General features: G+C 42.3%; 1 protein-coding gene and 1 pseudogene across 3 annotated transcripts; one reads left to right on the forward strand and one right to left on the reverse strand.

Annotated features, from left to right (window-relative positions):
• The first annotated feature begins 2,272 nt into the window (after window positions 1-2,272).
• Window positions 2,273-48,361, forward strand: LOC142008260 (ethanolaminephosphotransferase 1-like; annotated as a pseudogene).
• Window positions 48,362-48,514: 153 nt separating this feature from the next.
• Window positions 48,515-204,655, reverse strand: MAPRE2 (microtubule associated protein RP/EB family member 2). 3 transcript variants are annotated; one of them, XM_074987201.1, is made up of 8 exons: window positions 204,639-204,655; window positions 165,680-165,738; window positions 115,232-115,359; window positions 96,112-96,257; window positions 92,203-92,416; window positions 74,731-74,870; window positions 70,388-70,552; window positions 48,515-51,492 (listed from the first exon to the last, which is right to left on the reverse strand). In XM_074987201.1, exons 3-8 carry the CDS (start codon window positions 115,350-115,352, stop codon window positions 51,421-51,423), a joined length of 858 nt encoding a protein of 285 aa, XP_074843302.1. In that variant the 5' UTR covers window positions 115,353-115,359; window positions 165,680-165,738; window positions 204,639-204,655; the 3' UTR covers window positions 48,515-51,420. The 3 variants fall into 3 exon arrangements, with proteins under 3 accessions (XP_074843302.1, XP_074843300.1, XP_074843301.1); XM_074987199.1 differs by lacking the exons at window positions 165,680-165,738; window positions 204,639-204,655 and adding an exon at window positions 143,886-144,134; XM_074987200.1 differs by lacking the exons at window positions 165,680-165,738; window positions 204,639-204,655 and adding an exon at window positions 143,886-144,131 and having other exon boundaries at window positions 70,394-70,552.
• Window positions 204,656-204,993: the final 338 nt, after the last annotated feature.

Here is a 204,993-nt window from a genome sequence, read left to right on the forward strand (position 1 = left end):
ACTTCATCTACCCACTCCAGCAATAGGTTCGCATCCTCTCTCTGAGTTATTGGTCTCCACGTCTTGATCTAAAGTCTTGAAGTTACAAAGAATCAACTATTTAACGCTAGTTGAGATTAGCAAGTGATGCAGAACCTGAAGCAAAAAACTCCCCAGGGTCTCTGCCAATCTACCCTGGGTGGAGGAGGAGGAGGGGAAATCCTTCCTGACCTCAAATATATTGTTTATACCTTAGGCATGCAGGCCAGGCACCACCAACCTAGACACCTTGGAAATAATTCTCTGTAGTAACTCAGAACCCTCTGCATCTTTGGCCATTGGAAGTATTGGCTAGTAGCAGACACAGGTGCCACTATAGGCAACCTCATTATACCATTCTGTCCATGAAGTTTTCAACCTCAAACTTGAAGCCAGTTATGGGGTGGGGCCATCAGGGAGGAGGGAGTTGCTCGCCCTTGGAAGGCTGTTCCAGAACTTCGCTCCTCTAATTGTTAGAAACGCTCATCTAATTTTAAGCCTAAACTTGTTGATAGCCAGTTTATATCCATTTGTTCTGTTACCAACTGTGTTCCTAAACTTAAATAATATTTTTCTTTCCCATTGTTTAGAAAAAATGGCCTTACCGCCCTTCAGCCTTTATTTTGTTAGGCTAAACAAACCAAAGTCTTTAAATCTGGTCTTGAAAGACTCAGGTAATACCTGTGTAATCTATCCCTACTGGCAGTACTTTGCCTAATGTGACCTATGATTGCATTGGCCTTTTTCATGACCACATCACATTAGCAGTTCATAGTCATCCTGGGATCAAACAATACATACAGGACATTCTCCTTTATTGTTTCCAACTGGTCTTTATTGTTTTCTCTATTAAATTTCAGCCTATTTTTAATATTTCAGTTTTTAAGGTAGTCCACATCCTCTTGTATGATATTCTGAGCCTCCTCCATATTGGCAGTACCTTCAATTTTATGGCATACACAGTTTTTATTTGCACACTCCCACTTTTTGGGCCAAGGTCATTAATGAAAATGTTAAATAAGACTGATTTCCAGAAAACACCTAGAGGAATTCCACTAGCAACCTCCCTCCAGTGTGAAAGTTCACATTTCAGTATGTTCCATTGTAGTCTTTAACTAGTTCCTTAACCACCTTTCAATCCTCATATTAATCCCCATCTTCTGCAACAGTCATGCCTCAGCTGGAGTACTGTGTCCAGTTCTGGGCCCCTTATTTTAGGAAACAGGTGGAGAAACTGGACAAGGTTCAGAGAAGAGCACCTTAAATGGTTACAGGTCCAGAATATATGACCTAAGAGATTAAAGGAACTGGATTTGTTTAGGAAGGCTGAGAGGGGACATGATAGCAGTTTTCAAGTACCTAAAAGAGTATTAGAGGGAAGAGGGAGAAAAAGTATTTTTCTTAGCCTCAGAAAGTAGGACAAGGAGCAATGTGCTTAAATTACAGCAAGGAAGGCTTAGACTGGACATTAGAAAAAATTTCCTAACAGGCAGGATGGTTAATTACTGGAATAAATTGCCTAGAGTGGTTGTAGAATGTCAATCATTGGAGATATTTAAGAACAGATTAGATAAATATCTAACAGGGATTATAAAATTGGTGCTGGGTCCTGCTGTGAGGGCAGGGAACTGGACTTGATGACCTCTTGAGGTCCCTTCCAATTCTAGTATTCTGTGATTCTAGCATTCTTCAGTTTAACTCATAATTTCTCATATGGAATTGTATCAAATACTATACTGAAGTCCAGGTAAATTAGATGTGATCTGTACTATAAGGTTGGTTTGGCAAGAGCTACCATCTGTATATATCTGATTCTCAGTTACACTATGTTTTAAATTATTTTCTGTTTCAAAATCTGTTCTAAGCCCTTGCACACAACTGAGGACAAGCTAATAGTCCTGTAGTTTGCTGTATGACTTTAAAAAAAAGTCTCTTAAATATAGGCACTATATTTTCAGTTCTCCAGTCATAAGGTGACTTTACAGATTCATTAAAAATCCTTGTTTTATTGGTTTGCCATTTCATGTGCCATTTTTCTGCTAAAGATGGGCCCAAACCAGAATACGGGATGAACCTTTCCAATCTGGAATGCTATGGGCCAGCAACATCCATAATCCAGCATGATTTTAGTTAGGTGGATGACCAGTTATCATGGGTGCACCCAAGTTTCCCGTGGTCCCATAAAGTTTGTTTACAGCCACCATCCCTGACTCTCAGTGTTCTGTGCTGATTTTTAGCTGTAATTTACCCGAAAATGTCTTCTGAGAGCCCAGTAAGTGGCGAAAGTGCTGGTAATGCGGCTAAACAATAATGACTTACTAATTCAGCAAATTCTCTTGTTCAGCACTGGTCAGGTCTCAAGGGTGCCACACTAGAGAAGTTCAACCTGAACTAAAATGAAACCATCCTCAAACTTTGAGTTTGAGGCCAAAATCTCTGGAGTAGGTGCCTCTCTATTTTTTCCATTTCTCTCAGCATTAGCATTGAAGATAGAGTAGCCAGCTTTATTTTTGCTCCTAATTATTTTCACTGTCAGCTCTAGTCTGGAGCACTGAAGCGTAATGTTTACTTGTTAAAATAAAACTTCATCCCCGTAATAAAAATAAACACAGAAATATTTCTATTGCTCTCAGCTTTTGTAAAGTGTTCTTTTGTTTTGTTTTTTAAATCATACAACTTGGGGCCAGGTTTCACTTGACAACATCTCTCTAATGCTAGACTGACTAACCAGTGTTAGCCCCTGTACAGAACATGTGACTGCACAGCCAAAATGGAGGCTCCAGTATATAATAGAAAGCCAGTGGAGTCATTAGGATTGTTCGACTGGTTTGTGGTTGTTCAGCTGGAGCCAAGCTTCAAAACCAGTAGACCAATAGATTTTTTTGCTGTGTTCCAAAACTTAGTTTGCCAGAGAGAACTAGTGGAAAAACAGGTAAATATTTTAAACTATAATTTCCAGTTGAGCAATATGACTGTCCATTTCGGAGTCTAACAATAGGTCTGATTGCAGTTCTTCTCATTCAGCCCTACAAAATTTTACTCACCTGCTCATCAAGAGGAGCAATTTTTTTCTTCTAATCGCAAGTTGAATAGTATCATAATAGTTAAGAGAGGCTGAATACATATTCTCATTACCTGGTAACGAGAAACCACTTTTATTTATTCAGATTATCTATTTTTGTATTTTGTATCCATAATAAATAATAATCCAGCAAACAATACTGATCTTACATTTTACAGCATGACATCTAATTTTTATGTGACCAGACAGATATAGCACCGTAGAGAGAATGAGAGTTTGAGGAGTGTTCTTAGAAATTCAAAAAAATTGCTTGAAACATGTTCATTTAAAATTGGATAATAAAAATGTGTCCTTTGAGAACTGGGAAATCTCTTTTCTCTTGATTCAGCTATCCATACAATTTGCCACACTCACATATATGCACGTACACAAGAGATGAATAAATAATGTATGTTTTTGAATCCATGAAACCAAATAAATCTTCTGCATTGCATTTCCTCTCTTCTTTGTGCCCTACAGCAGTTTAAAAAACACCTTGCAGAAACAACCAGGCAAAGAACAAATTGTTGTGGTCTATAAAAAATGTATGAATACGGATGCTTGGGAATTAGGTGGAGCTTTCTGTGTGCCAGTTTAACCCTATTCATGGCACAGGCATCTGAGTATTCCAGAATGCAAAGGATAGCATCCACTTGCCAGCTCTCCCTGGGTTAATGCACTTACTTTTACTGCATTATGAGAGACATGGGAAGAATCCAGCACTGAAAGAGAAATAGCCATAGAGCAAGACAAACACAGGCGTAGCCCAAGAAGAGAAACAAAACTACCTTATTGTAGATGCCCAAATAACAAGCAATCCTGTAGCTCCTTAAACATTAACAAATTTATTAGGTCATGAGCTTTAGTGGGTAGGACCCACTTTAAGCATTTATCTGAAGGGGTTTGATCTTGCACCCATTAAAGTCAGTGATAACACTCCCCTTGAATTCAGTGATACAGGATCAGGCAGCAACACAGGAGTCTAAGCAAGGATTGTCATTACAGGATTCACTTAAACAAGATAACCAAAACTAGAAACCCATGCGTTATCACAATTTTTTTTCATTTGCCTCAGAGACCATAGATCAGGGGCCAGATCAGTTTCCATTTCCCTTTATTTGCTGATCTCAAAATTAGTGAGTTTCATCTCCAAATTCAAGTCATTTTCTGGCCAAATACAGAATTATAAAAATGGATTCAAAACACCTCTCTGCTCTCACCTGACAAATTTAACCTACTTTTCTCAGTGCTGAATCCAAACTTCTCCCTATAAAGGTCTGAATTACTAATTCTACTCACCTCATTTTCGAGCATGAGATTGATGATCATAATTTGTACCAATGAGTTTTCAACTGAAGCCTTAGGCAGATTTGGGAAGAACCACACAGCCATTGGCCACAATAAGCATAGAACCTGCATTGCGTTAATTGAGATGCATTTTGTTTCTGGCACCAGCACTGTGCTTCCTGCGGCACAAAGTGCTTTTTCTCAATGTTACATAACCCATCCTTGTGCCAAGGTGCCACAGCAATGTGCTCACTCAGCTGCTGTTCAAAGGTGAAATCAGTTGTTAACGCACGTGTTGTTTTAGAGAATCTCTGAAACGTTTCACCCGCTCTCCATGCTTACAGTTTCCACAGCTTAATTCAGGATATAAAATTTCCTTTGCAAAATGAGTCTAAGGCGTATGTATTACATGATTGCAGTGGGCTGAATTAAAGGTCTTTTGGACCTAAGTACCCCTGAACACATTGGCAAAGGCCATCTTCAGACAAAACTACAGGTATTCAAACTTCTCCCGGATAAGTCACACTATTAAATCGTTTCTTCGTTAGCACAGTGAAGACTCAACATTGATCATAGAAACATAAGATTTTTTTCATCGCCATAGCTGATTCTGGGAGTGTATTTTTTGCGATCAGCGGTTCAAAAATGTAGCAAGACAGTTTTGGAAGGAACCATACCTGGTGTGAATTTAGGCATTAAGTGGCCGGGCAGAGCAAAACACATATTTATTTAACCTCGTTGTTGTGATTACCCACATTCAACAGTAGCTACCTGACTTTTAGTAAGTGCTGAAAGCACCACATAGCATTCAATACAGGCATTTTCTGGGGGGGCCAAATTTTATTTTAGCTTACATGCTGTAGAATCTCATAGCACATGAAGATATTTGAGGCGAACATGGATAAATAATAGCAGAATTGGGGCTCATACCTGTCACTTGCAGGCTTACTGCCATTTTTATTTGGAAACAGTCTCCATCTTTTCCCCTATTGATAGACAACGTTCCTGCATAGCAACTAGTTTCTAGTTTATCAGCTCCCTACTTTGGGCCAGTGAGAGCTGCCTCAATTTTCTTGTCAGCTGTTTCCCATTTCACAATTGGCACATTGCTGCAGCAGCTGAGGTGAGCAAGTCCCATCTTTGCATTCAAAAGAGCAAACAAGAGCCTCGAATACAAGCTTTTTAGAAAAAATGTTTTAGAATTTGATATCTCTCACTCCTTCACCACTGCTTGAAAGTTTACACCAGCCATATCCACCACCCAGACTATGAGAAAAGTGAGAAGGTTTGTATTTATGAACATTTATTGTTGGCACACCCTCAGTGGGTTATGTCAATCTCTAGCTTGTGGGCAAAGGGTTTGTCTTGGATCTGTACAGTACAACTGCACAAAGATCCCCTTTATGTTACTAAAAAGAATAATGCTTGAAAATTACACAATGCATTGCACAAATATTAATTAATTAGTTGATGGGCAGTGCGCACCGAACCTGCATGAAGAGTTTTGCTCTATTGTCATGGCTCTCACAGAATGTTGTAGTCATTTCCACTGGAAAAAAATCTATTACATATTTTCCCCCTTCATAATATGAACATATTTGTAAATATCCTGGGTCTCCATTGAATTCAGTGACGTGTAAGTAATATATATTTGTGGTGGTGCACGTTGCTTCCAATTCACAAAAATATCTTGCTTTAATTCTCTTTGAGGGTATGCACATGCGCAGATATACATCTGCTAATGCACACAACACTGTTAGGTGGATTTAATTAACCACTGTTATTTCTCCCTACCCCTCCACTCATCCCGTATCTTGCAGGTGCCAGTCCTGGAATTGTTCCAACAGTGCTATGGCTGTTTGGTGTTGTACCACCTTTTGTGTTTTTGCTTTAGGTACAGTATGATAACAGAATTTGCATAACTCATATCTACACGATTTTATCCAGTATGTTATAATTAAAACAGTAAATGATTGTGAATACATTACTGGCCTATTCTCAAAGTACTGGAATATAGGTGCTTGATAATGTGCTGAAAATGTTTAAACACCCAGGAGATGTATTTTTAAACCATAATTCTGAAACTCTCTATATTGGTAACATTTTAGTCTTGATAACTATCTCATCTTCCTTACAAATACAACCACAATTTTTTTGCACTCTGACAACACCAGCCATTTCCTTGGGAAATTGTCATTAAGAGCTGACATTGCTGTTGGTGATATTGGTTACAGTTCTTGGCTTTTTTTTAAGAAAATAATGTCATTGGGGTGTATTTTTAGCAGAGGAGGATGTTTCAGAATGGAACAGCTTTGTTTTACCTGTACATTTGCTGTTTCTTAAGAGCGTTGTGGTGGGGGGGGGCAGGGCAACAACTGCAGCAGCTGGCAGTGCCAAAATCCCTTTCAATCATTGAGGCTCAGGGCAACTGCCCCCTTTGCTCCCCTCTGTCAGTGCATCTGCCTAAGAATGACTCTATAAGACGCTCCCAGGCACTCACAACTACTGAAATTATGGGAAATAAAGGACAGAGCAGAATAATAAGAGGAAATGAAGTTAATGTTCTTGTTTTGTCATCCTAATAGTCATTTATGTCCCTTGGTCCTCCAGTGTCTGAGTAGAGAGACAATATGTGAATTATAGATCTGGTCTGAAGTGCAGTTTATGATTCAGTTTCATTTAGTTCTGCCCTCTTGCTGCTTTTTCTGTTCACATCAGCTTTCATCACTTGTTCTGCCCTTTCAGTTTCATATTAATGGCTCACCCCTTGTTAGATTGGTCGTGTGTCTGTGGTTAAGGTGCCTCAGTATTTCTACGTCATCTGTGCTAAGATTGTATACAGAAGGGGGTTGCTGTAGCTTTATAATACATGACTAGCATGATCATTTCTGGAAGTTGGTGATCAATTAACTTTGCTAACAATTCTTCCTAATCACCATTGTCACCACCAGAAGTGGTTTATTTCATGAAAATCTTTCTTTGCACAGCCTGAATTAATCTAAAAAATGTATCACTATATTCAGAGGTCTTGGGTATTGGTGAACCTGAGTCTTACATGTGTGTGAATGACACACAATAGTCGAGTCTCTTCAGTGCTATATAATATTTACTCAAAGCAGGAATAAATGAGAGGGGTTTAATTTCTTGTGATGGGCAGACTGGATTATCTGGTCATCCCTTCTGTCCTTAACCACTATGGCTTGTTATATATAGCCAGGAAAGGTAATTTACCACCATGAGTGAAAAAAGATCCACAGGCCTCGTCTTTTGGCTTCAAGATGTTTAAGATTTTATGAAGCTATTTGAAGGAAACAGTCGCTCCCCAGTGTCCTGAGCCAAGTTTCCCCTTGAAAAACACCACAGATTGCTGGTATGTATAAATCAGCAACTGGGGTTGACCGTATATGGTCATGGTAAACCATCTTTGTTATTTTTAGAGGATGCTACCTGAATTTAGCTAGCACATAGCTATGCCAACTGTCCCAAATAAGTAATCTTTCTCTACCCTGCCACCCCAAATATTTTCATGAGTTTTTCATTCCAACTCAGAGACGTCAACAAAAAAAAAATCTTTTTCTTAGAATTAAATAGAGTAATAAAAGGATTACTCTGTGAACTAGTATCTACCCGTAGTGACTGGTAAAATTTTATAGATAATAATTATTTAGGGTTAGTTGTTGCCCTCTGTTAGGAATGTTTTGCATGCAGGACTTGGAGCTATGGAGATTTGACAGAATATCAGGAAGTCCATTGGGCGACAGGGTAATGAATGCAATTGTCCATTTTCAAAGCTTGTGAGGAAGACGGGTTGTAACAGGAAAATATTTAGATGAGGGCAGCAGTGGCTACATATGGGTAGGACCAAAGTTTTGGTAGAGCAAAAGGCCATTTATCCTTGGTCTGTGAAAACACTCCCACAACCCCGCTATTACATACAATAGCAAGAATTCTGTCTTAAAAGTATACAGTAAACCCTTGCTTGACACATCTTCAGGGTGCATGAAACGCTCTTTAAACACAAGTTTCACACAATGTGAAGCTGCTGGGCTCTCAGCCTCCCTAGCTTCCCAGAGAGGCAGGCAGCCAGGCAGACCAACAGCCTCTTCCCCTGTCTTCCCGGAGCAGCGCTAGGTACCGCTCTGGGAAGGTAGGGGGAAGGCTTTTAGCTTGTCTAGCTGCCTGCTGCTGTGGGCAGCCAGGTGGGCTAAAACACCCTTTCCAGAGTGGCACTGCTGTCAAGCTGACAGTAGTGCTGTTCTGGGAAGGTAGGGAGAAGGGTTTTAGCCCCCTCCCCCAGCTACCAGCAGTGGGGGGAGCTAAAACTCCCTTCCTCCCCTGCCCCCATGCTCAACCTCCCATGGCCCCAGCTCACTGCAGTGGCTCCAACCCCCAGTCTGGCTCAACACTCCACCCAAATCCCCATGCCCTGGCTCCAACCCCACCCTCCAAACACATCCCACATGAGCAGGAGGGTTAGCTCAGTGGTTTGAACATTGCCCTGTGAAACTGAGGGTTGTAAGCTCAATCCTAGAGAGGGGCCATTGAGGGCTCTGGGGAAAATAGACTTTAAAAAAAGAAGATTTGGTGCTTGGTCCTACCTAGAGGGCAGGGGACTGGACTTGATGACCTGAGGTCCCTTTGCATATATACTTTTTTATTTACCCTAACCCACCACAGGCTTAACCCTCCTGCCCCACTCCCATACCCCAATCGACTGCCAAACCTGCCACTTGCACAAAATTCAAATCAGGCAAGGGCTGCGTGGAACACAACCCTCACATAGCTTGGGGGATTACTGTATTTCTTTTGCTTTCTCTCCTTCTGCACCTTTTTAGATGCCACAGCTGGGAAGCATGCTTGAAGGACTCAGGCTAACTCCCCCACATGGCTACTGAACTATCATGGATTGGATAGCTGGGCTGCTTACCCCTTCATCCTCTCTTATTTTATTTTCTGCTCACATGACAATGGGAAGCCTGAGATTTCTGTACATACAATGTATGCATCATTAGGCATCAGCTTACTTACTTTTTTCCACAGTGGGAAAAATATAGCACAGGAGTTCTCTTTCTTCCTTAGGGACATGATCCAAGCCAAGAAGTATTTATTATTCTTGTTGTTAAAACTATGCTACTGTTTTAAGAATATTAAAGGCAAGAGAAAAGTATTCCTCGGGGCAAATGAACTTGGCCAAGAAATTGTAATTTCAATGAATACTTAACCCTGATTGTGCAGTTCACAGGCTGATGATGATTCAGCTTTATTCTATGCAGGGCAGACTATTGTCTGTAATTGCCTCTATCTTAACTGGAAGAGAAAATCCCTGTGTCTCATCATGGAAAAGTTTCATTATAAACAGAGATTCTTGTAATTTATGCTGTTCACTTTTATTCAACACTGCATGACTCATCAGTGCTAGTAATGTAATTAGAGTTGCTTGGCAGTTATTGGTGTTCCAGTTAGCTTTGTTTACAGCTAGCCATTCACAAGAGGCAACGGTACATAAACCTGAAAATTAGGTGAAACATTTCTGGACAATAGATCATCAAAGACACATGCAGTTATAGAATCATAGACATGTAAGGCTGGAAGGGACCTTGAGAAATCATCAAGTCCACTTCTCTGCTCTGAGGCAGAATCAAGTAAATCAGGATCATGCCTGCTGGGCGTGTCCTACAGCCTCCAACAAGAGGGATTTCATAAGCTCCATTGGAATCCTGTTGTAGACAATAACTACCCTCATAGTTAGCAAGTGTTCTTAATATCTAGCCGTAATTTCTCTTGTTGCAGATTAAGTCCATTAATTCTTCTGATAAGTGGACATGGAGAACAGCTGATCAATTTTTTTTGTTAATTAATGAAAACCATCAAATATAAAAAAGGATGCTCCCTTAATGATGTGTCCCCACTAAATACAAACAGCTGTATTGTATTTAGTCCCATGCATATTTCAAAAGGCACTGACAGGCAGAGCCTCTTTACATTACATGGCTGAAAGACTCAATTTTGGTCCCAGTATTCAAGGATTTACATCAACAGTACAGTCAATCCTCAAGTTATGTGGGGGTTGTGTTCCTGCAACTCCCGTGTAACTCACATTTTTGCACGAGTTGGGGGGGAGATGGGAACAAAGCTACAGCTTGGTTCCCAGCTCCCTTGGGCTTGCAGGAGCCAAGAAACTGACCAGCCAACTAGACTGGTCAGTTTCTTGGTTCCCAGAGTGGCAGGGAGCCTAGAACCCAGGGAGGGGGGCCTGGTTCCTGTCTTCCGACCACTTGGTTGGTCGGTTTCCCAGTTCCCGCTGCTGCAGGGCAGCGGGGAACCAGGCTGCCACTTGGTTCCCAGTTCCCTCCTGGGTTCCCCAAGCAGGGAACTGACCAGCCATGAGCTGGTCAGTTTCCTAGGTTCCACAAGTGGTGGGGAGCTTGGAGCAAGGCAGCAGCCTGGCTCCTGGCTCCCTTCCCCTTGCAGAGCCAGGAAACTGACCAGGGCAACAACCTTGGTCAGTTTCCTGGCTCCAGCCAGTGGAGGGGAGCTGGGATCCAAGGGGCAGCCTGGTTCCCCTCTACTCCTTATCAGGCTAACAGACACATGGCCGGGAGAAGGCAGCGAGAAGGGGCAGCAGCGGGCAGCTAGGCAGGCTGTAAGCCACAGAGCAGCTTCAAGTTTTGCTTAACTCGTGTTAAACTGAGTTACTCACAACCTGAAGCCACGTATTTTGAGGGTTTACGGTATTAGAATCCCCCTGATGAGTGGGATGAAGGCAGGGCCATGGTTAGAACTGGCTTAAAAATGCCAGTTACTTTCTGCAGCAAAACTGTGTAGATTTTAAAATACCCATTTAATGATTTTTCTTTTTGAAAAAACAGTGGAGACATTTGATTAAAAGCAATAAATAAAATAGAATAAAAATATTGAAAAATATTATTGAAAGAGAAAACATTTTTAAAACACTCTAGCTCCATCAGTTAATACTTGTTTCTTGTTTTTGGATGACAAAAAGGGAAATTTTTATAAAAAATTTCATTTTGGTTAAAAAATTAAAATTGAAAGAACAGATAATGAAAAAATGGATTATCTCTAACCATAAGCCTGCTGCAACTCTAAGGCAGCTTCAAGAGCTGGTGTGAAGTAAGAACAAAGAATGTACTGCTTCTCAATGACAGGTGTAGTAGCTCTGCTACTGTGTGCAGTCCAGAGATTTCATTATGCTTATCTGAGGAGCTACGTGAAATTCAGTAAAATAGTAGCTTATATCCTACCAAACACAAGTGTTGTTAAAAACAGTGCTAGAACCGGCCTGATGTAGATGCAAATGCTGTGTCCCTACTTCTCACTCACTATTGCCAATGGAAGAGGGGAAACAAGGCTAAAACATAAAAGGAAAATACAAACAGCAGTATTTAGAGGGATTTTCCTAATGTGAGCTGTAGACCACCAAAAATGTCCAGATACTGTGTATCCCCTGAGAAGAAGGTAGTGGCATTACTATTCCAACATTAGGAATTGAATTGATATAGCTATCTTAGACAAAACTAAAATCATACCCCCTAACCCAACCAGCTAAAGAAATAAAAACAAACAAATGACCTGTTTGTAGATCGGGCCCTACTTAACCAGTATGTCCCCAGTCATAATCAACCAACACAGCTTGACATTAATCTAAGCGAATATCACTTTTCCAAATACATGTGAACATCAACAATATATCTGTGTGTGATTTCATAGTAAACTTTGAAATTTGGTAGAATGGTTTCAAAAGAAAACTTGTAAACAGTGACATTTTGTTGGAAAGTCATTTTCTCTCATATTTTTCTCACATCTACTAGGTATTAAAACAGAATTAATTGTAAAAGTTGTATTGCTATATGGAAAGGCAAACCCCAGTAGGATCCTGTATAGCTCTTACTCTGTGAAGTCCAGGGCTGGTCCAGAAGGAGAGGTCATGCCCAGAAGCCTGGCACCACACAGCTGGAGCTGCCCGCGTGTCACGCATGTGGAGCTTCCAGAGTCCACCATGCAGCTAGAGGAGCCACTGCTGCCACCGGAGATGCCACACACTCCTCCCATTTGAGAGACATCTGCCTGTGTATGTGTACCCTCCTGGTGGGAGGAGTGTGTGGTGTCTCCATCAGTGCTGACTGTCCAGGCAGCAGTGGCTCTGGCAGCTGGTAAGTCCGTTACTTTTTTTTTTTTTTTTTTTTGAGGGGGGATATTTAGGATTTTATGGGCCCCAGTTAAGTGGACTTTGGCAAAAATGGGGCTCTGGCAGACGTCCATTATTCCCAAAGTCCACTAAATCAGGGCCCGTGAAATCAAGGGTTTACTGTACCATACAAATGTTAAGAATTTTCAAGACATAAGTTTTACTGTCTTCCACCAGTTATCACAGAAGTTAAAATCCTCCACTAATACTCGCTCATGTGCCTTAGTTGATCTTATTACCTATTTATCAATGGACTCATCTACTTCCCCTTCCCCCTATGGTAATTTAAATCAGTCCCTCACAATAACCGCTCTCCTGTTCTTATTGCTTTATACACTCACCAAGGGCATCTCAGTAGGTCTGTCATCACTTCCTCTGTGCACATGTAACAGGGTTCAAAAGGTCCCCAAGCTCTGCCTCCATGCACAGCCAGGAGTGACTCTCACTCAACAGGTGGAACAGAAGGTTTATTAGGCAACAGGGACACAGCCTGGTACAGACTAGTCTGTACAGCACCCAGAAGTAGTCAGTCCTCTCCATATTGGGGGGAGGAGGCCCCAAGAGTGCTGGGGAAGGAGCATCAGGTTTTTGTGTCTTCCATTTTATTTCTTTTATGGCTTCCATTTTGTATGGTTTCCATTTTGTTTTTCCTCCCCAAGATGGCCGCCAGCCCTTGGTCACCATCTCCTCTCAGGGAGGAAAGGCAGGAAAATGAAAAGGTGGGCAAGATCGGTCACATGCCCCTAATCCACCCAGCAACTGAAGAGTACTTAAGGAGTAGGGACCCACCCCTCAGGGCTCTCTGTGAGCGTATCATCAGCACAAACAGCAGTGCTAGGGCAGCAACTGGAGGCTGTTAGGCTTTGCAGACCATCTGGACAGAGAAGCCTGTCACTGCTAGGGTGACAGCCAGCAGGCTGTTAGGCCTTGTAAGACAGCCACAGTCTTAGGTGCTACTAGTGAAAGTCAGTCAGTTTGTTTTGGTTGGGAGCTGCAGCAGGGCCCGTCCTATCACACGCACACCTATACCACTTCATCCTCTGTCCACACACTGCATGCAGGATGGCGTATTCAAGAATAGAAGAAAGAAGGAAGACAGTCACAAACCTTCTGCAGCTCCATCCGATCGCTCCTTGTCCCTTTTCCTCAGCTGCGAGGCATCTACCTACCTTTCCCCAGACATTGGGATCGCGGTAGGACTGTTCTGAGCCCCCATTTCTATTTTGGTGTTCTGGCCTCATGCCACATCTCATGAACACATCTGGATTTTATGTTTATGTTCTGAGTTTAGTGTTCTGTTAAATAAACCACTTGTTTTCAGCTATTTTAGTTTTGTCATGGTTAGTGCACGGTGACACAGAAATGGAACAGGCAGAGGACCTGTGTCCTAAAGCAGGATTCAGTCCTGGTCTAACAAGGGGGGACTCCAGGCCAGGGGATCCTGCCTCCCTTGTTCTTCTCCTACATCCAGCCTAATGGCCCGGGCTTCTAATTCAAAACCAGTCAGGCTCCACCCCTCTCCTTTGTTCTGGTTCCTGGGAAGCAAAAGCGTTACCTAGTCTAGTTTACAGACAGAAGACATTCCATACTCTACACGAGCTTTTCAGCATCCTAAAAACAGACTCTCTCACTCACTCACTCACACACACACACACACACACACACACACACACACACACACACACCACTTTGTCACAACAGGTGTACATATTCTTGACATACAGTATAATACCTCCTCCTTTTGCCCCACACCTATCCTGTTGGAACAAACTATGTCTGTCAGCGCTGGTATTCCAATTCTGGGAGTCATCCTTCCAAATCTCCCAAGTGCTAATTAAGTCATAATTTTCCTCATATCTTGACTTTCAATTCATCTTGCATGTTTGCCATATTCCTTGCATTGGTATCTGCACGTATTGAACGTATCACAGGAATTTCTAGTCCCTTCTTCAGAAATCAGCCCTTTCTCCTTGTCGTCATTACTTGAGCCTAAGTGCATATTGGCCAAATTTTTGTCACAATCCCTCACAGATCTATTTTAAAACTCTCCTTATCAGGCCAGCCAGATGTTGCCCTATGATACTCTTCACAGCCCATTCCAGCACCATAGTCCTCTTTTCTGGAACATGAGCTTGTTGTTGAGAAAGTGACTGTGTGAACTTAGGGTGTAATTTAACATAGCCGTCTCATTTTTGCCACCTGAATAGAAGCAGAGCACACTGCTGAAGTACCATATAGGTGCAAAGTATCATTGAGAGTTCCCCCCTTCGACTTCCTGCTGCTGGAACAGCAGAAGACACCAATTTTGGACATGTCGAATGCAGTTCATAATTTACATAGCTGGAGTTGTGTATCTTAAACCAATTTTTCCCTGTAGTAGAGACCTGGCCTGAGTTTAGTTATAAGTAGGTCCACTGACACATGTGAGACCTGGCTTTATGAAGAGAGCTGGGAGTTACATTTTCTGGAATAGTACAGTCACACTGAGAAAAGGATGATACACATGCTACCAGGAGTGCAGCTTTATCCTTTTACTATAGACATGAATAGCAATGTATCTGTTGTTGAGGTAGAAGTTTGGCAGAAGCCGTTCCTATTTGGTTGTAATGTTACAGAAATATTAATAATCTTGCTGATAGGTTTTCACAGCTCTGGAGACTTACCTAAATTGTTTTTCATGGCCTATTTGCTTCTTTTTCTTCATAAGTATATTTGCTTCCTTCAGAAGAGGTGTGTTTACAGATGAATTTGATAAGGTCAATAATGTACTGATTTACAGAATCTACCACAGAGAAAGGTGTCCTCACAGTCACACTTTCTGATGATTATTAACTAACAATAATCGACAAACAGAAGAATATTACTTCAATGAGGAGGGGCTGATTCTTTTTAGTGCTCGATAGACAGGTTTCCAAAGATTGACATGTAGTTAATGTCACCCCATAAGACTGTTTTAATTTTGGAGGGGACAAGGGAGGAGATATATATGGAAGTTGTGTGTAAGTGTGTTCATTAGTACGAGTTTGACCCTTTTAGTTCATAGCACAATAGACTCTTAGGCCAAGATCCTCAAAATGTGTTTAAATCTTCTGTTAATTTGAACCGAATTTCAAATCCTAATTAACTCTGAGAATTTGGATTTTAGATATTCTTGGTGTAAAGTGATGCAGTTCAAAGAATGAAGGCTTTTACTTTTAAGATATTGTTAGGAAGCAAAACTGTAAACCCGACTAGCAGGGCATTCAGTTTTTAAACCTACATTTAGAAAGTAGATAGGAGCAATGCTACAATGTTGTGTCTCTTCCTCCTAGCTGATGTTTAGCATTATTTCTTATCTGAAGGAATCACTTATTTCTAGATTCTGATATTAGTAATGAAAATTTCCGAAGCCAGGAAATGGACGTTATTACACTTGGAAGAGAACAGGAGAAGTTTTATCTTTTAACAGATTAAAATAATGAGTTTTCAATAACATGAAATCCAGAATGTGTCTCAAATATCTTCCAGAATTTAGCTAGAATGTTAAGAATTAACATGTACATTTTAAATAACCTGATGTATTAGAATAGTATTTGTAATGAATTTAGTTATGGTGAGAAGAGATAGGAAAAGGAATTACTGTTATATGGTATTCCATGTCCCGCATGGAAATAATTCTTAGGAAACATTTGTACTCTAAGCCAAATTAAGCTCTTTGGTATGTGTTTGCATCATCCACTGACTTCCTTAGAAGCTGTACAGTTGCGCTTGAGCAGATCATTTGATTGTGCCTATTAAATTCACACACAAACATACTCCCTCCCTCTTCCACCTCCATTTATAAACCATTAAAAGCAACCATCTTTAGCTGCAATTCACAGATTAGAGAAGTAAAGATATTCACATTACATAGGATCACATTATGACATTCTGAGGCCCTAAAATATATCAGGTGTAAGATGCCCCATAACATTAAAAAATGAATATTTTAACAGAAAGTACATTGACTATGCATGTATGAAAGCTTTGTTGTCCTGTATGCATTCACTGGAAAACACAATTATTGAAACCATGAATAAGGAAAATTATCCTTTCCATCTGAATAAATGAAAAAAATATTGTTAGGGAAATACAAAGTTTATCCAGACTACATATAAAAGGTATTTACAAATTTTTATTCTGACTTAATTTTTGCAACGAAGCAATCATGTGATTTTTCCTTTTGCTGTATTATAAAAGAAGAAGTGAAGGTTCCCAAAATTGAGAGAGGGAAGCCAAGACAAATTTATCCTCTTCAAGATCCACTTGACTCAAGTCCTTAAGATGATCTCCAGCAAACTCCATCATGTGAAGCATGGATAGCCCATGAAGCAGAAAGTGGTGTGCTCACTAAAATATATGTGTATGTGCAGAGCAAAAGACAAAAGAACACGCTAACACTTAAGAAAACAAACTAAAATGGGAGCAAAGGCACTATACCAGTGAGCCCGCTGGATCATATAAAAAAGATGGTGCCTTTCCAGCTACTACCAGACAAGGGGGACTTTGTACATGATGTTGTTGCTAGGATAAGTCCTATGTGAGTATAAGCTTGGCAGGATTGCTTCATGACATTGTTGTCTCAGACCGCACATTATCCCATCCCAATGTCTTATTTGCAGTGCAATTATTTATTTCAATAAGTTATGAAGGCATGGACAGAATTTTAGCAGTAGCAGCTGGCCAACAAAACGTTGCCTTAGGAGATGGATTCCAGGCTTATTCATAGAAATACTAATTTTACAAGTGCACTTATACATTTTTCCTTAGCCCTGGCTTCCTGTCTGTCAATAATGAGCAATTAGTGAAGGGTAAGGACAGGGTAAGGGTATTTGTATAACCAGATGTGTATATGTTGTCATAGCTGAGTGAAAATACCCATATTTAGAGAGAACCTTTTCCCCCACAGGCCGTGTCTACACTAGCCCCAAACTTCGAAATGGCCATGTAAATGACCATTTCGAAGTTTACTAATGAAGCACTGAAATACTTATTCAGCACCTCATTAGCACGCAGGCTGCCACGGCACTTCGAAATTGACACGGCTTGCCCCAATGGGGCTCCTTTTCGAAAGGACCCTGCCTACTTCGAAGTCCCCTTATTCCCATCTGCTCACAGGAATAAGGGGACTTCGAAGTAGGCGGGGTCCTTTCAAAAAGGAGCCCCGTTGGGGCAAGGCGTGTCAATTTCGAAGTGCTGTGGCAGCCTGCGTGCTAATGAGGCGCTGAATAAGTATTTCAGTGCTTCATTAGTAAACTTTGAAATGGTCATTTACATGGCCATTTCGAAGTTTGGGGCTAGTCTAGACATAGCCATAGAATCATAGAATACTAGGACTGAAAGGGACCTTGAGAGGCCATTGCGTCCAGCCCTCTGCCCCAATGGCAGGACCAAGTACTAGCTAACCCATCCCTGATAGACATCTATCTAACCTGTTCTTAAATATCTCCAGCGATGGAGATTCCACAACCTCCTGTGGCAATTTATTCCACAGTTTATTCCACAGTTAGGAACTTTTTCCTAAGGTCCAACCTAAACCTCCCTTGCTGCAGTTTAAGTCCATTGCCTCTTGTGCTATCCTCAGAGGCCAAAGAGAACAAGTTCCCTCCCTCCTCATGACATCCTTTTAGAGATCTGAAAACCGCTATCATGTCTCCCCTCAATCTTCTCTTTTCCAAACTAAACAATCCCAGTTCTTTCAGACTTTCTTTGTAGGTCACATTCTCTAGAACTTTAATCATTCTCGTCGCTCTTTTCTGGACCCTCTCGAATTTCTCCACATCTTTCTTGAACTGCAGTGCCCAGAACTGGACAAAATACTCCAGCTGAGGCCTAACCAGTGCAGAGTAGAATGGAAGAATGACTTCTCGTGGCTTGTTCACAGCACACCTGTTAGTGCATCCCAGAATCATGTTTGCTTTGTTTGCAACAGCATCACACTGTTGACTCATATTTAGCTTGTGGTCCACTATAATCCCTAGATCCCTTTCTGCTGTAGTCACTCCTAGGCAGTCTCTCCCCATTCTGTATGTGTAAAACTGATTGTTCCTTGCCAAATGGAGCATTTTGCATTTGTCCATATTAAACTTCATCCTGTTTACCTCAGACCATTTCTCCAATTTATCCAGATCATTTTGAATTGTGACCCTATCCTCCAAAACAATTGTAGCCCCTCCCAGTTTGGTATCATCTGCAAACTTAATAAGCGTACTTTCTATGCCACTATGTAAATTGTTGATGAAGACATTGAACAGAACCGGTCCTAACACAGACCCCTGCGGAACCCCACTTGTTATACTTCTCCAGCAGGATTGAGAACCATTAAGAAGTACACCCTGAGTAGGTTATCCAGCCAGTTATGCACCCACCTTATAGTAGCCTCATCTAAATTGTATTTGCCTAGTTTTTTTTTTTATAAGAATATCATGTGAGACGACACCAAATGCTTTACTAAAGTCTAGGTATACCACATCTACCGCTTCTCCCCTATCCACAAGGCTTGTTATCCTATCAAAGAAAGCTATCAGATTAGTTTGACATGATTTGTTCTTTACAAATCCATGCTGGCTGTTCCCTATCACTTTACCGCCTTCCAAGTGCTTGCAGATGATTAATTACCTGCTCCATTATCTTTCCTGGCACTGAAGTTAAGCTGACTGGCCTGTAGTTTCCTGGGTTATTCTTATTCCTCTTTTTATAGATGGACACTATATTTGCCCTTTTCCAGTCTTCTGGAATTTCTGTCTCCCATGATTTTCCAAAGATGATAGATAAAGTCTCAGTTACCTCCTCTATCAGCTCCTTGAGTATTCTAGGATGCATTTCATCAGGCCCTGGTGACTTGCAGACATCTAATTTTCCTAAGTGATTTTTAACTTGTTCTTTTTTTTATTTCAGCTTCTAACCCTACCCCTTTCCCACTAGCATTCACTATGTTGGGCATTCCTTCATCAAACTTCTCAGTGAACACCGAAACAAAGAAGTCATTAAGCATCTCTGCCATTTCCAAGTTCCCTGTTGCTGTTTCTCCCTCCTCACTGAGCAATGGCCCTACCCTGTCCCTGGTCTTCCTCTTGTTTCTCATATATTTATAAAAAGCCTTCTTGTTTCCCTTTATGCCTGTAGCTAGTTTGAGCTCATTTTGTGCCTTAGCCTTTCTAATCTTTCTCCTGCATTCTTGTGTTGTGTGCCTATATTCACCCTTTGTCATTTGTCCTTGTTTCCATTTTTTAATCTGAGATCATGCAAGATCTCCTGGTTAAGCCAAGCTGGTCTTTTGCCAATTTTCTATCTTTCCTACGCAGCAGAATAGCTTGTTTTTGGGCCCTGGGAGGGCAGCCTGGCCTGGCACAGCATCACCCACATGATGAGTGCAGGGGGAGAGGAAGCAACCCTGCTGTTTCTGCTACCTGACCCACAACCACAGGTAACCACTCCTCCCCATCCATGGGACAGTAAGGGTGGCTGCCATGGGGCCCCCAAAAGCACAGGGCCTGAAGTGGCTGCCCAAGTTCATCCTGCGGATGGGCCGGCTCTGACTAGGAGTGCCAGAGCAATAGCCCATGAATTTGTCAACTTGTTTTATGTGGGAATGCACTTAAAATGCCAACTGGTGTCTGAAAGTGGGAAAATAGGGATATGGGGAATGATTTGTGCACACGTCAGAGCACCACAATCGTTCTGAGAAGTCTGAACTAGTCCTTTGGGCGCAGTCCTCTTTACCAAGTAGCTACCTTCCTTGTGCCTGTCTTCAAGGAACATGACGACCAGTTTAATGAGAAAAGCAATGACCTTCCTTGCTCTTGAGAAGCCATGGGTGAAGCTTTAGTTCACACAGTTGAACATATTAAGAAGATTTGTGGAAAGGAGACTTGTTAAAGCTTTAAAATCCCTAGAAGCAAGTAGCCTCTTTTCACTTGCACTGAACCCAAACCGGTCTCACAGCAAACCTTCATATCACTTACGAGTTATTAGGCTCTGTTTATATATTGCCAGAGGGTCAGGCAAGGGTGATGTGAATAGGTTCTTGAAGCCAGAGAATTGAATGTTCTTTCCATCACTATCTTTGGCAGTTTGCACATGTTTCAGAGTCCTTTAAAAAGTCATCTCCCACAAAATAGCTACAATGCCCTTAGTGGGCAGATTTCATGGCTGGCATATAACTATTTTTAACAATGAGAAACCCTCCCATGAGATATGTGTATTGGCTCAGTAATTAATGTTTTCACAATCCCTTGTAACTTTACTGAAATCAGTGTTTAGGGACTCTTCAGTTACATTTACAAAGCAAGAGAGGCCAGCTGAGTGAGTTCTTGGCACTGATGTTCGGTTAGAACACGTTTAACCTGTGTGTCGCAAGTTTGAATCTGGGTTCAGGAATAAAGACCAGTAGTAGTTACTGTTTGATAACAGTTCATCAGCTTATCTATAGCATTGTATATGTTTTGCTTCATATCATGGTTACTAAAAATGGTGAGTCTCACAGACACCAAGGGCAGAAGAGGAACACACCTACTTTTGCACTGAGAAGCTGTCTCACCTGATGAGTGGATTGCGTGGGAAAGCCTGCACTGTAAGTGCTTTTTATGGAATTGGTCGGAGGCTCCATTCTCTTGCAATTCAGTGCCTTTCACGAACATAGAGAAAAACAGAGCAATACAACAGGACACTGACACTTTGTAAGCTTGTTTTTAAGGCCACGAATTAAATCCTAATGGGATATCACTTAACCATTTGATGGCTTTTGTTAATTACTGTTAATACTTTAAGAGTGAACCTGTATCTGCTGGGTTAATACTTGTCAAAGTACAGCAAACTCTTTCACGTCCAACAGCCCCAGGACCAGGAGGTTGCTGGATATTCAAATATTCTGGATAATAGAGCGGTATACCTAGCAATGCATAACACTAAAGAAAAACAAGATTAGATATTAAGAAACAAACAAAAATGTATGCAGAGTACTTTGTTTACCAACAACAGTAGTATTGTACACTGTAAACCTATACTGTATTATACTGTAGTCATTTGCATTTACTTCACTAGACTGTACAAATGGGAAACAGAACTAAAATTAACTTACATTTAAAATGCTGGTTATGTGAGAGTTCCAGATGGTAGAATGCCAGATATGAAAGCATACCATACCTGAATGCAATTTCATGCCGCTCATTCTCCCCACTCTGTCCCCACCCTCAAAAAAAAGAGTGCTTATGGGCTGTAAAGCTTTTGGACAACCAACTTAGAAGAGCAAGAGTAGGGCTTGCAAATGTCTCTAATGGATTTCCCACAACTGGAGTCCCTCATTTATAACATAATGGTGAACTTCACTCTAAATGCACTCTCAACAGATGTACTTTTATTGAGTGAAGCTCAGGTAGTGAAAATGGAATTCTCCTTACCAGGATTGAGTGCGCGCATGTTTTACAAAAACAATAGCAATGCAGGTTGCTAGATTTGTAGGGTAAGGACAAAGTCATCCTTGTGTCCTTTGAACCACCTTGCACCCTTGATGTGCATTTAGGAAGGTCAGGGTTAGGTACACGGCACAGAAAGCTCACTGGAGTTCCAAATTAAACAGAGAAACCTCTATTTTTCAGTATTTCTTCTGCCACTAAGTGAACACACCCACAAAACTTTCATGGCCCCTGGCCATATTTTCATTTGGGAGCTCAGATCAGAAGGCTTCAAAACTAACTTGCAGATAGACACCAAACAGAATAAAAAAGGCACTCTTCTGTCAATAGATCTTGCCTCTCCTGGCATGGAAGCAACAAACTTCTCTCGCATAGCATGAGAAAATCCCTGTCCCTTTTAAAAATTCAGACCTTAAGTAGACTGATTTGTACCAAATTACCTCAGCTCAGCAAGGCCCTCTCAGACGACACTCTGACAAATCCAGGATGGGTCATAGCTGGTCCAGACCCCCCGAAAGACAAATGCAGGGGACTGTAGGGAAGATATTGATATGCATTTTTTTTTAAGAAAAAAATGTCTTTTTCACACAATTATTTCCCAGTTGAATTTGGCACCTTACACAAATCCAAAAAGCTGCCAAAAAAATTTTTTTTTGCTCACTTGAAAGCAAAAACAAAGTTAACTTTTGAATGCACAGAAAGAAATGCTTTGCCTTCCTTACATGCTACAATATTAATCAAAATCAGAGGTTAGAACATTGTTCTTCTGGTTGTGAGGCCATCAAAATTTACGCGGGGTTCACTGTATTTCTTCAGTGCAGTGTTCAGCAGACAATAGAAAGGCTGTTCTATAGTTCAGGTATCTGACTCTTCTGAGTGGCTGCACAAGCACATATTTTACAGGGAACACTAATGACCCCATGGCTGACAGCCTTGCCCAGGAGGATCCCTTGAAATCAGATTTACTGCTTATTAGTACAATTCAGAACACCACAAAGGAGTTATGGCAAACCCTGGAGAGTACAGCCCCTGTGGCCCAGGTCATTGACAGAGTGGGTACTTTGTGCAGCATGAAGGACAGGAACACCTCTTCATGCTCCCACAGCTTGTCTTGCTCATAGAGGAAGTGGTGAACCACAAAGAGCGATGGAGCAGTTAAGACCAGCACCCAAGTCAAAGGACACTAAAAGGCTGGACTTCTTTGGGGATAACGTTTTGCTCCACAGTGTGTTATGGCTACAGGTGGCCAACCAGCTGGTGGTGCTGAGCTGTTATTCCTTTAATGCCTGGGACATCCTTGCAAAGTTCCAGGAGCTTTTCCCCCCACTGACTCCCTCCACAAATTTGCAGCCCTTGCAGAGGAGGCGGCCAAACTGGTCACCAGAACCTCCCTGCAGGAGGCCTTGGATTCTACCAACTTGGCGACAGGGTTCATGGGTGCAGGTCTCAGGTGTTCCCATGGAATTCCAGACTACCATACAGGACCTGCTGTTAGACTAAGCAGGACTGTTCACAGAGAACACGGACTCCCACTTTCATAGCCTGAAAGACTCTAGGGCCACCCTTAAATCCCTGGGAGATCCACACCCCCCCCTCACCTCAGAGACAGACCTTCAAGTCCCAACTTGCTTCTACTTGGGGCAGCCAAGACATGATTCTTCTTAACACAGGGACCAGAATCATACGAGGTGCCAGCCTCACTCAGTCTCAGGCAGGGACTGCTAAGCATCCCCCCAGACCACTTAGCAGACCATCTCAGCCACTTGTTCAGCACCCACAAATAGTCACTCAGAGTGGACATCACTTTGTCCATCTTCCACAAGCGGGGTCATCCCCACGGGACTTCTTCACAATGGGGAACCACCAAAAGCACCACCTATTTTGCTCCTTCCAAAAATCACAGCCTGGGTCAATCACTGGTCACAGTTGAGCCATATCTTGCACACTTTCCTGCCCTTCCCTCTCATACATGAGATCCTCCTCAAAGTCCACCAGGACTAGGAGTCCCTCCTTCTGGTAGCCCCATCAGGGCCCAGACAGCACTGATCCATCATGCTACTGAACCTGTCATTGGACAGGCTGCTGACCTTCCCTCTGCTCCCAGTCATCTACAGCACCCTGGCCTGGAGTCCCTCCGCTTCATGGAAACGTACGAAGCTCCATGGTTGACTAAACGAGTGGCAATGAGGTTTGTGAGGTCCTCGTGAGTACTGCAGGTCCTCTATTCAGGTACTATATCCAGCTAAGTGGAAGTGTTTATCCATTTGGTCTGCTCAGCAGAGCATCTGTCAACAGCAAGCCACTATTTCCACAATTCTAGACTACCTCCCACACCTAAATCAACAGTGCCTGAGCACCAAATCCACCAGAGTCCACCAATCTTGATGTTTCACCAGGGATAGTGGTAGATCCATCTTCAGAAACCCCATGGTGGGGTGGTTCCACCAAGCGTCACTCTGCATGGGCTGTTCTCCAGTGGGACCTGAACCCAGTCCTCTCTAAACTTAGAGGACCCTCATTCAAGCCCCTAGCAACCTGTCCTTTTATCCTACTGTTCCTGGAAGATGGCCTTCCTGGTGGTCATAACCTCAGCCTGATGATTCTCAGCCCTCACCTCGGAATCACCATATACCATCTTTTATAAGGACAAGGTGCAACTACACCCTTGCTCAGCATTCTTACCTAAGGTGGTGTCACTCTTCCATACAAACCAGGAGGTTTTTGTTGGTGTTCATCTCAAAGCTTCATACCAGTGATAAGGAGAGGGCCCACCATTCCCTATAGGTCAGGCATGAAATGATTCATGAAATTTTTTTGTGCAGTCAATGAAATTCCCCAGCTCAGCTCAGCCCAGTACCTTTCAGCATGGATTGCATCCAGCACTAGGATCTGCTAAGACCTAGCTAAGGTCTTAGATTCATTGACTATTAGAACTGGGGCCTCAAGAGGTCATTGAGCCCCGTCCCTAGCATTCACAGCAGGACTAGGCACCATCTAGATCGGGGTAGGAGATTTTTGCAGAGGGGCCACTGCCCAAATTTCGATAGTTATCATTGGCTGGCTCTGGGTCCCCCTGAAGAGTTGGGGCTGGGATCTACAGAGAAGGAGAGTGTGTGTGTGTGTGTGTGTGTGTGTGTGTGTGTGTGAGAAAGAGAAAGTGTGTGTGAAAGACAGACTTCGTGACATGGACTGAGTGTGTGCTGCAGTGTGTATAGGACAGTGACTGTGTGTGTGGCACAGACTGGGTATGCATGACAGTGACAAGGAGTTTGTATGCTGTTGGGTAAGTTTCTGAGAGAAACCACCCTCTGCCCCTTTAAGAGAAATCTGTCCTGCTCTGTTGTCACCCCACTCCCCAGCTCTACACTCCTGAGTCACTTACCATCTATGCTTTGGGATGGAGCTGCCCCACTACGTGTCTCCCCCTCCCCAATCCCTGAGCGGCAGAGATGGGGTACAGGGCCAGGGGAACACCCTGATTTCTGCACCATCCTCTCCCCTGCAGCCTCATCCCTCTGCAGTGCTAGCAGGAGAATCCTAGGAGCAGCTCAGCTGTAGGTGGATCAGGGTGAAGGGAGGGGCAGCTGAACACAGGCTGCTGATTTGTTCAATATGCACCCTGTGCTCATCAGCTGCTCAGGGCAGAGAGAAATGCTTGGGGGGGCCAGATCTGGCCCTCTGGGCTGATTTTCCTTATTACTGATCCAGAGCATCAGTGACAGATGTTTACCCAACCTGCTCTTAAATCTCTCTAAGGTTACCACCAGCTTTGACAGCCCACTCCATGAGGGTACAAGCTCCTTGGCAGCATTCCTCATACAGGTCCCTAGCTGGTTCACCTGCAGGGCAGCCATGTGGTCATCCATTCACACCTTCACATGTCACTATGCAGCTACCCAGCAGGCATGGGATAAGAGGGCCTTTGGAAGGGCAGTCCTACACGCAGATGATTTCCAAGCCCTCCTCCATGGAAACTGCTGGTGAGTCATCAGCTGGAATGCACATGAAGAGCCACTAGAAAATGGTTACCTGCCTTTCGTAAATTTTGTTCATATTCTTGCCAAACCCCTCCCACTTCCTGTCTGCTGGAATGTTGGGACTAGAAGTAACAGAGGGTGGAGGGGTGGCAGTGTCCTATGTACCACCCCATGAAAACACTGTGCCAAAGTGCTAGACAGCAGACCTGACACATACAACTAAGGGAAAAATTCTCTGATGATCACACACACAATATGCACACGCACCTATTAGAATGGACACGAGCAACACCTCCGGAAGAACAGTTACAAAAGGTGGGGGGTTTAGAAGGAAAATGTCAGAAATCAAGACCCAAAATCAGCAGTTGGACAGGAGTCAGGATGGCTCAGTGGCCATGTCACTGTGATTAAGTTAGATTCTCACTCCACGCCTCCTGTTCTCTGGGTTAGCAGGGGCAGTGATACAGAAGCAGCTAGTCAATTGGTGAGCAGAAAACATTTCTTGATGCTAATTGAAAACCAGTCATGATGAGTTCCAGAGACAATCACTAGCCAGGCCTCCTCCACTAACAGACAGTGGAGTCAATGTGCTGAAGAAACTGGGCAACTTTGTAAAATCTACCCCTCCTCCTCCACCTTGTTCTTAAACCCCCAGCCTCATAAAAGATTACGTAGGGTAAATGTTAATTTGGGTGAAAGACATAGCAGTGACTGGCATGTATATCCCCTATTGGAGATGGAATTTTGGACAGCAAGATTATAATTTGTGGTCAGTGTGTTATTTCTAACTAAAATGACACTTCATACAAATAAGTTGCTGGGAATTAATGGTCTTTTTATTCTATTTCTAATGTTGGTCTCTGTCGGTGCTTCTTGGTTGCTTTTCTTCTAGGCAATCAGACTTCAGGATTGCAGCAGGAAATTTAGATTTAACCTCAAAACTCAGTGTTTTGTCTCATGTCGGCCCTAATATGATGCAGATGTTAGGACTGCAGTATGTAACTCAAGATGTTATTGAGCTAGTCCTCCTTGCTTAATAGAAAACATAACTAAATGCAGTGCACGTTAAACAGACGATTCTGAGAGCAGTAAGCTTGAGAATGTATATATTTACAAAATACTTGGGATGTTTCTTCAAACTGCAAGTCCTCCAGCTGTTTGATAGAGGATGGATGTTTTCTGTAAGGGTAGGGAAGGAAAGAGGGAGATGAGGGCTAACAAACAAAACCAAACACAAAAATACACCCCAAATTACAATATGAACTGTTCTTTTCTTCTCCTTTAAAAGATGGTTGAGGTTTGGTATTCATTAGAGAACATTTAAGTTATTCTGACTAGTCTCCATGCAGCTGATGAAATCTTCATTACTACAACCATATCCTGATTCAATGTCCCTGCTATTCTTGTGTACGGTGATGAGTTACCAATCACTCCAAATTGTGTCAAAGATTCAGGTAGTTCGACAATGGGGATGAATGACGGGTGAAAGCCAAAAACTCTTGAGCAAACAAGAAACCCTGCTGTGCTAAGTTTACCCCAGCATAGACTATCCTAAATTTCTTTTTGCACACCCTCTAGAAGTAGAGGATCCTGCACCTTACCCTGGTTACAAAATGCTAATGTTGTGAAACCAGTTGCGTCCTTTATAATTAAGATTTTACGAAATTCAAATTTACAAACTCAACAATTATAATCACTAGAGGGTGCAATTTTACCTCATAACAAACTATTAGTCTTGCATAATTCTAAAACACCTGTTATGATGATTGTCCAGCTATATAATAAAGAGACTGAGGCACAGTCATCCTATGCAGAAAAGGACCTGGGCATTACAGTGGATGAGAAGTTAGACATGAGTCAACTTGTAGCCCTTGTAGCCAAGAAGGTTAAGGGTATATTGAGTTGCACTAGAAGAGGCACTCTCAGCAGATCCAGGGAAGTGATCATTCCACTTTATTTGACACTGGTGAAGCCACATCTAGAATACTGCGTCCCATTCTGGGACCCCTATTACAAAAAGGATGTGGGAACATTGGAGAGTCTAGTGGAGGGCAACAAAAATGATAAGGAGGCTAGAGCACATACTTCATGAGGAGAGGTTGAGAGATCTTGGCTAATTTAGTCTACAGAAGAGAAGAGTGTGGGGGGGGAATTTGATAGCAGCCTTCAGTTACCTGTAGGGGGATTACAGAGAGAGGCTGTTTTCAGTGGTGACAGATGACAAAACAAGGAGCAATGGTCTCAAGTTGCAGCAGGAGAAGTCTAGGTTGGATATTAGAAAAAAATATTTCACCAGGAGGGTGATGAAACACTGGAATGCGTTAGCTAGGGAGGTGGTGGAATCACTATCCCTAGAGGTTTTTAAGTCCCTGCTTGACAAAGTCCTGGCTGGGATGATGTAGTTGGGATTCATCCTACTTTGAGCAGGGGGTTGCCTTGATGACCTCCTGAGGTCTCTTCCAACCCTATGATTCTATGGGACTTTCAAACAACAAATAAACTAGGTGGACAACACCTGATAGCTCATAAGAAAGGTAAACCAGTACATAGACAAACAGAGGTAGACTTAAGCCACAGAAGATAATAGGAATATCACATATATCCACTGCCCATCACACAGACAAGTCTTGTCTTACTGCTCATTTGTACACCCTGATCTGCCATCTCTTGTCTTACACTTAGGTTATAAACTTTTTGTACAGTCTTTTTGCTGTGTGGTTGTACAGCACCTAGCCCAGTGATGTACTAATCAATTTCTAGGGCTCCTATGCTCTACGGTAATGCAAACACAGAGAGCTGCTGGCATAGTTTATACAAGGGAATCTCTGTTTCTTTAGGAGTTAACTCAGACTCAAAGAAGAAAGGATTTTTTTAAAATGTCACCACTGTATTTTTAAAGTGAATATCAACATGAAAAATCAGTCAAATAATACTTAACATCAGTGTAACAGTGGAATATAAAATTATAAATAGAATCTTTGTATATTAAATTGTAAACCTATTGTTTCCCTAATACACAGACTGATCTATGAATATTTGACTTCTGTGTCTGTGGTAGTTCTGTCTCTTTGCATTTGAATGTACATTGTCTGGCAAAATGGGGATTTGATCTCAACTAATACAATAGGTGCTATTCTATTAAAAATTATTAAATTGTGATGTAATCTTTTTAGTGACACCACTGTTGCACACTCTATTCAGAATGTTCCTTAAAAGCTTCCCCTGCCAGTCTTACAGAATGAAAGACTTTGTATCACAACCATTTGCAGCAGTAGCAGTGCTTAAAATACATGGGTTAGTAGTGATAATTATACAGGTGCAATCAACTTTTGACCTCAGTCTGCACAGCCAGCAGAGAAGAAAAAGGTAGAATTGTTCAGTTACATCAGTAAAGATTTGATGCCATCACTGACGCATCACCATAAAACATCATAAACGACTCGTTTCTTTCCAACCTGCAGTATTTTCCTTTCACTTCTGCAGATGCTATACAACATTCATAAATAAGTGTATTAATATAAATGTCATACCAGCCTACTTAAATTATTACACTCTATGCTTTCCTTACAAGAGAAATAAACGTAACATTTGAAAAAAACCTATGCTTCTTTCAGTCAGCAGCCGGTCCACAAATGCGTGTGAAGACTTGACTACAGAAAAACAAATCTGTAGCATTAATTTTTCTCATATTTATAACTTCCTGGTTTCCCTGTCCTATTCAGCAGACAGAGACTGCTTCTACACTTTTCCCCTCCCTTTGGAGGGGGCATGGAAATCAGGCAATTTGAAGCAGGCTAATGAGGCACTAACATGCATATTCAACACCTCATTAGCATATGGTGGCCACACAAAGAAGTGCCGATATTACAGTGCAAATTGACAGTGTAGTTTTGTGGGAGTAAGGGAATGTTGAAGCAGGGTGCTTATTTTGAAGCTCCCTGCATCTACACTGCCAATCTGCAATTCAAAGTCTGCTAACGAGTGCTGAATATGCACATTAGTGCCTCATTGCCATGCCCCCGCCGACGAGAGTGAGTGAGTGTAGAAGCAGCCTTAAGCTTGGTCTATACTACAAACTTATGTCAGTGTAACTAATTCACTCAGTCCTGAGAAGGCCTGTGGACAAGAAGGACAAAGGGGAGCAGTTGTCCTGGAGCCCAGCAATTCAAAGGGTCTCAGATGCTGCTACTGTAGCCTTGGCAGCTGAGCCTCAGCCCAAGTAGCACAAAGGACTGGTTGCCCCAAGCCCCACCCCTTCTGCCTGATGCCCCTCTTCCACCACTTGCCTGGGTGGACCTGTGGAAGTTGATGGCCCTCATGGTCTTGAGTGACATACACGGAGCAAGTCCCCTGTGTAGACAATGCTAGGTCCCTGGAAGGGCTGTCCCATCAACAAAGCTATTGCCTCTTGCGGAGGTGGAGTACTTACACCACAGAGAGAAGATGCCAAAAGAATTTCTTCCATGGGCATAAGTAGCCTCTTTCCTTGAGCACTACAGGACTCTAAGGCCACATCTACAGAAGCAAATTCTTTTGGAAAAATCCAGCCTTTTCAAAAGGCCACACAACGCATCCACACACAAAACGCGCTCTTTCAATCCAAAATAGAAAGAATGCAGCTCTTCTTCCTGAAGCTCTCTTCTGCTCTCAACTCAGGAAGAGTGCCTCCTTTCGAAAGCTTCTTTCAAAAATAAAAAGTGTAGATGCTCCACGAGCCCTTTTTTCAAAAGGGCAGTCCTCATGGCACCAGATTTTTCAATCCACGGCCAGTTCTTGTGAAAGAGCTGGGGCTGTGTGGGTGCGGTCTATCAAAAGAGCAGATCAATATTTTGGAGGTCTTCCAAAAGATCATTTGAAAGATCGCTGTTGCGTAAACGTGGCCTAAGTGTAAATAAGCCCACAGTCTAACTCAATGCCTTCTTATAATTCTGAGTCTTCAATGGCAAATTAAACAGTAGTATGCTGTGGTTTAGTATGTGTGTTTTATTTGTAGTCAAATGTACTCCATGATGTTCTCCAAATGTTATTGGCCACAGTAGATAAATTATTGTTGATCACCCTCCACTCAATCCACCATCTTCTTCTCTTTCTAACTCAACCTCGCACTTAAACCCTGCTAGTAAGCGACCAGGGAGCTTTGCGACCGGGTGCTGGCGAACAGGGTGCGTGCTAACAGGAGGGAGTTTTGAGAGGGGAGTTTAGAGAGGGAGCTTGGAGGGAGCCAGTGACTTCTATTGCCCTTAAACTAAATCCTTTATAACAACCTCTATCTGAAACATTTAATTAACCCTCATATATAACTAGAGTAGGAAATGGAGGCAGAAGCCCAGCAGCAGAGTGGGGGCTATCCTGTTTATTGTGTCGAGTGCAATATGTATGACTACCTACCCTGTGGGCGGGTGACGTATGTGTGCGCTCGATGCAAGGAGCTCCTGGCCCTCAAAGACCGAGTGCGTGCTTTGGAGGCCAGGGTGGCTGAACTGGAGGAGCTAAGGAAGGCAGAGGTGTTTGTGGATGAGACTTTCCGGGACATAGTAGGGCTGTCCCACCTCCAATCTGACAGTCCTGATGCTGTTACGGAGGATGAAAGGCTCAGGGAAGGAGAGCAGTCAAGGGGAGCAGAGGGAAACCATCCCATAGTTGGGACCCTCCTTCCAGAGGGTGCTGTTGTATCCTCTCGTGCCGAGGATACTTCTCCGGGGCAGGGAGCGCCAGCTGTTAGGAAGAAGCAGGTTTTAGTAGTGGGGGATTCGATCATTAGAAATATAGATAGTTGGGTTTGTGATGACCGGGAGAACCGTATGGTGACTTGCCTGCCTGGTGCGAAGGTTGCGGATCTCTCGAGGCATCTAGACAGACTTATGGGCAGTGCTGGGGAGGAGCCGGTCGTCGTGGTACATGTTGGTACCAATGACATAGGGAAGGGTAGAAGAGATGTTCTGGAGGCCAAATTTAGGTTACTAGGAAAGAGACTGAAATCCAGGACATCTATGGTGGCATTCTCTGAAATGCTTCCAGTTCCACGCGCAGGGCCAGATAGACAGGCAGAACTTCAGAGTCTCAATGCGTGGATGAGACGATGGTGTAGGGAAGAGGGGTTTAGATTTATTAGGAACTGGGGACACTTTTGGGGTAGGGGGAGCCTATACAGGAATGATGGGCTCCACCTAAATCAAGGTGGATCCAGACTGCTGGCATTAAACATTAAAAAGGTCGTAGAGCAGTTTTTAAACTAAGAGGTGGGGGAAAGCCGATTGGTGCGGGGGAGCACCTGGATCGGACGGAGACTTCTCTTACACGAGGCTCCATAGATAGGGATTCCCTAGAAGTTAGTCAGATAGGGAACGTGGGAAATAATATATGGGCAAGATCAGAAGTGAAACAATCGTGCATAAAAAAATCCAACGTGTCTGTGAAAGGCGGACAAATAAATAGTGGTAGTTTTCTAACATGCTTTTACACTAATGCTAGGAGTCTGTCTAATAAGATGGGTGAACTGGAGTACCTCATATCAAAGGAGGAAGTTGACATAATAGGCATCTCAGAAACATGGTGGAATGAGGAAAATCAGTGGGACACTATCATACCGGGATATAAATTATATCGGAAAGACAGAACAGGTCGGGCGGGTGGCGGAGTGGTACTATATGTGAAGGATAATATAGAATCAAATGAAGTAAAAATCCTAAAGGAATCAAAATGTTCCATAGAATCATTATGGATAACAATTCATTCCTCTAATATGAATATGGCATTAGGAATATATTACCGACCACCTAATCAGGACAGTGATAGTGATGCTGAAATGAGAAGGGAGATTAGAGAGGCTATCAAAATAAAAAACACAGTAATAATAGGAGATTTCAATTATCCCCATATTGATTGGGTACATGTCACCTCAGGACGGGATTCAGAGATTAAATTTCTTGATGCCTTAAATGACTGCTTCTTGGAGCAGCTAGTACAGGAACCCACAAGGGGAGAGTCGATTCTGGATCTAGTCTTGACTGGAACGCAGGATCTGGTCCAAGAGGTAACTGTTACTGGACTGCTTGGAAATAGTGACCACAATATAATAACTTTTAATATTCCTGTGTTGGGAAGAACACCGCAGCGGTCAAACACTCTGGCATTTAATTTCAAAAAGGGGAATTACACTAAAATGAGGAAGCTAGTTAAACAGAAATTAAAAGGTAGAGTAATTAAACTAAAATCCCTGGAAGCTGCATGGAAACTATTTAAAGACACCATAATAGAGGCCCAACTTAAATGTATACCCCAAATAAAAAAACACAGTAAGAGACCTAACAAAGAACCACCATGGCTAAACAGCCATGTTAAAAAGGCAGTGAGAGAGAAAAGGGCAGCTTTTAAAAAGTGGAAGTCAAATCCTAGTGAGGAAAATAGAAAGGAACATAAACACTCCCAAATTAAGTGTCATAATGTAGTAAGAAAAGCCAAAAAAGAGTTTGAGGAACAGCTAGCCAAAAATTCAAAAAACGATAGTAAAATGTTTTTTAAATACATTAGAAGCAGGAAGCCTGCTAAAAAAGCAGTGGGGCCCTTGGATGATAAAGATATAAAAGGAGCGATCAAGGAAGACAGTGCCATTGCGGAGCGATTAAATGATTTCTTTGCTTCAGTCTTCACGGCTGAAGATGTTACAGAGGTTCCTAAATCTGAGCCAGCCTTTTTAGGTGACAAATCTGAGGAACTCACTCAGATTGAAGTGACATTAGAGGAGGTTTTGGAATTAATTGATAAGCTGAATAGTAACAAGTCTCCAGGACCAGACGGCATTCACCCAAGGGTTCTGAAAGAACTCAAATGTGAAATTGCGGACTTATTAACAGTGGTTTGTAACCTATCCTTTAAATCCACTTTGGTACCAAATGACTGGAAGACGGCCAATATAACACCAATATTTAAAAAAGGCTCTAGAGGAGATCCTGGCAATTATAGACTGATAAGTTTAACATCAGTACCAGGGAAATTAGTAGAAACACTAGTAAAGAGTAAAATTGCAAGGCACATAGAAGAGCACAAATTGTTGGGCAAAAGTCAGCATGGTTTCTGCAGAGGGAAGTCGTGTCTAACTAATCTATTAGAGTTCTTTGAAGGGGTTAATAAACATGCGGACAAGGGGCACCCAGTGGACATAATATACTTAGATTTCCAGAAAGCCTTTGACACGGTCCCACACCAAAGGCTTTTATGTAAATTAGGTGGTCATGGGATAGGAGGAAAGGTCCTTTCGTGGATCGGGAATTGGTTAAAAGACAGAAAACAAAGGGTGGGAATAAATGGTAAATTTTCACAATGGAGGAGGGTAACTAGTGGTGTTCCCCAGGGGTCAGTCCTGGGACCGATCCTGTTCAACTTGTTCATCAATGATCTAGAAAATGAGGTAAGCAGTGAGGTGGCAAAGTTTGCAGATGACACCAAGTTGTTCAGGACAGTCAAAAGCAAAAGGGATTGTGAAGAACTACAAAAAGATCTCAGCAAACTGAGTGATTGGGCAGCAAAATGGCAAATGAAATTTAATGTGGGTAAGTGTAAGGTAATGCATGTTGGAAAAAATAACCCAAATTACACGTACTACATGATGGGGTCAATTTTAGCTACGACAGATCAGGAAAGGGATCTCGGAGTTATAGTGGATAGTTCTCTGAAGACATCCACGCAGTGTGCAGCGGCAGTTAGTAAGGCAAATAGGATGTTAGGAATTATTAAAAAAGGGATCAATAATAAGACAAAAGATATCATACTCCCCCTATATAAAACTATGGTACGCCCGCATCTCGAGTACTGCGTGCAGATGTGGTCTCCTCACCTCAAAAAAGATATATTGGCATTAGAAAAGGTTCAGAAAAGGGCGACTAAGATGATTAGGGGCTTGGAAAGGGTCCCATATGGGGAGAGGCTAGAGAGACTGGGACTTTTCAGTTTGGAAAAAAGGCGATTGAGGGGCGATATGATAGAGGTATATAAAATCATGAATGGTGTGGAGAAAGTGAATATAGAAAAATTATTTACCTTTCCCATAATACAAGAACTAGGGGACACCAAATGAAATTGATGGGTAGTAGGTTCAAAACTAATAAAAGGAAATTTTTCTTCACACAGTGCACAGTCAACCTGTGGAACTCCTTGCCCGAGGAGGCTGTGAAGGCCAGGACTCTATTAGGGTTTAAAAAAGAGCTTGATAAATTTTTGCAGGTTAGGTCCATAAATGGCTATTAGCCAGGGATAAGGTATGGTGCCCTAGCCTTCAGAACAAGGGCAGGAGATGGATGGCAGGAGATAAATCACTTGATCATTGTCTTCTGTTCTCCTTCTCTGGGGCACCTGGCATTGGCCACCGTCGGCAGATGGGATGCTGGGCTCGATGGACCTTTGGTCTGACCCAGTATGGCCGTTCTTATGTTCTTATGTACCTGTGCCACGGAAGCATACAGAAAACTACCACCAGATAAATGGGTAGGCAGGTGACAAGCAGTGATTACTACTAATGGGTGGCATATTACGCCTTTGAAGACGTACATGTAGCTAAATTGTGCAAAAATAGCCTATTCTCATTACACTGTCCTGCCTTCTCTCCATCTTGCTTATTTTATCCACCTGCAAGGCTGGTCATTTATTACATGCACATTTAATGCTAAGTACAACCTGGCTGGGGACTTTACACATTAGTACTATATATTACAGTTTTAAATTGATAGTATACAAAATAATACTTAGCACTTACACAGTATTTTATTGTACTGTGGATCTCAAAGTGCTTTTCTAAGACAGAGCCCAAGGAAGCAAGGAAGATGCACAGATATATTTCAGCCTCTTTGCACATCAGCTTAGTGAGCTACTGGAGCAGGCTGAACCATTCAAAAATGGTGTAGTTTCTGCACTTCATCTGCATGCTGGGTTCCTTCAAAGAGAGATTGTGACTCTTGCAGCATATTCCCATCAGAGATGTCTCACGTCATCCCCAGAGTGAGCCTCTGCCATTAAGAAACCAATCAACCCATAATGTGGGCTCACTGACCTCGAAGAGTGTCTGAGACCTACTACAATTAGTATTTATTCCAATTAGAGAATATTCTGTACTCTTTCCTCTCATTCTCGGCACTTTGTTTTGCTTGGTATTGTACCCCTTAGATAATCATTTGGCAGGGCTCTTCCCAAGACTTGCTGGTTTATATCACAACCCCGCACAGAAAAGTACAGTTCTAAGATCAAGCAAGGTCCAATTTATTGGATTCTAGTGCTCATGATCAGAAGCTGTAGTAATTACAAATTCAGGTTTTCAGGTAAACCTGCCCTTTTTCCCCAGCTTCTCTTAACATCAGCAGGTACTTTATCAGCCACAGTGGTTTTTGTTTTGTTTCTAAAAACAAAAATGTCAGCAGACCCAATTAATTCCTCTCTGTCTATGGCTACATCTACACTACAGAGATCTTTCAAAAGAAGCCCTTCCAGGAGATCTCTTTTAGAAAGGGCTCCTTTTGAAAGAGTGCATCCACACACAAAGCAGATCAAAAGAGTGATCTGCTCTTTCAAAAGAGTGTGTCCACACAGCCTGTTCTTTCGAAAGAATGGGCCAGGGACTGGGGGGGTGGAAAGAAAAAAAGAGTCAGGTCCCACGAGGACTGCTCTTTTGAAAGAAGGGCCCTGCAGAACGCCTGCACGTTTTCTTTCAAAAAAAAGCTTTTGAAAGAAGGCGCTCTTCCTGAAAGAGCAAAGGAAGAGCACTTTCAAAAGGACCACTGCACCCTTTCGATATACTTTCGAAAGAATGCTTTTTGCATGTAGATAGATGCTCTACGGGATCTTTCAAAAGAGCCCCCTTCTTTTGAAAACTCTTTTGAAAGAGCTTGCTAGAGTAGACACAGCCAATGTGCCTAGTAAGTCATCTTTCACTATAGACTGTACCTAAAGTTGGTTTTAATCACAAGCATAAATTGGTAACCCATTATCACATAACGCCTAGTGATGCAAAACTCCCATTGATTTAACATATGCGCTGCAGGATTTTTGTGGCAGCAAGGAGATGGTACAGGCATAATCCTTGTTCATCTTACATTTATCTTTTCCTCTGCTAGGCAATAACCAGTCCTTTATTCATCTTTAAAAGCACTATACAAGATTAATAGTCAAGAAAACAACCACGATATTAACTTTGCAATGTTTTATTACTTAAAACTGATTCCACATTACAGTAGTGTGAGTGATGCCACAACAATCATTGTAGCAGAAATATATCTAAGCAAATAATGTGCCATCATTAAGTGTGAAGTATAATGGATGAAAACATTTCAGTGGCCTCTACCTAAAAAGGTTTCAGCATCTAAATTAAAATGGCACAGCATGTGAAGTTCTGCAAAATGGGATGAGACTTGCAAAAAACAAAGCTATTGCAAATCACTTGGTGTTAGGCTCATGTTTTACTGCTAAGCAGTGACAAAGAGGTGAAGATGAGCAGAGACTACCTGCTATGAATAAAACTGTCTAATTTTAGCTAAGAAAGAAGAGTTGCTTGGGTATTCTAGAATCTCTTGAAATGTGTAAATATCTAAAACATCTGTACACAGGTAATATGTGAGAGATGGACGGTTATGATTCATAGATCTTGCTCAAGTTAGTTTTGAAATGATTGAAATTGGGCAACGTGCACCACACTTGATAAAACAGAGTTTTCTTTGCTGGAAGAGAATACCTAAAGAAAAACACTGAAAAAAGATTCTTGGTATGAAGGACTTCTGCCTCCTGCATTGTTGCTTGCTCTCCTTACTATCCAGCTGGTTTTATTGCCCAGTGAGCTATCAGCAAAAGAAACCAGGCTGTTTTTATGGATGGTTTAGACTATTTCATCAAGAGTTGTATTTTTTGACTATGGTGTATGTTTGGAAACACTGAGTAGGACTTGATATGACTAAGAAAAGAGCAATGCTAGTTTGAAATAAATAAATAAATAACCTTGCCCAGAATTACTTACACTGCTCTTCTACCACTTGAATTAAGGATCTACATAGCATCTTCATTACATTCTTGCATATAAAAATATACTTCATCAGTTGCTTGAAACGCTGACACTTTCAGCAATGCATGGTTCTTTTTATATTTATTTCAGTGTAAAATTATATAAGGTCTCTTTTACAGGGTTTTATGAACAATGCTGTCTTGTTTCATGAAACATACCAGATATCCTCCAAAATGTAGGCGTAATCAGATACTCCCACTCTCTGAAGTTCAGCCCAGTTTACAGGACTACCACATCTACTATAGTACAGGTAATATTTTCAAGGTATAAGTGATGCCTTGGGATGCTCCTCTGAATTTCTTACATCATTTGTTCATTGTGCCCCAACATGCACTTTTATCTAATGTCGATAGAAGAAAATTTTTTGTGAAGTAGCAATATGGATTACCATGCGCCAAAACTGAACATAATTCTTGATGCTCAAGCTCTCATTTGAAATCAGGGGCTGGGCCTTGATTCAGGCAGCACTTGACTTCAGTGGAACATGTTTTGCTAAATCACAGCCTTACGTTGGAAAAAATTGTCTTCCCCAGGACAAACCCTGACCGGTTGGGCTCTAGATCCGGCATTAATTTGTGGCAACATACCTAATTCATATGCTCCCACCTGCAAAAGATAATGTACAACTTCAAAAATGTGTTTACTTAAGTAAATAATGCAATTGCATATAAGGATTAAAAGTGGTTTTTTTTTTTTGTTTTTTTTTTTGAGAATTATAAGACGTGAACAATTAACTTCATACAGAGTGATGCAAATGCACCGAAATGTCTGATATTATATCTGGTTATACTTCAGTATAATTTTGTTTGCCCACAGGTAAATATATTTTCATTGTGTTATAGGAAGGTGAGCATTTTACAGAATATTGTTAATATTTCTGGCATAATTTCCTTTACAGTAAATCCTCAAAATACATGGCTTCAAGTTGTGCGTAACTCGTTTTAACACAAGTGAAGCGCAACTTGAAGCAGCTCTGCAGCTGTCAGCCTGCCTAGCTGCCTGGGGGTGCAGGCAGCTAGACAGAGTAAGAGCCTCTTCTCCATGCCTTCCCCCAGTGGTGCTGGTGGCTGGGGGAAGGCAGGGAGAAGCAGCCAGGAAACTGAACAGCCCTTATAGGCTGTTCAGTTTCCTGAGTCCTACAAGCGGTGGAGAGCTAGGAACCAAGTGGCAGTCTGGCTCCTGGCTCCCCTCCACCTCTTGAAGCCAGGAAACTGAAAGGTAATAGCCCTGGTCAGTTTCCTAGCTTCAAGAGGTGGAGGGGAGCCAGGCTGCCCAATTCCTGGTTCCTCTCCACTGGCTGGAGCCAGGACACTGACCAAGGCTGCTGACCTAGTCAGATTCCCAGCTCTGCTAGGGGAGCCATGAGCCAGACTGCTGCCTGGTTCCCAGCTCCCCACCACTTGTGGGGCCCAGGAAACTGACCAGCTCATGGCTGGTCAGTTTCCCTGGTCCCCGCAAGTGGTGGGGAGCTGGGAACCAAGTGGCAGCCTGGTTCCCAGCTACCCTGCACTGGCAGGAACTGGGAGACTGAACAGCCATGAGCTGGTCAGTTTCTCGGGTAAAGCAGTGAGGAGTTAGAAACCAAGCCTGGTGGGCTGGTCAGTTTCCCAATTCCTACAGCCTGGTTCCTATCTCCCCCAGACTTGTAGGAAAATCTGTGTTACACAAGGGTTGTAGGAATCCAACTCCTGTGCGACTTGAGTGTTTACTGTGCTATGCTGATTGTAATTCAGTGCATATATATTTATTACTGAGGTATACTAAAGTATGACAGTTTGGCATATAGTACCAACAAATTGAACATGCACAGAAACTAAGTTTCTTGCACACTGGGGTATGTGAAATCCTGGCACTTTAGCCATGAGCTCTCATCAGACATCTCTAAGCATTTATGTTGTAGTGCTGACATTCAAATATTCTTTTAAAAATATGCTTTTGATAGTCTTAACTGAATTAGCCCCATCTTGGAAAGTACACATATCCATGTGAGGGGGCACCTCATTTTTCAGGGGTACAAGTTTCATTGTATGAGTAGTTATTCTGGAACAGCATATTTTGAAATAACACTGCTACACATAAAAATGCATTTAAAAATAGCATTTAGCTATTTAGCATCATCTAAACAGAGATTCTATTTCTAAATAGAACATTTGACGCACTACGGCTTATTTCAAAATGGGTGCTATTCCCTATCTTAACAGCACCTATTTCAAAATAGCCATTTCAAAATAGGCATCATTCTTTGTGAAATGAGATTTATCAATTTTGAAATAAGACACCTGCTATTCTGCATTTATTTCAAAATAGCGGTTTTGTTGTGTAGATGCTAGGTTAGTTATTTCAAAATAATTTTAATTTGTAGACCTACGCTAAGTGCTGTGTATGTTTGGCAAGACATAGCATTTCTAGATTTTGAGGGAACTATGACAGGCAGTAGGCAGACATCTCAACTAAAGAAGAATAGCGTCAAGAAAATTTTAAGGGGAAAGCAACAAAGTGAATCAAAAGTTTCATGTTATGGTGTAATTTAGTGCAGCTAAACCAGTGCAGTATGCAGTGCTTTTTTGTCCTGGTACTTACCAGTACTGGCAGCCCCAGTTGTGGGATTGTTTGGAGGGTGGGAGGGGAGCTGGCTCCTCTGTTTTTAAACGAAAAACAAACTGGCAGGTATATATTTCAAAATCCAGTCTTACCGAGATAATTACTGCTTAGTTAGAGGATTACATTAATAAAATGTGTAAATAGTAATTTAAACTACTAACATTTCAAGAGGAAAAAAAAAGCCATGCGCCCCTCTTCCTTGGGTACCTTTTATACGTATTTCCTTCAGAGACTAAGTAACAGTCATCACAGCAATAGTGTTTCACCCTGAGATTCTGACAGTTTTCATTATCTGCCCTGAAGACCACAGATTGCAGCCCTCCTTCCCTATCTGACAGTACTTTGTACTTCTCATTCCTTTCACAACATATTTATTTGTTCACTGGACACTTTTGGCTTATAGCCTACTTTCAGACTTAACACCATGCAATATCTGACTAGGTAGGTATGGCAAGTTTCCCCCAGGTCATTTCACTGTGGGAAAACAGAACAAAAAAAGCGCGGTGGTGGAAAAGTGTAGATCAGCAGCTTGTTTCCAAGAAACAGCTCCAGCTCTTTTCTTATAATACCCTGCCAGTAGCATGGCTTTAGAGACACTCCATAGCCGTGTCTACACTAGCCAAAAACTTCAAAATGACCATGCAAATGGCCATTTCGAAGTTTACTAATGAAGCGCTGAAATAAAGAAAGATTCAGCGCCTCATTAGCATGCGGGCGGCCGCAGCACTTCGAAATTGACGCGGCTCGTCCAGACAGGGCTCCTTTTCGAAAGGACCCCAGCTACTTCGAAGTCCCCTTATTCCCATCTGCTCATAGGAACAAGGGGACTTTGAAATTGACGCGGCTTGCTGCCACACAGCTCGTCCAGACGGTGCTCCTTTTCAAAAGGACGCCGGCTACTTCGAAGTGCCACGGCTGCCCGCACGCTAATGAGGCGCTGAATATGTATTTCAGCACTTCATTAGTAAACTTCGAAATGGCCATTTGCATGGCCATTTCGAAGTTTTTGGCTAGTGTAGACGTAGCCTGTAAGTCCCAAGATGCTTCTCTTCTGGCTCGAAACACAAAACTTTTTCCTTTCCTCTGAGGGATCTCAAAGATATGCTGGAAAATGTTCAGGCAACATAGCTGGCTGGATTGTGCAGTCTCTGTCGGAAGCGCAGGCACACTTAGAAGACTCCCCTATGACACTCACAACAGGAGAACAATTCATACCGAGTAGTTGGGATGGTAGGTGGGAGAGGACCTCCTCATGGAAGTGTGACTGCTTGAGGGATTTAAGATTCACTGCTAATAAATAGATTGGGCTGAGGTGAACATTAACTGGAAACAGTTAATGGGGTGTTCAACATGGCAGAAGACTGAAGATCGAGACTGGGGTCCAGCTACCTTTCCGAGGCTGAGTGCCGAACTTTGACCTTTTGACCTCCATGAATGGTCCGAGTGCCAGTGATAGTTTTTAAAGTCTAATAGTCCTACTTATAACTGTTTCATTAATAAATAAATTAAGACGCAGAGCTTTACTGTTTAGGTGGTGGTTGGTAGCATTAGCTAGTCTGTTGTTAATGCACAGATGGCATGGCTCTGAACAAGCTCCCTGCTATATGGGAGAGGAGGGGCAGGGCTGAGCTCCTGCCTTGCATGCCAATGAAAACTGACTCATGTGCCGCTCTTTGCACTCGTGCCAAGGGTTGCCGATACCTGACCTAGACTGAAATATAAGACAACTGGAAAACACACATGAACAACATGAGCCAAAGCAGAATTCTAACCACTTTTCCAGCCCTACAAGCCATTCCTCCTTCTTGCTGTCACGATGGACACCACCGTCCATCCTCACCAGGTCCATGGTGGGTGTGCGGAGGCACAGAACAATGGCTCTGGGGCCGGGTGTTTCACAGGGGCCCAGAGTGCCGGCTGCCAACACTGCGACTTCGGCAGTTGTGGGAGCTGGAGCTTCGGGCCCCTTTGAAGTGCTGCGGCAGTGCTGCCCCACCGCTGTGGGCAGCACAGTCGGCTCCTACCCTTCTGCCTTTGGCCTTGCCCTAGGACCCACAGCAGCTGTCGACTTCGCTGATCCTCACCCCTTCCCTGAGTTGACCCCGAAAAAGGAGGTTCACGGCATGGAATTTAAGAACATTTTAACTTATTAAAAATATTCCTAACAGAGTTTACGGAACGGGGAGTGCGGAACGAATCTTTCTGAAGCAGCTGAAATGGAAAGCGCTGGAGAACAGGCTGCAGGGCATTATTCTGAGGGACATGGATTAGATCAGCAGAAGAGTCTTAATCTCTCAATTGCATTTTAACCTGACACTCAGTATTATCCCATGTTTTTATGCCATCTGGTGAGACAGCAGCAGTTCAGATTTAAACAGCACATCAGTTATTGGCCAATATATCTCAAAACTAATCCATGAATGCAATTACAATTCTTTATGCATAATATGTTTTGTCAATGCCTTATGTTAATGGAAAGTTGTGATGGAAACTGGGAATAATGCGAGTAGCTATTACTGAGAATTTGAGAAATCATTTTTAATGGAATATCTTCTTATTTGACACAATTAACAATACATATTCTCCTTCTGGACATCTGCAGTTGCTCAGTTAAAAAGAAATCATGTATGTACCGGGAAGATTACTGTGACATACTTTTTTATATACAGCAAAGCAGCTCCCTAAGGTCACATTTACACTTGTGTGTTTGTTTTGATATATTTTATGCAGTTTGGGTAATTATTGCACAATACCTTATTCCAAACTTGGTGCCATTCAGATGGCACTGAAGTTGGGAGTAAGAGACTATTTCGAATGTTCCATTACCCCTCATACGATGAGAGGTAGTGAAACTGGAATAGCATGGCCGAAATGGCAATGCTATTTAGGGTGCCACGGCATTGCTATTTTGGGGTGCTCTTGTACCCTGAAATAGCACTCAGTGTAAACACAGCCTCTGTAATTTCTAAAAGTTGATTGTATTTTAAAAAGGGAAACATTTACAATAATACATTGAAAACCAGTATGTTTACCTGCACTGTTAATAATTACAGGTTGGACCTCCCAGGTCTGGCATCCTTGACCAGGGAAGGTCCCCTGCCACCGGCTCCCAGCCTGCTTCTGCCCTCAGTTCTAGCTCTGGCCACACTGGTGCCAGTCCCGGCCTTAGGTTTCTCTGGTTCAGGAACATTCCGTGGTCCTGAGGTATGATCTGTACACCTTAAATTATGTAATAATGTCACATAGGTTACTTGTTCCATTTGTTTTGGCATCCACAATGAAACAGCTAAGTTAGTGTCCTCTTTACTTTCAGAGTCTTAAGGTTGTAGTGTTTGGATTTCAATCACTTGAGAGAAATGGACTTTTCATTTGATTATTTTTTAACCTTTTGAAAGTCTATTGATTTTAGGATTTACATAAGCTTATTTTTTGTCACATTTCACTTTTGAGCCAAACTTCAGTTGACAAGAGGTAACATTTTCTAAAGTGCATAAATGATTTAAGACCCTGTTTTCATTTTCGAAAGTGATTTTGGCTCTTATGCTCCATTGAATTTCAGTGATAAAACTTAAGCCCTGTCCACTCTACAGCTGCACTGTTATGCCACTCCAACTGTGCTGATACAGTGCCAAAGCATAGACGCTTCCTACCACGATGGCTTTTCTCCCCCATCAGTCTTGGCAATTCACTGCGAGCGGCAGTGGGTAGTTTGACTCAAGAATACTTCCATTGGCCTCGCTGTGCCTATAGTGGGTCAGGTTGATGTAACTCCTTTGCTTAAGGCACATTTGTGTTCCCCACAGTACTAGGTTAATTTAATTTTCAAGCTTAGATGGGACCTGCAGCCAAATTCTTTCAAGTACACAGTCATCTAAAGACGAAAATAGGTGACCAGATTTTTTTTAAAATTCCATAAGGCATCCGGCTCCATTGATTTAATAGGAGTTACCAACCAAAGGCTTTTCAGAATCCTATGGATTTCCATTTGAATGAACAAAATTAGGTACCTTAGAGAATCCTATAAGTGGTCTGTCAGGATCTTTATGTGCCTAAACTACCTTTAAAAATCTGGCCTGTAAAAGCATGTCACCTTTGAAAATGGGATTTAGGTGGTTTTGAAAATATTATCATGGTTTGATATTTAATAACTTCAAGCTGAAAGAAACCTTGGTTAAGGACATAAAAATTTATGTAGTGAGTATCTATAGGAGACCAATATCATTACTATTTCAGAATCTCAACAAAACACTTATACATTTGATTTATATAGCACTTTATATGTTCATTCCATTACACTGACCAAGATCTATCTCTCTCAGTCGTTTGTGCCAAAAGATTGATTTAGTATTACATTTCTTTGAGTTTCTTTTGTGAAAGCAAGTGTCAAACAAGCTCCCTTTGAATTTAAAACAGTTTTGCATACGAGTGCAAGGCATCAAAACACTGTCTTCATAAGAGAAATGCATGTTTTAAATTACAGACAATAAAATGCTGTAAAAATCACAGCCAATACAGGATAAAAATCATTTATGGTAAATCTCAGTCTTAGAACTGGCCTTGTTTTCCAAGCTATACTCTTTTTCAGCTGAAAATACTGCAGATGACAAATTAACATACTTCCTTTAAATAAACTGCTCTAATGCATCTTACCTGGCTGCTTATGTTATTCTAACAGTCCAGAGGGGTAGTTTCCAGATGAGCGATAGCAGATCTGAGCCTTTTCACGGGCTCCTGTTTCCATTAGCTGCTGTGGTCTACACAGCAATAAAAGGACTCCTGGGCAGAAATGAGGAAACGGTACTTGTCATGTTCATTTTGTTAGCCACAGCTGCCCACATACACTATGGAGTGTGTGTGGTAAATACATGTTATAATTTTATTAATAATTGCAGGCAAGTTACAACAATTGAGATGGGGTGGTGGGATGGAGATAAGATACTTGTGTCTGATTTGGTGTAATTACCACGGCACATTAGTAGGGGAGTATGTTATACCTGGAATTTTTTCAATTCATTCTTTGCTGTACATTTATCTTATTTAGTCTAAAGGAAAACAACCCCGTTCATTATGGGTACTGCATTTCTTGCCCCCAAAGTACAGAAACTTATCTGTGACATTTTGAAACACTGAAGTGATTACTATCAGATAAGCCTCTAATAGTCAATCTTTTTGATTGCTTTATGTAACAGTTTACATGTGTCTTACACATCCCCAGCTCTTCCCTATGAGATTAAATCAAAGGCAGTTAAAATAGTAAAATTCAAAACAAAGCAAAGCAACATTGCACAGAGGTTATCTATGTTGCTCTCTCCACCTCTGTCAACAGGAGAATTATTACAGTGTCATCATATGTCTGTTGCTGGCAGGTTCCTTGTTTTCCTTTCATCCATTTGTTGTTTCTGAGGTGCCATTTTTCTAGATTTGTTTTCTCCTCACGCTTCTCCTACCAGCACTAAAATCTTCATCACAGTTCAAGCTGAAGACTCTCTCAAGAAGAGCATTAACCATTTCTGTCATCTGCGAACTGCTGGGATAGGGTTGGTTTACAGCTTGCCTTTTCTCACATTTCAGTCTGGGTAGCGTATTACATTAGGTGGCCTGACCTTGCCTTCAAACGCCAAGTCATTCTTGCTAGGAGTCACTTTCCCAAGGCACTAATGGAACACATGTGACCTTCAGCAAGATTTTGTCTATTTGCCTCGTTTCCTCATTTTACAGACAAGGCTACTACTTTACATTTGCAAAGCACCAGTATCTATGGATTAAGATTCCAGGATGTTATATGACGACTCCCACATTAACCTATCACACTGGAGTGAGCAAGTGCTCAGGAGAGTGTGCAGTATCCTGCCTTTGCTCAAAGAAGGAACAAAAGACTTATAATCTTCTCAACTCTGAGGTCTGTAGTTATGGATTTGGAGGCCCAGAGTTCTAGTCCCAGCTATTCATGTGTGTGTCAGTTGTGCTCACACCACACCAATTCAAGCCAATGGTTGAGCCAGCTGTGCTGTTATCACGTCTGGAAATGAGAGTCTCCCTCCCTCTAACCAATGTGGAGGGTGAAGATGAATGTGAGAGTTTCGTTGCCTGAGGCCTTTTCTGGGGGGTCCACAGAGTAGGATGCCAGTATTGTACAAAATAATACTTGCTGGACAAACCCGGTCTTAGTGTTGTGTCTTTAATCAGATGCTAGAGTGGAAGCCCTGAGAGCAATGTGGCTGAGAAACTGAAGTTTCAGGCAAAGATTCTGAAGTCTCATTCTTTGATGGAATTAAATCTTTCCTATTTTATTTGTGAACTCTTGGAAATGTACATGTACATAGAAGTGGATTCATTTGTGCACTGTATTTTAGCACCTTGAAATAATCATTAACTTACATGGCAAAACCGGGAATGCAACCATGCTGTCCATGTTTCTACTACATTGACTTTTTTTTAAAATGAACAAGACAGAGTTTTAATGTAAATAAATTTCTTGTACTATTTAATGTGCAAGCTATATAACACGTGCAAGTTATGTAAATTTTTAAAAGAAATACTTTGTCACCACAAGTTATGTTAAGGCTAACTGAAGTATTAATGCAGCCGGTGTACTGTACTCTGCACAATATTAGAGATTATTTTGGAAAAATAAATTAACTTTGATTCCACAAAACGGAATATAGAATGGTTTGTTCACAGTAGGGAAGTATGACACTGATAGAGTTATCTCAAGGTCTGCTAAGGACTACGGAGACAATAAATTGGATACCAAGCATGTAAATGGTACCTCTCTGAAACAGACAGTTTTGCCATCTTTTCAAAATTTAAGTTACCCAATAAGCGAAATGTGTACTCTTTACAATGTGACATATTAGACATCACAACAGCTCAGCATACCAGTTCTGATGAAGGTTATCTAACAATAATCTTCTCACATGCAACAGTGAACTCAAATCTGTTTTGAGTGCGTGGGGTCACTAGGTTTCTGCTCTACCTCTTTGTGGCCTTCTGCTCTCCTTCCCCACAATGATTTACTAATTTAAGAACTGCTGTAGTGCATGCTAAAATACTGAATTGCTTGGTGAGTGGATGGACAAAGCATCCTTTTCCGAAGGCGTGATGAAAAGTTAAAGGAAACACTTCAGGGGGTTCAAGAGCAATTCAGAATAGATCCTTCTTCCCGCCAAGAACAGACGCATTCCCTGCCCTTCAGTCCTACTCCCTAGCTTAGCAGCTTTCCCAGAGTACAGTCAGCGCCATAGGGTTGGCTTAATGCACATTTTCCGGTATTTCAGGTAGTGCAAGTACTAATGATCCCAATTAAGATGGCATCCCTACCTTCGCACTTCTGTGGTAAGTGTCAGAGGGGTAGCCGAGTTAGTCTGTGTCTTCAAAAACAACAGGAAGCTCTGTGGCACCTTATAGACTAACCGATATTTTGGAGCATAAGCTTTTGTGGGCAAAGACTCTAGCTTATGCTCCCAAATATCTGTTAGTCTATAAGGTACCACAGGACTTCTTGTTACTTCTGTCCATTTGCAATTTCTCTGCAGATCTTCACTATAACATCCCCTCTTTGCCTCTGAGTTCACTTTTGCTATACCTAAATCAAAACTAAATTACAGATGTAAGAGACTTAGTCCTCAAACTGGAAAGTGTTTGCCAAAAGAATAACCTGCATCTTATTTTATTTACTTATATTTTCATTTTTCTCATCCCAAGACTGTGGAAGAATGATACAGTTGTTGGAGTCCTGAAAAGAGATTTCTACATACATTATAAAGCACAGTTCCTTTTAAAGCATTTGGCTTATTTCCCCTTGCTGGCATTTGCAACTAATAATGAAGCCATTTAATATATAAATAGAAAACTAACACTTTAAACTGTTTTGAATTGTCTCTAGGGCTACACAGATTTTAACATATACTTTTTTTTATTAAATATGTAAAAAGATAAACGCAAGTCAAGTTATTCACATATTCAGAGACAAAAAAAATCTACTCTACCATGCGACAATTTGTGGGTAATGTAAAATGACCAATACATCTGAATAAGACTTTTTGCATCTATTATGTCATTACTTATCTATGTATAATTAACAATACATATGTTTACATTCCTTTCAGTTTACATTTAATATATAACCAAAGCTTTATGGTGTGCTATTTAGTAAAAGTAATTACCAACGCATATTAAAACCATAACGGAATAATGGTGTTACTCACCTGGGCGGGAGGGCAACACTATCCCCCTTCCAGAATATCACTCGTGAGCACAGTTGAGGCTCTCTGGCTTGAGAAGGGGAATACCATTCCTGCACCCTACATCAATCACTTCCTGCCTAATGCAGAGCAGTGAAAGGGTTATAGTCCTCAGATCAGTTAAAAGACCAATAGGAAGAAAAGACGGTGGCTTTTTTTATATTTCTAGCTGAAAGGCATGGGTAGAATGGCCTTGTTGAGAACCACCTTGCAAGCAGAAAATTCTAACCATTCTGCAGCCTTGAAAAAGCACCCTCCAATGTCTGCTTGCCTATAAATGGAAAGACAATGGAATTGTATTAGTGATCACATTCTGGTGCTGGTGCCAATAATGGGGTAAGGTCTGATCCTGAATTTCTTTCACCACCAGATCTTCCACAATTGCTAATGAAAGTTTGGAGACAAAATTAAGAACTGGACTCTAAATGCTGACATTTTAGACAGAAAATGTCCTGGTTCTTCTATTTATGCTAGATCATGGGAATGTATATCCTTATAAAAATTTGGCCATGGGAATATATCCTTATAAAATCTCTCACTTTTAAATTTTCTTTAGGTATAGGATTTTAATTGACAGTGAGCAAATTAATTCAGCTAAAAATAGTAATGAAAGTGCTAGATTGTAGGGTACAGCACTTTCATTACCTATTCCTGGATAGGACGTGAGAGAGGTCAAGAGTCAGCACGAGAAAACACTTTCAACCCGCAGAGACTGCATACTATGCTGCTGAGCCAAGGGAGCAATTGAGGAAACAGAAACACCTGTTCTAATATGCAAAATTATGTTGTGTACTGGCTGTGGTACAAAACTCAGTGGAAGTGATCACTCACATTTAACTAAATTAGAGTCACTGTACTGCAAAAGATTTGAGAACTAATTTTTTTTAATTAAAAACCTTCTGCTTCAGTATAAATTTAGTACTGGATCTTAATCAGTAAAGCAGCTACATAAAGATTATAAAAAATACACCATTCAGAAGGTTTCGTTCAGCTTTTCAGTGATGGTAGCCTGGGATCAGACTTTTCCTTGTGCCTGCCAAATCAAATAACCTAAGTAATAAATCTACAATTAAGAAATCAAGTGATGGAAGCCAGGAACGCCAAGTGTAAAAGAAAGACAATACTGATTCAGAAATAGACTAAAAAGTATAATTTTAAGATTAAAAATAAGGATTGCTTTTAAATATATTTTATGGTATATTTCTGTCTCTAAAATGCCAATAATTTAGAACCAGCTAACAAGGACCCCTAACTAAGAAAAAATACTGTCAGCACAATAGTCTCTAATGTCTGGTTGCGCACTGGGCCAACCTATCCAGTAGTAAGGTCAGTCAATGTTCTCGTTCCTCAAGTGTGATTCCCTGCTAATGTGTTGTTTAACTCTGGCAGGTTCACTAAGCATTCACACTGGCCTAAGCACTAACGGAGAAAATGTAACTCCAATCAGTATGCAATTCATTTAATGTTTGAAAGGAGACTCTCTCAAGAGTTTCAGGACTGGTCCTACAGCTGGTTTGCTGGAAAAAAACCAACCTTGGACGTTCCTAAGCCCAGTAAGGAAGTCTTCATCTTCCACAAGTGTGTGGCCAAAGGGCAAGAGGCAAGAGTAGGAAAGAGGAATGGCTGACCCACTTGATCCTCCTTTGGAGGGGTGGGAAGCAGACTACAAGGTCAGTGATGGCATTTGACAGATGCAGTTGCTGGAGAGGACACTGTTGTCTCCTGAAGCAGCACTAAGATGGAGGCAGACAATTTCTAAAATACCGGACCTTTAAAAGAAATAAGCAGAGAAAGCTTCTGTTGGAAAAAGTCAGGAAGGTGAGAGAACTTTGAAGCAGTTAAGTAGAAGTGTATCTTCCAGAAATAAAAAACGTATCATGCAGCTTTTTATCATGATTTGGTGTGACACACTCTGGGGGTTTTAACTCTTTATTAGAGACATTGTTGCTTTGCCTTTTATTTTGTGAATACAGGATAGGAAAGACGTGAGTCACGTAAGCCTTTTCCCTCCACAACACCTCCCCACCCTCATATCTTTATAGCTTGAGTATCACTTCTCATTGAACCCTTTGTTCTTGTTCCAATTGTTTGACCAAATTTATGCCCCAAGGCAGATGTACTTGAAAATACCAAAGCACCACCAAGTGACAAACACATCTAGTGGTACAGGACTTCTTGCCACAAGAGATGCCAATATAAACATTTTAGAACAAATTACAAAACATGTCATACTTAAGACAAAAAGAAAAAAATAAATATCTATATTTTTTTAAAAAGCAGAACAAATCTCAAGCAGCCAAGTGATGAAGTTGCAGTGATGTAATAGTAGGTGGTGTAGCCCTACGACCTCTCAGGTAGACACACTGAAAGAAGACTGCTGCAAATGCATCTTGGCAAAATATACGTACAGAATGCAGTGGTTTGCCGGCACTCACTATGGTACATAAAATGTTAATGGCAGACTGGGAGTGACTGGTTTCAAGTTTGAGGCCACACATGTTCCTTTCTCCAGAAGAAAGTTCCCACACAGAATGACAATTGTCAAAGATGTTGGACAGATCAGTATTCTTCCTGCTGCTGGGGCTGTTCGTGAACCTGCTCCTCACCTTCATGCTCATCTGTGTGGCTCTCCTGCATGTTTGAATTAAGAAAAAAAAAAAAAAGACTTCAACAGAACACACTCCTGATTTGATAGATTACCACAGCACTTAACCCAGTCTTAATTATCATCCAAGCACGAAGACAACAGGCAGCCACAATTTCAAGGTTACCAAGGCCAAACATTTGTGAACACTTTCAACTCCTCTTTCTTCTCCATATCGAAATTATTTTACAAGCATGCTTGTTTAATAGAATGGGATTAACATTTGTGACTAAGGGGTTAAAATTGGAAGATTTCCAGTCCAAAAGAGACTCATTCAGTGGAATAAATGCTGCATATGAGGCTACATGACTCATAATAGTTTTATGGAAAAAAGTTTCAGAGAACTTTGGGATAGATTTTCCTATTCTACTTAAAGACTAACCTGAGGTAAGACCATATTTACTACAATCTGCTGAAGTGGCTCATGATATGCAATTGTGCTAAAACAAATTAAAACTACAAAAACAGTGCTAGGAAATAATTTTGACAAATGCAAATATATTTCTGCAAGTAGAAACCATTTTCTGTTTCTCAACTATTATTTGACCTGTAGCTATTAGGGAGCATGAGTTACAGCTAAGAGCTGGGAAAAACAGATCCACCATGGAATTTCATTATAATTAGGCCTGTCACATAATTTTTGAAAAGCTGTAATTAATCACAAAATTAAAAAAAAACAAGTTGTAACTATTTGCAGTTTTCATCACATTGTTAAACAAAAAAAATACCAATCTGCACAATAAATATTTTCAGTTTTAAATGTTTTAACACATTGACTTCAGTTACAACTAAAAGGTGCACATAAATGGACACATTTGAAAATGCAGACAAAGACAGAAAGTTGGTTTTCTATATTGTTTAACACCACTATTAAAACTATGCTTGCAACTTTAATCTAATTGATCCATTTTGTGTTAACTACATGCATTAAATGTGACTAACTGACAGTGCTAATTACAAACAGATTTACCGTTTACTAATTAATATATGGATTTTATTTTAACCAGCTTGTGCTCAATGGGAGCTGGGATTATTCAACACAAAATACTGTTGATATTCACAGCATTAAGGAACACATTGCTCCTTTAAATAGGCATTAAAGACGACATAGTTCATCTGTAAACTAGAGTTGATACGGACTGTGGCTTAGTTGTCAAATGATACATGATGATGCTGTCACATATTCCCTGATTTGTCATTCACCTACCCCGGCTTAGTCTCTTGAAATTCAGATAGTTCCTAAGAGTTTGGCAGTGTTGCCAACTCATGATTTTACTCCAAGTACCTTAGTATTTGCTGCTTTTCATAAAACCCCAATTACATCATTATGCAAGTGCCCAGGGATTAGACTTAAAAAAAAAAAAAGTCTTTTCTTTGGTGTGTCTACTCTGCATTCCCCTTTCAGAGGAGGAATGCAAATGAAGCACTGATTTACAAATCTCATGCTTCATTTGCATAATCTTGCAAGGCTTTTCCAAAAACAAAAAACAGCTGTGTAGACAGGATTTCTTTGGAAAAAACCTTGTTTTCAAAAGAATCCTTCTTCCTATTTTGTTTCAGGAGGAAGGGTTATTTCGAAAATGTTTCCCTCCCCCCGAAAGAATCCTGTCTACACGGTTGTTTTTGTTTTTGGAAAAGCCTCTTCCAGAAACACGATCGCATGAGATTATGCAAATGAAGTGAGATTTGTAAACCAGTGCTTTATTTGCATTTTTAATCTCCCACATTTGCATTCCTCCTCCTAAAGAGGAATGCAGTGTAGATGTAGCCTTTAGCTTTGTTGACAAAAACACATTACAAAATGTAGCATGCCTTAGACTACAGTTCTTAGCCCTTTGTCTGGTTCCCTTACATCCTCCCCATTAGCAGTCTTATAAACTAAGTGCTGCACAGGAACATTTATCAGATAGGCCACATCTACACTAGCAAGTTCTTTCAAAATATTTTTCAAAAGAAGGGGCTCTTTTGAAATATCCAGCAGAGCACAACAAACACAAAAAACACACAAAAAACGTTCTTTTGAAATTAAATCAAAAGAAAGTGACACTACTTTTGAAAGCGCTCTTCTGCTACTATTTCAGGAAGAGCGCACCCTTTTGAAAGCTTCTTTCAAAAGAAAACACGTGTAGACTCTCCGTGGCCCCCACCCCCACCTTTTTTTTTTTTTTTTTTTTTTGAAAGAACAGTCCTCATCACACCTGATTTTTTGATCCCTGGCCCATTCTTTCAGAAGAGCAGGGGCTGGGTGGATGCTCTTTCAAAAGAGCAGATCATTCTTTTGATTTTCTTTATTGTGTGGATGCACTTTTTTTAAAAAAAAAAAAAGTAGTTCTTTCGGAAGAGAACTTCTGGAAGGACTTCTTTCGAAAAATCACTGTGGTGTAGACATAGCCACACAGTGCACCCTCACTTGAAGTCTATGATCAAGCTGTCTCTATGGGTTTTATCTTACTGTTACAGCCCTGTTATCTTACGTCGGGATACAAATAATTTGCCCTGAATTATTTACATTCTGCTATGGGAAAATTGTGCCCTTTGTTTTATGGGGGTCTCTTCTTCTTACCACTTTGTTGCTCAGTGTTGGTTTACTGAAACAAGACTAGCACTTAGTGCCAAAGATTTAGGTACCCTGCTGCTGACTATGGAGAGAGTAGCTGCACATTTTGCCTACTTTTTCTTTTGCAATTTTTCTTTTCTTTTCCTTGCCTTAGAGTTTGGTTTTCTGCCTGAGCAGCAAATCTTTCTTCATCTCCAAGTCAAATTTTCTCTTTATTACTGAGCATTTTATAGGCTACTCCCTTGGTAACAGCAGTTAGGATTTCCTGAGCCCTAAATGAAAGATAGCCCTAACTCCCAAAGCTATAAGCAGCTCCAACATTAATGTGCTTTTGATAAATTCAGATTTGATTTAGCTTACAGTCCAGAAAGTCCCAAACTGCTAATGAGAGAGCTGGAGAGTGGGGCCAGTCAGTGAAGCAAAAGGCTTAACTTTGTGTTCGGGGTGCATTTTAGATATCAAGGGTCATGAGGCTCTCCTTGGGGGGGGGCGGGAATAGTTAAAACAAACTAAGAATCATTCCTGGCAAAGGCCTCATGCCTGAAATATCATTGATTTAAAATTGTTTTCAGTTTATTTCCAATAACCTGTTGGTAGCACTCATCTTCCAGTTCATTTTCACTGTAAACTGACAGGTATACACTTTATTCTTTCTGCAGAGCCTGCCCGAGTCAGACATGCCTACTGTTATTACTAAGGATGACAGACAAATCCCATTTTAATAGCTCTTTATTTTAAAATAAATTTAATACTTTTTAAAAGTTCTGGATTGACAGGATTAGAGACTGAAGCTCACCTCTCCAATTAGCTACTCTCTAAGTGAATTCCTTACAGAATTTCAGAGTGTTTTATGTGCCTGTGATACAATTCTATGTAGGCTGGTTCAGAACACTTAAAGGACATTCTCTATTAAATCCAGTAATTTGTACAGTAATTCCTAAGTAACATATCCACATTTTTGTAGAATCCTGTTAGTTTTGCTTGTTATAGTAATAAATAGGCTACAAAATACTCATGGGTATTCTTTAAAAAAAAAATTATGGACAGCTCACAGGCAATACACAAACATTCACAGCCCCATGACCTGTCCAAGACTTGCGCTATGAATATCCCTGACTGAATCTTAGATAGGAGACCCTGGGGAGCAACTGTTTTTAGGAGTGATGGTGGGGCCTGCTGGGGGAGCTGCTGCTGTGGGGTGGTGGGAACCTGGGGGGCGCTGAGCAGTGGCTGCTCCAGCTACCCTCTTGGATCATCCCATGGGCTGCCAAGCTGTGGCTGCTCCCATCACTCCTTGGACCACTACTCAGGCCATCCCTGGGGCCTACTACACTGGCTGCTGCTCAGGTGACTCCCTGGACCACTGCTGGGAGTCCCTGGGCTGCTTCTGCTCCTGACACCTGCTCCTCAGTTAGCCCCGAAAGCTTCCCAAGCAGCAGCCAGTGTGGCTTGCCACTTCACCAGCAGCTGGTGAGGCTGTCCCAGGGTCGAATGCTTGAGTGTCCCTGGGGTAAGCCACAGTGGCCACCACACAAGTCATGGAGGTCTCAGAAAGTCACATAATCTGTGTCTTCCCTGATCTCTAACACAGACACTGAGTCCAATAAATAAGCCATAGGCAGACCCCTGTGTGGATAGAAATGTATATCCACGGATACAGGTATCCATGGCCAGACATTGTGATACACAGAGCTCTGCTCTTAAGAGCCACTCGAGGGTTCCACAGTCCCGGTAGGGGGGTCAGTGCCCCACACTAGCAGCACCTTCCCCTGTCCCCAGCTGTGGCATCTCCTGTCTGGAGTTGTACAGCTCCACTAGCGGCAGGGCTGGGACTGGTGCAACCTGCACTGCCAGGAGGAGCTGCTGGTGGTGGGAGGGTGGTGCAGGCACACTGGGGTGACAGCTGCCTGGTGAGAAGGGGTAGTGCTGCTTTCTGTTGGCCACAGTAGCTCTTGGGAGTAGAGTCCTAACATATGCATGTCACAATGTCTGTCAGCGGACAGACACTTCTATCCACTCAGGGCTATACACATACGGAATGACGCGGTCAGAAACTTCGTCAGCTTATCTATGTTTTCTCTATAATGAATTGGAGATAATTTTAGGGTACAAATAAAGCAGCTTCCATGCTCATTCAGTCAGTGGGCTTTCTCTGCTGAAATTGACAATGCTAGCACCACGTTGGAAGACTTGTTTTTTCCTTTCCTGCATGCTAAATATTTGTTTATATGAATTTTTACTCAAAATTCAAACATATCAGCCAGAGCAGTATTAAACAATATTAGCAGGTGAAAATCCCCTATTGGTATCTGTAGGAACAGAGCTAGGCATAAAGAGAAGTGAAGCAGGTGATTGTTGTGGAGAGGAGAGGCTATGAAGACTTCAAAGCGTCAGGAACGTTTGAGGGGAAAAAAAAGATACTGGATTTTTTTTTTTAAAGTAAATTTATTGCTTCTGACGTCGATTTTTTGAGAAGTGAACTGAGATTTTAGTTAACAAATAAAACATTTGATGATCTGTTTAACTAAGCTTTCAGTCACATTTGAAATGGGAGGAATTCAGTCCTGTGATCCAGCAGTGAAAGGCTTAATATCCAGTTATGACTCCGTGAGCCATGCAGTTCTGACTGGAAGTGAAAAATTTGCTGCTTTTGTCTCTCCAAAACAGTCTAGTCCAGGGTTTCCCAAACTTTACATAGTTGCGACCCAGGTTTTTTTCAGTACTTTTTTTGCAGCCCAAAAATATAAATGCATATTTAAAAAAGGATGAAAAACGAATAAGTTGTCACTGTTTATTATTTAACAATAACAACAGCACATAGCAATAATCTGTATATTTTCTAAGGACTGGTACTGGGCCACGGACCACACACATTAGGAAACACTGGTCTAGTCTGTTGCAATTCAATGGATGCTAAAGGGAAGTTACTCACCGTAGTAACGATGGTTCTTCGAGATGTGTCCCCGTGGGTGCTCCACAATAGGTGTCGGGCTTGCCCCGGCGCCGCAGATCGGATCTTTCCAGCAGTTTCTGCCGGACCGCGCATGCACCGGCGCGCGCCGCTCCCTTGCGCACCCCCGGCCACGTGCACAATCCGGTCCCCGCCAGTTCCTTGACCAACCGCCTCGGATGCTCCTGAAAAACACTAAACAGAGATCTGAAGCAGGGAGGATGGGCGGGTGGTGGAGCACCCACGGGGACACATCTCGAAGAACCATCGTTACTACGGTGAGTAACTTCTCTTTCTTCATCGAGTGTCCCCGTGGGTGCTCCACAATAGGTGACTACCCAGCAGTAACCCAAGTAAGGAGGTGGGTAATCAGTTTATGTGCAGCTTGCCCCTGAAAGGACTGCTGTCCACAGATGGGTATCTTCTTTGAGTACCCGGTGCAGAGCATAATGCTTGGTGAAGGTGTCATAGGATGACCAGGTCGCCGCTCTACAGATGTCTTTTAACGCGATGCCGGTGAAGGTGTCATAGGATGACCAGGTCGCCGCTCTACAGATGTCTTTTAACGCGATGCCCTTGAAAAAGGCTGTTGATGCTGCCACCGCCCTGGTGGAGTGAGCCCTAGGCGGGGCTAGCAAAGGAGTCTTGCGAAGTTCGTAGCACATTTTTATACAGGACACAATGTGCTTCGAGATTCTCTGTGAAGAGACACCCTCTCCTTTTGACCTGGGAGCGAGAGAGACTAGAAGTCTGTCCGTTTTCTGGAAGGACTTAGTTCTGTCTATGTAGAAGGCCAACGCACTCCTCAGGTCCAGAAGATGTAGGCATGCCTCCTTGCTGGAGCTGTGAGGCTTTGGGTAAAACGAGGGTAAAACTATAGGTTCATTAAGATGGAACTCTGAAGAAACTTTCGGAACAAAGGCTGGGTGCAGCCGTAAGGTTACCGCCTCCTTTGAAAATACCGTGAATGGCGGTGTTGCCATAACTGCTGCGAGCTCGCTCACCCTGCGATCTGACGTGATTGCAAGAAGGAAGGTTGTTTTTATCATAAGGAGACGTAGGGGAGCTGTGGCTAAGGGTTCAAAAGGTGAGCCTGTTAGCGCGCTGAGCACCAGGTCCAAGTTCCACGATGGTGGAAGTGGTTTCCGAGGGGGGTACAAGTTTACCAGCCCCTTCAGGAACCTGGTAACGGGAGGATGGGCGAACACCGTAGGCCCCTCCTCTTCATGCCGAAAAGCAGATATAGCAGCGAGGTGGACCTTTAGCGAGGGTAGGGAGAGCCCGCCCCTCTTGAGGTCCAGTAAGTATTCTAGTATTACAGGTACAGGAACATCAAGGGGGTCTAACTGCTTGGCAGAACACCATGCAGTGAATCGAGTCCATTTCTGCTTGTAAGTCTTCCTGGTGAAGGTCCTTCTGCTACTCTCCAGGACTTGCTGTACTCCCTCTGTGCATGTGCTCTCTAGGGAGCTGAGCCACGGATTAACCATGCTTGTAGGTGCAGGCCTTGAGGGCGTGGGTGCACTATGGACCCCTGGGCCTGCGTAAGGAGGTCTGGTGCCACCGGAAGGGGAAGCGGTGGGCGGTCCGACATGCGCAGAAGCAAGGGGAACCATTGCTGTCGGTCCAACGTTGGGACTACTAGGATCATGTGGGCTCTCTCCCTCCTGGCTTTCTGCAAGACCTTGTGGATGAGCACTGTGGGGGGAAACGCATAAAGCAGGGGGCCCTTCCATAAAATCGCGAATGCGTTCCCCAAGGACCCCCGCCCCAGTCCTGCCCTGGAGCAGTACTGGGGGCACTGCTTGTTGTGCTGAGTGGCAAACAGGTCTATCTGGGGAAACCCCCATGTGTGAAAGATCGGTCGTAGCAGATTGGAGTGGATCTGCCATTCGTGCGTGAGTGCAAAGCGCCTGCTCAGCTGGTCTGCTTTCACGTTGTGAGCGCCTGGTAAGTACGAGGCCTTCAACGTTATATTGTTGGCGATGCACCAGTTTCACAGCCGGACTGCTTCCGCACATAGGGCACGGGATCGAGCTCCTCCTTGTCGATTTATATAAAACATGGTGGAGGTATTGTCTGTATTGATCCCGACTACTTTGCCTTGTATGTGGTCTCGAAAGTGTTTGCAGGCGTCGAACACTGCTCTGAGCTCCAGTATATTTATATGCAGTGACTGTTCCATAGGGTACCATAGTCCTTGCATCACCTTGTCGCCGATGTGTGCTCCCCAGCCTATGTGGGAAGCGTCGGTAGTAAGAAAACTAGAGATTTGTGGTTGGTGAAAGGGTACCCCTGTTAGCATGTTCTTGCGGTTTACCCACCATTGCAGGGATCTGCGCACCTCTGTCGTGGGCGACACCACCCTGTGGACAGTGTGGGACGCCGGCTTGTAGACGCTCGCCAGCCAATGTTACAGGCTGAGCATATGCAATCTGGCGTTCTGCACCACAAACGTTGCTGCTGCCATGTGGCCTAGCAGCTGCAAGCACGTTAAGACCGGCACCGTGGGGCTGTATGTAATGACTTGCACCAGTGAACCGATGGCGCGAAAGCGAGCGTCGGGTAGATAGACCCTTGCTGTAATAGAGTTTATACGTGCCCCTATGAACTCTATGTCCTGTGTGGGGTCGGTCTTTGACTTCGCGAGGTTGATGACCAGGCCCAGCAAAGAAAACGTGTTTGCTATTACGCGTATTATGCATAGTACCTCTGCCTTCAAGGCCCCTTTCAGTAGGCAGTCGTCTAGATATGGGAATATAAATACCCCCGTCTGTGCAGGTAGGCTGACACCACTGCCAGGGTTTTGGTAAAGACTCTGGGGGCCGAGGAGAGGCCGAACGGAAGGACCTTGTATTGGAAATGCTCCTTGCCGACCATAAAACGGAGAAAGCGTCTGTGTGCCGGGTGGATCGTTATATGAAAATACGCATCTTGTAAGTCGAGGGCTGCAAACCAATCTCCATCATCCAGTGCCGTGAGTATAGAGGCGACTGTGATCATCCGAAAACGTTGTTTGCGCAAGTACCGGCTGAGGCCTCGAAGATCTAAAATGGGCCTCCAGCCTCCTGTTTTCTTCTCTGTGAGGAAGTATCATGAATAAAACCCTTTCCCCTGGAGTTGCTCCGGCACTCTTTCCACCCCCTCTATGAACATAAGATGGTCCACCTCCTGCTTGAGTTTCGCCTCGTGGGAAGCATCCCTGAGATGAGGCCTGGGCGGAGGTTTCGGCGGTGGGAGCGACTGGAAGGGGATCGTGTAACCCGTGGCTATGATCTCCAGTACCCGTTTGTCTGTGGTGATCTTTTGCCATTGGGAGTGCAACAGTCGGAGGCGATGATGGAACATTAGCTGGGGATGGCATTGCGCGATGGTGGTAATAGTGCAGCCCTCGACCTGTCTGTCAAACTTGTTGCCTTTGGGCCTGTCCCAAGGATGCACGGCTTTGTTGGGAACGTCACCTAGGAGTTCTATACTGTTGCTGCTGTTGATGTTGCCCCTAGTCTTAGCCCCCTTGGTACTGAGCACGCTGAGGTTGGTACGGGTATCGCCTTTGTTGAGAGTAATACTTTTTCTTTCTGTATGGAGGGGTATAAATACCCAGGGTTCTGAGTGTAGCTCTTGAGTCCTTACTGGAATGAAGGACCGAATTGGTTGAATCTGCAAACAACTTCTGCGTGTCAAAGGAAAGATCAACAGTCTTCGCCTGCAGATCCCTCGGGATACCCGATGTCTGAAGCCAGGATTCCCTGTGCATGACCACTGTCGTAGCCGTTGAGCGTGCCGCCGTGTCCGCCACGTCCAGGGAGATCTGGACTCCTGTCCTCGAAGCTGCATAGCCCTCTTGCACGATGGCCTTCAGCACTGGCTTCTTATCTTCCAGAAGCGAATCCATGAGAGAAGTAAGCCTGGAGTAACTGTCGAAATTATGGTTCGCTAGATGTGCTGCATAATTTGCCACTCTCAACAGTAGGGTGGAGGAGGAGTATACCTTCCTGCCGAATAGCTCTAGCTTCTTGGCATCTCTGTCTGTGCCCCCCGCTTTGTACTGGGAAGTCTTTGATCTCTGCTGAGACGATTCTACTACCAGTGAATTTGGTTGTGGGTGACTAAACAGGAACTCCATGCCCTTCGCCGGGACGAAGTATTTCTTATCCACTCTCTTGTTTATAGGTGGAGCAGAAGCCGGGGTCTGCCATATGGTGGTGGCTGACTCCATGATGGCTTCGTCGAGCGGGATAGCGATTTTGGATGAAGCTGGGGGTCTCAGATTTTTGAGGAGTTTGTGGTGCTTCTCCTGTACCTCTGCTGTTTGGATCCCTTGCGTGAAAGCCACCCTTTTAAACAGCTCCTGAAACTGTTTGAGGTCGTCCGGGGGAGCAACATCCCCAGGGGCCATAGCCTCGTCGGGGGAGGACAAGGAGGAACCACTAGGGTAAGCCTCCCTCGAACTCTCAGGGTCCTGCGGTCGGTGGTACACCCGCTCGCTAGAGGCTTGCGAAGGAAAATCTCGGGGTTCCAAAATCAACTCCCCCTGAGACAGCTGTGTTTCCGTCCCCATCCGGGAGTGCCCGCGGGGGTATTGGACGGTCGAGGGGGACCTGCCCCTAGATGTATGCCTGGGGTGTCTGTGCCCAGCATGGTAAGGGCGACCATGGCAGCACGGGCATGGGTCCTGGGATGGAGACCTGGACCACTCTCGAGGTGCGTACCCCCGATGTCTGGGAGAGCGAGATCTTCCCGATGATTCAGGCAGTGGTGAAACTGGTTTGTGATAGTACTCCAAGGGATCCAATCCCAGAAAGGGGGAAGGTGGCCCAAGCCATGGTGACGCTGGTTGGAGGAACGGAGGAGGCGGCTCTGGGTAGGCTGGAGGAGACCCATGTCTTCTGGGTGGCATGCACAGCATAAGGGGAGGGCTTGTTGAAAGCAGCACTGCAGCCCTGTCCGGAGAAGGGCTGCGGTGCCGGGTTTTTGCCGTTGCCTTTCCCCTCCCCTGCGGGGCTGGCACCGCCCGCTCCCGTGCCGGGGATCTCGGCCCCCCTGTCGGCGCCGCGCTCGGCACGCTCAGCTGCAGTGCCGCGCAGATAGCTTCCTCTGGTGCCTGCAGGCTGTGTGCTTGTTGGCCCTGCACCGTTGGCGCCGCGGGGATCTGTGCCGCTTGTGGCGGTGCCGCCGGTTCTGGCACTTGCCTGGCCGCCGCTCTGAGGGCTGTGCGTGCCAGCTGTTTAGTAATCGGAGGCTCAGCCTCTGCCACGTGCGCTGCCGCGCTGCCACTTGTTTGGGACTGAGGCTGGGGGCTGTGTGCTACGCTCGTCCCGCTTGCTGTGACTGCCGGCAAGGATCGGGCTGGAGAGAGCTTCCTCCGTTTCTGCACCGAGCGGGTGAGGGAAGCCGCCTTCCTTTTATGGAGCCCTGTGGGTCCTCCCGATTGAGGCCTCTCCGGCACGTTGGGCTGGAGGCCTTATCAAACAACAGCATTTTCAGCTGCATTTCTCTGTCCTTTCTGGCTCTGGCTGTGAGCTTTGCACAATGGGAACACTTCTGAGTAACGTGTGATTCCCCCAGGCACCTAATGCATTGACTATGCCCATTGGAGGCCGGCATAGCTTCGCGGCAGGACTCACACTTTTTGAATCCTGAAGAGGACATCGCGGTGAGTCTTTTGAGCTGTTAATAGGGTACTTAGGACTAGCTCTGTGCCTGTTCCCCTTTCACGGACCCCAGCCTACCGCGGCAGGAGGCCTACTGGCCTTCACGTCCACGCGTTGTCTCCGCTCCTCTCTCTCTTTTTACTAAAACTTTCTATATATATATATATATATATATATATATATATTTTTTTTTTTGTCCTTTTTCCTTTTTCTCCTTTTTTTTTTTTTTTTGCAAGGAAAGAAACCAACAGTTTAAACTAAAAACTCTAACTACGCTGACTCTGGCCGCAGCCTGAGCGGATTCCGTCTGCAGCCGATGGCGGCTGAGAAGGAACTGGCGGGGACCGGATCGTGCATGTGGCCGGGGGCGCGCAAGGGAGCGGTGCGCGCCGGCGCATGCGCGGTCCGGGAGAAACTGCTGGAAAGTTTCCAATCCGTGGCGCCGGGGTGAGCCCGACACCTATTGTGGAGCACCCACGGGGACACTCGTAGAAGAAAGGCTTGCTGTTATTTAACTATGTTAGTACATATCTATGCCTGGCCAACCCTCACTTCAAGGTTCTCAGGCAGTCTGTCTAAATTTAATAATGTTAGCTCTCTATGCTCTAGTCCTTCAGGAAAAAAAAAAAAACAAAAAAAAACTCTGCTGAAAGTAACACTGCTGAAGCAGTCAGGCTTCGTAATCCCTGACTTTGTCTGCAGTCACACCTGAGCAGTTAGATGGCTCACTGTATGAGTCGGACTGAAGAGTCAGATTATTCACAGCTGGAAGCTAGTACCTCTACTAGGGGAAGCCTGAGATGACACAGTTCTACAATGTATGTGAGAAGTAAATGCTCTCCTGCTCTACTTTTTAGTGGGTGCTGTTCAAAGACAACACAGTCCCAAAGGCATTGTGCGTAGTAAAAGTCTGACACTCCCATTTCTTGCTATAGGTACAGACTGCATAAGATGAGAAATTTGTGTCCAAATTTCAGAACAACTTCTTCAGAAGTGGCAAGGTCATGGGGAGAATTTGCCATTTCCAGCCCAACCCTTCCAATACTCAAATGTTGGTGTGACCACCCCACAGTTTGAAGACAGCTGCTTTATTTGGATGGAAATTAAAATGCAATTACATTTTATTTATTAAAAATGCAGGATATAAAAAAAGTTTTACAAACCATATTTTGCTTTCACAGCACACTGTGTTATAAACGGTACTGTTTATCATTAGTAAATTGTATTAATGGTTTCTGGGTGTTATCTCCTTCAAGATTTTTAGAACTTATAGAATCTCACCCTCTCATACCTAGCTTAAATTCATAGCTACGAAAGCTTGTTTTATTTTGCTAGCTTTTTCAATTCCCAACAGCCTTCTTATCTGCACACTTATCATTGAGCTGACTGCTGAATAACATGTAACAAAGAAAATGTTCCATCTTCACCAACAGAAGAGGCTATTGCTGTCAAACACTGGTTTATCAATTCAACAAATTCAGGTTCCAGGTTCTTGCTGATGACTTCTACCAGTTCAGTGGTTTTGAGTGTCATTAAAACTTGGTAGCAAAACTATGCCTGCTTAATATTTTAATGTTTAAATAAGTTTTAAAACTGTACAGGTTGAACCCCTCTAGTCCAGCACTCTCATCTGACAATATCCATTATCTGGCATGATTTTAGTTAGCCAGATGGCTCCTTATCATGGGTGTGGCCAACTTTCCCCAAGTTCCATAATTCATTTACAGCCACCAGTCCTGGCTCTCAGTATTCTGTGCTGTTATTTAGTTTTAATTTACCCCCAATGTCTTTGAAGAACCCAGTGATCAGTGGAAGTGCTGGTAATGCTACTAGACAACATTGATCTGTCACGGTCTGGCAAATTCTCTTGTTTGGCACTCGCTGGGTCCCAAGGGTGCCAGATGAGACAAGTTTAACCCATAGGAAGCTCTTTTAGCCTCAACACAGGTTCTCAATTTCTAATTTAATATAGGGCTTGTCTACACTTGCCCCCAAGTGCAAAGGGGACACGGTAATCAGGGCGACAGGAGATTACAAACGAAGTGCTGCGGTGAATATACAGCACTTCATTAGGCTAATTCTCCCCCGCGGCAACTTCGAAGTGCTGGCATGTGTGTTGCTGCGGGCACTTCGAAGTGCCTGTGCTACTTCGAAGTCCCTTTACGCTTCGAAGCTGCTGCGTGGAAGAATTAGCCTAATGAAGTGCTGCATCTTCACTGCAGCGCTTCATTACTAATTTCCCAACATCGCTCTGATTACCATATCCCCTTCGCAGTTGGGGGCAAGTGTAGACCTAGCCATAGTGTGTTTTAAAAGCCAGGTATTTAACTTAAATAAAATCCAATTTAAATAAGGAAGAAAGCCGATTTTAAAAAATTGTTTTAATCCACCCTGGTACGTGTAGATCCTGTCAGACGGATAACCCCCAGGGAGGTCTCTTGTTACACCCAAGATCTGTTTTTATTTTGTTTAACTTCTCATCTGAAAAGGACCATTCCCACAGGAGACTGCTCATGTGTAACAGTAGATAGATGGAGAAGGTTCAAGCTGTTGAGTCAATGTACTGTTGCAACACTTTCTCACAGTTCCTATCCCAGGTATACTTAGTGTAGTCAAAGTTTTATAAAAGTCTTGAATTTTTAAAATGATCTCTGTGACAATGACCTATTTAATATGAAGGTGGAAAAATAAAGCCACTTTGGACTGATACATCGATAATATATGTAATCAAAGCCATTTTTCCCAAAGGGTTCCAATGGATTAAGCTATAATTCTTCTACCAGTGGTCGATTGGCCCACAGGGCTCAGACCACTGAGGCCACCAACCTGCCCTCTGGGACGTCCCACCACTTCTTTCTGGTGGGCCAGAAGCTCTGGTCTCTCTCAGCCAAGGCACAGATATGGGGCAATAGCCTTCCAGAAGAGCAGCACAGACACTGACCCAGCTCAGCTTTGCAGGGACTCAGTTATAAGGCTTCTGACAACATCCAGGAACGTAGCCCCACAGAGAGCCAAAACCCCCAAGGAAATCTGTTGGAAGCTGTATTAAAACATTACATGGACAAAGCTTAAGTTAACCCTCTTTACCAATGAGAGAGAGAGAGAAATGCACAGTGGTTGTTCCCACCCAGGTAACAATTATTTATACTGGGCTGGATAATAAACAGAAGTGTTTTTATTATGTACCAAAAGTAGGAGTTAACTAATTGAAAGTGAAAACAGACAGATCAGAATAAGTTATTAAGCCAGGGGGCCAACAGCCTTGCCGGGCCCCTGGGCAAGGTGTGGGTGCGTGGGGTCGGGGGGAGAGGGTGTCAACTCTGCACAGCCTGAGCGTGCTGTGCCTACCCCAGGCACCCTGGCATGCGCCACACAGGACTCTGGCTGCTGCCACTACAGCACCAGCTGGGAGACCCAGGCTCCTTTTGAGTCATCCAGGCCCAGAGCATTGGCTGGCTCCTCCTCCCACCCCCTCAGTCACTGGGCCTGTACTAAGCCAAAACAAACACCACACACCCGCTAATTCTAATACACAAAGAAAACTGTTACCTGAGAATTCTTACCCTAACTGTTGTTTTAATCAACTCTGACTAGCTAGGCATCCTCCTATCTTGGGCCCAGTCCTTTCCACTGCTCAGTCTTAGGTGTTTCCAGCAAGCATTTTGGGTGTAAGTGGGGGGTCCCCTGACATCTGGCCACTCCCTCTATTGTTTGGTCCTCCCCTTTGCACCCCTCTTGCCCAAGATGGGAATTCTTTGCATCCAATTCCAATTTTTCCTCATTTTATGTGGAAAGTACTAGATCCAAAACGGGTTACAGCATCAGATGGCCTGGTCACATACATGTCTTTTAGGACCAGCCACAGGTTGGGCTTACAGGAAAAACAAAATGATTCACAGGCCATTGACATGATCACCAAGCCATTAAGCTCCTACAGTATTATTCATGGCTTTTACTGAAATACCTGGACTAATAAAACAGATTCTACTTCATATTCCTAACTTCACATACAACAAAAGATATATGTACACATGTACAACATACAGATTCAGCGGATTACAACTGTTAAAATGATACATTACCTGACTTTTTGCATAAAGCACCTTTAAGTTAAACATATTCATAAGCCAATTTTCATAAAGTGGGGGAAAGGAGAATGATAGTATGTAGTAAAGCCAATGTCCTAAAGGGTTAAACTACAGTTCTCCTGATTGACACCTAATATCAGCCTGAAAATGGCTGTTCCTTTAGCTTTCTAAGTGAAGGCTGATTCAGTTATTTCAGTTTGGAATATTCCTACGCTTGGACATCGGTTCAGCATTTTTCTGTGACACTAAATGCAAAAAGCCTTATTCTGCATTCTCTATCCTCTAGAAACATATAGTTTCCTGCTTAAAGGGAAATACTTTATTCCATAATCTGCTCTGAATTAAATTCTCCATCACACTCCTTCCCTTTTATCTTCCTTTCCTCCCATCACCTCAGCCTCTAAATTTGTAAATTAGCAATATCAGTTTAGGAGACTTCTTTGCCTTAAACATGTCTAATAATAATTGCCTGGAGCTAGCAGCTCCTGTAGAGGTATTGCACTGTTAACGGAGCAACTTGAATGGCAGCTAAGCAAAGTCCTCCCCACCTTCTCCGTCATAGTCAGCTGGTTGCCACTAATATAGGGCAGGGACATGAATTATGCAGGGTCTTTTCACTAACATCATTCTCCAGAAGATGATACATACACAGCATAGCTTTTAATGGTGCCAGAGTCAATGGGAACTTGAAAAACACACTGGAACACTGGATTTTTGAGTTCCAGTATCACTGAACTGTAAAACTAAAATTAGTATCCTCATCCCTCACTATATAAGGACAATTGGTTCCCAGCTTTCTGCTCGTAGGTGAAAACTCATAAAAGGGACACTAAATTACTATTAAAATACACGTAAAAGTCTCTGATTCATTCCAAGTGTTTCTAACTCAGGGAAGGAGTGGCAGCAGGTGGCGCCGCTTTTGAAAGGTAAGTGAACCTTGGGTTGGGGAGGGTAAGGGCTGGGGGCAGTTTGGGGCCGTGAGTGGGAGTGAGGGTTAAAATCTAGAGGTGGGTTGGGCCCGTGGGGGGAGTTCAGGCTGCCACAGTCTGGGGACTTGGGGTTGGGGCTGGTGGCGGGGCTGGCTAGGGTCTCTGGTTGGCACGGTTTGGGGCCGTGGGGCCAGCGGGGGGTGGGTGGGTGGGTGTGTGTCAGTCAGTCAGTCAGGCTGCAGGGTGTTCAGGCTGCTGCAGTACGGGGCCAGTCAGGCTGCTGTGGTTTGGGGCTGCCGGGCCAGTAGGAGGTTCTGGCTGTGGGGCCGTGATGCTCGTCAGAAGGCTGTAGGATCGGTCTGCGGGGTGGTCAGACTGCAGTGGTTTGGGGCCGCAAGGCCAGTCAGGCTGACATGGTTTGGGGCTGTGGGACTGATTAGACTGTTGTGGCATAGGCTCACAGAACTGGCGGGGGGGGGGGGGCGTGTCAGGCTGCAGCAGTTTGGGGTTTGCGGGGCTGCTTGGGGCGTGTGTGTGTGTGTGTGTGTGTGTGTGTGTGTGTGTGTGTGTGTGTGTGTGTGTGTGTGTGAGAGACTACAGGGGGATTGGAGCTGTGGAGAGGGGGGTAAAGATCATATTAGCGGGGGGGGGGGGGAGTTCACTTGTCGAGTGAACTAAAGGATGTATGTGTCCCCCTCGTTTAAGTGAATACTCAAAAGTAAAGTACTCCTTTAATGAGGGATGAGTGTATACTGAAATAATAAGCATCAGTCTTGTTAGATCAAAGACTTATTTGTCTGGTAGGAAGGTGCATTCTGTGAAACATCCCTGAAGAATGTTGTATATAACTATTTATAAATCTGCCTGTTTTTAAAATGGGTATTAGTGGTGGTCCTCAGATCACAGAAGATCAGACAATGTCACTAACAGTAGCCAGTGAATCCTTAACCTAGATCTGGTCAAATAAAATATATTTTTGCTATTGAATTACATATAAGATACATTTGGTGGACTAAATAAAATTCCCCCGCAAGAAGTTTAGGTATCTTTTTAAACTTTGATTTTGGTTAACAGAATCATGACAAAAAACAAGTAGGGTGTGTCTACACATGCCCCCTCCTTTTGGAAGATGCTAATGAGGGGCTGACACTAACTTGGCGAACCTCTCTGTTATGATTCAAAAGTGGTGAGTCAGGGCCAAAAATTATGAGAACTTTCAAAATGTTGGGCTCATTTTAAATGTGCCATTTGCCTTTCAAACCTTCCAAGCTAAAAAATGTATAGCCCTCGTGACTAGAAGCTTGAAAGTTTGTTAACAATTCTAGCCGATGAACAAACGGATGTAATAGGGATATGGAGAGAAGGCTTTCCATATTCTGGCTTTCCTTTACAAATAAATCATTGTTCTCTCATCCAGAGATTTCTTTTGACCATTATATATATGCAATTCTTGTGACTGCTTGTGTATGTTGTTAAGGTTTTTTTTTTTTCTCCCTCCAAATACTTCCTCCTATCAGTGTTGAAATACTGTTCTGTTCCCTAAGGAAAACTCCTAAAATCCCTCTCAACTTCCAGTCAGTCTTAGCTGTGATACCATCAAGATCACAATTGAAATTTTCAAGCTCCTGATAGCGTTTTTACAAGTACATGAGATAAGTTAAGCTAGCCTTGCTTTTAATTATACCACGATCTTAAACGCAACTGAAAAAACTATTACTGAAGTTCTCATCTGAGAATAGGTGCTAAATAAGGAAGCGTCGACTACAACATAGTAGTTATGAGAGTGCACTCATATTAATATGTTCTGAAATCAAAGCTATGGTCCACTGGAGACTGCAGGATGGAGTGGGTGCATAGTGTCAATCTTCAAAAGTAGTGCATGCAGGGACTTGGCTAACATGAACAGGAAGAGTTCCAACTGAATTTTCATGGCATCATTAGCCCTGAACATATCTAAGGAATTGAGCCAGTACCTCTGTCAGCCCTCTTCCTCCTGCTGTTGTATTTCAATAGTGGTATGATACAAGTGAGAGATTTGCTTAATCTTCCAGATAAAGTAATTCTGAAATATTGGTAGATTGACACAGGCGGAGGATTTGGAGTTTTATGCACTGAAGAGAGTTTTGCTTATATCAACAGGACAAAAATGCTAAATGAAAAAAGCAAATATGTTCCTCATGCTAAAAATGATCATACAGTGCTCATGTGTGCAAATCTGTGAGCAGGCCCATATGGCCTTAATTCAACTGAATATTTTTAGATATTTAGGTACCTCTGTATTTCAGCATATTTATGCAATCTGATTTTCAAGAATGTGTTAAAGAACAGGATTACAAAGTAATTTCTACATAATCACAGCAGCAGACGCAAAGCAGAGCCAGGAACAAGAATATACAAAAATAATTCAAAATGCTTACAATGTTCCCTTCTGTTTCAGCTTAACATCTCAACAAAATCAGTGTACCTAAAATGTACACAACTATGCTGAAAAGCTACAGCCCCTTGAATACATTCACTAATAGTGAAAAACAATTAGTTTTTAAATGCAAAGTTTTTTTTTTTAAACTGGCATTTGTTAAAGACCAGGTTGGAACAGTCTTTGCTGATCTACCTAGAAAATTTCACCTAATATGCCAATGATGCTTCAAAGGAAATTAAGTCTTGTTTTCATTAAGAAAGTGTACTGGAATAAAGAGTCTCTTACACTTACATGTTCTTCTGATGCATAAAGGACTTCCATTAGCCTCTGGACAAGGTCATTATTTTCTTGCCCATGTTCTTGGCAGAGAAGTTCAATCTCCCTTAATTTTCCAAAGTAGAAATCCCTTTCCTTCTCCATGCCTTCAAGTGCAACTTTTAATGAATGTACCTATAAATAAAACATACACATTCCACACTTAATATGTCACATGTAAGAGAGGCTACAAGTGAGTTTTGTCTACAGTAGCGCCCCCCCACCCCCCCGAACAAAAAAACCTCCCTGCTTCAGAACGCTTGGGACCTGACCAGTCTTAAATGAGGGAATTTGCCACACCAGAGGATGTCCCCTGCCATCAGCCTTCTCCACACCCCCTACCCTCCTGCTGGCTGGCCCTGGCCATAGTACCAGCCCCGCTGCTGCTACTGGATGCTGGCCCTCCAGCCACTGGGCTGGAATCCAGGAACATCCATGTCCAATGTTGCCAGACCAGAGAGTCCCAGTTTAGGGTGGTACAACCTACACACACACTTGTTTTGCTACTCTTTAAACTTACAGTGTCTTGAGTAGTTGTTCAAGCTGCCACACTGTCTGAATACAGAAATCCTTATTTATAGAGCAGTATGGGCAAAGCACTGTAGACTTCCTCATAATACCCATCAATGCACCTCAACCCTAATCCTGGAGGGACCATTTCTAGAGAAGGTTTCAGTGCTGCAGTAAAACATAGCATAGCAGGCTGCAAATGGCAGAGTGGCGTATGATCTAGGACTCTAAAACTTAGCTCCTGTTGAGACTGTGATTAGTGGCACATCTTGGTACGTGCGATAGTAACTCGCACAATATTCATCATGACCACGTCTACTTCGGCTGAATTAATGTACATTTGTTCTAAGTATCATTTATCCTAAAATTTACCAACTCCATAAAAGATCTTCAAAGAAAATATACCACCTCTTCTGTCTACTTGGGCAGAAAAACTATTTGAAGACCAAATAATTTCAGTGCAAGAACCTTGTGTTGCTGCTTATTCCTTTTCTCATTTGTTCCACTGGCCTGGTGGTGTGTTTCAGAATTCTCTTTTGTTGGCATAAAATGTAGCAGTAGTTCTGAAATACCAGCTTTATGGTGGTTGCTCAAGGCACTCCATTTGCTAGAGCAGGGTTGGGTAAAATCCAGCCCACTAACCCTTCAGATCCAGCCCACTACACTCCTCTGGGCCAACAACATCCTGTGATTCAGCAGGACCCTCACCCAGTCTCCCTACCTGCCACACTCCCATGCATTGCACAAAGCAGCTGGCAGTTGGGGCCAACGTGTGTTTCTCTGTGCCAGGCACCTCATGGGGAGGGTGGTTCTGTGCTCTGTCCCTGTCCTCAAGCACAATCCTTGCTGTTCTCATTGGCAGTAAAGCAGCCAGTGGGAGATGCTGGGTTGTGTTTGCAACGCAGGCAGCATGTGGAGCTTTAAGCGACACATGGGGTAGCAAAAGGCTCGGAGCCTGTCCCACAGTCCCATTGGGCTCCTGGCCAGTGCCTGCACTTGGCAACCCTAACTCTCCTGCACCCCAAATTCCCTGTGCCAGCTCACAAACTAAACCCTTTGCACGCCCTCCTGTACCCCACTGTGGTCACAACTCCCTCCCAGACCAGTCACCCCCTCTTACAGCCATCCTCCAGGTCACAACCCAAACCCTCTGCCTCCCCACACACCCAGCCCCAGGTCAGAACCCTCTCCTGGACCCTGCACTCCCTCTTAGACCCCAATCCCTGGGTCCAGGTCACAACTCCCTCCCAGATCACACACCCGCTTCCTGCACCCCAATCTCCTGTCCCAAGGTCCCTTCTGCACTCAGTCTCCATCCCCGATCTGGCCCTTTCTCCATGAATCGCATAGAAGAGTGTGGGACTTGACCACTTGGCAAATTCTTGAAGTGCTCCCATCCCCCATCAAAAATTATTGTCCACCTCCGTCCTAATGTCTACTCAAGTTTCAAAGTCTCTCTCTTAACTGATACCTGGACGTAAGAATCAATTTCTAAGATACATTTTGCCAGCACCTTCACCCACTGTCCCTGTTGCACTCTCTCTCAAAACACCCTGGCTGTACATAGACTGGCAAGAACTGTTGGCAAAAGATACATAAATTACCCAACACATTTGAATATCTCCTGCTGACAGTTCTGCTGGGAGAGGCTTTTCTGACATTTGACCCATCTACATGGGGCCAAATGTTAGGAAAACCCCTCTGCCAACACATCCCTTCTTTCTTGTGGAAAAAGGATGACAAAAGCCTGCAACCTAGACATAGCCTAATTTATTTTTCTATAGTCAGGATAAATCATAAACAGATTTCAGATAAACTACAATAGAGCTTGCAAATACTTAATTATGTGAGCAAAAGTCACATTGCAAGTACCATAGCTGCTGTATACTTACTTCTACAATATTAAGGCTCCACTGGTTTTATTGGGATAAAAACTGAAGACAATAGTGGAACAAGCTTGGGGCAGGTGAGGACCACTAAGAGTAGCACTGCCAAATGCTAAACACACTGATATTCCTGACCACGCCCAATTTAAGATGGAGATAACATCAAACATGTTAAGTCGGGGGTTCTCAAGCTTTCCAGGCTACTGTACCCCTTTCAGAAGTTTGATTTGTCTTGCATAACCTAACATTTCATCTTAAAAATTACTTGCTTACAAAAACAGACAAATGTACAAAAAAGTGTCAAGACAGTATTACTGAAAAATTGCTCACTTTCTAATTTTTATCATATAATGAAAATAAATTGACTGGACTATCAATATTGTACTCATAGGTCAGTGTATAGTATAGACAGCAGTATAAATTAACTGTATGATATTTTAGTTTGTACTGACTTTGCTTATGCTTTCTAGATAGCACATTGTAAAAACAACTACGTATTTGGATGACATGCAGTATCTGCTGGGAGACCCCTGTGAACCCCTCGTTGAGAACCACTGCTCTAAGTCAGAAGTTCTTCAGATTCAAGTTCTCTCTGTAAATAAACAGGTTAAATTAACATTTTGTATGACTTTACCAGAAAATGAGTGGTTGTGTACCTAAAAGTTCCCTCTTTAGTGGAAGAAATAAATTGGTTTGTGTTCTAGTGGGCTATAGTTAATACCCCCCAATAACAGACCTGAAGCAATGGCTCTACTTTCTAGCAAGTTTTGTTAATTCCATGTTGTCATGGTTACATGGCTAGCTGCACCTTTGATCCCTTTTCTGGCCCCCATTTAGACCTCAGGCCAGTACCTTTCTCCATGTGGAATCACATAATTCTCTCTGCTCTTTAGACCAGGTATCCAACAACCACACCCTTTGTTCCAGTTATGATTTCTCAGATTATCTATGTGATAGTGGCACTCTCTCAGCATTTAGATGTTTGAAGACTAAATCACACTCATGTAAGACACGGCATCACTCAAGCGAACTTCCATACTTCATTTTGCCAAATAGCAGTGCCCCTCTGTGATACACAATTCATTCAGCAACGAGCTAAAGGGTTTTATTTCTACTGGACCTTTTACTGATGTGACTAATTGGTAGTCTGAATACTTGTAGGAGTGTATGGTCTGTAACTGTAAATACAATATTTATATTCCAATCGATTTATTTAATAATTATATGGTAAAAATGAGAGAGTAAGTAATAGTGTGCTGTGACACCTTAGTATTTCTATGTCTGATTTTGTAAATAAGTAGTTTTTAAGTGAGGTGAAACTGGGGATGTAAAAATTATTAAGAATTATTCCTGCTATCAGAAGTTTTAAACCTTGAGGAACAGACTTAACTCACAAAATGTTACTGGATTATTCATAACAAGGCAAAATTATCCAGGTACCTTTCACATTCTGTATCAAATCCATCAATTGCTTTCTAAGTTCTCATGCAATGTTAGGACAAGAATTTATCTTATAAAACACACAGCTCTGTATTCAAGTAAAAGTGATGTGCACATTCAAGTACAACTATCTTTACAGAGGCTCGCACACTGCAGTATGATTCACTCAAAATTATCCTTTGAAATAGAAGTATATGTAATGCAGGCCATACTGCAGTCATCTGCTAGTGTAGCATTTTTTTAAATGACTTTTTTTTTTTTTTCCGGTTCTTAGCTGGGCTACTCCATTTGTCAGATCCTTCACCAGTATGCAGTGAACATAACACAGACTAAAACTGGAAGTTTATTTTTCAGTTCAGTGTTTTGCTCTCGGTCTTTTTACTACCAAGCACTACACCATAATCTTTGGTTGCGTGACTTTTCATGTCTTTCCTAGTGCTCCTGATAACTTGTCTGCATGGTTGAAGCAACTGTTACCTGTTCACTGAGTTGTAGGACTTGCGTTTCCAAATCTTTATCGGATTTGGATGCTGAGCTGCTTGCGGTAGCCTTTTTTGCTGACGATGGACGAGAAGGTGTGGACCCTGGCTTAGAAGCTGGACTGGATTTAGCAGCCCCTGAAAACATAAGAATAAAACAGTTTTGAGGACAGTGTCAAATATCAGAGATAACTATGTATGTGTGGTATAAGTTTTATATTCCCAATAACTTACAATTTTTATCTCTTCCTGATGGGGGAAAACTGGAGTTTAATCAGTATATGACCATTAGTACTATAACTCCCAGTTATAAGTAGAAAGATGCTCACTTTGGTGAAAAAAAATTTGAAAAGGAAAGTAAATCCCATTAATAAAATGTTCCTTTCAATTTAACATGACAAACCAGTTTTCTGATATGAAAAGAAAGGAGAATAAATAATTTCTTTAATGACTACTATTTTACAGCTTTAGAGATTACAATTAAAATCATGTTTACTATTTCTTGATTTTAAAAATTTACTAGAGAAAAGCAAATTAATTTGTGGTGATTTTCAATTTTAAGTCTCTGCTTCTATGCTTTAAAATGGAGAAAAAACCAACACCATTACGTGTACAATCACACAGCAATTCGCAATTCAGCAGATGCCAACAGAACTAAATCCATCAGTGCGCACACAGTTGCTGCAGTGGCCAAACGATCATGTTTCTGATCAGCTTACGATTTTTTTGGACATCCTGTGGAAAGCAAAGCTGATCATGTACTCAAATGTACAGCAATAGTTTTATCAACAGAAAACAGCACCCACACCAAATAGATACTCTGTTTTCACAAGCATCACAAATGCTTAAACACATGCCCAAGAAAATGTATATAAAAGGACCACTGCTATCTTTACGCACACCCTAGGGCTGACAACTGATATGACATTGATGTTTTTCCTCTTTAGGGCTTGAATGACTACTGAAGTCTTAGTAGGGCTCTGAGCTTACTGTTTGTGAGAGGGAGATGTCCAAGCTTCACATACTGTAATTAGCAACTCTGACTCCTTAAGCACAGGAGGTTCCACTCCAAATATTCTTCAGAAGAGACACTCACTTTATAATGTCCACCTACCTTGCTATCTGTAGCTCTCATTTGTCACATATTCCTAATTCCAGACCCCCCTCCCCTGGTTTACATGCACAATGAATTTTGATGTAAATAAGAACTTAGAATTTAAAAAGCAAGGAAATGAACTCCCTAGACCTTTCCGTCAACCTGAATTATATTTAAGGCTCCAAGGGAAAAAATTAGGCTCTGCTATGTTGCCTATTTTCCTTTTAGGAATGGAGTAAAAACCTAAAGCACTCAAATAATCCATAACTAAGATCTGATGAATCAACATCCCCCTGCCCCTGCCCTCGGACAAAATGAGGTTAATATTTTCTAGCACATTCCCAACACTTCCATTACTTATTGGGCTCTTAGAAGACATTTAGGGGTAAATTACAGCTAAATAACCGAACACAGAACCAGGACTGGTGGCTGTAAACAAAACTTTATGGGATCATGGGGAAATTGGCCATATCAATGATAAGTGGTCATCTGGCTAACTAAAACCATGGTGGATTACAGAGTTTGCCAGATGAGGGAGTTCTGGATTAGAGAGGTTCAACCTGTACCTTGCCAACAGAAAGCAAAAACTCCTATCTGGTCAAAATATAGCAAATTCCATTCTGAAGTCTTTCACAGTTACATACATGGATCACATTATACCTTGATAACAAAAATCAGGTATATTATACAGGGAAAGATGTAAGTGTAAAGAGGAAACATTACATTGTTTCACCCCTAAAATTAGTTATTCTTTTGAAAGAGCACTTAGTGTTGACAGTTGTCATCAATGCAGCTTCTTTCTTGAGCAACAGCACATTTGATTCATGAAACTAACATGAACTTTTGCTCACTCATGGTGCCCTACAGCTCTTATATAAACCAAACAGCAAGTCATTTCTGGTAAAGTACTCTGATAGAGTAAACTCATAAATTGCCATTTTTGGTTTCATTAGAGATCAGAACATGAGATAAAAAGATCTGCATTTAATTCTTCCTCAAGGGCCTGTATATACTTACTAGAAGGTTGACACTATTGGGGTCTATTTTGCAAGGGTCTATTTTGCATGCCAAGCAGGGACATGGTAAATCAACCCTGGTACGCCTCACTGGTGCAAGGAGTAAGGGAGGTCGACAGGAGAGTTTCTTCCATCCCCACTATGGGGATAGCCAGAAAAAAAAAACCTACTTACAATACATCAATTCCAGCTACATAACTGTCATAGCTGGAATTGCATACCTTAGATCAACTTTCCAACATAGTGTAGACCTAAACTAAGTCTCACCCTTTGATAAGAATCAGAGAAATAATCCTCTCTGATACACGGTAAGCTTTTTAAGGGAACAAGGGAGCATATTTTTAAAAGTGAGTGCTAGGGCAGACCGCAGCTTTTCCTCCCTGGGTTGTTTACATGTACAGTGCAGGGGAAGAAAAAAAAATAATCAGGGTGTTAACACATAAGGAACAGAAGGAAACAAGACCTACTTGGGAGACATTTCAAGCTATTATAATTAATATCACTGTAAGCAGACTAACTAGGTGCAGTTTCATTCTTACTGCGAGACAGTTCTGAGTGCAACTCCAGGCAACCTAGCTCAGAGCGGCTATAAGCCACTAGTAAAGACTATTTCACGGAACCTGGTTCGCTACCACTGTGGAAGTCTTCAGATGCACATACAGAGAATATTTGTTACAAAAAGGCTTAAGCAAGGAAAAATTTCCTCTTCATTTTTCCTAGAAAGATATTAGATCCTTTGGATGGACTTAATAACAAGCACCGCTTCATCAAATCTGGTGCAGTGACTCATACAAACTTAAAAACCAAAGAAGCAATAAACAGAAAAGAAAGATGAAGTTGCTAAGTTGTGAAAACAAATACAACATGTACCATTGCAGACTTGTCAGAGGACAAAAATGCTACACACGAAGATGCCTCATTGGGGGAGAAGACAGACAAGGCGGGTATGATTTAGAGTCACAGATTGAAGTGTACAAAAGGTTTTGAAAAGATTGGAGTAACTTGGAAAGGAGTTCCAGGAACTAGTCCCCTTTTCATGTCTCTAGTACAGTACAATATACAGAATAATTGATATGCAGCAATAGTAAGGAAATTCGGTGGATACATGGTCTGATGTATCAGAAACAGTAAGTTGATGTAGTTTGACCCAAGAGGGCATTTTTGAACTGCATCTAAGATGAACAGTAACGTCTCAGGTTACAACAGTCTAGACCATAACACAATGAATGGAAGAAGCCACTTGCGGAAAAAGCAGCACACACACTATTAGATAGTAACAAAGAGGAAGCCGTGCTAGTCTATACGCTATCAAAACAAAAAGCAGTCAAGTAGCACTTGACTAGCAAAATGGTTTATTAGGTGACCTTTCGTGGGACAGACCCACTTCTTCAGACCATGGTCTGAAGAATTGTAAACTACAACAGCAAAAACTAATACCATTAGAACACTAACAGACAGGTAGCCATGTTAGTCTGTATACTAACAAAACAAACCAGAAGTCATGTAGCACTTTGAAGACTAACAAAAAATTTATTAGGAGACGAGCTTTCATGGGACAGATCCACTTCTTCAGATCTATATAATTTCTAATCCAGACCCAGATATATAGTACAGAAGTCCAAAAAAACTGCAATAAAAACTGACAAATCAAATACATAGAACTGAAGGAGGGGGGTGAGTGGAGGGGGATGTTAAGTATCTTGCCTGAGACCATTACGAACATGAAAGGAAGGGAAGCAGTCCCTGTAATGCGTGAGATAATTGTTGTCTTGGTATGAGCAAACTATTAATGTGTCAAATTTGAATACAAAGCCCAGCTCACAAGTCTCCCTATGTAATCTATTTTTAAAGTCTTTTTGTTGTAAGATGCATATTCTCAGGTCTTTCACAGAATGGCCCACTCCACTGAAATGCTCACTGACCGGCTTATGAGTAGTGAGATTCCTGATGTCTGCTCTGTGTCCATTCATCCTTTGGTGAAATGTTTGCCTGGTTTGTCCAATGAAGGCCCTAGGTGACAGGCCTGTACTCTCCTATCGACAATCTCTTAACCTAAGAAAGATTCTCACTAGCAATCACAGGCTATGCCACAGTAATACTAATCCTGGAACTTTTCCTTGCAACAAACCCTGTTGCTGACCTTGTCCACATATTTACTCTGGGGACGCCATCACTGGACTTAACCACATTAATTACAAGATCAGGAGCTCATTCTCATGCACCTCAACCAATATTATATATGCCATTATGTGCCAGCAATACTCCTTTACAATGCACATTGGACAAACCAGGCAAACACTTAGTGACTTCAGAAAGTATCACCGGCACTTGGCCCATTCATAGAGATCAAAAAGTGAAGTTTTGGCCCCGCCTTGAAAAAGTTGCTGACCCTGCTCTACAGCTTCAGGTAAAGCCAGCTGGTTGTCAGCTAAGGCTGTAGAGGAGACTCACTCCTCCGCTCTGTAGTGGTTTAAGTGCCACTACATAGGACAGTGAACCACACCAAGCAGGTGCGTAGGCTGCACATAATCACTGTTTATGCCTAATCCAGGACAGAGCAGCATCCCCTAGCACCCTTTTAGACAATGCCCTTACCCTCTTGCTATAACTCTGTAGCTGGGCTCCGGTTGCCTCCTCTGGGGTGCCTCAAAATCCATGAACTCCACTCCCGCCCCCCACTGGGAATGGTAGGGCTAATGGCAGCCCAGATCCACCTATTCTGGGTCCCAGCTCAGAAGTGTCTGGACAGTAGCTGTCTGCTGTGTCCCTTCATTCATGATTTACTGCAATTCTAATTCCCTGGGTGATCCCCCTACAGCCCTGTGCCATCGTCACCTTTAACTCCGGGCTTTGTCCAAGAGAAGAGTCCCAGCACCCAACTCAGGATCCCGTCTCATTCACTCCAGTTCCTGGCAGTGTCACCATGTCCCGGTTCTACAGCTCCAGCAAAGAACTGCCTAGTGCTTGCCCAGCGGCTCTGCTTATACTAGCTTGCTGAGCCCTGATTAGCTGCTTCTCACACAGCCACTCTTGGGAGCTTGGAAGACTTCTCTACTGCTCTTTTCTAGGGTGGGATGTGGCAAGGCCACACAGCCTGCAGGAGGAGACAATGGGGCCCAGCCCACCCTGCCACAGGATGCAGTTTAGAACTACAATTAAATGCCATATTTCAGCCCCGAACATTTAAGCCACGTAAGTTTCTGTACATTGGGATTTATACTGGGAAGCCTTGATAGAGTTAATAGATGCACAACTGAACACTGAGTGCAACTACTGAACTTATTTACATCACTGAAAATACAGAAGAGCTCCATTAGTTCTGTGGAGAGGCACTGTATTTTCCATGCACAAATAGCCGACATGTTCTTCCAGGCTAGATGATTTATTTTAGAATGAAGATTCCAAGCCAGAATCCCATGACACTGAGTACAGTCTTTCGCCTCTAAAATCCCTCATCTTGAATTGCCCTTACTCTCCCCACCTCCCTTCATTCTCCCAGCAGACAGGCAAAACCCTTACATTTAAAAGATACAGTACACAGAAAACAGGATATCATCACTTCACAGCTGAAGAGTAGCACACTTCACAAGAGCCTCCTCGTTTCTTCACTGAGGAAGAGTATTTTGCTTTCATTATTAATTTTTGTCTGCGCACTTTACTTCAGCTAGTGTGAGTGGATTATTTATTTATTTATGTTCTATGGAATCCAAGGGCCCCACTGATCTATCAGGTCCATACTTTGCTACATATCTGTCCCAAGAATAAAGTAGGAAAGAGGACATTCCCTATCTCAAACAGCTTAGCAAGATACACGTCCTGTCTATTACTTCGTTCATTAGTGCAGCTTTGATTGCCTCTCATCTCCAGTCTGAGTCCTGTAAATATCTCCTTTTGGGAAACAGCAAAACCTCATTACCTGCAAAAGTATGAGGCACTTGGCTAGCGCTACAGAAATAAATAGCAAAATCTACTAGACTCTCCTGCCTAGACATTAGTCCATGACAGTCGAAAAGGAGATTTCGGCAAACAACTAAATGAATCCCCTACATTTCACATCATGGAAGCAGCTCCTTTCAATCATCTCTGGCACATGCAGCATTTCATCATCAGAATCTGGGACGCTATCAGGCAGCCACAACTCCCAGTCATACACTGTTAATACAGGTAAGTGCCCAAAAATGACAGAGCATGTTATGATTTGTTAACTCACAGCCCAGTTTTGAAATGCACCATGTAATTGAGCATGATAGCAGCATCAGAGCTGCCTGAACTAACATTCAGTTCATTTTATTTGTACCTGGCCATACTACATCTCCTATTGCCATCGGTGTAAAACCACTCCACAAAGACAAATTATTTTGTTGTGATAATGTAATATAAATAGGATAGAGCAGCTATCAAACACACTACAAATCTCAAGCAATATTTATGATGCTCTAAAAACTAGTCAGTCATTATGCCTAATTACCCACTACAATCTTCTATTTTCTTTCCTTTTTGACAAACAAGAGTTTTTATATACAGATTAAAAATGTTTAAGTTTTGTCTAAACTGCCACAATCCCAAATGTTTAATTGCTGATTCCAAAAACGTGCAATCAGAAAACAAAGTCACAACACTCTGAGTAGATGTATTCAAATTAATGGGTCTAGCATTCTTTTATAGTATGACTTCTGTGATTTAACTGCAATCCTACATACAAATTATTCCCACCCACCCCTATCCTGGCTCCCTGTGTCAAGGGCAAATTACCCTTGAATCCATGTCAGTAGTTAGTAACTTGTTAAATATTTCTGGAATAGGCTATGAAGTTTTGTTCCTATGACAACTGTATAATTACACAGCGAAGGGATGCTCCAAAACATTGTACTCTGCCTCATGAATTGGGGTCACTGCTTAAGTAGAATTTGGGACTCACACTGACTGCAATATTTCTTCTGTCAAATGCATAATAAAGGGCCGAAATAAGAAATTAGACTGGTGATATACCCCTCAGAAGAAACAATCTCTCAGGTTATTTAAATTAACAGCTTTTCTACTAACTAAATCATAACTGAGCAACTCTCCTCCCCCTTTCCCACACATTTATGTTAGAGACAAGGGAATTAGTGCTCCTGCATACTTCCTCTCCTAGCTTGCTGGACATGCAGGAGCCTGCTCAACTGCGTGTCAGGTCTGTGACACCCTTCCCTGTTGACTGGGATCAGACTTAACTCATTTGCGACCTCAGGCAAACATTTAATCCTCTGCCTTCACATGGCAACCCTTCTGCAGTTTTAAGACCTCTTCTTCCACCCACTGACGTTCTCAGAGCATTTTTCTCAGCTATTGCTAAAAGCTATTTCATTTCTTAAAACTTCCCCATACCTAAAGGAAATAAACTTGTGCAGCTCAATACAGGCCAATGCTGTCCTGCAGTCTGGCCTCAAGGAGTATGAACAGCAGTGTGCATCCAAAGTTGCACTGTATGGGTGGGGAATCCCCAGCCCGGGTTGTGGCTTGTCTGATTTGGACCCCAAGCCTTGGGGATCCCCTCCATGGTATCCAGCCCACTAGGGGATGGAGGGTTTGGAGCTCTGAGCCCCACAGTCCAACTTTCACGCTAGCATTAAAAGAGGATGCCCACAATTTGCTTAATGTTAGACAAATTAGGTATTGGCCTAAGCTCAGGGCTCTATTGCCCGCTGCTGCTGTTTGCCCAGCCAGGGGAAAAGCAGCGGCCTAGGAAGCCTTCTTACTGCCACTGTGAATGGCCATAATTCTGGCCAATCAGAGCAGCGCAGGGCAGTGCCTGGGAACAGGGGATATGGCATGCAGAGCCATGTGTGTCTGGTGGTGCAGCAAAGGTAACTGCACCCTCACGCCACCAGACAGCGCCTGTGCCCCCTCCTATCCAGACTCCCTGCTCCCACCTACTTCTTGTGGCTTCCCCCCACCCAGACCCCTTCATCTCAAAGCTTGCATTTCAAACCCTTAACCCTCTCTCATCCAGACCCCCACCCTACTCAGGCCCAGATCACCCACCCCTTGCCCACTCCTGCACCCTCCCACCCCCTGAAACTCCACAGCTCTTTTGCTTGTCACTTCTGTGCTCCCCCAACTGATTTGTCTACAGGTCAGTGACCCCTGACTTCAAAAAGGTTCCCCACTCCTGTTGTATGGTATCTCTCCCATGTGGATTCTGTGAGAATAAAACCTTGAGACCCACAGCTTCCAAATTGGAAAGTTACAACCCTGCATTTTATATCAACATTTAAAATCTTTATATACAGATGAGCAAAGTGTAATGTTTTGGCAAAAGACAGTGCACAGGGGGTTGCTTAGATCAAACTGGGTCACTGTCTACATGGCTTGATAGTCTTAACTTTCACCCTAGCACTAAAAAGGGTGCCCAAAACTTGCTAAATGTTAGACAAAGAAGGTATGTGCCTAGGCTTGTAGCATGTTGCTAAAGCAGCTTTAGCTGGGCAAAGAGCACCCTGATTCAAGTGTATCATAAAGGAGGCTCAGCATTTGCCTCTTGAACGATGGCCATCTCTTTGAATAGCTCATATCTGCTCTATATTACGGAATGCTATGTAAGAGGCCTAGAGCTATATATAATGAACCACTTCAGCATGTGTATAATTAGAACCTAACATAATAAACATTAAACCCCATTTTTTCAATGCAGTTTAAACTCCTTTCATTAGATATTAACCAAAGAACACATATGCTCTGCTTGCCACTTCAGGCAGTTCGTTTGCTGGTGATGAACCAGTTGAATCCATAGGGAATGTAAATTACAAGGTACCATGGAGGGATTTGTTGGTGGAGGGGGAAGGGTGGGGGGAGAACAACTATTTCCAGTCAAATCTTTAACTGATCAAAGTAGAGGGCATAAATGGAGTCAGCCAAAAACAAATGTTATAGTTCAAAGTACAGGTTGTACCTCCCTGGTCTGGCACCCTAAGGACCTGACCAGTCTCAAAACGAGGGAAGTCGCCAGACCAGGGGAGGTCAGGCCTCCAGGCCTCCTGCAGTGTGGGGGTGAGGAGATGCCCCTCCTGGCTGCCACAAGTTCCTTGTCCCTGTAGGCTGCGCTGGGGTTGGGGGGGGCTCCTCTCCTGGTGGGGATCCCTGCTGGCAGGCTGCTGAAAGGCTCCCAGCCCCAGCTTGGCTTCCTGCTGCTGCAGGGTTGCTGGCAGGTATCCCTAGCCCCAGCTGGGCTCTTCGCCATGGGGCTGCTGCTGGGTATCCTGGGCCACAGCACGGCTCCCTGTAATGGGGCTCCTTGACCCCAGCTGGGCTCCCCTCCTTTCACAGGGCTCCCCACAGCCACAGGGCCAGCAGGACTCCCAACAGCAGGGCTGTCAATAGGGCCCCCTGCCACCAGGAGGAGCATCCCCCCATTCAGACCGGCTCTGGCCAGGTGCTCTTTGGTCCAGCAACATCCATGGTTGTGCTGGACCACAGATGTTGCCTGACAAGAGACTTTCAACCTGTAGTGAATCTCACCAACATACTGGTAAGTAATATGCTGAACAATCAATCATAGCTGCTCACTCCAGTAACTTAGTTGAGACAAATGATATTTTCTCCTCTGGATCATGTGAAAGAGGATCAATAACTAGGATACAGAAAGTAACAGAGAGAAAGCTGTGCTAGTCCATATACTATGAAAACAAAAAAGCCGTCCAGTAGCACTTTAAAGACTAACAAAATAATTTATTAGGTGATGAGCTTTCATGGGACAGACCCCAAAGTTGGTCTGTGCCATGTAAGCTCATCACCTAATAAATTATTTTGTTAGTCTTTAAAGTGCTACTGGACGGCTTTTTTTTGTGTTGACAGGATACAGATGTAATTCTCAAGCTTTCATATTGTTCAGACCTAACAATAGAGAGGCCTTAGAGTAGATTTTCTGCCAACCCTGATCCACATTTCCCATTCCAAGTGGTGGTTAGATTACTCAGTTACATTAGCTATTAGTTCACCATTATAGAGATAAATTGAAATAAACTTGCTTTATAATGCAATAGGTTCAGCTATTTGACACTAGTTGTACTATTTATTTCCTCTCCGAGGATGTAGGTCTTCACATGAGTAACATCTCTTCACCTTGGCTTAAACCTTCACTGCCCTGGGGCTCTTTGCAGTCTGGATCTGCCTTCTGAATTTGATAACCCCAAGCTGACTGTATTTGACATACAGCTGACAAAGAAAGTCTTTGTAAACGGACTTCAGCAACTTAACAGGATTACATGCTGGAATCTCTCCATGTGAGTCAGTAGATTCACAGCTAAACATTTCTTGGTCAGGGCAAAGTTCATTTATGCACACCTCCTTCTTGTGATGGAAGAGGCCCTGTAGATGACAATTTGAAAATGATTGCTGAAGCCATTTAAGAAGGTATCACTAGAGTTGTCTGGGAAATGGATTATTGCCTATGGAAAATTTTGATTTTTCACCCTAAAACCAAAAACGCTTTTCTGGCTTAGATTTTTCACGGAAAATTTGACATTTTTTGAATGTTATAAAAAAACTGGTTAAATGAAAATCCAATTTTCCACCAGAAGTTTTGATGGCAAATTTTCAACTGGTCTTAATTATCTGGTAACTTACATAAAATGGGTTCAACCACTTTGCAGACATTTTTAACTGATCAGTATGTCTTGCACAAAATCATATCTGTAGGACTTTTGTTTTGCTATATTCCAAATATTTACGTGCATCATTAAAAGGAGGTCCAGAAGAAAAAAAGATAGTTTATTAACAAAATTGCCCCAGTTACAACCAGTATTCCCTGCAAGCTGAGTGCTCAGGTGGCCACCAGGAGAGAGTCAGATGCTGCCCAGCACAGCATCCAGAGTTGACATGTGTTTCTACTGGTGGTGCACATCAACATATGCTTTGGTGCATGTAGCAAAATTTATTCCACCCACAGATAAAAAAAATCAGAGGGAACACTACAATTACAGTCACATAATAGAGATGAGGAGAGAGTAATCGACCCAAGAAAGTCAATGTTAAATGTACAAGTTTATAACTGACAGCATCTTGACAGTTCTGTATCTTTTAGGATTGCACTCCAGTTTCTAGAACAGTAGTCCATGTCTCCTTGTAGCAGGCCTCGCTGGTGCTCTAGCAGAGGAATCACTACTTTTAGCAGACATGAAAACTTGAACTATCTTCTCACTCTTACAGTTGGTTCCTATGCATCAAGGTGGAATGGGAAAGCTTATGTATCCAGTGCTGTACCTATTACGTGAAAGGATCACTTTAGTCTCCTATGGTACTCCAACTCCTTCCATGAACTTCAAACACCACATTTTAAAAATAAATACTTTGAATACGCCCTCTCAGCACATGCATCTCCTGTATTGACAATGAACACCCCTCCCCCACCCCAAAGCATTCTACATTCTCTGTAACAATATGACAGGGTCAAAGAACTACACTCTGAAATGAAAACAGATGTGATTGTATAGTAATTATCAGTTACGTCTCATCTACGGGGAGGGTGGAAAAAGGGATTAGTGGGGAAAGGAAGAGATGGCAAAAATTAACTTTTTGAGTAGTTCCTCCTAACTCAAGTCTCCATGTTTGTCAAGTGTCACTAACCGCTACATTTAAGTTTTATTACACTACAAATAAAAATATTTTACGTGAAAATTAAAAAGACAGCACACCTAGCATTGCATGGTGCCATAACCTAAGCAAACAGATCTCATGTATTTCTCTTTCCATAAAGCATTATAAAGAACACCAGCTCTCCTCGCATAAGCTCTCCTCGCACAAGAGGCCTGAGACGGCTGTTTCATTCTCTGTAAATGTTCATGGACAAACAGTTAATTCTGCCCTGGTTATTCTCCTTGTCACAGATGTGCTTATTTTTAGCCATCATGTGACTCTTCAGTATTTTCCAGGAACTGCATTAGCCATCCAATTCTCACGGGATACTTCAAAAGCAAAATGCAAAACATCCTTCCAACCAAAGAATCTTCTGCAATTTTAACCCAATAAAATGCTTTACATATACTAAGTTTTCTTTTGTACACAATTTTTTTTTTGACATCCCTCACCGCAGAAGTACAGCCACCTATTGAGGCGAGGTGTAATTTACATTTAAGAATGCTTGTATAAGATGTTGAACTGAAATCCCAACAACCTGATGAGAGTCTCCAGTCTGACGAGATGAAGCTCTCAGGCTATTTTCTATGCAGAGAATTAAAAATGGCACAAACAACAACAAAAAGCTGTATTTTAATTTCTCAAAACAACTTTGAACCTTGTGCTGTACACAATTTATTACAGAATGGTCATGTCTACACTAGCCCCAAACTTCGAAATGGCCACGCAAATGGCCATTTCGAAGTTTACTAATGAAGCGCTGAAATGCATATTTAGCGCTTCATTAGCATGCGGGCGGCCGCAGCACTTTGAAATTGATGCGCCTCGCCGCTGTGCGGCTCGTCCCGACAGGGCTCCTTTTCGAAAGGACCTCGCCTACTTCGAAGTCCCCTTATTCCCTTCAGCTCATGGGAATAAGGGGACTACGAAGTAGGTGGGGTCCTTTTGAAAAGGAGCCCTTGCGGGACGAGCCGCGCGGCGGCGAGGCGCATCAATTTCGAAGTGCTGCGGCCGCCCGCATGCTAATGAAGCGCTGAAAATGCATTTCAGTGCTTCATTAGTAAACTTCGAAATGACCAATTGCGTGGCCATTTCGTAGTTTGGGGCTAGTGTAGGCGTAGCCAATAAGAGATAAACAGAGGTTATAAGAGACTATTTAAAGGATCTGACCAATACTGAGCTGGCAGACGGCACTCGCTATATATGAGGAAGTTGTGGTGGTTTTGGTGGAAAGCCTGTAATGGAGTATATGCTATTGGTATCAATCTTTATAAAAAACATATATTTACTCCTCTTGTACAGTAGAATAGTTTGTGGTGAAGTGGGTTCCTTATTCCAGAGTAGTGCCACTTCATGTAGTCTGAAAGATACAATTATCAAATTCCATCCATAGCTCATACCGCATATTGGCTCTTGCAAAACTGCCTCAGCCTCCCCAAGGAAGAGAAGTTAGCATAAGGGTGCCATAGAAGATTAGTCCCAAAACACTATTCGTGAGGCAGTTTCCAAACTGCTTTATCCTTGATCTGCCCTGACATTTAAGAGTGACAGCTCTTGGAAGGTTTCAGAGAAAGCTCCTCGGAACACTTTTTTTTAAATCAAGTTAATATTTCTTTTCACGTTTCTCCTTAACCTTAACTTTTTACAAACAAAAATTGAGATTGCTCAATGCAATTCAGAGACAAAACCTAGCATTTGCATAGATATGGATAAATACCTATTTACAGAAATGGTAAACAGATGCTAAACTCCATCTGGCTCTGTGCATTTGGCATCAGATTAAGGCAAACTGAAAATAGTTCTAGCTTGTTACAGCTACCTTTTGAGGGTAAACTTTCAAAGCAGCATTTAGAGTTTCACCAATCGAATTTTGTTAGTGGTAAAGTCACATCTAAATCTTTTTGTACTTTTGAAAAAACAGATCAAAATGTTAGGAAAAGCATTAGCTACTTAGAAATAATTAAATGATTTACATAAGTGTACGATTAAAGATAAACTGCTATTTTGTGAGGCAAATCAATATTAGTATCTCTGCCAATTAGATATAGATACTCTTTCAATTTATCTATATAGATTCACTGGCGCTAAATACTTTACTCAGATTTTTGGAATTATTCAACTAACTTATAAGAATATTAACCATAAATAAAAGGAAACATGCTTTTTAAATTAAAAAAAAAAAAGTCTGTGTCCACAAATCAACCCTCCTCTTGATAGCCTAAGGATTGCGTATCAGCATTTACACACAGAGCTACATCCCCAGAAGTCTATCTGATGCAACATAATTTAACGTTCAGAAGTTTTTCTATATACTTACCTGCATACTCATCTCAGTCTAATTAACGTTTTAGCCAGATAAACTTCATTTTTGTGAAATTTCAAAAATTTGAGACACTATGAAACCAATTTTTTGCATGTATAATTGCTAACTTCATTTGTAAGCAAACACACACTTTTTGTATATGTAGCTATTACAGAACAACAGGAAAGCATTTTTGAAAATCTGACCAATGAAATTTTCACACAGGTTTGGAGCAGTTTTAGTGTTGTAGAAGTGTGGGAGGATAGTTGTTATATAATGTAGCATTTTGCAAGCAACTAATGCGGGTAGTTAAAAAGGAATCTGCTTTATTTCTAAGCACTTTTAAAAACAGCTTAAAACAATGCACTGTGCAAGCAAAGCACATTAAAACGTAGAATTTTCAGAAACGCTCAGTGGCAACCTCCCTTTGTCCCTCCTTAAGTAAATGGAAGTTTTACCACAGACTTCAACAGGAATAAAGTTAGACTAATGCTGACTACATTTGAAAATCCCGCAGAAAGATCTGATTGCAGTGCACAGAAAACAGCTAGTAATATCTATTCACACAACTTCATCCACAAGGCAGTCCCTGCACCAAGTGATCACTCTACTGCCTACCTACATCAGGAGAGAATCAGAATGGGACCAAGAAATTCTTGTATCTTCTCTTCCAGGCCCTAGTATCTGCAATTTTAAATGTCTCATCATATGTTTCATTGCACACATCCCTCAAATTTTGAAGTTATCCAATGATCAATCATTCAAACGTGTGCTAGCACCTTGATTTTACTTTTCATTTATTCTTTTATGTTAGGTTTATATTTACTTTAATTAACGAATGTTAACTGGCATTATGCCTGAGATTTGAAAGAGCTTATATATTCGCATTCAAATACTCAGTACTGCAGGAACTTTAGACCAAACATTAGGAAATTCAAACTTCTTTCCAACAGTAACTATTATTTTGGCACATACAACCTGCAGCTAAGGTTGGTTACTTAACACAAGCTAAATTCTACTAAATCTCACTCAAATAAGCAGTGCTGTTAAAGTCAACTGGGTATAATACTTGTACAATGCAGGTGGGATTTAGCCTGGGTGTGTCATATGGCCAACTGACAGTTACTACAGGAAACAAACATCGAATGTCATGATTTGTACTGCCTCTAACATAACTTAGTACTCTAATGTAGTATGTGTATATACACATATGTACACCCTGCTTAGAGGTGTTCATATACCCAATCTCTTACAACAGCTATGCTTTCCAATCTTCTTGATTTATGGAGATAGGAGGTCCAAAGAGATCAGTCATGTAATGCATAAATACATATATGGGATATATTCTTCTTGGGATTCTATTGGTAAGTATTTACATCTAATAATAGATGTGATTCCTTTAGACAGTGCAATTTACATGCCCATGAGGATGCAAGACATAACATACTGTTGAAACTAAAATGCATATTACTCAGTGGGTTAAACCCACTTTCCAATGAGCTACCAACACTTTTGATTAAACATAGAATCTTTTTCTAAATATAGAGGACAACTGATGTTGAAGTATACAAAAAAATTTCCATTTTGCATTTGGTAGAAAAAAATATTAAAATAGCTTTGCAAAAAATCCCCCATTAATTCAGGGCTATACTTAAATTAATGGAAATGAAATCAATGTACTTCCAGAGTCTTCAAATCCTGTATAGATACTGTCAGAAGACCTCTTATTTGTTCCATTTAGTGCCTGAACTGGGGAAATGTCTTGTGTCTCAGTTTTTTCTCCAGTGTCACTTTTAATTTTCTTCTTCTTAAGAGCAGCCACCTCATGACAGAGGATATGGCATTCCCACCCACTCCTCTCTTGCACAGTTCAAATACTGCAAGCTATTGCATTTCCTCAGGGTCTTTCAGCTACCAGCAACACTTATTAATTCTCTTCACAGGTGGTCTGTTTTGCCATCCATGTTAAAACATACTTATTAATAAGCCTTTTCAAACCATTAACTTTAAATCAGCAACAGAACTTAGAAATTTTTCTTTTTGAAAGGGGCAGGGAACTTCCACTCAGGATTGGTGGTCAGGGTTTTGTCCTCTGTGTTAAACTATCACCAGGGATGGTTTCAGAAGGGGCAGTGCACCTATCGTGCAGTTTTTGTTTAGCCGTGCAGAGGCTGTCAAAAACATTCCCCCCTCTCCCTCTCCAAGACACGACACACTTATGGCCACCCTTTAATACACAAAAGGCACCAGCTTCTCAGAAACTCAAAAGGTAAAAAATATAAGAGGTACAAAAACAAAATGTAGACCTGTTGCAAATGCTGCCTAGCAGGCTGGCAGTGTTAGCCTTGAACACCCCGCTGAACTAGCAGATATTGACCTGCTTGGAAATGGTTAAGTAGGTGTTGCTAATTCATGGAGGTAAGCAGTCCAACTCCACACAGATATAAGTGAGAGAAGGGAACAGCCCATTTGGTGTTCCATCTCTTGGATCTAGGGCTTGGACTGAACTAAGGAAATAACTGTAGAAGCAGCCATGCCTGGAGTGGAGTTTTGAGCAGAACTTTACATTACTGTTAATTTCCATGTGAAAGTCAAACTCCAGGAAAGGACGAATACTTGACTCTAGACAATGTGTGGATTTTGTTGGAGGGCAGGCTGTGAAAGGATTTACTTCCACCCCAAAATTATGAAAAACAGACCAAAGCAACAGTTTAAGGTTATTTTCAAACTGCTTCTGTTGACCTCTTGTTCTATGGTTTAGTCGAAGTGATAAAAAAGCATCTGTTTTGTGACCCATATATTTATGGATGTCACACAGACAACTGTGAAATGGATTTTGGTGCTTATTTCCATTTCAGATACAACGTTCAGTAATAATGATATTTAAAAAAAAAGTCAATAAGTTGGAAGATATAGGACATTACCCTATGTGGCCCACTTAGAAGATTACTGTATCTGAATGATCAGCACATTTCAAACATAATCAATCCATCTTCTGCTTTTGGGTCAGCACTTAGGATGTGGAAGTGTTCCAGTCACCATAAAACCTGACTATGCTAGCAATTTCCTGTGAAGATGAGTGTGTTTCAAACTATAAAGTATTCAAGAGTATAACAAATAATCACCCATATTCAGCAGCAAGGCAGTCAGTTTGCCTTGCCTCCAACATTAGATACTACTGGAGTTATAGGATTTCTCCCCCAGACTGGGAAATCCTCAGTAATAATGTGGCAAGACAAAACAAACACTCACAAAAAATCCATTATGTAATCCAGGATAGTGAGACCTAGATAGTGCAACATGGAAACAAAGAGTGCTTGAGGCATGTAGAAACACCATTTCTAAGTTGACCCTGTAATTATATAAATTATTGATAGCAGATTAAAGCACTCCTATACCATTATCTGTAAGAAGGTACTAGAAAAGCAACAAGATTTACCACACCTGCAGTGGGGGAGTTTGCATGATGGGACTTTTTTGGTAAGTTAAAGATCTGTTCACCAGGATCCGGTGGGGGAAGAGCATCTTGGCCTTGTCGAGCCTCGACAGGATCATATTCTTTACCATCATAGTTGGCATCGAAGAACTTCTTAAACCATTGGATAAAATCTAAGTTGTCTTGGAAGCGCCCTTTCACCAATTTCTCCACTGGAATTACCTGTAAAAATATAATGGTAAAATGTTCCAGAAACATTGCATTGCGACTACACACATAAATCTCAGATTATCTAAAAGCTTAACCACCAGTGTGGTATTTCCTGCATCATTCTGGATTTATAGTTTTATGGTTAAGGTCTTTTCAGCTATGGGTGTAGCTTATATGTCAGCTCCTTTAAATTTTAATTTTCTGGCACCATTTTCCCATAAGCAACATCAACAGTGCATGGTCTTCTAAAAGACAGAAGTAGCAGTACTATGATGCCATAGTACAGAGCAGTTATGAGCATACAAGGCTGGTAAGTGGTTCTCCATCTCAGTGGGGTGCAAGATGTTATAACCAAGACAGTCTCCCAGGATAGGGTAGCTTTGTTAACTGCCCTTGCATACCTAGAATTTGCATGGTGTCCTGACTGAACTATAGCAATACTTTGGTTGCAAAGAGAACACCCAGCTCTCATAGTCAATGTTGCGTACATTTGGCTCACTTCTCAACTCATGTGCCCTTGCTTTATGTGTGTGCCACTTTAGTAATACTGGCAGGGAAAAAAACTATGGGGATGGAAACCAGCAGAATGTGGTAACCCTGCACATGGACAGCAGTAAACATAATGCCCCTGGGTTGCACATAGAACCTCGATGGGCTGCACTCAATCTGCAGGCCACAGGTTGTTCGTCACCGGTGCAGAGTTTTGCAACCTAATCCAAACTCCAGGGGACCAGTCTACAAGTATCAGGTTCGGCTCAGGTCTGAAAATAACCCACCATATTTTGGATAGTCTCTCATCTCCTCTTCCTGCCCAGGGGGGTGTCAGTGAGGCAAGGCAGTGAAGGCTGCAGAGTGCCCTGTTCCTGCTGGCCAAGTCTTTGTTGATCTGCGTGCACCATAGGTTGAGTGTGCTGCGGAACTGTAATGGTTATCAAGCTGTAGCGCACACAGTGCAGTGAGGTGGGGCAGCCGGCTGCACTGTCATGAAGACACTGCTGTAACAACCCCATTAGCAGGAGATGGGGATGGATTGTGGGCACAGGGTGTGGGAATCCCACCCCCACACATCTCCAGGCCAAGTCCCAAGGTGGAGGCAATGTTAACAGATTGGGAAGATGGGGAGAGTGCCAGATTTGGGATGGATCAGGTCTGAAAATGTGACATTCAACCTGGATTTGGGCAGCCATGAGCTTGTGGAGTTTTGGATGGACTTCGAACACCTGTGGCCTGTGAACACCTCCGCCAACATTCATAAGCCTTTACAACCGTTCTTCCTCAGATGTTTCTTTTAGTTTTGCGTGTCTAATGGGTTGCATGAAGCCAGCCTGAACCTACCGTCACCTTTAACAATAAACAACAGGGAGTCTACTTTAATTAACATATTTCATGCAATTAGATGTATGCCCTAAAAAGGCACAATTTCTTCAAAAAGTGAAGGGAGTAGCTGTGCAAAGTGTAGTCAGAGAACTCAGAAAATCCCTTTTCAAACTGTGCTGTGTACACACAGTTGGGAACTAGAAACTCAGATTTGTCTACTAAGAATCCTCACATAATCACCATTAGTTTTGGTGTGTTTCAAAAAGAAAGTCAGAGAAACAGACCTGGAAAAGATCTCAGGATATCACTGAGTGACTCCCACTATCCTGAAGTGGGATTAAGTACACATAAACCATCCTTGGCAGACATTTGTCTAACCTGTTCTTAAAAACCTCCAGTGATAAGGATTTCACAGCCCCCTTTTATAACCCAGTCCAGTTGTTAACTATCTTACAGTTAAGTTCTCTGTAGTACCTAACCATGTTGGACACTAATTAAATGACTTCTCATTCTACCCTTAGTGACTATAAATACAATTGATCACCAGCCTCCTTATAACTTTTTTTTTCCTGTCTGAAGGCTCTTCTCTGAAGTGAACATATCAATTCTTTCAGCCTTTTCTCATCAGTCATGTTCTCTGAAAAAAAAAAATTTTTTTTGGTGCTCCTCTCTGGACTCTCTCCCTTCCTCTAATCTGTCCACATCTTTCTTGAAATGGGGTAACCAAGATATTATTCATCTCCAAAAGGTAAAAGGGAACTTCCACAAAATTGCCAGATGAATTCTACCCACCTGAATCCTGTAAAAGAAGAATGTCACCAATGTAACCAATACGGCTATGCCCTGTCACCCTCTACTATGCCTCTGTAGTAAAGCAGTGGATTTTAAAAAGACACAATGGAGTTCAAACTCACCTATATTTTTGAACTCCACATTTATTCAAATATTGAGGTACTTACTATTTCCCCCCATGCTGCTTATAAAATGGTTTGTTTATAGGCAAAATTTAGGAAACTGACCATCAAGTTTTAATGAGCAATAATGGAGACACAGATAGTCTCTTTTGCATCAGTATTTTGTCAATTCTTCACCAACACGAAGAATCTAAAGAACTGGATCAAATGCCAATACTTCAGAACAACAGGGTTTGCACTGTTCTGTGCAAGACTAGAATTCAATGGCCATTCCCAGTTTCAGAGGGTAGCGACAGTGACTTCAGGAATGGTGGGACTGCCATCCTGGCGTGTTTCGTAACAATTCACATTGCTGGAAACTGAGTGAACCAGAAGAGAGTCCAGTCTTCAATTGGAAAAGAGATGCCTAGACTCTAAGGGAAAATGGAAATTTCAAGGCTAAGGCAGCAAAACAGTGTTTTTTAAAAAAATTAAGAGCTAGCTGTACACCACAGATCATGTAACATTTCGTACAATGTCCCTCTATCTGTTGTGCTTGTATTTTTGATGTTGCACTGAAACAATGGAGTACATTCCTGATAAAGAAATGACAGTCAACTTTATTAGGCTTTTCAATGCTCTGCACAAAGAAACAATTTTAAATAGAAGCACCTGAATTACAGTGATAACAATGAATTAGTATTACAGAGTCCTTTAACTTTTATTTGTAACAACAAGAAGTCCTGTGGCACCTTATAGACCAACAGACATTTTGGAGCATAAGCTTTTGAGGGCAAAGACCTGCTTCGTCAGACGCATTCGTCAGATGCCCACAAAAGCTTATGCTCCAAAATATTTGTTGGTCTATAAGGTGCCTCTGGACTTCTTGTTATTTTTGAAGATACAGACTAAATTGGCTATTCCTTTGATACTTTTATCTGTACGACGGTGCTTTTTAAAACAGTTTAACATTTGGAATAAAAAGGGGTAGAAGCAGGTTCCAATGGTTAAAAATATACAACTCTTCCAAGCCTACCTTGAGTGAGTAGCATTCAAACAACTGATACAGAATGACTGTTGCTTACCTGTATTGTGAATTCTGGGGGTCACCACATATCACCCTGAGTTTTCCCCTCATCTTATGAGGATCTTAATTTATTTTAAGAATCATCCAATGAATAGCATTTTATCTTGAGGCTCTCTCTCAAACTTGGACCTATGTTGATTCCTGACCAACCAAATATTATGGGCCCAATTTTTCATCCTGACCACTCCCTCTTTTCACATTTTCTCCCTGTGCACCTAAATACCCATTTTTGATGTCAAAATGTAGTAAGAACATCTACATACAGAATTAGGATGTCCAAATAAGGCCGTGAAGTCTGAAAAACTGGGTTTAGAAATTTTGATTTTGGTTCCCAACATTCAGTATACTCTATATCCAGTACAGAAAATGGATTTGTATAACATTAAAATGATTTAATGTTAAAAACATACCTTATCCACATTCATTCTTTTGAATGATGCTTGCAGAAGTTTGAAGTTGTGAATATATTCATGCTCCAGCTTTGCCTGAAATTTTACTTTCTTCAAGCTAATGCACCCTGGGAACAACATGTCCATGAACTGGCAGTAAGCTGCTCCTGTACCAAGAAAATGCATTAACATTAAACTTGATGCACCCAGCCATAACTAAGTGACATTTATAGTCAAAAAAAGAGAGTAACCACACTGAATAGCTACTGCTGTAATTCATTTCTAGTGCCATGTACCCAATGCCTATCTGTCCATCACATGTTGAATAGTGTAAGTGGCCTATTAATATCTCTATTATCATCATTCAATCTGGATGCACCAAGTAATGTTGTGTAACATCTGAAGGATGACCATGACTGAGGAAAAGTAAATCATTCTTCCATTTACAAGTGGTATTGTACTGATGTGGAATCCCTATTCGAAAGTGTCTTTATAGCAAGTAATGAAGTTCCAAGCTGTGAGTTTAAACGAAACCCACTTAATAAATGTATTCAGGTCCCCCTACCCCACCAACTTCCCAAAGCTGGACGAAGGGAAAATATTTTTATTTCCTGGAACCAAAGAAGTCAACGTCATTAAGATACAGGAGAGCTCGCTCAGTTCTCAGCTAATCTTATATGTAACCATAAGGGCCCATCAAATCAGGGCTTCGAATGAAACAGAGCAAAAACCCAGAAGTACATGAATATAGGAATACATGAGCAGATTTAACCAGTATTGCCGAGGTCCTCAACTTTTTTTTTTTTAAATAAAAGAAAAATGAACATGCTTTATTTAAATTTTTTTTTATAAATAGTGTTATGTTTATGAAGTTAATTTTTATTTCAGATTTCTTAAAGGAATTATTTTTCCCATTTAATATTTTTAGTAACTTTTTTAAAATGGGAATTCCATCAAGTGTATTTTTTCCTACATCCCTATAAACTCATCATTTGCTATTTTTTAACAAAAAAAGGACTAAGGTCAATTTGGTTTCCAGCAACATTTTCTTCTAATTCTCAAACCTTAAGCATTGATCTAACAGTGGCAAAACAGAGCACTACCCCAAATTTCTCCATTTTATCTCTTTTTTGAGAGATTTATTGAGAAACAATCCTATTACAGGCTTTGTTCTATTTTTCTGGCTCATCTTGGTTCATTCAGCCTCTTTCAAAATTCACTCAGTTATGTCAATTTCAAGCCCTGCACTTGATTCGGTGATCCTGTCTCTTTTCTGTTTGGTTTTAGGAGAAGTAATCCCGTTCCAAGCACATCCCATTTTCCTGGCACAACCAAACAATTACAATGCATTAAGTTATGATAAGAGGAAGCTGTGTATCAAAATTTGGTGTTCCTAGTAAACAGCCTGGAAACAAGAGTTTCAAGAATTACGGCATCTAAGGCCATTTCTCCTCACCCACCTATCTGAAAACAAAATCCTGCAGTTTTTTGTCCCTAAAGCTCAGAAAGGGAACATTTGGATAAGGAGACATGCAGTCACTTCACTGGCCATAGCATTCAAATATTGGGCTTCTCTTAGTGCTGCCAGTTTTAATTCTTTCACAATAACAGGATTACGAAATTTAATATGAGGGTTCAGTAAATGTAGATGCCAGCCACAGGGGATAAAAATGTCCAACTACACAATTGGACAGAGGTTTTTTTTTTTATTTTTTTTGCTTTTAAAAGGTGATCTGACTAGGAATATGTAGATAGCACTTCATTACACCAAGTGACCTTTCCCTTAAGAGAGCTTTATGTCCCAGCAGCACTATCATTTATGGGCAAAAAAACCTTTTTACTATCAAGACATGAAAATGTCATGACATTTTGGTGACAAGTGTTAAAAATGCAGAGGGGGGAAATGGCACATGGGGAAGGGGAGGAGAGAGAGAATAAAAAACAACCCAGTACCCCACTATAGTAACATATTTAAGGTCAACATTCTGATGTAAAGTAGATCAGCCACCTATACCTGTGTATGCATGTCAGGTAACTGCACATTAAATGTTAGCACAATAAGTTTTATAGTCTCAAAAGTGCAGTTTCATGCAATCACTGATGTAGGGGGTAGTCCTAACAGGCACATCTTGGGTTCCTGCATTTGACAATTTGGCTTAATGTCACACAAATAATCCAAGATTTAGCAGTTGTCAGAAGTTTTACAAATTGTCAAAGGTGTTGGGATCCCAGATTATCCTGTTTATCTAGAGGACAGATACCGCTATAGCTATCTGTACTTGGAGTGCACCACATTCTGTCACTATCCCTCAAATGTGTCATGCAGGGCCCACTATCCTCTCTATTATCATATGAAGGGAGGCAGAGACTGTCTCCATGCAAAGGGGGAAAAAAAAAAAAGCTTGAGATAGAGTCACAAGAAAATGAGTTACATAAGCTACAAGGAGGCTTTCATGTGAGTTACTGTCAGAGCTGTGACAACAGCTAAGAATTAATGCTTGAAACTGTTGCCATTTTTTAATACCCTCTTTGCACAACCTCTCTTAGGAGGCATTTTTACACTTGCTAACTTTGTGAGTGGAATTTATATGAAGGATTTTAATTTCCAAAGGACACTTTTTACCTAGCTACTTAATGTCTTTGATGTGCTTTGGATATAAAATACAGAACCCCTGTAGAACAGGAAACTTACGGCAAGATAAAAACTTCAGATAATGCAGGTGCATTATCATGAAGAAAACTCCATAAAGCAGATGAACTGCACAGCACTTGTATTTGTATTGCATAAGGACTAGTAAATAAATGCTCACTAATAAAAGTGTGTGAAATATTATTGCTGAAAAGGAAAACAGAGTGACAGAGCAGCACATATTTTGACTCCATTATAATGTATTGTTTATCACTGTGTGGATTTTTCTCGCATGCAGTGTTACTCTAGCCATGTCAACCCCAGGAAATTAGAGGTAGTAGTTTTTACTGGACCAACTTTTGCTGGTGAGAGAAACAAGCTTTTGAGCTACACAGGCTTCTTCAGGTCTGGGATATGTATGGAGTACGCCACAGCTAAAGGTTAGATTGAACAGACAGTTTAGTGTAAGTAGATTGCACATATTTGAATTGACCATTCATAGTGAAGTGGCCCACTGAACACCTGTATTCACAGGACCCAAAAAAAAAGTACCTGTACTCATAGGACAAAAAAAAAAGGGGGTCGGGGATTAGTGGCTAAGACACTGATGAAATAAAACAGAAGTCAAGCCATCTTTTTTTTAAGCCATGATTTTTAGAACCTAACAAAATTACAAATTTAAGCACCCAGCCTCGTGTTTTGGAAGTGTTGTGCAGGTGTCTGTTGAGGATGTGGATGAATAGATTGAACAAAGTGATAACTCTATATCTGACCTGAGGGATCATTTATGATTCATGGCATAAAGAGATTTTGCTCCAAACTCGCTGTCTCCAGATCCTTTCCCTATGAGTGTCCCTGGTCACTCAGGCTGGGTCTACACGCGCCCCTTCCTTTCGAAAGGGGCATGTTAATGAGGCGATGCAATGAATATGCAGCACCTCATTAGCATAACAGCAGCCGCAGCGATTCAAAAGTGCAGCTTTTTGAATCACACACCGCCTATGGAGATATCACCTTCTGAAAGGACCCCCCCCCAGTTTTCAAAAGCCCTTCCTCCTGTCTGGTGATCGGAAGCAACAATTATTTCAAAATAACGGCTGTTATGTCTAAATATCTTTGCTGTGCATACATATCCTCCTTATACAACTGCTTGTGCTCAAAGATTCACAATATTGAGGTTCACACCACTTTATCTGTGGCTGCCATTTTGTAAATATACATGTATTTGCAAAGTCATCTTTTACTGTTTCTGCTGGTAACAAATTCCTTTTGCATTCCCCCAAGAAATGGCTTAAAACGTTTGAAGCCCTTGTGATGAAGCAGCTCTCTGTTTCCTTCTCCCTCTCATATTGGCAGCTGTTTTTCCTGTATTTCACATCAGCAAGAGGTTCTGTGAAATACCAAAGTGCCATAAACCCTCAGGAACACGTTACTGTGCTCACCTGAGCTGTAAACACCAACAGCAGCACCAGTTGCCGCTAAACTGCTCTACCTACAATAAGCTTCGTTACAGTAATAAATACAAAAGTGAAGTAGGATGGGCCAAGTTTGATGTCAAAGACTAATTCACATCAACTCACGACCACCAGCTGATGTGTGTTAGGAACTCTAGAAAACAGAATGGTGTCAGAGCTCAAAGATGTCAGGACAAGTATCATGAAGAGATCTCAGACATAGCTATGTGGTATATATCCTGACCACTTGGAATGCTGCTGTCTTGCTGGAGAATACATATTGGAAGTAAGAATGAATACTATGTCCCTTTGCTTCCCAGCACAGCCATAGCTCAGATTATTATTTGGTCCTGTGTGCCTAGTTAGTTCAGTCACTTTCACACAGTGATGTGGCAAGGGACTCTGGCAGATAAAACTGGTCAAATATTAACTCTCAGACTGACTGGCTAAAGTTAACAGAACTTCAACCGCATTAAAAGGACACTAACAATGAAACTATTCTAAAATATCATAGCTATTGTACAATTTACATTAACAAGGCTCCCACAGCTGATTTACCATTTGTCATTTACTTTATCTGAAAAAGCTGAACTTTTAAAAATTTGCTCTGCTCTAGTTAACAAGCATAAAAGTGGTCAGTCAGTCTCTATCCAGCCACAACCACATCAGAACTGTCATTTCTCATGGTTAATCTGCCTCCATCTACTCCTGTTATAACCTTTTTTTTTTTTTTGGAAAATATTACCAGGGACTGCACTTTTTTAACTGAAATGATAATTGGCAATACAGCAATCAAGAGATTACTGAATTTTGTACATGCACCAATGATAGAATAAGAAAGTGCTTAACAATTAATCAATTCTGAATTTCTCTGTAAACCTTATTTTAGTTTTTTTTTTCTGGCATATTGATATGGTCATTGACTCAAATATTCTGAAGCTAGATTAAAGAAAGTATTTACAAACATGGTTATTTTTACCCAATCAGTCAGTAGAAATTGTATATCCCTTTTAAAATTAAGGGGCAAAATAATTAACTGCTTTTTGTGCATAGCAGTAATGCCTGCTTCTGTTGCTATATACAGCTGGCAGAAAGACACTTCAAATTGTTTTAAGTACTTATATTTAGAAGAAAATAACTAGTTCCTCATTCAGTGAAGTTATAACTGATGGGTTTCTGTAGACCTGAGTCAGGCTGACATGACAAAATATTACTGCTTCTGGCCCCTTAGATATTTACAAATATTTTCCTCCCCTCCAAGAGGCAATTCCACTATGATTAAGATCTAAAAGCCCAGTATCACTAAATCTTCCTAACCTGGTTGTGGAAGTGTGTGCTGAGCTGCTCTGCCAGCCAGCCTCTTTACACTGACACTTTTTCTTGGTTTCCTACACAGATTTTACTTACATAGCATGCCTCATATGTGAATGAGAAGACTACACCCACAATGCTAACCAGGATGACAACAACTGTGGTAGGAAAGGGAACTGGACTCTGCAGCAGAATAAAGACACGGAAAAAGAAATTGCTGCTTGTAGAAGTGTCAAATGATTAAATTTTAATTAAATGTTTCAGTCCATGCAGTGCTAAGGCTGACATTTGCTACTGACTGTGCATAGCTTTTAATCAGATCGACAGTTAAAATAATGTTAAACGGTAGCTCTTAGTAAAGCTTTCCAAGCTGCTTGCATTCATTTATTTGAATATTCAAGTTTTTCCTTCAGCATAGCACATCCTGGAGCCTCCTCTTTCTTTCTTTCCCCTCCCCCAATGAAACAAATCTACACTTTTTCTGATTGAGGGATGGAGCCTTATTTTTAATACAGCACAGAATTTTATGTTCTAGGATTTAGCATTTCAAAAGAACAATCATTAACTCTCACGGACACAACTGGAGCAGGTTTGCACAGATGTCACTGAAGATTACAAAATCTTTATTACTGATGGGCTACTTCTACACTAACGACATATTTTGAAAGAAGCTGTTCCGAAACAACTTCTTTCGAAAGTGTGCATCCATGCACAAAAGTGCGATCTGCTCTTATGAAAGAGAGCATCCACACTGTCCCTGCTCTTTCCAAAGAACAGGCCAGGGAATCAAAAAGTCAGGTGTCATGAGACTCTTTTTGGGCCAGGGGTGGGGGTTGGGAAAGAGGGGACCTGCTGAGCAGCTACATGTAATTTTCTTTCAAAAGAAGTTTTCGAAAGGGGGTGCTCTTTCTGAAATGGGAAAGGAAGAGCAATTTCGGAAGGAGCACCACATTCTTTCGACTTACTTTCAAAACAACACTGTGTGTGTAGAAGCTCCATGGGATCTTTTGAAAGAGCCCCTTTCTTTCAAAAAATCTTCCAAAAGAACTTGCTAGTGTAGATGCAGCCATGATGATCCAAGTTCCGTATAGATAGAAATATTGTACCTGCATCCATTTCACAAAAACGGTCTACAGATATCAGCGTACACAGATAAGGATATTCAGCCATAAAATGGATAATTCACAGGATTTGTAGGGCTCTAATTAGGAGGTACAACATGGAAGAACCCTGCTTTACTTTCAGGTTCCATTCTTAAGGTGCAGGATCAGCAGAGAAAACACACTGATAGGCCTGGGGGAATTCTGCATTGGTTGCATTTGAAGACTTAGTAAAATTGCAGAATTCCTCCTGGACTGATACTGATAAAATCACAACACCTGGCAGTGCCTTTCTACAATCTCACTTTTCAGACTAACTTAGCCCTGCAGGGGAACACAAATAAATTGTTAACTAATGTCAGAACTATGGTAACAGAAACTTAATCCTGAACTGGCAACTAAACAAACAAACAAACAAACAAACAAACAATCAGAAGGGTAGCTGAGTTAATCTGTATATTCAAAAACAACAAGTAGTCCTATGGCACCTTATAGGCTAACAGATATTTTGGAGCATAAGCTTTTGTGGGCAAAGACCCGCTGACAAAGTGGGTCTTTGCCACTGAAAGCCTAAACAAATAAGGAAAGGAACAGATTTCTTCTAATATGGTGGGTTGTTTACACATTTTAATGTGTTTAAGTGACTTTACAGCCTAAGACCCATTGACTTATAATGAACGCTATGTTCCTAAGGGGCAGATTCACGAGAGCACAAAGGAATCTGCTACTTCGGACTACTGATTTTCAGAATCAGATCCCACTGAAAGTCAAAGTCCACAAGCCATAGGTACTAAACTTGCTAAGTACTTAAGTTTTCATAGTAAAACTCCCTGGATGCTTATATTTCTGCCTCTGAACATGTGCAGCACAGCCCCCTGGAGGTATCTGGAAACCTAAGCTCTAGAGTAAGTCATAAATCAGGGAAAGATGCACATTGTTCCACCTAACTCACCTGCAGGAGCCAAACAAGCAAGCACACACTGACCTCATCTACAAGATCAGGTCCCTATAGGGCAGCTTACACCAAGCAAGCTGGGGGAGAAAGGAGGAAGAGCTCCCTTATAACTTTTAACTCTGCACTTAGGGTACTCACCTGGGATACGGGAGACCCCAGGTTCAAGTCCCAGAGCTATCTAAAGATGAGAAGATATCTGAGTAGGGATTTGCTGCATCTCAGGGGAGTGGCCTAAGTAATGGTCTCAGAGATATTCTGATTTGGGTGCCTTCCTCACTGTCTCCTGTTGATGCTGATCCATATGGGACAAATAGTGAATGAATGAGAGTCTGGGGGAAGAGCATGCATGCCAACGACTCTGTAGACTTGTGGTTAGAGCTCTCACCTGGGAGTTAGAAGGCTTCTGATCAAGCCTCCCTGCTTCAATGAATTTTAAAAATTATTTATCCACAGTGGGAAGGCCTCATCAGGTGAGACTGAGGGATGCGCACATCAGAACAGCCGAGCTGAGTACCCTAAGCTCCAACTGAAAAGTTATGATGGGCTTTGCTCTCCTCTTCCTCTGTGTCGTGCTGAAAATACATAGATATCTAACGCCAGAGGGTTTGCAGCTGAAAATTCCAAGCAGAGGAGGACACCCTCATTGCAGCCTGGACTTGGGAACAGATGTCCGGAGAGGGGAAAGACTTAGTGCACACCCTTCAACATGGCTTCCCTCAGGCAAGAAGCCACTCAGCATACTGGGTTTTGTGAATTTTAACTGAGTCACCCCTTCCTTTCCCATTTACGAAGGAGAGAGCCAAGGCGTGTAACTCTGACTTTGTGAATCTCAATGATGTGTAGGCACCTAAAAGTTAGGCCAGTGTCACTACACCTAAGTGGCTTTGTCTGAAAATGGGAATGGAATGCTTTAAAAAAATTTCTCTTAACATCTAGATTTTTAGAGAACTTTAGGTATTGCTGTCCCTAATTTAAGACCTAAAGCTATTTTCAAAATAGATTTAGGAATTTAGGAGCCTTCACAATTGATGGGATTTAGGTTCTTAAGTGCCTAAATCTGTTTAAAAATAGACTGATGTTTCTAAATTAGTTATTTACAACACTGAGTACAATTCCTAAATGGTTTTAAAAATCTGTGCCTAAGTGTCTCCATATGGTCTACAAATAAATTGGATACTTACAGGCTTTTTTCTTTAAAGTTTTTCAGACAATCTGTAAACAAACAATTAACTTAAATGCAAAACTCTCAAAGTAAGAATAACTTGGAAGTTGTGACCATCTTACAAATACAAAATTTAAAAGGTGATCATCTTCATGCTTTACTGCAAGAAGAAAATGGGCAATAAATGCACAAAGTAACACATTCAAAATGAAAGCCCAGCACTCTGTTGATATATGAGCCATTAATATCCATCATTTTTATGGATGGAAGGGTTTAATGCTGATAGGAAGAGACACACCTTGTGTGTTCATTGATGGGCCAAAAGCAGCATCTTGTAATGAGTACGTATGACGTAATAGTTTCAGTGAGAATAGGAAAAAATGCAGAGTACAGCAATAACAGTTTTGGAACTACACAGCATTAGAGGCTTAACTTTCATATTTTTAGAGACGTCCTAAAATTGGCTCCCTGAAAATGATTTTCATCTTCCTATTTTCAATGGCTACTCCGGATATTAGGCATCAGCTTTCGGGCTCTATGGCTGCATTTACACTATGAGACAAGTTCAAATTTTAGGCAGTTAGCTTGATATTAAGGTGACTGTCGTCACTGAAAATACCATTAGCTCAATTTAGGAAACGCTAATCTCGAGATTACAAAATCGCAGTTACCTGACAGGTGTAGTGTTGAGCTTGAATTCAGGAGTTTGATTAAAGACGAATGTGGAAGTGCCACATCCTCAAATTGAACTGATTAGCCTCCAGAAGTGTCCCCTATCTATCCCACAAAGCCATGCACGCTGCACCTGGCTATCAGCTCCCCACTGCTCGGGGGAGCTGGGAAACTGACCAGGATGCTACACACTCCTGTGGTGGGGGGGACCAGGCACCTAACCGCTGAGCGGCTCAAGCTGCGCGCGGTGCCAGACACCCATGGGCAGGCACCCACCCCATAGGCACCCTTGGCCACCTGCGAACAGGCACCCTCAGCCAGCGGGCTGCAGGGGTTTGGTTTTGTTGGAGAGGGGTTTTGTTTTGGGGGGAGGGGGTTGGGTGTAGCCAGACAAAGTCTCCCCCTTACAAGCCAGCTTGCTCACTGCCCCCCCGCCCCACTGAGGAGCCTCACAAGCACACAGGGCACGGAAACGGCTGCTGACAGCACAGTCTTTGATGCCTCTCATTGAGGCCCAGATGTGCTAGCTCATCATGACCCTGAGGAACAGAAAACACAGATAGAGGGCTAGCAGGCTGTCAACAAGGGGTGGGGGGGAGAACCTCAGGAAATCACCCCAGCTGGCATCGATGGATGTGATGACCACACAGCCATCCCAGAAGCGGAAGTCTCCGCCCACACAAAAAGAATGTCCTGTACTCCCACATTGCTTATCTCCTGTCTTACAAGTGCAAATTAAGTAAGAATTGCCCTTGTAACAAACTGGCGTCACAAAAGGCAGACCAGTACGATCTGGCAACTTAGATAAGAGAGAATACGTAACCTAAAAGGGGTATGAAAGGTGGGCCCAGCAGAACTCTAACTTTGAGTGCATCTTCACCAACTACCTGCTGGTTGGGTCAGGTGATTGCCTCCCGAGGTCCGCAACTGGGGACGCCCAACCTCGTATTCGTCTTTCCGTGGAACTGAGTGACCGATCCGGCTTGGCTACACTGGTATCGAGAGACGCAGAGAGGGTAAGATATACCCATGCAAGGTCTCCTTTTTTTTGTGCACAGTTAAAGAATTAGAGCTCTGTAACTAGATGTTGTTGTATCAAGATATCATTGTGTTAGATGGTAAGAGATATCTTTGTATTAGATTGTAACGTAACTTGTTAACACCTGTACTTTGCTAGCATATAAGAAGTAGACAATAGCCTTTTGTAACCGCACGCTTATAACGGTAGCTTAAATAAACTTGTAACTAGTTAAGATCTAAGCCTGACTGCTGTTACTCTTTGTCACTGCAACACAGCCGGCACAATAAAAAGAACTTTAACCATTTGGTTACCACAGCCTGGCCATAGATGAGAGTGCTAGGAGCTCCCTGCTCTAACAGTAAAAAAACTGGGTTGTTTAGGACCCAGGGAATACCTCACCACACATTACCTGGCCACCGGCTAACAGTTGGGGTGGCTTTTTTTTTTTTTTTAAAGGGGAAGTTGGGGTGGGACTGGGGTAGCCTGTGAGGAAGACATTTAACAGACTATGGGGAAGAACGGACAGCCCTATTAGTCCATTAAAAGGAGAGTTTACTGTAATAGTGGGAGCTGGGAAATGGGCCAGGGCTGCTGTGCTGTCAGTTTCCCAGGTCCCCCAAGCTGCTGGACCTGGGAAACTGACAGCACTGCTGCTCCTGGCTCAGAATGCAGGTCTGAGGGAACCGTGGGATAGGTTCCCCGAATGTGCTGCTGCAAGTTGATGTTTGGTGGTGATTTCAGTGTGGAAGCAACGTGTCGAATTTGTTGGGAGCCTGTGGGAAACGAGGATACTCAAAATCGAATGCAGAAAAAACAGCACTATAAAATCAATCTTAATAAATTCTAATTTATCTTGTAGTGTAGATGTAGCCTCTATAAGATTTAGTTAGCTAAGAAATCCGAGGAAAAGCAAGTAGTTTTTCCCTTAGCTTTGAAGAGGCCAGTGGAATGTTTCTTCTCTTCATGTGCGCCTTCACGCCACTCTTATGATTTTTTTAAAAAAATCTTTAGGCCTAGTAGCATGAAAAAGTCATCTTAAATCCATCCATATGCTTAGGATTTATTATAATACATGCAGTCCCCATCAACTAATAGAAGTTACTGAATGCACATCAAAAACACATAAGTGACTTAGAAGAATAAGTCCCATTGAAAAGTCAATGAGATTTGTGCTTCTAAAAACACAGGTGCTTTTGAAAAATCTCATCCTATGTGTCTAAGAATCTGTGTGATGCAATCCAGGCATCCATTGTTCAACTGAATGAAATAATACAGTTTGGATTTTAAGACCTCAAATTCTTCTTTCCTGTTAGGCTCAGGCATCTAATATTATAAAAAAAATCCTGCTGTACTGATTCTGAATTTATTCTCCTGTATAAAAGTACATTTTAGACATTTTGCTCTAGACAATGTTTTTCATTTTAGCTTAAAATATCAAGGAAAAGAGAAATATTCGTTCTCAAAAAATAAAGAGCAAGTAATGAGAAAACTTTACATGGGTAAGAGGCAATTCACCTTTAAAAGTGACTGTGCGAAAAAGAAAAGTAATTTTAAACAAATGCACAACCTTGCTGGCTTATTTTTAAAATAATATTCCTTCTGTGTTTCTGCTGAATTACTTTGAATGCCAATGAAAGAAAGTAACTGGTGAGTATCAGCTTTGCAAGCTTCCTCATCAAGCTCTGCACATGGTCTTAAAACATGACTGTCAACATCCACTGCTAATTTAATGCTGAAAACATCATATGGAAGACATTAAGAAGTCACTTACATTGAAAGCCTACTATGCAGCAGGATCTCAATATAGTGCCTTAAAACATGGTTCAATTTCACCATGAAGACAGGAGCAAACTATGTTTTAATCATGTTTTCAAGCCACAATATAGCCTTGACTCTGTAGGGCTGTGGTGTGATTAAAGAACAATGTTGAAATATGTTTTAGTTCTGCCTGTACGACCGTACCAAACTGTTTGGGAACAACTGGTCAAACAGAGCCCCACAGTACAGGCTTTCATAGCTTGCATGGAGGAATCTTATTTGGCTTAAAAATAAAACCTATTAAGCAACACGTACTTATGTAACCTTTTCCACCAATTAAAAATCTATTAGAAATTTTAAAGCAAAAAGGAGCACATCCCCCTTTTGTATCTAACCATAAGACAGTAAAACATACTATTTCCCACTTGCGGAATTCCACAAGTAAACTTCACCCCCAGCCATATGCTTATCTTTTGTTTAACGAGTACTTTACTTACGAGTACTTGCTAAAACGAGGGACATGCCCACTTACCTTTGTTCACAAAACAAGTGAATTTCCTCTGCTCATGTGAGCCAGCCGTGGGGTCCCTGCCCGGGGTGGGAGTGGGGGGCACAGCCAGCTCCACTCCAGCTGCAGGGTCCCTGGCTGTGGGGGGAAGGGGAGGCAGGGAGATCTGCAGCCCTGGCCCAGCCCATTCCCAACACTCGCCCTGTGGCAACTCCTCGTGCACACCCCCCCCTGCACCCAGCTTGCTCCCAACACCCACCCCAGCCCATTTTCTGAATTCCCCAGCCCGCCACATCCCCCACAGGTATTGCTGCTACAGCCTGGAGGAACAAGCTGTCACCTCCTCCACTGGAACCACCACCAGGTTTTAACCCTCCCTCCCGCTCATGGCCCCAAACTACCCCCAGCCTTTAACCCTCTGCAACCCACCCCCTAACCCAAGTTTCACTGACCTTTCAAAAGCAGCGCCACACACTGCCAACTCCTTCCTCCAAGTTAGGAGCACTAGGAACCAATCAGAGACTTTTACATGTATTTTAATTGTAATTTAGTGTCCCTCATGAGTTTTCACCTACGAGCAGAAAGTTGGGAACCAACTGTGCTCATACAGCAAGAGATGAGTGTATGCACAAACGTGGCCACCACAGTGTGCTCTAATGGTACACACACTCGTGTGCATCAAAGCAAAGAAAGCATTAGAAGAGCAGATTCTAAAAGTCGAAGTTTCCTCATGTAAGAGCCCTGACAACCTTTCTCCTTATGTGAAGGCTAAATGAGCTTTAGCTTAAGCACTTCTGCTAGTTTTCCATTATGGTGGTGTAATGTCTGGGGAAAAGGCCATCCCCGGCAGGCCTGGACTGTATGAGAAATGTGCTGAAAACACCTGGTAACTGTAACAAACAGACTGCAGCATGAAAGTCTCCCAACACACCCCAAACCTCCAGAAGTAACCCCGGCTGAAATGACTTAATTCAGATGTTACTTGGCATCCATGGACAAAGACAACAGTCTGAGCATCAACAATTTTTATAGGCAGTTTGACAAGAAATGTCCTCAGAGTGGAAAGGACTTGCATAAACAGTCATGTGCAAAAAACAAAACAAAAAACACGCCCCCAGGCCCCAAAAGATTGGCTAATCACTTGAAATAAACTTCCTGGTCAAGAACTTGTGGATCCCATGGTAAAGACAGGTGCAAAAGTATAAAAATTCAAAATGTGCATCAGCTTTACTATGTGGACTCCCATCCAAAAAAGACAAGGACAAGACTATTTTACATGCTCACTTCATTTATGTTAAAGTCCTCTCCATTTTCATGTAGCCAAGGCATGACTCATTCAAAATTCAACACCAGCAACAAAAATACATTCACAAGCAACCCCATAGCAAAAACCCAGACAACTGTGCATATACCATGAAGGAAAAACAATTGTAGTCAAGGAATATTACGAATAAATCTTATCTGAAACATATTTTTTCTCATTATAACAATAACTCGACCCTCGTGAAAAATATGACAATAGAGTTTGCCTTCAATCTGAACTAACAGAACTTAAATAAAGCTGCTTATATGTAGGGATCCCAGCCTTTTTTTTTTTTGGTACAGGGGAATGACAGTCTATCTAGTACTGTAGATATTCAGGAGCACATTGTGACAGTAGCATGACATGCTATGATGACACACAGCGGAAGACATGCATTTTCATATTCAACTTAACAATAAAATGCAATATTACTCCAACCTTTTTAGACAGGGATCAAGAATGACCAAATCTGTACAACCTCCTCCAAAGTTAAGAGAAATCTGAGGCTTTTTATATGTTGGGAGAATGTTTCCTGACTAATATTACCAAAGCTAAATTATGAGGGTTGCCGACTAAATTTAGACTCTCCAGGGTTGACTTCATACATAACCTAGTCCTTTTGGCACACCACTACTTCAGCAGGCATTTTGAAAGCACAGGGGACACTATGCTGCACTCGACCTACTTACCAAGGACAAAAAACACACAGAAGACTCAAGATGAATACAAATACGGTGCAACTGCAAAAACAGCCTCCTCTTTGCTACTTCCCCTCCTAGCTCCATTAATCTAACCTGCTACAAGCTGGTTTCTGTACAGTACACACACTACGGAAGCCGCTACTTAACAGTAATGAAAAAAAAAAACATCAAAAAAGAAACCACCAGCTTTCTCTATTCTTTCTTCTATTAAAGAGACGTCTCCACAAGCTTTTCACTGCAATATTAGTTTATTCAGAACACAAAATCTTTTCCTAAAGGCAGACTGGCATCGTATTATTTTTCCTTTATACTCAAAGGGCTTGTCTACACTACCACCTTCCTTCGAAGAAAGGATGGTAATTTGGGTGTTGGGAGTTTACTAATGAAGTGCAGCCTATGCACAGCAGCACTTCATTAAGCAAATTACCCTCTCCCCCGCCCCCCCCAACCCGCAGCAACTTTGCAGTTTTAAATCATGCACAGGCAGCACTTCATTAATAAACTCCCAACACCCTAATTACCATCCTTCTTTCGAAGGAAGGTGGTAGTGTAGACAAGCCCAAAATGTTTAAACCTGCCTCTGATATATATATGCCTTACTTCAACATATCTATGCCATTATTTCAGCCAGCATGAGTGGAAGCAAAAGAGACGCATCATCCTACAAAAAGGGCCTTCTTGTTTTGAGCTCAAACAGTAGATAATCTTTTTCTTTTTTTTTTTAAATTGACTCTAGTTAGCTTTTTTTGGCACTTGGATTGCTTCTTGTTGCCAAAATGAGCACAAAATGAAAATGCATGAGATTGTATTACAAAGTTTAATGCTCTTTTTCCCCCACTTTTAAAAAAAGCAAAACATCCTTACAGTTTTATATTAGGTGATAAAATCCAATTCTTAGTTGCGCTGAAGCTCACTATAATACTGTGAAATACTTCCAAGTGTTACAAAGCTTCCTACATCCTCCTTTCCTTTGAAGTCTTCTGGAAACGGTCATATTTTATGGAAACTGATGTTAAGCTGCATGAAGGCTGCAAATGCTTTAAGGAATGATGGCCAAAAGAATGTTAGAATGAATGAATTAGATCAGAAGTGTGGTCCATGCAGTCCTTTGCTGGTGGTCCACACACAGCTGGTAGGGCACAGGGTGCTGCTAACTTGCCTTCTTGTCTTCAACTACAAAGCTAAGGCAAATGGTTCCATAATATTAGTTTGCCACATGGACCATCACTACTTTTGCAGCAGGGTTTCCTTTAAGAACAAGGGCAAAAGAGGGAATGGAACAGTCCGTGAAATCACAAATGGCAAGGGAAGCGACCCATCAGACTGTTCTGGTCCAAATCATGAAAACTTTTTGCTAGAACCTGAATAAGTGTTAATATTTCAGACACAGATTTTTGGACTGTAAAAAGGACACTTGCTCAGACCAAAAAAAGGCAAAACTAAGTCCATGATGGTATTCTAACAGGAGCACTTATGCAACTTAACACCTGAGGGGTAAAAATAAAGCTAAAAATCTCAAATTGAATTGGTAAATAAGGCTGCGTCTACACTACCTTTCGGAAGGGATATGTAAATATTGCACCTCATTTACATAATGGTGGCCACGCGGAGCGTCAAAAATGCTCTTTGCAAATTGAAAAATAGCCATATAGATGGGTCTGCTTTGAAAAGAAACACGGATTTTGAAAGCACCCTTCTTCTGAACACTGATTAAACACGAGTTTACTGTACCTCCTCCTGAGTCTTACATACAAGCCTGCTAATTTGCTACAGGAGTATATTAATTTTTTTCACAAGTGCATCACATTGTTGACTCATTCCTTTTGTGATCCACTGTAACCTCCAGATTCTTTTCAAACTTATTAATACCTACCCACTTATTTCCCATTTTGTAGCTGGGGATTTGATTTTTTTTTCTCTAAGTATAGCTCTTCACACTTGTCTTCACTAGATTTCAATCTAGTTGATTGGCCCACTAACCCCATCCTTATCAAGTGCTAGCAATGCCTCTCAACTTGCCGTCACTGGCAAATTTTATATCTCTCTCTCCACTTCATCACCCATGTCATTAAAGAAATACTGTCTTGTTCGTGACCCAAGACAGACTTGTGAGGAACTCCACTGGATAACATCATTCCAAACTGAAAGGCTGCATCTACACTAGTAAGTACAAAAGAAGGGGGCTCTTTTGAAAGATCCCATGGCACGTCTACATACAAAAAGTGTTCTTTCTAAAGTAAATCGAAAGAATGTGGTGCACCTTTTGAAATCACTCTTCCTTTCCCATTTCAGGAAGAGTGCTCCCGTTTGAAACCTCCTTTCAAAAGAAAATGTGTACACACGCTTGGCAGGCCTTTTCTCCCCAAAAGAGCAATCCCCATAGGGCATGATTTTTTGATCCCTGGCCTGTTCTTTTGAAAGAGTGGGGGTTGTGTGCACATACTTTGCCAAAAAAGTTCTTTCAGAAGAGATATTCCGGAAAAGCTTCTTTCAAAAGATCTCTGTAGTGTAGGCATAGCCAAAGTGAGCCTTTAATAATTATTTTGAATATGGTTATTCACTCAGTTACACACCACTTTATAGCAATTTCATCTACAGCACGTTTCCTGTTTGCTTATGATAATGTCTAGTGAAATTGCGTCAAAGCCTTACTAAAGTCAAGCCTATCAAAACTAAAAAGCAGTCAAGTAGCACTTTAAAGACTGACAAAATAATTTATTAGGTGATGAGCTTTCATGGGACAGACCCACTTCTTCAGATCGCAGACGTACCAGAACAGACTCTTGTATGGCTATGATCTGAAAAAGTGCATCTGTCCCATGAAAGCTCATCACCTAATAAATTGAATTAGTTTTTAAAGTGCTACTTGACTGTTTTTTTGTTTTGATAGACTACAGACTAACACGCCTATCTCTCTGCTACTAAAGTGAAGCCTAGACTCCTCCCACCACCATATACCTGCCAGAGGAGGAAATTTAGCTTGGTTTGGTATGATTTGTTTTTGACAACTCCATACTGGCTATTACTTCTAATCCTATTATCCTAGGTGCTTACAAAAACTACTTTTTTTGATAATTTGTTCTAGTGCCCAGAAGGACATGATTCACCATGGCTACGTCTACACGTGCCCCAAACTTCAAAATGGCCACGCAAATGGCCATTGCCAAGTTTACTAATGAAGTGCTGAAATGCATATTCAACGCTTCATTAGCATGCGGGCAGTCGCGGCACTTTGAAATTGACGTGGCTCGCCGCCGTGCGTCTCATCCCGACGGGGCTCCTTTTCAAAAGGACCCTGCCTACTTCGAAGTCCCCTTATTCCCATGATTCCCTTTTGAAAAGGAGCCCCGTCGGGACGAGACATGAGGCAGCAAGCCACATCAATTTCGAAGTGCCGCGGCCGCCCACATGCTAATGAAGCGCTGAATATGCATTTCAGCACTTCATTAGTAAACTTCGAAATGGCCATTTCGAAGTCTGGGGCTCGTGTAGACACGACCCATATCTTTCATGAAAATCTGACTGAGGCATCTACAGAAGTGGCAAGTAAGAAAATCAAATAAGGATCATCGTTCTTACAATAAAACTTCAACTTGGTCGACAGATCTATTTTTTGATGATGGTGTTACATGGACTCAGTTGTCCTGCACTCCCGGATACAAACTCTCAGCATGCCAGGTAAAGAGTCTGGAGCAAGTGACCTCATTAGATCTCCTTCAGAGAAGCACTTCATTTTGAAAACCTACAACCAAACTCTGACACCATCATTCCTTCGTTGTTCTCAGCTTCCACACTCACAGCCCCCAATCCCTCCTTCTTAGCTGCCACCTAGTTACAAAAACTGCTGTTTTACAGATAGCTTGCAATCTCCACTTTTATTAAATCACTAGAGTTCCCAAAAACCATCTCTTATTACTAGACCTCATTTTCTGCATTCTTTGCACTGCCTGCAGCAAGGGACTGTCAGTTATGCAGAGGAAACAAGCAGATGAGTCTGACACACATTAGGAACACCTTGCAGCAGTTCAACAACTTCTTCAGACCCACTATTGCCCTACTTCATCTCACACCACCAACTTTCTGTGATTTTTTTCTATTCTCTCCAACAGAGATTTCATGACACTTACCACTGGAGTATTTTATTCATCTGGCTGTTCACCATTCCCTTTGTGTACAAAAGTGTTTTTACCAAGGTTGTCACTTTGAAAAAAATTTAATTCCCAGTCTTGTGCCAATGTTCTGAAGACACTTCAGAAACTGTATTGTACTTTTAATACAGAAATTCTTCATTTCATTCCTTTCCCACTTAATTATCATATTTTAACTAGATCATACCTGATGCTTTATCTAGACCCATATTCTGCATTTATTTTGCTTCCTCAGGAAACCTTACCTTCCATAATTTCTTTTTTACTCGCTATACAAAACACATGTTTCTTCACACTATTTTTGTTCAAAAGAGGTATTACCTGACAGAAGGTATAACAGAGGTATAATTTTTCCCTCAAACCAGATTTTGAGATTCAATGCTTTTAGTATGAATATACAATATTGTAAAATATCTTACCTGAACAAAGTTGTTCAACTTTTGTGTAGTTTAAAGCTACTATGTCATTAACCCATGCAATGATGTCATGTCTGCTCATAGTCTCTTGAGTTATAGAGGTAGAATACACGTTGACCGCCATTCCCCAACTAGAAAATAAAAGATAAACAAATAAATCTGCTTGGCATTTGAATAAACTTATTTGATAGATACATTTTAAAAAGGAGCAAGTTTCACATAATTTCAGTCAGGGCTAGTGAAGGAAACAAAATTATACAGCCTGCAAGGAAGAGCCTGCCTTAAACACACAACCTTCTCTCTTTCCTGGAGAAAGGAGGCTAACGCCACTTAAATTTTACAACGCACTTTGTCAAAGAGTGATATCTTGAAGGTCCTCTTTTATTCCTCCATATCAGTTTTCTCAGCTATGAGTTTCCTTATATCAATGCTATGATTTGTTAATATACACACAAACTACTTGCTGAAAGAGGGTGTGGTCTAGAGAAATGGAAGAGTCAAGACCATGCTTAAATATTGTGTGTGCTATGCAAAAAATCAAAATAAGTTGTTAATGACAACTGACATCTGAGAATCAAGCTAGGTTCTATTTGCCAAATTTATGCTCTCAATGAAAACTATGCAGTACCATTGTTGTGTTGGCCGCATCTGGTACTGAGAGTTCTTCACTTGATAAACATTAAAGCAGGAACAATTTTCCAACAGGAGTATTGACCAGGATTTAGCAGCAAGGAGTGCCCATTTACTTTTAAAGGCCCATTATTATGGCCTGTTAAAAACATAGCTCCCAAAGCATCAGAACTGATGAGAGGTTGCGCAGGCATAAAATTTGTCTGTTACTGAACATTATCAGAAATTTTAACTTAACATTGGTGAATCATGAGACATGAGGGATCCCCTTTCCATCTTAAACATCAATGTAAGATTCTATCACTGCAGATTTACTATTAAAGAACACAGTTGACTTGGCTCTAAAAATTAATATCCAAAGAAATTGTCAATTATATCTTTCTAAATTAAGCTAGTGGTTTTTTAAAAATTATTAGTTTTTCCAATTACCAGTAGTTTGGGGCCAGCAAATTTAGCTCGTGAGCAACAGAAAACACAAAATACATATCTCTCAAGGTGGAGGAATGTAAAAAAATCCATTGAAGCAATCTTCCAAAAGCTAATACTGCAAAAAAAAAAAAAAGTCCAAAAAGTTTATGTTTGGCGACTGTGGTCATGTGAGCTACATTCTATACTACACATAAGGAAAATTGTGCAAGGAAATGAACAACCTGAAATTTAAAACAATGTCCTTAAGTAGCTCTCCAGTAACCCCATTTGCACAGTGTTGGTACAGTCGTAAGAAAATGTTATTAAATAAGGGAATCAAACACAAATTTCTTCAGGTTAAGGTTAAAGAGATGAAAATGTTATGTTTTCAGAAAACTCTTTCATATCTGGACTTCTATCATCTGGAACTCTCAAATAACTGGCATTTTAACCATAAGTAAATTTTAGTTTAGTTTTCCATAAGTACAGTCTAGTGTAAATAAAATAAATACAGCAAATACAGACTATGTTTACAGTGTGCAATACTACTATTGTGGGTAAATAAAGTATTCTGCATTCATTTTTGTTTCTTAATATCTAATCTTGTTTTTCTTTAGTGTTTAGGGGAGAGGAATTGAACATTGGCCTGCTAAACCTAGAATTGTGAGCTCAGTCCTTGAGGGGGCCATTTAGGGATCTGGGGCAAATACATTATAAAAAGAAAAATCTGTCAAGGACAGTGCTTGGTCCTGCCAAGAGGGCAGGGGACTGGACTTGACCTCTGAAAGTCCCTTGCAGTTCTCTGAGATAGGTATATCTCCATATTTTTTTTAAATTTTTTATTTTAGTGTTACGTATGCTAGATATACCTTTCTATTATCCAGAATATTTGAATATCCAGCTACCTCCCAATCCCAGAGCTGCTGGATATGAAAGAGTTTTCTGTACAAATCTAGATACATATTGGCCATATGATGCCAATTTTGAAATATGGCCCATTTTAAAATAGAATTTTTGAGTGAAATCCATGAATGGAAGTCTCATCCCTCCAGCCTCCCCAGTCAGCACAAAGCCCTGTATTTGCAAGGGCTTATATTGCATTCCTTAATCCTCCTTTTTTTTTTTCTTTGAAGTAGTTTACAAAGTACTACTAAATTCTTTTTTAACCCACCCTGGAGTTTTGCTCCAATGAATTTTTTTTTTAAATAAACAAAGGAAAAACTTACAAGTAAGTTCACATTTAGAGTGTGTTCTAAATTGGTACTCATTTCCTGTATGGATGTTCAGCGACTATCAGTAACTATATAGGAATAAACAATCCACTAAATAGTAACAGAGAGGAAGCCGTGCTAGTCTATACACTATCGAAACAAAAAGCAGTCAAGTAGCACTTTAAAGACTAGCAAAATAGTTTATTAGGTGAGCTTTCGGGGGACAGACCCACTTCTTCAGACCATAGCCAGACCAGAACATAGCAGGTGTGTTGTGAACAAGACACGAGAAATCATTCTACCGCTCTACTCTGCGCTGGTTAGACCTCAGCTGGAATATTGTGTCCAGTTCTGGGCACCCCAATTCAAGAAAGATGTGGAGAAATTGGAGAAGGTTCAGAGAAGAGCAACTAGACTGATAAAAGGTCTGGAGAACATGACTTATGAAGAAAGGCTGAAGGAATTGGGCTTGTTTAGCTTGGAAAAAAGAAGATTGAGGGGGGCATGATAGCGGTTTTCAGATATCTTAAAGGGTGTCATAAGGAGGAGGGAGAAAACTTGTTCTTCTTGGCCTCTGAGGAGCGAACAAGAGGCAATGGACTTGAACTGCAGCAAGGGAAGTTTAGGTTGGACATTAGGAAAAAGTTCCTAACTGTCAGGGTGGTCAAGTACTGGAATAAGTTGCCAAGGGAGGTTGTGGAATCTCCCTCGCTGGAGATATTTAAGAACAGATTAGATAGATGTCTATCAGGTATGGTGTAGATAGTGGTCGGTCCTGCCGTCGGGGCAGGGGACTGGACTTGATGGCCTCTCGAGGCCCCTTCCGGTCCTAGTGTTCTATGATTCTATGATTTTGCTAGTCTTTAAAGTGCTACTTGACTGCTTTTTGTTTTGATAATCCACTAAATGTAACAGGAGCCATATTTTCTGAAGAGTGCAGTACCCAATTCGCAAAACTCTTTTGCAAGTCTGACCCAATTTAAAATTCAGGTTGAACCTCTCTAGTCTGACTGACACTCTCTCATCCACCAACACCATGGTCCAGCATGATTTTAGTTAGCTGGATGTCCACTTATGGGTGTGGTCAAGTTTCCCATGGCCCCTTAAAGTTTGTTTATAGTCCCTAGTCCTGGGGTCTCAGTGCTCTGTGCTGCTATTTACCTCTAAATGTCTCAGAAGAGCGCAGTAAGCAGTGGAAGTGTTGGTAATGCTGCTAGACAATATTAACTTCCCATAGTTTGGCAAATTCCCTCAATCAACACCACTCAGGTACTGAGTGCCCTGGACTAGAAAGTTTCAAACTGCACATTCAGCAAAGTGCAACATAATAGCAAAGCAAGCAGGCAGGAAGTGGTGTTCACAGCCACTGATCAACAACTAAGAATATGCAGATCTTATTACATTTGTTACCTTGGCTCACCAACCCTATCCATGCCCACTTGTTTGCATCTTCAACCTCTTCAGTTTGACTTTTTTGGCCGTACTCTCTGAGACAGAGACCATCATTCATTGTGTGTTTGTACAGCTCCTAGCTCAATGGGACCCCAAATAACTGCAGTGATTTTCCATTAAAAATACCAACTTTCAGAAAAATTAGAGGGGAGTTAGATCTGGAATTCCATCTTGGGTCTTTTATAACTCATACTTCATAGAGGTTCACAGCAGAAGTCTGTGGCTCACAAACCTCTAATCGTGAAGAGTTAAAAAAAAAAATCTTCGAGTTAGAAAAAAGTCATTTCAGTTATGACCAACTGAAATCCAATAATAATTTCTAATTCCTGTTCAGCATTTTCATATTTTATTAATTCAGGTCCTCTTTCAGCAAGACATTTATGTGTAAGAGTAATGAAACAACAGAGAGTTTCATTGACCTCTTTGGTTACCTCCATGCAGCAAATAAATGCCCCAGGTCAGTTGGACTTGTGAGTCTCAAGCTGCAAGACTGGAAAACTACTGTGCAGATATTTGGCCTCAGACAAGCTTGAGCACTGAATCCCTACAAAGGAAAGGGTTCCTGAGCCCACGCTCCAGCCCAAACTCAAATGTTCTCACTGAAATTTTTAGCCCTACAACCCAATCCCAAGCTAGCCACAGCTACACCCTATGCCTTTTATTCCAGAATAGATGTACCACCATGATAATCAGATGTTGAAGTTATGCATATGCTTACAATAATCTGATGGATCAAGGTCTTACTAGTTTAGTGTATCTGTTAATAATACGTACTGTGATTGAAACCATAGTGGTATTTGGAAGGGAGGGGGGAGGGAAGAAAATATATTACAGGATATGATACAAGTGAACCTTAAACATTTACTTAGCAATTCTTTCTTTCCTAAAGAGCAAACAATTGTTGGCAACAGAAGTTGTTTCTGCAAAAAGCAGTAACTGTGGCCAAAGGATTAAACAAGTGAGGAGTACTTCCAAGCTAGTCTACCCACTTTACGCAACATGAAATGATCATTTTTCAAATATCAGAGGACTTTCAAAGATGCTAGAACTAAGAACTAGGGTGATAAATCGATAAAAAGGTTATTAGAGCAAGATTTACCCATTTTAACAATGCCAACTGAAATCCTTCCACAAGTTCTCCTCTGACAATACCCAAGATACACATTTTGAATAAAAGGAGAAGTAACATCATAAAGCTGCTGAAGCAGAAGATATGAACAAGTAAGCCAAGACGAACATGAGCGAGGCCACCCAGGTCTGTGTGGGAAGTGCATTTAAAATTAATAGTTTCTGAAACATAAAAGTGTGTGTGTGTGTATATATGTGTGCGTGCACGCGGGGGGGAACCTCATGATTCACCCTGGTCATTTTTCTATGGGAGAAAATTTGTTGATGTCACCCTGAATAAGGGGCAGGCAGAAGGAAAGACTGTTTTAAATCTTGACTTTTGCTACTGTCTTAACATAGATTAGGTATGAATTCAATATGTAGTTCTGAAATTAGAGAAGCCAATTATTCCTCTTACAGCTCCTTATATTTAAAACAATTTCTGGACAAAATTTGTGCAAAAAGCTACAGCACATCCTGCCAACATACAATGTATGTGCTCCAATTTTAAAGCCACATCATATTCCTATACCAAGAACAACTGCAGAAAAATAGAATTCTCATGTCACTGTACCCAGTAAGTAAAATTAATTATGTAGCAGGTATTACAATTTTCTAGTCTAGTGAATCACCCATAAAAGCTGCAAAGATAAAGAACACCCTTCTTACTTAGTGTATTTCTCTCCATAAACTAGCCAATATAGCAACTTTTAAACATGGTGAAGGTCAATCTCTGTAAATTGTACTCCCAAGTGTTATCAGATTTGAAAAAAGCATGTTAATTTTTCATATAAAAAGTATGTCGTCCTAAACCGGGGAGGGAGGGGGAAAATAAGGTGTCTGGATTTCACTGATTGTGTAGTACTTAATTAAATTTGGTCTCAAACCAAAAGTGTAGCATCCTACAATAGCAAATGCTTGCTAGATACAAAAATGCCATACTACTTCATTCAGACAAGTTTTCCAGAACCCAAAATCCAAAAGCACATGCGAAAACATCCAGAAGGTATGCACCAGTGCAATTTAGGAACCAAAACTTCTAGCTGAAAAGCCCAACAAACAGTACCTCAATATATTATGTTAAGATACTTTTTAAATTGTAATAATACAAAGAACTATGTTACAAATTTCATGCAAGTGATGAAAGCCACATCCAATGGCTTGGTCAGATTTTTTGTATTTTTGGAGTTTTCAGCCTTCGTTCCATAGAGATATTTTTTTTCTTTTGGCTACCTTCTCAATATCTTTTCCCTCCCCCGCCCCCTCGAATTTTTTTTAAACCACTATAGTGCTTTGTTGCAATTCAGTAAACACAGTATTTGATAGATCTTCAAACCCGTACAGACAAATCTAGACCCAGAACCAGCTTATGCATTTCTATAAACCATGTGTGTTCTAGCATTTATGCGTTTACATAATAACTATAATTAAATAGCTGATAATGGTAAAACACAAGGGGAGGACAATAAAAAAGTGGCAGCCTGACAGAATAACCCCGAGGGGCCCCCACATCTATATTTATCTGTGCCTCCACAGGTATTGGATGATTGCAGCTTTCATTGGCCATTGGATTGCCATTTGCAGCAGGAAGTAGTACGGACTGAGACACTGCTTCTCCCTTTGGCAATGAACCGTGACACACAGCCAATGAGAGCTGATACTTACAGATGCATAGGTAAATACAGAGGTGGGGGCCCTGGTGGACCAGATTTTATCCACGGGCTGGTATTTGCCCACTGCTGGTATAAGATCTAAATAGTTAGAAGTTGAAGCTAGAAAAATTAAGACTGGAAATAAGGGGGAGCACCTGGATCGGACGGAGACTTCTCTTACACGAGGCTCCATAGACAGGGATTCCCTAGAAGTTAGTCAGATAGGGAACGTGGGAAATAATATATGGGCAAGATCAGATGTGAAACAATCGTGCATAAAAAAATCCACCACGTCTGTGAAAGGCGGACATATAAATAGTGGTAGTTTTCTAACATGCTTTTACACTAATGCTAGGAGTCTGTCTAATAAGATGGGTGAACTGGAGTACCTCATACCAAAGGAGGAAGTTGACATAATAGGCATCTCAGAAACATGGTGGAATGAGGACAATCAGTGGGACACTATCATACCGGGATATAAATTATATCGGAAAGACAGAACAGGTCGTGCGGGTGGAGGAGTGGTACTATATGTGAAGGATAATATAGAATCAAATGAAGTAAAAATCCTAAAGGAATCAAAATGTTCCATAGAATCATTATGGATAACAATTCATTCCTCTAATATGAATATGGCATTAGGAATATATTACCGACCACCTAACCAGGACAGTGATAGTGATGCTGAAATGTTAAGGGAGATTAGAGAGGCTATCAAAATAAAAAACACAGTAATAATAGGAGATTTCAATTATCCCCATATTGATTGGGTGCATGTCACCTCAGGACGGGATTCAGAGATTAAATTTCTTGATGCCTTAAATGACTGCTTCTTGGAGCAGCTAGTACAGGAACCCACAAGGGGAGAGTCGATTCTCGATCTAGTCTTGACTGGAACCCAGGATCTGGTCCAAGAGGTAACTGTTACTGGACCGCTTGGAAATAGTGACCACAATATAATAACTTTTAATATTCCTGTGTTGGGAAGAACACCGCAGCGGTCAAACACTCTGGCATTTAATTTCAAAAAGGGGAATTACACTAAAATGAGGAAGCTAGTTAAACAGAAACTAAAAGGTAGAGTAATTAAACTAAAATCCCTGGAAGCTGCATGGAAACTGTTTAAAGACACTATACTAGAGGCCCAACTTAAATGTATACCCCAAATAAAAAAACACAGTAAGAGACCTAACAAAGAACCACCATGGCTTAACAGCCATGTTAAAAAGGCAGTGAGAGAGAAAAGGGCAACTTTTAAAAAATGGAAGTCAAATCCTAATGAGGAAAATAGAAAGGAACATAAACACTCCCAAATTAACTGTCAATGTAGTAAGAAAAGCCAAAAAAGAGTTTGAGGAACAGCTAGCCAAAAATTCAAAACACAATAGTAAAATGTTTTTTAAATACATTAGAAGCAGGAAGCCTGCTAAAAAAGCAGTGGGGCCCTTGGATGATAAAGATATAAAAGGAGCGATCAAGGAAGACAGTGCCATTGCGGAGCGATTAAATGATTTCTTTGCTTCAGTCTTCACGGCTGAAGATGTTACAGAGGTTCCTAAATCTGAGCCAGCCTTTTTAGGCGACAAATCTGAGGAACTCACTCAGATTGAAGTGACATTAGAGGAGGTTTTGGAATTAATTGATAAGCTGAATAGTAACAAGTCTCCAGGACCAGATGGCATTCACCCAAGGGTTCTGAAAGAACTCAAATGTGAAATTGCGGAGTTATTAACAGTGGTTTGTAACCTATCCTTTAAATCCACTTTGGTACCAAATGACTGGAAGACGGCCAATATAACACCAATATTTAAAAAAGGCTCTAGAGGAGATCCTGGCAATTATAGACCGATAAGTTTAACATCAGTACCAGGTAAATTAGTAGAAACACTAGTAAAGAGTAAAATTGCAAGGCACATAGAAGAGCACGAATTGTTGGGCAAAAGTCAGCATGGTTTCTGCAGAGGGAAGTCATGTCTGTCTAATCTATTAGAATTCTTTGAAGGGGTTAATAAACATGCGGACAAGGGGCACCCAGTGGACATAATATACCTAGATTTCCAGAAAGCCTTTGACACGGTCCCACACCAAAGGCTTTTATGTAAATTAGGTGGTCATGGGATAGGAGGAAAGGTCCTTTCATGGATCGGGAATTGGTTAAAAGACAGAAAACAAAGGGTTGGAATAAATGGTAAATTTTCACAATGGAGGGGGGTAACTAGTGGTGTTCCCCAGGGCTCAGTCCTGGGACCGATCCTGTTCAACTTGTTCATCAATGATCTAGAAAATGAGGTAAGCAGTGAGGTGGCAAAGTTTGCAGATGACACCAAGTTGTTCAGGACAGTCAAAAGCAAAAGGGATTGTGAAGAACTACAAAAAGATCTCAGCAAACTGAGTGATTGGGCAGCAAAATGGCAAATGAAATTTAATGTGGGTAAGTGTAAGGTAATGCATGTTGGAAAAAATAACCCAAATTACACGTACTACATGATGGGGTCAAATTTAGCTACGACAGATCAGGAAAGGGATCTTGGAGTTATAGTGGATAGTTCTCTGAAGACATCCACGCAGTGTGCAGCGGCAGTTAGTAAGGCAAATAGGATGTTAGGAATTATTAAAAAAGGGATCGATAATAAGACAAAAGATATCATACTTCCCCTATATAAAACTATGGTACGCCCACATCTCGAGTACTGCGTGCAGATGTGGTCTCCTCACCTCAAAAAAGATATATTGGCATTAGAAAAGGTTCAGAAAAGGGCGACTAAGATGATTAGGGGCTTGGAAAGGGTCCCATATGGGGAGAGGCTAGAGAGACTGGGACTTTTCAGTTTGGAAAAGAGGCGATTGAGGGGCGATATGATAGAGGTATATAAAATCATGAATGGTGTGGAGAAAGTGAATATAGAAAAATTATTTACCTTTTCCCATAATACAAGAACTAGGGGACACCAAATGAAATTGATGGGTAGTAGGTTCAAAACTAATAAAAGGAAATTTTTCTTCACACAGCGCACAGTCAACCTGTGGAACTCCTTGCCCGAGGAGGCTGTGAAGGCCAGGACTCTATTAGGGTTTAAAAAAGAGCTTGATAAATTTTTGCAGGTCAGGTCCATAAATGGCTATTAGCCAGGGATAAAGTATGGTGCCCTAGCCTTCATAACAAGGGCAGGAGATGGATGGCAGGAGATAAATCACTTGTCTTCTGTTCTCCTCTCTGGGGCACCTGGCATTGGCCACCGTCGGCAGATGGGATGCTGGGCTTGATGGACCTTTGGTCTGACCCAGTATGGCCATTCTTATGTTCTTATGTACATTCTTACATTTAGGGTAATTAACCCTTCCAACAATTTACCAAGGACTGTGCTGGATCTTCCATCTTCGGCACTTTTTAAAATCAAGGTTGGGCATTTTTTAAAATATACTCTAGTTCACAAGAAGTTATTTTGGGGGAATTTTATGGCCCGTGTCACACAGAAGGGTAGATTAAATGATCCCAGAGGTCCTTTCTAGCTTTGCAATCCACGAGTGTGTGTTCATTTCTTTGGAACTAACAGCTTGAAGATGTCTGCATTTGATCTCTGAAGACATTGTTTCAAATCAATTGTCAGCAATGTGGTTTTAGCCAAGTTTCATTCCGAATCAGTCATGGCTTGGGTAATGGTACTGGAAAGCTGCTATCTGTAGTTGCCCTGTGTGGATGCAGGTCCTAATCTCGAGACAAGCACCACCTTTACAATAACTGATCCCCACCCCAAAAGCGTGTATGCTCAGATAAAATGTATGATGTAACCAGCAATGTAGTTTGTCATCACAAACATGACTGGATTTGTAGGACCCAAGCCTTATTATATACTACAGCTCACACATATTGTGAGAGAGCAACGCACCAAAGAGACTGATAACAGGGAAGTCCAGGGTAACAGTAAGAGATGTGTATGTTTTTATACCTGTGAGCAGACTGGAACCAATAATTTGCAATATACAACATAAAATGGCATCCTACAATTGACTATTGGAACAATACCTGAAGACACTTTCTGAACAGGCCTTAAACTAGAAATTTAACATGGCAAAACTTAAAATGTCAATGAGGTAACACTTTCAGAATTGGAAAGACTGTATTTAAAAATATTGCTGCTGTAGCCTTCTTCAGCGCCAAAGAGTTCAGCTTGAATTGCTCCTTTGATGATATATTCCAGGAGAAGGAGATGAAATCTATAAAATTTCAATGAGCCAGGCAACTGCACTTGATTTCCCTTGTTTTAGCACTTTTCACCTTACACAACTATACATTATTCAGTCCTTATATTAAATCAGAGTTGTAAAACTTTAAAAATCTACATAAAATTTAGATAAGGCCACCAACAATGAGTTCTGATCATATGACTGCAGGGCTTTGAAAGAGAAAAATCAATCTGTGGCTGATGCCCAGTAAAATAGAACATGGACCCCACAAAATAGCCTTTGGATTCTCTTGATGCAGTTGTTCAACGCCTAGCTTGCCAGGCACACTTATGCAGACAGTGTAACTGTATACAGGAAGCAATTTACAAAAGGCTAAAGGTAACATCACACACACACACACACACTCTCTCCCCACCTCTCCCGGCCATAAACTCCGGGATTGCAGCACACATCAGATCAATCTAGTTTATCTTTCTAGTAGCTTATCTTTTGCTCTGAGCACAGGATGATTAATGGTTACATATCAGGCTTTACACCAGTCTGGGAGGTCTCAAAGTGCTTTAACAAAGAGATAAAGGTTTTATTCCCATTTAGCAGATGGGAAAATACGCACTTTTCAAAATAGGCCTTTACTGACTAAAACTTGAGGAGCCTAGAGGCCATATTTTTGAGAGATGCAGAGAACCTGTCACTGCCTTTAACTGATAATGGGGGCACACAGGCACTCCAGAAGGACTGAGACCATGCGGGCTTTCCCACAGTTCTAACTTCAATACTCACCTATTCCAGTTCAGAGACTGCCAACAGTGTTTAACTGCAAGGCAGTTTTCAGCTGGCCATGATTCAGTTAGTTAGCAAGATGAAATCACCAATTTAATTTTATTTTTAACCCGTGAAGGATTTTCACTTGTATATTCAGAGCAGTGATTTACCGAACCACTTATTCGATATATGTGGGCTTCAAGATAATGTTATTGTAACACTATATGGCCATCTTCACTGGGAGCCAAAGCAGATTCCAAACCCCTCACACACTTGTTGACAACTAAGTATAGCTCATTTAAGCAATAACTAAGCAGGAGCGACAAAAAACAATTTATGAAGAATCGGAGTGGAAGCATGAAAGAGAAAGGGAAACTATTTAGAGTGGTACGAAGGAAATGACTAGAAGGAACAAGATGAAATTCACAAATACTGAAGCAAAATGTTAGAAAGACCTTTCTGACACTGATCCATCAGACTGTGGAATAGCCTCCTCATGGAAACTGTGAAAGCCCCATTGCTTTAGACATCTGAAACTAGGTGGGATGTTACAATGTGCCCTGTAAGGAATAATGTTTCCTTGGCAGAGAGATGAGCCTAGTAAATATTTTCTATTCTTAGCTTCTATGATTCTAGCTACATAGAACCATGAAATCGTCAAGGATCAACCCTTCACTGTTTGAAGCTCCTGCCCTCCATATTTCAAAAGACAGAAGATTTCCAAGATTAAAATTCCTACTTAAAAACTTTTCACAATGTTTTGTGCCTGAAGATGACCAATACAAAGTATTCCATAGCCACTCAGAATTACACTTACTCTCTCTCCAGCTACAGTGGTGCACTTGGAAAGCTGATTCTGTTTATAGAGATATTACTAGTATGTTTTGAACTTAGAAATTTGTTCCTATTCTAGAGATATTTTGGTTCTAACAGTATTCTTCATTTCCAGTGAACACATGCTAACTTCCAAATTAACATCAGACAGCATGATCAGCAAGGCCAGATCTACTTTTAATTAGCTAATATTTCATTAACCTCTAACTGTATTTTCATGAGGTCTTCTCATACATTTATTTAAATACACTGAAGCTCTTTCATTCCACCTATCCATGATTCTCTAAGTATACCTCTAGATTTCTCTCAAATTATGCTTATAAACACCCAGGGCCAAATAAAGCAATCTGGAGCCTCCACCTAAACGTCTTGCTTCTCCACCATGACTAACTGCTGAGGACAGCAGGGCCAACAGTCACTGTGCCCCCCATGCCAAGAGGTGTGTGGGGAGGCCAGCTCTGCCCCCAGAAGGGGGTGGGGCCAGGGGCAACCAGCCCTCACCACTGGTCAGGCTGCAGTACAGCGCCCCCTGCCCAAAGACCTCAGAGACCCATGGAGGACCGAGCAAAGTGCTCTATCAGCAAATCAAAGGAGGCCAGTGATCCTGCCACCACCACCATGAGGGAACTAGCCCCTCTGCCCCTGCATCAGCGGGCCTGCTTGGGGGGAACTAGAAGCTACTCACAGAACAACTGCCACTATTTCTGAAATAGGCTTCTAATACCACACACCACCTGAAAACAAGGGAATCCATGCAGTCCTCCATTTCCCTCCCTGCCAACACCCTCTCATGGATGAGATGGCAGCACTGAGTTCATACCACCTGTCTTCTGTTAGGTTTGGGTTCTCAAGCGTTCCCTCCCACATATACACATAAGAACTAGACACATAACTAAATGAAAGGCTGATTTCTGTGACATAATGTAATTGTTTGCGCAGAGGCCGTAATCTAGCTCTGATAGCTCCTAATTTTTATCTGTGCATCCAAACAAGTCAATATTATTAAGAAGACTTATCTAACTTTAATAATTCAGTCATGTCACTTTCCATTGCTTTCTTGTAAGACAATCAACTGCATCACTTTCCTCACACTTTCGTTGCCCAATGCTGTATTCTCTCCAGCGACAGTGGTGGTGTACTTGGAAAGTTGATTCTGTTTACAGAGATATAACTAGCATGTTTTAAACTTAAAAATGTGTTCCTGTTCCAGAGGTATTTTGCCTCTCTCTCTCTCTCACACACACACACACACACCCCCTCTCTCTCTCTCTCTCTTCCAGATTAACATCAGATGAGGGAGGGGGGAGGCAAAACTGGACTCTCTACTCCCTGGTGAAATACGCTGACCTTTATTTGCTCAGCTTCCTTTGATTTACAAGATAAATTCTTCTCAACACAAGCCAATGTTCTATTAAGCCTACTTTTGTTGCTGCTGCACAATGAATCAATTCAAATGTTGGGAACAGGACAGTTAAGAGAAAAATTAAATTTAAATCCTTGGATTTTTATTTTAAAATTGATTTTGATCACAGTAAGATTTTTTTCCTTTAAAAATGAATATGTTTAATATTCAAACCAGAATTTAATACAAAATATGTTAAGGCCTAAACACATTAAAATCTCCTAAAACATTTAAGTAAAAAATAAACAGGTTGAATTCATGAGCCTCCATTAAAATCTCCAAGTCAAAGGATGCATGTCCACATAAAGAACAAGGAGTGGGTGGGTGAGGAAGCAGGGAAAGAGACCTAACTTGTGAGTTTCAGCTTTATAAATATAGCTTAATAGGCCATGTATGGTATTAGGGGCTCAATCTTGGGGCCATGACCGAGGAGCTGTGCTACTGGATGTAAGAGACCAGCAAAGTCATTGGGACCTGGCTCTTCCTATAGGATTCACCAACATGTACCTCATCCATTGAGCCCACCTGGACAGTGTCATATTCCTATTTCATAGCTTCTTCTTTCCTGAGCTCTGACTGTCTTAATTCCACCTGCCATGGAAACTGTTTCCCCAGGGATCAGAAACACTGATATGCCCAATAACTACCAACTGCTGCTTTCAAATGGTTCTGGGTACCTCAATTAAAAGGTCTTCGTGTCCTTGCACATACACATAGCCAGATACAAAGAGTAATCCATTTGTCTCTCAGCTGGCCCTCTGCCCCAAAACAACAACAAAAATGTTATAGTGCAAAAGGCACAGGGGTTACATGAGCTGAAGTTTTGTATTATTGTTAGTTTTTCTAGTGGGAAGAGTGGGATTGGGACAAAAGAATTAAGTAACAAGGGAGAAAGTACAGAATATGTAACAAGAAGTGAGCAACACTGTTGTCTAAGTAGGACAGTGGGGGAAGAAGAGAACATTCTTCAGAGTTCAGACTCTAATGTTGATTTAAAACACCAGGGAACCTTGAAACACATGCCACGGCTACAAGTTGTGAAATAAACCTTATTCGGGCGTATTTGCAAAAAATTCCTACACCTCTGTGTAAAAAAGCAAAACATGACAAACGCAAACACTGCAACAAAAAAAGATACTCGGCTAGTCGTCACAATGAAACATGAGAAATGCTCCTCAGAATGCAAAGACTTTAGAGATGAAGAAACAAACAAGTATTAATGCTGATCAACTAATTAGCAAGTTTATGTTTGCACCATTTGTATAGGTTGCCTATCATGTTCCACTGTGCCAATAAATATTAACCTAGACTGTCATAAAATCATGCTTTGAGTGGATTACTTCCAAATTTTAAGTGTTTATGGTGAAATAGGGTATGTTAATTTTTTGTAGAAGTACACCAATGTTTTACTGCTGTTGATGGACTTCTGAAGTGATTTCAATATAATCAAAACTCCTAGGTGAAGATTTCTTGTTTACCAGTAAAGTTTTATTAGGCATCAGTTAGAAAAAGAAATGTTTTCAAACTGTTCAGTATGTTGCTGGAAATAAATGTTTAAACTAGATTTATATATTCCTCAATCTTTATTATTCTTTTGCCTGTAAAACTAAGTTTAAAATAACTTGTATCCTTTTAAAAATGGCGCAAGCAGCTGCAATAGGGAAAGAATCTTTCATTTACAATTTCACTTTTAAATTAGTGCTCTTAAGTCACTCTCACTCAGTGTTACTTTTTCAATGTTTTCTTTTAGGCTCCACCTTAGACATATAGGGTTATGATTGCCTATCACCTGAAAGGTCCACAACTTCAGAGACTTCTGCTGGTACCACCAACAGTGGTGCAACTAAAACCATACCTTTCCCAAAATAAGAAACAGCCATCCTTCATAATCCAGTAAACCCATGGATGAGTGTGTAATCAGTACCAGCAAATTCCATCAAGATTCCATAGCTAGATATCGTTAGAAGGTTGCCAGATACAGGGTATGAAAAGGAAATTTGCACACTTTGAAAAAAATTAATTTGAAAAGTCTGAGTGTTAAAGGATGGGGCACATATACACTGATCTAGTAATGTGCATAAGTCACAGATGACGGGATTTCTACTTTACAGACACACTTGATATATCGGGAAATGCCCATACAGCAGATTGCTTCAATAGCAGTAAAAGCTATAAACAAACTGCTAACAAATACTAAAGTATCAAGTGCATAGCTTTGTTACAGATAATGCTAAAACTGTAGCAAAGGTGAGAAATCTAGATGATAAAGAGAATCTCAAGGTTGCAACACAGGGGTGCTGTGCTCACTGAAAGTATGTTTAAGCCAAAGATTTAAATACAACCCCAGGAATAAAAGGAAAATACTTCTGTTAAAACTGCTTTTCTTCAGCTTCAGTGGAGAGAGAGAGTGTAGGGAAGTAATTCTCTCCGAAGACATTCAGTGAAATTCACTGGTTGACTTTTGAGGGATGTATTAAGAACTGGCCTACCTTGATGACAGGTGGGAAGAAAACTCATGACAAAAACAGATGGAACTAGCAACAAAGACAAAAGTAGTCAGCACTGAACTAGAGAGAAATGTGCAAAATATGCTGAATATATTAAAACCTAATTCCACAGCATTGGAAAAACCTGCAAAAAGATTGGTGATGCTGTTGACATTTGGAAAACTTCAATGGACATTGAAGAAATATAGTTAAAATTCCAGGCAGTAATGAGCAGATGGATCAAAAAACAACTTACTACACCTGATTTTCTTGCCAATATTCTCAACCCAAAGCACCAGGACAGATGCACTAATTGCTAAAGAAGATGCTACCATGGCATCAGAAACAAAATCACACAGTCACGTCAAACATAATAAATTTCAGGGGTGGAAGTGAACCTTCCAGCAGTTCATGATTGCTGATGTAACACCACTGAAATGGTGGCAATCAGTAAATAAGCACCCAAAACTACAATTTGATGAAGAGCTAAATTAGCCTTTGACAGCAATAACCTCTTCTACAAGCTTAGAAAGAATATTTTCTTCATTTGGACAAGTTCATTCAAAGCTGAGAAAAATAGACTGCGAGTTGAAAAAGCAGGAAAACTTTTCCTACTCTCCCAGTCTATGAAATAAAACAAGACATAAGAGAGTGAGATCGACTAATTTTAAAAGCTGGAAGGACAACCTATGTAATTTAGGAGATTACCATCTAATTTTCAAGAAACTTCACTGCGGCGTATTTGAAAAATTTTCCAGGCTGACTTGAAAGGACCAGTTTAATTGACTATTGCTAATTCCCCCCCGCCCCCGTTTATTTAATAAATCAAATTTAGTTGATAAACATGAAATGTGTTTTGATATGAAATGCTGATATATATACACAAAATATCTAAAGTCTGTTTTAACAAAAATAAACGTTTACAATATTGTGTATGTTTAAATTCCATTTAATATCACAATTCAGTTTGACACAAACCAGGTCCAAAAATCAATTAGCTAGTAATGCAATAATGTTATTCATCATTTTCTAAAATACTAAAAAATTAAAGTTGGTAAATAATCTGAAAATATTAAGCTATTACTTACACAAATGTATTTGAATACACTGTACCCTCCTAGGTATAGCAAGATGTACTAAATCTAGTGTAAAGGTTCTATGTAGTTGCAAATTAATATGTTTTAATGGTCTCCTCAGACAATGGGAATGCAACTTTCTCTAGAAAATAAACAAGTAGAAATGGGAGAGTTGATTAAAATTAGTTATTTAAATCAAGTCTTTCCACTCAGTGATTTAAACAATTTATATTGCCTTGATTTGAATCAAATATATTTTCCCTCAAATCTTATTTCCCCATCCACACTGGAATCTGATGGCACACCTTCAGTTTTAAAATTGTTCGACCACATAAGAGAACATACAAACTAAAAAGAACCAGCTGTAATTTGACAGCTGATCCCTCCTTTAAATTGTGCTTGTTGACTTGAGGCAACTGAATACCCAAGAATAGAATTACTAGTGGCTGTTTGTGCACACCCTGTTTATCTGGAAGGGCTAGAAAAGCTATGTCCTAGTTCATCTTAAGCTAAGTGCAGGATGAATGTACTGTTTAATGGGATCTGGCCTCCTTTCATGGAATATTTAAGGTCAAGTTCTAAAGTACGTACCCACCTGGAACATGGTGACACTGGTGAGTTAAATCTCCACCATAAACATGATAAGCAAGAAGCAATTTAGTAGAAGACAAATGCATTATGCAACGAATACCTCAACATGCAGTAGCTTATAGGTGCACTTAACTATTTCAACTAAATTGCATATTATAAACATATTTATTAAGCCCTTGGACTAACAATCAATCTGCTTTCAGTATGATGTGACAACATAACCTTGCTTTATAGGCCTGTTAATTAGTGATGTTTCCTCACTTCCATCTCCAACATTAACCTGCGTGCAATAATAGGACATGAGTCACATGACATTTATATTTAACAAATGTATCTGTGATCACTGAAATTCCTTCAGGTAAGAGTTTTGAAAAGAGAAGCAAAAGAAATAATAGTTTTCAAATCACTTCATACAAGCTGATTCACTCCTGCTCTTGTTCAACCAATCACTAAGACAGCTTTATTTTTATTTACAGATGATGATGCCCTCTTCTTCTTTACAATGTCACCTGAAAGTGAGCATATATACTCACATTCCAGATATGCTAAATATTCAGATACCCCTGCATATTTTGACTTACAGGCTTAAGGTTTTACATTGCTTTGGTTTTGAGTGAAAAAAAGAATAATTCTGCATTTAAGTTGCACTTTGATGATAAAGAGATTGCACTCCAGTATCTGTATGAGTGGAATCGAAAAGTACGATTTTTTTAAAACTGTAATTGTAATCAAAATTACAACGTGAGCAATGTATACTTTGTATTATGATGCAACTAATTTTGAAACTGTAGAAAAAGTCCCAAAATATTTATAATAAAATGCGAGTTTAAAATTTATTAACTGTGAAATTAAAACCACAATTAATCATAACTTTTTAAAATTTCGCAATAATTGCAATTGTTTTTTTAAAAGTCATTAGACAGCAGCCAAGTACCATGAAGTTTGATGTCCAAAACACACTCAATTATTATTCAGAAATGCTATATATCCCTACCTATTCCAGTGCCCTATGAGCTTGTCATGTCTGCAGGGCAATACTGGAAAAGTAATTCCCCATAATTTGCACACCAGCATTCCAATGCATGAAAATTAGGTGACAGCCCATTTTAAAAACAGAAACACCACTCTGGAACAGAATGAGCTGTCAAAGAAATATAACTTCTTGTAATTGTGCCACAGTAGATAGTCCGTTGTGTCCGATGATGTCGTCTTGAGCTTGCACAGGCTCATCGGTTGTGGACTCGCATGTGGCTGAGCAGTCCAAGCTTTGAACGGTATGGGCATTCACACTGGGGGCAAGGGAACTGTCTTGGCTCGGTTGGTGCAGCTGCTGCTGTTGCTTTCTTCCTCTCATGAGCATCAATGAGGTGCACGCATTGCTGCTCCTCAAAGTTGTCATGTGTGTGTCGTACAAGAATACAAGAACACGCCAGCCTGTTTGGTCTTTTGCATGCTGCTCTAGCTGATCTGGTTTTAAACCAGCATGAGCAATGTTGGCCTTCACGCAGTCTTTATACCTCTTACAAGGCCTACCTTGATTCCTTTTGCCCTAGAAGAGTTCACCGTAGAGGAGTTGCTTAGGGATTCCTGACTCCTCCATTCACATGACGTGCCCTGTGCAGTGAAGCTGGGCCTTCAGAATCATGGCTTTGATGCTCATGATTCCTGCTCTGCCCAGGACTTCCAGGTTCGTTAACTCTGTCCTGCCCTCGAATGTGCAGTATTGACCTCAGGCTGCGTGTGTGGAAGCACTCCAGTAGTTTTATATGTTTTCTGTACAACGTCCAGGTTTCGCTGCCATACAGGAGACTGGTCAGGACTACAGCCTTGTACACTTTCAGTTTAGCAGACTGTCAGATATTGTGCTGATTCAACACTCGTACTCTCAGAGGTCCTAGTGCCCAGCTGGCCTGGCAGATTCCGGCATTGATTTCTTTGTCAAGGGAGCCATCATTTGCTATCACACTGCCAAGGTACTTGAACTCCTCTACTGTTTTTAACTCTGTTCCCTCAATAAAGATTGAAGCGGGGAGAACAGCAGATCCTGGAGCAGGGTGAAACAGCACCTCAGTGTTTCCTAGGCTGATGGTCAAACCAAAGAGGTAAGTGGCATCAGCAAACTTGTTGACAATGAGCTGGAGGTCAGATTCCTTGTGTGCCATAAGTGCACCGTCGTCAGCAAAAAGGGCTTCAAGGATGAGCCTCTCAAGCATCTTGGTTTTAGCATGTAGACGGTTAAGGTTGAAAAGTGACCCATCAAGTCTATATTTTACGTAGACTCCATGGTCCAGGTCCCTAACTGCGTGGCTGAGGACGCATGTGGAAAAAGAGGTTGAATAACACTGGGGCCAGCACGCACCCTTGCTTTACACCACTGGATATCTCAAATGGATCTGAGGACTCACCATTTGAAAGAACAAAGCCAGTCATGTCATTGTGGAACAGGTGTATGAGGTTAACAAATCTTCTCAGGCAGCCAACTTTTGACAGGATAATCCACAGGGCTTCTTTGTTGATGGTATCAAACACCTTGGTCAGGTCTATAAAGACAGCGTACAGATCCAAGTTCTGCTTTATGCACTTTTCCTGGAGCTGACGAACAGCAAAGATCACGTCAATGGCGCTGCAACCTGGGCGAAACCAACATCGTGCCTCTGGCAGGTTCTCCTCTGAGATGCTAGAGATCAGATGGTTGAGGATGACTTGAGCCAAGATCTTCCCAGCAGTACAGAGAGGGAGATGTCCGGGTAATTTCCAAGATTATTTCTAGCACCACTACCCTCATGCAGGTCATATTTTCTTAACACCAAGTGAGACTACACCACTATATCTATTTTCTAAATCGTTACTTTAACTAAGAAAGGGTGTTTTTCACTTTGGTAACAGTAAAGAGTTGTTTGTGACTCTAACTTTTCAAAATGTTCAACTTACTCCATGAGCCTTAGGTCAGGTATATACAAAAGTTTTGGTGGGATAGGTAGGTCTGTTAGGAGTCTGAAGAAAAAAACCCTATACCCCTCAGACAATCGCTATATGACTAGTACCTTCGACTAGCTCTTATACACCTTGGAAATTAATTGAATTAAAAACTTCATATTTTCCACATTTAGTAATTCTTTGTCAAGGAAGTGGGATTAGAAAGAGACCCTGCAGTACAGGGAGGAGTATTAGTACTTGTTTTAGCTAATTCATGGTATATGATCTAGAGACCACAAAAAGTATATACATAAGCTATAATACTTTCAAAGAAGTGTTTGGACCTTTTACTTAAAGGTCCCTGTTAGATAGTGAGCAATGCCAGGCAGTAATGCACAAAGATATCTAATGGCTTTTCCATTTCGATTTTTGGGATGAAGAAATATGACTACTAAGAGCTGCCTGTTTTCAGATTCTGATTCAGAAGCTACATGCATCTTTTGTAATATTTTGTAGGACATTCAGTTCTTAGTGTTGACAACTATACAAAAAATATTACATCAGGGCCTGACTCAAATCAATCTAATTTAGTAAAATTTTGTGAGTTAATCTCAGAACCCTTTCTGTGTACAAGATTACAACTGAGTTCTATTGTTAATGAACTAATGCTGTAGCTTCAACATGAAACATCCCTTTTATTTAACCAATTTTAATTTCATAGCCTCTGTTTTCAACTCTCAAAAATGATATTCTTTCCATAAATGAAACTCCCTCTGGGACTTCACACTCACTAAATATATATACTCCACCTCCACACAGCAACCTATTACTCAGGATTTCTGTAATGGTTTTAATAAACTACCTTCTATAGGTTACTGAATACTGGAATTAAAATATTTTGATGATTTTTTTAATATTTTTATTTAAATGCAGCTCACTCCAGCATCACATTATTTCCACAGGGATTAACCTTAAAAGGTTTTCCTCTTCATAATAATGCACAAATCTACCAGAGGCTTATTTTTAAGAACACAGTACTAACAGCCCTTCTGAGAATACACACTCTGCATTCCAGAGTGACAAAAATTTGCATTTAAGTGCATCTCTGAGTAAATGCAGCTTTTTAGGTTGCATACTTGCAGTTTATTAAAAGAAACCCTGTTGTATGACCATTTACATATTTCTAATGTATCTTCTCCGAAGTGCCACTTGGCCATAGCCCTTTGGACTGAATCTCCTTGGGCTTTGGCAAAAAGAGCAATACTGAAAAAAAAATATCTAAATAGCAGCTGAAATTACACCCACAGTACCTGCCCACACCACAAAATTTAAAAATAAAACCAAAGAGCACATACAAATTCCGAACTGATTTTCTGCATCTCAGCTGAAGCAAAACGAACACTGCAGTAGTAGTGTCTGGTACAGGAACCTGGTTATGCAGACAAAATCTTGGCCAGAATATTTTCATTTAAGAAGATTTCTTGGTCTATTCCAGTGTGGTTTTTAAAATATTATTCTACAACACTCTTAAAACCTCCACATTTATACAAGATCCTTCTACTAATTTTTCTCTTCCTGTGCTAGAGATATTTGTCCCAGATTCATAAAGTGATTCATTTCTGACAAGGCAGTAGACTTGCCCCACTGATTTCAAATGAGTTAACTGGTGTAAAACGTGAATAAACAAGAACTGAATCTGGCCCACAGCTTGCATGGGACATGTCTCTCCAAGCAGCTCAGTTTGGCACAGTTGTAGGATTTCCTTTGAAAGCAACATCCTCAAGCCTTCCCTCACTGATTAATGTTTACATTTCCTCTTGATGAACCAATCCTTTATGGATAGTGCGACAGAGAAACTGATTTAACTGAATTATCAGTTAGTTTGTTTACAGCTATACATGAAAGGAAAATGAAACTAAATTGGTCAAGCCAGACCTTTAAAATACATGCAAGGTTTCACCAGAGTCCTATCTTCCCTGTGATTTGACGTGCACAGTCAGTCCCTAAAACTTACTCCTCAACAATGCCAGATAAGGGGCTTCACAGACAAAATATTACATTCAAATAGTACAGCCTAATTTTTAATGATGTATGCATTTTAGTATAACATGTTCACAAATTAATGGAATTGACGACATGGGATGAAACCACTTACTTCCTATTGCGAAATCACCAAGAGGACTGGCTGGCTGGTAAATCTGTGGGACTAAGATGACAACATGCTCATCTGCTTCTTCACCAAGCCTGAGCTATAGCTAGCTGCCTTCGCATGGAATGAAGAAGGGAGGACAAGTGCAAGAATTTTTCTCCAAACACCCTTTCTCGCTTCAAAGTGTAAGTGAATTTTTGAAATGTGGAAAAGTGTAGAGCTATAGTGGAAGATTTGCATTTCACTCCCTATCCTCCAATCAGTCTTATACATGGACAAGATTATTGCCTGATCTAACTTTGTTCACATCTCACCATGAGCATGGACATGTACCTGGCATGGTTCACAGCCTTCCCCAACACCTGCTCTTTCTCCAGCAAAAGAAAGACCATGTTGTACATTTATATAGATGTACCATATGGCAGCCAGTCTTCCTATTCCTCCAGAATCTGCTGTGGAGATTTTGGCTGCCTGTTCTCCTGTACACCTCCTGTCTATGCCCCACAGTGACAAAACTTCATCCGTGTGCTCCTCACACTGGCCAGGACATCCGTCTATCACAAGAGGAAGAAGCTGGTTGGGGAGGGGTCTACAAATATGGGTCCTATTGTCAGTCATTCCATATGGCACATATGCAGCCAGAGTGGCTCTGGAAGGTGCCCAGTGCCTCTCTGGACACCTCCAAGGAACAGTGGGTCACTGTTCAGGGTTCTCTGCTCTGTGTCTTCCTCTGAACACCTGATTTTGCCCATAAGACTTTCACTCCTATCCCTGTTTTCTCATTTGTTATTCACCACATTTAGCTGATGCCTGGGTTTGGTGGCTCATGCCCTTATGCTCTGTGTGTGTGTCAGAGGGAGGGGTTGACAATGGTCAGGCTCACATACACCTACCCCCCCCCAATGGGTCCACCGCACTTCACAGAAGGAAGGCCTGAAGACAGAGTTCTATTTGTGTAGTCTAGCTACCCACACATCACAAGACAAAAGCCAACTAAGGTAGGTTTCTACCTTGTTCCTATCAATTTACTTAAAATACCTTTCTTCTTGTGGGGAAAAGTTCCCCATAACTTTTTTTCTCCAAACTGCCCAACATTTTTCTCATAAAAATTTCATTCAAACTTTTCTACAGCCAGTTAAAGTAGCAACAGGAAACACTAATCTCAGGAGCCAGAAAGTACGTAGCAACAAGGTCCCCCCACAAGAGGAAAGTCTGGGGCAAGGCCAATATGCTTATTCCTAAAAGCTACTTCACATTAAATTGTCCAGTATCCTGTCCTTTCGCTAGCACCCACAGGAACACACTTATGCCAACTATTAACAAACAGCCTAAAAAGGTGTACCTTTAAAATAAAAACCACTTTGCAGCAGGATGCTTCATATACCCACAGACACAGAATATATATCTCAACGCTACCCAAAGTATGTGAGTCAGAGAGCTGAACTGCAGGCTGAAAAGGGATTAGTAGTCTGGTGGAAAAGTTTTAGTTTCACTTCCTTACATGACCTAATGTCAGACTGTCTGGTAAATCAAAGAGGTTCTCTTCAACCTTCATTCTAATAGGCTATACCACAATTTCAGGATGAATATGGCACACCAATGTTATTGTGCAAATGAGATCATTCCCTTGCCCTACATATCAGCTGTTGGGTTTGATTATACTCCGAAGGTTGGTGTTGCCAGAAGAAGTTCTCTTGAAGCAGAGAGCTCCAATGTGTGGCACACCACACCATTTTGGTAAGCAGGTTCTCTCAAATGGGCTACAGTCATTTAAATGATCTTGCCAATTTATCCCAGAATCATAAAACTTACTCATTCCAACTTTTAAGATGGAGATGACACCCTTCTTTAAAAACATCCACCCCAACAGGTTTTGTAATGGGAACTGAGATGAGAATTGAGAAAAGAGAAACAAAGATGTGCAACAGACAGGCAGACAAGAGGTAAGGAAAGGTTTTTACATCACTCATACAAGTTAAAGGAAGAACTTAGTTTCCCATGTAAGTCACCATTTAATTTATACATGACATTACTCTGGGTATTACCCTACCATGGTGGTGGCATTTTACTTTAGATGCTTGAAAAACCAACAGGCATCATCAAAAACAATCCATCCTTAGAAGGACTGGAGCTAAATATACAGAACACGATTTTCAAAAGCACTCAGCACTGATCTAAATCCATTCAAAATGAAGTCAAAGCTAAGGCTCCTATCAACTGTAATTTGAGCAAACATCAATTCTGAGCACTTTTGAGACTTTAACCCTTATAATACATAAGTATTGTAACAGCCCATGCCACGATGCCAGCATTTAAGTTTTCAGAGACAGAAGGATGAGGTACTGAACTTCAGTCTGTCGGCCTTACATATCCATCTGGCAAAATGACAGTACTTGTTTATTTAATACCTTCTCCTGTCATTCCTTGAAACACAACCTTGAGCCCAACATCTCCTACTCATTTCATCAACTGACTTTAAATAAGACCTCTCATGTAGAGCTATTAGCTGAAGTGGAGCAAGCAGAAGTTTGTGTTCTAACCAAACTAAGATAATGCAATAAATCTTTCTTGAATACTTAAGTAGAGAACAGTTATTTGGTATTCAAAGGCAAATTCCACTGTTCCAGACCTACTGAAGGAATAGACATTCAAAAAGTAAACTAATCGAGAGAAAACTGGTTTAACAATATATACAGAACTCCTCAAGCTCTATAACACATTTTATTAAGGATGAAGAGTTATTATCCAAAATTCTCATGCAGAAAATATGTCTGGAAAACAAGAGAAAATTATGTGAAGGACGATTCTACCATTAATTTAATTCTATCTTCTATAAGCCCAAGAAAGAACCATCTGAAAATCCTTATACCTTGACACCAACTGAAATTCTGGATATAACCTGTCAAATAGTTCTTTAATCAGTGGATGAGGACACCACCGCTTTCATTCCATGTTTGTTAACATGCACTGAAAAACTGCACTGTAAATACAGGTTTCTCTTTAAAAGGACACTTAAAGTAAGCAAATGTTTATAATTTAACAAAGATATGTCAGAAAAAATACACATGCCTGTACTCAAGCTGAATATACAAGCAAAAAACCTGGAACAGTTCTAAAAACCTTTAAACAATCAGTCCTAAAAGCAATGGGCAAAAGACCAATTAGTAAATCAGATTTCTCAACTGCATCTGGATAAAACCAATTAGAACTGGTATCCTGTGAAAGAGGGTGTAAGACTCCACTATTTCAGTATATTAAAGGTTTCACCTCAGAACTGTAATATGAAACTTGACAAGCACTTCACATATTTAACTCTCAAATAGGCTTGTGAACTGAGTGAGTTCTGTAAATTGTGGCACAGGGTGCTATGGGTAGCTATCTATTTAGAAGTGTCACCATCCAGCTCTGTCATTCCTGATTTGCTGCTTTACTGAATTCTTTATATTTAAGTAGGACAGAGTATTATGAGTAAATATGGGACTATTTTCTGGTGGGAGCCACTATCAGTTCTTGGCCATCAAAATTCATTACACCTGTGTTCCAAACCAAACTTACAGCCAAACCTCCCCAGTGGGATGTATCAAATCAACATCTCCATGTCGTTACTTTCCACTGCCAGAAACAGCATCTTAATAAATATAAATTCAATGCTCACTAAAGAAAAACACCATTTTAGCTTGCAGTTAATCGGATCATTCATTTAATTGCCCCAAAATGATTTACTGTGTTACCGCTGACATATAGCATACTACATGCCATTCTCATGGGTGGTAAATAAAAGGAGCTTTAAAACATCTTGAGGCCTGGCTAGTCTGGACAAAAGCAATTTTCACGTGATTTCATGTAAAGTATTATTCAACTGACAGTCATTTCCACCATAATGTCTCCAGAAGTCTTAAGACAACAACTTTTCAAAAATTCAGTTTTAGGGTAGCCTTGTAGTGGTTTATATCAATCCAATATGCATTATTTTAGTCAAGAACACTGGATTATTTTGTTGGTAAGTGAAGAAGTACTAAATATTAACAGTGATTCATCTCTAGTGCAACAGTGTAATGGAATAATTTTAATGAACAAAGGGTTTCAAACAAACATAACATAGCACTATCTAAGATTAACCTTATTTCTAGGAAACGATCATGTTGTAAGTGTACAGTCCAACTCCAAAGATGCAGCAAAATGTTTCCATTTATTTCTGTGGTAAAAATACAGCTTTCCTCTAAAAAAATCACGTTACATGGCAGGGATTTAAATCTACAAAATGAGAACTTCCATCTTCCTGCCATCAAGACTAATTCTTTACAAAAGTGAAAAAAACCTACTGGAAGTTTAATAATGCTGCTTTAAAAGTAAACCCAATGAACTCTACCAATACAAAGGAAATGCATGTAGAGACCTGAAGGGCCTTGGGATGTAACAGTATTCTAAAAAAGTGCAGGTTAAATTTTTGCATTGTACTTAACATAATCACTTGGATTCCTCAAGTATGTCATCTCATCACACTAATTTGAGTGATAAAGCATGAAACTTGGGGGAATTATATGGATACAATCAAGATTTACTTACAAGACTAATAGTGGCATAACTGAGTTATTAGCACCAAGTTATTCCTAATAAAAATAAAAGGAAATATTCTGATTTTCGTGGGCTAACTGAGCAAAACACTAAGATTATTTCCATCCAGTGCTATCTGCTATCAGATAGCAAAATATTTAGATAACCTACACTAACACTAAATGATGGTATCATTTCCTATTGCTTGTTTGAGAATATGAGCTTTGAAAGGCATGCACTCCTTCTCCGGAAAGGCACAGCTTGCTGTCAGCAAGCAGCATTTAAAAACAACTGAATTTTAACTTTAGGGGAGATAAGACCGACTGCATTATCACCCATAAAGTCTACAGCTCGGAGCACATAAAACTAGTTGCACTCAAATGAGTCAAGGCTGCATTGTTACCCTTATCAAAAACGCAAACCATTTTAATTAGCTTATCTACCGGACCATATTGTCAGATACTTTCATGCGAAAACGCTGCCAACTCTACATGCCAAACCATCCATCAAAAATGCTCTCAACGGCGACAAAGAACACCGCCACTCTCCTCCAACCGGAGACTCAAACATGCAACGCAACGGCCTCCCCACTGGGAAGCAGAGCTGGGCTGCCTGCAGCAAACCACAAGCGGCGGCAAGCTGATAACGCCGCGCCTTGGAGACACGGCGGCAGCCCACCTTGGCTCTGCCCAGCCTTGGCTGGGGAGGAGGCAGTGGCGGCGAACGCCTGCCACCGTGACCTCGGCTGTCAAGCCCTCCGCCAATCAGGGAGCCGGGCTCGTACAAAGCTCCATCAATCTGGCGCTTTAACATCCCCGCAGCCTACAGCTGGAGCTCGGATTCCATTTTCCCTGCACGCTCCATCCCTTCGCCCGGGCTCGCCACGCGCCGCGGCCGTCCCTGCGTCCCCGGCACGCGGGGAAAAGCGGCGCTGCAGCCCGGCTCCCCGCTTCCCTCCCGCGCCCTTCCAGCAGCAAACCCTGCAGTGGGGGGGAGGGGGGGGCGGAGGAGGGTGCGCGGGGCCCCGCAGGCAGCCAGTCCGCCCGCCCGCGCGGTGTTTTCCAGCCGGACAATGCACAGGCGGTTTCCCAGGGCCAGGCTTCCTGCCCTGCAGGACCCGGCGAAGGGTTCCCCGCTTGATTTTTAACACGCAGCCGAGCGCGCCGCCACATTTGCTGATACAACCACCCCCGCCCCCCGCCCGGGCTGCCCCTGTGCTGCAGTGCCCGCAGCAAGCCTTACCTGTAGGAGCGCTCCCCGCGCACCGTGTGCTTCCTGAAGGGGATGATGGTCCCGTTATCCTGCTGCAGGATGTCGTTGTTGTTCTCGCCATTGGGGGACAGCGCTTGGGTCGGGCCCGGCATTGGCGCGCGGTCCCAGCCCCACTAGGCGAGCTGGAGGGCTGGCTGGCGCGGAGGGCTCGGCGGAGGGGCTGCGCCGGGGTGGCTGTACTGCGGTGCCACAGCAGCTCGCTAGCGGGCTGCGCTCTCCTCCCTCCGCGTCGCTGACGTCAAACCGCCCGGAGCAGCACCCCCGGTCACGTGACGCGGCCTCCTCACCATAGCAACCAGCGAACTCCTCCGAGCGCTGCGGCTTGCGCGCCGGCTCCGGTGGGGCCGCGCCAGTGAAGCCGGAGCGGCTCGCGCTCAGAGGGGGAGGGGGCGCTACCTCTAGCGCGCGGCCGTCACTACAGCTTCCTCCGCCGCCGCCCCGCGCCCTTCCGCGGCCCAGGGTTGCGCTGCATACAAAGAGGCCGGTGGGCTGCAAGGCGGGCCGGAGCCCCCACAAACCCTAGCGGGTGGGACGGGGCGCTGAGAGCCTGGCATGGTGCAGGGAGCCGCAGTGCACGGGCCTAGGGCCGTGAGGGACGAGCCAGGATGAGCCCAACTCTGTTTGGTGCCCTGGCTGTCTGGTTCTTACAGGGGGCGCCACCGTGATTCCTTTCCAAACGCTGGCTGGAGAAGGGTGGCAGGGCAAGAACCCCTTGTTTTTCCAGGGCGCAGAGCGGTGGGCAGCGGCGCAGATGCAACATGGCTTTGGAGTCCGGCTCACGTGACGAGGGGAGTCATTTATTGCATCGACCTACATTGCCGAGGAACAAAACAAGCGGCTTTGAAACATCATAATCCACCGCCGTCAACTTTCTTCCGCCCCCGCCTCCCCTACTACGCAGCTATTTTTGGTCTCAAGCTTTTGCAAGCAGCATGGACGCCTCACACGCGGCGCATAAAATGCCCAAATAACAATGGTATAATCCAAACATGAAAACGCCCTCCCACCTTAGTTGCTGCTCCCACACTATTTTTCTGTTGTAATGCAAATGCAAGATTAGAGCCCAGAAATGCAAAAAATTCCTTATTTCTCCACATTTAAAATCCACCTTTTGAGGATTTTTTAAGTCTGACTTATTGGAAAGAGGCTGAATTTAAGTGTACATTATTATGTAACTGCACATCAGAAATTAACAGCCCCAGCCTCTAGAGTATTATAAAGCGTTAAGATCAATGTCTGCCTAGTACCCCTACCAGTTGCTTTCCGTTTCTTCTCTGCTACGCTCAGCTGTTTTCCCCCAAACCTGTAACAGTTATGAAACCCTCATGCACTATTTTGTGCCCTCTAGCTTCATCTACCAGTATGCTCAAATGAACAGTTTAAGCTTTATTTTTAAGCTTCCAAATTTCTATCCATTTCAGAGTATGCACTAAACCCATTTGAGGACTTCCTTTGCTTTAACGTTTTGTTGGGGGATGGTAAAAAGGGGAAATGGGGCCACTATATGGTGAGAAACTACAGAGTTTCTAGCATTTCTAATGGAATTAGCAGTTATGCAAATAGCTCTTCCTTCCCTTCCACTCAGTAGCAGAGTTCCCTATCCCCCATAGGGTTTTTTTGTCCCTTAAACCACTCTGCATATTCACAGATAGTTAAAACCCCTTGCATATTTTTCCACTTCTAAGACAGCAAGGAAACTGACTTTCAACTTTATTTAAAACAAGGAGTCCTGTGACACCTTCTTTAATGAGGAAGTAATGCTATTCATGTCTATACAAGAGGATGAAAAGCTTAATTGTGGCACCCACCCTCATGAGGCTGAACATGATGGTTCACAGATGTTAACTAGAAATCAACCCATTTAAATGAGTTTCTCTGGCTCTCCTCTAAAACCCACATACACAAAAGCATCCATTGGACTGTGTGGGAGCTGGAAAGGAGTAATGAGTAGTAAATAGGCAAATACTTCATATTTTGGGCTCAAAATAAAAATAATTACAGTTCAGCCCTTTTAATAATCAAGTAGGTGATCAAGTAGAACTCATGAGTGATATTTATAAGTGATCAGACCTCACTGACTGAATATTTAATAAAAACCTCACAGATTTCATAAACAACAAGAGTCCTGTGGCACGTTATAGACTAACAGATATTTGGGAGCATAAGCTTTCATGGTCAAAAACCCACTTTGTCATCTGATGTGGGTCTTTGCCCATGCAAGCTTATGCTCCAAAATATCTGTTAGTCTATAAGGTGCCACAGGACTCTTGTTGTTTTTGAAGATACAGACTAACATGGCTACCCCTTTGATACAGATGTCATAAAGAACAGACTCTGACCAGATTTCTATATTCTGACAGGGTTAAGTTCCCCACCCTGGGAAATTAAAAGTCACATTGATTAAAATATAGTTGCTTTGTGACCTCTGACTGACTTGATGCTCAGGAAAAAAAAGCTACCCTAGTTTATAGAGTGACACCTATTGTATGTGTGTTTAAATCTAGAGATACATTCAAGTATAACCAATTTGGCAGCAGCTCAACAGAACGAAACCAACCTTATTGCATAGAAGCCTACTCAAACTTATGTAATGGTGATGAGTTTTGCAAGATGGGCATCTATCTCCAAGGAACTGAACTGAGACCACTGACTCCTTGCAGAGCACTGAGCAGGCAGATGGGAACTTTATTTCACTAATGATCCACACTAGATTTGAACTTAAAACAAAAGGCAGAAGACTTTTTAATTTCCATTCCCAGGCTATATCCACTTACTTCACACCCTACATTTGGTTGAAAAATATCCTGATAAGTAAATTGGAAATGCACTTGAAAGAACATGGGGGAAAACAGCAGATTCATATTTAGGCTTTGAAAAAAATGTTACAATGGTTTTTCCACTGCTAAACATCTCACATGTACCTTAGAAATGCACAAGATAATGCAGGTGCAAAAGCTACTACATAGTGACAGACGGTGTAAAAATAATTTGTAGCAGGAATGTCTGGCAGCCAGAGACCTATCTGATCCATCACACCAAGAAAGCAATAAAACATTCAGCCACCTATAACTTGTAAAATAGTAACAAAGAGGTAGCGGTGTTAGTCTGTATTCCAACAAAACAAAGCAACAGAAATGTAGCACTTTAAAGACTAACAAAATGATTTATTTGGTTATGAGCTTTCATGGGACAGACCCACTTCCCATGAAAGCTCATCGCCGAATAAATCATTTTGTTAGTCTAAAGTGCTACATTTCTGCTGCTTTGTAACTTGGAAAAACATTTTTATTTCTTCATCAACAGCAAAGAACAAAGAGGCCGCTTTACTGAGGTCACCAAAACAGCTTAAAACATGCACTGACAAAGCTAGAGCACAGGGAAGAGCAGATTAAAACAACATTATTTCAATCTCAAATGCATGTTCACATTAGGCATCCATTTCAAATCAATTGGTTAGCAGGGATGTGCAAAATGGGGTGTGGGAAATTTCACAAGGTCACAGCAAGTAGGTGGCTGGGTGTCAGGCTCATCCACCTCCTTACAAATGTTAAAAATGTGTTACTGTTTTTGTGTGTGTATACATATTTATATACTGATTAATAAAGTTTTTACATTCTATATACTTATTTCTTACAAATGCCAAAAGTTTTTTTTTCCTTCATATGAATGAAGCTGAAATGTCCATCATTTTGGATTACATTAGGCAGGTTGCAGAGGGCCCTGCTAACTGCATGGACGAAAAGTGGGAGCCAGACATAAAAACTTTGTCCAACCTTGGGTTAGAGTGTTCGAGTTTCTCTTTGCAGGCTGCACCAGATCTGGACAAGACTACAGGGTTTTTGTTTTTAAAGACAGAATAACATTTCTATACATTATCTAATGCAATGGGGAAATATGGCCGGGGCTGGGGTGAGTAGGGGAGTGATTTGGGTCCCATATGCATCAGAGTCCTGACTACCAAGCTGAGTCTCCATCTGGAAACTTTCCACGTGCTGCAAATATAGCTTGTTCTGTAGGTACAGTAAGCAAACCACTACAAGTGCAGTACATCCTCCTGTAAGTTTCCTCTTCCCACATTCATAGTTCTCAGCAAAGAATTCCCTAGATCTAGACCCACAGACAGGGAACAAAGTCAGTAAGCCACAGGAATTTTGAAATGGCTGTATGTCCTTGCAGATTTCATAGCTTTCACATTCAAAACACATGCTCAAGCACAAATGCATCTTTACAAATACAGGCCAAGTGAGACAGGGAGGGTTTTTACCACCAACCACATCTATACTGGAACTGGAGTGCTGCTGCACCCTCTTGCTTCAAGGGCATTCCACTATATACAGGGTTTATAGCAGAGATGCTGAGAGCCATTGAACCAAACTGTAAAAAATTGTTCCAGCACTCAATCACCAAAGAGCCAAAGATGAATTAAAATACAAAATTGGGGTTACTTCCACTAAGCCAAAAAAAAATAATCCTAGAATGTCTAATTAATGCTCAAGCTCTTCTCTCTATCACTTCCCCCACCCATGCACTGTATATCTCTGATGATTCTTCTCTATCTCCCTCAGCTCCCACCACAAAGGGCCACACTACATCCACTAGATTCCCCTGGTCCACATTTATTGACCTTACCAAAAAAAAATCTAGGGCTACATTTACACTATAGAGAACTTTCGAAAGATGCCCTTCTGAGAGATCTCTTCCAAAAGAGCTTTTCAAAAGAGTGCATCCACACAGCCCCTGCTCTTTCAAAAGAACAGGCCAGGGATCGAAAAAAGATCAGGTGCCATGACGACTGCGCTTTCAAAAGTACACACATTTTCTTTCAAAAGAAGGCGCTCTTCCTGAAATGGGAGTGGAAGAGCACTTTCAAAAGGAGTGCCACATTCTTTCACTTTACTTTCAAAAGAATGCTGTGTGTAGATGCTCCACAGGATCTTTCTAAAGAGCGCCCTTCTTTTGAAAAATCATTTGAAAGAACTTGCCAGTGTATGCAGCCTAGCAGATTAATGAAGCATCATTTCCCTTTGCAAAAACATGTTGGCTCTTGCCAACAAATGTTCATCTATTGTCCGATAGTTGCAAACAATTTGCTCGGTTCTGAAATTAAATTTACCAGTCTAATTTCTAGGATTATTTTCAGAGCCTTTATTAAAAAAAAAAAAAAAAAAAAAAAAAAAAAAAGACAAATCTGGGGTCACAATTATTTTCCAATCAAAGCTGGTCTGAGTGATAGCTAACAAATCACAGTTATATTTCTGCAATTTCATATTTGAGTTCCTTTAGAACTCCTGGGTGAATACCACCTGGCTCTGGTGACGTATTGTTTACGTTTAATCATTTTGTTCCAAAAATCTCCTCTAATGACCACTCTGTGTGCAACAGCTCCTCAGATTTGTCACCTGAAGAGAATGGCTCAGATTTGGGAATCACCCTTACCTTCTCAGCCATGAAGACAGATGCAAAAAATTCATTTAGTCTCTCTGAAATGGTCTTATCCTTGAGTGCTGCTTTAGCATCTCAGTTATCCGGTGGCTCCACAGGTTGTTTAGCAGGCTTCCCACGTACTTTTTGCGGGGTGCGTGGGAGGGTGGGGGTGGGGTATTACTTTGAGTCTTTGGCTAGCTCTTTTTGGCCTAATTGTGGCTACGTCTACACTTACAAAAAACTTCAAAATGGCCACGCTAATGGCCAAATTGAAGAATACTAATGAGGTGCTGAAATGGTAGGAATAAGGGGATTTTGATGTTGGTAGGGTCCTTTTGAAAAGGACCCCCGTGTAGACGAGCCGCAGGCTAGTGAACTGCAGCACCTCCAAAGTGCCACAGCTGGCAGTATGCTAATGAAGTGCTGAATATTGATTTCAGCATCTCATTAGTATTCTTTGATTTGGCCATTTGCATGGCCATTTCAAATTTTTTTGTAAGCGTAGACACGGCCTATATGTTTACACTTCACTTTTTGAAGTTTCTATTTTGCACAACAGGATTCAACCTCTACTTATTAAAAGGATGCCTTTTCGCCTCACTGCTTCTTTCATATTATTGTTTAACCATGGTGGTCCTTTTTTGGTTCTCTTACTATGTTTTTTAAATTTGAGGTATACATTTAAGATGAGACTATTATGATGTCTTTAGAAGGCAGACAGAGTATATAATATTTTCTGCACCATCTTCATATTATCGCTGAACTTCAACCTACAGAACTTACCACTAAAGATCAGGGACTCCACCTACATATCCAGTCTACCTTATAGCTGCTCTATCAAGACCATCAAAGATGCCAATTAGTGCTAGTTTTTAGGCCCAATGCAGTGATATGGACAGTTATTAGGCCCAATACTGTGATTGTCCACTGTGAATTGAAGGGAGATCAAGGTCATATGAAATATTAGATGATAACGTCTTAGACACTTGTTCAGCACAACACTTCCAATCAATGCAATTTCACAGTTCATTCAACAATTACTGGTGTCTTTGAATTCACAAGTAAATAAGATATCTGAAGAAAGCCTGATGGACATTTAAAAGCAAAATAAATGTTCAGAAAATTATTTTTTAGCATCCTAAAGCATGCTGGGTATTTCTCAACACTGTATTAATATGCCTGTTGGAAAGAGTTTGCACACTAAATATGTAAAAAAAAAAAAAAAAGTGACAAGTGGCAAAGAAAAATTTTAGGACAGGGATACAATAATAAAATTATGGTTATTCAATAAGGCATGGACACATCTTAACAGTGTAGCTAGACCCTGTTAAGCTACTTAGACATGTATCTCATTTTGAACACATTAGTATCCCTAATCTCAGTAGAGCTATTCATGTATTTGAAGTTAGGCTGAATCAGTGTCTCTACGGTCTTCAGGGATAGGAGCAAGTGTAGTTTCTTTTCAAGCATGCACCAAGAATGTAAGCTTCTGTTGATGTTTTCTGTTTATTAAATAGTTAAAATTGCTATTTCTTATAGAACCTCCAATAAAATGTCATCTATCAAGTGTAAAGTTTGACAAATGGGATTGTACATATGTATCACAGGGCATAGATTTAAACACAACAAAACAGCAGTCATGTAGCACTTTAAAGACTAACAATTACTCATTAGGTGTTGAGCTTTCACAGGACAGACCCACTTGATCTGAAGAAGTGGGTCTGTCCCATGAAAGCTCATCACCTAATGAATAACTGTTAGTCTTTAAAGTGCTACATGACTGCTGTTTTGTTTTAATAGACCAACATGGCTACCTCTTATTATTCATTAGGGCATAGATTGGTGCCAGGTTATTATACATTAAAATACTATACTGATTTAATGACACACATTACATATAAATGCACGAGTTTCACAAATGCTTTAGACGACCTAATAGCAGTTGACAATAACGTTACCAACACACTGAGCACATCAAGTCAGATGCGATATACTGTGTAGCTTAAATTCCTGCTGACCTAGGTTATGCAGACAGAAGAACTCAGCCTTCATTTTTCCAAGATGCACGATCAGTGTCACTGATTAACTCAAATGGACAACTAGTGGTGACGTTAAGCTGTTTGGAGTGAAAATTCAGATCCTACACAGTCATTTTATGAGCTTTATTGGTTTGCACAGTACCTAATAAAATCCCCTGGGATACATGCTCTGTTCTTAATGCTTATGTCATGTTAGGTTGAAACACTATCATACCAAAATGGTAAATGCTGTTTCTGGCTCATGCAGGGAAACAAACAAAGCAAGTGGCTTATTCAACAGCTGGAAGGAAAAGGAACTATCCTTTAGATAAGGAATAAGGACCCTATTGCCCCTTCAGGATAGATCTTTATTTTCTGGAGAAAGCAGGCTGCCCAGTGACCCCATGTGTAAGGGGGAGGGAACAGATCTCTCTGTTTATAAATCGAAAAGAGTGAGGTACACTCATCCCTCGCTATACAAGCACAATTGATTCCCAACTTTCTGCTCATAGGCAGAAACTCATAAGAGGGACACTAAATTCCTTTTAAATTACATGTTAAAGTCTCTGATTAGTTATTAGGGCTCCTAACTCGGGGAAGGAGTGGTAGCAGGTGGTGCGGCTTTTTAAAGGTAAGTGAACCTTGGGTTGGGGAGGGTTAAAAGCTGGGGGCAGTTTGGGGCTGTGAGCAGGAGAGAGGGTTAAAATCTGGTGGGGGGGGGTGGTTTCAGGCTGCCGTGGTTGGAGGCTGGCAGGGATGGTCAGGCTGCAAGGTGAGGGGGGTGTCAGGCAGCAGGGAGGTCTGGCTGTGCGCTGGTAAGGGGGTCTGCTGCCGCAGTTTGGGGCTGCAGGGCTGCGGCGGGGGGATCAGGCTGTGGGCCAGTAAGGGTCTGGCTGCGGGGTCATGGGGGTTACAGGCGGCTGGGGGGGAGGGTCAGGTTGCCAGGCTGTAGAGGATACAGGCAGCAGGGGTTCAGGCTGTGGGGCCAGTAAGGGCATCTGGCTGCCACGGTTTAGTGCTGCGGGGGTGGGGGGGTCAAGCGGCGGGGAGGGTCTGGGCCGCGGGGCCAGCAGGAGCATCAGGCTGCCACAGTTTGGGGCTGCAGGGGGGAGGGTAAGGCTGTGGGGCTAGCAGGGGGTCTGGCTACAGCGAGTTGCGGCTTTGGGGCTGGCAGGGGTGTCAGATTGGGGGGTTGGAGCTGTGGGGAGGAGGGTAAGGCTCGTCTCAGCGGGGAGAGGGAGTTCACTCAGAGTGAACAAAGGTAAGTATACGTGTCCCTCGTTTAAGCGAGTACTCAAAGTACTCGTTTAACGAGGGATGAGTGTATATTGAAATTCCAGGGATCAAGGGTCATTTTAAAAAATGCGTCGTGTCCATAAGGCAGAGATGGGGAACCTCTGGCCTGCAGTCCAGATCTGGAGCACGGCTTGTCTGGATCCTCACCTGAGGCTTGGGGCTCCCCTCCACAGCATCTGGCCTGTTGCAGGGGGAAGGGTTTGGAGCTCTGAGCCTTGTGGGCTGGATCAAGCATGCCAGGGTTGGATCCAGACAGTGGTCTCTGCTGGGGGCCAGGCAGGAATCAGAACTGGGCGCCGCTGCCGCTCGTTGTTGTTCCCCAGCCACAGGAAAGGAAGGGGAACAGTAGCCCCAGCAGCACTGCCCAGAGGCGTCATTCTGCTGCTCTGATTGGCCAGAATTCCTGCCAGAGCAGCAAAGGGCGATGCTTGGGAGTAAAGGGAGCAGGCACAGAGCCATTTGCATCCAAGGGAAGCAGGTAAGCTGCACTCCTGTCACTCAGCTCCTGGGCCCCTCAACTGCTCCTGTGCTCCTCCCATCCAGACCCCCACTCCTACCCACTTCCTCCCACTCCAACTCTCCACCCTCACCCTGCTTCTGTCCCTCCTGTCCAGCCTGCTCATCCCATCCTCACCCCCTGCCCAGACCCCACCCTCCTACACCCTCCTCCCACCCAGATTCCTTGCCTGTATCCTGCTTCTGCCCTCTCCCTCCCAGATCCCTCATCTCCACCCTGACCCTGCACCCCAAGTCCTATACTCCCTCCCACCCAGATCCCCCACACTCAGCCCCCTCCTGCATCCCACTCCAGCCCAGATCACTCCCTTCCAGCCCACTCTGACACCTTCCCTCCAACCAGACCTCCCTTCACTAATTCACTACCTGGCTTTGGGTTTTTTGTGTTGTTAGGGGGCATTTGCTGCTTCCTCTCTAGTGTGGGCTCCCAACTGACTTGTCTACACGTCAGTGGCCCCCAACCTGAAAAAGGATCCCCATCCCTTCTGTAAGGAAAAGTAATCAGAAAGATTCAGCTGTTTGCTACTTACAGCTGGCTTTTCCAAGAAGTGCTCAGCAGAAAGTCTGAGTAGAAAATTCACACACACGCTAAAGCTCTGTCCCCCCGCAGCTCGTGGGAACCTATCCTTTTTAGGCAGCAGCCACCTTTTAGTTCCCACAATCAGCGGATCACTCACAGTTCCAAACATTTTGGAAACAGCCACTCTTGAAAATGGTTGACATTAATAGTTTTAAACCAGCAGTCCTGTAGCATTTTAGAAACTGAATTTATTAGGTTATGAGCTTTGTGGGCAAGGAAGTTGGTTTTACCCACTAAAGTTTATGACCTAATAAATCTGTTAAGCTAAGGTGCTACAGGACTGCTTGTTACTTGTGAAGCTACAGACTAACACAGCTACCCCTGAGTTTTAAAGTTATTATATTCTGGAAATACTCCCCCTGAAGTAGAGCTATTTATTCAGATTATTAGCAGCAGGAGTTAAATGCATCACCATACAATGGATCACAAGAAGCAGTGTTTTATCCATTGACAAGATTGAAAACAAGAAATCATGGAAAAGGTATGTTTAATTAGACATTCCCCAAGACAACTTGAACTCCATTAGTCAAAAAGCCCTTTAGCTAAAAGCTATTCTCAGATACTGTATTTAGAAAGACACAGCCTTTGGTGTAATAAACCTCTCCTGCTTATCCAATTATTAGATCACCTCACCAAATACTCAGTTTGTTCTCATGAACATACACTTCACCAGGTACTTATGAACATAATGCCCTCAGCTGAAAGCACTCCAGTACAGTAGCATGCCCAGTGAAGGAAGACTCATTCTGAGAAATTAAAAGGATTCTCTGGCTTTCATCACTTCCAGACACAGCAACATTGAATGGAATTCTGATAGAGACCTATTACACCTGTGTTTGGTGGTATATATTTGATTTCAATTGAGTAGGTACAAATTGAAGTGCTGATTTTGACCTATAAAGTCATAACTAGGCTAAGATCAATTGAGGCAGTACCTTTCCCTCTGTCCCTCATTGTAAATGGAAAACAGCTGGAGACAGGAACCTTGAGTCCCATCTTACTTATACCAGTTCTACGTCAGTGCAAAATTCAGAGTTGTCCTACATTTATACTGGTATAAAAAACAAAACGAGCAGAGTCCAGCCTAGTGTGTTCACAGGGAGGAAACCTCCACACTGGAACTAGCCTCCCCATTTTAATATGCTAGCATTCAAAATTTGAGAATGGTACTCAACATGAAAGCTATGTCCACACTGTAATGATACTGTCATGACTGGTTTAGATGGCCGGACTCAGGCTCAAGGCCTGGGCTGTAAAACCACAACATATATATTAGGGATAAGGCTGGAGCCCAGGCTCTTGGACATTTTCCTTCCATAGGACCCCAGAGCTGTGGCTCCAGCCTGAGACTAAGTGCCTATGCTGCAATTTTACAGCCTCACAGCCTAAGCCAGCAGTCCCAGGCCAGCCGCAGGTGTTTATGGCACTGGAGACATCCCTGAAGTCTTCACCTTTCGGGGTGGGAGGGTAACTCAGGTAATCTGGCTCCCCAGGCTTTTTCCAGGGATGAAATGAGCTTGACTGGATGGGAAGCAGATGGAAGGTTACGGAGTGGAGTTCTTGTTTTGAGCTTTGGTCCAGTTTTTAGGTTGATGGGTTTTATTCATTTTAACATGCCAAATCTACAGAAATCCATAGCTGACAAAACAAATATCAAATAGATGTGGTATCAGGCTGGAAACCTGGAGAACAGCAGAGGTATCTGAGAGGGAGAGAAGTGTAAGAGGACTCCTGATGGATTCCCATCTGTTAAGGAATTTTAGGGCTGCTCTCCACTTTCCAAACCCTCCGTTTTATTCTTAAGCAAACCAAAGTGGAGCTGGAAAAGTGCAAAGGGGGGAAAATATCAAAATAGTTAAGTGACATTTGTCTTCTGATTTAAGACACTGCATGAAGTCATGTCCTATGGTTTTCTTTGGGCGATAAATACATTCCCTGAGAACCTTTTCAGCCAACTGGCACTTTCACCCACACAATCATTTAAAAAAGTTAGTAGCTTTGCCTGATATAGAATTGTCAGTAGCCTTGTTTGACAAACAGGAAACTTTTCCAAAATTTGGCATCCCTACATTTCGCTTTTGGCAGGCAACGTACACCAAGCAATCATTTTTATGCTGTAACTCACTTGTTGTTTTGAATAGTCACAGAGAAGTAGCTGTATTACTCTGTATCTTCACAAAAACAGCAGTCATGCAGCACTTTAAAGACTAATAAAATTATTTGTTAGTTGATGAGCTTTCATGGGACAGATCCACTGATCTGAAGAAGGGTTACATGACTGCTTTTTTGTTTTGTTGAATTGAAATAAGCATTGCCCCTTTATTACACAATGAATTGCAAAAAAAAAAAAAAGGGGAATCCTGGCTCTTGAGATTGGTAATTCTCTGTCCATCATACACCGCAAGATTTGGACTGTGAGAGGCTTTGTAGTTAATGGCCATTTATTTACACACACCATAAAAAGAAATTTAATCCCTCAGAAATACCTTTTGTATGCATACTATGTCTATGTAAGGAACATAGGAAATGAACACTTCCAAGGGTTTGCAATAAAACTAATAAATGCATCACACCAAGTAAAATTCAGTCATTAAAAGCTGGCCCAGCACAGGATACTAAGATGTCTGGAATCAGTGGTAGGGTTCTTGTGACTTAGGCTACGTCTACACTAGCCCCAAACTTCGAAATGGCCATGCAAATGGCCATTTTGAAGTTTACTAATGAAGCGCTCAAAGGAGCCCCGTCGGGATGAGCCGCGCGGCGGCGAGGCGCATCAATTTCGAAGTGCTGCAGCCGCCCGCATGCTAATGAAGCGCTGAATATGCATTTCAGCGCTTCATTAGTAAACTTCGAAATGGCCATTTGCATGGCAATTTCGAAGTTTTTGGCTAGTGTAGACACAGCCCATGAGTCTAATACCTCGAGGCCTTCTTTCGCCATCTCCATCTAAGAGAATACTTCCAACACACCAATGAACATCAGTCTGACTTGCTTGATTCCCCCACAGACACAGAGCAGACATAAGAAATCCAAATACATATAAGCCTATCAATGAGTATTTCAATGGAGTAGGCCATTCTGTTAAAGACCTGAGAATGTGTGTCCTACAACAAAGACTTTAAAAGAAGATTACATAGGGAGATATGTGAACTGGGGTTCATACTCACATTCAACATATTAACACTTGGTATGAACAAAGACCATCATCATCTCATGCATTACAAGGACTGCTTCCCTTCCTTTGATGTTTGTAATTATCTCAGGCAACACATCATCCCCCACTCCTCTTCCCCCCCCTTCAGTTCTATGTACTTGATTTGTCAGTTTTTATTGAACCTCTGTGCTATATAACTGAGTCTGGACTGGAAATTCTATAATCTCAAGACGTGGGTCTGCCCCACGAAAGCTCATCACCTAATCAAGCATTTTGTTAGTATTTAAAGTTCTACATGACTGTGGTTTTGTTTTGCACAACATTGTGCTTTTTATTTTTTAGTGCTTTCAACTGATATAGTTCATATACTTAGCCAAGAATAATGAATTTCACCTCAACACACCCATTGTCAATTATCTTCATTTTACAGATGCGAAAACTGACAGATGTTAATAACCTGAATCTAAGAGCAGCTGAGCAATAGCAGCTCCTATTAACATCCTTTGTGTCTCAGGTCATAAAGACTTCAAGTCACAAAACAAACTTGTGCCATAGCCAGGGTAATCCCCAGGTATCCTGTCTCCCAGTTCCGTGCCACAAACCTATTGCTCCTACCATGGAATGGCCAAACAAAGCCCCTCCCCCATTTTTTTCTTAAGAGTTGTCCCATCAGAAGGGATGAGCTGCAGGTTTTGAAACTGACATGTTCGCCCTTTGTTAAAGGCCAGTTACTGAAATGTTTTTCTTCTAGTGCTTGCACATGCCCATTCTGATGTAGAAGACTCTCAAGCAACTTCACAAGAGGTGGGCTTGGAGTTCAAGAATAAGCCATTTGCAAGACTACATGGCCAAAGTCAACACCCTCTCTGGCCCGCTTAATGATGGCAGAGGGTGTTGAGAATGTATACACCAAGAATGAGATTGCTCTCATGCAGATGTCCTGATAAGAACAAAGGAGGCCTGCAATCTTGGGGAATCAACAGTCAGTTGAACTGGAGGTGGAACATCAGCCATCTTGCAACCTATATGATGTAATCCAGGATGAGATCCTCATGTTGGAAGTGGGAAGGCCTTTTATTCTGCCTCCTATTGGTATGAACAGCTGGGTTGATCTGTGAAATGGCTTGGTTGTTCATGTAAAGAATGCCAGGGTATGCTGAACATCCATGGAGTGTAGACATTTCTCCCCAAAGTCACATGAAAAACAGGGAGGAACAAACTGGTAGAAAGACTGCTTGACTGCAGTTGAACTACAAAACCACTTTCTGGTGGTATGTCAGGAACATAAGCAGCACCTTTTCTTTACAGGAGATTGTATATGGTGCACTAGTTCTCAAAGTGCAACCAAGGGAAAATATTCCTGTCACTGTGCTCAGGATACTCATGTGAATGGACTTGAAGAATGCTGGACTACTGGGAACCCTGAACCACAGTTAATCTAACTGGTTTAGTCACTTCACTACTTGCTGTATCTGGATGGCAGAATTTAACATGGATTCTTTTACTTTTAAAATATGCACTTCAAACTACTTATTGCTTACATCTAATCTGAGTTGCATGTCTAGTTCAGAGATATCAGTTAATTTTAAAATATGTTATTTCCTACCTTGCTGCCTATAGTGTCTATAGTGTTATGGCCCTTCATGCTAGCTGATTAATACATGCAAGTCCTGGCGTATGCAAGCACTTCCATTATACAAACCTTCCATCAGAGAACCTCAAAGCACTTCAAAAGGTAGAGAATTACACTTCAAAAATATCCCAAGGTTACTTAAAAGATCTAGGGTTCATCCTTTGAAAGATCCTTTAAATGAATGCTAGGTGTTAAGAAAATTTCAAATGAACATTCATGAAGAACTTCATTACTGTGATCACAAGCAGTCCTGTAGCACCTTAAAGACTAACATTTATCAGGTCATGATCTTGTGGGTAAGACCTGAAGAAGTGGGTCTTACCCACTAAAGCTCATGACCTAATAATTTTGCTAGTCTTTAACAGAACTGCTTGTTATTTCTGCACCTCTGAAAATCAGATTTAGCAGGGAGGTGGCTTTCATGGGGCAACTAGAGGAAAAAAAATGCGTCAGAGTGGAGGCTGATGACCTGAAAGGGATAACTGATTTCCTTGCCAAGAGACTTCTGAAAAAGTCACGCTCACATATGAAGGGGAGGAAGCAAAAGAAGAAAGGATTTGTTAGCAATGCACAATAAAAATAAATGAAAATAGCATTATATGTAATTAAAATTTGACTAAATTAAAAAAAGTTTAAAAGGCTAAGAACATGTAGGTGAAGAGTGACATCTGCTAAAAACCAAACTTTTATAGAGAGAAAAAAAATCAGTAAAAAGCTCATCTCTTTCCCCTGCTAAAGATAGAACTCCATTAAAAATACAAGTGCATTCATTTTTTTGAGTGTGCAGGAGCATACTGAAAGCATACGTGTGTCTTACTGGGAAGACAGAGAGCTGGATTTACTTTCTTCCATCAATCAATGACCCACGTGACAAACACAGGGTTTAGATTTAAGAAAGGAGGATTACAGATTACATGTAACTTGTTCTTATGTAAACACACACACACACACACACACACACACACACACACACGTCTTAGTTAAGAAATCACTCAGGAAATGTGAAAATAAAGGTTGACTGCACAATGTTAATTCTGCTTCTCACATTTGAAAAGGGATCCGGGCATCTCCAGCCAGCACTGCTGAGCAGTCCACTAAAAGTATGGTTGGTGATGCAGTAGGAGTAAGCAAGGCTCACTGCCTGTCCAGACATCATGTGGCTACTAGAAATGGCCAACGTGTTTTGCTTTTAGGCACAGGGATGGCCACCAGGGCTGTGTGTACTGCCCCTGTCCCACGTGCTGGCTCTGCAGCTCCCTTTGGTCAGGAACCATGGCCAATAGGAGCTGCAGGGTTGGTGCCTGCAGGGAGCACACAAAGCCCTTGGGGCCTTCTGCTTAGAAGCTGCAGAAAGTGAAGGCCAACCAGAAAAAACCAGCACTCTGAGCCCCCTTCTAACTCCAACACTCCTACCCTCAGGTCAGAGAGGCACTGTTCCCTGTAAGCTGAGTGCTTGGCTGGGCATCCAGGAAAAATTCTGGTGCCTACCAGCAAATTAAAGTGTGTCCACAGCGTGTGTTTCTACCAGTGGTGCACATCTGGGCATGCCTTGGTGTGCATAAACTGTATTCTGCCCTGGAGGGTAAAAAGTGAAGGGAACACTGGACTCAGAGCCTCCTCAAACACCTCAGCTCCCTCCCAGAGCCCATGCCCCTCACTTCCTGTCTAGCTCTGAGTCTTCTCCTATACCTCAATCCTGCCCATCCTGAACACTGAGCCCCCTATCCCCAACCCCACCCCATAGCCTACACCCCCAGCTGGAGCCCTCACTGTGTCCTGAACCCCAACGACCTGCTCCAGTCTGGGGGAAGTGAGTGATGGAGGGAGAGGGAATGGAGTGAAATGGCAGCCCTATCTTTTGCATGTGTGCATAGTGAGTCATTAATTATGTGATGCTCTTATTCTACATACAATGTAATACAGCAGTATTTTCTAAAGCCTTCCATGTGTACCCCTACACAGTCTAGTCAGACAATTAAAGAGAATGAGCCCAATGCGATCCTTATATGAATAGGTAGCATTTCAGTGGAAGCCAATTTGCTATCTTAAGTGGTAGGCATTATCAGGGGTCTGCTGTAATAAGTTTACAGGAAAAACGTATTGTCTGGACAGGTGAGAAATCAAATTACAGCCATTCCACTGAGAGTTGTAACCCCTTTTGGAAGGGAATTTTCAAAGTCCTACTGAAACACAAGGAACGTGAAATATTGACTATTCTTGCTTTGGTTTATACCATCTTGTACTGTATGGTTTGCACCTCCCTCCAGCACTGCCAGGACCTGACCACTCCTGAATGAAAGAATTTGCCAGACCAGGGAGGTTTCCTGCAACCAGCCTCCAAGCACCTGTCTTTGGCACCCCTCCCCCAACATCCTTACACTCCTTGTCCAGCACCTGCTGGTGTCCTGGTTAGCCCAGGCTCTGGTTTCTTACCGGGGACTCCAGCTCCACCCCAGGTCCACGCTGCTGGGGGCTCTGGCCTAAGCCCCATGGAGCCATGGAGGCTGCAGCAGGGCTTCAGCCAGTTCCATACTGAAGGACTCCAGCCCCATAGCCACAGGGCTGTTATGGGGCTTTGGCCCCATGCAGGCCTCCAACTACAGCCCTTTGCAGCCAGGAGGCTGCCACAGCTCTGGCCCTGCCCTGGGGCTATAGCCCCTACCCCACATGCTGCTGCCCCAGGACTCTGGCCGCTGCCCCATGCTGCTCTCAGGTGGACTGCCCAACCTTGTTGTGGCAGGCCGGCCTGCCCTTGGGCTCCTGGGCTCTCTGGTCAAGTTGCATTCGTGGTCCTGCTGGATGACAGATGTTGCCAGACCCAGAGCGCTGGTTTTCAGATGGCCACTACTAACTACTATACTTTAGATAACCCACCGTCTTATGTGGCCACTGCATTGCTTAAAGAAGTCACATAAACAGACCACAACGAACGCAGGCTGTCAGACATTCTATGGAGAGGACTGACTTCCATTTCTAATCATGGCCCTGTGCTAGAAGCACATAGCCCTACATGTGTGCTCCTGTCGTTCCATACCTGAAGTTTGCACAGAAGATTGTCCACCCCTGTTATAAGGGCTAATGCCAGCTCACTGGCTAGATCTGGTCCGTCAGGGTTAAGTCTCACACATCGAGAAATCCTGATTCAGTCCTGCCCAACCCATGCAGGGGAAGGCAGAATTAATATGCTTGCCTTGTAGTTTCAAGCTGCCTGCAGACTGGAGAAGACAGCATTGCATGGGATTAGACTCTGCTCACGTTTGGAAGGTTCTCTTTACAGCCGTCAGTGGTAGAAACTTTTTCTAAAGTGAAAAAACTTGTTTCTGCAGAATCTGAGTGTGCCATATTGATTCACAAGTATTTCCAGTGAGCCTGTTCTGGCAAGCTGGTTGGGGTTCTTAAACTGCTTAATCACAGACAGAGTAATTGTATAGTGTCTACTCGGAATGCAGGAGTACTTCTTAGTCATGGCCTGAAGTGTCTTAAATATGCAGAAACATTGTTGAAATGGATAAAATGCACTACATTATATATCAGTCAGAATCTAGCATCCATTTACCAAAAATCCCCTAAAATGATGCAAAACTTATTTTCCATTTATTTCATGCATATTTTGAATAGCAATTATCAAAATTCAATGAGGTGAAATGGGTCTTTTTACTATAAATGTGGAGTAGTAGTAAAAACATCTTTTTAGTATTTTAAATGCAAAAATATAGTAATGACATCAATGTATATTTTGCTTAAAGTTAGAAAGTTATGTGCTGATTTTACTTAATATAAAGTAACAAAACCCATATATTTAATAGTTCAAGTAACAGTTGACATGGATAGCTTGGCCATTGGAATGAACCATCATTATTAACTTGGAACAAAAGCATATATTTTGCATTTATTAAAAAATATATTTTTAAGTCAGTTGAAGGGATGAACTCCATGGGATAATTGCTTGTATTAGGACCATGGGGAAAAAAGGTTACCCCCCTATGGTTCAGGCCATTTTCAGACAAGACCATAAAAGGATATTCAGGCTATTCAAAGCCGGGAAAGGGTACCGGTTAATATTAAACCATAAGCTTTACATTCAATTCAAGATAACTTTGTCCTCTAAGTTCAAAATGTAGATCCAAAAACCTACAACTCTCTTCTCATATTAAATCAAAATTGACTTGAAAACAATTCTGTTTTTATGTCAGTGTGACTGTCATATGATGTTACCCTGCACTGATGTCTGGGAGCATCAGTTTCTACAGCATGAAAATGCTGTGACCAAAGCATTCAGCCAAAGGATTAAGTGATTTGTTTTAGTGACCCCCTCTGGCTATAAAAGAAGATGCAGAAGAAGTAGAGAACACTCCTCACTCCCTCCATACTGAAGGAAGACAGTGTTACTCTACTTTTTTCCTGCAGTCAAGTAAACAAGGATAAATTTTCTGCATTCAAGACAGTGCAAACAGTGTAAGCTTATTATCAACGTTTTAGAAAGTTTGAAAGTTTTAGCTTTAGTAAAGAAAATTTGCCAGGCTACTGATACTGAAGCTGTTTTATTGCATTCCTTTCCAGAATAAACCCCCTCCTTTTTTTCTTTTTTTTAAATCCATACAGATGCTGTTGGCTGCCTCTACAGCTAGCCAGAACATACGGAATAACTGCAAGTAAACACAAAGTAAAGTATCATAGAAACAAATAGTATTTTGATGTTAAGATGCCTTCTAAATTCTAAAATTCAGTGCTTAATGCATGGTATGTTGAACTGCCAATGAAAACTTTCTATATATCCTGGGGGAAATGAAAGTTGTAAAATTTCCTGGATACTTGAACTTCCTTCTCTGTATGTCCTTCTGTGCAACTTTAACAACAAAAAAAAACCCAAAATCCCATGAATAGCCATGGAATTATCAAAAGCAGCATCAAAGAGTATCAAAATGCCCTGCATGTTGACATGATTCTGTCTATGGTCAGCTACAGTTCAGCTGCCTTCAAAGCAATATGATGAACCTCTAGCATTCAAATGAGGATGGTTGTGACTTTAATTTTGATATTCAATGTGCTATTAAGTTCCAGGGATTTTGGGAGGAAAGACTACAGCCTAGGCAGAAGCCCAAAAGGAAATACTTTAGAAAGCTGTTTGTTGGTTTGAGAGTGGAACTACTCACTCCAGGAAATCTGTGTCCCCCAGATAAGTTTTATTAGGCTGTGTGTAGTCGCAAGCAGACTTTTGTAAATGGTATCCCTGCTGCCTCTACACTTTTCTTTACTTTTCCTACTGTTTCACAATCGCTAGTAAGAGTAGTAGTACAACCAGACTGACTGTAGCCATCAGTGTTTTAAGACTCATCCAGACGTGTTTTGAGCAGGATCAGAAAATGCATTATTAAAATACCACAGCCAGTCTATGTTAGACCCTTGCACTGCTACATCCCTACTGCAAGTAGAGAAAAAGGTGCAGTTGGGGAAATCCCTGAGACTTCATAGTTTTGAGTTTCTCAGCTTCATGTGACCCAGCTTCTTTGCTTCATCTGTGACTAATTCTGAGCCTCTTTCAGCTTCCTTTGCATTATAGCAATTATCCCCTTGCACCTTTGCCTATCACCATCTCAGTTCTCTCAACTGCTCTCCCTTCTCCCTTTAAAAAAAGGGTCAGAGTTCCAATTATCCATTTCCTAAGTGCTGTTAACCCTAACCTATCAACAGATCCCAATTATCTGAGAACACTCAGATCTTCCCTTTTGTTGATTTGAGCTTAAGAATCACCTGTGCATTTGTAGTACCATTTTACAAACATCTCTGAGCTTTTTCCAGACATTCAAAACATTTAACCAACGGCTGAACCAGCTTCCTAGGTCCATTGTGAAACAAGCCTCAACATAGTTTATAGCACAATAATAAAGCCTTAGTATAGTTTACAGTGTACAGAAAAATATGACATCTTTACTTAAATATACAACAAATAAAATATTCCAGCAAGTGAGATGTACCTTACGGTCCAACTAAAACAAAAAAAAAAATTAAATAAAATCAGACTTTATAAATGGTAACACATACTTTCAAGAATTGACAGATGTTATACTACTGGTTGGTTTTAAAATAAAGTTTCTGAGCAGGGACTTATTTTATGTCCATGTTAACTGCAGAACTACACAACTTTTACCATAAGATATAATGCTACACAGTGAACTGTAATCTACATACCTTGCCAAAAGAGACTCCATGTGTATATACGTTCAATAGAATCCTACTGCATGCCGGAAGGTAGTTTTATGAAAAGACCAACAATAGTGTATTCTAGTATCCATTTTGAGAAAAGTTTAGAATTCAGTCTGTGTAACAGGACAAACACTTGGCAACAATACTACAGAAAGATAGTAACTATACCACAAGGTTTCTTTTGTCAAAAGAAGCTTGTGTGTTCATTTTTGAAGTCTTTCAAAATATTGCCATCTTGTGGACCTACCTCTAATTATATCCTTGTTCTCAGCTGTTCCTACAGGTGAGTCAAATTATGACTGCAAACTGCAAGCATGACAAATTGGAGGGTGGATACAGTCATCTAGTGTTCCAACAACTAACTGAAAATTTACTAAAAGAGCTGTTCCTCAGATATACATTGTTAACCACATACAGTATCATTTGTTCTCTTTTCCTCCATTTAAAATTGGGAAGTCTGCATTATTTAACTGATGGAGCTGTAAATGAAATAAAATGAGCATTGGAGAGAGAGCATAAGACAGTTTTCCCGCTAGAATTCAAAAGGCAGGCAGGGAGAGAAAAGATTCTCCCAACATTGGCTCCCTTCTTTATGAAGGCCCCCTGCTATTTAGATACTTCTCTTCTCCCCTCTTTCTCCCCACATACATCTGCAATATTTTCTCTGGAAGCAATTGTCATTAGTGCAGCTAGCCGTGAATCCACTGCAATTAATTTGCATTGAATGACTATTACTACTTACAAAGACACCTTATCCTGACTTGTTGTACATATTTATTCTTGCATGGTAGATCTTGCTGCAAAGGAATCTCAGTAATTACTGGCATATTGAATGCCACTCAACTGTTGCTTTAAGTTTAAAGAGCAGGGAACATTGAATGCAGTCACAACATACTGTACATTTTATTACACCACAGAACGAGAAAACAAAACACTTACTTTGAGCATCCAAGCACTTTCCCTGGTTGCTGGAATGAAGTATTCCTTGCAATTTGATACTAGAAGGAAAATATGACAACGATTAGCTCCAGAAAATGGGAAAACAACTAATGAATGATCTTTGTCTATGTGGGATATGTAGCAATGCAATAGCTATCTGTTGTGATGCTGAAACAAGAGGAGAAACCATCACAACACCCTGATTCAGCTGAGTTCACACAGTAGCACAGTGTCCAGTACAATTGCACAACAATCATATGTGCATCCTAGATAATAAAAGTTAGGTCTTTCGCACGGCCACATTCACCATTTAAGACTTGCAGATCATATTTCTGCCTCTTGTTTTTGCCAGGCTTTTCTAAGCAAGAACATAATCACAATCAGAATTTTCTGCTCCCTCAACTCCAGATTTCACCAAGTAGACCACTGCAAGTATTTTATGAGATGGGCACCTGTTTTGAAAATTATTTGCCTACTGATGTAGGTAGGTGTCTGAACTCCTATTTTCGTAAGCGTGGGGGAGGAGCGGGGGGAGAACAACTCTTCCTGGAAAAAAATTTTTAAAAAGAAAATATGAAAAAGGACTAGACAAGAGGGATGAGAAGGGAATACAGGATAGATAAGAAAGTCAAAAAAACAAAGGGAGAAGAGAGACAGAGAACACAATATGGAGTTACTCTAAATACTATACCCGCTACCTTTTGCTACATTACTGTGTTCCATGACCGTTCATTAGAGGGCTGAGATGTGAGGTTGTGTAGAAATATGTTAATCCCAGCTGGGTGAATAGTAGACTTTTTGGTTTCCTAGCAATTCCAAAAAAGCTGAATTTTGTGTTGAACCAAAAGCAAAAATTTTCAAAATTTTTAACCAACCGAGAAGTCTGAACATACTGAGAGGACCCAGACCATTTTATTTACCCTAACTCAAAATGGTGTTACAGTTTTGGACATTTTAAACAAAATTACACTAGCTTGCTGCAAACTAGCTGCCCATGTTGACCTTGCTGCCATGTAGTATGAAATCCCTTCTAAGTTTTGATCTATTCCCATTGCAGTGCAAGATAGCTCAAAATGCACTGGGGAACTCTTGGCATCCACACAGAATATTAGTGTGCATCAGGCTAATATGAGGTAAGTTTACACCGTCTGCTTGCTACACAAAGTTCACATAGTCAAGCCCTAGATTCACAAAACAGAGGGACAAGGAAGGGAAGGTGGCTCTCTCACCTGTTCAAGAAATTCCCCTTTGTATTAATAATTAGTCTTTGGAGCAGAGACTTGGGTCTCTGAAGTGAGTGCACTAGCTACCTGGCTACACAGTCACTCTCGCAGTCATGATGACTGTTCCTTGTGCAATAACAATGAATAGCAATGAGCTCATGAATAATTTCAAGTAAACCAATAAACCAAAGTAAACCAAAGCTGAAATTTTCAAAAAATAAGCAATTGCCAAAGGTTTTACTCCTAGTTAATCTGTTAATTCAATTGGAATCAAGTGGCATGTATTTTTAACAACAAATCACTCAGAGATTAATATTTTCTTTCAAGTGTCAATCCCTGTGCTCTGCTTCAGTCTCTCAGTGGACTGGATGCTTCTCAACCTATTAAGCAGATTCTGCACCCCCCCCACCCCTTTTCCCCCAGTGAAATGGGCATTTAATGCTACATGATGCAATCCTCACAACAAATTGTAATGCAAGAAAGAGCAGCTCTGCATGTTAGAGAGTTTCTTCTCTTGGTTCTGAAGCTCTTCACTTTTTGCAAAAAGAAAACATTAATAAAACAGTTTTTAGTAACTGAAGGGAATTTTAAAGGGATCAAGTTTGCACTATGAATGACTGATTGCCCCATCCTCAAGAGTTTTCAGAAATAGATAAAATTCAGAGTTTCTCTCACTACAAAGAGGTCTGATTTTGATCCACAATAGAACCTCAGAGTTACCAACTGACCAGGTCAACCACACACCTTATTTGGAACCAGAAGTATGCAATCAGACCCCAGCATGGTTACAAAATTGGCATCTAAATCTGCAAAAGTGATGTGTGGATGTCTGCAGTCACACCTCTGGATATCAAGTGGATATCTGGGTTCGCACGGCTCTAGCAAGCCAACAGCAACAGAGCCAAAAAAAAAAAAACCACCCCACCAAACAAACCACAAATACAGTGCAGTGTTAAACATGAACTGATAACAAAATAAAGGGACATTAAAAAAAAAAAAGATTTGACAAGATAAGGAAACTGCTTCTGTGCTTGTTTCATTTAAATTAAGGCAATTCAAAGCAATGTTTTGTTCTGCATGAAGATTTAATGCAGCATTAAATTTATATTCACTTGTGAATTTTTAAAACTACTACTATAGTGTTTTGCACAGAGTTATGAACATTTCAGAGTTCTGAGCAACCTCCATTCCCGCGGTGTTCATAACTCTGAGCTTTGTCAGTAATTAGCTAGTGGAAGTAGCAATAGCAGTGAAGCTTTAGCCACATGGGCAGCTGTACTGGCTGTGCCCTGCTTACTGGAGAGCCTTGTTACATACTTGGGCAGCCACTCCCTGTCCTGACAGGGCTTCATGGCTATTGTTACTCAAAGTGGTTCTGATGAAAGCTAGCATGAATAAATCTGCATGTGCTCCAGTCATCCTTTCAGAGACCATGTGGACATACCCTCTCTCTTAGCATGGAAGTCTGCAGAGGTAAAATAGCAGCAGCAATTATAGGGAAAGAGCTGAATTCGGTGTTCCCTTCACCTAAAACCAAACCAAACCAAACCAAACCCCACAAAAGGAATCCATGTTTGACTCAGAGCAATTCATGGGACAGCCACTGACAGACCACACATCTCAGCAATCCCAACAAGCATATGGCAAATTTTTCATGCCTCTTTCTTTTTCAGTCATAACACATTTGATGATTGTTTTGATTCCCATCCATTGCACTACTTTCACATGGCACACTGGCATGAAAAAGGCCATGGATTGCTAAGCTTTCCTCCCCTTGTTTACAAAGACACCAATAAATCATCAGAGTTTGCAAAAAGGAAAGTGTAAGTCTCCTAACACCACTTTTTGCCTACTAGCTTGTTCAGCAGCATAAGAACAAGGACAGACATGCCCTGTTCCTCACAAGGGCTTTGCTCTAAGACAGCAGGAGAGCAAACTTTTTTTCTGTCAGACCTCACTTTTCATCCCTGCACTTAGCAGGGACACCCCCGCCCCCCCAACCTGTCTAATGTAATCCACATGGATGGAAACGTCAGTTACGCTCATAGAAAAAAACCCTCTCAGAACATGTAAGAAAATAAGTATACAGAATGTAAAAAGCTTTATTAATTGGTATATAAATGTGAATATGCACAACAGCAATTATATTTCAGCATTTTTAACGAGATGGATAAGCCTGAGACCCAGCAGCCGATCATGCTGCACCGCCCCTTACGAAATTCCATGCCCCCTCTCGGGCTCTGCTTCCCATCCCACTTGATGCTTTGCACACCCATGCTCTATGAGACATTAGATTTCCTCCACACACTGCAGCCAGCCAGCACTACCCCTCTTGGAAGATAATTCCCTCTTTTCCTGGGGCTAAGCTCTTCCAGGATGGAGATGCATGTAGACAGAATACATGGATTCAGGACCTAAGCAACTATGAATGCAGATCACACCTGCACTCTCCTTTCCAACATTTTATAAGCTTCCTCTTTCTATAAAGGCTTTGATACTATGTCTACACTAGCCCCAAACTTCGAAATGGCCATGCAAATGGCCATTTCAAAGTTTACTAATGAAGCGCTGAAATATATATTCAGAGCCTCATTAGCATGCGGCGACCGCGGCACTTCGAAATTGACGCGGCTCGCCGCCACACAGCTCATTCAGACGGGGCCCCCTTTTCGAAAGGACCCCAGCTACTTCGACATCCCCTTATTCCCATCTGCTCATAGGAATAAGGGGACATCGAAGTAGGCGGGGTCCTTTCGAAAAGGAGCCCTGTCTGGACGAGCCGTGCGGCAGCGAGCCGTGTCAATTTCGAAGTGCCGCGGTCGCCTGCATGCTAATGAGGCGCTGAATATGTATTTCAGCGCTTCATTAGTAAACTTTGAAATGGCCATTTGCATGGCCATTTTGAAGTTTGGGGTTAGTGTAGACACGGCCTATGACTATCATCCAGCTAGGAAATTGCTGGAGATCTGACTTCAGAGTCAGGTCATGCAATAAATTCTGTTACTGCTATATTATTATTGTATTACTGCTGTTACTATAACTATCACCAGCCAGTACACCTAGGCTTACCATTTACGCAGATACTAACAGTAGTAACTGGGTAGAAGAACATACAATACAAAACGGACACACTTTGTAAATTTCTAATTTGGTAACAGGCTGTCACACTTTGTACTACTGTTATTTCTGCCTGAGGTTTCTTCCCTTTGCTACATTTAGCAAGTAATGCTGCTTTTTGATCACATGAGCAAGTCTCTCCTCTCATTTTATTTGGCCCAGAAGTAGAAAATGCCTGTATTTCATTTTCTCCTGCCACGCTGATTGAAGTCTTTCCTACTTGCATTTTCAGGGTGTCTGATCTCCTCTAGCTGCATACATGATGTAAAAGTAACTGGATAAGCATGTTAAGTATTTTTCTGTAATAGTCTGCTAGTCCGGTGCGCTTGTACAGAGGTTATGCCAGGGTTCAGAAACCAAAATAGCAAGAGCAGCCATTTTTTCCAAATTTGGCAGAAACTCAGAAATTGAAGAGTTGCAGTGCATGCGCATAAAAGACCGTCTTTAATAAATGATGTCAAACCCTACTTTTTTAAACCCTATTTTAAGAACAGAGCACACACAATGATTTGTAATGTGATACATATATACTGCACGACATTCACAAACTTTTTACACATTCTGTTTCCTCACACGTTACATGTGTGTGTTTGTACCACTGTCTTCCTGACTTTCATTCCCAAACCCACTTTAATTATACCAATTTCACTACGTTTAAGTTCAGTTTTCTTTTTTAAACTGCTTGTTGTCCTTCACAGCAGGAATGCTGCAAGCTTCCTCTTCAGAAATCAAGATTTTAATTAGCAACAGGATCAAAACAGATATAGTATCATATCCCACAATGCACTGTACATATTAAAGGGGAGCTTATCCAACATTTTGAGATCACATATTGTTTGCTATTTAGATATGAGTTATTCATTGTCATGCTTTTAGATGTTCATTGTTTATTGAAGCCAATCAAGAGGGTTGTTTTCTACTTTGAAATTATAGTGCCAGGAGCCACTCGTATAACCCACATCCACTGGTATAACCCAGGGATCTGCAACCTGCATCTCCAGAGGCACAAAGAAGTCCTTAAAGAGATGCTTGTGGCTCTGGAGACGCAGGTTGCAGATCCCTGGGTTATACCAGTGGATTTGTTTTTACAAGTTGTCAGTCTATGGCCATTTTTTTTTTTTTTTTTTTTTTTAAGAGTTGGGTCTAGTAATCCAAGTATGAATTAAGTTCATCAGATTCTTGTTCTGAGTCATGCACTGGTGCAGCTTAACAACTTAAAGTATTATTTCTGAATCCAAGCACATCGTTGCACCCTGCTAGTGCTCCATGTATCTAAAAGTGAGGCAAAAAGAACGTAGTACGAACCCATGCCTTCCACTGAAGAGTGCACCAACCTACTCTGGAGTCTGAAGTGAAGGTAAATTTTAAAGTTAAACACAAAAATTCACTAGGTTTAGTCATTTTGTATTAAAATCTTAGCTGTGATATAGTTTATTAAAGTAACCATGACCATTGCACAGGACAGAACTTGGAGATTTAAAACAGGGTGGAGTTAAGGGCATGAGGTACATCTGTAACTAGGAAACAGCCTGCATTACTTTTACTAGAGCAGTGGTGTCCAAAAGCATTTGAATGGATCACCACATTACCACTCCGGACAAGGCACTGCCCACCCCCACCCCCCAACTGCAGCCAGGCACCGTACCCCGCACCTCCTTGCAAACTGCCAGTGACTCACTGGAGACACACCACCCAAGCCCCGAGCCATGCCATGCGAGCCGCCTGGCCCCTGCACGAGCCACAGGAGGAGCCACCCCTGCCACACTTGTCCCACCAAGGGGCGGGGCACTTGCGTGGAGGGGCAGAGGGCATGCCACATGGGCAGCTCAGAGGAGCCACTTCACCACTCTGCACTGTCCAGTTTGCCATGGGGCAAACGGACAGCATATTGGACGCCATGGTACTAGAGGATGGCTGGTAACTGCTATACCTAAGGATACGATTTCTATGTTATGCCCCTTCGCACATACTCACCTGTACAGCACATTTTTGTGACTAAAATTTCTTAATCTTTCTCTGCCACAAGTAGCTGTTTCTTAAAAGAAAGTTTAATCAAAATTGTCAGTTTTTAGTATAGCAGATATAAAACTAACACGCAGTTTTTCCTATTCAATAAATTCTACTGACACTGCTTGAAATCATAGCTACTGCAAAAACTACTAGTTGGAAACTTGACTGTTAAATTTTTATTTGACTCCCCCCATGTTAATAGGTTTGGAGTGACCTATAATGCCTCAGAAACTGGTTATTGAATATTGCACATTGGAAATTTTTTCTTAAGACATGCTGTGATCTTGGAAAAGCATTCTAAATTAATTCCCAGCAAATGGTGTGCAATTTTGATAGTTGCTCTGATAGATTTAAATGTTCCTACTTTACAACTCCTGTCCTTATTGAAGCAAAACAGTTTGGTAGACTTGAAGGCAGGAATTTAATGTAAGAAATCCCTACAGTCACCTAAATGCATACGCAAGGTACAGGTTACTGGGATTTGTCAAGAGAAGTTCTTGTCAGAAAATATCTTTGACAAAACTTCAGTTGACAGATCATGGCCAAACTGCCAAGCAGATTGCAAGAGCAATCCACTCTGTTGACAGAGAGCGGCTGGACTGTCTGGCCACTCTGTTGACAAAACAGCCTACCGGAAGCACAGCAGACAGGGCTGCCTGTTTTCCAGGTCCATCAATACAGAGGCCCCCCAGAACGTCCAGACCGGCTTTCTGTTGACAGATTTCCTCGTTTGGAGCGGGATACAGCTGTAAACGAAAGTACTACATTCCGTCACCATATTGTAGACAGAACACCTTGGGGATTTAGACACTCCGTGGGTTTTGTCAGCAAAATGGCCATTTTGCCAACAAAACTCTCTAGTGTAGACATAGCCTTACACTTTCAAATAGAACATGCCTAGACTTAGTTTTCAGTTCTCAGACACTAGGCCAACTTTTTGCCAGGGGCTGCATATTAAAAGTATGTAGTTTTCTGGTAACAATGAAAAGCACTAATTGTCTTTGGCTGTCTGGTGTGTTATAGAAGTTATTTTGAAGATTTAAAAGAAAAGTAGTTAATGAAACATTAGGGTTGTGTAGTTCAGCCTGGGGGCGTGGGGAGGGAAACCAAAGGATAGGCGAATGCAGTCCTTTAAAGGGTTTGTGTAAAAATGCCACCATTGTTCTCAAGAGGGCTGCCCACTAACTGCTTCTTTAATATTTTACCTAGAAGATTGTCTTGTCCTGAATATCAGTTTACTGCCTTAAACACATCAGGATTCTATTAGTGCCTCAGTCTTGCTGTGTAACCCATGTCTCAGTTTCCCCAACTGAAAACTGGAATACTTCCCTACTTCACATGGACATTGTACAGATAACTGAAGTTTTTTGGGGTGCTTAGATACCCAGGTAAGAGCTACAGAAAACAATGTCTGCTGATTTTAGTGACGCTATTTAAACTTGGTAACTTGCTGAGATAATAGCAAAGAGTAAGAGCTGGATACTGTTCCTTTTTGTGTAGAAGAATTGGTTGCTTACTTGCAAACAATTACATGTATACAAAGTCACTGAACACACACACTACAAGTGCCCAAGCAATTAATCTGAAGGCAGTATGTTTGCATGGAGTGATTGAGGTTATAGGATGGTGCAGTAGTTAGAGCACTCACCTGAAACTCAGTGATGTGCCTTTGCTAGAAACTTCTGCGATATTGGGAAAGCCATTCAGTGTGTGCCTCAATTCCAGATCTGTGAAATGGGGATAATGGCACTTCCCTACCTGAGAGGCATGTTGTGAGGATAAATGCATTGAAGATTGACAGGGCTCAAACACTAGGGCCATGTCTACACTTACTAAAAACTTTGAAATGGCCATGCTAATGGCCAAATCGAATACTAATGAGGCACTAAAGTGCATATTCAGCACCTCATTAGCATGCTGCCGGCTGCAGCACTTCAAAAGTGCCGCAGTTCACTCACCCGCGGCTTGTCTACATGGGGGTCCTTTTCAAAAGGACCCCGCCAGCATCAAAATCCCCTTATTCCTATCAGCTGATAGGATGCAAGGAGCCTCTGGTGTAGGCCAGGTTTTCCCAAACTTTATATTTTTGGGTCACCAAAAAAAGTACTAAAAACAGGTTCCAACTATATAAACACATATCAAAAATATGAATAAAAAAGAATCATTTTCACTGTTTATTATTTATTCACAACAACAACATTACATAATATAAATCTTGATATAAAATATTTAAGTGCCATATTTTATAGGAATAAGGGGATTTCGATGTTGGCGGGGTCATTTCAAAAAGGACCCCCATGTAGACAAGCTATGGGCAAGCGAACTGCGGCACTTTCAAAGTGCCGCGGCCAGCAGCATGCTAATGAGGCACTGAATATGCACTTCAGCGCCTCATTAGTATTCTTCAATTTGGCTATTAGCATGGCCATTTCCAAGTTTTTAGTAAGTGTAGGTGTAGCCTAGGTAGTTACACATACTTAGCTCCTTTTGGTTGAGCTCATTGCCTATGCCAGTGTTTCCCAGTGTGGTCTGTGGCACAGTACCGGCCCTTGGAAAAAAAAAATACTGGTCCTTAGAAAAATATACAAATTATCACGTACAATTCTGTTAATTTGTTACATTTCATATTTTCCTGCATAATTAAGGTAATAATAAGTTCGGCACTTAAGTAGTTTATATCAAGATTTACTTTATGTACTATTATTACTGTGAATAAATAAACTGTGAAAATTTATTCTTTTTTTAATGTTTATATTTTTGGGTCACCAAAAAAGTACTAAAAAAACTGGTTCCAACTATATAAAGCTTGGGAAACCTGGCCTACACCAAAGCTCTTTGCATCCCTCACACTACAAGCAACTTTTTTGCCACCCTCCCATGCCCCCCTTTCAGGTACTTCTAGCATCTCTCACAGTTTCCCCCTACCAGGGGAGTCTGTATGCCCCCTGATTTCACCTTCCTCCCACACCCTTTCCATTCAGGCCTTCTAAAATTCTCCATATCCCACCCCCATGGTTGTGTGTCTGGGAGACAAGCCATTTACAGAAAACTGCATGGGAGGATAAGCAGAGCAGAGATTGGGTGTTCTGCTGGAAGACAAAGCAGGCCATCAGCCAATCGACTGGCAAGGCAGTGGCGGTACGGAAAAGCTGGCAGGAGTTCCATATGTCCATCATTTTCGCTCTTTTGGTTTCCCAGTTTTCCATTTTAGAAAGGGTTCTGGCCATTGATGCAACAGGTGCACAGGAGGCTTATGTGTAATATATATCAGGCCACAGTAGCATTTATTTATAGACAAAGTTTTTAATATTCTGAAAGTTATGGGAGGCAGGGAACCCAAGAAAATAAAGTAAAACACAGAAAACCCAGGAAACCCAAAGAGGGATACTCACTTTCATCAGTGTGCCTTTTTAATGCATCCTCGCTGGCACCCATGTACACTTCTCTTCAGAGATCACTGAATTTCTAGCCTTCCCAATTTTTTTTTAAACAAACACAAACAGAAAATAGTATTGCCCCATTAACCAAAGTGACCAGCCAAAGTACAAGGCATTGCAGGGCTTTTAATGTTAGAGAGAGAAAAAAAGGTGTATTTTTGTAGTAATCTTGTCGCTTTATGAAGTGTTGCTTCCCTGCACATAGTAGAAACAAACAGTAACAGGTTGTTTCCTTGCTCAAAAATTTGCCAGTCTACCACTTCAGTGAGTTGGGTGCCCAAAGACCTGCCCACGTGCTTTCTCTTAAGGTCATAGTCAGAACTTCTCCTAGCTCTTTATCTGTTACAGGGTGTCAGAGACATTCTTCCCTCCCCCCAGGATTGCAACCAGGTAAACCTTCAGTCCATGCAGCTTACCCCTGACCCATTGTACAACTTAGCAACTTATACAACTCTGTTGGTTGCCCCACTGTCTCCATCTGTGTTTAGTACATGAGAGGTCTTGACTGCTTCTGTCGAACCTGAAAGCGTATGTGGCGTGCCTGTTGGCTTCAGAGGGATTGACATTTGTTTTAGGAACCAAGTATCCTTTCATGACAGCCTAAGACCTTTTAACATAATATAGTAATCCATATACAGAGTTAATTCACTAATCTTAGAGCAGCTGTATAGGTCCTGCAGAATCAGATCCCATTTCCTATGCATTCACTAATTTGACAGATTTTTATCACTGACAGTCTGCTATGGCAAGTCCCTATACTAGGTATTGCTAGTCAGAACAGAGATGTATTCTTTGGGGTGCAAATCATTTCTGCAAACAGCCCAATAACATCTGCATAAGCAAGTAGACCTCCTACACTGTTCTGAACAGAGCTCATATACACACTTGTTAGGAGAAATATCCCCCACTTCTTGGGATTTGACTTCATTGCTAACACAAATGGCTGCAAAAACTAGCGTGAAGCATTTTTATTTAATTTGTTTAAAACTTCTGATAACAGACACTTTGCATACTATGTTCTCTCTCACAGGAGAGATTTTTCAATGAATGTATCTTTAAAACTGATGGGGTTGTTGTCCGTCCACTCTTGGGGTGAAATAATGAGGTAAACAGTGTCAGTACTGACTTGGATTGAAAGGATTTAAAGGCTTGCTTTATTTTAAAATGTGAGGTTTGAAAAGGAAGTGTTTATTAAATAAAGTTTTTGTGCATAATATACCATACTATCTTGTTTCAGTAAGTTTTTAATGTGATGTTCACTACCATAGTTCCAAAGCACTTAATTATAGCAAATTATCGACTCTCGACTTCCCTTACCCCAATGGGGGGCAGGAGTACCACAGTCAATGGGGGCACCCTACAAGTTCAGTTTAGCTCACCTAGTGGGGACATGCTAAACTGAACTCTGGAAAATCAACTGCAGCAGGGTGGGTTCTTCCCTGCATTGCTAATATGCTGTACCCTGAGCAGCAAGATCCTTATCACTGTGGGCAAGGGTATCACAAACTAGCTGCAGCTCCAAAGCCAAAAGGAGATATTTAAAATATCCCAAGAGGATTCCGTAAAGGACTACCACAGTATGGGGCAATTATAATCAAATTTCACCTGGCAATGTAGTTTCCAAATCACCATTACATTTGTGAAATACTCTGTTTAGTCTGCTTCTCACGCAAACCAGCTTGCATGACAAGTCTACACGTGACAGAAGCTGCAAAAGCATTAACATCTTAGGCTGAAAACTACGTTTCATTTAAAAAAAATGTCTTGTCCCATCTCTCAATTCCTAGACAGCACAGGTGAAAGAAATCAACTCAAGAAATATTTCTCAGGGATACACTATGTGGTCAAGAACTGACCTTTGCATTTTTATTTCTTCCATTGACCTGAGTGAAACATGTTCTGCAATGCAAGAAGCAAACCCAGAAGAGACGTTTAGAATTTTTCTAACTCATTCATAGGAAACACTGTAGGAGATCTGCACTTCTTCCAGCCCTTCTGTGTGACTTACTGTCTTGGCCAACAAAAAGCAGTACCAGTATCTACTAGTTCCTTTCAAATAAAGACAAATGATAAAGCTACCAGTCACACAAACTCTTGTTGCCCAGCAAATCCTCAGTTCTAAAAGCCACACAATCAATTCCTTGTCACTTAGGAACTGCATTATAGTATTTCTCTGACTGCATTCATGTGTCACTTGCAGTCACCGCACCGCAAAGAAGAGTTTTACTGCTACAACGTGCAGATTTAAAATGGCGTACATGCAACATTAGTCACAACACGGCTTTTCATGTATGTGGCCTTGAAATAATTGATAAATACTTTTCTTGGGCATCTGTGGAAAAAGTTTTCAGAGAGCTGGGTGGCATACCCATTTAGTCATTTCTATCCTGTGACAGAGTGGTTACTAAATATTCTTAGAGGCTATGTCCACACTAGAAGCATCTGTCGACAGAAGTTGCTGTTGACAGAAATCTCAGCAGAACCTCTGCCGATCGATTGCATCTACACACAACTTGCTCTGTTGACAGAACTGCCAGGCTGCACTGCACTCTGGTGAAAAAGCAGAATGGCAGCTCTGCAAACAGGACTGCCTGGTAACCAGAAGCCCTGTGTGTTGACAGAAGTGGCTACACTGTACTTCTGTCAACATTACTCTCCAGTGCGGCCACAGCCATAGCCCTGTTCAGCAGCCTGACCCCTACTGCCCCCAAGATCCTTGCTAGAAGAGAAACTTCAGGCTTCTGCCTTGTGATTGGGACATCAGCCGACTTGCATGGGCTAGGGGATGTGGGGCTAAGGATTCTTAATTCTGATGTCTTCTTGAATTCAACCTTTAAAAATATACCAGTTCTAATGCCAGTCTGCAGCACCACAAGAGACAGAGGATGTTGCCAGACATGCCAGATTAACATTGATCTCTGTAAATTTCTATGACTGTCTCAAACGCTTGCCAGGGAGAGTAAGAATGTCTTAATTTCCCTGTGCTGTTCTCATCATGGAACTCTGAGATGAGAGTGCACCATAAAATAAAAACCTCTCCCAGGGTCCAGTGATGTGATCAGGGACACGCAAGAGCTCCTGTCTCATGCAAAGGCTATGGATAATAGTAGCACGGGAACAAGACACTTACACACCATACACAGCTGGTTTGAAACACATGCAAAAGCTATTGTTGTAGGAGAGTTCACCGATATGAAGTAAGCTTTGTACAGGCTTGAATCCAGAGCTGGCCTTGGGACAGTGATGGGCAACCTGGGGCCCACTGGGCTTCCACACACAGCCCGCAGGACATCATGTTTACTGTTGCCCATGTGCAAGGTGGCCAAATTCCACTGGTTTCCATCCTTGTAGCTGTTTTCTTGCCTACTCATGTTAGGAAAGTGCTGTACATAAAGCTCGCGAAGTGAGATACATGCTGATTGCACACAACACGGCCCATAAGAGCCAGGTACTCCCTCATCATTCAAAGCACTGCTATGGTTCATTTGGCAAACCCTGCAAATTCTAGGTACAGACGTTCAGTTTGTAAAACTACCCTCTCCTGGGAGACTGTCTTGGTTATGACGACCTTGCAGCCAGTGGGCTGACAGCCTTGCTGGCCCCAAGGACAAGGTGTCTGGAGGAGAGGAGGCTCCATGCTCCTGGAAGGGGTGGGGCTGTGGCAGCCAGCTCTCTGTACTGCTCAGAGTGTACCATGCTGCCCCTTCCACCCAGCCCTCCTGCCTGCCTGGAGCATGCCACACAGCACTCTAATAGCAATTTAAAGGGCCCAGGGCTCGGCAGGCTGTGGCAGCAGTCAGAAGCTTCAAGCCCTTCTTGAATCACTGAGCCTCAAGGCAACTGACCCCTTCGCTCACTCCCATCCACACTGGCAGGCGTGTTTGCAAGTCTCCTCCCCCTCCCCCGCCCCAAATGAAGGGCTACTCATGTGACCCACTCACTAGCCTAAGTTGTGCATTGCTGATTTAGAATCTGGGACATTTCCTGATTTCAGGCCCTAGGAATTTGAGGGACTTTAAATTTAATTGAAAAGGAGAATCATCTCAGCCAACATTTAAGCACTCTAATTGCCAATAGAAGCTTCAAATTTGCAGCACCGCTGAAGTCAGCACAGCACTTCTGGATATGAGGCTACTGTATTTTGATGTGGAAATCTGGATTTAAACTGGTACTGGTTGGAAAATATCAAATTAAATTTCTAGTCCATTTCCTAGGAAGACAGTGTTGAAAACATGAAACAAGGGTTAGAATTACATAACTACTCCCCACCCCCCTCTAGATCAAAGCATATTAAAGGTCCCTGGCACAGATACCAACAGGTCTCTTGATTGCTTTGACCAATGTAGATCAGCTCACAGCCAATGGGAGAGATGGGAAAACTACACAGGCTTCCACCAAAGGCACTAGGGCTGATGCAAGCTCCCTGCTTGCATGCTTAATGCAGATGAAGCAGCTCCTATGCTACATAGTTGTTAAGTGACTATCCTTCAGAATCGTTTTAACTATTGTCAGACATGCACTGAGTCCAACAAAAGTAGCTGGACTGCACTTCTGCAGCTGGAAGCTTTGGAGGGAGAAAAGCCTGAATTAGAGGAGTTTGGGGTCCAGCCTCAGAAATACTCAGTAATCTTTAAAGTCTACAGACTGGCCCTCAGCATAGCAGTGTGTGATCATGACAGGCAGAAGTGTCTTACAACACAGGTGGAGGAGGAAAGAAAAATTGGTTTGAAGGTCCACCACATGCACTAAAGCCAACTCTCCTTACTCTGCTATCCGAAGATGTAAGCATTTATTTCAATGTGAAGAGCAGTTGAATAGTAGCAGGCAATGCTGCTTGTTCAGGATAGTCCTCCTTGCAAGGTCATTCCTTCAGATTTCCTTGCTGTCCTTTGATAGTAATTTTTTGCCTGTGCACTATAAATTTTCCTGCGTTATTTTTTTCAACTTTTTTACTTAGCAAACCAACAAAACAGCTCTCTGGATTTCTTATTAGTCCTTGGAGGCTTTTTAGCATCCTGCATGGGACGGAATCAAACATTAAAGCTGTGTGCATATTGTATATTTATACTTTCAAGAAAGAATATTTACAGAGAAAAGTGTATATATAATGTTCCACAAAACGTGCACTCTAAATCAGGTTTTGAAAAAGACAAGTTTTTGTAGGTAGACTTCATTCACAAGTATATTATTCTTAAGAGATTATAGGGACAATTTATCAAATAGAACTATAAACTTATCATTTAAAATATTTTAATTTGAAATTGGCTTTTAAGTCTGCTGTTGGCAACCGCCAATGTGCTATCATGTTAAACACAAATCATAATGCAGTCTCTCTCCCGGCTAAATGGCAATTTGGTGACTGAACTACATTAAACAAAACATTTTGCTTGACATGAAAATTCCTCTGATGTTAAAATTGAAAAATCTATTTTAAATTTCTACACCAATTCTCAAAAGTCAGTGTATTATTTAGACTTAAGTTTTCAAAAGTGATTCTGGAAAAACCTTAAAGGTGTCTAGTGTTTAGAAAGCACTGAGAATCAATTCTCTGAAGATCAATCTGAACACCCAAAAATAGAGATATGCAAAATTAACCTGTCACTGTTGAAAATTCAGCCCATTATCAATTTACAAAGCACGTAACGGAAAGCATCTAAGCACTGACTAAAATCAAATGCCATGCAACTAAAATGCCCACAAAGAATCTTACTGTTGGGAAATGCAGCATTAAGACAGCTAGTATAAGAACAAAGCCAGAACTCACCTGCATGGGATTGTTATGCTATTAGATTGACACTTTCTTCCCAGCTATTGATATTCTATTACAACACTGTGCATCAGCCCTCAGGATAAGTCAGATACTAGTACTGACTGCAGGGAACAACAGCTCCCACTTAATGCCCTTTGGGGTGGTGGGAAAGGTGGCAAGGTCCCAGCAACAGCACCAGGATGGGTAAAGGGGGAGGGCTGCCACCAGCCACTCCACCCTGACACTCTATATAAACTATTATGGAACTATCTGCACTATACAATTCTACCAGGTGTACCCCGGCATTTAGGGACAAAGCTGTGGCCTTATCAAACCCTGTCCAGTGTCTCCAGTCCTTCCAGCATAGGCTGACAAATGTGTTTATTCAATTACTACAGTCAAGAAATGTGCTTGTTTTCTCAACTCCACTGACTGCACTGGGGTGGTGAACGGCCATCCTACAGGCTGCACATGGCTTGTGTACCCCAGCGTCCACAGGCACAGAGCCCTACAGCTCCCAGTGGCCGCAGTTCACTATTCCCAGCCAAAGGAAGCTGTGGAAAGTGGTGCAGGCCAGGCCACCACTTCCTGCTATTCCCAGTGGCCAGGAACAGCGAACTGTGACCACTGGGAGCTGTGAGATTCTGTGCCTACAGGTGCTCAGGTGACCAAACTTACTGCCAGCCCATTGATTCCTAACCCTGACAAACCCCTTGCAGCCAGTGCACAGGGGGTTCCCCGCCCCTGGACTACAACTAAAATCTGTCAGTCAATGTCAGGAAATCACAGTACTTATGACCATTAGAACCAGAAATGGCACCAATCCACAGGTCTGTCTGCACTTTGAAAATAGCTATCCTATATTTGTGGATAGCCAGACATTTAAAAACCCTTCTGTTTTTAGTTCTAGTGCCCAACAATATGCTAGTGTAACCCTCACACCTACTGGGTGTGGGTCACTGTCCCATCTGCTGGCACCTGCATGACTCACAGAGAGAAAGTCTGTAGAGCCTCAGCTGAGCAGCAATTTTAGCTCAAACTGTAGAGGCACCTGCACTAAGCTTCAGAAGTCTCAGATGTGGTTCTGCATATCAGTGGTTACACTAGGAACTGAGCAGGAGAAGTAAAAGACAGGTCTATGTGCTAAAATGATTATAATTTGGATGGCTGAATCATACAAACCTGGGTAAATGACTAACAAAGAAATACACAAACTACTTCTTCCAAAGTAGCAACTCACAAACAAAAACAAAAATAAATAATTTATTCTTTCTAGAGCCTGTCACCTACTTTAAAAAAAAAAAAAAAAAGCACATTGCAAGCAAACCTGCTACAAATAAACAAACTGGGCAAATGCTCTAACACACTTGTTAACCTTTATTCTCAATGTCCCTCTGGTAAAAATGTGCTGTGTAATGATGGGCAATGGAATACAGATGGCATGACCAAACATTTCCAGTAAAAAGCCATGACAGAGTTATGAATCTATGGATATTTAGAGAACATGTCTGCAGTTCCAGCTAGGGTGTAATTCCCACTTTGAGGAGACATATCTGTGTTAATTTGCTAAAAACAGAGTAGTGGCAGTGAAGGGAATAGCGGGAAGGGTTAGCTGCCCCCAGCATACACCTATCTGTGACTCTAGGTACTTAGCCAGCCAGCTAGTTCCTCTCTCTGCTTGTGCCACCCTAGCTACACACTATTTTAGCACCCTAGTTTTATTAATGCCTGTATGTTCCCTGGATCTGGTAATTATACCCCTCATCTTGAAGGGCAGACACACCCATGGATTATAAAACCACAGTGATCATCTAGTTTGACCTTCTGTAAAGCACAAGGCGCACTATAACTCCTGTTTGAACGAGGGCGTGTATTTAGGGAAAGCAGCTAGTCTTGATTTAAAAACTGCCAATGACAGAGAAATCACCACAACCTTTGGTAAACTGTTGCTCTGATTACACTCATTGATAAAAAGTTGCATTTAATTTCCAGCTTGAATCTGGTCAGCTTTTGTTTGCATTCCTTAGTCTGAAAGACTGAACAGCCCCCTTCCCTTTATTGGCCAATCAAGTTACCCTTCCCCCTCTCTTGTTAAACTGAATTTTGTCACAGTGCACAGCAGAGGGCTTTCGCATCGGGAGCAGGGGCAGATGGGTACGATAGCTGAGTAGCATAAGAAGTAAGACTACAACCAAAGTCCTAGAAAGCATCTCTGGAGCAAGTGAAAATGTTGTCTAGCTAGGATAAGGAAAGATGCTTTTTGGCCAGATTCTGTCTTTTTAGGAGGAAAGGTTGTTTATTACTGGGAAGCGGGGACCATGGTTGGGGTACCAGTTAGGGAACGCTTGGCTGTGTTTGTCACTGATGGGGAGAAGTAAAATGATTTCTCAGGTAAAGTTGAGGGTACTTCTGTGGCAATTCCAGAAAAGTTTTGCAGGTGGGAGCAGGGTAGAAGTGTTTTTCATTGGCAGGTGAAGTCAGGGCTGGGGAGAAGGAGAGGAGCAGAGCTCACAACTCTTGCAGTGTGTGGAAAGCAGGACCAGCTACAAGAAGCTGAAGTTAGGGGTGTGTGTGAAGATCTGTGTTTAAGTTTGATGACCATGAGCATTACATGGGAGGCAGACAAGTGAGCATGCATAGCTAGGAAATGCAATCATGTAGGGGTGCTTGTCCATATGCGCTTCCAGTGAAACACTGGCATTTCCCCCTGTGCCAGGAATGATGGAAGAAGCCTAGAGTGTGTATGTGTGGTCCCCAAGTGCCTTAACCTTGGACCCAATGCTTCCCCTGAGGCTCTGCCCCCCACTCACCTCTCTCCACCCCCAGCCCCTCTTGCTTGCCCTTAAGGCCAGTAAAAAACAAAACAAAACACGCATTTGTCAGCCACGGCCACTTAGCTCCCCTCTGTTCTAAACAGCACAAAAGATTTTGTTCTACATGTGGTTGTATCAGGACACAGTAGAACACCACTGCAATTCAATTCAAAAGCAACTGTGTCCCCTCAGTACTGAAAGGTTGGTAGAGCCAAGTACTGAAGTGCTCATAAGCATTTCCTTTCCTACCCACAGAGACTCCCATTTCCATTAACAAGGCTTTACACAGCCTGATCTCAGTCCAATAAATAAGTTGTTTATCATAGAGGCCAAGTCACAGGCTATTGTATGTGGAAGTCCACAAAAGGTACTATGGTAGTCAGAAGTTATCAGATCATTCAGGGAAGCCAGGCAGATTAAAGTGCACTGACTAAAATACTATTATATAATTTAACACAGGGAATAGCCTACATGTAACATAATCAGTAAAGCCAGATTAACCTACCTTGATCACATGGGGAGAGTGTTGTGCTTTAGCCCTTATTTGTTCAGAAATTCAGACAGGGCTTGGGGAAAGTAGAACCTACTTGTAAATTTGTTATAGTCAGAGCTGGTGCTTTAAGTTTTGCCCAGTCAGAATTAGCTTTACTGAGAACAAGGGCTTTGATAAGAACAAATTCCGATTCACATGGTAAAGAGAGTAGAGACCTTTTAAATATGTTATGGAAGGAAAATCTAGGTCTATTTACCTCCATAAGATCTAAGGGCAAGCCATTCTTTTTACATAAAATGGTAATGCTAGTTCTAGGACTTACCTTGCATTGCTGGCTGTAGGATGTATTTAGAGAGCTATTTAAAGACTCATCCCCACTTGAGGATGATTTATAATGTTTTGGCATAGGTACCAAGAATGAGGCAAGCAGAATACAGACAATATCAGTACAAAACACTCAAGTTACTACTTCCCTGTAGGTTTCCTCTAACCAAAGCACCTCCTTTTATGCACCTGACTGTAGGGCAGAGGTAATTGGCTAGCTCCACCCGCTAATCCCACCCAGCATATGGGAGCAGATGTCAAAAAGATTTTTAAGGAGACATTTAGAATTGTGTGAGTTATATATTTCACATGTGTGTATGTGTGTGTGAGAAAGAATGTACACTTTATGCTATGTATGTTTAGGGGAGTAATTTGGGAAATAGTACTAACTTTGAAACCTGACTATTTTGCAAAAATCAAGCAGGTTAGTGCTGAAATGGGGCTGTTGTTATAGTTACCATGGGTAGGTTTTATTGTATGTTAAGTTTTTTATGAGCAGATCTTATTCTTTTAAAGAGGAATGCTACACTGAACCCTGGATACATTTGTTCACTTCATGACACTCCATTGTACAATATCAGTACAGTATGGAAGGGAGCCTTATTGATAATTTCTTATTTCTGTTGCCTGTGGTATGAGCAAAATCACTGATCTATGCTGTTGAATGATTGCACAGTTGCTCTGGGAGAAACCTGCAACCAAGATGGGTATTTTCAATGGCTTTCCAGTCAGGTGTAAAAATCTATGAACAATATCTTATGTTTCTTTCAGGACAGCTCATCACTACTGTGGTTGTCTTAAGTTATTCTCATTATTCATAGCCCTTTGTTTTGACTTTGTTAGCTTTATGCTTCTGTTGCATAAATGAGGTCATCCTGACATGAGATCTGGTGTGAAATCTGAGTTCTTGAACTGCTTGGCAGGATTCCAGCCACACTTCCAGGATTCTGACTATCATCCAGTATGCTTTCAAGGGGGTGATTATGCACTTGTTAAACAGAATCTGCACAAGTAATGGGTATTACATCAGTCAACATGTCTGATCTTCCTCTGTCCTGTGAAAAAATTTAGTTTTGTTTCTGAATTAGTAGAATGGTTGGCTCAGATCTTCCCAAATTCTTTAGAATTAATTTAAAATAAGGTTAGGTATTAGGAGACATGTGTCCCTTCTCAGTAAATGGACAGTGATCATTTCACTGTAAATATTAAATGGGCCTTATAAATGTAATGGAAAGTCCACTTTGCATTTTTAGGATCACAAACCTAAACTTGGTAACCTCGCTCTGGAAAAGCTCTGACCTGAAATGCCATGTTACTAATTTTAACTTCCACTATCTCTACTGCTTAGTTTCTACTGCACTGACAAAGTAACGTTAAATATTTTTTTGACTTTAAACCTAACTTCTGATAGCATCCTCATCATAGAGGACCCAGGTGTATATATGTGTGACTGAACGTACATAATTTTGCCTTGGTGTCTGATTAATTTAATAAGCCAGTGTTTAATTGAGCTAAAAAAATAGTTTGTTTAGAGAGTGCCTGTTACTGAATGCTAATTTGTGTGGAGATCCTATCCTATTAAATTGTCCTGCCAGAAACTAAGCACAGGGTAAGGAGAACAAAAATGGGTATGTAAATTCAAAGGCAGCTTCCCAGAATTGTCCTGAAGAGCTATGTAAATTGCCAATTATGAAATTTTGTTTCAGTAATTTCCTCTGAGTGCTAATAAAGAGAGAAATTTGGTGAGAGGAAGGCTGATCTACTGGTTAGGACACTAACCATTTGAGGCACTGGTTCAATTCCCTGATCTACTACAGATTTTATATTACTCTGGTAGGATGACCAGGTGTGTGGCTTTTGACCACTACACCCAGTCAAAAAGGGAATCTAGTCAGCACTGCACTGCCGACTGGGCCATTAAAAGTCCAGTCGGCAGTGCCGTGGTGCCAGGGCAGACTAGTTCCTACTTGTCATGGTGCACCATACTGTACCTTGGAAGCAATCTTGCTCCTAGGCAGAAGCCGCCATAGGGCTATGAGCACTGGCTCAGTACTGAGCCCTGCCTCTGCAAGTCAATGGCTGGTTCTTGGTCAATGGGAGCTGGATGGGCAGTGCTTGTGGGCAAAAGCAGCACACATAACACCCCATGGAGCCTCCTCCCCATTTGTCTAGAAGCCAGGCCTCTTGGCTGGGGCACACCTAGGGCAGGCAGGGACCAGGTAGTCTGCTTTAGTGCCACTACCAAGGTAAGCTTGAGCCCCAGCCCCACTGCCTCAACCCATAGCTCCCTCCTGTATTCCAAATCCCTCGGCATCACCCCCAGTTTGGGCATCGCCTCCTGCACCCCAGTTACTGCCCCAGCCTGGAGCTCTCTCCCACACCTGGAGCCCCTGTTTAGAACTCTCAGACCAGCCCAGTGAAAATGTGGGGGTGGGAAAGGGAGAGCTACTGAGGGAGGGGGAATGTAGCAGGTTGATAACATGGCCTCGGGAAGAGGCGAACCTGGGGTGTTCGGTTTTTGTGCTGGTAGAAATTTGGCAACCTTAGACCTTAGGCAAGTCACTTAAGACCTGATCCTCAAGTATTTAGACATCTAACTCCCATTGAAATTAATAGGAGTTAGATAGCTAAATACATTTAACAACATGGGCTGTACCCACGCAGAGGTTTAGTTCAGTTTGTATCTCTTGGAGATGATAGCATTGTCTTACCTACCAGAGGTGTGGTGCAAATAAATACATTACAATATTGAAGCACTCAGATGACAACTATACGGGTCCCTAAGGTAGATAAATACTTTACATTCATGTTTACTGGTGCTTGATGGGAAATAGAAGTTCTTTCTTTACCATGGCTTTAATGCTTTACGACACTGGAGCTGTGGTCCTGGAGAAAACTTATTCCCTAGGTTGCCTTTTGGAGAAAGTACTTGTCTTTTGTTCTGTGTTAATACAGTGCCTAGTATAGTGTGGTCCTGATCCGTGCTTGGTGCAATGATAATATTCCCCCAGGAACTACAGATGTAGCCCAACGTCTGTTTAATCAGCGGGATTCCCATTTATTTACTTTTAGTTGTTGTTCTTCCACATTGGTAGTAGGGGAATCAAATGGGATGTGGGATTATAGGATTGGGGGAAACAGTATGGGAGGCAGGGAGAGTTAAAAGTCTGATGAGGTGTAAATACCAACTCTTTAGCTCTTGAGTGGGTAAACTTGTGCATTGTTACCTCCTGGTTCTACTACATGCTGTTTGAAATATCAGGCTGGGGAGATTCCAGACCAAATTATGCCTTAATTTGTAAAGGGTCAAATACTTCTGTTGCTAAAAGCCATACTAAAGTCTAAAAATACAAAATAGGGAAGGTGAATATCTTTGGAGCCTTTTACAACTCCTTGCTCCTGATGCTAAAGCCAGGTCTACACTAGAAAATCTGGTAACTTTTTATTAGGATGGTTTTAATGTTACTTTTAGACTGGTAAAGCCCCTACACTGGATGCAGTTATTAGCAAAGAAGTCATTTAGTCAATACGCCTGATTTCCTTTGGAGACCCGGAATAAACAACACCAGCAAAATCATTTGTCAATGAAAGTTGAGTCTATGCTAGAACAGTTTGCTGGTGCAGACTATGACTATGTCTATGCTTAAAGTTTTTGTGCTGTCAGTTTCACTGTTGATAGTAAACTGGTGAAAGAAACGCCCTGCTTAGTGTACTCACTCACTTCTACAGGAATCAGAGTACATTTGCAGCAATTCCATGGCTGGTGAGAGCAGTGCTCTGAGGGCAGCTATTCCAAAGTTCAGCTCTCAATTTTGACGATAGATCTTGAGGAGAAAGAGTGGGGGTGAGTGCAGGGCATCCTAAGTTGCTACTCAGCCTCCACTCTCCCAACACTGATCAGTTCCAGTAGTTCGGCATTGCTATAAGCCTAGGATCTTCTGCTCTGTTTGTTCATTGTCACTGGTCAGATAATAAGTGAGCACTTGCCAAGAAAATAGGAAGGGAAGTTTCAAAGTTCCTAGGGCTTTACAGGGGGAGGGGTAGATGCCTGCTTACTTGGCAGCAGGGAGAAGTGCTGGCTGGAGTAGTCATCCAGGCTCTGTGGGATATCTTCCAGAGTCTAAAAGCTCCTAAACAGCAATAATGTATCTTTGCTTGCTTTTGCAGTGATGTGCATCACTGGTAAGAGCTGTATGTCTCTCGTGGAGGTGGTTTTCTTTCTGCAGTGAAAACTCAGACTTACATTGCAAAGAGTAACTGGCAAGTGTACATGCTTCCACAGATTTTTGCACAAAAATGGGACCTTTTCTGCTTTAAAGGGTAAGTGTAGACATGCCCTCAGCCCGAGAATGCACTACAGAAGAATTTAGCATGGAGTACTATTGAAGTCAATTTGATTTTAGCTAGCTCTCCCACACTTCCCAGAATAGACTAGCATTTGAAGAGGATTTAAATACCATCAGAACCTGGGCCCCATGAGGGGTTGAAATTGCAGTCTCTAATAATTAAACTGGAGAACCGACATAGTCCCAGCAGTCTCCAGTGCCATAGGCTGAAATTTCCACTTCCTCTATTGCTCTATGAGCCACTAGGACCTGGGATGATACAGCAGCAATATGCTTAACTCCTGAACTGACTAAAGTGGAGCGTTCACATGAGTAAACTCTTTGGCCAAAGACTAGCCTTGATGAGTTCCATAGACAGAAGTGGAATGGGGACAGGTTTGAAATCCATGGTGTAACCTGACTGCTTCTTTTTGTGTCTGGTTCCTCCCCGTCACCACATTCAGGCAAAGCAGCAAAGACCCATGGCCTGTGGGAGACTATGTCCTGGCTAGAAGAAATTGATGATGCCAAAAAAGTTCCTTTTGAAATGTCCAGGCAAAGGCAGAATTATGAGTAGGAAAGTACAGAAGGAAGGTGCAGATTGATGAGGCAAGCTGGATGGACTCCACAGGGAGCACAGGGTGAGGGGAGATGGGATCATGGGAGTAAATGGAAGTGAGATGTGAGGTCAGGGAAACAAGAGAAAAAGGAGAAAAGGTCAGAGAAATAGAGAGCTGGTGAGAGATGAAAACTCCAAATAGGATATGGGGAGAGAATGAAGCACCCCTGAACTGCAACTGAGGTAGAATTAAAAGGTGAATGGAGCAAACTCTATCTGGCAGGAGTTTATCAAATGGGCGTGTGGACTGAAGAACAGACACAGAAATACCAGGAAAGGCTAAATCACCGACATTCAATTAGGAAAAGATTAAGAAGTGTTTGATATGCATTCCAGGCCACCAGCTTTCAAAAATGTCTCTGGAGACAACTGATTCCAGACAAAGACTACGGAACCTACCAAATGGATTTCTTCTTTCATATTTTCTTCACCCTTTCTCTGTCATGAAACAAAATATAGTGTCTGGTGAAGAAGCGGAGCTAGGCATCAGCATTTCTTGTTTGTTAGGGCAATCCCTGAAATTATTAGACTTTGGAGATCCAGTAACAAATCAGAAAGGTAGCTAGAGATCAGCATTGAAAGCCTTATGACTAGAACTCATCTTAAAAAAAATAGTTAAACATTCTTCTATTGAAAAGTGCTGTTGTGCCAAAACCATACTATTTTGTGTTTGATATTTCATTGGGAAGGTTTCTCAGGTCCAGGATATCTGGGGATTAGGGGATGGGGAAGGATGGAAGAAACAAAAGATTCTCCCGACCACTCTACAGCCTGGTGATTAAGGTTCTGGGTTGGGATGTGGCACACCCACCTGCAAGTCCTAGTTCTGCCTCTCTGAAAAACTCTGCTCTGAAGCAGAGACATGAACCTGGGTTTCTCACTCACAGGCTAATGGCCTACCCATTGGGACATCTGGCTATTTTGGGAGGGGCGGTGGGTGTCCCATTTTTCACAAAAAATGTTATTTTTTATTCTGTCTTAGAACAAAAAGAAATTACAAAGCCTGGACAGTGTTAACAGAATAATTATCTGGCCATTCCTATTCTTGCTCACCTATGTGAACACTGTGACAAGTGCTTCCAAATCTACTGCTTCTACAATAAAGACATGTCAGAAAGTTTATGGTTGCTGATTTAGGGCTCTGGCAGTATTGGGTACACATGTGGTGAATGGATCCTTGGAACTGAAGAATGCTGAGCGGCTGAGGGGAAAAAATCTGAATTTCTAAAGCCAACTCTTACAAGTTACCAACACGTCTACCAGTCAAGAGCCGACTCACCACACTTACTATCTGGGTTAAAACCTCAAAAAGCCCATCAAGTTATACAACTCTCTCAAACAAGTGAAACCCTTAACTAAAGCAGGTCACTAAATAAATCTTATGCTCTTCTTGGGTGCCTGGTGTGTCTGAATCATTAACAATACTTTAACTATCAATTAGTTTTAATATAGTCCTACTCCTCTAACCTATCAATCAGTAATGCACATCTTAATAGTTGAACATTTTGCCAGCTAGAACGATTCCACTACTTATCGCTATGTCTAGACTGCAGGGTTTTGCTGACAAAACCCAGGAAGCATCCAGATTGTGAAGCATGTTTTGTCAATGGTAAGTCAAACGTATGGAGTGGTTTTGTTGACAGCCATACCCCACTCACCATGAGGAAGGACTCTGGAAAGAGAGATCTGTCAACAAAATGCAGGTCTGGATGTTCTGGGGGGCCTTGTGTCCTCAGAAAAGGCCTCCGGGACGCTGCGCAAGTGCCCCAGTTTACACCCTGTTCACAGCAATCAGTGCTCTATGGTTTCCACCTCTGGCCCTTCTTAAAGCCACAGGGAGCCTGGGGAACCCCATGGCAGGAACCTGAGAGCATGGGAGCATCAGAGCTACATGCTTCAGTCCCCCACGCCCTCACAGCCACACCTTTCCTGAATTCTTTGCACATGGCTGAGCAGAAAGGAGCCCAAGACTGCTCTGGGCTCTCATAGGAGAAGCCTCAAGGGTCCCAGGACCCATCCTAAGGGTCCAAGAAGCTGGCCCCCTACTGGAGTTTGGCAGAAATTCAGGCCCTGCTGGACCGCTGGGTTGAGGAGGAGACCTTTCAAGACCCCAAGGCCCACTGCAAGAGCGCAGGTATTTACAACCACACGGCTGATGTCCTCGCCCAACAGGGCCACCCACACCGCACCCTGGAGCAAGTGAGGGCAAAAGTAAAGGACAGAGGCAGAGGTACATAAAGGCCTGGGATGCAGCAGGACACTTGGGAGCAGAACCACCATGATGTCCATATTGTCAGGAGCTCCACTGCATCAAGGGGATGGGGGGAACCTCACCCCCTGGGCTGAGCCTTGACTTGGGTCTCAAGGCCCCCCGGTGGAGCAGGATCCCGAGAAGGAGGAAGACCAACCCCTGCTGGAGCTGGATTCCGAGCTGGACTCTGAGTTCAGCATCCTGGCGATTGCCCTGGACCCTGTTCCTGGCAGTCAGGCCACATCCTGGGCCTCCTCCATGCTCAGAGAGGGTCCCTATGGTGAGTGCTCCATGTGTCACACTTCAGGGTGTGGGAGGTGGGAGCAGACAGGCTAGGATGTGGATGTTGCTTGACCAGCTTGGGCTGGACCTCACGCGGCTGTCCCAGCACGTGGAATCACATGCAGTGGTAGTGCGCGCCACCTGCAACCAGCCCCAGGGCACAGGCGGCATCCTGCTGCCGGGCTCACAGGAGGCCAGACAAGCATCAGCATGATCCCAGAGGCACCACAGAGCCCCCATGCAGCAGGATCTGCCGCACAGGTCACACATGGTTTTGCTCCTGTGATATCCCTGTCCCTTGGAGTGTTGGTCACCGGTCACGGTGAGGGGCATGGCCTCAGGGGCTGCACTGTATGAATGACTCCGGTTCTCCCTCTTTCTCTTCCGTACAGCTGGACCCGCATTGACCGAAGGCTGGACCACCCCCATCACACCGCCAGAACCCCCCTCGAGCCAGAGGAGGTGCTGGAGGGTGCACAAAGGGCTGATGCACCATTGTATCACTGTGTTGCAAGTCATCCAGCACACCTTGGAATACCACGTCAGGGTGTTTGTGGAGTGTTGGTTGGGCGACCAGTTAAAGTCCCATTGTGACACTGTCACCCGCTTCTGGAGGGACATGCTGGCCCAGCCATCTGTGGCCACCTCTGCCACCCTGCACTTGCCTGCCCTCCCCCAAGGCACCCTGGACCTCTGCCTGATCCCCTGGGGGATGGCCATGCCCCCTACCTGCTCCCTGTGTGCATCCAGACCCTGCCACAGTCCCTCCTCATCTATACCTCCCCCTGGTCCCAGTCCCAGCCCCAGCTCAGCCCTGATGAGAGCCCTGAACTTCCAGCAGGAGGGGATCCTGAGGCCAACGCCACTCAGGGTCCTGCTGCCACTCAGGTTCACAGCTCACCCATGTTCTGTGACCCTCCATGTCCAAGTTCTGAGGCTCCCCAACCTCATCCCAAGTCCCCTGCACACTGTAAATAGTTCACATATGAACCCGTATAGCATTTCAGATCACTTTTTTGTAAATAGTTTTCAAATGCACAGTGATGAAACATCACTTTTTTGTTCACGGTAAAACCCAGTTAATTGTTTACAACATGAGTGCCCATCTTTACTGAGTAGGGGTCGGAGATGGGTGAGGAGATGAAGAGAGAGGTCATGGTGGGGATGGGTTAGGGCTGTGGCCAAGGCCCCTGCTGGGGGGCTCTGAGGAGGGTTACTCGCATCCTTGGGAGAAGCTCTCCCTCAGGCACTCTCAGATCTGCAGCCCATCCCGATTGGCCTGGCAAATGGTGGCTGTGCTCAGCAGCTCATAGACATGCCCCTTGCTGCTAGTGTCTGTCCTCTACCCCAGGAGGAAGGCTTCCCCCTTCCTCTCCAAGATGTTGTTCAGGATACCACAAGCACCCACATCTTAGGGGACGCTGCACTCTTCCACATCGAAGTGGGTCAGCAGGCACCTGAACTGTGCCTTGAGGTGGCCAAAGGCTCACTCGGCCTGCATCCTGGGCAGTTCAGGTGCTCGCCGACCCTGCTGGGGTCCAGTTGTGCAGTATGACTTCATCAACCATGGTATGAGGGGTAGGCCACATCCCCCACAATGCAGACTGGCATTTGCACATCCCCAACTGCCAGCTTACGCTGGGGGATGAACATGCCTGCCTCCAGCTTCTGGCACAGGCTGGAATTGTGGAAAACATGGGCATCGTGCACCCTGCCCAACTACCTAATGTAAATGTCCGTGAACTGTCCAGGGTGGTTGACCAGGGCCTGCAGCACCATGGAGAAGTAGCCCTTCCTGTTGATGAACTTGGCCACATGATGCTCTGGGGCACAAATCAGGATGTGGGTCCCATCGATAGCTCTGCGGCAGTTTGGGAACCCCAGGGCAGTGAATCCAGCCACAATCTGATCAAGGACCCCCAGGCGGATGACCCTCCACAGCAGGATCAAGTTGATGGCCCTCATGACCTGCAGAGGGAGGCGACCAAACACATACGACAGGGACTGAGGGAGGGAGGACCTGATGGGGGTTCCCTGTCCCCTTCCTGTCCACCCCTACAAGCTCTCCAGGATCCTCCCCCATGAGGCCACCTCCCTCCAGCAACAGGCCTGGGTGACGGCAGAATGGCACAATGCCCCAGGGATGGGGCTTCCCACCACCCTCCTCCATCTCTTGCACCCTGCAACCACACGGCCTGAGGGTTCCCCTTTAGAAGGACGCCCCTTGCCCCCGTGCACAGACTGCAGCCTGAGAGTGTGTTACCTCCATGACTTCCCCATGCCAAACCGGTTGCCCCTTGACCGGTAGCTGTAGTGGTGAGCTTCCAGAGGGAGATTATGACTCGCTTTTTCACAGGGATGGCGGGCCACAGCTGGGTGCCGCGTTTCCGGAGTGCTGGGGTGAGACAGGCACAGAGCTCCAAGAAGGTGGCCTTCCACATGCAGAAGTTTTGGAGCCACTGTTAGTCACCCCACTGCTCCATGACCAGCCAGTCCCACCAGTCTGAACTGGTGTGGTGCCTCCAGAGCCGCCTGTGCACCATGGGGGTCAGATGCATGTGTGTAGCTCCTGCAGCCAAGGCAACGGTCCCAAAGGTGATCTTGGGGTTGCTCTTGGTGAGGAGCAGGAAGGCAGCTGCCAGAAAGTTCAGCACGAACCGCAGCATGTCCATGTGGGCCAATCGCAATCCTAGAGGCAGCTCCAGCAGCGGGGTACCCAGGGACCAGTTATGTTACCTGCAAATGCAAGGCAGGCACAGCGGGCACTGCGAGAGCTCTGCTATCCTTTGAAGGGGTAGGTGAGCCTGCAGCAGGGTCAGGGAATGGCTGTCCAGAGAGGTCCCTCTAAGCGCCCATCTCCGCAGGGTTCCAGCACTGGCTCCTGGAAGAAACTGGTGACCTTCAACCCTGACTAATGTGGTTCCAGGTGGCAGTTTTGCTGAGAGAGTGGCCGGGCTGGCTGGCCATTCTCTGCTGACAGAGCGGATCACTCTTCCGATGCAGCTTAGTGCCTGGATGTGATTTGTCAGCAGGAGTTTAGTCACAAGATATCCTCTGACACAAACTTCTGCCGACAAAACCCTGCAGTCTAGACGTAGCCTATGATACTATTCAGAGAACTGAGTGCCAGAAGTTATCTTGATCTGTTGGAGCAGTCTGGTAACTTGAGTTCCTGTTTCAGCAGTAAGCCTGATAAGGTAGGAGCATATCCCCTATATGCCTAATCTATTTATGGTCTCTCCTTCATGTATTGAGTTAGCTCCCATTAACATTAATGATGTCTGTATGCATGCTCAGAGTATTTCCAATTTATTTAGAAAGAAAGGGAGCCTGTGTTGGTGGGAAATGTATTTATTTGTGCTACTCCCCGAGAGGTGCACAACATCAAACTTTTGCCACCATAAAAAATATTTGTCTTTGAACCTATACCTCAAAGTAGTCATTTTGTTCACGGCTGTCATCTGGACACTGAGGCTGTGTCTACACTACATCTGTCTTTCGAAAGAGGAATGCAAATGAGGGAAGTCGAAAATGCAGATACAGTGCCGATTTATAAATCTCATGCCTCATTTGCATAATCTCTTCTGATCAAGTTTTTGGAAGAGATTGTTTTGAAAAACAAAAAGCAGTGTAGATGGGGTTTTTTTGAAAAAAAACTCCATTTCAGAAAGAACCTTTTTTCCGATTTTGTTTCAGGAAGAAAGGTTCTTTTGAAAATGTTTTTTTTTTCCTGAAAGAATCCCATCTACTCTGCTTTTTGTTTTTCAAAATAATCTCTTCTGAAAACGCGATTGGAAGAGATTAAGCAAATGAGGCATGAGATTTGTAAATTAGCACTGCATTTGCATTTTCAATTTCCCCTCATTTGCAGTCCTCTTTCAAAAGAGGGATGTAGTGTAGACACAGCCTGACAGTTCTGGAATCCAATGGAAAACTAGACCAGTTTTCCTTAGATACCTGTTTCATTCCTAAAGCGTGACTAGTTTATTTCTAGTATTGTCAGTGTTGTAAAAACATGTTGGGAATCAGTTTTAAAATTTTTTCTGTTGGTGTTGCACTGCGGGTGTCATAAATATAATTTCTCTGCAGGATTTCTAGGATTAACTTCAACACCCTACCATGATGAAACTAGATATGCTGACACACTGTATTCTTACTTATTCTGAACCTTTTAGGCTAGTGAACTGATCAAAGTAGATGCTCTTTTCCTTCTCCATCTAATTTTAAAATTGTTCTGAGTATTTTTTAGTATCAGCACTGAACACGGTAATGTACAGACGGCAAAAGGCATTCTTAATTAACTAGTCACTGCTCTCCACAATGATAGAATTCATTATTTAACAGTGTATATTTAACTGGACTATAAAAAGGTTTTTCAAGTCTATGGTTTAAGGGGGCACTGGAATCTAAGATTGGTAACAAACAAGACTGAGGTAGTTTTTACCACTCTTTAGATTAGGAACTAAGGAAGGCAAGAAGATGAATGTGAAACCATGTAAAGAGAATACTTAAGAAGGAGCCTTGTGCAGGGACAGTAAGTACAATGGCGTAAGTAGGAACATGATGTTTGCCTTGACTTGAAGGCTGAGAAAGGGTAGAGTTATCCCTGCCTCCCAGATGGAGAAGCGGAGGTACAACAATATGTGACACTGGTTTCCAAGGGTCACAGTGTCTCTGGCACATCCAAGAAAAGATCCCAGTTTTTCTTATTTCCAGTCAGTGTTATCTGTAAAACCACACTCCCTCTCATAAATAAATGGGAGTGCAATTTAAGTAAGATATGGCTACTAATTGAAGGCATGGGCTGTGTACAATTCCAGTCCAAGAAAGAGCAGACCTACAAACCATTATTGTCCAAGCTGCCATTTCATATTGCCCCTTCTAAGTGTTGCACAACTCCAGGAATATGTGCTGGGGATAAAAACAGATGGTTTTCTTTGAAGATTTTTTTTAAAACCCTTTCATGGCTAAATCCTTTAATGGATTTAGCTGGCTAGAAGAGTTGAGATGTGTAAGTCTCATCTCTGATCACCTTAAGTGTAATAGATTCTTCTCATCCCTCAGATCAGCCCAGGGAATCCTATTTCACAGAGGTCTGCCAGTGTTATGTGATGTTATCCATGGTAATGGTAAGTTAACTAGTACAAAATAAATGCTTGTGATTTACAGATGTAATGTGCCAATGAAATGTAATAACGAATCTGACAGAATCTGCTTCTAAATTTTAAGAATGCAGAATTCAAAATCAAAGGCCACTTATGTCACCAGCTCACAGTGAAAAATGGACAAATGCCATCCTCATTGCTTATGGGGGAAAAATCAATTGTAATGGAAGTGATAATAATCTGTGCAGGCAGAATAATTGCGCCAAGTCACAGGTGAAAACAACTATGCTTGTTAAGTATCATGAAGTTTTTAATAAAATAAGTCACAATCTCAGTAAGCCTCATCCAAAGACAACACATATACCATCATGCCATAGTAGGACACAGATTCATTAATGACCCAGAGGGAAAAGAGCTACCTAAAGGGTCATCAACACTACTTTCTGAACCATCTGGATTCTTTTTCATCTGTCTCATAGAAATAGTGACTCAGCCTAACTCTTTTGAAACAACCATAATGTTTAACATGATATAGCATCATTTTCTAAAGATACCACTGAATAGCTTAACGAGTCAGTTCAAGTTTCTTAAAAGAACATAAAAATAATTAGAAATGATTTTAAGAGATTTGTGTAGGAGTTGAAAGAGAGGACACGTGGAGCACTTCTTACTTGAAATACAAATGACTTTTTGTAGCTAAAATTACATTGTGTTTGAAGGCCCTTTAAAGGTGATAAAGGTTAAAATTGAAATATATTTCAGTGGCAGTGAATTCAGTCTCCTGCTCAGAAGCTTCACTAGTAATTGAGGTAGTGGTCAATTAAATTTGCAGAACTCAGGGACTGGAAGCATTGGGCAGGAGAGACAGAGATAAGCAATGGAGATTGTTTGCTGTTGTAACTGTTAAGATGAGAAATGAAAGCATGACTCAGAGTTTTAGCTCAGGTTGTCAGTCTGATTTATGGTTGAAAGTATTAAACAAATCTATCTGGCAACTAAACACCATCTGGCAGGAACACTAATGAGAAGCAAAGGCATTGCAGAAGACTCCTGTTCCTTATCATTGAAATAGACATAATGCAGGAAGAATTAACCTTGAGCGAACAATCACCAAATATATGGCCAACTGCCAATACCTTAAAAAAATCTGCAGCTTTATCCATATTCAGCATCAGAAAGTTCTGGTGCAGCCAGCTAGAACTGTTTGCCAAGCTATGACAAATTAAGTCATGGCACAGCCCATAAAGTGAGATCATAGAAAAATACCTGTGCCTCTCAGGTGTCTCTCAACTTAAAGGAATGTAGGTATGTCATAAACAGGCACCTAGCCATGTTGAATACAATCTAATAGGGTGCTAATTACCTCCTATTGGCTGCATCTACACTAGCAAGTTCTTTCGAAAGATTTTTCAAAAGAAGGGAGCTCTTTTGAAAGAGACCATGTAGTGTCTACACACAAAAAGCATTCTTTCAAAAGTAAATCGAAAGAATGTGGTGCCCCTTTCAAAATCACTCTTCCTTTCCTGTTTCAGGAAGAGCGCCCCCTTTCAAAAGAAAATGTGTAAACGCTCTTCAGGGCCCTTCTTTCGAAAAAACAGTCTTTATTTTCGATCCCTGGCCCATTATTTTGAAAGAGTGGGGGCTGCGTGGATGCTCTCTTTTGAAAGAGCAGATCACTCTTTTGATCGGCTTTTTTGTGTGTGGACACATTCTTTCGAAAGAAGTTCTTTTGGAAGAGATCTTCTGGAAGAGCTTCTTTTGAAGGATCTCCGTAGTATAGATGTAGCCATTGTGTTTTGGTCCTTTTATCTAAACTTGAAGGATCCAGCCTCAGTTAGGTTTGTTTTCTGGAATAGATACTAGTGTCAGATGCCCAGTTTGAGGCACCTGAAAGAGGCCTGGTTCTCAGAAGTGATAGAAAGCAAGCATTCAGAAAATCGGCTGAGGGAAAATATCTCAAGTTGAGCACTGAACGCATTGATAAACTCTGAAATTGTCAGCACTATGTCTGTGGCCCAAACTGCACCCTTAGTCAGATTTCTGTAGTAAGGGGTGAGGTGAAATTTCCCTGCCCCAGACAAATCACCTAATGTGTGAGTCATGATCCCACCTTCAATCTTTCAGCTGCACGGGCATTACAAGGGAGCAGCTCTTGAGCCCAGGAATGATTGTTGCCTGCTTCCTTGTGAGGGGCGTAAGGTGTGAAGTCTGCATTTGCCTTCCCTTGCATTCTGAGGCCGTTTCTACACAGGCCACTTCCTTCAGAAGTGGCATGCTAATACAGGGAGCGAAAGATGCTAATGAGGCATGGATGCAAATTCCCCATGCCTCATTAGCATAACGTCAAGTGATTTGGAGTCCGGAAGACCGTTCTTCTGGACTCCAAAACACTGTGCAGAAGCGCGGCCCAGGTGGGGGGGAGGGCAGCTCCCAGAAGGAAGTCCTCCTTCTGGAGGCCCCTTCTTCCCAAAAATTTTCGGAAAGAAGGGGCCTCCAGTAGCCCCCCTGGCGGATGCGCTTCTACACGGCATTTTGGAGTCTGGAAGAACAGTCTTCTGGACTCCAAATCACGTGACATTATGCTAATGAGGTGCAGGAAATTTGCATCCTTGCCTCATTAGCATCTTTTGCTCCCTGTGTTAGCATGCCACTTCCAAAGGAAGTGGCCTGTGTAGAAATGGCCAGAAAGAAAAGGCCCATCCCAAACTGTCCTTGTGTGTCTGTACACACAGAGGCTATGTCTACACTAGCCCGCACCTTTTGAAAGGGGGATGCTAATAAGACACTTTGGCATATGCTAATGAGATGCTGTCATGAATATGCAGTGCCTCATTAGCATAATGCTGGCCGCAGCTATTTGAAAGTGCCACTTTCGAATCATGCACTGCCTGGGCAGGTGGGGGCCTTTTGAAAGCACCCCTGACTTCAAAAGTCCCTTGTTCCTATTTGGTTTTAGGAAAAAGGGGATTTCAAAGTTGGGGGGTCCTTTTGAAAGGCCCCTAGCTATATGGGTGGCGCGCAATTCGAAAAAGGCACTTTGAAATTGCTGTGGCTGGCATTATGCTAATGAGGTGCTGCATATTCATTGAAGTGCTTCATTAGCATCTGCCTAAGTGCCTCATTAGCATCCCCCTTTTGAAAGGCGGGGACTAGCATAGACACAGCCAGACAGCATTAAACACAGAAGTAACCAGTCTCTCCCTCTCTCTCTCTTTTTTCTTTTTTTTTTTTTAAAGTACAGTTGAACTTTTCTGGTTCAGCAACATCCATGGTCCAGTAGCTGGGAACTGGGGCCGGGGGAGTTCGGAAGCAGAGTAGCTGGTGGCAGGGAGCTCATATGAGATTGGGAGTGGAGCCAAACTTTGGCCTGGCATCAGCCTGGGCCAGGAGTGGAGCCTGGTGGCTGGGGCTGACAGTGGGGTCAGCAGCGAGGAAGGCAGCCTGGAAGCAGAGGTCAGCAGCCCTTCTAGAGGCTAACAGAGGGACCAGCACTGACCTCCCCTGAGCCAGCAAACTCCCTAGGCTGGGACCAGACCAGGGGAGATTTGGCTTTATTTGCATTATAAAACTTTCCAGTAACTCATCCCATGGTGTAGGCATGCTGCAGTGGCCATTGTAGCATGAGAGGTAAATTAATCTGTCACTCACACATGAAGAAGAGCACTATGTGAGTTAAAAGCTTGTCTCTCAAACAGAAGTTGATCCAGTGAAAGCTATTGCTTCACCCTTGTCTCATTCATAAATAAACCTCTGAAACTGTGTGTATGGAAAAGGATGGAATGTTTCCATGACTTAATCAAAAACTAGTAAAATTTTGTGAACTACTTTCACTGAAATGTTTTGTTTTCTAAAATCAGACATCCTCTGTCACAACAGAAGAACTCTGAATGAATACTTCATCAGTAGCCTTCCTATAAGCTCCACTCATTAAACTACTGACACGTTTCCCTGACATATTTTGAGCAAGCCATATTTTAAACAAATCATTTTTTTTCCCAAAAAAAGACAGCAAAAGTGGTTTAGCTGCATATGATGCTGCCCTCAAAGCAGGGTGAATGTTAATGGTTTGTTCAAAATTGGCTTTGTTATTTAGATCACATAAGTTTGACCTCTACTTTCTTTTACTTTTTTTTTTAAATTAAATGGAATAGCCACAGCAGGTGATACAGAATCTTTCTTTGGGTTTCTTATTGTTTGTATTATAGTTTTATACTGTTAAAGCTCACACATTTTTTGTTTTTACATCTCACAATTTGGACAGAGACAGGTAAAATTAAATAATTTGTTCTCTGGACCAGATTTCATATTTTCACCATTCATCCCAGAAAAAATGTTTTTTTCCCCTGAAGTATAAAAAAGATGTGTGAATGAAGCAGATGAGCAGTAGCAAAATGGAATTAGCAAATGGGGTGAACTGTTTTACAAACATCACATATGCTACACTATTGAGCATATATCTTGCAGCTGTTATTACTGTAACTTTCTATGCAGTGATGGCCATGCCTCATCACAGAATGCAATATGCTGATTCATCAGGATGTCTTGGGTGCATTTTCTATAAGATTTATCCCTTTATTGATCTTTCCTATTAATTAGTATTCTGAATGGTTCCTTTTACACTTTTCTAACTGAAAATGCAGAAACCTGGGTGGACAATAATTATAGAATTAGCAACAACATCCAAATGCATGTATACTGCAGTACCAAATTAATGCAGAAAGAATGAGCTCTCTTTTAAAGCACAGCTAAGTGAAAGTCTTTGGCTATGTCTACACTAGCCCCAAACTTCGAAATGGCCACGTAAATGGCCATTTTGAAGTTTACTAATGAAGCGCTGAAATACATATTCAGCCCCTCATTAGCATGCAGACGGCCGCTGCACTTCGAAATTGACGCGCCTCGCCGCCACGCAGCTCATCCTGACAGGGCTCCTTTTCGAAAGGACCCCGCCTACTTCAAAGTCCCCTTATTCCTGTGAGCAGATGGGAATAATGGGACTTCGAAATAGGCGGGGTCCTTTCGAAAAGGAGCCCCGTCGGGACGAGCCGCGCCAATTTCGAAGTGCCGTGGCCACCCGCATGCTAATGAGGTGCTGAATATGTATTTCAGCGCTTCATTAGTAAACTTCGAAATGGCCATTTCGAAGTTTGGGGCTAGTGTAGACACGGCCTTTGAGTCATAATAAAGGAACTAATGACAGTCTCACCCAAAAGGTTTCCTGTATCATATCAGTGATTTCAAGATAGCAGCATCCTCTGACATTATAAAAACCTTATTTGCATTTCCATGCACCCTGAAGCTAAATGCCTGTGTAACATTCACTCTACCCTATAATATCTGCATCAGAGAGGTAGCTGTGTTACTCTGTATCTGCAAAAACAACGGTAAGTCCCATGGCACCTTATATATGCTCCAAAAAAATGTGTTAGCCTATAGACTACCAGCCTTTTTTACATGCATCTGACGAAGTGGGTCTTTGTCCACAAAAGCTTATGCTCCAAAAAAATCTGTTAGTCTATTAGGCGCCACAGGACTTCTCATTGTTTTTATAATATCTGCAGAATTATTGGCTTAATTAAGCAGCACAATTTAGTGGATTGGGTATGGAACTTGAAATCAAGAGAGCTGGACTTTGTGTCTCTCTCTGTCTCATTATGATCTATCAGGTGTCACTGGGGATCATTTAGCCTCGCCATGTCTCAGTTTCCCCAACTATAATGCAGATATAATAATGCTTATCCTTTCTTTGTAGAAGGCATTCAGTTATACAGATAAATGTGCCCACACTAGCTTTTTTTAAAAAAAGCTGTTCCACCCTTGCCCAAGCAGCTTTTTTCCCCCAGGACTCTAACTCTGCCTGGAGCTGGTCTAGATACCACAGTGGTAAAAACCAAGTGGCCCCCTGAGCCCTGTTCACAGTAGCAATCCCACCAGCAGCAGAGGAGCACCAGTCTTAATGGCAACAAGGGAGGCTACTGAAAATATTATAATAAAGACAAGGCAGAAAGGAGGAGTTTCTATTACTCTGTTACATTTATTACCTTGTGACAAGCAGGTAGAGGTTGCTATGAGAGTTGATTTTAAGGACATGAAAGCCACAGCAAGGCCCGTTAAACAACTGTAGGCAGCTACATTAACTGAGTGGTTCACACACCCATACAGCAGGAGCTACCCCCACACCTATACCGCACGCCAGGGGACACCCTCTCAGCCTTCTCTAACCCTAGCGCACTCCGCAGCCTGTGCGGCAGCTGCCTGGTTTATTCTCGGTTTCACCCTCACGCTAGAAGAGGCGTGGGCGGTCAAATGGCAGCAGCCAGCCTGCGCTAGCCGGCTAGCATTGGGAGGCTGCACGGGCGGCCCTTGAACGGCGGGAGAAGGGCCCGCGAGTAACAGGGGAGAGGACACCTCAGCCGCCACGGGAGAGCCGGGGCTGGCGAGGTCCCACCGGCTCAGGTTCAAACAGCCGCGCGCGTCAGCCGCGCACCTTCGCTCCGCCTGAACCGCCAGGGCCACGGCCAGGCAGCGCCAGGACCCGGACACGTCCAACCCCAATAGCCGCCCCGGCCCCGGGGGTCCCTAGCTCGGCCCGGCCAGGGACGGGTTCGCCTCTCCCTCAGCCCCGGGGCAGAGCGCGGAGCTGGCGGCCCGGCGCCACCGCTTCAGCCGTCGCGCCGGGCTCGGGGTGGTGCGGGGATCCCCCAACAGAGCGCCCGGAGCGCTCCGCACCCCGGCGGGGGAACGCACAAAGCCCCGCTCCCTCCCTCCGCCCGCGCGCGCGCTCCGGGCAGGAGGCGGAGGCTCCAACGGGGACCCCGCTCCCCGCCAGGCTGCGGGCAGGGCAGGGCCGAGCCCGGCGCGGCGCGGCGCGGCGGGGGGAGAAGCCACCCAGCGCTGCCGCCCTTTGTACCTTCGCCGCCTCCTGACAGCCCGGCCGGGCCGGGCCCAGCGCAGCGCCGCGCTGCTCACGTGGGGCCGGGGCCCGCAGCTGCCGGCTGGCCGCAGCCCGGCCCCTCGTTCTGCCAGCGTGGCAGCGCCGCGGCCCCGCGCACCCCCGCAGCTGCCCCGCTTCCCGCGCCGCACGGGGGCACGGCTGGGCTGCAGCCGGCGCGGCCCCGCGGCTCCGGACCGGGGCAACTTCTCGTTTCCCCCCCCTCCCCACACCGCCCGGACCCAATTCGCCGCGGCCGCTTTAAATGCACTTGACTCACCTGCCAGCTCCCGGCTCGCCGCAGCCGCCGCCGCTGACAGCTGGGCTTTGTTGTCCCCGCCCACCCCAGAGCCACGTGAACCAGCCGGGCAAGCCCCTGGCGGCCGCTGCGGGGCGGCCCGGGCGCTGCAGGGAGGGACGGGAGTGGCTGTGTCGCGGGGGTCCTAGCTGCGCGCTGCGGGGAGCGGGCAGGCTCCCGGGGCTTCCCTTCCCGCTGCCGGGCTGCGGGGCCCTGTGCCGGGGCCTGGCTGGGCGAGAACTTCTGAGCGGCGGGAGCCGCCACGATAAAACACGCGCCCGGCTCCCCGCCCCTCCCTCTGCCAGCGATCGGTCGATGCGTCTGCGTGCCCAGCAGG

The sequence above is a fragment of the Carettochelys insculpta genome, chromosome 2, assembly GCF_033958435.1.
Source record: "Carettochelys insculpta isolate YL-2023 chromosome 2, ASM3395843v1, whole genome shotgun sequence".
Lineage (NCBI taxonomy): Eukaryota > Metazoa > Chordata > Testudines > Carettochelyidae > Carettochelys > Carettochelys insculpta.

What these genes read in the sequence shown, in the direction of transcription:
- MAPRE2 (XM_074987199.1), bottom strand. Translation starts at nt 144,007, where the DNA reads ATGCCGGGCCCGACCCAAGCGCTGTCCCCCAATGGCGAGAACAACAAC. An exon ending in TGCAAACTCCCCCACTGCAG is followed by an intron (nt 74,871 to 92,202) that starts GTGTGGTAAATC and finishes TTATGTTTTCAG; the next exon opens with GGGCTGCTAAATCCAGTCCA. An exon ending in TCCTACAACTCAGTGAACAG is followed by an intron (nt 70,553 to 74,730) that starts GTAACAGTTGCT and finishes TTTTATTTATAG; the next exon opens with GTACATTCATTAAAAGTTGC.